Source organism: Equus quagga, chromosome 19, assembly GCF_021613505.1.
Source record: "Equus quagga isolate Etosha38 chromosome 19, UCLA_HA_Equagga_1.0, whole genome shotgun sequence".
Classification (NCBI taxonomy): Eukaryota; Metazoa; Chordata; class Mammalia; order Perissodactyla; family Equidae; genus Equus; species Equus quagga.
The window spans coordinates 37,579,987-37,853,771 of NC_060285.1; the positions used below are offsets into that span (position 1 = coordinate 37,579,987).

Below are 273,785 nucleotides of genomic sequence, written 5' to 3' on the forward strand. Positions count from 1 at the left end.
ATTCAAATGGGCAGGGCAGATGATCTTCATGTTATAAAATCCTGATGTCCTTTGTGGAGGAGGTTATAGACACATCAACTCTACAGTCTTGACCTCAGCTAACTTCCTATAAATCCATACTCCTGTCCAATCAGGATAATGATTAATATTTTTAAAGCAAGTTAATACTAAACTGATTTGTGTGTGTGTGTGAGGAAGCCCAGAGCTAACACCTGTTGCCAGTGTTCCTCTTTTTGCTCGAGGAAGATTGTCACTAACATCTGTGCCAATCTTTCTCTATTTTATGTGGGATGCCACCTCAGTATGGCTTGATGAGTGGTGCCAAGTCTGCACCCGGGATCCAAACCTGCGAACCCCAGTGCGCTGAGGCGGAGCGTGCAAATTTAACCACCATGCCACCAGGCTGGCCCCCTAAACTGATTTTAATTTGATAAGTTGTTTGATAATCTTTTTAATCCTTATTCTTAATTGTTCAATAAAAATAATCAATATCAACCCATATACACTTTTAAATACAATTATTCTCTTTGCTTAAAAGTTGCAAAATGAGTTTTAATAAAAATTATTAAAGACTTGTCATACTGCTACATTCTAAACTGTGGATTGGCCTGAAGGAGCTGTCCGGATAGAGACACAAGCCTCTGTGAGTCCCATGTGACCATCTACCTTCAAAATATGCTGCCTCTTTTCCTTATTATTAACAACACAGCATATGATTTTACCGTTCAAATCCTCTAGTCTCTTTTGTCCTAGTTTTTCGTTTGTTTCTGTGTTTTGTTATTTGAGTATGAACAAAAATAGCTAAGCAACTTGCCCAGAACCAGAGGAGACTTGTTTCTGGCGCTGATCACATTCAGATTCTACTGAAATAATTTGAGAAGTGCTCATGTGCTCCTACAGCCTTTGACTTCAGTTAAGAGGGTATCTTTAGCCTCATCTCATAGAAACTTACTCCAGTGATGTCGCTTCCATTAATTGTCTGCAGTTACACTATGTTGAAAGAGCAGAAGTGAGAAATCATGATTTAAATTCTTGGTCTACTGTCTCATTTTTGAGCTCTTAACTCATACAATATTGGAGTTGTATATTCCTACAGTGTAGTGTAGTGTTCTGTAGAACTGAAGGATGTTTATGTTTATACCACAACCTCTCCAAGATTCAAGAAGTCAGACAGGCCACAAGTGTGAAATTCTGCTTCTTTTCCACATTTATAAATGTTTGCAGGTCTAGGGCAATGTAAACTCCATCAAACATCTCTTAAACTGTAAAATGATTACTAAATATAATCAAAATTTAGATATTGATAATAAGGATTCTAAAAGAACAATGGATATATATAATTTCATAAATGATTTTAGTTTTTCCAGATTGGCTGTGAATGTTACTTAATTAAATTAGCAGTCTATGATGAAGAATACCTTATAATGTTACTCACTTGTAACAGTGATAAGTTGAACTGAGTATTGATCTATTATTCTATATGCCAAATGAAGTCACCTGAGCTGGTAGGGTCAACCACACATACTTGGCTATAACTTCAGAGAATAGACAGTCCTTCCCTAGATGAGAAACTTAGTAATATAAAAAGATAAGATCTATATGGAATGATTAATATTTTCCTTAGAATTAGATACAAAGAATAATATTAGTTAAATGCTAAATTACATACAGCTGCTTACCAATTTAAAGAAAATAATTGTATCTGTGCAGGTGCTTTGTGCATGCACAGAGAGGAGAAAGATTATATCATTACGATACAATGGAATCAGAGACCAGAATTGCATTTGTAAAACACCAACCAGAGTTACACTATGGTTTTAGTAGCATCTAAAGAGCACATGTATTTATTAAAAAGATGGTATCCAGGCTGCACAAGTTTTTCAACAAATTACAAGTTAATTTTATATTAGCTGAAATCTAACAAATGACAAATTTAGAGTTTCTTACACAAAATATAGCTATAGTATACCATATAGCCAGGCTCTACCAAATAGTGATTTTTCCATAACATATGTCTCTTGTAAACATAAAATTCATGCAATAGTTATTCACGTGTGTGAGTCAAATGCACTTTTTTTTAACTAAACATTTTTTTTAACTAAGTATATCATCTCATACCATAAAAGCAGTTGGCATAAAGTGCAACAAAGTATATCTAACATTCTTTTCAGAAAAACTTTGGGATTTTACTTTTGGGTTTTCAAAGATGTTTACTCTTATAGATGACAAATCTTAGATTTGAAATCATAGGAAAATTTTTATAAAAAACATTTCTGTATGAAATCTCCTGCATGCTCTTTGTGGAATCAATAGAATTCTCAAAATAAAGCATAATATTCCAGGTTATGGAATGCTGTGGATATTATGGAATATTATGGAATACTTTACAGACTGAATGTAAATAATCAATGTCACATGTTTCTAAGCACACAGTGTTAAGCATAGACTAGTTTACTTGTTTTCATTACATCGAATTATAACTCTGTACTGGCAGAGTGATGACAAGAATTTCAGGCGTGGGTCGACCTGGAGAAGGCAGTTTCCTCCCCGTGAAGTACATGGAATCAGCATGATGCCTGGGTCCTCAGAAACATTACCGGCTGGATTTAGGTTAACCACAACATCTGGGCAGTCAAGGAAAATGGCAACGGATGGTACAGTGGTTTTGCATTTCTGCTTATAAAGTAAAAAGCTTGTTTAGCAAATGCTAATGTCCTTCTCTGACCTTGCATTCCTTTCTGAAATGGATTCTTTTCTTGTGTTTTGCTCTGCTTGAAGTTTACTTTGCTTTCATCAGACCAGACTCTTTTGTACACTGCTACTGCATGAACTCATGGCACTCTATTCACATTTAAAAATAATTTATAATATCCTCAAAAGGACAATTTTGGCTAATGTCCACATCTAGGAAGAACAATAAGCATTTGCATGACTTGTGTTTCTTTACTCTTCCATTCCCGAAGTACATAATTTATTTAGTTAGAGGTTGGATTTGGACTAAAGGTCCTTAGTAAATGGAAATTAACTCCACTGTCACCATACATGTTTGAATATTGCAAGTTTTGTATTTCATCTTAGAAACTCAAATTCGTCAGATATTTTTACCTCTGACCAAGGCAGAAGGCCTTAAATAAACAAGCACAACCATGAGAAGAGAATTAAACAAACACAAAACCAATAGTAATTTCCCAATCAGTATTTCCTTCTGTGGACATTAGACTCGTGTTATACTTCACAAAGGAAAACAGCCCTTCTGGAGGGGAGACAACTTTGACATAGTAGTCACAAAGTTATTTCTGTTTGTTAGGCATTAAAAAAATAGTCCCACTCTTTTATTAAGACGATCACCTAGAATCATTATTTCTTTTCAAGGTTATAGCTATCATGACTCTTAAAATTAGTTCCAGTATAAACCATGATCTTTGATCTATGTTTCTCCTAACTTGTTAATATTATGGAACATGTTAGCAAAATTCATGAGGAATTTAACACGATGAAGATTAGTGTAGAAGCTCTTCAATACTTGGAGGGGAAAGAAATGCACCACAGCGAATTCTCTAAGAGCAACCTTTGCTTTCAAAAACAGAAGCACCCTGGGGAGCTGCTCTCATTACAGATTACATCTAAGGAGGAATACACAACTGGAAATCTCAGCTGAATCACAATGGAATAAATTTTCATTAGTAACTTGGTCTAGAGAAAAGGAATATGAGTGGCTTATATCCGAGAGAAAGAAGGTTCAATATCTTCAGGATCCCTTTTTGCAGGGAAAAGAAATCTTTCTCATCTGAAACTTTGTACTCAATCATCTCAGTCCCTCTAAAGCCCTTTTCTCCATTTGCAGTTGCTTCATCAAGACTGCAGAGGTTAGACAACTCCACTGTTCGCACATACTCATGTTGACAAGCCACTCAAAGGAGGCAGCACTGACTTGCTGTGAGTAGTTTTCCTTGGCTGACAAAAAAGAAATCATCAAAAAAAGGGAAGCTACATAGCCTAGTAAATATACACGATACTCCAGTATGGCCTAGCAGTACAGAAGTGAGATAAACCCTTCGAATTGCTAGAGGGTGGAGAAGGAGTTCTCATCCTGTAAGAGGATCTAAGATGTCCTATCACTGTTGGTCTGCTCTGGTTTAAGGTCTGTCTGTTGGAGGCCTGTCATTATCTTATTACCTACCAATGGGATGCTACCATACTGTCTTCTACCTTTTAGTAGCATTTTATATTGACACACATGGCATTTTATTGATGAGAGTTTGGCACTTACAGAATGACCCACTTTTAAGTGAGTATTTTATATAGGAGAAGCTGAAATAGGCAGAAAGTGATTCTAGTAGGTACACAAATAGTGGCAGAGACAGGAAAAGGATTTGGAGGTGATTTCATATTAAAAACCAAAGTAAAGCTAGTGTTTTTAACTTTTGGTATGTTTTCATCAATGTGATTTATATTTGAAAACAAATATGAATTTTAAGTATCTGGGGCTTATAGCGTGTGAACAAAGTGAAATTACTTTATAAGAATGTCAGACAGGACTAACAAGAAACCTTGATATATAATCATAAGATATAAGGCATTTGTATTTAGAGAAATTCTAGTTGATGGAATCTATTTCCAAATCCATATAAAAATGGAGTTTTCTTGAAAAAGTCTTAGAAAACTGTGGTTTCCTAGATTATAAATGTCAAGTGCTCATAAATCTTTTTCTCACCTAAAACCATGCTTTACCAAGATATTCTACCATTTACAATAAATGTTTTGGAAAAAAACTTTCTACAGCAATATTTAGAACCAAATGTATGCACAGGCATGGGGAGAGGAAGTAGTTATAGGCAGAGGAACAGCTCATCTTGTGCTGTTTATTCATTGCCTTGAACTAAAAGCTCCACGCAATTTATAGTCGGTCTTTGGGGCCTATTATGGGAGCTAGTATGCTGCCTTATTTGGGTCACTATTTGAAGCTGCTGCTGATAAAACAAAAAGCTTTCAGATAAGAGATTTAATTTCAGAATGTAAAGCTCTAACATTAAAAATTTAATTATGGTATACAATTTGTCATCTAATTAGGCATGATCTAAAGTATATAATAATTTGGCTAAATAAGAGGCTTTCCAAAATACCATTTGTAATAGCTTCTACACATAACATGATAATTTCCCCAGGAACTGAATACTTCACTAATTTGCAAATGACTATTTAATATGTTGAGTAGTGCTTGCTTCTTAGCTCTTAACTGATGGATAGAATTGCTCTTTAACTATTTGCAATCTATATTTTGTGCATGGCTTTCTAGTTCATATTTCGTAGTTTTACCATTAAATGGGAAAAGTTATTTATTTACAATAAATAATCCAAGACAGCCAATTTTTATTTTGATGCAACATTAACACTTTGGTTACTAAAATAATTCAGAACATATTATTTATTATTTTTGTGTCAGGAATAGTCATTGTGAGCTTTTCCTAAATATATTATGACTGGAAGAATATGATGCCACATCACTGACCCAGATTCTTTAAAATGTTATTTTTCATCATTATGTTTTTGTCACAATTTAAAAAGGTATCTTTTTAAGAGCTCTAAAATGTATGAACTAGAATATAAATCTATTCCATGGAATAGGTCAACTCAACCCAATTTCTTAATGAGCAACTGTAAATTTTTCAAAAGGACAGCTGACATTTTCTATGAGTACCTTTGTTTATACTATGGCCATACTTTCCACAAAGTTGAGCAAATCTTATTATTAATTAAATTTGCCTGCACAAAATTAGAGAAGAGCAAATGTTAATCACATCCAGCTATTGGTTAGATCCTAGATGACCCTATTCATTATCTCTTAGGACAGAAGTAGGAAAGCTGCATGGAAGTGCACCAAGAGTAGCAAAGGAGGATTTTCCAGGCTGGGACCTTTCAGTAACTAACTGTCCATTAAATATTTTAGATGTCGTCTTTTCAGTCTACTCTACCTAAAGTGCACTACCATCTAAGAAGACAAGCAGTGAAAACCTTTGTGAAGACTGAATTCTAAGGAAATAACCACAAGTCCTGCTTTATTAAGCTGAAAATGTGATTTTGGGGGGAGTCAGATATTAAGTTTGATTAGTTTACTACAATTGTAAGAAACTGCTTAAGTCATTTGAATAATAAGCATCATCCACATCATAAATTCTGTACAAGAGATGCTTTTATGAAATGGAGCCACTTGTTTTTTCATGTTTTATTGTAATATAATAGGCATTTATGTATTACTGTGTATGTATTTCTTTTTAAATGTGTAAGTCTTATGTAAATGGATATAAATATGATTTTTTAAAAAATAAAATATATGGTTCATGAAGTCTTGAGTGCAAACATTTGACAATTCCAAGTACTGTTTGTATTTTACCATTCCACCATTTTTACAGTTTTTGAATTGTAACAGTCAAATCGATATGTTTCCTGGAAGCATATTCATGCTTCCACGTTTCTCCTTCAAGTCTGTCAATACTTAAAGCTGAAAACCTGCCTCTGATCATGTAAAAAGGAAAGATTTAACCTGGAACTGGAGCCAAAAATAGACCTTTAAAGGCAATCAGGGATGTCCTATATCTTTAGAAATAGCACTGTGATGGCTTGATTTCCTTTTCAGTACAAAACAAAGCCAAACTGTTTACAAGAATCAAAAACAATTATTTAAAAAAATTTATAAAAAAAGATGCATTATCTTCTCTTGTTACTTGTGGACCAAGAAAAAAAAAACAAAAACCCACTTCTTTCCTAAGAACCACATGTTCATTCAAGTATCTTGAACCGCCAGCGAGCACTGTTCAGTGAATGTCAACCACTGCAGTCTGAGGCTCATTTCCACTGAAAAAAACACAACCCCAGAAACCCTTCCGTTCTGTCAATGTAACAGGGCATTAGCGGGACTCACGCCTAATGTTATAAGCTTCTAGCCGAGATGGCCTTGTTGTGACTTCCCTGAAGTCAGTCTTATCAGAGGAAATAAATGAAAGACAGAATGATTAACATATATAGTGTATAAAAGTATAGAAAAGTAATCTCTTCCCTGTGGCTTTATTTGGTGGTGTTTATTGTTGTTTATTCTTTGTTTATATGGGAGATTTCAAAGTAAAACCTATTTAATAATACCATTAATCTAACTGCTGATTTTCTGCTGCTTGATCTTATTAAGCGCAAGACCTGTCATTAGTAATTTCTTTTTTGTATTTAATTTGCTATGTTTGCACGTACATTACATTTGTTTTGATGTCTATTTTTGTTAACAGATTCAGTCAAAAGGTAATGGTAACAGCTACCCTTTCCATTGTCAATAAAAAAAAAATACTTCCAGTTCTCTGTTTAAGCTTTGTTTTCTAGTCACATAAAGTTTAACAATTTATTTAAACTATAATGAAGATCGTTCTTTAAGTGACTGTCAATCTAATATCTACCTTCAAAAGTGAGTCTGCCACAAGAGGGAGTACTAAACTTTCTTATGAGAGTGATTTTAAATTTTCTAAAACTGTGGTCTGAGCAGAAATAATGGGAAAGAACTTTCTAAGCTCATCTGAATCTGGGGATCTTGACTTACAGAAATGAAATATAATATAGAAACTATGATTGTGATAATATAAACTAGATTTATATCAACTCTTATACACAACTTAATCACATAATCAGTTCCTTCCCTGTAGAGATCAGTAAGAAATATTAATAATTCATAATAGACTTTAATATAGAGAGAGAAACAAGATCCAGCTACTTGCTTCAAAAAAAGCACAAAATATTCTTCAATGTGTAAGATAATTGCTGCCAAATTCTAAAATCCATTTAATGGATTAAGCTCAGAATCTCAATGTTCATCCTTTTGACCATGTATCTACATTATGAATTTTTACATTTTTAATGATCAGAGCCTTTTCAAATATACTTTTATATAAATAAAACTGCCTTTTAAATGTAAAGCAGGTCTCATCTGCATATATTTGATATATTCTCATGAGCAAAATATCTCAAGTAATTGGAAAACTCTTTTCTATAGATTTTAAAAGACAATCTTTATATTTTAATTTTCCCAGTGTTTTACAGTAAAAAATTCTATGAAAATACCAAAAGAAGATGATGTAGAATTTATTTCAGTAAATTTAAGTATGACTGTATTTTCTGGTAGCATTATATTGTTATTTTTAAAGATATATTTAACCCAGAATATTTTAGGTACTATCTAGTGAAAGTGCTTTATGGTAAGTATTAAAATAGAAAATTCTTTTTTTTTCTGTTTCCTCTCAAGTTTTAAGCAATCTAATGACTCGAGTGTATCTTTCTTGCCCCACTTTTAGTCACATGAAAGTAACAGTACTTCCTCTGACTCTGCAAGGGAGATACCAAAAAAAGCCACGTCCCCCATCTCATGCACTGTTTTACAGTCCCACTCAACCAGAAAATAACTCAAGCCTGCTTGCTGAAGTGTCCTTTCAGATTTGATTCCCAGGAAGAATGTGCAAGAGGACCAAAGATGTAACCTTTATACAATTCCTGCATCTGCCTGAGTTTGTACCTTGCAAATGAACAATGATATACATTTAGCTAAAGAATTTGCCATTTCAAATTAACTGAATCTTATATGAAAAAATAAGGTAATACATTTTAATGCTAAGACATTAAAAATGGATTATTTGTTAAGATTACAGTTGTGATAATGGATGAAATGTATGCAATAGAAGAAGAGACAATTCAAGGAACCCAAGAGCTTCAAATTATAAATTGAATGTCTATCTAATTGGTTTAATTCAGGCTACTAAAATAATTGAAGAGAATAAGTAGATGAATATATTTTTTCAAGTCTAACAACCAAGAAACCAATTAAAGCAAATAGGAATTTATTTTGAGAAGCCATTTATTTTATAGCGTACAATCTAAAAAAAGCTAAAAGTTTCAAAATGTTTTTATACAGATTGGAAGCAATTTTTATGAAACAATCAAGTAAATAAACTCTTATCTATTATCTCTCACATATGTTTCATATATCCAAACTATTCTGTTAGAAGAGCTACTCTTAATAATAATGTTCCTGATGGACTAAAAGCTTGAGAAATAATTTGGAACCATCAAAGACTCACTGGACATGGTGTATTTTTGTGTTTAAATGTATTCTTTGATAACTGATGTCATGTAGAACTCTAAGTAAACCAAATATTTAATTATCTTTATCTACTTACTCTGATTAATCAGTATATTACCATAAGCTTATTAACAAAGACTCAATTTCAATTTTTTTTAAATGCTCAATAGTTTTATAGAAGCTTAAATGGAAAGATGTGTTTGGACATCACAATATACTTTTTAGTGAGTCATTATTTTAAAATTAGAGATTTCACATAAAAATCTGGATCTTTTGTTTCTTCTAAAACTCAGAGGTTCTTGCAGCAGGGGTCCTGTCTCCCCCTGAATCATTTCTGCTGGGCCTGAGTAGGGGCTACCCCATTAGATGGAGCAAGAACTCTGCAGTCGTCACCATTCCCTACTGTCCCTCAGATATTCAGGCTAAGTGGCTCAAATCCACTCCAGAAGTTCATTGACATTATATCACTCGCCTGGTCTGTGAAGGCCTCCCAGCATAATGTAAAAAATTTTACATTTCTTCTTTAGGAGATTTCCTTCCTAGTCTTCCCCATTTCTACATCATATTCTTGTGTCCATAGGAAGCTGGAATCATCGAGTACACAGTCTGAGACATGAGGAGGGGCTCCCAAAGCCCTCGTCTCCCTGATGAAGAGACTGGATTAAATGACCACCAGGCTCTCTGCCAGGCAACAAACGACCTAAAGGCAGAGCTGTGGCCTGATGTCCAGCCTTCTCTCAGGACTAGACAGGCCTTCCCACCTAGAAAAGCATCTGTCGAGATGATTACCTAAAACTTCCCATTTTATCCACTTGATTTAAAATACACTTGCATGTGGCATCTCAAGAATATTTGAAAATATTCAGAATTCCTATAAGAAAAATTGTAATTCTTTTCTGACTTCAACTTGAGTTTTAGGCTTTGGGTCAAAGCTGTAGATCCCTAATTTCAGGAAGTGGCTCCATATTAGTGTTACTTTGAATTAAAATGGTTTTCTGGGGGTAGAATTTTTAAAAATCATTCATAGATATGTTTTTCTTAAAGTGCTGGACAACCTATAAGGAGTCATCATACAGGGTAATAATTCAAAACGCTTGACTCCAATTAGAAAAATTGACTCAAAAGAAGAAAAATAAGTCATGATGCCTTCTTCAGTACTTCTTCTATGTGCCCAAAAAGGCTGGGGTCTTCGATTGTAGGAGTTACCTGGAGAGGAAATTACAGTCAGATGAATGCTCTTCCTTGAACCCCTCCCATTCTCTCTATAATTAAACAATTACATGCAGTGTTGTATTCCCATTATTTTATCATACTCGTGGAAATGTTCAAAAATAGGGAACTTTGAACCCAATATTTTAAAATGTAACTGTTGTCTTCCAGGGTAATAAACTTTGATGAGCAAAACTATTGGTCCTAGATGGTACTTTCTCTTTGGGGCCTCTATAGAAAGATTTCCTTTTTTTTTTTTTGCATTTGCTCATACAACTGCTCTTTTCTGTTGCATCGCCTTTTATTACATCTTGATGATTAAAAATATGTATCTATGCATGCATAATGTGAACAGAAATTAAAAGAATACATATGCTTGAATTAGCCCAAAGTTTCCTAAAATAGTCTTCACTCAAAACAGGAGAAATAATTAACAAAAACCAATTAGAACTTTTTAAATATCTATAGTCAGCCTCAATTTTTTGCTTTCTCATTCACTAATAGCCATTAATGACCGCTATGAAGGGAAACATATCTTTAATTTAGTAAGATTGAGTTTCCACAAGTTTGTTTGAATTTAACTCACATTTACCAATAGTAAAATATTTTCACATACTCGTTCTTATAATCAAAGCATATGGTCTTAATTAATCTGTGTTTCTCTCCAAAACCCTCATTCCTACAGAGAGACTGGCTATGCAATTTCCTCTTTAACATTTAAAAAAAAAAGTACTATCATGTTTTTTAGGGATACAATTCATGCTTGAGAACCATTTTTAAGAGCTTTGTTGATGCCTAAGAAATGGGGAAAAATATTTCAGAGTCCAGCATTAAACATCCTTGATAATTTACCTTATATGGCTTGCCATTGACAAGGGCAGACAGAGTCGAGCGGGGAATTTTCCCAGATCTGGTTTTGGGTAACTGTTTGACGAACACAGCTTTTCGAAAAGCAGCCACGGGGCCAATGCTCTGTCTAACTTGTTTCACAATTTCTTCCAAAACTTGTTCTTCTGTTGTATTTATACCTAGGGAGAAGGTTCAGATGGTAAGCTCTGAATTAATCTTAGTTAATCATTCATGGCCCAAACAGTTAGGGAGGGCAAAGATCTCTCACCTTGTCTCAAGACACAGAGGGCTAAAGGGACATGACCTTTCAAAGGATCTTCCTTGCCAACGACAGCGCAGTCAGCCACAGTGCCATGGGAAAGGATGGACTGTAATGAGGGCAAGCATTCATTTAGAATATATATGATATATTATACATATAATTTTAATTGGGAAAAATGTACATGTCGGAGAATTCAAAAACCCATATAGCTGCCTGTGTGAAAATTACCGCTAAATCACAATTCGCATCATCACTACTAGGGTGAATGGTTAGGATCCCCGTGGTAGTCACTCACTAAAGGCTGACAGTAATTAAGACAAATTGCTTTGCTTACCTGGAATGTAAGGAAATCGTTTCTTCATCTCAACTGTTTATTAATGAAGTTGGGAAAAGAGCCGGTAAATACCACACGTGAACAAATTGCAATGGGCCCCCACAAACAGGAGGCCTCACGGTGACCCGGCTTTAGTGCTGGCTACCATAAGCACTTTGTAGAGGAAGCCAAGGCAGCCCCAGGACCAAAGCGTGATTTCATTTCTGCCTCTCTTGCTGAGCAATGAAGAGCATTTCTTTTCTTGAGTGACCCCTATCCAGAGAAGATTTTCCAAGACTTGGAAGAAGAGGCTGGACATCAGATAATCACCACAGTCCAGCAACCTTTCTCATATCGTTCACACTAAGTCTAAATGCCCTAAAGAGCGAAGAAGCTGTTTATCTGGAATCACAAGACCCCAGAGATAAGGAACCACAGGAGATCCAGAAGCTTAGGGACGAAAAAATCATTTCTGCTGTGACAAGACTTTTTAAAAGGCATGTTCCAAAAGTCCTTTTCTGAGAGATTAATGCATATTTCACTGACTCCAAACCTCTAAAGACTAGAGAAAACGGTGAGCAAACTTTTAACCAACAGCTCGTGTGGTAGTCTTGATTCGTTCTTCTATTCACTCATTCAACAAATATTTACTACATAGCTCCTATGTTCCAAACACTGCTTTAGCCTCAGTGGTGAGCAAAAATAGTCTGAGTACTGTCTCATGGTGCTTACTGTCTAGTAGGGGAAAGCAATATTAATAAATAATCATGCATATTTAATTATTAGGAATGCCTAAATATGAAAGTGGGAAGTAACAGTTTTTTATAGGAGAGATATAGCAAAGGCAACCAACTTGGCAAAAGGATATGCGTCTCAAGGAAGCCCTCCCTTAGGAAATGACAAGGAGGTCAGGCCTAAAGGATGAGTTAACATTGGTTAGACAAGGAGGAGGGGTGAGGCAAAAGCCTTGTGGAAGACTGAGCATGCACCATTCGAACCTGAAAGAGACCAATGTGGCTGGAAAGCAGAGAGTGAGAGTGAGAATGGTGAAAGGGGAAATGAAGCTGCAGAGGTAGACTAAGGACTTCCAGTGATCATTTTAGTAGCCTTGGGAAGGTAGTAAAGCACTTTCAGGAGGAAAGAAGGAGAGGCAAGATCAGAATGCATACTTTAATAAACTTTATTTTTTAGAGTAGTTTTAGACTCACAGCAAAGTGGAATGGAAAGTACAGAGCTCCCATATACACACAGTCTCCCCACTGTCCAACCCTCACCACAGTGTTATATATGTTACAACTGATGAACCAACATTGACACATCATTATCACCCTAGTCTATAGTTTACATTAGAGTTCACGCTTAGTGTTGTACGTGCTATGGGTTTTATGATACGTAGCCATGATTATGGTGTTTTAGAGAATAGTTTCACTGCCCTAAAAATTTCCTGTGCTTTGCCTATTCATCCCTCACTTTCCACTCATCCCTGGCAACCATTAGTCTTTCTACTGTCTCCAGAGTCCTTTTCCAGAATGTCCTATAGTTGGAATCATACAGTACGTAGCCTTTTCATATTGGCTTCTTTCATTTTAGAGTGCATTTTGAAAGACACAAACTTGCCTAGGTTTCATTGTGAAGAATAAACAGAGGATTGTTGGGGGGGTGTCACAGTTTATGCAGGGAAACCACCTGAGAGGCACCTGTAGTAGACTAAAGTCATAGTAGTGCGTGTCAGGATTCTAGAGTTTCCTTAGAGGAAAAATGGATAAAATTTGATGATAAGTTGGATATGCAGCAAGAAGAAGGCAGAGGGGTTAGGATGATTCTGTGGCTTTCGGACTGAGCAGCTGGTTAGATAGTGGTGCCATTTTCTAAGCCAAAAAAGGCTAGTGAGGGCCAGGCTTGGGAGGAAAGAATCTGGATTAAGTCTTGAAGATAGTCCATTGCAGTGCCTTCCAGACATCCGAGTGGAGGCAGCTGGATCTGAGGAGAGTCTTAATTTAGAGAAGTGTATTTGAATGTCATTAATATATAGATGGTAATGAAAGTTATGGACATGGATGAGATTATTTAGCAAGAAGGTAGTGAGAAGAAAAGGTGAAAGCCTTAAGGAACTCCAACATCTAATGCCATATGAAAAATGAAAAGCTAACAAACTAAAAAGGCACAGGGAGAAAGAGAGGAGAAGAACCAAGAAAATCTGGGACGTGCCACCTTCAAGTCCAAAACTTTCCATGAAGGATTTCTTTTGTTCTTTGAATGAAGCCAAGTGGAAACTGAGCTTTCCCTTCTCTGTACTCCTAGAAGACCCAAGGAACCACCAGAATGTTTGGTACAAAACCAGTGTATGACCTCACACTGCTCCTAATTAAACATCTAAGTCAACATTTCTCCTATATCCAATTGTTAGTGTCTGCTTTGAAGTATTCAGTTCTAAGGGTTGACATCCGCATGGTTTTTGACGCCTACAGTGCTGAGGATAGTACACATTAAATAAATGATTTTTGCACTATGTGTTTTATTAGCTTCATTGCTGAGGTAAAGATGTCCATGCCCTTTTTCCACTAGTTGGACCTGACTAAGAAGCTTCTGCAAAACACGTACTATATAGACCATGAAACACCATCTTCCCCCACCGCTTCAGTTTGAACTCTCAAAATGCTTCCAACTGCTTTCCCATTGTTAAGGTCTTATTTACTTTTTAGGTCCATATGTTGAGAGCAGAGACAAATTTTATTGCCAGAGATTTGTTTTGGTAATTGGTATAGTCAGTCACCAGTCCATGGAGGAGCATATTTTGTCTATAACAGATAGAATATAGACTTGGTAGGCTCAATCCTTTAATTTTGACTTAGTATTCCCTTAATGAGTGGGTAAAAATACTTTTTCCTGGCTACCCAGAGTTTTAATCGTCAAAAAAGCATTTATTAAAGTGTTCACTGGTGCCATAAACCTCTATACCTGAGTTTTTTAAATGCTAAGGTATCTGCTTAAATCACTGTAAAAAAAAATCAATCATCCAGATATTTTGTCACCTAACCAGTATGACTGTAATTTTAACTAAACTGAATGTCAAAACTTATAGTTTGCCATTCGTTCACCTTGTCGTTTTAATTTCACCATGTTTCCATCCTCAGTCTTAGTGCTTTTAGAAGCAGATGGGAAAATGTTGACTGGTTTCCTGTAAGGGCAGGGAGAATTTTAAAATCAGAAGATGCCTATAATATCAAAGGTTCTCATGTTTGCCAAGTGTGGGCAAATTCTTACGAATCTGTGAGAAACATAATCATTTTCCAGAAGTCTGTGACATCTATAAATCAGGTTCATTATTATAGTGGGTAAAATATTATATTCATCTATCAGTGTTAAAAAGATGCCATAAAGGAAGGGAGGCAGGCAGCTTTCTACGTTGGCCCCACAAACAATATCTGCATGCCAAATAATGAGTTCAACAACTGAATCATTGCAAAGGAAAGCATCAGAATGTGTCTTGGCAACATTTGAGGGACAGAAGCCAACCGAATGTCCTGTGGGGCAAAAAAAACCAAAAGCCACATTCACATATTCCCTCCATATAAAATCCACAAAGTATCTGAGCTTAAGTGGCATTTAAGTACCCAAAAGAGTGATACAACTTAAAAGGTAATTGTCACCAAAAGTGAGAATAAACGTTATAATAATAGGCCTGGTAATTGCCTATCATTCATTTTTGGGGGGTACTCCCATTTTTATGTAAACTTTAATGGATCTAAAATGTTTCAGTGCTTTAGTGGACTAAATTACACAGGCTTCTCAATTATGATTTTAAGCATTGTAATTTTGGAAAAATTAGTTTAAATCAAGCACCCTCATAAGATGCAAGGAGCCACTCTGTGTGGGAAAGTGTCTTGCAGTGGGAAGAACATGAATTTTTTTTCACTTCCTCTGACATTGGAGTCATCTAGGAAACCAGCAGAAAGAGTCCATATCTTCATCAATATTCATATCTGTACTCAGGAAAATACTCAACAATTTTACAACTATTTAAATCCAGTAGTCATTTAACACTGGATAGAATCAAAATTGCCTGGCATCTTGTTGAATATGCACTTTATGGAAATATATTCAATCTCCAAGAAATCAATCTTAAAGTAGCAGACAAAATAGCCAACTTGGAAAATAAAGAGTGACACTAGGGTCAGAACAACCTTCAAAAGGGCAAATTATATGTGCGCATTGCCCTAGGCTTTAAATGCAATATTTTAACATCAGATTTACAAGTTCCCAAGGATACTAGCAGGATTAACAAACTGAAACCTAAGCTACAAATGAAAAAATAAAATCAGAGAGCCCAATTTTTTCCCTTGAGATGTCTCTGCATGAAAAGCTCTGCCTACAGCAGTGAAAGAGAACTGAGCAAGAAGGAACACATTGGCTCCTAGTAATTTGGGCTCAAATAATTAAACCAGCAGATCTCAGGCACAATTTTCTTAAGAATACCTTGAATACCAAAATGTCCCAGGTGTCTAGCTAGATGCCAGACTTTCAAAGAGTAATCAACTGTAGATATGATTGGTACTTAATAGTTACAGAAGGCCCCCACTTGTGTTGGCATCTGCAAGAACAAGGTCCTCTTAAATTTACTAAAAGCTACTCTAGGACTCGATTTTCTTATGACGAGAGCGGAAAAGAATAGAGTTTCCTGAAATGTTTTTCATGCAGTAATTTTAATAGAATTTCTTTTTTAGTGTTATGTAAGGTAAACACTTGTCAAATTTTACTTTGAGAAAGTGGAAAGGCACAGATATTTTCACTATATATAAAAACAGAAACCAGTCTCTTTTGAATTTCTACAAATGAGACTTCCCATGGATTAACATCCTTGAGTCCTATTTCAAAGAGTCGAACCTGAACCCAGCCTTCACTATAGAGAATACTGGAGAAGCATTTAAATGTTAAGGAAGGTTTGGGCACTTTAATAAAAGCTGGTTGTGTCATCAATATAAACATTTCACTTATGTATTCATTAGCAATTTGTGAGGGAGTTTTGCGAGGATATGGGAAAAAGCTAGTAAAGAGCATTAGTTCACAACTCTCCAATAGATTCCAATATAAAGAAGACAAGCCTGATATGAAGTGGGATATTAGCTTCATTATTAGACATAAATATACAATAAAGAGTTAATCTTTTATTTCATATAAAAGCAGACCTTCAGGGCCGGCCTAATGTGCTGGTTAAGTGTGTGCCTTCCACTTCAGTGGCCAGGGGTTTGCCAGTTCAGATGACGGGTGCATACCTATACACTGCTCATCAAGCCATGCTGTGGTGGCATCTCACATACAAAATAGAGGAAGATTGGCACAGACGTTAGCTCAGTGACAATCTTCAAGCAAAAAGAGGAAGATTGGCAACAGATATTAGCTCAGGGCCAATCTTCCTCACCAAAAAAAAAGAAAAGAAGCAAAGAAAGAAAAAAAAACGGATACCCTGTCTTCCAGAAGGCTTGACGGCTGAGAGGTGCCCTGTTACGTGCTGTAAATACTGCGAGACCAGTGATAAAATTCCTGTTAGATGCCACTGATTCTGGCACATTATTTTCAATTTTGCCATTTTAGCTACCTATCTACTGCCAGCCTCACTCTGCTGTTACATATAGTGAAAAGGATGTCAGTAGCAATGTATTAAAGCACAATATGTAGTTAAATAAGTTGATACTTTTCTCTCCACTCTAAAAATAAAAGAGAAAACTAAGAATTTTGACTGATAATAAGAGCTGTGCATATGTAATCTCCATATTTTGATTAGCTGAGGCTGCCAGGAATGCAGATGAATATTGGAGGTAATTACCTACAAGCAAGAAATTAAAAGTTCACACAACCCGAACCACCTTTTGCCAACATACCAAAATACATGAAGCGTAAATTTCAATTTCAGGTTATCACAAAATTCAGAGTTGGTTAAAAACAAGATAATATTATAATGGCACACAAAGGTCATATATTCCAGAATACTATATAAAATTCTTTCCTTTTACTCAAATAATATCGCATTGATTTGTCACTAAAAAAAGCCAACATGACAAGAAGTGATAAGCTATTAAGTTTGGACTGAAGATAAGTACAACCTTTAGAGACAGTGACGATCTTCCAATCAGAGGAAGGGCCATGACACTTGGCACACTCTGATCCCACTACATTATCACTCTTACTACTTTAAACATTTTCTTTCATTTAAACTGCAGATTGCTCCACTCTGCTTAAAGACTATTCTGGGTTTGATTCTGGAAAAGGTGGAATAAATGCATTCCACCTCATCACTTGCACTAATTGCAGTGAAAAACTCTGGGCTAAAATACAAATCAGAAGACTCCATCACAGCTATCAGAACTTGAGAGACAACCTGATTGTGAGTCCCCTGGTTTTTGTTTGTTTGTTTGGAGGTTTTTGGGGTTTTGTTGCTGTTATAGTTCGTTTGATTGTTTCTTTTGCCTCCTATATATTCTGATCTGGGTGCTAAAGAAGCCCCAAATTGGAACTTCCAATGAATGTAGACAGAAGAAACCCAAAGAAATGCCACCTGGGTCTACTCAGAGGTCCAGGGAAAGGAGCAGAGAGCTGGGAAACAGAATCATTTTGATTTTATCCTCCGTACTCCAGATGAACACCAACAAAGTGGTTGCCCCTCTTCGTCCCTGCAGAGCTGTTGGCGATCCTGTTGTCTCTCCACATCCTACACCAAATGAGTGCCAGCAAAAGAGCTGTGTCCCTTCCCTTCTCCACCGTCACTGGGCAGCAGATCCTGTGGGATGTAGCCCAAGGGACTTCCCCACTCTACATCAAGAATGCCTAGAAAGATTCAGGGCCACTTACCCTCCCCACCAGCAACCATCCAGTCCCTTGAGCATAGATCTCTCTTGACTTGCCCTGCCCTGTACCAGCTGAGCGCTAGCAAAGAGACAGAGTCCCTTCCTCTCCCTGGGGACATTGTGAAAGTAGACCTTGCAGGACTGAAAGCTGGTAAGAGTGTGGGGAGGCTAAAGCCCTGACTTTCTACCCAGAAGTGTTAGTAATGGGGAGCCATGGGAATCAAACAGTGAAGAGGAGATTGTGGAGAGGAACGAGCTGCAGAAAGGGATACTTGAGTCTGGGTGTGAAGTCCTGAGCCTACCCCAAAGTTGTGCATGCATGAATCCAACCAGAGTCAGCACAGTGAAGATTCTGAACGTTTAACTCGAATTTCAGACTGGGCTCTGGAAGAGATACAAGTGAAATGGACCAGAAGAGCACTGCAAAGGCCTTGAAAACTTGACAGTGGAACCACAGTCCACAGAAAGCGGCAAAGACATCTTAACTGGTGGATCACTTGCTAAAATAAACGATCATAAGAACACAAATCCAGATATTTAAACAGGATGCAGAATCTCATAAAGTAATATTCAAAATATCCAGGATAAAAATCTAAAATTGCTGGACATAAATTAAAGATAATTTTAAAGCAGAGAAAAGAGTGTAAGAGTGAAGTAAAAATACAACTGGTGCTACTTTATAAGGCCCGGACTACATTCTGAGATTATGCTTCTATGTTGAATATGCTTATTTGGTGTAATGAAGTAAGAACTGAGTGGAGTAAATCCTTCTTGTTCAAAAAAAAAAGTCACTGGACATAAACAGAATCTTAAGAAAAAACACAATCAATAGATGCCAAACTGAAGATGATCCAAATATTAGAATTATCAGACAAATATTTCAATGCAGCTATTATAACTTTCGGGGAATAAAACTCTCTTGGATATCTCATTGCTCCTGTAAAAAGCTCTAGCCTTCTGAGAATCTTCAAATACCATGAGAATTTGATCTGCAGCTATTTGTCTAGTTAATTGCTCTGATCTGACTGAATAACAGAAGTTTTCTAATTTCTCTGGGAGGGCCAAATGATGACAGACTAGATTAGACACCTAGGTTAAACTCTCAAGGTGCCGGTGAGGTTATAAGAGCTGAGACGTGCAGAGCCATCTGGCTCCTGAAGAGATTTTATTTATGCATCAAAGAGTTAGAGTTTGGATTCAGGCCGTTATATTTCCAAGGGGACCCTTTCTTTCTCTCTCATCTATGGAGTGTCTGGCTACTTATGTAGGAAAATTTCCCATGGGCTCTCATTGGGCAACCCAAAGGTAAGACATGTGGTAAGAGGCCAGTGACACATGATTAAAAGAAATCTATCTTTGACCCAAAAGACTTCATTTTCACATTCAGGATGAAATTAACGAAGATGAATATTAAAAATGCAACAATAACCGTCACTCAAAAAATATGGGTGAGCACTCTTAGAATGAATGGGAACACAGAAGTTCTCAGCAATGAAATAGAAGCTACAAAAAAAGAACCAAATGACTTAAAAGAAGGGAGAAAAGGGCTATGGGGGAATCAAAAAGAGAAAAGCCAAAAAGAAAAGTAATTATCAACTGGTAGATATCAATAAAATATATCAATAATTAATTTAAATGTAACTGATCTAAAAACATCAGTTCAAAGAGATTGTCAGATTGGATGAAAAAACAAGACCCAACTATATGCTGTATACAAGAGGTCCACTGGAAGCATAATAATCCAGATAGACTAAAGATGACAGGAAGGAGCTAGCCCTGATGGTCCAATCGTTATAGTTTGCTGTTCTCACTGTTTTGGTGGCCCAGGTTCACTTCCTGGTTGCAGAACTATACCACTCGACTGTCAGTAGCCATGCTGTGGCAGCAGCTCACATAGGAGAACTAGAACTACTTACAACTAGAATATACAACCATGCCCTGGGACTTTGGAGAGAAAAAAAAAAAACAGGAAGATTAGCAATAAATGTTAGCTCCAGGCAAATCCTTCCCTGCAAAAAAAAAAAAAAAAAGAAGAAGAAGAAGAAAGCAAAAGGATGGAAGAAGACAAATGATTCAAACATTATTCAAAAAAGATGGAATGGCTATATGATTACCACACAAAGCCAACTTCAGAACAGGGGAAATTACCACAAATTTTTTTAACTTTTCTTCTTTTTTTATTGAGGTCATGATAGTTTATAACATTTCAGTTGCACATTATTATTTGTCAGTCACCATATAAAGGCACCCCTTCACCCCTTGTACCCACCCCCAATCCCCCTCCCCCTGGTAACCACTAATCTGTTCTCTTTGTCCCTGTGTTTGTTTATCTTCCACGTACGAGTGAAATCAGATGGTGTTTGCCTTTCTGTCTGGCTTATTTCGCTTAGCATAATACCCTCAACTTCCATCCATGTTGTTGCACATGGGACAATCTTGTCTTTTTTATGGCTGAGTGGTATTTCACTGTATATATACTACATCTTCTTTATCCAATCATCAGTTGATGGGCACTTGGGTTGCTTCCACGTCTTGGCTATTGTGAATAATGCTGCAATGGACATAGGGGTGCATAAGTCTCTTTGGATTGTTGATCTCAAGTTCTTTGGATAAACACCCAGTAGTGGGATAGGTGGAACATGTGGTATTCCTATTTTTAATTTTTTGAGAAATCTCCCTACTATTTTCCATAGTGGTTGCAGCAGTTTGCATTCTACCATCAGTGCATGAGTCCCCTTTTCTCCACGTCCTCGCCAACATTTGTTATTTTTGGTCTTGGTGATTACAGGCATTCTAATGGGTGTAAGGTGATATCTCAGTCTAGTTTTGATTTTCATTTCCCTAATGATTAGTGATGTTGAACATCTTTTCACGTGTCTGTTGGTCATCTGTATATCTCATTTGGAAATGTGTGTTCATATCCTCTGCCCATTTTGTGATCAGGTTGTTTGTTTTTTTTGTTTTCTGTTGTGTGAGTTCTTTATATATCACAGAGATTAACCCCTGGTCGGATATATGATTTGTAAATATTTTCTCCTAGTTGGTGGGTTGTCTTTTCGTTTTCATCTTGGTTTCCTTCGCCTTGCAGAAGCTCCTTAGTCTGATGAACTCCCACTTGTTTATTTTTTCCTTTGTTTCCCTTGTCTGAGTAAACATGGTGTTCAAAAAGATCCTTCTAAGACTGCTGTCAAAGAGTACTGCCTATATTTTCTTCCAGGAGTTTTATGATTTCAGGTCTTACCATCAAGTCTTTGATCCATTGTAGGTGAATTTTTGTGTATGGTGAAAGATAATGGTCTACTTTCATTCTTTTCCATGTGGCTGTCCAGTTTTTGCAGCACCATTTATTGAAGAGACTTTCCTTTCTCCATTGTATGTTCTTAGCTCCTTTGTTGAAGACTAGCTGTCTGTAGATGTGTGGGGGTTTTTTTCTGGGCTTTCGATTCTGTTCCACTGACCTGTATTGCCTATTTTTGTACCAGTACCATGCTATTTTGATTACAATAGCTTTATAGTATATTTTGAAGTCAGGGATTGTGATGCCTCCAGCTTTATTCTTTTTTCTCAGGACTGCTTTAGCTATTCGGGGTCTTTTGTTGCCCCATAGGAATTTTGGGATTATTTGTTCTATTTCTGTGAAGAATGTCATTGGGATTCTGATTGGGATTACATTGAATCCGTAGATTGCTTTAGGTAGTGTGGACATTTCAACTATGTTTATTCTTCTAATCCACGTGCATGGAATAGCTGTCCATTTCTTTATGTCATCATCCATTTCTTTCAATAATGTCTTATAGCTTTCATTTTATAGGTCTTTCACCTCCTTGGTTAAATTTATTCCTAGATATCTTATTCTTTTTGTTGCAATTGTAAATGGGATTGCATTCTTGAGGGCTCTTTCTGCTAGTTCATTACTAAATTATAGAAATGCAACTAAATTTTGTAACTTGACTTTGTACCCTGCAACTTTGCTGTAGTTGATTATTTCTAATAGTTTTCTGATGGATTCTTTAGGGTTTTCTATATATAAAGTCATGTCATCGGCAAACAGTGAGAGTTTCATTTCTTCATTGCCTATTTGGGTTCCTTTTATTTCTTTTTCCTGCCTAATTACTCTGGCTAAAACCTCCAGCACTATTTAGAATAAGAGTGGTGAGAGTGGGCACCCTTATTTTGTTCCTATTCTCAGAGGGATGGCTTTCAGGTTTTCCCCATTGAGTATGATGTTGGCTGTGGGTTTGTCATATATGTCCCTAATTATGTTGAGATACTTTCCTTCTATGGCAATTTTCTTGAGAGTTTGTATCATAAATAGATATTGGATCTTGTCAAATGCTTTCTCTGTATCTATTGAGATGATCATGTGATCTTTATTCCTCATTTTGTTAATGTGGTGTACCACTGATTGATTTGTGGATGTTGAACCAACCCTGTGTCCCTGGTATAAATTCCATTAGATCATGATCTATAATCTTTTTAATGAATTGCTGTATTCAGCTTGCCAATATTATGTTGAGGATTTTTGCATCTATGTTCATCAGCGATATTGGCCTGTAATTTCCCTTCTTTGCATTGTCCTTGTCTGGCTTTGGTATAAGGGTGATGTTGCCCTCCTAGAATGTGTTAGGAAGTGTTCCATCTTCCTCAATTTTTTGGAATACTTTGAGAAGGATAGGTATTAAATCTTCTTTGAATGTTTGGTAGAATTCTCCAGAGCAGTCATCTGGTCCTGGCCTTTTATTTTTTGGGAAGATTTTGATTACTGTTTCAATGTCTTTAGTTGTGATTATTCTATTCAGATTCTCTATTTCTTCTTGATTCAGTTTTGGGAGGTTGTATGAGTCTAAGAATTTATCCATTTCTCCTAGATTGTCTAATTTGTTGGCATATAGTTTTTCATAGTATTCTCTTATAATCCATCATATTTCTGTGCAATCCATTGTAATTTCTCCTCTTTCATTTCTAATTTCATTTATTGGACCTTTTCTCTTTCTTTCTTAGTGAGTCTCGCTAAGGGTTTGCCAATTTTGTTTATCTTCTCAAAGAACCAGCTCTTTGCTTCAGCAATCCTTTCTTTATTGTTGTTTCTTTATTGTCATTCTTTCAATTTCATTTATTTCTGCTCTAATTGTTATTATTTCCCTCCTTCTGCTGACTTTTGGCTTTGTTCTTCTTTTTCTAATTCTGTTAGGTGTAGTTTAAGATTGCTGATTTGAGTTTTCTCTCTTTTGTTAAGGTGGGCCTGTATTGTTATGGATTTCCCTCTTAGGACCACTTTTGCTGCATCCCACATGAGTTGATATGGTGCATTTTCATTTTCATTTTCATTTGTCTCCAGGTATTTTTTTATTTCTCCTTTAACTTCTCCAATGATCCATTGGTTGTTCAGTAGCATGTGGTTTAGTCTCCACATCATTGTCACGTTCCTACTTTTTTCTTGTAGTTGATTTCTAGTTTCACAGCATTACGGTTAGACAATATGCTTGATATGATTTCAGTCATCTTAAATTTGTTGAAGCTTGCTTTGTTTCCCAACATAAGTCTATCATTGAGAAGGTTCCACACACACTTGAGAAGAATGTGCATTCTGCTTTTTTTGAAGGGATTGTTCTACATATATTGATTAAGTCCATCTGGACTAGTTTTTTTTCATTTAAATTCACTATTTCCTTGTTGAATTTTTGCCTGGATGATATATCCATTGATGTAAGTGGGGTTTTAAGATGCCCTACTATCATTGTGTTGCTATCAATAGCTTCTTTGGGGTTTGTTAATAGTTGCTTTATGTGTTTTGGTGCTTCTGTGTTGGGTTCGTATATATTTATGTGTTATGTCTTCTCTTGGAGTGTCCCTTTTATTGCCATATACTGCCCTTCTCTGCCTCTCATTACCTGTTTTATCTTGAAGTCTACTTTGTCTGACATAAGTATAGCAACACCTGCTTTCTTTTGTTTGCCATTAGCTTGGAGTATTGCCTTCCACCCCTGCACTCTGAGCCTGTGTTTGTCTTTTGAGCTGAGATGTGTTTCCTGGGGGCAGCATATTGTTGGGTCTTGTTTTTTAATCCATCCCACCATTCTGTGACTTTTGATTGGAAAATTCAATCCATTTACAGTTAAGAGTGATTATTGATATATGAGGGCTTGATGATGACATTTTATTGCTCGTTTTCCAGGTCTTCTATATTTCCTTTGCTTATCTTCCCATGTATTTTGGACTACCAATTCAGTTTGGTAGTTTTCTATGATGGTTTTCTTAGTTTTCTCCTTACTTATCATTTGTATCTCTGTTCTGATTATTTATTTAGTGATGACCATGAGGTTAGTATAAAAAATCTTGTAGATGAGATAGTCTATTTTCAGATAGCCTCTTATTTCCCTAGACTCAGACAATTCCATCCCTCTCTGCTTCCCCTTCTAAGTTATTATTGTCACAATTTATTCCATCTTGTGTTGTGAGTTTGTGGTTAAAACGATGAGATTAATTTATTTTTGGTGTTTTCCTTCCCTTTATCTTTAATGTCATAATTAGGTGTTCACTAACCTGTTCTGATAGAGAGCTGCAATTTTCTGATTTTGTCTACCTATTTCTCTCTTTTTCAAGTCTTTGTAGCCTCTTTCTTCTTTTTCTGGTATGCAGGCCTTCTTGAGGAATTCTTGGGGGAGGGGAGTCTTGTGGTGATAAACTCCCTTACCTTTTGTTTATTTGGGAAAATTTTTATTTCTCTATCATATCTGAAGGATATTTTCGCTGGATAGAGTATTCTTGGCTGAAAGTTTTTGTCCTGCAGAATTTTGAAGACATCATTCCACTCTCTCCTAGCCTGTAAGGTATCTGCTGAGAAATCCACTGAAAGCCTGATAGGAGTCCCTTTTTAGTTTATTTTCCTCTGCCTTGCTGCCCTTAATATCTTTTCTTTGTCATTGACTTTTGCCAGCTTTAATATATGCCTTGGAGAAGGTCTTTTTATATTGATATAGTTCGGAGGTCTGTTGTCTTCTTTCACTTATATTTCCAGTTCCTTCCCCAGGTTTGGGAAGTTCTCAGCTATTATTTCTTTGAACAAGCTTTCTGCTCCATTCTCCTTCTCTTCTCCCTCTGGAATACCTATAATACTTATGTTGCATTTCCTAATTGAGTAGGCTATTTCTTGGAGAATTTCTTCATTTCTTTTTAGCCTTAGTTCTCTATCCTTCTCCATCTGAAGCATTTCTATATTTCTGTCCTCTAGACTACTGATTCTCTCCTCCATAATATAAGCTCTGTTTTTCAGGGAGTACAGATTTTTCTTTAGCTCATCCATTGTGTTTTTCATCTCTAACATTTCTGATTGGTTTTTCTTTATAGTTGTAATCTCTTTTGTGAAGAAGTTCCTGATTTCATTGAACTGTCTATCTGTACTTTCTTGCAACTCATTGAGTATTTTATGATAGCTATTTTGAATTCTCTGCCATTTAGATTACTAATTTCTATGCCTTCAGGATTGATTTCTGGGTGCTTGTCATTTTCCTTCTGTTCTGGAGATTTAATATATTTTTTCATACTGTTTGACAGTGTGTATTTGTGCCTCCACAGAGGGACAGTACCTGGTCACAGCTTCCACCTGCTGCCACTGGGTGGGGGTCAGGAGCTGGGAATGCTGAGCCTGTGGAGATCCACAGCCTGCTCATTCACAACTGCTACTTTTCTATCTGTATGCACGCCCTGGCCAACCAGCTCAGCAGGAGCACCAGGTGGGGGGAGGGGCACTTTCTTTCACCTCTGAGGTCCTGGGGAGATTCTTGCTCTCCCTCTGCTATCCACTTTTGTTGGGTTCTGGCTTGATAAAGACAACCCAGCAATAGTTTAGTCACCTCTGTGTGGGACTTTCCCACAGGCTGTGTGGGAACTTAGAGGGCAAAGGAGTTCTCACAGAGGGCTACACCTTCTCCTTTTCCTCTCAGAAGAAATGTCCCATGCCCTGGGTTGCTGCTGTTGGGGAGGGAGAGGAGATCCCCTTACCTCCTTCCACTTCCTCCAGGGGGTCCAGTACCTCCACCTTCAGAAATATGGCTATGTGGGTCTGTCAGACATCTTTTGCATTGTTTGAATGTCTTCTGTTGGTGTATAAATGTCCTTTTCATTGTATCTTAGGGGTATAGTCTAAGGGGCCAGCTCACTCTGCCATGAAGCTGATGTCAGGCAAAATTACCATGAAATTTTTAAAAGTCAACATATAAAAGCAATAATACGCTGCTTCTAAGTGAGCTTTATCTTAGCAATACAGGACTGAACAGTTGAAAAATAATTAATGTCTTTTACCATATTAAAAGGCTTAAAAAGAAAGTCACATACTTGTACCAATATAGGCAGAAAAAGTATTTGACAAAATTCAACATTAATTCAAAATAATAAAAACAAAAACCACAACTGGGGCCAGCCCAATGGAATAGTGGTTAAGTTTGTGTCCTCTGCTTTGGTGGCCCAGGCTTCCCAGGTTTGGATCCCAGGCATGGACCTAGCACTGTTTGTCAAGCCCCACTGTGACAGCATCCCAGATAAAACAGAGGAAGATTGGTACATATGTTAGCTCACAGAGAATCTTGCTCAAGCAAAAAGATAAAGATTGGGGACAGGTATTAGCTCAGGGCCAATCTTCTTCAGAAAAAACAAAAAAAAATACCTCACCAAATTAGGAATAGAAGGAAACATCCTCATTTTAAAAAGGCCATCTACAGAAACACCTACCGGTGACATCATTCTTAATGGTAAGATATTGAATGCTTTTACTCCAAGATACAGAACAAGACAAGGGTATCTGCTCTTATGACTCTTATTCAATGCCATACTGGAAGTTCTAGCCAGTTTAAGAAGGCAAGGAAAAGAAATAAAAGATATTTAGATTGGAAAGAAAGCAATAAAACTACCTCTATTCACAGACAACATGATTGTCTACATAGGAAATATCAAGGAATCTACAGAAAAATACATAGTTCATCAAAGACAATACTATTTCTATACACTAGCAATAAAAATCTGAAAACCAAAATTAAAAAAAAATTCTATTTACAATAGCTTAAGAAAAATTAAATACTTAGGAGGCTGGCCCAGTGGTGTAACGGTTAAGTTCACATGCTCTGCTTTGGTGGCCTGGGGTTTACTAGTTCAGATCCTGGACGGGGACCTCCACACTGCTTATTAAGCCATGGTGTGGCAGACATCCACATATAAAGTAAAGAAAGATGGGCACAGATACTAGCTCAGGGCCAATCTTACTCAGCAAAAAGAGGAGGAGAAGTGGCAGATGTTAGCTCAGGGCTAATCTTCCTCAAAAAAATAAAGAAATTAAATACTTAGCTATAAATCTAACAGGTTTCTTCAGAATCTGTATCTAAAAAGCACAAAGAGTTGCTGAAACATCAAAAAAGACCTATGTAAATGGAGAGACATACAAAGTTCATGGATTGGAAGATTTAGTATAATTCAGATATCCATTTTTTCCAAACGAATCTAAAGATTTAACACACTTCCAATCAAAATCCATGCAGGATTTATCACAACTATAGAGAAGCTCATTCTAAAATATATATGGAAAAGTAAAAGACCTAGAACATCCAGAACAATTTTGATAAATAATAACATATGTGGACACTATGCAGCTTTAAGACATTGTAATAAACTAAAGTGTCAAGACAGAATAGTACTGGTGAAAAGATAAACACATAGATCAATGAAACAGAAGAGATACTCTAGAAATAGACCCACTCAATTATTGTCAGCTTACTTTTCACAAAGGTGCAAAGCGAATTCAACAGAAAAAGGCAGTCTTCACAACAATTGATTCTTGGAATAATTGGCATCCATATTAAAAAAATAATAATCCTCACCCTATATCTTGTACCATATACAAAAAAATATTCAAAATGTAAACTTGAGCTGATACAAAATTTAAAACAAAAAACTAAATGTAAAACATAAAAGTATAAAATTCTCAGGTGAAAATAAAGGAGAAACTATTTATGACTTTGCGTTAGGAAAGAGTTCTTAGATACAACACCAAACTCATGATCTGTAAAAGAAAAAAAATGGTGAATTAGACTTCATCACTATGAAAAAGACTTCTACTCTGTGAAGGACACTTTTAAGAGAATAAAAAGATCAGCCACAGACTGGAAGAAAATATTGGCAAATTGCATGTCAGACAAAGGATGTGTATGCAAAATATCTAAAGAATCCTCAAAACTGAACAATAAGAAAACAACCCAATTTTTAAAAAATGGGCAGAAGGTTTTAACAGATATTTTACCAAAGAAGGTATATGGATGGCAAATAAGCATTTGAAATGATGCCCAACATCATTAGTCATCACACAAAAAGCGAATCAAAAGCACAATGAGATCCTATTACACATCTATTAGTACAGTTTAAAGAATAATGACAGTTCCAAGTGTTGATGAGGATGGGAGGAAACAGGAAGCCTCAAACACTGCTGATGGGAACGTAAAAGGGCATGGCCACTCTAAAAAACAGTTTGACAGTTTCTTACAAACCTAAGCATATACACTTATCATATAACTCAGCAAATGCACTGTAGGTATTTATGCTTGAGAAATGAAAACTAATTTTTGCACAAAAACCTGTACTTGAATATATATAACAGCATTATTTATAATTGCCCAAAGCTAGAAACAATCTAAATATCCTTTGAGGAGCGAATGGATTCATAAACTGGTTAGTATTTCCACACAATGTCATATATAAAAGAACAAATTATTGATACACACAATAACTTACATGGATCTTGAATGTATTTTTCTAAATGAAATAACACAGTCTCAGAGGGTCACTTACTGTATTATTCCATTTAAATGACATTCTGGAGAAGGCAAAAACATAGAAATGGAGAAAAATCAGTGGCTATCAGGGGTTAGGGATGGGGAGAGTCAGAATAGAGAGGTGATGTCATGAGGGAATTCTTTGGCAGTGTTGATATTTTCTGTATCCATCTGTGGTGATGATTATAAGAACATATACAAGTATTAAAAACTCATAGTATTGTACAACAAAAAATGGATTTTTCTCTTGGTAAATGTAAAAAACTAAACACATTCTTAAAAACTCTTCTGAGGACTTTGTGTAACTCACATTGGAATAAAATTCTCAGGATTTAAGAGTACAATAAAATGTTTAAATCTCACACCACTTAAAGACTATATGCAAACCTGGGTTACCAAACAGGAGAAAATCAAGAAGCTAGAGGCAATCATGTAACGAGTAACAAAAAGAAATATATATAGGCTCTCCCACAAATAACGAATATATGTAAGTACTTAAAATTCCTCAAAACCACCCAGATATGGTTGGGGGGAGTGTGGAGAATATGAAGACTTACGCGAGAGGAAGTAAAGTGAGAGAGATATTAGAGTAATCTAGCCTCTGCTTCAAAGGAAGGGTATGGTAATTTTCCAGGTAGAAAGACTTCACCTCAATATTCACTTCTGTTCAGCTCTTTCCCTACTACCTGGAAGAGAAGACCAATAGTTCTCAATACCTCTTCAATGGCACCTGCAGAAATCCTGTGACCTGCAACATTTATCACATCGTCAACTCGAGACATAACATATACATAGCCTTCTTCATCCATGTAACCAGCATCCATGGTGTCATAATATCCCTGAAAATAAGAATAAATAATGTCCAATTAGCATGTATTGCTAGATAGTACAATCATTTTTAAGTTTGGTTTAAATGGGATAGAAATGTATTTACGCATTTAACTTTCATAACTAGACTATGGAATTAAATTACTTTTAGTTTTGATAACTTACTAGAATCTCTTTGCTTCTCTAACAGCCAGGAATAAATTAAAGAGTTCTTATATATGTTCAAGTTGAGTGTTTGAACTTAAGAGTTGTAAAGTTTATGAACCCAATTTTTTTTTTAATGGAGACGTAATAGCTTAGTATTTCCCATATACTTTGGTATTGCAAAGTAATTCTTTGACAGATTTCTTCTTTAATTGCATTAATTTTTAAAAGCTTTAAAGCTCCCTAAACATAATTATAAAATAGAGCATTAGTTTATTAACATGAATTTGGATTGTACTCGAGCTTCAGTGAAATATAATTGTACTATGAAATTTAATTTTTAATCAACTCAAAGTAGCAGCACATATTCACTGGTCCAGAAGGCACAATAGAATGAAAAATCAGGAAGAAGAAGAAGTGGAAAGAAAGAAATATTACTTCCCCTAATAATTCTGAGTTATCTTGATACATATGTTTATGAGCATAGGCTTCAGGACAAATCCAGGTGAGTCACTATTTGTGTTTCTTAATCTTTCTGAGACTCAGTATGCCCATCTGTTAAATAGGGTAATGAACTATACCTTATAAGGCTTCAATGAGCGTAAATGGGATGGTGTATATGAATAGGGCAGACCCTGGCACACCATGAGCCCGCAATAATTGGCAGGTCTTTTTGCAATTACTATTGCAGTTCTTATTAGACGGACAGCCTAGAGTCCAGTTAAAGTGCACAGACTCTGGAGCCAGACTATATGGGTTCAAATGTCAGCTCCATCACTTCCAAGCTATGGGCAAATTACTCAACCCTTCTGTGCTGTGATTAAGCACATAGATTAGAAATTTGAGGTCAGGGTAACAAGGCAGGATATAGAGTCGTTCCATATAGTTCAACCATAAACTGGGCTTTGAAGGAGATTTCAATGCAGGTGATCACATCAAAACTACATGCACATACTATTTGCCACTGTCAGGTGGTAATTAATCCTATCAGTACTCTGATGATTGAAGTGTGGTCCATCAGGCAGACAGAATGGGCTGACTGGAGTCAATACACTGACACATCTTCCTGCCAGCGGCCCTCAGGACATGTTTAATCCTGGCTACTGAGGTCATTTAACTCTGAGATCTTTTTCTAAAGGAAGCTATTCTAATTCTGGTCATTTATCTAGTTGATTAGGTTACCTGTCCTTTACTCACAAACAAAAAAGATAAAACGCTAAATACTTAGAATCACTTTTTTAAAATAAAATTCTGATCACTCATTCTTTTTTTACCTAGTGCTTAATGAGGACCAGATATCTCCCTCAGGGAAAGAAACAGAAGTTTCTTTCTGACCTGTATCATCACTAATGTGTTGTTACAAACACAAAACACATGACCGTGGCACAGAGTAACAGGTCAATGACAAAACGGAACAGAGGGAGGCATATGTTCTGTTATCCCGGGCACTGGGGGTTGTGCTTTGAGAACACTGTCCTATCATGTATCTATGGGATGTATAAATGGGATTTTAAAATACAAAGCTCAGGGAACATTCAGGAGAAAACGTCAAAAATAAGTAAAGAAATGGAAAAATACAACTTCTGAGACAGCCAAACGAGTTTTGCTCACGTAACCAGAAGTAGAAGAGATTAAAGGGTCCTAGTGGCAGTGTACAGTTCTGATCAGGTGCTCTCAGTCTGCAGAGGAATCCAATGGAGGAAATAATATCGAAAGCACAAAAATGTTTTAAGTTAACAAAAAATTCCTGATATCAAGGGAACATGGAATTCCAGTAAAATCTGCTAAGAGAATCTGAGAAATTTCTAGGTCCAGAAACTGATAAAAATACATATAAAAATGACTTATTTAGACAATTGTGGTTTAGACATTCTTATCCCTGAGATCTGGAAACTGGTCCAGATAACCCTAAAAAGTTGCTTTGTATCTGTGATTCTAGGAGCAATTTGCTCAACTTAGGCAAGAAAAATAGAGAAGTACTTAAGAAGGTAACAAAAGTATAACAAAGTTCTTACAGGAAATTTTTCAAAGTATAAATGCTTGAATGCTTCCTGATTCTTCCAGAGTCCTGAAAAAGCCCCAGGTGGTAATGGCAACCTTATATAAAAACAGAGCAGTTAGAATTATGATGAAAGTGGTAATAAAGACATATTAATTAGAATTAATAATATTCTAGTGCAATGGATAATTACACTTCAAATCCCACATTGAAATGTAATCCCTAAATCTGCTGGACAGATCATGTCTAACTGAGGCTGAAGTAGTTGACCATGACATTGCACAGTCATTGAGAGATGACTGTAGCTTCTGGAAAGGGCACAAAAGGCACACACATTTGGCATTCAAATAGTTACTAGTAGCAGTCATTGTCTCAATAAGAAACATAACATCTGCAAAAAGGAACCAAAATGCATTACTTTTTGAGAATTACTTATTGAGAACTATCATTCCACCATGGGCAAACAAATTCATTTTTTTTTAAGTACCAAGTTACCAACTGCCACCCTCGCCTGTCTCTGTGTAATGGAATGCTCCAGTTAAACATCCCATGAGCAATCTTGTCTTCGCAATCAGTGCGCCTCCCACTCTGGGAGTTCCCTCTCGCTGCTTCCTCTTCTATTCTTCCTTTTCATGACCATCCCGACGGATGTGACGTCTCACTCGTAGGAACACATGGAGATACTTCAGAACATCGAATATGAGAGAGTCTATATCTCTTCTTTCCAAGAAATTTCCTCTTATATTTCTTTCTTTCCTCCATAGTATGAAACAGGTGTTATACAGATGGCAAGAGCTTAATCTTTATCTATCTCTACCTATCACCTATCTGTCTATCTATCTATCTATCTAATCTATCTCTATATAGATAAATGAATACATTCTCATATCAGTTCCCTGTAGGAAGTGCCACCTAAAGAAAAGAACCACTCAAATTGTTTTCTGGACACAGAAAGCTTTTAGATGCTTTATAGTTTGGAAACTTAGATACTGTAAAACTTAAGGATTTTCAAAAACGCACTCTCCCGTACTCATACAATAAGAATACTAAGTGAAGCAGTGACTTCACAGTGCTGATGCTGAGAAAACTGAAAATGAAGTACACCTGGCTACTACTGCCCACATGAGACAACATCACACACCCTCCACCCCAATATTAGTCTTCAAGGCGCTCAATTATACGCTAACATTCCGTCAGGCAGAAAATACTGGTCCAGGTGGGATCAGCAGCCCAGTTGTGATCGCCCTTTTCCACCATGTCCTGCCTCGTGGGGAGTCCTCTCTCACTAGGTCTTCTTTTTGTAATATTTTTAAATGGAGGAAAAATGCTACCTTAGCATTTCTGCACCTCATATAATTACATAAAATGCATGTGAAAGCATTTTGTAATCTGTAAAAAAACCCACAGAGATGCTTCTATGTTGTCGCTGTCACTATTCTCTTCATCACTGAACCTGGATGAAGGCAGCAGGCTGAAGCAGATAATCCCTTCGGGTCCTTTTAACTGATGTTTCTATGTTAACCTTCCAAATCACCATGCATATAATTTCACTTTATCAGTTTAATTGTTAATATTTTAAAAACTAGTGTAAAAATCTTTATTAATCACTGAAAGAAAATATGAATGTGGCAACCAGTAAAAATCATTCAATTTAGCAGCATTTTCAGGATGTAGAGGATAAAGAGGTGAAGAGAACACTAAGAAGAGATGACCAATCAAAAAAGTCAATATGGGCTAGAATAGATAACACATATCAGTGAAGCTGACTATATGTAAAATAAACAACAATAAACATGCATTCTGCTTGCATATTAAATAAGAAATAATTTTAAGTTGTTCCCAAGAAATATATCATGATATATAGTCCTTTCTATCTTTCATGGTGACAATTTTTAACACATACATGGGTATAAGAAAACATCTCCCTAAAACAAGAAAAATAAAATAATGTGATAATAAACAGCAGCTGACACTCAGGCTGCACTGGGGTCTGAGGCAAATTAGAATGCACATGTCAGGTCTAAGGGGAGCCGCTGTTTCTTAGTCCTACCTGATCGCTGATATACGGAAATGCTGATCCAAACCCTTAAACACACAACATTGTCTGTACTAAGGACTATGCATACAGGAGGACATAATGTCAAACAAGCATCTCTTTCATTTTATCCACCCGAAAACCAAGATTTTGTTCCACCAGCATCCACACACTGCCTCCTCACAGTAAACAGAGATTCTTAAGTGTTTGCAATAATAATCCAACTGAGTTAGTGCTTAGGGTATTGAATGTGAACTGAGTTTTCTGGTGGCCTAGCATAGACCTAATTCAGTGTGTGTACACGGGACCAAGAGTTTAGCATTTTCCAGTAAAAGTGCTACTGGAGAGAAAAGGAACATCTTATGCTTCCCAGAAGTTGGCTAAGTTTGCAATCTATATTCTTAAAGAAGATGCCCTGATGATCTGTGTTTTCTCTTAGTAACAGATAGATTACATTCTTATAATTAATTAAAGTCTAGAGGACTAAAAGTATAGGTAGCCATCCTCCAAAAAAAAAAAAAAAAAACTTTATGGACACAGGCTTTCTCAGCTGTTGCACAAAACTTTAAATATCTGCATAAATTTTCTGAAGAACAGGGACAGTATGCATTTTTATACTATCTCTCATTCGTCTGGGAAAGGTCTGCATCAGTTTGTAAATACCTATAGATCTAGAGAATTAAAAATAACAAGGCTATGATCTGGGAAGAGAGCATGGAATAGGAAGGAGATTCCAAGGACAAGCGCCAGTGTTAAAGAGGGATCAAAGAAAGAAGACCCTCGAACAAAAACAAAAAGAAAACCAGAGAAGTATGAGAACATGGAGTGAGCGTCTGAGGAGCCACCAGAGCAGGGTTTCAATAATGACTGAGTGTTCAACCAGGTCAAATGAAGTGCGAATTTTGTTTGAAGGTGGATTCAACAGAGCTCACAGAACTTAGTAATTTAAATATTTTGAGTATCCTCAGGAGCGCCATTATTGTAGAGTGGAGCAGGCAATAAGGAGTAAAAAGAAGTAAGTCGGTGGAGGCGGTGAGGGTAGACTATACTTTTTAAAAGTTTATGGATGACTGAAAGAAGAGATTTAAGTTAGCAGTTTAATGCAGAGAGGCAGGCTGATTTAGGAGGGGGACAATCTGAGTGGAAGTAGCCAGTGGAGAGAGAATGAAGACAAGAAAGTTAGAGAAGGAAACACTAGAGGAATTACTCGATTGTTCTATTTATTTATTCATTCATTTACACATGCATTACCTCATGCACTTATTTTCTTCATTCAATCAATATTTATTGGGTGCTCGGTATTCTTCAGTCACTGTGTTGGACTCTCATGAGACAAAGATATAAACTATGATCTCAGATGCATGGAGATGCCGGCATGTTGTGTACGACAAGAAATGTAGTACTTTTTAGGATAAGGATAGGGAGAAAGAGTGTTGTGAATTACGTCCATCTCAATAAGTTAATGAAATAACATCAAAATGTAAACATTTAAGATGTCTGTCAAGCTATTTTATAGCAGGTGGTCAAACCCTGTACTGCCAGGAGCTCTTGGAAGGGAAGTTTTTATCCCCAGTTAAGTATGGACTTGCTGGAAATGTCACATGTGTCTGTCCCAAGTCATTTTTGAGATGCCCCCAGAAAACTACTTCGTTAACCCCAAGTCTAAGTGAAGAGCAGGCTGGAACGAAAGATACAAAGTTGCAATCAGTAATTAGTAGGATAAAATAAGGGAACACTCTCTGCTCTTCACTAACAAAGTCTGGTGTCTTTAAAAGTTCAGATCTTCTTATTTGAATATTGAAAAGGGACTCTAAAGAAGGAACCTTGGAAGATGCCATGTAACAGTCCTAAAGAAAAGCAGAAAAGAAGAGAAGTTCCAGAATTGGAAGTATTTGTGATAGTAAACATATCAATGATGTAAAACATGTGAGAAGAGAAGCAATAAACTCCAGACAAAAGTCAGATGTATATGAGCTGGAGCGGAAAATTTTTTGCAGTATTCCAAATTAACACTTTTCTTATCGCTATCTTAATGATTATTCTATATTAAATGCAAGTTTTCCTTCTGCAACAGGGGATGCATTGGGGCTGTTTTTCTGAAGTTATAAAAAAAATACTTTTTTTCTGAAGTTACAATAACATGAAAATGCACTGGAATGGCAGAAGGATGGGAAATTTATGAAAACACTAAGAAATATGCTGGTTAATGTCTCAGTATTCATTCTTCAAATCCAAGGTCAACTGTTACCACCCTGTGATACCCTCCCCTAATCTTCCAAGCAGAGTGACAAGGGGAGTTTTGTTACAAACCATCCAATTGTGAATCCTCTCAGAGAATGTCCTTTCCAAAGAGACCATTCTTAAGGGGGGAGAGGAATAACTGAGGCAGCAGTGACAGCTGTGTGTGTGTGTGTGTGTGTGTGTGTGTGTGATGAGAGGGAAGCATCAGAGTGCTGAGAAGTCCTTCAATAGCTAAGGAAAGAAGGGAATGTCCATCACCACAGAAGGTGACACATTCCTGACCAATCTGAAATGTAAAACTCCTAGATGCCTCCAATCTCAGACAAAGCATGGTCTATACTCACTGCTCCATTAGGAATCCCCAAAGTAACAGAAATAAATTGCAGACAGAATTCCTGTTCCCTAAAGAATTCTGAGATGAGATCCCAACTTTGCACTCCCAGCATTTCTGACTGAATCTTTAGGCTTTACTGGAGATTTTTATATGAAGCTACCTTTTATTTCCCCAGAAGAGATTGATTAGGACGTAATTTCTTTCTCTCTGGGCAGACAAAAGACTGAGTAATAAATGTGAGTTCTAGCTGTGAAGTACGAATGATATTTAGGTTCCTGTGCCTAAAATGAGGATAGTATCCGTCCCACGGCCTACCTTACAGTGTTGTCGTGAGGCTAAGAAAAGATCATACTAAAATCTGTAAATGAGATTTAGAAAGGAATGGAATTATAATTTGTGACGTCCTTGGTTTCACTCAAAGGGTACTGTTGAAAGCTGGCCTGCCGCTCTCCCAAGACGGCAGCACAGTGACTGGCTCACTCCTGCAGGGCTGTAAAGATGTGAGCAAACATCGTGAGGGGCCAAGAGGTCAACATCTGGAGGCTGAGAAATCAGCAGGCACCAGAGGAAAAGCTCCTCAGACAAGGCCACACAGCTCCCTTGCACCCCATCACTGCCTGCAGGGCACAGGCCAGCGGAATACAGCAGGAGGTGGACAAGCCACACTTTCAACAGCGACAATTGGATTTGGTCAGAGAAAAATGTATGCCCAGGAGAGAGGAAGAGCCAGAGACCTATGACTTTAATAACAGGGAGCCCTGTGGTATCCAGGAAAGCAATTGCCGTTGAGATTTTCTTTCGTCCCTGGTCTGTGTTGCCTGGAAATTATCGACTTGTAGTTTTATTTCTGCACTTTGGAGCTCTGTATGCAATTGCAGGAACACCTTCTAACATTCATGAACATTTTGTATTTATAGCAATTCAGATATCATAACTTTCCCATTAAATTAACTGCCTCGAGTAAGTTTCAAAATCAAAGGAATTTTCTAACACTCATGCAGACATGTCGTTTTCTCTTCTACTAGAAAGGTAAATCTTACGAATGCAAGGAATCTATGAAAAGTGCAGGATTCATGCTTATTACATCTGAGGGTCTACAGTAGTTTAGAAATCACTAAGATGTCTACTGTCTAGTTAAGGGAACCCCAAGAGATCAAAGCAGTGATTCTAGAAAGGCTTAACAGAGGAGTTCGAACAACTGAAGTGGATTGAGTTTTTTCATAATTGCCACATCTCACTGTTTCTGGTTTGGAGATGAGTCAGCTTAATATGATAAAAAGAATCATTACATTTAGTATCTTGCAAAGTGTGGAAATCCAATTATAGCTTCAGATTTTAAAGAAACTGCCAGAGAAAGATAGTTTCCAAAGTTATTTACACTACTCACAACAGATTTTATAGTGAAACAAGAAGCTATAGCTGTACTTACAAAAAGCAAACAAATCTGGGATTAAAACAATGAGTCATTATTTTTTTTATTGACTGACTTTAATATAGTTTGAGCCCTACACATTTCAAATATTTCCTGTAGATTTTTCCCTCCATTCTCTTTAATCACTACAAGTATAGTTAGTGAACATAAATAGCATTAGGGAATACTGTACTTTCAAAGAATGTTCAGCTTAATTATTATACAAAATAATAAAAAAAAGCATGGGCATGAATAATTGAGAAAAATGGACTTCCTATTTGGTGGGCAGTCACTTCTAGCGGTTGCTTTTGATGCTAGCTCAGTTCTAAGGCCCTCATGGGCCCTAGTCATTCCTAATACTGGTGGCCTCACCCCATATTCATGCAAAGATAACAAAATATAGCAATATAGCATATAAACTAGAAGTTTTTCTGAAAAAGAAAAGGTTATCATTTTGCTTTGGAAATGATTTGGCAAGAAGCCACACATTTAGTTCCCATTGTTTATTTCTCAGCAATCACTATACATATTCAGTAATCATTCAAAGTGAGAACATGTGACCTAAAAATTGTTTGCAAATGAAATGAAAAATTTATGAAGACTAAATTGACAATGAAGTCATTATGATGTTAAATTTTATAGATATTTAACTAAATATGTATTCATTTTGATTATAAATTTCTCAAATTTTGGGATCAATACTTTTCTGGAAATATAGAATCTCAGATATTTTGTAGACTCTGGACACCATGTGCAATCCCTAATCAAACAGCATTTACAGGGACTGGCCCAGTGGCACGGTGGTTAAGTAGATGTGCTCTACTTTGGCAGCCCGTCATTCACTGGTTCAGATCCCAGGCAGGGACCTATGGTCTGCTTATCAAGCCATACTGTGGTAGGAGTCCCACATATAAAGTAGAGGAAGATGGGAACAGCTGTTAGCTCAGGGCTAATCTTCCTCAAAAAAAAAAAAAATTAAAGTTTTTTAAAAACACCTTTTACAGGCCACCAAGTGTTCTGGGGGCCCATTTAGCTGGTATCTGGAAGGCATCCTGCTTTCAGACCACAAACCTTCTTTAGAATGTGGTCCACATGGAAAGAATGATCATCTCTCAAGTTACACACTATTTTTGTAAAACCACAATAATTTTTATTAAGTCAAGAAGGTGTGCTTCTTCCTTTCCCTTAATTAATTACACGCATATTTATTATGTACTCTTAAAAAGCATCCATTGGCCATTTTCCAATCTGGATGAATGATGCATCCCCTCAAGGCACACAGAACAGCCACGGGCTGACGCAAACAAGTCTTACTGATAGATGTGAAATATGAAAACATCCCACGCATACTGCGGGCGGCCACTGGAGCGCATGAATAATTTTCAGGTCGATGAGTTAGAGCGGAATGGCTGCTGGAGATGCAGGTTTCAATAGGAAACCCTTGCTCTCACAGATAGAACAGAATTCCTAGAATAAGGTTTCGAGACCTGTTCTATTAAAAAAAGGGAGATCATGCTGGTAATTATTTTTCCTGATTATTTCTATCTTACCTTTCAAATACAATTTTTTTCTATATGTCTGTGTGTATATATATATATACACATATATACATATATATACATACATATACATGCATACACACACACACACACACAATATTTTCAAATACCTAGTTTCGCTATTAAGGGAGGAATCAAAGTCCATCGAATGCCATAATATAGTGTATCTTCAAATAATTTATAATGAAATTGATTCCCAGATCTGTACAATAAAATCCCCTATTTAGGAATATGGGGGAAGAAAGTCATTCTGAGCTGGTGACAATCTAAACCACAGAATGCATTAAGGCAATAGTTGTATGATTTTCAAGTACTTGGGGTAACAATAATTGCTACCAAGAGAAAATTATAGTTTATGTGGGCTATTGCCATGTTTTATTATTTCTAAACAGATACGAGGCAAAGCCAGCAATAATCAGAGTGACAGGACTCAGGAAGGTTTTTAAACTGTACTGGGATAAAACGCCTCCTCTGGGATCTCGCAAGAGTTGCTTTATGAAAGAGACGGCTCACTTATAGTTAGGAGGTTATATAAAAATGTATGCTGCAGGAGTGCTTTGAAAAGCTTCAAAAACCATGCGCTTCCCTAAGCAAGCTAAACACCCATCCACAGTCTTGTCCGGATTATTGATTTCTTTAGCAGGTCCTCCCCTACCCCCACCATTTTCCCCCTAACTGGGCAAATTTTAACCAGCTCTATGTTAATATGGATTGTGATCAGAAAAATATGAATACAAATGATATACTCAATATTAAAAGTTTCCATCTTGCCAGCAAGATGTCTTAAAATTTGAACAAAAAAATTGATATAGTGCTTACATGTTTACTCATAACATAAGAATCTGTGAAGAATTGTATCACAGTATTTATCTCCTCTATTAGCTTTTTGTAAGTTAAAGTATCCCTAACTGAAAAAAAATCTATTCTTTTTTTTTTTTTTGAGGAGGAGGATTAGCCCTGAGCTAACTGCTGCCAATCCTCCTCTTTTTGCTGAGGAAGACTGGCCCTGAGCTAACATCTGTGCCCATCTTCCTCTACTTTATATGTGAGACATCTGCCACCACATGGCTTGCCAAGTGGTGCCATGTCTGCACCGGGGATCCGAACTGGTGAACTCTGGGCCCCTGAAGTGGAACATGCACACTTAACTGCTGCGTCACTGGGCCAGCCCCCTATCTTTTTTTAAATTACTGTTTTTCATTTAATTTTCACGGAATTTAAAATGTTTTACTAACCTGAGACAAACTTATACCAATCTGAGAATGCCAAGTAATGAGTTCTTTTAAATAAATAGGAAAACAAAATTTGACACATAATGTTCTTTATTTACAGCAACTCATTCTGATGAATTCTACTACTTACACTGTATCAGTAAGGATGCTAATATCATGCTAATCAGAGGAGCTAAGGCAACCTGGATTGTTAAAATGTCATACACTGTGTGTCTCCCAAATTAATCAACTTCCATTTCGGCTTCCACCAGAATAGCAATTATAAATTATTGATTTAATCAAAGCAAACTTAAATATTTTTACTTCAAATTTTAGCACTTTGGCTTATCAAATGATCAATGATGAAAAATGTTAGCAGGGAACTGTGGTACTTGTTGAGGTAGAGATTTTACATTATGCTACTATTTGACCTCTAAAAATCTACTCAATAAGAGAGTAATTATCAGAAAAGGGAAAGATAACGTAAAAAAGATGTTCAACACAGCATTATTTATAATGACAAATATTCAAAAAAGACTAAGAGGCTCAGACTGGGGATAAAGATGTTTAAGAGGTGGAGTAAAAGTTAAAAGTGTTCATGAAACAGAGATAGGGAAAAACAGGAACACACAAGACGAAGCTGAACTGCTTCATCAACCTAAAACGCCCATCAAAAAGCGTGAAGTCAGATATTACAAAACTGACAGTGTATTGCTGAAGGGCAGCTGTACAGAAACTTTACTTACTTCTTCATATTTTTGGTACTTAAGTTACTTTTATCATTTATGCATTACTGACATAATCAGAAAAAGTTACCAAAAAGATGCAAGATTACTCTTTTTCAAAACTGTATCAAAATTTGTTGTGCTGTTTGGGGCTTCCGTGTTAAATTGTAGGAGCTGGCACCGTGTATTCTCAAACAACCCACCCACTCACTTGGCAGCCTTCTCACTAGTAAAAGCACAGCAGCCACCTCATTTTTTCTTAATATTGTATACCAAGTCTTGCTCTTTCAAATAGCAGTATTGAAAATTTTGCTTACTTTACCACAATATTTCCTAAACTCCGAGCCTTCAGTTTTTGCATGTTGTCATCCAAAACCATAACTGCAAGTAAAATATAAATAAATAAATGAATATTTGAAGAAACGCATAACCTTAAACCTTAAATGTTTCAATATTTTTTATATCCAATCCCCAAAACTCTAGCTTAAAAAGGCATCTTTTTTTTTAAGATTGGCACCTGAGCTAACATCTGTTGCCAATCTTTGTTTTGTTTTGTTTCTTCTTCTTCTTCTCCCCAAAGCTCCCCATTACATAGTTGTATATTCTAGCTGTAGGTCCCTCTGGTTGAGCTATGTGGGACGCCTACTCAGGGTAGCTTGATGAGCGATGCTGGGTCCATGCCTGGGATCTGAACCGGCGAAATCCTGGGCCACCGAAATGGAGTGCGAGGACTCAACCACTTAGCCATGGGGCTGGCCCCAGCATCTTTTAATTCCAGTGAGACCATGAACATAAAGAAATAAGCTATAATGTCTCACAAAAAATACAGATAGTACATGCTTTTGATTCCTAACAAGATCATGAATTTTTCTTCAGAATTTCTCTTAAAGACATCTTATTTCAAACATGCTGATAATTTCATAATCTACGTTTATATACCTTTAAACATATCCTTCTATTCTATCAAAAACATTAAGAATATGTTCCACTTTCCAAAAAGTAAAGGAAATGAGCAATTTCAAAATACACCAAAAATATTTCAAGCAATAAAAACAAAGTATTTAAAAGCCTGGAAATCCCCTTTTTCTGATTTAAGGCTTAATATCCCCCTATGAGCCTTAAAGGTTAATTTAACCTTCCCAAATATTATCCCAATGCTTTCTGTGTTGTACTGTTGAAATCCTGAAAGATTTCAGGAGCTCAAAGCTTGTATGCACATTCAGTAACCCTTAGTGCAAACTGGAAATGAGGGTATATCATCACGTTTTAAGCTTTAATAGAACCTTTATGTGGATTCATTGATCCACATTATTCTACTGAAAGAAGCTGTAAGAAAAGAAGAACATTGTCCCCAGGAAAAATTTATCACTCCCTTCTTTGTTTTCCCAGAGCACTTTTTTTTTTTTGAGGAAGGTTAGCCCTGAGCTAACATCTGCCGCCAATCCTCCTCTTTTTGCTGAGGGAGACTGGCCCTGAGCTAACAATCCATGCCGATGTTCCTCTACTTTGTTTTATATGTGGGATGCCTGCCACAGCATGGCTTGACAAGTGGTGCATGGGTCTACACTCGGGATCTGAACCAGTGGGCCCCAGGCCACCAAAGCAGAAGGTGGGAACTTAACCGCTGCACCACTGGGCTGGCCCCTGATCCCAGAGCGCTTTGTTTTAAAATTCTATTCTGACAGTTATTAGCGGTGTAGACATCTGTCTCTCACTAGACTGTGAGTTCATTAAGGGTGGAGGCCATGCCTAATTCATCTTTGTTTCCCCAAATCCCAGGACAGTGGGCAACTTACTGTGTGCCCCTGAGCACGCTCTATTACCCCTTCAATCTCTCTGTCTAAAAAGCGGCAGTAATTCCTTTCTCATACTGTTGGTACAAGAATTACTTATAAAAAATAGAAGTGACAAGATTGCATAAGGTACCCAATGAATGTGAAATGGTTACATTACATTGAAGGTTTTTCACACAAAAATGGTTTTCTTTCTTTTCCCAAAAGGATAGTGCTTTTTTATTATAATATTGAATGTGACATTATGTTTTTGAAGCTCTGCCTAACCACAAAACATATAAATATCATGAGTAATAAAGCCAGTATTTCTTTAGCTATAAATACTTTAGCCCTCGTGTTTAACCTGGCTGTCTGTAAGCCAGCGGCTTTCAGACAATGAGAAACTTCTATACTGAAATTCCATGAGGCATTAAAGCTCGATTTTTTCTTACAACTGGATACAAAAACAGTACTTACTGAATGGGAAATGTGTTTAACATCTCCCACAGTCATCAGCCCCTAAAAATGGCTCAACACAAAAGCAATTTTTCTGATAAAAGGAGCAATAACTGAAGTGTTCACAGGGAGGAGTGCGCTGAAGCTGGGTGCGCCTTTCCAGGCCCAAAGAAGTCTCTGACTTCGCAGAATGTCTATTTCTGCCCTTAAAAAAAAGAACCTTAAATGTCTTTTTATAAATATATCTGCGTGGCTAAACCAAGTGATCCATGTTTCCTTAATTAGTTATTGTCCTAGAAGGAAAACACAATATTTTTATGGTATAGAAGCAAAACACTAATCCCTAAATTTTGTAATTTATGTGCAAATAGGAATTATATGTAAGAATCATATTCTGTCCCCAAAGCTGGGTTTTCCTGATATATCTATTAAGCCAAATTGTGTGAAAACATAACTGAAGTCTGTGCCTCATTTTCCTTATCTATAAAATGAAGGTGCAAGTCTAAATCAAATCAGTGCATCTGGCTTCTCTGAAATATTAGTAACACTGTTAGCTAAGATGTAGTTCAGTCTTTCTATCGGCAAGTGCTTCTGTTAATGCTTCATTGTGTTACATCACAACACAGCAACCCTATGAAGCATATAAAATTATTATTCCCATTTAGAAACAAAGAAACCAAATGATCGAAAAGTTAAGTGACTTGTATAAGTTATACAACTAGGGAGTGAAGCCCAAGGGAAATTATTAAACTATTATAATCACTACCAACAATTTAAAAACAAATATTGAAAAGATATTGTATCTCATTGTCCCCTACCATCAGCATGAATGAAATGATGTTTTTTTAGAATCCTCACTGTATATTTATTTTTAGCCAACAAAGTTCAAAAGCCTATCATCATTCTTAAATTAAAAGGCAGCATATATAATAAAAAAATTGCAGCTTCTGTAACAAAAACAAGCAAACAAAATAAAACACACTGGTTTGCATTGTCTTCAGGAGCTGATCATTTGTGCTACCTTACGAAACTTATTTAGTCTTTCTGGGCACCAGTTAACTCATCTCTAAAATGACAACATCTCCGAATTAAGTATGCTTCAGCACAGAATGAAACAATGTATGAAAATAGTCAACACCCAGCGGGTATTCCATACATACTAATTTCACATGCATACCCTTAACCTGCTTTATAAATAACATTATTTTCTTGGTTATGACAGTCATTTAGAACATGTCCTTGGAAGTCTGCGATATAATTTCACATGCATATTCTTAACCTGCTTCATAAATAATATGATTTTCTTGGTTATGACAGTCCTTTAGATCAAGTCCTGGGAGCCTACAATCTTACTTTTGATCAAATAGGCTAATAAAAAAAACTAAATTCATTTTTAATACAAGGTACTTATTCAGTCAAATACTCATTAAACACCTAGTATGTTTCATGCAATATGATTCACACCAGACACAAAAACTACCAAATTTATTAACACGACATACTTTAAACAAGCGGGGTCATTTCTCACCATTGTATCCCGGAACACTTTTTCCTGCTTGCCCTGGAGGAGGTGTTTTGGAATTACCTAATCCAATGCACGAGGCTGTAATTGGAGATCCAGTCTCTGGAGAAAGAAATATTATTTATCATTCAGTGCTTCATGCTGAGAACACAATGTTCCTCCAGGGAGTGCACTGCCTCCCCTCAGTCTGTCACAGAATTTAATCGGAATAGATGAATAATGTGAATGTACTATTTAAAAATGGAAAAAATTGAGTAATTTATACCATAAGGACAATTTTAAAACTTCAGGATATAAATTTAGAATAATTCATATTGTAGTCCTTCTTTTAAAGAAAAGAAAGGCCTCTCCAGTGTTCTCAGTTGTGGATCAGCAGGTATAAAGAATGGAGAATTATGTGTCTGTGAGAGTTTTACAACACATGATAAAAACTTAAGGATCTCTAGAAAAGATGCTTTCTCTTAACTCACCTGAAGTTATGTTATCATTTAAATAACAGCTATGTTCTAAAGATTTCAGTTATTTATAGCTTAGTCTCTGGAATAAGCAACCCAAAAATTTTTTAAAATATATGAACAACATCATATTCCAATTTTTTAAGAACTATACTTGCCTAGAGACCTTGTATCAAAAGTCGAACTTACCAATACCTTATCAAACTGCTCTCAATCTGTTGATCCTGGACCTCTGGCAGGACCAAAAGATAGAAAGAAAGGTATTTATGCTATGCAGATTGTTTCATCAAGACCACAGACTTACCAAAATTAGACTGCATTGATTAACAAAAATATTAAACTCGTTTTCTCTGTCTCAAGTTGTAACAGTCAGAATAATAGCAGCTATATCATGATAACCATAAGTTCTGAAAGTGATTTTTTTTTTTTGAGGAAGACTAGCCCTGAGCTAACATCTGCTGCCAGTCCTCCTCTTTTTGCTGAGGAAGACTGGCCCTGAGCTAACATCCGTGCCCATCTTCCTCTATTGTATATGTGGGACACCTGCCACAGCATGGCTTGACAAGTGGTGCATAGGTCTGCACCGCACCTGGGATCCGAACCAGTGAACCCCAGGCCACCAAAGCGGAACGTGCAAACTTAACGGCTGCACCACTGGGCCGGCCCCTGAAAGTGATTATTTTTTATGGAGGAATGTATTTGTTATTATTGGTGAATACAAATTACAAGTTAACAGAATCTTTTAAATATGAGATTTGTATCTAAAGTGAGGCAGGATAAAAGGGTATTGATAGTGAAAAGTTTCAGAACTACTGGCTTCATAATATACACACATGCATACATACGTACACCCAAGGGATTAATTGCCAACCCAATCAGATCCAAAGTAACTCAAAATATTAGAAACATCTATCTTCCTAAGGACTCAGAATGTACTCCTTCCACTATGGTCTCTACCATAATTTATGATATATTTATATCACTTTAGAATGATGATGAGAATTCACTACTGTTCTTTACTTTCCAGAGTAGTTCAGTTTATTATTCACATTTTATGGATAGTGCTCAGCTGGCGTCAGTAACAGAAGACAGACTCTTGAACGTTGAAACACAGTTCCTACGTCACAGTCCAGTGCTTAAGGTGCTAAGCCATATGGTCACTGCTGAGGAGAAGCAGCAAGTAACCAGAGCAGACATTTCTGATGTCTAACACAGAGTTTTCAAATGTTTTCAGGTCATGACAAAAAAATGGGATAGTATTTTATGAGATGGCATTCCGTCAGCGATGCAACACCCCTGTCCATTCTCCCTGCAGTATAATCACAGAATGGGAGGAAATCCACACGTATGGAAGGATTAACAGCATTTTTCTGTTTGCCTGTTTAAAATGTCTCAGGACTCACCTCAGTTATCCTTCAAAACTGACAGGAGAGACAAGAGCAATGGTGACGACAGAAAGAAACCCTGCAGACTGAGTGCTTAAAGGAAGGCACACACACAGAAGAAGGTGACAGCAGGAACAGAAACTACCAGAAGCTAACAGGAAAGGAGATACCCCTTCAAGATGCTTCTGTTCCCCCTCCCTCCCTGGTGGGAAGCAGCTGCTAAAGTAAATTGGTTATTTTAAAAGTATATCTTATCAAGTTGATTAATAGCAGCATTCCAGGTATCTAGAGTTCAAACTCTACGTTTCTTAAGATCAAAGATTTCAGCAACGTGTCAACAGATAGCTTTAGAACCTATGAACTTACCTACCAATGGCTCTAGCACCTGCCACTAAAAGAAAAACAAACAAAACCCACCAGAACAAAACTCTAACTTCAGCCAGCTTCATCTCATCTCAGTGTGGCTTCTTATGAGGGCACTCTGTTCTATCTATACCACCGGGAGAGAGGGGGTGCAGGAAGAGAAAGTAAGAACAAACCTTGTCTTAAATAAAGACATAAGAAAGGGGTAGCAAAGCACCATCGATATTTACTACCTAAGTCAGCTGACATTAAACACACTTCCTGATATTCTTAAGTATCTTTGAATAGCGATGACATATTTATAATCTTTTAACCTTCAGCTGTTTTGTTATAGTTTATGATTGTAAGACAACCATGAAAAGCATATTCTTCTATATGATTATTTTGACTGAATTTGAAGGGCAGTGAAAAGGATTATCCATTCAGTTACTTAGAGGAAATAATATAAGTTTATTCTCTGAACATTAGTAATTTGAGTATCTCATGGACCTTATTTTGACATTCACGTAGGGGATTAGAAAAAGAACTGCTGGTAGTGACATGCAAAGGATACAATTTGACAAAATGACAGTTCCTAGGACTCTTAGGCATAATAAGGAGCCACAGTTAGGACCAAAGTAGAATGCGAAAGACCATAATGGTTGTTCTAGAAACTTTGGTTTTCTCTCTTTATACCTCTGAACATCCTGAGACCCAAGGGCTGATCCACTTGCACCATAAGCACACACACGTGTGCTTACACACTCACACACACACAGGCTGTATACAAACCACCCTGGCTCCAAGCTAGTCCGTGTGCACGGTAGGCTTCTGGTTAGAGAAAGGCCCCAGACATGTTCAGTCCTTAACCAAACTCCTAAGACCTCCCAAGGCCCCATTTCAAAGATGTTCTCAAAACATCTGCTTCACACTGCCCAGGCTATAATTAACTGGCTAGCAGCTATCTAGGGAGACAGGAAACACAGCTGTCACTTTATGACTGGGAAATAGCTACATTAAACAAACCAGAACATTTTCTTTGAAGAAGAGAATTGAATGCTTCATTTGGGGAAACCTTTCCAAAGACACCTAATCTTAGAAACAGAGGATGCTCAGCAATTCATCAGCATAATTTCTTTAGATAAGAGACAACCAGGAAGAAGATGGCAGGGAATGGAAGGTTGTGAAGAACAACTTACACTGCTACATCTCTACTCATACCGCATTAGAAGCTGATATAGACACTTCACTTTTTTTTAGTATTTTTACTGCCTCACTCCACCTTATTGCATTAGTGAGTTGTTACCTAAATGAATTTTCCTTAAAACTTCTAACTCTAAAGGAAGAAAAGGAAAAAGAACTAATACACATAATTTTTTCAAATATGAATTATACTGTGTACCATGCTAAGTGCTTTTCATTTATATTACTGCATTTAATCCAACTACAAGCCGGTAGGAAGAAAATGGAATATTTTTTTACAGCAAAAATCACTGAGGCCTGACCTAGAAAATTTAAACCCTTTGCCCTAGATCACATAGTTCTTTCAGGGAAGGAGATGAAAGGAATAGTCAAGTGTACAGCTTGTGAGGTCTTCATAAAGAATACAGAGGATTAGAAGGGAACAGAAATCACCCAGACTGAATCAGAGGAACAAAAATCCTTCTGACAGGGAGTGAGCCCAGGCTCTCATATTTGCAAATGGAAGTAACGGGGTACATATCACTTCTTAGCAAGTATTTATTGAGCAGCTATTATGTACCAGGTGCTGTTGAACTGGGGATAGAGCAATAAACAACGGTGACCGAAATCCCTACCATCAGGGAGTTCACAATCTAGTTGGAGAGACAAACAATAAAAAACATGCAAAAGTAAAACATATGGCGTGGTAAAGAGGGATAAGCAGTAAGAAAATAAAGAAAGCACAGACAGGGTATGAGATGTAATGCCGGAGGATTGCATTTTAGACTGGTTGGCCAGGAAAGACCTCCCTAAGAAGGTGACATTTGAGTAAAGACCTGAAAGAAGTGAGGGCACATGTCACGTACATATCTAGGGACAAAGAATCCAGGAAGAAGGAGCCACAAATGCAAAGGTCCTGAGGTAGGCTTATTCCTAGAGTGTCTGAGGAACAGTGAGGTAGCTGGTGTGACCGAAGCCGAATGAGTGAGGAAAGCATTCACAGGAAATAAGCTCAGGCAAGTAGTGAGGAGACAGATCGCGCAAAACTACTTCAAAGCCCTCCTAAGACCTTACGCTTTAGGCTGAATGACGTGGCAAGCTAATGATGGCTTCTGAACATAGAAGTCGATGAATCACAGCAATGCAAATAAAACTTACTTAAATTTTTGCACATCATTTAGGTTCTATGACCAGGTTTATGTTATTTGGGGTTTCAAGACAGATGTACGTGAGGAAACGCATGAACAGACAGAAGCTGTATTAGAACAGTTAGTTAATGGTACAGATTCCTGTGGCTTCCTAAACAGCAGGAAACAATTCACATGAGAATTCACCAGACTGACAGTGTGGAAATTAATAAAGAGAAACCTCACTAAATTGGATTCAGGAGGCCAAAAGGGGGAGCTCTCACACTCTACATTGATAGCTGAGCCCAACAGGAAGTAGAAAGACTTCCTCTTCTTGACGGCAGGAAGCTGAGCCAATGGGAGACTGCCACAACTCAGCCAATGAAAAGCCACTACACCTGGAACTCTTTGTTTACAACAGCCCTCCCAACGTCCTCTTCCCCTTTGCAGAACAGTTTCTCCTCCCTTGCTGCTTGCTGCTCAAGGACCTGCACGTGGCTCGCCATAGTTGCAGACTCCGAATTGCAATTCTTTGCTGATCTCGAATAAACCCATTTCTGTTGGAGAACTAAGTGGCTGTCTCTTTGTGTAAGGTCAGCATTTTGGTGCCTGGATGGGGATCCAGAGAAAATCCCTGAAGACTGCAAGGCTGGCGAGGAAATAGGTGCAATGCCCACACAGAGTCCACTGAGCTCGCTGCTTTTCTCATGGATCCTGGAGGGTCAGTCTTTCTCCCGGTTCCGAGCTTCGGCCCTGTTTGCATCTGAGGCTCTCTACGCTTTATTCGAGATCTATTTTAAGGCTCTGTCCCTTTCTGGTTAGGGCATTGTTCGTCTGGGATTACTTGAGTGCACTTCAGCCAGACTCTTTGAATCAGGCTGTTCCTTTGAACTGCACGAGCCTTCCAGTCTGAGTCCCTTAGGGAGTGGACTGTCCCTACTTGGAGCCGTGTTCGTCTTAGGTCCAACTTTTCAGACTGTTCATTGGAACTGTGCCAGTCCAGCCTTTAGCCTGACTCCCTTGGGAGTGGACTGTCCCTTAGAATTGCATTGATCAACCTTTGGTCTGACTCCCTTGGGAAGTGGACTTGTCACCCAGAGAAATCCCTAAAACATTTTCCACGCCTAATGCTTTGTTTTAAGTTGTTCTTGCTTATAGCAACCAAGGCAGAACATTGCCAGATGGCCACACCGCAGAACCAGTCCAAACCACAAAGGTCCAAGATGGCAACAGGGTGCCAGGCTTAAAAGGAAACGTGTGCAAAATGTACCGTAAGCAGGAAGGGAAGATCTGCGCATGCCCCAAATGCCCCTGCCCCCTTCACATCCCATAAGAACACTGCTCACCGTCCCTTCGAGGAGAAGATGTTTAGAGGATGAGCTCTGCCTCCTCCATTCACTGATCAATGAATTAAGTTTCTGCTTTGCTATTCTGAACCCAGTCTTGTTCTAATGGTACGAGCGGCTCCAGGCAAAGGACCACTTGTGGGTCACCGGTCCCTTAGGGCTCAGTAACAGACTGTTCTTTAGAACTGCATTGTTCTCTGGAACTGCGTTGACTCAACCTTCAGTCCACCTAAGTGAAACTGAACGGTTCCATCAGCACTGGCTGGTATTAAGAACCCAGGCAGTTTGAGCTGTTCAAACTCTTTTGAGCTTCAAGTTGCTTGAGCTATTTAGGCTGTTTAAGAATAATCCCTTTGCTCTAGAGAAAAATGTCTAAGAAATGGGATCCTAGTTATCTAAATATTTGAAGGGTGACTCCCCTCCCAGGGACCCCTGCTGATTTTATGTTTAAAAAACATGGTCAATCCTCGTGCACATTTCTAACTAAATGGACCTATTTAACCAAAAGTAGTTTAGGATATCAATGACCACTATGGGGGAAGTTTCAAACTCCCTACACTTACTTTTCTTAAGATCGATTTGGGCAACCATAGTTCTTTAATTTCCAAAATTGAATGGGACACCCATTACAATTGGTATTTTGAGGCTTCCAATGTTATCGAGAGTCTAAAATCGCCTCTTTGCAAAATAAAATTTAAAATCAACGAAAGATAAAATGGCTTCCTAAGCTTCCTGTTTCTTGCCTCCAGAGTCTTTTTGTTCCTCTTTCCCACCTTCTCTGTTTCAGGCCCGGCCTCTGGCACCATCTTCCTCCTTCCCTTCTACACCCTCCACGCCTCCTCTATAGCCTCAGTTTCCCCACACTAACACTCATGCTGAACTTCCCCTTTTCTCTGATCCTCTCTCCACTACCTCTTCCGCTGAACCTATCAGAACCTGCCCCTTTAAAATGAACAATTCTGAGGATCCAAAGGCTAAACCCTTAATTTCTTACATTCCCTGGACTAAAGCTGAACTGCAAGGCATAGTCAAAGATTTGCTGAGGATTTTAATATAGTCGTTCAAACTTATCAAGCTGGTTTCTCTTACTTATATCAGCTAATTCATATGCTCGTCAGGGAAGGCCACGCCCAGCATTGGATGAAAATCACTAATTGGGAAAGTCCTGAAAGTCTCTAGAATTACAACTAGGAGACCAACCCACTGACCCGTTGTATGATCTGGCTCAGGCGACCACTAAACAACTTCATCAGGCAATTCCTAGGACTTTCCCAAAGCCAGACTGGAACAAAATTCAGGCTGTGCATGAAAACCTGATGAACCTGTTCATGACTATTACAATTGACTTCACATTGTTTTTAAAGAAACGTCTGGTCTTCTTTCAGATGTTGAGTCCACCAGGTAGCTTTTAAGTCTGTGTTTATTAATAGGCTGAAGCTGGACCTTCCCTCCCAGGATGGAATGAGAAACTATGTCCACTCTAGATTTAGTTAGTGTGGCAAACCAGCTCTCTCTCAAACTCTAGATGAGTCACCTAAAAGAAAGACCACCAAAATTCTTAATTTTCAACTCTAGCAAGTGAAGGACTCTAAAAGGAACCAAAATTCTCCTAGTGTCTCTATTGCATAGAGCCAGGACAATGGAGGAGAGATTGTGACATACTTAAGCGCTTCAAGCGCCTTCAGCCCTTTAACCAGTCTTTCCAATGTCCTCCAAATTCCCAATGATGGGGCTTTGAGGATCTACAGGGGCTGCTCCAAATCCCCCCTCTTAATCAGCTTGGAGAAGCATTTCTCCAGATTGGGATGAATCTCTTTCTGTGCTAATTGACACTGGAGCCACACTCTCGATGCTCATCCCCACTACTGCAAAGCAGCCCCTGCCTTGGAGAACTAAAGCAGTTCAAATAGTGGGGATTTCTAATAAACCTCAACCAGTTCCTATCTCTGAACCTACTCTCCTTGGTTTAGGCCCTTTGAGAGACACTCACCCTTTTCTCCTTAGTTCCTCCACCCCTGTTCATTTATTAGGCTGAGACTTTTTGGAGAAGTATCATGCCAGAATTTCTTTCTCTTGAAAGGGGGAAATTGTTCTGGAATTTGACAGTAGCCATCAAAACAGTCAACCAGGTGCATTAAATGGCCCTTTGACATCTTTTATTTGCTAGTCTCTGACAGTACTAGGGCTGATCCTGGAAACACTCATCATTTGTCCCCATTTAATCAGCTACCACCCTCCTTATGGGTAAAATCTCCAATTGATATTGGTAAAATTCACAACGCACCTCCCATCAAGATTCAAGTAGATCCCTCAAAACCTCTACCAAGAATTAGTTAACATCATATAAGTAAAGAAGCCCTTCAGGGTGTAAAGCCCATAATAGAAGAGTACGAGACTCAAGGCCTCATTATCCCTTGTGATAGTCTCTGTAATACTCCTATTTTACCTGTGAGGAAACCCAAGGGCTGAGAGTGGAGGTTTGTCCAGGATCTCTGAGCAGTATTGGTTATCCCTCAACACCCTGTTGTTCCTAACCCTTGTACACTGCTAACATCCATTCCCACTGGAAGGAATCCTCTATGGTAATTGACTTATGTAGTGCATTCTTTAGCATTCCAGTGGATGAAGCTAGCCAATACCTTTCTGCCTTCATTTGGGAAGGAGAACAACTCACCTGGACAGTACTGCCTCAGGGTTTTACTGAGAGCCCTTCTTATTTTTCACAAGTCCTGAAGAGTGATCTGGACGATAGAAAGTTCCATAGCAGTTCTACTTTGTTGCAGTAAGTGGATGATTTGCTTCCTTGCTCTCCTACCCGAGTCTCCTCCCAGGAAGACAGCAACCACTTGTTAAAGCTTTTAGCCTTAAAGGGACATAAGCTCACCAAGGAGAAACTGCAGCTTGCCCAAACCCAGGTTCCATATTTGGAACATCTGATATCAGAACAAGGGCTACACTAGATCCAGACAGACTTCACGGTGTCCTAAGGTTCCCCAAACCCAAAACTAAGGGCCAGCTATGCGGTTTTTCTCAGGCTAAGTGGTTAGTGGTGAAACTTGATTTCAGATTTCTCTCTTATGGCCAAATCTCTGTATGTTTTGCTAAAGAACAACAATCCCAACCCAATTTTATGGGAAGAACCTAACGACATAGCCTTTAAAGCCTTAAAGGAGGATTTGATGAACCCATCTGCCCTTGGACATCCCAATTACCAGATTTCCTTTTTTCTTTTTGTATGTGAAAATGAAAGGAATGCCCCTGGAGTACTTTGTTACCGACCAAGTCCCTGCAGACTGCTTGACACACAGGTCACCTCCGGACTCCTCGTGATGATGTGCAGGAAACTCCTTTCAGGAACGCTGACTTCTCATGGTTAACTGATGGTTCTGATTTAAAAAGCGACAATGGCAAATACTGTGTGGCATATGCTATTACAACTCCTTTCCATATCGTCAAGGTAGTACCTTTATCTATACTACTTCAGCCCAAGAGGCTGAATTACACACTTTTACATAGGCTTGTACTTTAGATAAGGGCAAAACTGCCAATATTTTTACTGGTAGTAGATATACTTTCAGAGTAGCTTATGATTTTGTAATGTTGTGGAAGGAATGTGGTTTCCTTACTTCCAGCCGAAATAAAATTAAAAATAGGCCCTATGTTCAAGAATTATTGGATGCTATACTTTTACTTGCTGCTTTAGCTATTATTAAGATCCCAGGACATTTAAAACTTGACTCTCTGGAAGCTAAAGGAGGTCACTTTGGTGATATTTCCACAAGGAATGTAGCCCTTAAAGGAACCAAAATAGCCAAACCTCTATCATGGTCCAAAGGAATATTTCCCCAAATGATAACTTAGAAAAACTGGCTAGAGACACTCAACAATTGGCCTCAGAAAAATAAACACAAGATTGGAAATTCAACAATAGTTTGATAAGAAGACAATTTGTTTTGCACCAAATAACAAGCCAGTCCTACCAGAGACTCTGAAATTCCCATTCCTAACCACTGTACATGCATTAGACCATTAAAAGAATTGATGCAATTTTCAAAAAGAATTGTGCATATAATTATATGCAAACACTCTCCTCGCCTGCAGTTGAATCGAGTTCTTCCTGTGTGCTTAAGAATCATTTGTACCAGCAGGATCAAACACAGTCAAGTCCTTCACATTTTGTGCTCAGAAAATGTTTGCTGACTGGTAAATACATACTTCTTACATGATGTTAGGCTCCACTTCCCATTATTAAGATCAGGGGTCTTAAAAAATAAATAGCAAATCACAGAATGCAATCCCAAAATGAACCAGAGAGCAGGAGAAATAGAGGACTCAGGGAAGAGAAAACACTGTATGTTACCATAATAATTCTGTTACAATCTTTTCTTATTCCAAGAATGATATTCAAAGGTCAGTCCTTCAGTAAATATTTATTGAATATATTCTACTCACTGAAAGGCATTTCTTTTAGGGGGAAGGGAGTGTTAAGGGTAGAAATCCATGCCAAACAGAAATAGCAGCATGTTCAAAGGTTGATAAGTTAGAATATCAAGGGACTGACTGTAAGTTATTCAGCAGAGCAAAGCTTAGTGGTGGTAGGTGGACTAAGAGAGATAAGAGACAGTGAGAGAGATGAGCAGAGGCAGATGGTGAAATGCCTCCGGCGCCATGTTAAGGAATTTGGATATTATTCCGGGGACAATGGGAGACTCAGGGGGTTTCAGCAGAGGCAATTTGCTCAGAATTGCATTTTGGAAAAATGTCTTCAGTTGCAAACTGAAGCACTAAACTGAGGATCCCAACCCACAGCAAGAAATCAGTTGGATGTCGATGGCCTGACGCAGGTGAGTGGTAGTGGAAAATGCAACCAAATTTGAGTTATACTCAGAATCGAAAAGTCTTGGTGCTTGTTTGGATATGGGGAAAGAGCAAGAGGGAGAAGTCCAGGACAATCCCCAGGGTTTGGGCTCACAAATGAAAGATAACACAGAACGAAGAATAGACGTGAGTGAGGATTAAGAGGAAGAACACGGGGGCAGGTTCACATGTCCAGCTCTGTAAATAAGGGTTCCTGCTGCACCTGGAAAGGTGCCATTCTGCCCTCACTCTGGAAACACTACATTTAAGCAATATGGATTTAGAAGTTGGTGGCCCATGCAGAGAGCTGAAGTCCTTGAAATAAATCAATTCGGCATCCCAGTAACGCTGAGTCATATTTATCACAGCATCACGATGGGCATAGAAGCAATTTGTAAAGAAAGCATTCTCTCCACCTCTGAATCTATACAGTGAGCTATAAATAAGCTTGAATGGTGGTAGCAGAAAGAAAGCAGAAACAGTGAGATGTATACTGGTGAAAGAAAATCGATTTAATCTTTGTGTCCAAGAGATGGTATTATTACAGTTTAAAATACTTAATTCAAAGCTGCCTAAGTTTTGCACTGGAAGCAGATTACTAATTCGAGCTGTGAGACACTGGTCTTCTACTCTCTTATGCTCATAGCCTCTCACTGTGGAGAAACTCATAAATAACCTGTAGTTGAATTAGATAAGAAATGCTGAATTAATCAAGGTATAAGAAAGACAAATGAAGAGAGGACTCAGGACAACACAGAACAATGAGAGTTCTGGTTCTAATCTTCACTGGCTAGTTGACTCTTGGAAAGTACATTCTCTGTGATGACTTTTTCTCATGTATAAATTGAGCTCTTATGTTCCAAGTTTTCTGGAGTCTGGATTATCTACAGGCCAGGATGCTAAGACGGCCTTTAAATTCATGTACGGTTATTCATGGAAAGGAAAGGAAAAGAGAACTATTTATTGTTATTATAGGCCAGGAACTGCTGCATTGTTTGTACATATTTCACTTCATTTCAAGCTTTCTACAAGCCCATGAGAAAAAGCATGAGCAGAAGATGAAGGACTTGCCCGTGGTTACAGAGGAAGTGGTTGAACCAGGATTTAAAGGCCTATTAGGATTCAGCATCACTTTTCACTACCCACATTGCTTTCCCAAGGAGAACAGTCACCTGTTGTTTTCCAAATAAGAACTGATAGCAAAAGAGGAATTGGAAACTATTCTGTGGAGCCTATGGGCCCACAGTGCAGGGGTTTACAAGCAACGGGGGGAAAATCAAATTTCCAGACAGTAAGGTTTGTCATGGGAGGGTTTAGGAACTCCTTCTTGTAAAGATCTACAAAAACATGACATATTTTCACCTTTCTAGAACAGATTAAATGTGATTCTTGCCAAGGACAGGAGAATTAGAATAGATGGTATTTTCAAAGACCAAACCAACTTCATAGTATTAATTGATTTCCTAGTGTTTAGTCTCTTGTCAGAACATGATCACTAATATACTAAAGGACAAATACAGATTCCAAAAAGCAATTATATATATTTCCAAACTGCTTCATGTATAGTAATCATATTTGAAAAAAACCCAACTTGATGTTCTTTATACATTATAATGCTATAAAGATGAAAATGTCTGATTCAATGACTGCTATTTGACTTGGGGAATTCACTTTCAGATGGATTAGCCATGTGTAAACAGTTATCTACTTTCCAAAAAAAAAATGCCTCATCAAGCCTGCCTTACATTTGACAAAAGATTATTCCTTCCACAAACCAAATTCACATAGCTTACCTCTAAGCTCCTGCTTCTCAAATTATCTGTAAAAATTACCTACTTTAAACTAATGAAGACTGCTCTAAATGAGAAAAAAATGTTGTTGCCAGGCAACAAAGATGACATCAGGACTTTCTTCTCTCTCGCCAGATGGATACTGTCAGCATCACTAGCTGAATGCTGCTGAGATGACACTGTGTCTATATAACTGTTTTTTCCCCAATCTCAACTTGTCATGCTAAACTACATAAAATTTCTTTTCCATGAATGAACAAAAAGAGATGAATTTATTTTTGACCATTACATTGAGAAAAACAAAAATGAAGCTGACAGTTACTGATTTATTTATACCATTATATACTCTGCATTCTACCATTTGAAAGTAGCATCGGGTATATCCTGGGCAACCCAGTTCATGGGGCAAAGGCATTGCCAGTGCAGTCCAACCCAGCCCTCTGAGTTCCGCAGTGTGCATTTCAGAAGTCTAGTTCAATCCATTGTCTTTGAAACTACAGCATGTACTTTAATGAAACCCTACCACCACAGCCCAAATTCAAGGACTCCAAAATTACTAAATAGAACTCAGAATCACAGAATAACAAAGAGTTAAAAAGTAAAACCTAGGAAGACAGGATTTGGTTGTACATAGAAATATTTTCCTCCAAAATCTGCAGGCAAAGGAACATTTGCTCATGGCTCTTGCCACCCAAACCACAGAGAACAGCTTTTAAATAATTAAATATAGAGTTCTCAAAGTAAAGTCACCAGAAGATGCTTCCCTCACTGTCACGTCAGCCATATACAGCCTCTTATGCTTCAGCCCTAGAAAGGCATTTTGCAGTAAAATATACAGGATTTTGCATGGGGCACAAGCTAAGTATGTTTAAGTTAGAAGAAAGTCACACATCTAGCACCTAGTTGTAAAATGTTAAAAAAAAAAAAAAGGCAGAAATAGTAAGAGTTATAAAGCTTCCAATTGTGGAATAAAATGAAATCAAAAAGTCCCCTGAGAATAAGAGCGACTCTGTGAGGTTAACCAGGACTTAAAAAACAAAATGGGGTCAACTCAGATGCATGAAAGTGGAATGCCTGAGAAGGCTAGCACAACAAAAGAAGACGGCGATCTAGAAAAAAAAGGTGGCTGAAACACTGATGCTTGACCTCCGAAATCTTCAAATCCTGGCTAAGCGTTTCCCAATTAGTCTACTTAGGAGGAATGAGAAGGTCCTGTGTTTGAGCCTGTACCGTTTCCCGTGGAGACCTCTGCTTAGGGCAATTGTTATTAAACTGTAATTAATTATTTCATTTTGTGGTTTTGATTCTTTTGAATAAAATGTATTGCTGTTTGTAAAAAGTCCCGGGCTAATGGATCTTTTCCAGACAAACCTAAGAACAAGGACTGAATTGGGTTAGCCTAACAAATTTTTGTGGTTAAAACTGTTTTCCCAGTTGTCTGTTCTCAAGAAGTACATCCTACCAGCCTGTGCAAAAATAAAGATTATCATGTCAAGTAGCCTTGACACATTTTAATAATATGGTATTAGGATGTGTGTACTTTTAGGATCAATGATTTTGACTTAAGAACTGTCATGACTGGAGCCTTTGGGTCCACTTTAATAAAATCCAGACTTATCAGATTCCTCCTCAAAGGAGGATGATTTAGGCTATATATAGAATACAATTGCTTCAGCACTGTCCACTGCAATTAAAAGTGCAGCAGTTCAATCAAACAGAGAGAAACACTGTGATTATTCCAAGATATCAGAACTCAGCAAAGATGGCTCAAGGCAGATAAAGTAAGATCAATAACTTCAATCATCACCAATGTCTCTACTCATTAGGTGACAACTGTTTTCTCGTTGAAATCCCTACTTAGGGTTTCTAAAATTCTATAATGAATTTTACTCTTCCATTAAAGTGATGGAAACAAAACCAATAAACAAACAAACAACAAAACATGTAGTGCTGCTCAAGTTGGTGGTCAGCACGTCGTTTCAATTACTTCAACGCTACCTGGCCATAAGGACACTTGAAATGCTTTCAAAGTGAGCCCCATGTCTTCTGACGGGAACCGCACAGACACATTCTGCCAGTAGGTGGAAAGAATCATGAATTCTTTTGATTAAACCCTTGACCAAATTGTCTCCTATAAAAGCCATGGTGGAACTTGAGCATTCTAACTTTGCAGTCATTGTCTTTAGCTGACTGATAGCAAGCGAAAGAATAAAATGTTTCTACGTAGGATTAAATAACGTTAAAAAGGGGGATGCCAAGCTCTTTTGTCACAATCATTTCTAAACCAGTACCACATCTTACAGTAAATAGGAAAGAAGGAAGGAGAGAGAGAGAGAGAGGAGGGAAGGGATGAAGGAATGAAGGAAATCTCACGAAGGAATAAGGTCTATACTATGTTTTGGATTTAAGTAATTAGTCTCTGAAATTTAAGGAATCTTTTTTTTTTTTGTACTTGGCCATTCACTTATAAGGAAAACAATTCCTTTATAGTCATCTCAAATCAGAAAAAAAAAATTCTTTCAAAGGACACCATGCACTGCACTGACAGTTCTTTCTAAAATTGTGCTTTCTGTCTGATTTCTGGAAAACCTGCTGTTAGTACTAAAAATAACCGTAAAGTGTTTTAACTGGCAATTGTATTCCTGAGGATAATGAAGTTCTGGCTGTTTATTTCTTTGCACTCAAATGATCATATCTTAATGGGACAATTATCTATTCTCTTAATTTTCCCTTTTTAAACTATGATTGTAGTACCTCTATTTCTCTGTCTCTATGTAAAAAAGAAAATTAAAAATTCATTCAACAATCCAGATGTCTTCAATCATCTTATGGATAAGTTATGGTGAAGATAAAACATCTGGATGAATGACAATTCATCTTTTATCCAGATTTATGAATCAAATAGATGCAACCCTCCCACCTAAACTTAGCAAGACCAATTTCCTTCAGGAGAGCATTAAATGTTTACATTATTACAATCTGAAAAAGAGCTTAATGGTTCAGCGGTGCTGAACAGTAGCAATTTTTTATTAAAATGCTCCTATGAGGAGTTGATCTGTTCTTGAGTTTTCCACAGATTAGTTCTCAATTTAGCATCTTAGGTATTATTTAAATCAGACATCAAAGAGCGTTGATATTAATGGGCCAAAAGACGATGTTGGTCACTAGAAATCTGTTGTTGCAGATATAAATTTCATTTATGTAACAAAAACAACAGGGGGATAAAATGGACTGACTGTAGAATGCCTTCTTAGAACCCAAGTCACAGGAACTACTCAATTTTTATTCATACATTTTAGTTGCTTAGCATATCTCCTACTAATTTCAAATTACACAGCAACAGTTTCTAAACAGCTCATTTGTACACATATATTAATGTAATCAGAGAGCAAATTCATAAATTATACATTGTATGGAAGGCACATAAAAGTGTGTGCTTGTATAGAAAAAAATCAATTTCTAAGTCAATAACAAGAAAGAGAGACTTTGTAGAAAACATGAAATTTTAATAAAGAAAAGTATTCCTTTGGCCAAAGCTTAACATTCCCTCAAATGTTACCAGAATTTTACTGGCATATCTCTTGAGGAAGTGCATCACCACCTCTTTGATATGTAAAACATTAGGAAACTCACGAATGTGCTAGAAATATCGAATTTTTTTTCCTAGAAGTTAACAATAATCACAAAATACTTGCCTTTTTCCCCTGGTGATTTAACATTAATTTACTATCACCTTAAGATAAATTTGACATCACCTTAAGAAAGATGAATGGCTGCAAATGTAAAATTTCAGTATCACTTTCCAATTACTTACCACAATATATAACTTTGAAAATAATGAATTGATTTCTTCTATGCAAATGAATAAAGACTCCAACTAGATTTTGTTAGTAGCTGACATCTGCATCACCTAGGATGAATTTCTTTTATAGAGTACAAAACCATCTAACTAGCTGGCTCCCGCCCTACTTATCTGTATGTATGTATTTGTGTACTTTAATTGGAGACAATATCAAACAATGTGAAACTGAATGGGGGTGGTGGGAAGAATCAGTCATTATTAGTAGAAATCCACTATGTTTTCCACAGTAATGAGCAGCCATTCAAACCTGATTAAAGTGACAGCACATTGACACAATGTGGCTATTAATTCACTCTGAACAATACATTAAAGAAAAATTGCAAATTCACGTGAAACTCAGTCCCCACCAGGGACCTCCCATGCTTGTTTGTCAGGCTCCAGTGAGCTCTGTTGTAAGCCCAGATGCACTAACCACATTCATCTGCACAGGTACAAAGATATCAATGAGAAAAACTAAGAGTGATAATTTTATGTATTAATTCGTGGGCTTTCTTCAACAAGCTTTGGTATATTCACCTTTAACAGGGAAAAACACAGCATTTGTATAAAGTCACTGTGTTAGAAACAACTCCTCCATTTTGACAAGGAAAGGAAAAGCATTTCAAAGGTGATGAGATATTTTCCTCTTCCTACCCAGAAAAATAACTGTTCGAACTTTCCTGGTGAAAAGGGTACATCGATGCTGTAAATACTCTTCCTTACAGAGGCAATAATTTCTTATTTGTTTTATGTATTTCACACATAGCACTGCTCTTTCTCCAAATTCAGTCTTATCCATTTTTTTCCTGAATAGTTACAAATCTAAATTTAGATAAGAAATTTCTCCCTTAGCAAATCAAACTGGAGAGAATAAAGATTATCTTTCTGATTTTCATCTTATGTAAGGAATGTGTAGTCTCTTCTAATCATTCATTTCATATTTCACATTACAAAGGAAATAGAAAACTTTTCCCAAACAGCAATATCTGAAAAGATAATACAAAAAGTCTAATTTATCGTCATTGAAGAGTTCTAAAATATCAGAAAAACAAACTTCAATGTTAGTCACTCGCTTGATCTTCCAGATTCCAATCATTTTTCAAATCAGACCTAATTTTTTCAAAAAAACTTTATTAATTTTTTAATCCAAATTTGCTACTCTGTCCCACTTACTCAGAAGATAGGAATTGCGAGAACAAAAGGATTAATGTAAATGATCGAACTAAGCAGAACTTAACTGAAATGTGTACATACGAAGGCGCTCATAGCTCATAGCTACTTTCAGTGGGTCAAATGGAAAACCCAACAAAACCCCTACATTCAACGAGTAGGAAAACAGACTCCAGATAATCGACTCACGCTCATATATGTACACAATCATCCCTGAAAAGAAGCAGCAGAATTATTTTCTATTTGTATGAAAGTTTACATTCTAGCCACTTAATATGACAATTTATTTCCCAAGGATCACTTAGTGGGAAGAAAAGAGAGAATAAACAAAATAAGTAAATAAAGAAATCACATATATAATGATAAGTGTTGTGGAGAAAAATACATTTCTCTATCTTGAATGCTAGATGAAGAGATTCAATTTGATGAACAGAAGAAGGGAGCCAAAGAACCACAGGAAATTCTATGAGAGAAACAGTGCTTTTAAAAAAAAGTACTCTGAGAGAAGCACGCAGGGTATACAGGAAAGTGGAAAGAACAGAGATGAGTGACGAGGACAATTTAAATCCGGGAAGGTGAGAGTGCGGCTGCCACAGCTCAAAGGCAATGGAGTATTAAAGGTGGGATGAATTCAACAGAAACTTCAAAGAAAAACCCGAGATTTAGCGACTTACTGGATATAGGAAACAAAGAAGGGGAGAAGTGGCGGGTCTTCGATGCTTTATTCCTGGGACCAAGAGAACAGCGGCATCGAGGTCATTTACAAAGATGTTATTAGCCATAGTGCAATCAAAGAATTGCTTATTTCTACTGAACACAGAACCATCTGAATGCTGAGCTTGTGCCTGATGGTCATAGTTCAGAATTTCCTCCAATCCTTGTAGTGGTTTTGAGCATTTCTGCAATACTTATGTGCATGTTTGGAAAATGCTCACCAGTTTGCCACCAATGGTCTAAGACGGGTACTCTGAAGATCTGCTTAGACCATTCCAGGGTCTCCACATCACATCGTTCTCCAGCCACAAACAATGTTTTGAACCTGAAAATAAGAGGGAGAGTAAATTCAAATTATTCCTTGAAAATCAGTCTCAGTAATTTCATTTATATTCTTTTACACACTATAGAATCTAACCACATTAATTCTTTCAGGAGAAAATAGTCATATTAGCAGTATATCATATTGTAAAATAGTGAGAGGCATTATTTGCTTTGACCCAAATGTAACCAAATGCACATCACGACATTCACAAGTAGAATTCATAGCTACAGCTTCTCAGTTCTGAGAAGAGCAATTCAGCTGATCTTTGTAATATATCTGTCATATTCATCTAATGATCAAAGATAAAAACCTTTTCCTTCTTGACATTACCTCTGCTAATTTTAGCTCAAAGTTTGATTGCTATATTCTGCTTAAGGCTATACACAAAAATACACTCACAAGTACCAGCTAGGGCAAGAAATCTGATCACAGATATGATGCACTTGTTCTTTCTCTTGAGATCCTTTGGTAAAGATGACTCTGATTTCAAGCACGTATTTCCCCTATTCCAAGGACATATATAGGAAAGACAGGTGATTAAAAAGTAAATATCATTGTGGCCTTCCAGATTTAAAAGGTTCTTATCAAAAGGAATCCAAGATTACCAGAGATGAAGAATTTTTGTCAGGGAGCACCACGCCAGAAAATAGAACGAAAGAAATAGAAAAATAGAACTGGGTTGACACTATTGGTGGCTCATTGAGAGAATGACAATTGCAATTGTCAATTGTATGCAATTGATTAAAACTGATTTAAATTGCAAATGAATTGCAATGCCCCCATGACATGTCTGTCAAAAATAGGAACGTGTGTTATGAAGAATTAATCCATTATCATCAAAGTAAAAAAGTATCAAAGAAAAAAATCCTGCCAACCCATCCTGAACAACGTAACATAGTCATAGAAGAATTTTTACCATTCTCTTAACTTATCATATCATCTCATGAAGATTCACAGGGATTCAAATATTCCCACCTCCATGTTTCAACAACATTCAGTTTCTGTCTTGGCTATAAAAATATTTCTCATTTTCTAATTACTTGTTTCTTGACTATTTCCCACAGTGGACTGTGAACTCCTAGGAGCATTAATCCTGATGACCTCAATACCAATCAAAATACCTGGGATTTTTAGGTACTTATGCTTTTCTAGAAGCTGAGAAAGAATGAAGTACAGAGGTGGGAAGTTGAGAAAATTTATGTGAGCTTGACTCATTCTTCTAAGTAAAAAAGGAGGCATGTTGTTCCGTAAGAGTGTGGAAGTTGACAAACGAACAGTGACTTGAAGAGAGAAAAGTTCTGGTTATTTTAGGAAATTTTAAGCATGTAAAATTGCTTAAAAACTAAAGACCAGCCTTTTGGCTTTCATGGACTCAATTACTAATCCAGGAGGCTAAGTAGAGACAGTACAGTATGAGTGAAGTACACAAAAAAGAAGGGGTGACAAATCAATGCTGAAAGGGCTGTCTTGGGCCAGAAAAATGGGGAAGCAAGATAGGAAGAACCACGACAGAAGAAAAATACCAGGAAAAATAGTGGGATCAGAGACTGGAAGTCACAGAAGAAATAAAAAATTCAGTGAAAGTACAGGCACCATAGAATCAGAAAAAAAGCAGGCAATCTCAAACTTCAAGATCTTGAAAATGTGTCTGTTCTGAGGGATGACAGTGCTTGTGGGAGCTGAGAGAATCTAACATTAAAAAACACTGAGGAAAATAAGAGTGTGTTGACAGAAGGATTCTTGTCAAGATATTAAAAATCACTCAAGGATGATAGCAGTCGAGAGCAGAGAGGAAGTCCATGACTTGTTGACTAAAGTCGCTGAAGAGAGCCTTGAAGAGGAGGAGAAGGTGTTACAAATAGATGGTGTGAAGTTCAACAGAAGATGGGAAATCAAACTGACAGAATGATCAAATTTTCATAGGATCAACTTTAACATCCCCCTTAACTTTTATAAAGAATCATAACCCCGAAGGTGCAGTTTAGCCACAATAGTGGAAAAATAATGAGTTTAACTATTCTATGGAAAATTCTGGTTGCAAATAAACTGTTGAAACATGTGTTAATTAATTTTTAAGCATAAACGAATCACTGATAAATGATGTGTATACTTGAAGTGCTACCACTTGAAATTATTCGTGATATTTTTCATCTATAGATGAGGCTGTCTATACATGAAGATATCAAAAGAGGTTGTAGTAAATTTGTGTAAAACATTCAATGTAATGTTACTGTTCAACATGTTTTCTAAGGAAAAAAGGGTCACCATCTGCCAATATAAATATATTGCGGGAATAAAATTACCTTATTGTGATATCTTATTTTTTGGGTGATGTAATTAGATCCATGACAATTACCTAGATCAGTATTGTCCAAATGAAATATCAAGTGAGCTACAAATCCAAGAAATATATGTAGTTTAAAATTTTCTAGTAGCTACGTTCAGAAAAGAAGAGGTTAAATTAATTTAAAAGATATATGTTATTAAACAAAATAAAGAAAAATATCATTTCAACATGTAATAAACATACATATTACTAGTGAGTGATTTTACAGTCTTTTTTCATACCTAGTCTCAATTTGGACTAATCACATTTCAAGTGCTCAATAGCCACAAGTGGCTAGTGTATCAAGTGGCAGAGTGCAGAGGCAGAAGATGACCTTCCAAAGAAGCAGCAGAATTCTTAGACTAGCCAGGATGACAAAAAATTTTAATTTAATACTGTAAACACAATTCCTCCAAACCATTATGTCGGTGATTTCTTTTGACTTGAAACTCTGTGCATGTACATGTATGAGTGTCCAAGTGCCATTAAACGCTGCAAAGAATCTATTACTTAATGCACCTCATAAGAAGACTGTCATCACAACAGCTTTGCAAAATTTGGGGTTTGGTTTAATAATTTGGCATAATTATAGGACTTCAATAAATGACGCAATGCACCGTCAGAACTAATGTTTGAGTAGCTGCCTAGTGACATATTTTCTAACTACATATGCAAAGTGATCTAGGAGCTGTCTTTTAACAAGACAAGTACCAAAAGTAAAATTTAATGTCCTGGTAAAGACAGAGAAGCATAACTTCAAATTTCAGATTAGAAAAGAATCTATTATTAGTCTTTATTAAGAAACCATTTGAATAATGTGGATCAATCACTTTGGTGAGTACCCTCTCAAAGTACATAAGTATGCTAAGGCAATATTTAAATCTTTAAGAAAAATGAAGGAAGACAGATAAAAAAGATGAGAATGGGAGAGCATAAGGAGGGTTTAACAAGACGCAGAGCCTAGAAAAGAGTCAGAAAATTACTACACATATATTTGCAATTCAGGTAATCAAACTTGCTTGAAATTAAAATTTGGATTATCAGTTATGACCTCATCTGACAGAACTGTTAGCAGAATAAAACAAATATTAACACACTAAGTTATTAAAAGTAGGTTAAACTATAACAAAGATTAGTGTAAAGTTGTTTAAAATGAGGTTGATATACTTATGATTTTAGATGCCATGTTAAAAACATGAGAAAATTAAAAATATAGACACCATATTGTTGACAATCGTTTGACTGAAAAATATGAACATATTTTAATTATATCTTATTCAAACAGTTAGATTCCTGATATTCTAGAAAGCCTCAGTGATTATGAATATTATGCATTTACAGAATAAATGAGGAACAAGTGGTGCCATTTGGAGAGGCAGGTCTGGGGCCTGTCAGGAAGGGGCTTCTGGAGCATTCTAAGGAATCTGGATTTCATCATGAAGTGAGTGAGAAGCTAATTAAAGCCAATTAAAGATTTTAAACAGGAGACTGGCATAGTGAGATTTTTGCTTTAGGAAGATGCCATTGGCGGTAGTGTGGAGGATGGAAGGAAGGTCAGGGGCCCTGGCTTTGGGAGGCTGGTGCCATCACTGGAGAAGAGGTGAGGACAAGCCCAGACCAGCCCCGGGAAAGGAGACAGAGGTGGAGATGGGGCATTATTCAGGAGGTCTGAGCAACGGGACTTATTACCACATGACTGTTCACGTTTCCTTGAAAATCCTTTAGAAATTCATTGTGTGTCACTGGAGGAAGAAAAACCAACACATATACAAACCAAAACCCAAACTCTCAAATGCCTGATTCTAAACAAAAGCAAAATTTAAGAAAGAATGATGAAAAGGAAAACACTAATATCCATGACAAATTCTAGAAACAGGAAAGACAAAATGAAAACGTTCCTCATTCTATTGTTTTAGTGGCTGCTTCAAATTGTACAAACAGACACTTTTGCTGACTGACAATTGATATATGCTTTAGGATGCAGACTGAGTTAAAAATATCATAATTGCTGCTGTATAATACTGTAGGAAACCTGAAGACCAGAAAGAATACATACACACACACACACATATATGTATGTATTAGGATTATTATATTTTTGCCCTGTATGACAACAGGGGGTTGCGAACATGGTTTTCTTACTGACCGACAAAGGAGCTGGTCTTTGTATTTCAGTGAAGGTGTAATCATTTTCTAGAGCGTATTCAACCTTTTCTACCTCCTTTCTCCAACAATAGTACATGTACAATAGAATTTATGTCTCAAACTTTTCTTTAACAGCAGAAATAAATTTCCAGTAGTTTGCTGTTTGATAAAAAAGAATATTATGCATTTAGGTCATTTGTATTGAAATATATAAAATGATAGTTTCGGCTGATTTCAACAGTATAGACTAAGAATAACCAGAAGGGAGTTTTAGAGCTATCAGAGGCCACATTTCCAACATCTATCAAGCCACAGCCTACTTCAAAGAGCTGTGGATGGTCCAGATAGTCATGTGTTTAGTTTACATATGAAACTAAAGATCCAGAATTTCAAAAATATTTATTAATGAATATGATGTAAAATACTGTCAATTACAAAAATGTTAGCACACTACAAAATAATTTTTTGTTAATCAAGGGAAACTGATACCTTGATATTAGCATTTTTGCAAGTTTCAATTAATTTTTAAGCTAAGTAAACTAAGAATTAATCTAATTAATTGATTATAATAATAAACCATCATTAGCACTGAGTTCCTATCTGATGGTAAATTTCAACATTACATATCTTAAAATTTAGTATTTATTATTATGATTTTGCATTACAATTCTATTGCTTTTCTTTTTAGATTTTAATTACATTACTATCATTATGATAGCACTCTTCATGCTGACACTATTAATAAAAATAGAAAGGTATCATATTCCATAAAGAATGGTAAAGTGAGAGCCAGCCCTGATGGATTGGGGATTAAAGTTCGGCGCTCTCATCACTTCGTCAGCCTGTGTTTGGTTCTCAGATGCAGAACCACACCACTCATCTGTCAGTAGCCCTGTTGTGGTGGCGGCTCACATTGAAGAACTAGAAGGACCTACAACTAGAATATACAACCACGCACTGGGGCTTTGGGAAGGGAAATTTAAAAAAGAGGAAGATTGGCAACAGATATTAGCTCAGGGTGAATCTTCTCAGCAAAATAAAATTAAAAAAGAATGGTAAAAGTGAGGTCTGGCTTCTCTGCAAGTCTGAAAATCCCTTCTATTTCCATTAAAGTCATTTTACTATTTATTAAAAGCAGAGGGAAAATTTTGAGATCACTGGTGATTTAGAAAAATGTCAAAGTAGTATAGATGATTCCTCTTCCTAAATATACTTGAAAATATCAATTTTGTCTTGAAATTCCTGAAACTTCTCAAGAGGTATTATTTTTATCAATTACAGACTCCAAATCATATAATATTAATGAAAATACATATATTATAAATAAAAATGATAGGAATAAGACATGACTAATGAAGCAATTTAAAATCTTTTAATAAATATTTAATCAAATATTAGTTAAATCCTAATTCCTCACAGTAAACAAAACCATGCTACATTATTTGATATTTTTATAACCTAATGATTACTGGGCGAAAAAATCCGAGTATAAATCTTATAATTAAAGATAAATTATAAGATAATCTAAAGATAAGCACATGCCTAAAGGCATAAGCTGTCTTCTTATTTTTTAAAGGACATTTAATAGCTTACAAAAAAAGAAGAGAAGCATTTTTCAACATTTAAATTTCTCATTAATGACCTGGTCATTGTTTTATTAATAATGCAGTGAGATAAATGCTTCATATTGAAAAATTCAAAAATATATTTTTTTGTAAAAAATACATTTTGTAAAAGTTAAAATTAGCCATTCATAGAGATTAGGACTCTATGGAAGGTAAATTTACCCATATCAATTATGTATGACCTCTATCTGCACTGTACAATGTGGTAGCTACTAGCCACCTGTGGCTATTTAAAATTTAAATTAGTTAAAACGGAAAAAAATTCAAAATATCAATTTCTCAGTAGTATTAACGCTTTGTCAAGAGTTCAGTAGTGACCTGTGGCTAGGTCCTACCATATCATAGAGCTCAGTTTTATTGGATAGTGCTGCCCTAGATTATTACAGACTAATTAAACATATAGGTGATATTCTGATGATGGTTAACACATGGAAAGATAAATCTACTTCCAAATATGTGATACTAAAAAGATGAAACAAAATGATAATATACAATATCCAGAGTAGAAAAAAAAGAGGGGGGGTGGGTTAATGAGAATGAGAATTATACACTTTTCCCCAATTCTATATAAAACTGAGAACAATTAAAGACACAAATGAAATTGAAAATTAAGCAAAAATAAAACATAAAACTGGTAATGTTGTCAAATTAATTTTAGTCCAAAACATACAGGAAGCTGCATAAGAAATGGATAAAAACCCAAAGATAAATTCTGGTGAAGAATTTTCAGGTAATAAAGTGGCGGTAGAAGAAAATTAAAATGAGTGTTTCTTTCAAGGTCCATAAGCTATCAAACAAGCAAAAATCATTCTTCACTTGTGCCAACAGAAGTTAAATAAAAATAGATTATTTTGGTGATGCCTCATCGACTTCTAGTTCACATGACAGAGCATCATTATTTTTTGCTATCAATGTCCCTGTGGTTGTCTCGATCTTTCCTTCATTCTATTTTCTTCTACTGCCCCCACCAGAAAATTCAAATTACCTTTTGAAAGTACTCTCCTTCATTTTGTTACTGTTATTTGTCAGATGAATTCTGGCTTCTGTTTAAACACAACATCCCATTATAATTATAGTAATTACATCAACTCTACAATATATTTCACCAGTTTTTGCTGCTGCTTGTTCTTTGTATCCCACCCCACTCTCCTTTGTGCATTTTTCCTTTCATGAAAGTCTGGATTTTAAGTTGTCTTAGCTTTGTCCATATGAACCTTTTTTCTGTTTTGCCAGCAGTCTTCAATAACAAATTTTTGGTTTGACAATTCTCCCTCAGCACCTGGAAGATCTTTCGCTAAGGTCACCAACATCTATTGGTATCAGCTTGATTTTCCTCTTTGGTGCTCTGCTGATGCTCTCTGGTAGTTTATTAGATTTTATCTATAGCCTCAATTTATGTTCTGCAATTTCCAAATGATGTGTCCAATGAGAATTTACTTATATTTAACCTGCTTAGTACTTAGATGGCATTTTATGGATCCATCGGTGATCCATTTCTTTCTTCATTTCTGTAACATTTTCAATTATTGGCCTTCAACTATCACTTTAGCAATTCTTCCATTCTCTTCTTCTGACATTCTTATTAGATGCATTTGTAGTTTCTTATTCTTCCCTGCAAGTCTCTTAACTCTTCTTTCAGATTTTTTACTTCTTTTCTCCCTGTACTGCATTCTGGGTAATTTCTCCAATACTATTTGTAGTTTTTAATAGAATCTTTGATTGTGCCCATCTATTTATTTAGTTTACACCATCTATTGCATTTTTTAATTTCTTCATGCCTATTACATGTTTAGTAATTTTACATAAAAGTTATTACTCTATGACTTTGATCAGCCTTACCACACTTATTTTCAAATTTTATTTGATTGTATTACAACATCAATCTCATCTAGAATGAATCCATGTTCTAACTGTTGCTTTGATTAGCATTAGAGTTCTTCATGTGTTTTGAAATTTTTTGAGGCTCTTTTTGAAAAAGAAGTTATTATTTTTATTTTTATCTCTTCCTCTCTCTCATCTTCTCTGTTCAATAGGTTTGTGGGTGACCTAACTATCTCCCAGAGGTTCAATGCCACAATGTTGGTCCAGAACTATCAGTCCACAGTGATGCTCAGGATATCATAGGTCCTATTCCAGGATGACAGGTGGGCAGTTTGGTTCCGTCTCCAGTTGCTGGGCTGTTCTCTGTCTCACTCAGACCCCTAAACCAAAGCTTCCCATGAGTCACAGTCCCCAAAACAACCGGCATCCATTACTAAAAGCTTCCTTTCCTGAGTGGGAAGTAACACGCAGCCCATCTTCAAGTGCTGAGCCGACTCTGACTCCACGATCAAAGCAGAGAAATACTGAGTCCCTATTACTCTGCCAGTGCCTGCTTGTACAGCTAGCAAGCCTCTCGCTTCAGCCCCCCTTACCACTTTGCAAATCTATTATACTTCCAGCCATCAGCTCATCTCTGATGCTCTACTTTTTCTCTTTTGTAGTCTCTCTCATTGCTATGTAATTCGACAAGAAAGCTGCATCAAAGTATGAGAAACTGTGATATCGTGAATGGGAATCTCAGCACTGAATTTTTTCTAACTTGATTAATATTGAACTAGAAGATCATGAGAAAATAAACCACTATAATGTGATTAAAAAAGAGTAGTAAATTAAAAAGCAGATCATAATTATAGTTAAGACTTAGTCTGTGTTAAGAACTGTTCCAACTGCTTTGCATGGATTACATAGCTTTCATTTTCATTACATTCTTGTACTGTTATTATTCTTATAGCATATTCTTATAACACAGAGGCTATATAACTTTGCTGAGGTCATACAGCCAGTAAATGGTAGATTTGAACACAGTGAGTCTAACTCACGAGTCAGCATCTTAACTACCATACTGTACTCTAGTCCCAGCTCTGCCCCGGAGTAGCTCTGTAATTCTGAGGACGTTATTTCACCTCTCTGTGACAAAGTGTTCTCGACTGTGAAATGAGGTGATTACACCAGATGATTTCTAATCTATTTTTCCAAACTCCAGTTGTCCAGGATAAGATGGATTTATAGTTCTGGTTAGTTCCCTATTTCAGAGTGCCCTCTTAAATTTGTTTTGGGAGCTGAAATTTTTGGCAAATCTCCAAATTTATTTTAAAACAGTCTTTAATGAGATATATATCAGATTTTAAAAAGAAAACTTCAACACTCAAAATGTTCTATAAGAAAAGAAAAGAGAAGCAATCTCTACAAATAAATCATGAGCCTGCGATGATAATATCAAGTGAAGGTCGGTTCAGGAAGTAAGTGTGAAATGTCTTGAACGTAAATATAAAATTAAAGATATAGTTTATGAGAAGACTTAAGTTCTTGTCTTATTCTGTCTCTAACACAAACTAACTTACTTGGACTTCAGTGTCCTTGTTTTTAAAATGAGATAGTTGGATTTTTGAGGTCCATTCTGTTTCTAACATTCTCTATTCAACAAGTGAGAATCTATTAAGGTACCTCAGTGATGGTATTATTTGAATAGACTAAAAATATATGAAAAGTGGGGCAAGCCCAGTGACACAGTAGTTAAGTTCATGGGCTCTGCTTCAGCGGCCCAGGGTTCATGGATTCAGATCCCAGGCACAGACCTACACACCTACAGACCTACATCAAGCCATGCTGTGGTGGCGTCCCACATGCAAAATAGAGGAGGATTGGTGCAGATGTTAGCTCAAGGACAATCTTCCTCAAGCAAAAAGAGGAAGATTGGCAACAGATGTTAGCTCAGGGCCAATCTTCCTCACCAAAAATTATAAATAAATAAAATTTAAAAAATACATGAAAAGCAAAAGCTGCTTTTATCCCATGAATGACAAAAATCCCTGGATCAAGTTAGTTTCCTAATTTACTGAACATAGGAAGACTATGTCTGTGGTATTTAGTTAAGAGCGTGAGCCCATCAGATTGCAGGAGTTAGTTTCTTTCTACAGAGTTACTGAAACTTTCTGGTCCTAATGTTACTCTTTTGTACAATGAGGATAGTCCCAATTCCTGCTTATTTTGATGACTAAATGAGACAACAAACTCAAACTGCTTAAGCCTGGCCCATAGTAGGTGATCAATGTGTGTGCATTTATTAATAGTAGTGATTAGAATAAATGAGGGTATTTGTAGAGCCTTCATTCTTCAATAGCTCTCAAAACCATATGTGCACATCGTCATGAATAACTTAGGTGTCTAAAGACAGAGGGGCGTGATCAAGAGGAACGTACAGCAACCTCTCTCACACAAAAATCTCATACTCCATATCTATATGTATTAGTTTGAAAAGAGTGATGATTTAATAGGCATTCAGTATTGTTTGATGCTTTATACATCAGGCATATTAGAAACGGTCCCTGCCTTCACAGTAAGGATAATATCTAAATCCCATGTACAAATGGGCAAAGACGATGGAGCGAATGAGAGACATTAGCTAGCTGGTCACACAACTTCATGCCTTGTGATCAGAATGCATTTGTCAGTAAAGAGACTGCAAGGAACTGCATCACTGTTCCCTCAAGACTCCCTGGAATTGGCTTAGGACATGGAGACTCTAAACAGCCTAAGATGTTGACCAAAACCTATTTTTCTATTCCTCTGGCTGACATGGAAGAAATGAAACTGAAATATGGTAAATGAAGGAACAAACAGAGGGTGAATAGAAAAATATTATAATGGAAGATTCACTATATGAACACCCTTTTATTTTAATGAGTGTATTCTTTAGAGAATAGGTAAAATTTTATATAAATTCAGATATTTGTTCATAAAATATAGAAATAAAAGAAAAAGAAGCAAATAAACAAAACCACTGACCCTGCCCACACTAAAAGCTTCCTGCTTACATTTGCACTTAGTGGACGGTATCTATTTCAACTCCTCCTTTGGGCCATACCAACATAAAATTCATAACATCTGCCATTTAACTTAAAAAAATTCAAACGGACTTAATTCAAACCCATTTTTTTGACTCAAAAAAACCATAAAATCTTTCCCTTAGTTTATGATAGCAGTGACCTGTTTCAAAGAGGTTCAGTAAGAATTGATGCTGGAAACTGCCTTGAAGACACAAATTGCTGTAATTAGCTTTGAATATACATATCATTAAACTAAAACGAATGTCAGTAAACCAGCACAAACATATCTACTCTATTCAAAGCACATTATTACAAAACAACAGAAAAATAATTTCCTTCACCCTTTCTACAAAAGTAATTTGGACTTTAACTTTCACATTTATCTGTATACATGAAATCAAATAATATTCTCACTCTATTTAAGCCATTGTTCTGTTTTCAAAAGACAGTTAGACGCTTTTACATATATACTTGAATAAATACATTTTAAGTCATAGCATTTTACTTTAAGGAAAATATAAGCAAGGTAGTTTAAAAGAGATAAATATTTGGTAAGATTTGAACTGAAATAAACATGATACGGTATTAAAAATATGTACAGTATAGTTAAAATTCTGACTATTTCAAGGTATGTTTACAACAGTCATTCTTAATAACATTCAGAATTTTTTGGCTCTTTTTATAGAGGTATCGCAGAGCCACAAAACAATATAATGCTCATTTATTCATTCTGATTGCAGTTTTTAACGTAATTTGCCCTGTGCATCTCGAGTTCACCTTGTCAGAGAGTACTGCTTCCCCAAGGCTGCCCCAGGGTCCTGTTGACGGATTGCTCTAATTGCGGTTGGCGCTGTAAACAAGGCAGCTACTCCATGCTCCGCGAGCACACGGAAATAAGCGCCAGCATCTGGTGTTCCCACAGGCTTCCCCTACAATGAGATTCATTTAAAATGTCACTGGGTAAAATGTCTCATATTTCATTGACAGTTCAAGACTTACGCATTTAACATAGCAATATTAATAAAATGGCGTCGTCAACATATCTTAGTTTTAAAATATTCCCATGTTCTATCATAAATAAAACAAATGCCTAGGCATCAGACAGGCCGTCTACCTCATTACGGCATACTAGAAGCTTTTCAAATTGCCATTTTCCTTTCTCAAGTTTTGAAAGATAAAGGACAGGAAATATATATCACATTCAAATGAATAACATCCAACAGTCTTCTGTTTGCCAAGAAAGTAAATACATGGCTTTGTGTGGTAGACTAAACGAGAAATATGGTTGCTATGAATTTCTAACTTTAAATATCTTTTTTTCATGATCACTTTTAGAAGTAACAATAATAATTCTCAAAATATTTGAGAAGAGAGAAAAATCTGGAGTCACAGTGATTTCTGAGCAATGATCTTTTCAACTAAATGTCTCATTCCAAGAAAAGCAACTTCAAGGAATTAAAAAAGGATCCAATAAGATATCCCAAAGTTTTCCACAGCCTCAAAATGACATTCTACATGTTTAATGGAAAAATCATGCATAAAGTCTAAGAATTTGACAGACTCTATCATGCAAAAGGACACAAAGCATTTTCTGATGTTTCCACAAAGTGGAAAATGAGCACGACATTTAAATAAATCAGTAATTCTGCAAAAACCTGAAGTGACCCATGAAATCTATCTTGGCTCGTCTACATCCTCTCACTCCTCCTCACTGCTACTTCTTCCTGTGTTTCTAAGCAGCGTGCCTGGAATGTTAATATATGTTATGTGAAAATACATATATATATACATTTCACAGTCAAATCCTTTTGGAAGGGATTGGAATAAACAAAGGAAAACAGGTTTCTTATTCTGGACCATTGAGGACTTACAAGTGTTAAAGCACATCAGGAATTTCTCAGAGATGGGTAACTATATGCAACATTTCCCAAACTTCTCTGTTCGAATCTCCCATCTGACCAACCCATGGATCTTATATTCTGGGCAACAATGAACTAAGGTATAAAGAAGAAAGAACTTGCTCGTAGCAAACTTAGAGATCTCCCCAGAGAAAAACAAATAAGTGGATAAGGATATGAGGTAGACCATAACTGTCCAATAATTTAGATTCATGATCCACTTCTAGTTGGATCTTTGATAGGGTACTATTTAGTTTTTACTTTTATTTTTTAATGGTTGCCCCTAATATTCTTCAATATAATTATATTTCCTTTTTTTGAAAAAAAAAAACCTGTTTCTTATATTCTATTGCTTCTTCTCTTGCTTTTTTAATACCAAAGAATTTGTTACAACTAGAAACTCATTTTTATTATCAAAACTACCCCAAAACACTTGATTTCAATTTATTTCATTGCCACTTATACACAGGTCAACACACTGACACAGTATAAAAAGACAGATACAATCTGGCAACTCACGTACGTTATTTGACTCACAAGGTTTGAAGCCTTGAGCACGTTAGTCTAAAATGAATCAGCAACTTTATTATTTCTAACTAAGTGAGGTGAACACTTAGCTTTTACCTCGTCGATCTGTCTTAGGCACTGATCAGTCCCTGGTCTACTAGATTGTGACTTGGGAAACTTGATCCCCCGCATGTAAAAATGATTTATTAACTGACCTTATGCAATTAATGTGCCCTGTCTAAGCTGCCGTCTTCTTGCCTGCTAAATAAGAATAAACCAATTTTCCGATATTTCCTCAGTAAGCTAAAAGCACTAAGATAATATTTTGAAGTAGTTTGACCTCCACTGAAGAAAGCTATTTTATAATCAATTGGAATTAAATTCCACTACAATGCCAGTGTCATGGGACAATGGTAATATACTCATTGAAGGGTGATATTAGTGCCATAATGAAAATGCTATACCATAATGACTACCTATGTAGAGGGCATAATTTGATGTATTCTACAGTGTCTTCAATTAATTACGTCTAACAATAACAGTAATGATAATTTAAGCGTTAGAAATATCAGTTGAGAACTGTACTATAATTTTTACAAATAATATATTATAATAACATAATATTATATAATTGTATATATAATATTATTTTGTATAATATACTATTATATAATTATGTTTATATGTTGTAAAATTTATATATGATATAAATATATAAAATAAATATAATACAAAAATAATAATATATATAATATATAATACAAACATATAATGTAAATATAAATATATAATATAAAATTATAATATAATTATATAATATATTTTTATTAATAATATATAATCACAAAATATTATGATTATAAACCATTGCAATTCTGACCCTACACCAAACAAATTTCCATCAATGTTATATTTCCTGAGCAAACAAGTCACGATAACATAGCATTACTCTTAGGACACGTAAGGAGTGACGCATAAAACCCTCACAATGTTCCCATGTGAGTTAGGTGAACTCAGATAGGTTCAGTTGTTTTGCATTTTATTGTCCGTTCCCACAAGATCATTTGATGCTATGAATGCTACGTTTCACTATTTTAGAATTACTTTAGCATTTATATATTTTACTTTTTTACTTTCTTAAGAACTCCTACTTGATCTCAAATCTTAAACATAAGTTATGATATATCAAAGAAATTATTGCCCCCCAAAGTAGCCTGCTGATTAACACAAACATTAGGTTCTGGATGATGTAAACACTTCAAATAATATAACACAGCACAGAACAAGATCTTTCCTCCGAAACCATTGTTCACATACAAACAAGTCATAAGAAATTAGGCACTGCTAATATATTCATTCATTTAATAAATATTTATTGGGCATCTACTAGGGGCTAGATACTGTTCTAAATTCTGGGAATAATTTTTTGAACAAGCCAGGTAAGGTCTTGCTCTAATGGAACCTATATTCTAGTAATTATGGGGGGGTGTGTGTAACAATATTATTATAAATTACATAGCAGATGCTGCAAACTATTTGTGCCTAATAAAGGGAAGGAATACAGTAATAAATATAGGACCCATATGTTCTCAGCACGTAACACCACTAGTAGCTTCAGAAAACTGAAGCAAAACCTCTAAACCAAAGCATTATGAACTTTAAATGAACGTGACACAATGGCTTATTGATTTCATTGAACACTTGTCTCTCCTGCCCTCCTGCATACACACGGGCTCACGGGCACACACAGACACACATGCCCACATGGGCAAGGTATCCTTTTACAATGCTTTTTTTTTTTTTTTTTAAAGATTTTATTTTTTTCCTTTTTCTCCCCAAAGCCCCGCAGTACATAGTTGTATATTCTTTGTTGTGAGTCCTTCTAGTCGTGGCATGTGGGACGCTGCCTCAGCGTGGTTTGATGAGCAGTGCCATGTCCGCGCCCAGGATTTGAACCAACGAAACACTGGGCTGCCTGCAGCGGAGCGCGCGAACTTAACCACTCGGCCACAGGGCCAGCCCCCTTTTACAATGCTTTTTAAAAGTAATCAGTAACACGCTTAATATGCTGAGCTGCCTGGAAAAAATGACACTGATTCAAGAATTTGCATATTCAGTAAGGAGCAATAGCCCAAACACTATTCAATTTAAAAATAAGAAGATTCTAAGATTGCAGGGATTTTTAACAACATACACATAGTAATGCAGCTAAAAGGTAGCAATAACAAAAATTCCTCAAAACTCAAATTGATGTTATTACCATTTGCTTTTATTCCCTCTCCCCAAACTAAAGGCTGCAGTGTTGGTTGCTGCCCAGGAAACAAAGGCAGAAAGCAATGGAGAGACAGAGGTTACAAGCTTTTGGCTGTTATAAATATGCACTTTTAACACCAGAGATTTATAAAATATCAACTGCAAATATTTATAATGTGGTTAGCAATGGTACAAAACACAGAAAACAAGACAGTTACCAAATATCTTAAAATTAACTTGCACTTACAATTGCTTACACGTGAATTAACAATTGTAACATAAGACTGACTGCTTCCAAGGGAGAGACATTGGACAGTTCGAAACAGCAAACAGTGAGATTTATACCTTTTGCTTGTTTTTTGTGTTTTTTTGCTGAGGAAGATTAGCCCTAAGTTAACATCTGTGCCAATCTTCCTCCACTTGATATGTGAGTTGCCACCACAGCATGGCTGATGAGTGGTGTAGGTCTGCGCCTGGGATCTGAACCTGTGAATGCTGGCTGCCAAAGCAGAGCATGCTGAACTTAACCACTATGCCACAGGGCCAGCTCCCAGATTTACACTTTTTCTTGTGAGTTTTGAAATATGAACCAAATGAGTTCATAGACTCTTTAAAAAATGGGCTTTTTCTTCCCCAAAGTCCTTCTCTCAATAAATCACATTATCTTGTCCCAATTTCAAAAAGATTGCTGCTTTAAAGCTAGATGGGATAATTATCCTATGCCTTAGGACTCTCAGACCTAGGACTTTGTGTTAGTATAGCAGATTCCCTTTTAAGGAGTGAAAGCACATAAATACAATCTGATGACTAAGAATTTATATCAGACCGACTTCCTTGTTATTTGCTAAAGATCTCCCATCATTCTATTGTCCTCATCTGTGAAGATATGCTGCCATCTTGCCTTCCTTCATCTTATCCATACCAGCATCTAACCCAGCGACTGTCAACCCTAAATGTACATTAGAACTTCTTGGGATGTTTTTGAAAGGTACCAGCATCTGGTTCCTCACTCCCAGAGATTCTGATCTAATTGGCCTTGGGTTGGGCGTGGGCATTGTTAGGTTTTATGTGTCACCTAGGTGATTCTAATCCACAGCCAGGGTTGAGAATCAATGCATAGTCCTTACACACAAGGCACTACCTGAGGCGAGCCTATTTTCCAATTTACCCACCTGCCTCTTGTCCTAGTGGATGAGCCTACAATTTATCACTAGCTTTGACTAGTTTTCTCTATCTGTTACAAATAAATGAGGCGAGTATTAATAAAAGAATATACTGATAACTGAAATCTGATTATAAGTGGCCATACTCTGAGAAAATAATTGGGGAGAAGTGCCTCATTGTTCCAAATTCTTTATACCTTGGCCTACAAAGCAGACTTTGGACTGGACATATACATCATGATTTGTAGGACTGAGCACCCTGAGCAGAAGTGCCCTTTCTCCAAAGATGGAAGGATTAGCCCCAGCTCTGCAGCTGTTTCTGCGTTGCCCAGAGACCTCTGAAAATGATCATTCCCATCTGGGGTTTTAGTTAGGTTGTATCACTGCTTGAGAGGATTATATCTTAATATTTTAGATGAACGGTTCCTGACCTGAACTTCAGGGGAGTTCATGAATATTCTGAAATTAAAAAAGAAATGTGTACATGTTAATTTTCCTAAGAGAAGTCACAGCTTTTATCAGACTCTGGAAGGGAGTCCATCACCAAAAGGTTTCTGGGTATATGGAAGCCTCCCAAAGCACAGAAACCTCTTCCAAGGTTTTCTGTTCAACTCTCAGAAACAGCGTGGACAAAGCTAGAATGCAGACAGACAGAGGGACACCGTAACATCTGCTCATCTTCCTCATCACAGGATGAGGTCTCCTTCGTACCATCCTTTTAACCCACTGCTTTCAAATGGCTACAAATTGTGTCAAAAAACAAAAACTTAGTGGACAATATGAGATCCCCAACCAACCAATCTTCTTTTCCCTCCTATTACTTTGATTATATGAAACTGCCATTTTTGTAAGTCAAAATTAGTCGAATTTCAGCTTCTTCACATGGTTCAAATTAATACTTTCTATCAGCTTGCTGTTTTGACATTCCCTCTTCACTGTCTCCTGAGGTGGTACCACGAGTCAGAATTCCTCAGGTTTGAGTCTTTCCTTTCCTTCACGGAAGGGCATTCTCTGGCTTCCAGGCTAAGAAGTAATATTTCTCCATGGCTCAATCTCTAAGATTCTTTCATAGATATGCGTACACATTAAAGATGTGTGTGTTTATCTATAACTCTGTCCAGACCTATCCCTTTTGTACAACCTTTCAACTATAAGTTGAACAAAGTGTGAGGAACCACTGTACGACAGGGTGACTATAGCTGACAAGACCGCATTGTATAAGTGAAATTTGCTAAGAGAGTAGAACTTCAATGTTCTCACACACAAAAAAACAGATAAATATGTGAGGTGATGGATGTGTCAATGAACTAGAAGGAGGAATCTTTTCACAGTGTATACATACATCAAATCACCACGATGTACATTTAAATATCCTATGATTTTATTTGTCAATTACACTTCAATTAAGTTAATTTTTTTAATGGAGCTCTATTCCTTTGGGTTCGGTTCTTCCCCTGCCTTCTCCCAGCAATGAGAGTTGACCCTACTGGACCTTGTGATGAGGCCATCCTCAATGAATAAGCCATTGCTTCCACCTAGGTCATAAGAGTCCATCTGTCCCACTAAAAAGATGCTTACTTCTGAAAGTATTTGTGCCAAGGAAACGAAGCAGAGCACTGGAACTGGTAATTCTGCAGACCCAGTGCTGAGCTAATTAGGGACTCTGACATATTTACCATCCTCGGTAGTTACAGAGAGCATTTATCACTAGGATGGTTGGTGGCTCATGACTTCTGGCAGGACTGCTTTCACCTCTGAATTCCTCCATGCTGATGTGCAATCATTCTGCTACCCTACACTAGAGGGACAAATTAAGGTTTTTCTAATTCATAGTGAGTAGTAAGACTTTGTTGTAAGCAGAAAAATTAAATGGCTTCTTGCTTTATCATACTATCAGATTTCTGCCCAGGAAGTAAAGTGTTGCTATTCCATATGGATCCTCCAATTCAGGCTGAGGTTCTACAAAGCCTGGCTCCTCCAGACCATCTAATACTCTACCTAAAACAAACTGAAAACACACTCATATTTCCCCACATTAAAAAAGCAAAACAAACACAACAAAACTTCCTACGAAATTGCTCTCAAATGGTGACTAACGACACTAATCACCAAAGCTCTCTTCAACTGTTGTCCTACTAGATATGTCTCTGTAGCTCTTGGCATTGCTGATCTTCCAGCTTCTGAAAAATCTCCCTTCCACTGGTCTTCAGAACACTTTGCTTTTCCGACCCTCCTACTGCCTTTCCAGATTTCTCATTCTCAGTGTACACTAGTCTTGGCAGGTTTTCTCTATCTATTATAAATAATTGAGCCAAGTATTAATAAAAGAATATACTGATAACTGAAATCTGATTATAGGGGGTCATATGCTGAGAAAATAATTGGGGAGAAGTGCCTCATGGCTGCAAATTCTTTGTGCCTTGACCTATAAACCAGACTCTACACTGGGCATACACATACATCATGATATGTAGGACTGAGTACAAGTGCCCTTTCTCCAAAGAGGGAAGGATTAGCCCCAGCTCTGCAGCTCTTTCTGCATTGCCCAGAGACCTATGAAAGTGATCATTCCCATCTGGGGTTTTAGTTTGAGATTTAGTTTGAGAAAGGGTTTCCCTTTCTCAGTCGTCACTTCTCTGAGTGTCTTGATCACTTGAGGGACTTAAATTACTAACTCTTTACAACTTTAATTCTGAATGTCTGTTCTGAGCTTCAAACTTGACTTCCCAATATCATAAAATGTCTGAGTAGCACCTTTAAACTCAACATTACCAAAACCACAAGTACTGTTTCCTCTCCACAACAATTGTTGCTTCTACTGTAGGACTTCAGTTGATAACTGCCATTATATCAGTTGTTAGACGAGAACATCAGAGCTCCTGTAACTTCCTTCTTACCTTATCTCACAATACCCACGTGACACCCTAACATCCTGCTTTCTCCCGCACCTTCGGATCACTGATGCTCTGGTGCTGGCCGTGCAGCCTGCATTAGGCAACAGCCTCCCAACGTTCTTCTCTAAATGACAACTAGTGAGCACTGCCTCGGAGCCAGTGAACCTTGTTTCAAATCCCAGCTCGAGCACTCTTGGACCCCTGGTAAATTTATTTAATGTCTCTGATTTTTGGTTTCTACTGCTGTAAATAAGGACTCAAAATATTTACCCCATGAGTTTGCAGATAGAGTTAATTAAGAATTAATTTGCAGTATATAAAGTGCTTAGAAGGGTTCCTATCACCCACCACTCAATCAATAGTAGCTATTATTATTATTTGTACTGTCTCATCTACAAAGCTTCCCCTGTTCACTCCAGTCTTAAACTTCCCTTAAGGGACTAGGGGACAAATTTTTGGGCCAGGGCAGAATCTCTATTCTGCCATTTACAAGCTATGTGACCTAAGACAACTTATTTCACTTCTGTGATCCTCATTTAGTTCCATCAACAGAAACTTGCATCTGGAACAAATCTGCAACAAATGCAAAAAATGTAGAGTATTTATCACAGGCAATGGCTCAATGTAGTTTCCAAAAAACTTTTCATATCTTCCACACAGTGTAAGAAATTTCTTACTTTGGAGGTGTCTTGAGTTGTTTGCTTTCTGTCCTTTACATTAATCTTAATTCTTTGACTATATTGTCAGAGCCTTCAGTGCAGGGGTGTATCTGATACCTATTCTGTTTCCCTATGAATCCCTAGCAAGATGCTGACTTCACAATAGACACCAGCAAACACTGGTGATGGAGCTATGACAAGAGCTGCACATGCTCCAGCATAAAACACGGGCACACACAGAGAAAAATAAACTCACAATTAAACATCTTTGAACAACTAGTCATGTGAGAAATCTAAAGGATGCTGGCATTAGCTTTACAATCTTTTCTAATTGAGAAGATCAAATTATATGGCCTGAATCAGAGTAACAACGAAGTCATCATTTTTCTCATTCTGTACACACATAAAAGCACATTGCTGTTATACTAGATAAAAGAAAGAAAGAAAGAAAGAATTTTCCATTACATGTGAGAGAAAAAAAAAAGACTATGATATTCTCCAAATGAATGCATCAGCTAGCAACACTGTGGTTACTACTCTTAAAAGGAAGTAATACATGCCCGTGCTTGAAAGAAGCAAATCTGTCCTTGAAAAAGGAATGATGAAGTTAGAGAAAACAGGTTAACAGAGGCGAAAATGCAAAATTCTTGAAAGCGAAGACAATTCTAGACAAGCAAGTAACAACTGCATTGTTAAAACGAAGCCCGAGAGGGGCTAAGGATTCAGAAGGTCCGTGAGTGGAAAATACCTCATAGGATGTCTTCATGGAGATTATAGCTCCAGCGCAGTGCAGAGGAAGATGACATGAGCACTGAAGATACACCGGCGATGATTTAACAAGTGTTCAATACAAAAATAATTTGTAAGTAGTCCAAGGTAGTATCCTCAACATTCTCATACTGGAAAATGGCTTAAAGTTTGTACATACAGCGATGTATACATCCATGTATATAAAGTGACAATAATTTCTCATCCTTTACACAGAATAGTAAAAATGTATACATACTGTCATATTTTACTATATATACATACATATATATTGTGATATTTCTTTGAAGCTTTGAAACTAATTCCACATACATTATCTTACTTGATTCCAATACAAATAAAGGAGAGCGGAGAGCTCATTTTCACACTAATTACTCTATAAGGAAAGAAAAGAAAGGGGTATCTAACCTCTTCCTTCCTCCTATGAATTCAGGAAAAGAGGATTCAATAAGAGATTATCAAGCTGAAAATTCTGAAGTTTTCAAAGATATTTATTTATGTACACAGTTTAAAAACTGGTAATGATAAAGCCCATCAAAAAATAGACGTGAAAGGTTATAAATGTTTGGATAACGGTGAACCATGAAATGTACTGTATGATTTGCACATGAAAGGCTTCAGGGCCACTCTTATTTCACTCACAAGTTCTACTCTGAAAGGACAGATCCTTTAGGGGAGCGACCACGGGTTATTTTCCACATCTGCTGCTCATTCCTCAAAGTTGGTAGGAGCAGGATCAACACATCCTTGTATGCTGATCCGTTTGCCTGGTGCTTAGAAGAGAATTAATGAGCTCCAAAGGGAGCTGCCTCTAGTGCTCTGATGGCTGTGTCAGAGTTATGAGGACAAACAGACTTTGAAAGAGGAAGTGTGGAGTACCTGAAAATTCAAGCATTACAATGGCTGGGCTGCATGAGAATGAATGGTGGGTGTTTACATTGCAGAAGTTTATTCTGAGAAGGAATAAATTCATATTTTTGAATAATAAGAGTAGCTTATAATATCCAGCATTTATTCTACTATTATATTGTGGCAACTATTCTAAGGGCTTTTCATGTATTAACCAATTTAATGACATATGAGAAAGGTACTGTTAATACTGATATTTATTATGAGAAAACTGAGGCTGAGAGCCTTTAGGTAACATGTCTGAAACCAAACAATTAATATGGAGAACTTTCAGGAACCACACCATGGAAGTCTTCACTGCTATGCTTCCTCTTGAACACTGAAATTCTTCACTAATTTAGAATGAAACCATTCTTCATTTGAAATGCATTTGAATACACAGCATCACTCACTATGAAAAGAAACTGCAATGACTTTCAGAGTTAAAAAATTAAAACACAAGCATTGAGCAGATTTAGGCCACTCGCCTCAGGCTCAGACTCACTGCCGCCATGGCCAGTCAGTCACAGAGCATCCAGTATCTGCTGTAGGTTGAGAAGCAAGCCGCTGAGAAGGGGTCGGACCCCCAAGCGAAAGACCCAGGGCCTGAAGCAGGCCAAAGAAGCAGCTCACGCTGAAACTGAACAGTACGAGGGGAGGGGTTCAGAGCCAAGGAAGCTGCGGCTCTGGGACCCCCTGGCAGTTGCAGACCTAAGTGGAGAAAGAGACCCGGGGAAGATGACCATCCTCCAGACCTGCTTCTGGCAGAACAGGGAGGAAGTTCTGGATAACCTCTTGACCTTTGTCTGTGACATCAAGCCAGAAATTCATAAAAACTACTGCTTCAATGGATAGGGGAATAAAAAGACACACCTGTTTCGTGGATGGGCATTTCAGATGCCTTCATGAGATATGAAGCTTTAGCAAGGCTTGAGTCACATTCTTGTGAAAAGGCATTAAATTATTTCTGTATATTATTGAGTAGTTCCCTTCACTTTTTGGAGAACAATCTAGCTTCTTCATATAAATTTAGAGCTTATCCAAAGATTTCATCTTTTCACCTCATTTCTTAGAAATTTAATGGAGATGCTTTGTCTGTTTTCCTAGGTCTTTTAGTTCAAGCAACATATATGTCAAATACTGACTTTTTCTTTCCTAGATGTAGTAAAAACAATTTTTTGTTGAAGAAATAAAGGAATTAAATATTTTCTTCCCTAAAGCTTTCTTGAAGGTCATGGGCTTTATCTATGAAAAAAGTAGTAAATAGACATTTGTAACATGTGAAGCAGCACCCAGCCTTAAAATAGTCATTTCTGGCTAAGGGTTAGAACAACGAACGCTAGCATAATTGTTTGGGCTGCTTTTAGTGTCTCTAAATCAAAATTGCTAGATGATAGAATTCAAGAACTTGTGACATATTATTACTTGGTGTACCGATAATCATTTAAAAGCAAAGACTCTTTGTTGTACAGAGGAAAAAAATTAAAACATTTTACCAAATAATCTATTTATTCTAGAAAAAGAAAAACAGCTGACATGGAGAAGAGTCACGGAAGCACAGAACTGGGAGAACATGCATCAGTCCTCCAGTTTTAATGATGAACAAATGGATTCCTGAAGAGGTTGAATTAATTTGCCCAAGGTCATGTAGGTAGATAAAGTCAAAGCAAAATAAATAACACAGATATTCATATTTCCAGTCCAGTGACCATGCTCCCACATCACAGGTCAGAATTTTAAATCCTCTACTTCCTCTAACTAATTTATTGCCTGAGAAGGCAGAATGTAGTACATAGCTTCAAAGTTAATTGTTGAATTATTAACAGACAGCCATCTGCCCTGGTTAAACTAGCAAGCATACCAAAGCATTTATTGAAATGGCTGGCTGTTATGAAGTATACAATTTGTGATCTGCAAACAAATGTAAAATGAGAACAAGCTTTCATTCCCTGAGGGCTTTCAAAGAGACTGTCATTACATAAAAATGACAATTGCCATATAAAGATCAAGTACACCAACCAGTTTGCGATTTAATGCCAAGCTAGACTTAAGGTGACCAGTAACTAATATTCCATTCCTCGGTCATAACTTAGCCAAGGAACAGTAAGCTGATTTCTTTTTTTTTTTTAAATTTAAAGTAAAATCCATTTTGCTTTGTGTTATTTTTATATACAAGCAGTTTTACGTAATTTTTCTCCAGCTTTCTTAAGGTATCACTGAGAAATAAAAATTGTGTGTATTCAAGGTATACAACTTGAAGTTTTGATCGATGTATACATTGTGAAATAATAATCACAATTAAGCTAATTAATGTACTCATCACCTCACATAGTTACCATTTTCTTTTCTTTTTGTTTTTTGTGGTGAGAACACTTATGACCTATCCTCTTAGCAAATTTCAAGTATATAATACATTATTGTTAACTATAGTCACATTGCTGTACATTAGATCTCCAGAACTTATTCATCTTGAATAACTGAAATTTTATACCCCTTGACCAAAATCTTTCCACCCAACAGCAGAAAAAGACACATTCTTCTCAAGCTCATACAAAACATTCTCCAGGATAATCACATGTTAGGTCATACAACAGTCTTAACAAATTTAAGAAATTACAAATCATTCCAAGCATCTTTTCTGTCCAAAACGGAATGAAATTAGAAATCAATAATAGTGAGAAAACAGGAAAATTCACAAATATATGGGAACGAAACAACATACTCTTGAACAACCATTGGGTTAATCAAGAAATCAAAAGAAAATTTAAAAAGTATTTTGAGACAAACAAATGAAGACACAACATATCAAAACTTAAGGGATGCAACAAAAGCAATACTAAGAGGTAAATTTATAGTGATAAATGCTGACATTAAAAAAAGAGAAAGAGAGCCAGCCCCAGAGGCCTAGTGGTTAAGTTCAATGTGCTCTGCCTTGACAGCCCAAGTGAGTTCCGGAGCATGCACCTACACCACTCCATTAGCAGCCATGCTGTGCTGGTGGCCCATGTACCAAAAAATAGGGGAAGATTGGCACAGATGCTGGCTCAGGGCGAATCTTCCTCAGCAAAAAAAGAAAGACCTCAAATAAACTAACTTTACACCTCAAGGAACTAAGAAAAGAAGAACAACTAAGCCCAAAGTTTTCAGAAGGAAGGAAATTTAAAGACTAGAGTAGAAATAAATCAAATAGAGAGTAGAAAAAACGAAAAAAATAAAAATAAGAGTTGGTTTTTTGAGAAGAAAAAATAGACAAACCCTCAGCTTGACTAGGAAAAAAAGAGGGAAGACTCAAATAAAATCAGCAATGAAAGAGGAGACAATGTAACAGATTTCTCAGAAATAAAAAGGATCGTAAGAGTCTATTATGGGGAGATCTTTGTCAAGTAAGCTGATTTCTTGCTTAGCCACACCACTGCCATTGTGGAAGCCTGGGTTCCACTGTATTATGTAAGTGAAATGCACGGACAAGACACACATTTGTACATCAGTATCCAGCAAAGATAAGGAGAAAGGCAGGGGACAGGAAGATTTGTCTGCCCTTGAGAAGAAGTGTTGGGTTTTGATTCTGCAGATGACAGGCTTGTTAAAAACGGTGGCAAACACAAAATAGAAGAGAGAGATCAGAAAACATATCTGAATATAACCACCATTTCCTGTTTGTTTCTTTCCTCCTCTTTGACAAAACTGCCATACAAATATGTCCTGGTCCACATGTTACTGGGGTTAAGTCTGCTGGAATTAGCGCTCCATCAATAAAGTAAATTTCTGAAAAGGTACTGCTCGTTTTCTTTCTCTCAAAAATAATGACTGAATTTTTCAGACTCGGTTTGCATATTCTGACTGGTCAGTTCAGCTTGGATTCCAGAATTGCATACTTTATGCCCCGTTCAAGGAATAAAAGTAAATCTTTGCTTATTAAAAAAATATAACCTATTACTTAAGTTGTTCATGAAGTTGTCTGGTAAAGAGAAAATTAGAATTACTTTTTCCTCCCTCGGTGAAAAAATCTTTATTTTTCCAAATCAAGTTATTTTTTTTCCTGATATCTTCATTCAGGCATTTATTAAACAAAAATATTTACTGAGAACTGAGTATGTGTCAAGAACAAGGCTAGGAGCTGAGAATTGATGGTAAGCAAATGCGAAGATGATTCCTTCCCTCTCAGAATTTAGAGCAGAGAGGGGCAAATACACAAATCAAAGAAGCCTAGAAACTGCCGTGAAACCGCAACGCGACACGAGTCGCGAAGGAAGCATGCAAGGCGCTCAACAGAGACCCCAAAAGGAAGATCTGAGCTAGTCGGGGAGGTCGAGGAGGCTTCCCCAGGAAGCGAAACTTGAGCTGAGATCTAAAGGATAAGAGGTATATATTTCAGGCAACAAATGGGCAAATTCCTGTAGCAAGAATGAGCATAAGAATAACTTCAGGAAAATAGGAGCGTGCTGTGCCTTAGAAGGGAAGAGAGTGAGTAAGATGGAGCGAATGACCAACACTTCTCAACAACAGATGTTGAGAAGCCAAGTATGATGAGAACTGAAAATGTCCACTGGCATTTGGAAAGACAGAGGTCACTAGGGAAATTAAGAAAAGCTGTTATTATGGGATGATGGTGACAGAGGCCAACTGGAGAGGACTGCAGACTAAGTTCCAGGTTAGAAAACAGAGATACTGGGTGCAGGTGAGCCTTCAAAGATGAAGACAGTGTTGTAACTGCAAGGGGATATGAATTAAGGACTTTGTGAGGTTTTGTGGTGGTTGTTTGTTTTAATGAGATAGACTAAACTGTGTTAAAAATTTGGAAATTATCAGGAAGTTAAAGCCAAAGCAGACAACCAGGATTTCCCATACGGCTTCACCCTGTAGATGGAGAGCTGTACATCCTCCACGGCAGGAAAGAAAATCTTATTTAAATGTCCATTGTGTGCTTTCATGTTGAAACATAGATTGTATCCAGTGATAACTCTCATGTATCTGGAAGTTAAACTGAATATCCAACTTAGTTATAACCATTTTTTACTTTCTTTTCAGTTGGTATAGTTATACATTTGTATTAAATTTCAGAATATAAAATTGTTTTATCTTTGTAGAGAAAAAAGGATTCATTCATTATTCACTTATAAAATGTGAACCATTCACATTCAATCAAGGAGATACGTTTTACGATCTGGGCACATAATGAACTGCAAATCCCCACGTACTTCAGAACATCAAGTTTTGTTGAATCAAAATTCATCATTAAGGAAAAATATCATCACTGACACCAATTCACTATCTACCTTATATTATAGTTTTGAAATGCTATAATTCATTAAGAAAGAAAATAAAACTCTGGTCATACTGAGCTGTATATGTTTTTATTTCTCTTTAGAAAAGGAAATCCTATGAAAAGTACATGAATGATCTCCTAAATTATTCTGTTCACTATATAAAGAATGCATTTTTTACTATTTAATGGGAGATTTCAGCTTCCTAATAAAAAACACTAGTAATATTGAAACAAAGTAATACTAAATATTAATTTGATAATCCACCTAAAATTGGGGCAGAAAAGTGGGACAATTATTTTGTCAAGGTTAATAAATATTTTTTCACTTGCTGGCCTAGTGACGTCATAACTTTTTTTTTAGTTTAGTTTTTTAGTTTAGTTTCGTTTAGTTATAATTAATCAAGGAAGCAAGTTTTTTCCCTGCATTTTGCATGCTCAAGTTGTCAATTAATCCTCTTAGAAATGGCTATTTTACACAACAAATTTTCCCTACCTTCTGGAAGGCTGTGCCAGGCACTGGGGGGTACAGAAGTGACAACGATCCCCTGCCTTCAAAGAGTTTACAGTACACAGCACTGTATCTGCACGATCAGAGGAATCTAGATGGTACAATGGAAGCATGAAGAACACTTTATCAGCCTGAGGAAAGCAAAGAACATACCAGAGAGGAGGTGACATTTAAGTTGATCCCTTAACAAAAAGGACCACTCTGCCACATGATCCGAACAAAAGTGGAATTTTAGTAGAGGGAACAACTTAATCCCTGGCAGTTCTGTTCATGTAAGTGCCAGTATGACAGGACTATTGGATGGGAAGCCGAGTAGACTTCCCAGGAATCAAAGACAAGACTTTAAATGCAGGCGAGGCACAGATGACTGTGGATCACTTGTATCATGCAAATGAGTTCGAGTTATGATTATGTTCTTTAAGAGACAGGAGTTCTTTGAAGGCTTTTATTTTTTTATTTTTCAATTAAACTTTTTATATCAGATCATTGTAGATTCACATGCAATTATAAGAAATAATACAGAGATTATGCCATGTACCCCTCACCCAGTTTTCCCCAGTGGTAATATCTTGCAAAACTATAGTTTAGTATCACAATCAGGATATAGTCAAGACACAGAGAACAGTTCCATCTCCACAGGGATCCCTCATGATGCCCTTTGACAGCCACAGGTGTTCATTACTAGTATATAGAAATGCAGTTATTTGTGTGTTTATCTTGTATCCTGAGACCTGACTGAACTCACTGATTAATGATGGGTTCCTTTAATATGCTCTATAATTTTTTACATAGATAATCATGCCATCTGCAAATAAAGACAATTTTATTTCTTCATTTCTGATTATGTTTTTGTTTTTGTTTCCATAAATTGCCTTATGGAACTTGCTAGAACTTCCAGAACTATGTTGAATAGAGTGGTGAAACTGGACATACTCTCCATGTTTCCAGACATGGGGGAAGGATTAAGTCTTTCATCATTGAGTATTGGCCATTGGCCATTCCTTTAGGCAGAGTCTACTGGCAACAAATTCTCTTACGGTTTTCTTCATCTTGAGAATGTCTTTATTTCTCCTCTATTCCTGAAGTATATTTTGGATGGATATAGGAATCTGGATTGACAGTTCCTTTCTTTCCACACTTGAAAAATGTTGTATCACTTCCCTCTGGACTTATTGGTTTCCAAGGAAAAATCCTCTGTCATTTGAATGTTTTTTTCCTGTAGATAAGGTATTCTTTCTCACTACTTTCAAGATTATTATTTTTTTTGTCCTTAGTTTTCAGAAGTTTAAATAAGATATTTTGTGTGTGTGTGGATTTCTTTAGATTAATCCTGTTTGGGGGTTTGCTCAGTTTCTTGAATATGGCCAAATTTGAGAAGGTCAAAACTTTTCCATTATTTTTTTGAGTACTTTTTCAGCCCCACTCTCTCTCTCCTCTCCTTTCATGACTCTGATGTCACAAATGCTAGACCTTTTGCTATAATTCTACATATCCCTGGGGCTCTCTTAACTTTTCAGTCTATTTTCTTTCTGTTATTTAGACCAGGTAATTTCTATTGTTCCTTCTTCCAAGTCATTGATTCGTTCCTCTGTCCCCTCCATTCTGGTATTGAGCCTATCCACTGAATTTTTATTTTGTTTATTGTAATTTTCAGTTCTAAAATTTTGCTTTTTATAGCTTCTATATCGTTGCTGACACTTTCTATTTCTTTACTGTGACTTTCCATTTTGTTGTTTCAAGAATGTTCATAATCACTCTTGAAGCATTTTTATCATGACTGCTTTAAAATCTTGGTCAGATAATTCTAACATCTCTGTCATCTCAGTGTTAGAGGTAGGGGTAGAAATCCAAGTTCCTCATTTGCCCCCATTGATACCCAGTTTGGAGGATTCCCTTGGTGTGTTCCAGTTCCAACAGTAGGCTTCCACCAATACCTCCCTGGCTAGGTGAGGCAAAAGTACACCATTACTGCTCCCAACATGGCCTCCACTGACACCACAGGAAGAGACAAGTGGCCTTGTTATTGATGGTGAAAGTCCTGACTCTCTGCTAGGCCTCCACTGACCACAGCCCAGTGGGAAGTGGAAGGGGTAACTCATTACTGATGTGTGGAGGTATAACTTCAGGCTCCTGATATGGTCTCCACTGTCACTGCAGGTTGAGGAGTCCTCATAACCACCTGGCAGGAATGAATGCCTAGCTCCCTAGCTGCTCTTCTCTGACACCACCCCCGCGGGAAGAGGGAGGGTTCTGGCTTCTCCTTACAGTCTGACAAATGTGGCAGTCTAAGCTGCCCACTCAACCTTTGCTGTTACGGGTGGGGGTGAGAAAATGGATTTCTCTGTGGTATTTGTCTGGAGTAGAGCAATCTAAAAGTTTTACGTCTTGCTGAGGTTGCCTCTCTCTACTCCTTTGGCTTGAAAGATCAGGCTCTTTTTTTTGTCTGTAGTTGTTGGCATTTTTAACCTGCCAGCTTCCTCAGCAACAAGTCTAGGATATATGAGGGAAAAATAAAACCCAGGGTCCCATCACCATGTTGTCCCTTGGCTCCCAAGGGCCCTAAAGCCAGATTTCCTTCTTCTCTCCACTCTTCAGTCTTCTTACATTTGTTTTAGAGATAATGCCTAAGATTTTAGTTCCACTTAGAGGGAGGAATGGGATAAAGTATGTCATCTCCATCTTCTCGGAAGCATAACGCAAGCCTTTGAAGGATTTTAAGCACAAGCTCTATGTTGGCCTTTGCATTTTAGACAGGTAACTGCAAATGAGGAAAGCTCAGAAATTAGACATAGGGTACAGATGGTCAAGAAGGGAGTGACAGTAAAGGCAGGAGCATTTGTTAGAAAGTACTTTATACTGATTACCTGATGATAATCTGAAATATGCAACTGGAATGCAGAGGCAAAAATCAGATCAGATGCGCAAACATAGAATAGGCACCAATCAACATGACATACTTCTGCACACCAGCTGAATATAAGCCTTGAACATACGGCAGGAGGCATGGAAAAGAGAGGACACTTTAGACAGATACTAAAATGTAGACTCACTAGAATGTAATGAGCAACAGAGCGTGATATACTAGACGCACGCCTAGATTCTTAGTTTGGATGACTGAGTGGATACAGGTAACATCAAGAAAACTGCAGAGTACATGGAAAGGAATGTGTTCTGCAGGCAAGAGAGAAAATAGTGAGTTCGATTCATGTCATCTTGAGCCTAAGGTGTGTATGGACCACTGAAGATGTCTAACAATGAGTCTGGTACTCAGCAGGAGTGTCAGATCTAGAAGGAGGAAGCAGGAGCCTTGGTTTAATCAGTAATACTCAAATCCTACTGCATGGAGATTACCCAGGAAACATAAGCAGAATGAGAAAAGAGGGCTAAGAACAAGACCCAACTAAACCCCAATGTTTAGGACCAAAGTAACAGAAACCCAGAGAGGAAAAGGAGGCCAAGCTGTCAAAGAGGTCGAAAGAGAACAGAGGAGTAGAGTTCAGTTTAACTTCATAAGCATTTATTGAGTGCTTAGTGTATGTTATGCACAGTGCTGGGAGACTGGCTTCTGAGAATCTTACATTCTACTGCATATAAACAGATCATTTCTGTGCAGTGTGGTCAGCCCAGTGAGGGACATGTGCTCAGGGGGCAATGGAACCACGGAAAGCGGTACTGAACACAGCCGAAGACTGTGTGAGGAAACTTTCACGAGATGACAACATCTAAGCAGAGTCTTGAAGGATAGTAGGAATTAACCAGGTAAGGAAAGACAGCGGGAAAGTCACGTGAGCCAAAAGAAATGGCCTGAACAATAGCAAAGGGGCATGGAGCTCAAGAAAGGAGAGCGAATCACCTGCAGGAAACAGTCAGCAGGGTTGATGCCTCTGAGAGAGAAAATAAAATCAAACTGAAGAAGGCCCTTTGACTTTGCCACTTATGAAATCACTGTTGACCTCTGCTACAGTAGCGTCTATGAAGTGATGCAGACACAAATTGGACTGCACTGGGATGAAGAGTAACTGGAAGAATATGAGGTTCAGACAGCGTGAGTAGGGTATTTTTTCAAGGAGTTTAGTGGAGAAGAAAACAAAGGTGGGCTAGCTAGAAGTGGGCAAAGACCTAAAAGGCTTTGTTTTGTGACCAGAGAGAACTGAAGATGTTACAAGTTGTAGGAAAGAAACCAGAGCGCAGAGAAAAGGTTTATAAATGTAGCTTACTTAGTTCACTTTTTCACACAACAAATATTCATAGAGTTCTACACCGTTCTTGAGCACATCACCCCAAGAGAAAGACAAACAACCAAGCCTCTTCCATGGTGTTAAAACTATGTTTTAAATAAACTTGAGAAATAATAAAAGGCCAAAGGTAAATGCACAAAAATTGTATGTACTTCCAAAGTTCTAAGAGCTGCTTAATACTTATAAATATTTATAAATATAATGGCACCTTCAGCTCTGTCACATTTATGTCAGCAATATCACAATTCATTATAAGCATTCAGTGTTGAAGTTTATTTTGATTACTTCAAGGGGGATGATTATTTTAATAAAAACATTTATTCTAAGAACTTTGATATAGAACAGATTTGTCAAGATTTTTTTATGTTTTAATTATTACAAATGCCACAATGCATATTAAGTCTGCAAAGCATAAAAGCATAGTAAAAGAAAGATGTGGAGTAGTGCGTGATGGTTTAATACCTGTGTCAAAGTCCGCCTTAATATCGCTGAGCATTCAGACAGACAACTAGCCGGCTAAAAGTCATGGAACACTAACGTCTTTAAATGGTGACTGGGACTAGCAGGATTGCGTGAAGATAGAAAATAGTCTCTAAAGTTTTCAGAATCATTGGGTTGCAGAATTTTAAGATTGTAAAGAAACTTGACATCATCTAATACTATTTACACATCCCACAAGCAAAATTCCCTTCTTCACATTCCTTGCCTGATGTTGAGAGAGTTTAAGTGAAAGAGAGCTTTTCATTTCAGAAGTTGCCTATTCTCCTACTGGACAGCTGAACTTGTCTCTGATTATTCCCAAAATGTGTGTCTCTGGAACTCTACGCTACCATATTTCTTCCTTCATATGTGGCAACTCTTTAAATATCAAAAGATACTTAATGTATATGCACATTAATATAATATTTTTCAAACTAATCATTCATAATTCTTTCATTCTTTTCTTGTATGACACTGTTTTCATCCTCATTCCTTTCTTCCAGATGCTTTCTAATAAGTTAATGATTTTTTCCTCCTCCCCATTAAACTGAACACAAATTTCCAAATGTGAAAGAATAAAGTAAAATTATACCAGTGCACATGGTGAATATGTTTGTTAAAGCAATCCTACCAACCCTTATGTTTGAACCATGGATAATTATATTACACAAGAACTTAACCACATAAACTGCAACCAACTCGTTCTCCCTGCTTCATTTCTGCAACTATTTTTAATACAAAACTGTAAAGATTTCTCTATTTTCCCATCTTGTGCATTTTGTCCCAAAAGTCCAAGATCGTTTTGAACACTGATTTAGTAAACTATCATTTTTCTGTCCCTCTAAAATTTTGATCTCCTACAAATCTGATAGTTAGGTATTCTAAGTATTTATACAAGGCATGGATAAAATTAAACAGAATAAGCATATGAGCAGAATTTTCTAGTATACACTCAAAAACATTATTCCTGGGTGACACTGATCCATGCAAAATAATATTAAAGCAGTTATTTATTCAGCCATGAATCTGGTCAGTCTATGATTCTCTCCCGTCTACATATAGCTATTATCAGAAACCACCAAGGGGCCGGCCCGTGGCCAAGTGATTAAGTTCCCAGCTCTGCTTTAGCAGCCCAGGGTTTCACAGGTTCAGATCCTGGGCGCCAACATGGCACCGCTCAACAAGCCATGCTGAGGCGGCACCCCACATGCCAAAACTAAAAATATACAATGGGGAGAAAAAGGAAAAATAAAATCTTTAAAAAAAAATAAATAAACCACCAAAATCAGGACACCGTATATTTGTAAATCCATCAATCCTATAAGAACTCAAAAAGGTGAATCTGTCGTTTATTTTATGATAACTATTTTTTTCCTAAGATTCTTAAATCAATATCAATTTGATAAGATTTTCTAGAAATCTGTCAGGGATAAACATCAGGCTTGTTAGTGTGCATTTTTCAGAACATAATTTTTATGGCTTTGTTCAACACAATTAAATAGCTGGCTATTATTTTCTACATATTCCTTTCTCTTTTGAAATCATATTTTTAACTGGAAGAAAATATAAAAATCTAAATTTTGCTCCATCCAAATTTTGCCATTCCTATTTAGAACTACTTCTCAAAAAGTTTCGGTACAATAAATTTTATATGTGGTATTAATTTTATTACCTCATATAAAACTGTTGGGTTCCCATGTAGAAGAGGTCCATAACAGATATAGGAATGTCCAACAACCCAGCCCAAGTCAGAAGCCGCCCACCACACCTAAAAAATAAGAAGATAATAAAATGCATATATCTTAATCATCCCTCTGATTATAAAATGCATATATCTTAATCAGAGGGATGTCACACATGTGAATTTAAAACCATGATTACCTCTCCAGGTTTAAGTCCATATATGGAAGACATGGTCCAGTTTAGCATCACAGCATACCCCCCCGTGGGCCTAACCACACCCTGAAAAAGAGAAACAATGAAGCTGAAGTCAAGAAAAAATACGTTAAAAGATTCTTGTCTACATACTATCGACCTAAAAAAGTTCCTATTTAAAGTATTTTATACTCTATAAGCTACACATTACTCTGCCTTTCATATAATTGTACCTGCATCATTATTTCTTTGGCTTCTCCAATCATAAACACGGAATAATTTGTTCACATCTGTCCATTTGTAGAATCCATTCTCACAGACCATTCCTGACCTTCTAAAGAAAACTTATGATTTCACAGAATCACATATAATAAAAATCTTTTCCAGTGGCAACATCATCAACATTTTCAAACATATTTCCGGAACAGAAATGGAAACTCTCAATTTAAGTGCACAGAAAGGTCAAAGGTAGCTGTGTGCTTAAAATACAGACTAACATAAGGATGTCTATTCCTTAATATTATTAAATAATAACAGGATGCTTAGAGGAAACAGTCATATTCTAACTAGAGCCTCATTACAATGCTATCCTAGGAACCATACTACCACAGTATTAGAGCTGAGTAATTCTTCAATGATGAGTTCCGGAAGTCTGAGGAATCAATACTGATGAGATGGATCTAAGGCTGACAGATTTGCCTTCTCTTACATTTTAGGCAAATGTAGGGATCATTACATCATAGTACTACAGCTTTCGTGAATCAGTTTCTAGAAGCGATCCTCCACACTGAACATATTCAACTTTTTGTTGGCGTTAGTGCCATGTTTACGCTAACTCCCAGCGACCCTATGTGCAATAGAGCAGAACCCTTTTTGCACCGTCCTCTCCCTTCCAGCACTATATCAAACAATGCTCTGCTGCTATTCATAGTGTTTTCGTGGCCTTTTCCAGCAGTGGGTGGCCAGGTTTTTCTTCCTAGTCCTTCTTATTCTGGAAGCTCCACTGAAACCTGTCCACCATGGATGACCCTATTGGTATTTGAAATCATGGTGGCATAGCTTTCAGCATCACAGCAACATGCAGCTGCCACAGTATGACAACCAACAGAGGGGTGGTATGGTTCCCTGACTGGGGCAGAACCCGGACTGTAGCCACAAGAGCACTGAATCTACCACTAGACCACCATTCAACTTTAATACAACATTAATATTTTAAAACTGGGTACGAGAGTCACCATAAATAAGAACTGATGGTAAATTTAATTTTGTTTAGTGCTTTCCTATAAACATTAATCATCATTGGCTCAAAAAGACTTAACAATGTGAATATTTAGAGCGAGAAGGTAAACGCTTGCTAAGAAATATGTTATATTTCACTCACATGTATTTTGAAGCATCTTTAAGTAGAGTAATTATAAGTGCTCTGTGCAGAAAATAATTATTTTACATAAACGGGCAAACATGGTCCTAATTAAAAGTATGCTATTAGGTGTACCTTTTTGGCATTAACTCTGCAACTGTAACACACAGACATGAATCAGGAAAATAAAAAAGAAATCGACTTTCTGTTAGTTCCTAAAATTGCTGCTCTCCTCAGGTACCACTAATAAAACATAGATATCAAGCTGTGGAACACACATCATCTGCCAGCAGCGACACCTGGTCTCTTGGTAAATATCACATGCAGCTTTGTTGGCATTTGACAGCTATTTTCTTAGTTGTATGACATGGTTAGCATGCAGCTGGATCTTTTGATCACCTTGGGAGTATTAGAAATCATAAGCCCCCTGCCAGTAAGTTTCACACATGCATTTTCCCATGTAAACTGAGCAGCTCTTTCCGCAGTATATCCTGTACCATCTTCCGTGCACTTTGCTAATTAGTTTGTTCTATTGAAAAGGCCTTTACCTATGGTTCAACATCCTGAGGAATTTAATATTAGTCATCTTGCAAACACTCTTTTCTAAAACTTTTTATTCATTTTGTATAGGAGAAAAAATGAAGTTTTTTTCATACACAATATGCTATTCATAAATTATTGTAACCGGGAAAATTTTTAAATTATATGGCACAGAGGGTAAGATGAACCAACTGGAAGTAATAAAAGGAATAAAAAGCTAGAGAATATAAATGAGTATTAATTAATTTGTAAAACTTAGAAGATAATTTAAAAGATTTCTCAAATTTCTATTTACTTCTCAAGTGGACACTTCTTTAAAGGATATTTACCAATGTTGTTTTGTCTGTAAAATGGTGGGTACTTAAATCCATTTGACCCCAAAAAGGTGAGTATAAAAATAAGACTATGCATGAAAATAATTTTAATTATAGAAGCTAAAATTTAATATTTTATTAATCAAAGTATTTCCTTAGTTCTAGCAATTATTCATTTTCTTTTTACCGTGGTAATACCACCTAAAAGGCAGAAATGTCAAAATAATTAGAGGTTACTATCAAAGAGTCTCATTAAAAACAATTAAAATGGAACTAAAGGAGAGAGAAAAGCCACAATGTCTGTTTTTCATTGATCTTTGCTATGTACTTATTTTTACTTTTTTAAAGGATGAGTATAAAAAGTTTCATCAAGCATCATTTTACCATTCATTAATCTAGATTCTAGATCTGAAATTTCATCTTGCCTCCAAAATATTCAGATGACAGTTTCGAATTTTCCGAGTATTTGCTATGGTATGGCAATGAGAACTGCATAATCTCATTCTCCATGTAGATCTTTTATAAGAAGTTTGAAAGTTAAAAAATTGAAAGATTAGATTTAAAAAGAGAGTTCATTATAACATTAATGTGTGACTAAAATTAATGTGATAAAGCATTTCTTTGTTTCTTGCTTGTAGTCATAATTTCCAGGTAGTGACAAAATGGCAAAGATAAACCTTGTTCAGCCTCTGAAAACACATAAATCATGCTCAAGAAAACAAATGATTATATTCTAAGTATGCAAAATTAACCAGAAACTAAAAATGGCATTTTAAAGTACATTTGAAATCTTGAATATCTGGTAAAAACACTTATTCAGTATCAATGCTTACCCCTAAAACACAAGCATGCTGCATTTTAGTCTTTTGAATCTGTTATTACTTTCTTTATGCACTTATCAGTAAGGACATTGAATGATCTAATATATTCTCAAGAAAGCCCTGTAACCTGCTCATCTACTGCTCTGGTGTTGGTAGGATCAGCCATAATCCTTGAAGTCTTCTGGAGAACTTGAAAGATATTCAGGCAGGAATAACACTCCGTGCCCCAAATAAAGACAGGAAAGTGAATTCTAACTCAGAAATGGGAAAGGAGACGACGTAAAGGTGCTCTTTAGAAAAAGCAACAACACTTTTAACGTATATGGGTATTTCAAACTTCAATCCATACAAGTAAAATTAAAGGCTGATTATTAATCACCGAGAGATGGGACCACAGTTATCCCAGATGGTTCTTTATGATTTCCAGCTCAATGAGCTGCCTTTGAAGAAAAAGAAAGCCACAAAATGTCATAAATAGTGTCAGTAAACAGAAAACATGTCATGACCAAGTGTGTACAGTTTTGCTTGCTGCAACTTAAGAAAAGTACAGTTGGAATCACATGGGCTGCAGGGGAAGAGGAAGGAAGGCAGATGTGTGGTAAGATTAAGAGCTTGGGATTCTTCATTCTAAAAATGAATACTCAGGTGAATCAAGTTTGAAGAATATGACAAAAACCTCGTACTTTCTACATTGAGGCCCTCTATCATCCTAATCTGTAATATAGGCTTAGACAAGACAAATATACATATTTGCATACATAAAATATATATTTATTCACACATACATATGTGCATGTGTCTATATGCATGTGTATATATATGTATATGCTTATGTATGTATGTATATAAATTTATACATATCTTATACACACACACACACATATTTCAATTCAGCCTGACAAGTTGAGAAAAAAACACAAGAAGAAGAAAGAGGAAATAAATATTTTACCTGAGGAAAAGAAATCCATCACTGAACGGTAATTGTAGTCAGTGAGTTGAAAAATAAAAGGCATGGTTCTGATTACTTAAGAAAATCCAACATATCAACAATATTCTTGTTCTGATAGTGGCTTTACAGACGATAAGCCTCTTTCTAGAATGAGCCTCCACCACCTTTCTGACCCTGCTTTGCTCCTACTTCGTCACACAAGTACTTAAAGACAGTGTAAAAGTGCCATCCCTTCTGGAAGCTGTCCAGGCCCACAGTTTGCGTCACACATCTCCCCATCCCCTTCGACAGCCCCTGGCCTGCAGCCTCCCTGGAGCACTGACCACCGACCTGGCCCGCATCTCCTCCAGCACTCTGAGCGCCCTGAGGAGAACGCCTCAGTCTCTTCAGCACAGTGCCTGGCACAGAATAGGCATTTAACACATTTGTTGACAGTAAATGAGTGAACAGTTGGGTGAATAAGCACACATATGAAAAATATAATTCTTTTTTAAAATACTCTTCTTTGTTCAGGAGAAACCCTTGAAATTTGCAGAACTTGGTGAATCATGTTAATAGAAATGGAATGGTTCCATTTGGGATATTTCATCAAACATAAAATCTCTTGCTACAGGCTTTTGGATGACTCTGAAGCTGCCTCTGTGGAGGATATTTTAGCAGCAGTATAATTTTTTATTGATCTTAACAACCGTGAGATAAGGGGCAAAGGTGTAGCAAGTCAGCATTTTTATCTGCAAGAATTGTGCCACAGATAAAAAAAAGTTCACTGCTTTTCTATTTGACTTTCTCTTATTTTTTTTCTAGGCTAGGGGATAACATGCAGGAATAAAAGTGCCATAAGTTGTGTAAATGCACATCAGGACAAAGGCCTTATCTGCCGCCTTCCTTTCAATCCTTTGCTTTTGGTTTCTTTTACCCTATTCCTTTGGCATTTGACTTTTTTTATTTTTGTTTTTGGTTATCACTATCCCTCCATGATATCAAGCTAGAAGAAGATAAATATGACCATCACTGAATCTTCCACTCCCAAAAGGACACCCAATCCAGATGAGGGATCCTTCTATTGTGTAGTGCTTTGAAGTATCTTGAATACAGGCACCCAACCAAACAGGACAGAAGCCCACAACAAGACAGCAATGTGTGCAGAGCAGCTCAGCTGTGGCTGCCGGAGTATTTGCAGCAGCTAGCAGATTAACCTGTCACACAGCAACCTGACAAATCCAAGGATGGCAGACGCAGAGATGCAAATATGCCCTAAATATATCTGCAAATTCTAACCAAAGAACGAACTGCTTTATCTCTGTCTTATAAGTACCCTATGAGACAAGAGCATTTTCAAGAGAATATTCTTATAGCCTCACATTATTTTTCCTCATGAAGATCAAACACCAAGAAAACAAACTATAATGATGACATAAAATTTATATTTAAATGCTTCATAAGTGCATGTGTGCTCATCTTTCCTATACTTCTATTCTGAGAATCCCAGTATTAAAATTTCAGATCCCATTAATCTTGATTATACCTACCAAAAATGAAGTGAGAATCTTATGAATAAAGAGGAGTCTGGGAGCTAACTGGAGAAGAGATCATTTAACAAATATTCTGTGGATTTAGCATGGCCCAATTTTAAGGTTAGTGACAGTGGCTTCAAAGATGTATAAAATATATTCTAAGGCCCTTAGAGAAAATGCAATTTATGAAGATAAGAGAATAAAAACTGATATGTATAAGGTAGAATAAATAAGTGGCATAAAGGGTTGTTGGCAATGTATAATTTAAATGCAACTGAAATTCTAAAGTCCACAAGAGGTATGAGGGAAGTATTTCTGAGGGACCTTGAGAGATGACTATGTTCTTTTGCCATTCTGCATGTCCTACTTTGCGAAACCTGCTCACTCTCATGATTTAAAGGCCAGACGTCTACAGCGGATGACCAACAAGTATCTATCTCCAAACTCAGATGTACTTCTTAAACCCAGATCTTCACCTTCAAGTACTGACTAAGCAGCTCCATGTTCATCTCCCAAAGACACATCATACTCAATACATTCAAAATCTTTCAGTTTCCCCAGCCCTAAACCATCCTCTTGTTTCAATAAATATTCAAAGCCATCCTTCTGCGTTCTCAGGTTCTAAGTCTTGTACTTCTCTGCTTGACTCCTAACCTTGAAACAAATCTGATCCCCCCCATTAAGTGTGCTGTCCTAAGTCAAGTCCTAAACTAACTGAACAGCCTGAAAACTGACCTCCTTACTTCCATTGTGTGTACTTGTCTATCTTCCCAACATAATGTTACAAGGGTTACCTTCCTTCATATTCTTCTCTCCTGCTGAAGAATTCATGCTCTCCATCCCCTACATACAGAATATAACCTAAACTTCTCAGCTAAACTTTAAGAGTTTGGCCCCTGCCTATATATCTGGCGATTTCTCTTCTTCACTTGCACCACATGCACTAGCCATCCTGGAACCTTCCTTAACACACTCCTGCCTTTGCTTATTCTGATCGTCTCTGCCTGGAATGCCCTCCTTCCGGAGATGTCATGCTATGAAGAAGTTCTATTCATCCTTCAAATGTCACCTTATCAAGAGCTTTCCTTGACGTTCCCTGATAGAATAGCACTCCCACTCTTCCCATCACTCTGTCCCCTTTACTTTTCTTCATAACACTTATAACATATTACATAGCTCTTTGTTCGTTGAATGTCTGTGCCCTGGCTATAGAATATAAACTTCTAAAAAGAGAGCAAGAAACACATTTGGATGACCAGTAATATTTGTTGAATTAGTTGAATTTAATCCTTCAGATGCCATTCGATCTCATCTTTTCCTCAGGAGAAAGAGAAATAGCCTTGCCCTTTCAGAGCAAGGATCACTATCCAGCTTTTATTACCTGTGTTCATATATATCTCAACCCCACTAGACTGAAGGGATTGTGGTTTACTCATATTTTTATCTCTTGTAACACAGAATGAACACTCAATACAGCTATATTGAATTGAGCTGAATCCAATGTCAACAGAGATCTGCAAACAATCAAAGCCTTCCCCAATCTACTGAACTAGAGTATCTTCAGGATGGTACATTAGGAGGAAAATGAGAATGACTGAAACCGCAAATGATCTTCACTTTGGGCATCTAGGAATCCGGAAGAGACCTTCTTGACCCAGAGGAAACCTGGAATGGCTAGGACCCTTCCTTACTTGGAACCACCACTTTTCAAATTTAATGCTCTGCATATTACTTTTATTTTATTTCTCCTACACTGGCTGAGCCAGTTTTGAGTTGCTGACAAGCTCTTCTTTTGTGCCTCCCATACAGATCCCTATCCAGGCCACAGTGAATTTCAGAGGGATTTAAAATCTTGAGGTGGTGCAAATGTTTCTATAACATTCCTTCAGGCTTTGAAGGAGCTAAACTGATTTTTTTTATTTTGGGTTTTTTTTTTTTTACTATTATTATTTGGTTAGGTTATACTAAGTTTTCAGGGTCATGGGTTTCCTCTCATGTTGATACTTTTAGATTAAAGGATAACTTGCTGAGTCCCCTTTTATTTTACAGTCAAACGTTCAGTTGGACTCCTCGTGGCTGCTGCATAATGCAGAACTGCAAAAACTGGAGGCTGAGGATTGAGTCCAGCAGATCATCTGGACTGCTTAAACAAGTCCTAGAGTCTTCAATATGAAGGAGTATTTATTTTTCAGATGACCAGAGTTAAAAAGAAATCATTAGGCTTTGATTCTACAATGACATAAATATCTTTGTGTACACGATTTACCTATTTATGCACTCAATAAAAGCTTATTGAAAACCAACTACATACAAAGCACAATGGTAGAGTACAAAAGGTAATAAAACATGGTCCCTGACCTCAGAGAAAATACATTCCCCTACCAAATGTATTCTTTTCACAAGCAAGGGAGTTTTATATGGAAGGTCTTAGTTTTCCTTTTTTTTTTTTTTTTTTAAAGATTTTATTTTTTCCTTTTTCTCCCCAAAGCCCCCCGGTACATAGTTGTGTATTCTTCGTTGTAGGTTCTTCTAGTTGTGGCATGTGGGACACTGCCTCAGCGTGGTCTGATGAGCAGTGCCATGTCCGTGCCCAGGATTCGAACTAACGAAACACTGGGCTGCCTGCAGCGGAGCGCGCGAACTTAACCACTCAGCCACGGGGCCAGCCCCTCAGTTTTCCTTTTTAAAATCTAATCTAATAGAACCACTATTTTAAGATTATTAACAGATTATGTTTTCAGCACTCTGATGCTACAGAGATCTAATATTAACAAAGAGTCCACTGTCCTCCAGGATGCAAGAGATTGTGAAAGTTCCTTCCCCCACTGACATTCTTTGATTCAATGACTACTGAACCTCCTAATAAAGATGAATAGGAAGGTGATATTGCCTTTATGAAGTTGTACGAGGAAACAGTATTATTTGGAGGTACCAGGCCAAGGTGACAATTGTTTTTCATCTGACACCTTCATAGATGTTAATGTTTTTAGCTCTGGCTTGTGAAAACACCTTTCATAGTAAGCAGATATAAAAATCCTTGAGTGTCTTCAGTGCTACAAACCAAATAGTTCAATACTCCAGATAAATTGCCTGTTGTTCAAACTGTCTAAGCCAGTTCTCAAACCTGCATTTATAACAAAGAATTGAATTCCCCTATATCAAAAATCAATTCCATACTATATGTAAGTTATACCTCAATTTAAAAAATAAACATAGTTCATTAAAATATATTTTTATAAAATTTTATTATATTCAATCAATCATATTCAATCAAACATCTATTAATTTAATTTTAACAGCTTACTAAAGCAATTCTATATTGCTGATATATGTGAAGACTTTGGAAGAAATTGGGGCAAAGCATTTTACCTTAAATATAATTAATATTTTTCTATTTTTAAACATAAGATGTCTTTAAGATATAAAGTATCTCAGTCCAAACCTCAAGCTACAGTCAGCAAACATTTTTAGTCAGTCATCAAATATTCTCAGTGCAAAAGAAATCTACCGCTATGGATAGTTATCCCTACGAGAGAGAATACCTTCGGCAGCCCTGTTGTTCCAGATGTGTAAAGAATATACAGCGGATGTTCTGAGAGAACAGGAACACAATCATGTGACTGTGCTTTCGCCATCTCTTCATCCCAATCAAGGTCACGACCTGGGGCCAAGGGAACTGTCTCCTGCACAGCAAAAATATAGGGACAGGCATTGAACAGAGGAGATTAAGTCAGGAGAAGAGTGACGAGTGGCTAAATCTATATTAGTCTGAGCGTCTGACTGAAAATCTAGGCTGATATAGCACTAAATATCAGATTTATGACTAAATATCTCAGAATCTTGAGTTAAGATAAATGTTCACAAAAAGTCCAACAGTTTGATGCTGGCTTCAACTGAACTGACAAAAGAACGTTTTACTCAAATCTTGGGATATCCTTAAGAAACTCGATGTGATGCAGTCAAGTGTTCATCAACTGTCAGAGCTTAACTAACACAGGTTTGTGTTCTCATAAATGTATGCACACTATTAACTTTATAAACTAATTTCTACTTTTTGTAACCTATTGTTTTTACATTGGAATGTCTTCACAACGAGATGTCAACCAACGCGTTAAAATTTCTCTTTAAACAAGGGCCATTTAGGAGTAATACTGTGGCCATCTTTCCAAATAAGAGAATATTACATTATTTTTAGGGGTGGGAAAGCAATCTTCTTTTGCTTTTTCAAGAAAAAAATCAGTTTTGAAAATTAATGAGAGTATGTGACATCTAAAACGCTATCCAAGTTTGCCTCCATCTAGGTCATTGATTAATATGGTTGAAATGTGTGGGGGTTTCCTTGTTCCTAGAACCAAGCTCTGTGTTGTAAATCTTATGATAACAGAATCATGAGTTAGACAGAGTCACCGTAAAAGAAGTTAGGTGGACCTCTTTGATAATGGTGCCAATGAAATAAGCCAGATATATGAAGAGTACGGAATCAGCTTATGAAAAAACTACTCTAATGAGGAGTTACAGCTATTCAAGTAGAGTTAAGACCTGGTACATGGCTAGTCATTTTCTCAAATGTTAACTCAAATAGCACATCAGAAAGTTGATAGCTGGTGAAGTTGTTAGTGTGGGCACAAGGCAAGGCTGCACATTCCTCAGGGAAAGTTAGCAGATCCACCACGTAGAGAGTGTATGTAACCATTTATTTCATCAAGGGGATCCCGGAGCTAAGCCCAGAATCCAGAGATTTAGAAAAGCCAGGCCATTTCCATTTTCCAAGTTCCTTAATATATTAATCAGAGCTGTAAAACATGGTCATCCATTTAAATGGGTACATTTACAAATAAACATTCCAATTTAACATCACAAATACGATGCCTATATGAATAAACACACTGACTGATAACAACTCGAAGTGACCTTCATGAAGGTGAAGTTTTAGGGCCAGCTGGCTTCTCCAGCCTCACCCTGATATGTCTTGGATGTGCCATTTAGATAAATAATAATAGTTAACTACGACCAAATTCTATATTTCCATTTGTTTTTATGCATCAGATAAATGCGACTAATTTCAAATTATTAAGCCTCTGACATCACAATTACAGACGTTAAAAAATTATCACCCTGCATAATGAAAAATGTCAACTGAGTGATCACAAAAACAATTACAGATGAAATGAAATGAGGACTTGAATGAATGGGTGTTCTTCAGGCTAAGAAGTTAAAAGGATGTGTAAAGAAGATACGACGAAAGGAAGAGGGAGAAAAAAATCAACATGAGCTTTTACACACATACATTTACTTCTATAGACATGTCTTTCCTAGTTGTTATCATTCTTTTTTTTTTTGAGGAAGATTAGCCCTGAGCTAACATCTGCTGCCAATCCTCCTCTTTTTGCTGAGGAAGACTGGCCCTGAGCTAACATCTACACCCATCTTCCTCTACTTTACACGTGGGACACCAGCCACAGTATAGCTTGCCAAGCGGTGCCATGTCCACCAGGGATCCGAACCAGCGAACCTGGGCCACGCAAGCAGAACTGCGAACTTAACTGCTACACCACCGGGCCAGCCCTTCCTAGCTGTTACCATTCTTAAAAGGCAATACCGGGAGAGCAGCAGCGGTGACTGAGGTCATTCCTTTGACTCTGTCATTGCTTGCCTAAGGCTTAGGAGTGGTGGCCAGATTTTTACTTCCTCTGACAAAATGCAATCCTGGCTAGTGAGAAGTACCACCAAGCCTCATAATTTGTGTCTCTCTAAACTCAAGGCAAAGCCAGTCCACTGGGCTTAATCACTGCCTAAACAGCAGGTCTAATATGAAGGACAAGAGCCATCCAAAGCCTTCATCTAAAAAAAAGATAAGTCAAAGCAGAGAGAAGTGTCTCAAGAAAAAGGGAGAGGGAGAGAAAGTGAGCCAGTTATGGGAGGGAGACGAGGGGCAGTGGATCTCTACCTATTAAGACAAGAGAGATTTGCATTAGAAAAATCTGATTAGGAAGCATTGATACCCATATCTAGCGTGTTAATAAAGTAAAAGAAATATCACATATCTTGTTAATTCAAAGTCACGAAGACGGAGTTCAAATCCTAGCTCCACCACTTATTCGATGTGACTTTGGGCTACGACCTCTCCATGACTCAGTTTCTTCATCTGTTAAAAGGGCCAGTTAATAGCATCTACTTCACTGGTTTGTGAGAACTGAATAAGAGGAAGTATTTGAAAGTACTCAGCATTGGGCCTAGCATAAGTTCTTTGTAAATTCTACACAAATCCATCTATGTGTGAAGAGTACACACATTCGCACATAAACACGTGTGTGTGCGTTCCTGCTCTTGCTCCAATCTTCTCTTACCCAAAACCTTCTTTATTGCTGACTTTGCATTCCCTGATGTAACAGCAACAAGTCTTTTTTTAAAATATGCTTGAGGTCATCTAAAAGAAACTTAAAATTTTTCTTCAGGACAGTAAGAATATTAAAATCATTGAGTGCGAAGCACAGATCACTAAAACTTTGCACAGGAATTTAATGTGGTAAGGGGAATTGCTGGCTGGTAATCAAAATGACAAAGTTTTAATGCTCTCTGTTTTTATATCTTGTCATTTAAGCATTTTCTGCAGATAACCTCTCAAGTGTGCCACAAAATTATACATGAGTCTTTGCACTCTTGTAATTTTTCTTCTGCAAAAAAATTTTAATCTGCTAGAAACCCAAGTGGATCTCATCATAAATAGCTGGACACTTGCTTGGATGTAGAAATAAGGTGATCATTAGGTCAAGCATACTAGGAAAAGCATTATAAAATACTTTCATTGATGCATTATACGGCTTTTTATTCCTCCATGGATCACAGAATAATTTATTTGTTTAGAATATTCATATTTTGTTTTCTTGTACATATTTTTTATTTCTGGACTGAATACCTTTTCTAAAGTTTTTAGAAGACATTTTACATATAAATTAATCACACTTCACCACAAGGCAGGATAGCTGGAGGTTTAAGCATGCAAAGCACATGCATTCAGATCATGACCTTGACCCTTACTAGCCGGGCAAGTTACTCACCTCTCTGTTTATTAGATTCCTCTTCTTTAAAATAGGAATAATGCTATCTCCTAGCTCAGAGAGTTATCAGGAAGATTTTAAAAATTATCCGTTAGCAGAATGTCTTAAAAATCATATGGTAAGCAGTATAAGCGTTTGATAGTATTAATACTTTGTTATAACTTAAATTAATGTATGACACTACAATAGAATCCACAGAATCCATAGACAATACATAGAATCCAATTCATTAAATGGGTATTTCTGTGTTTCAATTTTTTTGTTTTAAGTTAGTTTATCATAAAGACAGAAACTATCTTTCGTATCATTTTTTTGCCAAAAATACACACTCAGGAAGTATATTTAATGGTTTATAAATCAAGTTTTCCTTTCAAATGGTCCAAACTAGAATCATCCTTAGCACATCACCATAAGCAAGAACCAAACTCAGTATTCAGATTACCATATTTGGACGATTGTAAATGAGAATTTTATCTGGTTTGTGTTGTCCTATTCTCAGCGCTTCTTCTATAAGTGGTATGTATTCTACCCTCCTTCCAGGTTCAATGCCAAAGGATGCTGTAACAACCAACTTGGGCTACAAGGAAAAAGAAATAATTGAGAAAGTTTAACAATCTTAATTAAGGTAATCACTATATTTCAGGCGCAGACTGGCAGTTTAATTTTTCTAAAAAAATGTTTGAATGATTCTGTTCTCTATTGACCTGAAAATCAATAAACTCTTTCTAAATGTTGTAACTTAACCACTTCCACATAAATTTCACTTACCTGTTCAAAACTGAACACTGAGTGATGCTTTTGTCTAATAAGTATGAGCTGTTAAAAAGACTTTCCAAAGACTTCATTCAGGTAGGTGGATTTGCCATGAAAGGCAGAGGTGCTCCCTTCCAGAGGCGCCCGTCACAGCTGCTTGTTGCTAAAATTGTAGCGTTTCTTAGGTGGGGAGGGCCAGCCCAGCCACGGCCATGAGGGAGCATTTCTAAGTCTTTTAATGGAGGCATGTCTGCTTAAACGCCTAAAGAGACCACAGAAGGAAGGGACCCAAATCTCCCAAAATTCTTTTATGATTCTTTTCTCATTCTAAATACATACTCATGTTCACCAAATATTATATTTGTAATTTTGTCATATTTTCCTTAAAACAGCCCCTAAGTGATTTAAGTTTCGTCATTAAGGCACACTTAGCACTCTTCTTTACCTGCCAAATTGCTAGTCATTCTTCAAGATAAATGCAGATGTCGCCTAAGTGTCCCCTGGGGTTACTCTCCCTTCCTCAGAACATCCTGGCCAGGCCTCAGATGTCTCACAGTAGTCAAAATACTCTTCCATCCGCACCACAGCTCTCCAAGGGCAAATCCGGATCCCATTTATCTCTGTCTCTCCTAAGCCTGGCACAATGCTTGCCATACCATAAGCTCTCAATAAGTATTTGTGGAACTGAATCAAAATTCTCATTAATTTGCAGGAATAAACATGTTTTCATTCTTTAGGCACACTGTTTCTTCACCAAGAAATCCAAAGAAAAGGAAACAGATAACTAATTATTCAGGAGACAGGTAATCAATCCAAGACAGTGCAACTGCTCCTGAATTCTGATTTCTGGTTACAGTACATTCCGTCCAGGGGAGGTTTCTATTGTGCCAATATATGCATATATAGTACTTTCTGCTTTTCAAATATTATTTAATATTCATGGCGCTAAGGCTCCGTGCAGTTACAAAGCTTGCCCCAGGTTACAAGTGGCAGAATCAGAACATGGACCAGTTCTGTCTGATTACAGAACCTTTCTCTTTCCACTATATCAAGCTGTCTTTTAAAAGGAAAGAAAAGAAAAATTAGTCTTATTTTCCTTTATTACATTTTTAAAGGTCAGACATTTGAATACAGTTCACATTTTAATATCTGTAATACAAAAATAGATAATATTCCTCAAGCTTAGAATTCTGAATATATGAAAGTAAGTTACATATCAAATTAAAAACATATGTAGGATATATCCAAACTTTAATAATTTAATAACGTCAAAATTGGATTCTTCCTCTAGAGAAACAATTCCTTTCAATTTTCTATTAATAGACTTCTATTGGAGGTTTATTTTGGTCTAGACTGACTTGTTAGAATACATTCTTCCCATCTTCATCTGTTAAAATAAAACTTTTTCTTCAGCCTATTTCTTTGAAAATCATGACATTAAAATCATCCCTGATTCCAACTATTAATTCTATCCAAATATCCCAGATATGTATCTCTGTCTTCAACCTCTCGCCTTTAATTTGACCTGCCCAATGGCCTTGCCCATAAGAACACGCACTGATTGCCTAAACTCCTTAACAAGATGATGTGTGTTATGTGTCTGATTATATGTGTCTGTGATTATATATGTGTGTGTGTGTGTGTCTGTGTGTGTGTGTGTTAGGAATGAAAACTCCTCCAGTGGCACAGCATAAGTTTTATAAATCTTTATTGTGTTATATATCTCAATTTTCCCACATCGCCACATAATACACCTCACGCCTTTATTCAAATAGTGTTTACAATTTCTGTAGCTAAAAGCCTGGAGTCTACAGCTTTGTGAGAAAAGTTTCCAACTGCCCACTGATTTTCAGGTCAATGACTGATATTTTCCTCCAAAAGCACTAAGTCAACATGTTTTAAAAAGAGAAAAAGAACAAAAAAGAATCCAGCCAGTTAGCCCATAAACCAAAATTCCTAGTTCTAATAACTGATCTGTTACCAGAGGAGGTCAGATATGCCAAACTATCCTTTATGCCTAGCACTCAGGGAACCCTCAATACACACTAGTTCCCTTCCTTGTGAAGAATGTCTCATCTAGGGCTTGTAAAGCTCTAAAGGTCAACCATTTCTTACTCCTGGAGCGACCTTCCTTCCTTAGTCTTCCCACTGCTGTTCCTCTCCTGCACATTGTCCATTGCTACACAAACAGACCACCTACCAAAGGTTCTTATTCCAGCCTCCAGCCTCTCTCCCACTCACATCGTATTGCAAGACTTGCCTCCTCTTAACATTGCATGAAACATGACACTTTGCTCAACGACTTTGACTGGTCAACGTCTACAGGATCCAGTTCAGACAAAAGCTGCCTCTGCAAGCTCACCTTCTCTCCCTCTTCAGTCACACTGGGCCATTCACTGTCCTCCCACTGAATTTTGCCCTTTCCTGCCTCTAATGCTAGACTCATCTTCTTTTTCTCTTCTTTTGGATTCCACAACATCACTGTCTTCAGCTAGCTGAATCTTAGTCAAGACCTAACTCAAATCTCAGCTCTTTCAGAAAGCCTTCGTCAGCCACTCCAACGAAAAGAGATCACTCCTTCCTCTAAATCAGGGGTCTGCAAACTACGGTTGAGAGCCCAACTCTGCCCACAGCATGTTTCTGTCAAGTTTTACTGGCACACTGCCAAGCCCTTCGTTTACGTAATGTCTAAGGCCACTTTCCTGCTACAACAGCACAGCTGAGCAGTTGCAACAGAAACCATGAGACCTGCAATGCCTAAAATATTTACTGTCTGGTAACTCACAGAAAAACGTTTGCTGATCTCTGACCTAAATTCATAGAAAAATAATAGCATCTTTTTTTAATGAGTACTACCTGCCAGGCACTGTGTTAAGTGTTTTAAATTCAATATCTCAGTGATATTTCACAACAGCCTTATCAAGTTTATTTTAGTACGCCATCTAATTATGTAACTCCACCCCTCCTGGACAACCCTTCTTCACCACTGTTCTACACCACCATTCCAGGAAGTATGTGTCCCATCCATTTGACACGTATCATTTATTGCCCAGTTCCAAGGTTAATGTCAGGCACATAGTAGAAGCTTAATATATGTTGAATGAATAAGTTAGTTACTTTTCTTGTATGTCTTATACATTCAAATATATAGCAAGCTAACTTGAAAGGTATGCACCCTATCTTCTATTTTATATTCCTCACAGCATCCAGCAAGATGTCTTTCATATAGAACTGACTCAATAATAAATCTTTGGTGAATCAATATATGCCAAAGAAAAAGTAAACTTTAAGTATTCCATTTGAAAGGAGGTTCTCATAAGCATAGCTTGCTCTTGGACAATTCATTCACAGATAAATACGGCTGTACTACTTGATTTCTCCAAATAAAGCACTTACCTTTGCATGATCAATGCGACTACTTAGTTCTTTGGATGCAAATCCCCCAAATATGAGACTGTGGATGGCTCCTATCCTTGCACAGGCCAGCATGGTATACATCGCCTGTGGGATCATGGGCATGTAGATAACCACAGTGTCACCTTTCTTGATACCATGTTTGACCAGAACACCAGCCAGTTTAGAGACCTATAACAAAATCATTAGATCAGCAAAGTGTTTTCTGTGTTATTTCACTAAACTTCTAAGTTAGGCAGTAACACAAGAAGAGGATCACCCTCTTGGTAGTGGATTCAAAAAGCCTGAGTAAAGCATATTTGACGATGATGATAAGAGTTTAGATAGTGACAATAATAACAGACATCTGTATTATAATAATTGACTACAAACCAGCTTATTATTATTTTGCCATATGAACTTCATGGCTTACAACTGCTTAACTGTTGATTCAACAACATATTTACTGAGAAACTGTTACGTGCCAGACATTGTGCTCAGAGTTGAGGAGACAACAACGCAAAACAAGAACACGAATATGTTCCCGTGGAGCTTTTATTTTAAAGAGTGTATCTGTCAAGTGAACAGAAAGATAAAATAATTCGAATTTAAATGCACTGGCTTAACTGGTGAATGAAACAAATACGTGTTAAGAAAGAAAACATCATTATACATTTATAAGGTAAATAAGACAGATTCTGTTATTATTATTATTCCTGCTTAAAAGATAAGGTAATTAAGGCTCAGAGATAACAAATAGCTAACTTGAGGTCAGAGAGCTAGTAAATGGTGTAGCCAGCACACCATCACACGTCTTTTGACCTCATATTCTTTGTCCTCTCTACTGCCTCAAGCCAATTATTTTTTCTTTATAGTTTTTTATGCTACTTATATAGTATAATTATAATAGATAATAGTATAATAGATAATTATACTAATTTTCTATACAAAATGACTGCCCTCTATATTGAGACCAAACATACAAACTTCTTTTTACTTTTAACATGTGTTTTGGGGACCAAACATCCAAAGAGGAAATATCTCTTTCCTCTTAACATGAGTTTTTGCAGTTTTTAGTAATAAAGGCAAAATAGATCATAAGCCCATACATGATATAATTTACTACAAGACACTCTTCCATGGGCAATTATAGCAGGCTGAGGGAAGAATGCCCCCATCTAAGTGAGAAAGAAGTTCAACATTCTTCCATCTAAAAAATATGCATTGAGTACCTGTACATGCCAGACACTGTTTTCTGATAATATCAGGAAACACAACAAGACAAAGATCTCCATCCTCAGAGTCCTGATGTTTTAGCAGAGGAAAGACTTACAATAAACATAAGTAAATTATGTGCTACATTAAAAGGTAATCAGTGCTATTGGGGGGGGGGGGGGCACAGAGCAAGGTAGGGGGGCCTGGGGACTGGGAGTGCAGGGGATGTGATTCTCAAAGGGACAATCAAGGTAGACCTCACTAAGGAAGTGACATTTTAGCAAAAGCACACAGAAGGCTGAGAATAAGCAGCTTCTGTGAGTATACTGTTTCAGGGAGAGAGTACACCAGTACAAAGGTGTGAGGGGGCTCACGTGTGATGTGATCAAGGAACAACAAGGAGACCAGGGGAGCTGCAATAGAAAGAACACCTGAGAAAGTGGTCGTAGATCAGGTCAGAGAGAGAAAGAAGGGGCCCGGAGGGATCCCACGGGCAGCTGGAAGGACTACAGCTTGCCTTTGAAAGTGACTGTTCAAAATAAGGAACAGAGGGGGCTGGGAGAAGAAATTAGGCCACACGGCTATTTGTGGTTCCTTTCATTTCACTCTGGCTCTCTTACTTTCGAACAAGTTCAAAGGATTCTGAATCCTGATCATTCTTCCTTTTTCTCCTTATTCACTTCCTCTGTGCAGTTGGGGAAAGATGTGGTCAAGTTTAAGGGCTCTGGTGAAAGACAGAAAGTAACAAACAACTATCTCAGCATTTTATTCTCCCCTATATAACAGACTATAATTTAGTGCTATTTTTTAAGAACTCAAAGCTGCCCAGCAAAAAGTTATAAGAAAGATACATTGAAGTGATACAAATCATGAACTAAATTCCATATGGAGCTCAAGAATCAAGAAAAACACTGGAAAGTTGTATTCAAACCCTCCACGGGCAGTCCCTGCAGAAAGTGGTCATGCCCTCTGATTACTGGGCGTCCCATTGAAGGTACAGCACTGGGAGAAACCAACAAGAAGGGTTTCTCTTATTTACAGCTACAACCTTAGCATCTTGAAGAGTGTCTGCTGTTGAATAAAATTAATCTTCAACCAAGACACAATCTAGCAACGATTCAGTAACTTTATATTCCAGTCTCACTTCACAATGTTGCTGGAAGATGCCCAAAACTTTCCTGTCCTCTGAAAGAAATGACATCAATAAATTCAAGACCTCTTTCAAAAGAAAGATCTCAAAATGGACAAATGCGGTCCCAGATGTATTTAAGTTTGGGCCATATCACATCTTAAAAAATTGAGCCACCATACTAAAATTAGTAACTTTTATATACAAATCAGATTTCCAGTTTCTCTAGAAAAATTGGAAGATATAGCAACACTGGGCCTTTGTTCTTGAATGACAACCATTGAACCTGATGGTCAACGGCTGGCTTTGCCATAGAACACACAATTCCCTGGGGATATTTATCAGAGCTTACATTTTTCGTTCCATTCTGAGTTTAAAATATATTCTTTTATATTCTGTTTATGTTATTTGCTTACACAGTAGCTCTGTAATGACAGAAGTGTGATATACACCAATAATTGATTTTTGTCCCACCCACTTGTCCCATTTCTGTTATGTGCTCGGCTCCTGTAGGCATCTGAGTTGTTAACGAGTGAAGACAACCTTCAGTCACATTAGGTTGCACTAGGTCGTTATAACCACTAGATGGCGTGCACATGGCCTTGTTAACCTTGCTTCCTGCAGCTACTCCTCAGTGTTTTGGTAACTGCCCTAACCACACCAGGAAAAGCTGCACACGATCAATAGAGAAAATTTCTTTTTCAGTACTTCCCAGGGTTAAATGTCATTCCAGTAAAATTTTCCTTTGTAATTTTTAAGTTAAAAAAGTAATAATATATATATTTATAGATATATGAAAATATGTTTCTGGTGAGACTTCTAATAAACAGACTTATGAGAAACAAAATATTAGTTCATAGCAGCAAAAAAAAAAATGGACATTGACTTAAGATGAAAATATCTGAGAACGTTTCATTAGAAAGTATTCCTTTTCAATATTAAATCTAGAGTTGGTTAATATGGGAGCCCCAGAACAGAATACTTAATAGTCTTGTCTCAGATGCAGATAAATCATTTTGAAGATAAATGTAGGCAACAGTGAGCAATAAGAGGAAAAATTTAGAAACCTCAATCATCTAAGATCTCATATTCACTCAAATAAAGTAATTTAAACCTTGAAACTTCAACATAAGGGGCAATTTGATTATTGCTATTTCAGGGTTCACCTTGTTTTTCTTGACTTTCAGATGGAAAATTACCAAAGAGAAGGAAAATAAATATTAGTTTAATTCAATGTTATAGTCTTTTCCTACCACAGATGTCTGAGTGTAGATTTATAATTTCTATTTTTATCCAAAGAGAAAATATTTAACATATGTCTCATATAATCTATAGTTCTCAACTGAATAACAAATCATACCATTCACCCAATCCATATTCATCTCTGTACCTTCTTAAAATTGTATTGTAATCTACCAACAATTTAACAGTTTTATATCAGGCACACACCAGCAAAACTGGTTTTCACTCTGATGTCAAGGGCTATACACAAGCCACTACAATCATGGTCAGGCCGTGCTTCCTGCTCACGTGGGGATGTGATCTGTGAAGGAAGCCTGAAGAAACACAACACATGTCTACATCCATTTAGATACCACATGGTTTCCTTCGTCCCATTAGAGAGTATATGAATTAGCCATTATTTGGCACTAATTTAAAGCCATTTTAATATGTAAGTATCCTGCCGTTGATTCAATTTATATAGACTCTCTCTGCATCCTATATTAAGTCTGCAGATGCAAAACTGAGAAAGACATGGTCCTAACAGCAAAGAAACCAGGAGTCAGAAAAAATAACATACATAAATGTTATATGTTATACATACACACATACATATAAAATATACACATATTTATATGTATGCATAATATATGTTGTCATATTACCGTAAATTATAAAATAAGAAAATGCAACAACAGATATTTATGTAATGTAAAATGATAGACGTATATTTGGTTTATTCACAACACACATATATTTATACTTTGTTTAGTTACAAGTAAAAATATTAAATTTTACAATCATAAAATGAAAAGATACTAGCATAAATAATGAAAAAGAATTTAATAAAACTTCCATGTATTCATTCTGGAAAATTTCATTTAAAAACAGTCTGTGAGTATAACTTCATGACCAACCGCCCATGACACAAACATAAACATTAGCCAAAATTGACCAAAGACTATGTTCTATAGAGTAAATTAGTACTTGCTTCACAAATAGCAAGTGTGTCCATCTAAAGAAAACCATGTTTGCATGACAAAGATAGTGTTGGCATCCAAATTACAGTAAAAAGATAACAATCACAGGAAACCTCAGAGCCACGTCAAAGAAAATTATATGAAAAAGAAGAAAACAGAAAACATATTTTCAAGTTGCAATGATGATGTTACACTGAAAACCCTGGTCTAATCAATCACAGAAAATATAAGTAATTTAAAAACAAATTATAATATCTGAGAAAACAGTTTACTAAAATTCGAAATAAACGATCTATTCTTGAGAACATATGAAATTTCCCTTAGGAAGAGATGATTACCTAAAATACAATCCACATATTCAGTGAATCATGTGTTCCTGTAGGCACACACATCATACACACACATTCTTGGATTTTTTTACTTGTGCACACAAAGAGCTATCAAAAAGATAAAAATTTATCTCTAATGAATAGTTTTGTTTTATTTTTTGAGGAAGATTGGCCCTGAGCTAACATCTGTGTCCATCTTCCTCTACTTTATATGTGGGACGCCTGCCACAGTATGGCTTGATAAACAGTGCATAGGTCTGCACGTGGGATCCGAACTGGCAAACCCTGGGCCACGGAAGCAGAGCGCACGAACTTAACCACGACACCACTGGGCTGGCCCCCTATTTATTTATTTTAGAGTCAAGTCCTCTGTGTTGCTTTTTTTTTTAAGATTGGCCCTGAGCTAACATCTGTTGCTAATCTTCTTTTTTTACTTCTTCTTCTTCTCCCCAAAGCTCCCCAGTACCTAGTTGTATATTCTAGTTGTAGGTCCTTCTGGCTCTGCTATGTGGGATGCTGCCTCAGCGTGGCTTGATGAATGGTGCTAGGTCCACACCCAAGATCCAAATCAGCAAAACCCCAGGCCACTGAAGCAGAGGGTGCGAACTTAACCACTCGGCCACCTGGCTGGCCCCAAATAGTTTATTCTTTTGGCCATGCCCTTACTATGCATCTAGCAAATACCTACGAAAAGAACCAGTGAAACTAAAACTGCTTAAGATCTAAAGTGGTACTAAAACTATCTGTTTTGAAAGTGAATCTTTCAGGAATGTAAATATTTTCATATACTGTAACTTTTTAAGACAGTGACAATTTATTAGATACGGCATTGAGATAATTTTCACTTAAATACCACACTATGCTTTGTTGCTGTTATTAGTGTCCTCAAGTTGATTTTGACTCCTAGGGACCCTGTGCACAACAGAGCAGGACCCTGCCTGGTCTTTTTGTGCCATCGTCTCACATTTCGGTGCGATATCAGACAACGCTGTGCTATTGTTCATAGGGTTTTCATGGCCAATTCTTTCAGAAGTATTGCCAGGTCCTTCTTCCTACTCTGTCTTAGTCCGGAAGCTCCACTGAAACCTGTCCACCATGGGTGACTCTGCAAGTATTTGAAATGCCAGTGGCATAGCTTTCAGCATCACAGCAACACACAGTAGCCACAGTACGATACCCCACAGAACGGTGGTGAGGTTCCCTGACTGGGAAACCAACGTGGGCCACAGCAGTGAGAGTATTGAATCTTAACCACTAGACCACCAGGGCTGGCTTATGATACTAGACTAAGTCAATTTAATTATGAGATAGGCCTTTAACAGCAGCACAGTAGAGGTGATGTTATTAAAAGAAGAAAAATCTTTCCTCAAAAGATAAAAGCGGAGGCTGGCCTGGTGGTGCAGCAGTTAAGTTCACATGCTCTGCTTCAGCGCCCCGGGGTTCATGGGTTCAGATCCCAGGCATGGGCCCACACACCACTCCTCAAGCCGTGCTGTGGCAGCATCCCACACATAAAATAGAGGAAGACTGGCACAAATGTTAAGTCAGGGACAATCTTTCTCAAGCAAAAAAGAAAGGCTGGCAATAGATGTTAGCTCAGGGCCAATCTTCCTCACTAAAAAATAAAAGATAAAAGTGTACCACTTATGTTCAAGACTAAAATTTATTATTGCTATCTAAAACACAGAGGAATATATATTTTGTATTTAAAAATGGAATTATATTAAGTTGTAGAAGAAAAGCTATAAAATGTTATGTTCAAAACAGTTATTTGACAGTGGACTACTAACACATTTCTTCTCAAAAAATTTTCTCCAAATTACTTTTACTCCAAAAGTAAACAACGTTACTCAGAATAATCATTTTTCTCGTTTCCATTTTCTTCACAAGTGGGTTTCAATCAATATTTGGTCATTTTAAGACTGTGTACTTGCAAGCAAAGTGAAATGGAGAATCCTGTAATCCATTTAGTTCAGGCTTAAAATAACCACAATTTCAATAATCTGTGTGCTTTGAAGACTAATGTGGTTTTCAGACCATTTTTCACAGAAAATTAGTTCAATCCTTTAATTTTCTATGCATATGTGCTCATAGGCTCGATAAGGAATGTGCCATTCCATTTATTTAAGATTCACATGTTGTGATTTACAAATAGATCATCAGAGTTTATCACATCTTTAAAAGGACAGATTATTAATTTTAAAATAGTACTTCTATTTAACAGTCGGGTCACTGTTGACAGAGAAAACAATCCTACATCAAGGAGAAGTCCAAGGTCCAAAAGAATGGAAAATAGAATTGATGCCTACCATTAACACAAGACATGACTACCATGCGTGTAATAAAAGGGAAATAAAGTACATAGAAAAGAATAACTAATGCTTGCCTCCACTTTTTACCATTTGAACGTTTTTCCTCTCTAGGCATTAACGGTTAACGAATAATGACTTCCTCCTGCTTTCACTCATTCGATAGTCTCTGCCGAAGTTACCAATCCTCATGGCATTTGCTATTTGGATGAGGCACTTGCCTGAGAAAGTAAAGGCATTCAGAATGGACAGAGCAAGAATTCAGGGTGAATGTGGCTGTTAGATGGGCTGGAAAGGTGAAAAGAAATTCATCACATATCACTTGGAACCTTATTGAGCCCTGTTAAGTTGAACTTATCCTAAAAACAATGAGTAATAATTCAAAAGTGTTGTCTTCTTTAGAAATAGGCACTTCCCAAATTCTTACAATGCAATGATTACTGCATGAACTAGGATTATAACGATGGGAATAAAAACAAATGAAAGATTGAGAAACAGTGTAGACTGCACAGGGATTGATGATTGATGGATGCAAGGAAGTAGTGGGAGGAAGGAAAGGTCAAGAACAGGTCCAGATTGTTGGTTTTAGCAACTGGTTGGAAAGTGATGCCATTCACAGAGATGGAAAACACAGGAGGAAAAGTTGGTGTCAACATGTTTAAACCTGAGATGCAAGTGGGACAATCAAGTGGAGATATTTACTCAGCAGCCCTATATATGATCTGAATGTGAGGAGAAAGATGTGGACTGGTGATGCAGAATTGGTAATAATCAGTGGTGTCACTGCGAGTAAACATCATCTATATGGTAAGAGAAGCCATTGAAGCAGATGTAATCACCCACAGAGGGTGTGTAAAGTGAAAAGAGAAGCTGGCCAAGAAGAGCTAGACAGTGAAGTGATGGACAGAGAAAGCAGCACCCAATAACGAGAGTCAGAATGAGAGGAGAGTCAAAATGGCCGACAACGTAGAAGAAAATGAAGGCAGGATGGTACGGTGGAAGTGAGTAAAGAGAGAGTGGTCAAGAATGTTAGATGTGATGAAGAGATGAAGTAAAATATTGAATGTCCATTGGAATTAACAATAAGAGCATATTAATTACCTTAGCTCAGGCAATTTCAGAGGCAGTAGCATATTTTTGAGGATTTGGGAAAAGTGCATGGTAAGGAAGTAGGAGAAGGGAAATGTAGACAATTATTTAAAAGTTAACCTGTGAAAGAAAATAGGAAACTAGCCAATAGCAGCAGAAAGATTTAAGTATGGTTTTAAGAGAAAGAGCCAGCAGTGATACAGGTATGAGAGAGGACAACAGAGGGAAAACCCTGAAAAGAGTTGAGGAATGACTTCAGGGCGACAAAGAAGGATTGGCCTCCACTGCAAAGTGAGGGAAAGAGAAAACAATGGGTGTGGATACAGGCGAGTCTGTAGGTCAGCACCGGACAGTTTCCATCAGGGTTCCTTGGTTTGAATCGATGTTCCCTGTTAAGCTTGAGGCACGGAGGTGGGAAGGTCGAACGGTTACAATAACTTTTGAGAGAGAAGACAAAACTTATTAAAGAAATGCTAAAGAAGAAAATAAATAAAATGCAGCATTGAAGTCTCAATAGATGCTGGAGACCATGAATCTACAGTAAACCCATTTTTGTAGCTATGTGATTTTCCTCCAACAGGATTCAACACATTAGATACAGGAAGGAAGACAGTAAATAATTGGATTGATCCGTGTCTAGAGCTCTGCCACAGAGGTCAGATGGAACAACACTGTGAAGACAGGTAAGGATATTAGCAAGAGAGTTGTGGTGTTAACCTAAAGAATCTAACCAGGCTAGCAGAGAGGTGAAAACAGAAGAGACCCTCAGGTAGTGACCACACAGTCAAAACCATTTGAAACCATGGTATTTAAATGGATATTGTGTCTAAAAATGCAAACTGTCTGAAAATGTGGTTTTCTTACATTGCATAAGAATACCAGAGGTTTAAAATAGATGCTCTGAAAGTGAGGAGCCCCAATTTAAACACGTTCTTTCCCCCTTCCCCACCTTCCATCTACCAAAAAAGCCAAACCCCAGGGCTCCCTCATGCATCTGTTTCCAGCTGATTTTCAGTGTCCTTTGTCCTTGTGAAATTACATCTACGATGTCCCCCTTTCCCTCCACTGTTCACCCCATCGTTCGCTTATCCCACCTTGGGTAGTCTCTTTCTCACAGACCACCTCCACTTGCCTCCTCCACAGCAATGTGTCAGCCGCTACAACCCTTTAACATAGTCAGAAAGACCTCTCAAAACTTCCTCATTGGCCTCTATCTATCTCTATACTTTCCTCTAATTGAACTGCTTTTCTCTAGCATCAATATTTCCAATAATTTTAAATTTGTACTCATTTTATTTCCCTCCCTTAATTATGAATATGGCAAGAATATTGACTTTATTATTTTTCACTGCTAATGTGCTGTATTTCAGCTGTATTATGCGTTAGGCACTTTGGTGGCTAGGTTGGAACCAAAGCAGCACTCAGAAAAGTACCATTCATAGAAATATATGGAGAAACACAGCACAAATTCCAATTACAGAGTTCTCAAATGAATTTTTAAAACACAGCTTAATTCAAAGTTGATTACTTTCTGTATGTTTCCTAGAGTGTTTCTAAAGAAAATATTCCAAGTCCTGAAGCAAGTTTTATTACATTTTTAAAAATATAACCCACCCGGACTAAAATGAAACAGAAAATTCAACTATTAGAGAAGTCATTTTTCACAATTTTGCATTCACATATCTTTCTTTATATAGATATTATAAAAATTCTAGCATAATGTGGTTAACATACAAATTTTTCCAAATTTATGTTTAAAATGGTACAGAATCTATTACTCACTATTAATAAAGAACATACAATTCAATACAAACTATATGTCATCTAGATATGGCTATATTCCTCCAATGAACATAAAAGGCTGAGATAGTAATTATTGCCCTACATGTTTGTTTATACAGTGATAAACAAGCAAAATGTGAAACAGAGTTATCAGCTTAAAGCAATTACTCTGCGGCTGCTATAAACACTACATTAAATGGCTAATAGAAAATATTATTTTTTAAGTAACATTAACTCATGCTGTCAATTAAAGTCAGATTCCTTTCTCTCGATCTAATAAATTGTGTAATATATGTTTCTCAAACTGGGGTCTGTGAACAGAGTCTCAGAGTCCATGAGTTCTCTGAAAATTTTTAAACTTTGGGTTTTAATTTTGATGACAATTTAAAAAAATTAATAGAGTATATTCTGGATTATTTGAGCACTCGTGCAATTTCACTATATTTATTTGTATTTGTTTTTATAATCTGATTTATATTAAGTAAAGGCCAGATGATGACATGGTGCGTTGTATAAGAAAAGGCTTTATGGAAGTTCGGGTACTACTATGTGACAAGAGAACTGAGGCATCACAGGGAACATGCTCCCCAACTCAAAGGACCCAGAGCCACAGCACTCAAAACCATAGGCACTTGGCAATCAGTCACTCAGTTCCAGTAAACATCACTCACTATGTGAAATTAAGTGTCAATTTGAGCTTGACTGAGTTTGCAGACTTGCTTTCATCCTGTTTATAAATCAGATATGGCTTTATATATGTATTAAGCTGTAAAGAGAAGATATTAAGTAACCTAGCTTTAATTGTACGTAAAAATAAAAATAATTTAAGTCAATTCAAAAAGTATGTAAGAATGTTCTTTTACAAAGTGTTTGTATGTTTCACAATTTTGAGAGAAAAAAATGGTTTCTTTGATTTTTTTTTTTCTCATAAAGAAAGGCAAATATAAAAGGCACAAGAGAGGTCAACAGAAACCTTGCATCATTTAGATCAATTCTGTAGTGATTATTTAATCAAAGCTTTAATTAAACAAACACCTTGGCATTTTTACAGACAGTACCTAAAACATGACAACTTCTCTGGGTACACCACCCACACTTCCCAGCATCAGGCTATGTTCTTGTTACCTTTTACAGTTTTCTTGGTCAATACATCCTAAAAGTCAATCGCCGTATAGGAAAGGCTCATAGAGAACTTGCTAAATACCCCAGGAATGGTGCAATGACATGAGAGCATTGCAATAGTTGGATCTGCTCCAATAGCATTAACATCACTCAACAAAAGGAGCCATATATAGTTTTACGAAGTGAAAAATTCACAAATGTAATGCATACACTAATAACTAATAAAGAAAGCAAACACAGATCACATATGCCAAGAATTTACTATAAATATACATAAATATATCAAATTTCCCATAAAATCTATATATAATAAAGTTAACATAATTCAGCTTTGTAATGAAAACAATATTAAATCAAGTATGGCATGAGTAATCGAACAATCAATTTTGCCAAGATCTCTAATCTTGACAATAATTCTATTAAAAGCAACTTTCTGTTGATTTATTCAAATTTATTTTACTTAGCTATTACAAATACGAGCATGAAACTGCCAAATGAATTTAAATAATGTTAATAGCATCGTTTCCAGATCTACATATTTATTGACTTCGAAAAGTCTTACATGAAAAATATTTTGTTTCATACACTCAAAATATGATTCTATCCTCTTTATTTGCATCACTGAAGTCACTCAATGTCTTCAATTTATGTTACTTAGCTTTATCCTCTACTTCCTATGAAAATTGCATCAGGTCAAATGATTTCATAGTTTCGTACATTAATTACTGAAGGTCAGAAATTGAAAGTTGTTGATGTGTTCAGCTGTCCTAAAATTGCTGACTTACATAACAGGTGCAGGTGCTAGTCAACAGAAGAAAGAAAAATTGTTACCAATTCATCACAGTTCCACCTGTAGGAAATTTTCTTTCTTTTTCTAGCCTGTTCTTCCCTGAAGTTAGCCTCGGCCTGTCTCCCTCCTGTACTCTTTGACTGTCTATTTTGTTTCCCATTTCATTCATCTTGTAGACCTAGAATTTAGGCGGGCGAAGGCATTCAGTTTTGTCTTCTGGGTGCACACCTCCATCATGAAGGATGGCCGATGCAACTCTTGAATGTATCTGCTGCAGACCTTTGGAGACAGCTGTAGGGAGACCAACTATGTGCAGGGTGCATATTTCTGTCTTTCTTTTATGACCCAGCTAATGCATCACTTCCACAGCAAAGCCTTCTCTGACCTGCTAGGGCCAGGTTGGTCCCTTCTTCCTCTGTGCTACAAATGCACAAAGCTTTATTGTTATTTTATCACACAATTGATTTCGTGTTTTTCTCACCAAGCAAACTATGAACTCCCTGAATGCATGAATCATGTCTTATTCATCTTTCTGACACAACTGCCTAATACAGTAAATGATACACAATAAGCGTTCAATTTACATGTGAGGAGGACATCATTGAAGTTGTCCTCCTTCTCCATCTTTAGTATGCCACCGATAAGGCTATTTTCAGCTATTATTCACTTCCCTGAACTCATTATTTATTGACATTAACAGGTTACAATTATTTACGTATAAGATCTGGTATTCATTCTGTTTATGAAATGAAACAGTATTGTAGAAACTCCTAATTGCCCATCAAAATCCATCCAGCCACACTACACTTTCCAGCTTTCCTTGCAGCTGATCACCAAATGGAATGTGATGGAATGTTCGAGGAGGTCATATATGACATTTCTGGGTATGGGCCTTAAAACATAGCATGTCTGATCTTCCACATCCTCTTCCACCATCCCAAGAGTTGGGCACATGTGCCTCTGCCTCAGCTTCAACGATGCAGATGAGGCCAATAAACCAGAGGATGAAAGCGCGATAAGATTTAATCTAGGTCTTGCCAAAGTGAACCTCATCATCTTCTGATGAGAAATGCATTTCTTAAAATTTAAGCCACTGTATTATTGGATATCTTTGTTTTAGCAGCTTTGTCCTCAACCTAAAATTGAAAAGATTTTTTGAAAAATATTATGTCAAGTATCAGATAAATTTTTAACGATGAAAATCATCCAAATAGTTTTTTCATGCAATATAACTCAACGAAAGAAAACTAAAACATTTATGACACATAGTCTTCTTAGGATTCTACTTGAAAATTATACAGAAATCCTCCCTTTGGGTGCTACATAAAAACATCTCAAAAGATGTGGAGCAAGCAGGACATTTACAGGTGGCTGCTTTGTAATACAATCAGACTTCTTTCAAATCCAGTAGGTGTAGCCAGAGATCCAAAATGAGACACATATATGGAACAGTTTCCAGAATCCTATGGCACAAACCATATCTGATCTTTTAACTGCCCAAATGCAAGGAATGCTGCTATGTTGAGGGGATTTCAGCTAAGTGGTGCCTATTCATTTCTCTCCTGGACCACGTGTCATCTCCAGATTTCCAATCTTGCCCACTATTCTCTCTTCTTCAGAGAAGCCAAAGTGATTCCTTTAACAATATGGAGCTTCCCACCATACTTTGAATAAACTATAATCTCTGCCGTGGTCTGCAAGATCCCACATAACCTGACTGCTGGACAGTCCCCCAACCTCACATTCTACCACCGTCCTTTCACCACCCGCCTCTTGGCTCTCCCCAGTGGTTTAGGTCTATTCTCAGTTAGGGCGTCTCCCTCATAGGATTTTCATTCAAATGTTCACATGGCACATGGTGCTCTCCAAGTCTTTAGTTGGGTCTATGTCACTGGTCATCTTCTCAGTGGCCAGTAGTTTTCCCTGACAAACCTATCTAAAATGGCAGCTCAGGTCACTCTCTGCCTCATATTTTTCTTCACTTACATTGTATTATCTTTTTATTCATAACATATCTCCCCGGTTAGAATGCAATTTTCCTGCAGGCAAACACTGTATCATTCCCTCCTGTGACCCATGGTGTCCAATGCAGCGCCAAGTAGATATTAGGTGTCCTAAGTATGTTTTGAATGAATAAATAAATACATTTGGCCCCATCATTCCAGTCCAAGAAAATAAATACAAAGCAGATAGTCTACAATTTTGTTGAGTTAACCTTCAAAAAGGTCAGCATTTAACCAATTCAAGATAAGAAAATCATCTAATAAGAACCTAACAATGAATGATAAAAATAAATTCATTAAGCAGAATAAAAACCATAGACCAGATCTCCAGGTTTTCAAACTGGCCAAGTAAGGTAAATATTCTAGGCAGAGCTTCAGACAAGGCAGGATGCAAACCATCACAGCCAGGCAACACATTTAAACAAAAAAGATTCGATTCTCATCCTATTAAAAAATAAAGATTCCTCAATGTGAAAAAAATCACAATGTGGAGGAGACAAGTGATATTTTTGGAAATAATTATTTCTCTTAGACAAGAATTTTCTTTACTTTTTAATGAACAAGTTCTTGAATGTTCATGAACTCATTCAGTATATACTCTGGGCCTATGTTACAGGGCCTGTGTTAGGCACTGTGTATGTTATAAAAGTAAATAAATAAAATATTAGCCCTATCTTCAAGGAGACTTTACTCCGGTCAGGAGGTAGACCAACAAGCAGGTACATTAATAATGTAGTAACTACTCAGTAATAGAAAAACCAAAAATGTACCAGTGATAGAGAAAGGCATGAGTAAAGTGTTCTGGACTTCAAAGCATGGTGGAATAACCTTTGGCATGGAGGGAAGAACAAAGCGAGTTTACACTTCAAACAGTAATCCTGATTTCAAAAACAATATAATCTCTCTAAAAATCTGACTGAGAAAATTCAAAGGGGTTGCTTGTACTGTTGCTACTTTGGGTTGATCTAATAATTATCTTTAGACATTTTTAGTTTTGAAAACATGGCTCTAAACATGGCAAAAAGGAAGCTAGGAAATACATGTTGCTTTCTCATTTAATTTATTGCTATATTATTTATTAAATTGATCTAATACTTATTTTCTTTATATGGAATACTCTCAGAATCTAACTTTAATTTTATTAAGTTTAAATGTTATTTAAAACAAAGTTCCAATTAGAATTTTGATAAAAATGTGAATCAGTAGTTGGAATCTACTCATCTTTAATTTCAAATAAAATACAAGTATTTCTGCTAAAATACACTATATAACTTTGCATTATACAAAATAGCTCACAAAAATAATGAAGCTGATGGGAAAATGAGCTTGAGCCAGACCACTTAAAATCAATGTAACCAGATCTTTCAACATTAATAAAAGTACCAATACGGCATCATCTTCAGTAGATCATTTATAGCCTATACACTGGGGCTTATGCTTCCTGCTGTAAGATAGTCTACTGGAGGGCAGTTGCTTCCAAATTTCCTTCCAAAGGATGACTAGTCGAGACTACAGAGTATAGACTTTATCACTAATTATTTTTAAAATATACGAGAATGTCTTCTCAGCTTTTGATTCTTAAAACCACTTAATTTATCAACACTTGCACTAAAGGATCTTCATCACTTTTTTCTTAAGGTTTTGAGATATTGACAAAGTATTCTCTAATTGTCAGAAAGTCTTCCTGCAAGCTTGCTAACACGGTAACAATCCAATAGAAAATGAATGGGCAAAAGATTTGAATGGACACTTCAGAAAAGTAGAACAAATGGCCGATAAGCACAGGGAAAGAAGCTCAACTTCACTAATCATCAGGGAAAAGCAAATTAAAACCACAGTGCAATATCATGACACATTCACCAGAGAGGCCAAAATTAAAAAGACCTGAGATTCTCAATACCAAGTGTTGACAACCAGCATTGTCATATACAACAAGTTGGAAACTAAATTGGTACAACCACTCTGGAAAATTGTTTGGTACAAGTACATACCCCATGAACCAGTCATCTCACTCCTAAGCACATCCCCAACACAAATGCATACATATTGTCACCAAAATTTATGCACAAAAATATTTATAGTAGCATTATTTATAACAGCCCAAAACTAGTCATAAGCCAAATGACTAAACCATAACCTCTTGCAATGAAATGAAAGAAACTCATAAATAAAAAGTTGAGTGAAAAAAGCCAGACACAAAAGAGTACATTCTATTATTCAATTTATACTAAGTTTCAAAAGCAGGTAAACCTCATCATGGATGGTGTTTAGATGTCTGGATACAATCAGTAAGGGCTGGGGGAGAAATGACCAAAGGGAAGCATCATAAGGACTTCTAAGGGACTGGGAATGTTCTGTCTCCGGTTGCATGACAGATCTGGTGATATGGGTGTGCTCTATTTGTGAAAATCTAATAAGCTTTACACTTATGATGCACCAATCTGAAAGTATATTACATTTCAATGAAAGTTTTAAAAAATTTCAAGCTAGAAGAAAACATACTCGAGCCACAGTAAATTCAATCTCATACCATCATCATTCACCTATTTACCAAACATGGAAAAGGTAATTTACCTTACAGAGATACACTTTTTAGCAGAGCTGACTGCAGCATAAACGAAGTTTTTATTGCTTATTTAGGAAGTTTAAGGAAGGAAAACTGATCATAGGCACTGTCGTGTCCTTTCCCCTCAACAAAGCGACCACCAGCAAGGTTGAATTTTGGCATCGTTAGGTTTTTCTGTTTTAGGTTTTTGCTTAAGGAAATACAGATGACATGACAAAGGAATATCATATTATCTTACCCTGACATATTTCTGAGAAGATGAAATTCACATGTTGAAGAGAGGATCCTAAAGGGCAGAGGTTAGAAGGAGGACTTGTCACGGGACATGGCCCTTGATTTCAGAGTAATTTTCTCCTCTAAATTATTCAGCCTTCATAATGACAACCACTGCCATAATTATATTTCAAAAATTACCTTTGATAGAGATAATAGACACTTCCAGTTTGAATTAAATCAGGAAAATTTAGCACACACTGGGTTTCATCAGTTTTCCCTGCAAACACATATTCATGAAAATTTCTCACATGCCCTTTAGTGGTCACATTCTTATTTAGCAAACAAATACATAAAAGTTCACAATTATTTGAACATAAAAAAAGCCACACACAGAAGTAAATTCAAAGTAAAATCAGAGATGGAGAAAATAAATTCAATGTAGGAGTTTCTAAAATTGATCAACACTATATATAATATATACATATACATACAAACATAAACTCTCACGTACATCCCTTTTATTTCACTGAGGTTTGATATAACTACTAACTTGAAAAGAGCTAAGAAGAAAGGGACACAATAAATCCACATCTGTCTCCTGGAATGCAGATGTTCTGAGCTGTAAGTGTGGGAAATTCAAGGAGGAAAGTCTCCTTGAACTACCAAGCCAAATATAAATAGGCTAAAATTCTTCACAGATAGTAAGAAATTAGAATTTACTTGGAAAGAAGATAAAGTTCTATTACTGATACGAGGTAAAGATAAGTTCCTACAATGAAGAAGCGAGAGTCACTTAGAAATTTCAAATAGTATTTCATTCCTCATCATTCAACAGGTGTTTACTATGTACCAATCACTGTTCTGTGAACAAAACAAAAATTCCTGCCCTCACGGAACTTCCAATCAAGAAGAGGCGACAACACTACAGAAGACAGATTAAAATATAGAGAGAGAGAGACACAATGGTCCTAAGCAATAAATGGCTGAATTAAAAGAAAGAAACGAGGAGTTGAAAGTGGTGTGGATGGGAACATTGGTACTTAATATGGCCAGGGAAGATCTCCCTGAGAAAACAGCATCCACCTTCCATGAACCAGAAGATATCTGAAAGAAAAACTTCCAAGCAGAGGGTAGGCAAGTACAAAGCTCTCAGGTGGGCAGTGGGCCAAGTCAGGAGGGTGGCCCGCAGGAGGCAAGGCTGGGTGTGCAGAGCAGTGCAGTGGGCCGTGGACTAGGCCACAGGAGCCAGATCACACAGAACCACAGGTCACAGGGAGGACCAGCTCTTGTTCTTTTCTTTCCACTGCCCTCAGGATAAAGTACAATCCTAGTGTGGCAAGCAGAGTGCTCTGAGTCTGGCTCCGGAAGCCCTAGCTCCCTAACCACTTGTGCTGTGCTTTATGTGAGCCCACGCAGAGGCACTAGTGCTCTCTTCCCTCCGTATTCTCGCACATACCATTCCCTCCGTCTGCAGGACCCTGCTCCCCACTGCTTTGCCCTTCCCACTTTTGGTCATTTGGGCTAGTTTTAGGCACTGACTCTTCCGGAGAGCCTTCCTATGCCCTATGGCCGAGTTGGGTGCCTTCCCATGTGTTCCCACAGAATACAAACTACCCTCTATTGTAACCTTTACTGTGTTTACATGGTTTCATTAGCTCCTTAAAAATAGAGAATGGGTCCATTCACCTTGTAGCTCTTGTTCCTAACAGGGTTTGGCATACACAGTAAATAATTGTTGATTGAGTGATGAATCTTAAACCAAGCTCAAATCTCTCTAGAAAAATCTTACTAAAGAGTTATTTAAGCTATCAGATCCACATAATAGATAACCGTTTTGCAAAAGCCCTACTTCTGAATCATTCTATAAAATCTTCAGATCCTTCATGTCACTGAAACGATTTAACCCAAAATTTGTTGGTTCACTAATTGAATAAGAAATGCTAACTAACTTAATCAAGTTCTACCTAGCCGGAAACTCCCAGCAGAAACAAGACCGGGGAGATTAAAACAAGAACAAAGGCCTTTCTTTTTGTTTGTCCTCAATGGCATTATCCATTCAATCTTTCTTTCTCTGTCTTCTCTACCTAATAAAAGAAAGGCCACCGGGAACCAGGAGCAGGTAATCTACGTGGAGCACAATGCCTCACTCTTCCCTAACAGTACTTCCTTTAGTACTTGAGAGAAGAGAAGCCTGGGGAATCAGACGCTGTCAGTAGGTGAGAGAAACAGCCATTTTAAGTACTTTGATGTCAAGCTAAACTGAAACCAATGAACCAGTACAAACCTCAAAAGGCTCTAAGAGTCTAGGCTCAAGATGAGTTCACAGAAAAGCTTCTGAGCAAAATGGGTGCATATTTATCATATACAATATAATTAACTAAAAACAAAACAACAGAAAATGAGCATAGCAGCAATCCTTATTTAACTCTTCTTATTTTAGATCCCTCTAAAGCTTTTTCTTTGACTCTGATGTTTGCTTATGTATCAAATTCAGTTTGTTGATATAGACAATATTTTTACAATATATAAATAAGCTTCCTAATCTGGCCTTTATGTTAGTAAAATAAGACTGTGGCGATTTGCCCAAAACATATGAACAAGCATTTAATCATAGACTAAAACTCATCTAAAAGCTGAAAATGCAAACCTAAAATAAAACACAGAATAGAACAGGTTATTAGGAAATTTATGTTCTTATAATAAAACATGGCCTCAGATGAATGACAAGGTCATTTGGTGACAGAGTGTCTTCCCTCCTCAGCCCTGATGTGAGTTCTGTCTCTGTACAATTCATTCTTAAAATACCCAGTTCCCACTGTCAGACCAATACCCAACAGTATATTTGCGACATTCTTTGGTTTTTTCTGTCTTGGTCTGCCCAGCATTTGACCTCCTTTCTTATTAGACTGAAATTTCCCTAGCAGGAGTCCTACAGGGAGCCAGGGTCCCAATTCCTTCCTTAAAATCAAAAGAGGACAAGATATTTCCTCCCTACTGCCTGGTACGTTAAGCATTTAACCTAAATTTGGTCAACTAGATGCTCCTACTCCGTCAGTCTAGAAGGAGAATGATGCAAGTCAGCAGGTCCAGTTATCAGACAGTGTGCTGGTTCTCCTTGACTTCATCAATGCCCCTTCTCTCTTGGGGTGCACCATTTCTCTGAGCCTGGTTCTTCAGTCCTCTCTTTTCATAAATTCCTCTTGCATTTAAATCAGCAGAAGCTGGGATTTGTTGCTACAACCAGACTGACACCCAGTCTTGGCACAACTAGCTTAAGCCTTGTCCCTTGATTGTTTGCAGGAATTTAGGATTGGCATGTTCACTGATTTATCTCAGCTGCCTTTCTTGAAATCTTTTGGAAAGCTAAACAGGAATATTGCTGATGCAAACAGATATAATTTCAGAGAGTCAGGGAGAGTTGACCAAAGTTTCTAAAAATCTAAAGGAAACCCTAAATAGGTTAAAAAAAACAAAACAAAAAAAAAGAGAATGGGATTCAAACAGCTTTAATTTAAAAGCAAATATTTCCAAACCCTAGTGTGAGAGACTCTGCTCGCCCAGTAGTTCTCAACTAGCAGCAATTTTGCCAAACAGGGGACATTTGGCAATGTGTGGAGAAATTTTCGGTCACCACAACTAGGGGAGGGGCGCTACTGGCATCTAACGGGTAGAGGCCAGGAATGCTGCTAAATATTCTACAAAGGACATAACAGCAGCCCACAACACAGAATTCTCTGGCTTGAAACGTCAACAGTGTCAAGGTTGAGAAACCCTGCCCCTCACTACTGTCACCCTTTAAATCTTATATAAATAAATGCTCCACGGAGCTAGGATAACTCTCCCACAGCCCACAATACCCAAATACTTTTATAATTACTTCTGAACCCTCATTTATACTGTAATGTTAAAAGAAGAAAATCTCCTGACTCATCTGTCAACATCATCATTCACCTAAGAACCTCACAGTCAGGAAAGAACTAAAAAAGAGCAAATAAGGGAAAGGAACAAGCATGTGCAAAGAGCTGTGAAGGGCCAGGAGTGTCTGAGGGCTTGACAGGACATCCCGGGTAAAAAGGAGGTGTGTCCATGGCCAAGAAGGTCAGGAAATGAAGCTTGGAGGGATGCTGTGATCAGACTCCAAAAGGTCTTATTCATCACAGGAGCCCAGATTTTACTCTCTGAATAATTCTAATTTTTAAAGAAAAGATTAAGTAGTTGTTTCTTAGGAAAAGACTGTTGTCACTTTAGGTGACAATCAAATATGAACAGAGCCTGGTAATAGGGAAGTTAGGAGACCACAGTCATGCACCTCATAATGATGTCTCAGTCAAGGATGGACAGTACTTGCGACGGTGGTCCCATAAGACCAGTACCATATAGCCTAGGGGTGTAGCAGACCATGCCATCTAGGTTTGTGTAAGTACACCCTATGATGTTTGCACAATGACAAAATTGCCTAACAATGCAATTCTCAGGACGTTCCCCCATCATTAAATGACATGGTGACATGTGACCTCGTTAAATGGCTGTACTTTGATAATACAAGAGGTGAAAAGTGGCTAGGCTAAGGTGATGGCAATGAGGACAGAAAGCAAAGGCCAGAAGAGGATTTAAACATATTCTTGGAGATTTGCTAACCTCTGCCTGTAAAAGGAGTATCTTCCAGTACTGTAAAATATAAATTTAAGGGATAAAAACCCCTTAAATAAGTTAACACACTTCTTTTTTTTTTAAAGATTTTATTTTTCCTTTTTCTCCCAAAGCCCCGTGGTACAAAGTTGTGTATTTTTTAGTTCTGGGTCCTTCTAGTTGTGGCATGTGGGACACCACCTCAGCATGGCTGGATGAGCGGTGCCACGTTTGCACCCAGGATTTGAACCGGTGAAACCCTGGGCCGCCAAAGCAGACCGAGAAAACTTAACCACTCAGCCACAGGGCCGCCCTGAGTTAACACGCTTCTATTTACAATGCACACCAAAAGAAAAACACAGTAACACGTCAATGAGTTAAGTGAATTAAATGAGCATACAATGAGAATGTATGCTATTTAAGCAATTTCTGTATGATTTTCAAATAGCACATGTGGAAAGTTTCTGCTATTACCTGCTCCAGGGCTTCTGTATAGGTAATCATTGCCTTAGTATTTGTAACAGGACTGTCATAGATGATAGCAATCTTATCTCCTTTACCATTTTCAATGTGACGATCAATGGCATTGTAACAAATGTTAAGCATTCCTTCCACAAACCTGAAAAAAAATTGGAAAGTAAAAGTGAATGTCTTTTCAAAATATATTGTTGCTTAACTAGCTTCCTATATCTCTAGTTTGGCAGAACTACCCTTAAAACAGTGTTTCCCCATGTGTGTTATGCCAGGTAATAATGGTCGTAAACTAGATATTTAAGATGGTACAGAGCGACATTTTTATTTTAATAGATGTGTATTTATTTTTATGTACATTAGAAAAAAATACACCTTGCACTTCAAGGCGACAACTTTGTGGATTTTATTGCTTAGGATGAAACTAGAGGATAAAGCATCAAAATAATCTACTTTATATGGATGAAATGAATTGTATGTAAGTGCAGCACAGACGCACTAGGCTGAGAGGGCAAACGGCAGATATAGAGCTGAAGTTTGGGTACCTGCTGTGAAAAGACCAACTTACTGGAAAATCAATTATTCCTTGAAAGAGCCACACATATATATTTGTTTCAATTAAATGTGACGCTTCCAATTTATAAAGAATAAACTCTTTTCTGTATATACGAGGTGCTTCATAATTTGAATAAAGAACGGACACACACATACAATTTTAATTTTAAAAAAGCCTTTGTAATTCAGAACTCTTCATCTCCTAATTGATCAATGCTTTCCTTTGCAAATAAAGATATAATGCAGATAGCTGGAGATAATTTTTAAGGAAATAAAGCTGGTTTTTCTGAAAGAAAAAGCTTCACTTTTGCCACTTTTTTTTTTTAGGATGAGGGGACTGGAATCAAATATACAGTACAGTAATGGTCCATTCATCCCAACATCAGACTAGCAAAAATTATAACAATGCAAAATTACAGGAAATAATATAACAGGAAATAATAACAGGAAAATAACGAAATAAAATAACAGGAAAAAATATTGACGCCACAAGAAAAAGTCCTTTTAAATAGCTGAGTATCACCTTCAAGTCTTCACTCAAAGAGCTGTGTGTGAAACGAAACGGGAAACGAAGAACAGCTATAGATACAGAGGCAGCATTCAGAAATAGCAGGTACAGAAGGCAGCAAGAGGAGCGATCCTTTAATCAGCATCAAACGAGCCTACACACTTCAATAACACTGAATACGACTACAGCACAGCACAAGGAGTCATTAATCTAATGATTCTGAATTGCCAAGTATGATAGGTTTGATGTTTGTTCAAAAACATCGTTTCTTCCCCAACCTCGACTTCCATCAACCATATTTTGTCTTTTCCCCTCGCCCCCAACTCCATGAGGGCAGAATACGCCCCTAGATTTGGGGCTCAGCCACATGATTTGGCTAATCAGCTGACGTGACGCAAGCAGAGGCTTGAAAGCACTTGCACGATAGGGCTTGCTCGTCTGCACCTCTACCTTCTCCAGGAGACGAGCCTCCAGGCATTCCTCCTCCTCAGCCTGGTACCCAGAACAAATATTCGCAGGGACGAGCGGAACTCCAAAGAAGTAGGGAGCCCAACCCAGCCAGATATATGTCTTGGAGCAATTTTCCAGTCATGCCTATCCTAGATCAGCTAATCCCATTACGACCTCCAGATACATGGAAATAATGCTAAATATCTCATAATTCAGAGAGTATTACAGTCAATTGATTTGCAGCATCATTGGGACCATAATTAACTAATACTCCAAGAAAAAGGTAAAGTTTGTTCAACATTTTGTGGCAGAAATAAAGATGTTTTAAAGAATTTCTAGATGTCTTATGGAATTTTCCCACAAAATATTTATTTGTATTTTTTGCTTCTGCTTTTGCCTCTGAAAAGCCGACTCATGGAAGATCAACTTGCTGGAACACTTCTTGATGATGTCATTATTCTCTCTCCCTTTATCTACAACTTCTACTCTACCACTCTTTGTGTTCAATATTTAATTATGCTCTCAACACTTCACCAAATTGGGAGCCCTCTCAATTCCGAAAACTCATGGAGAATTCACTTTATCATTTACCTTATTGTTCTCCTACCTCTTTGCCTGCTCCTTCTTAATGTCTGTTGGAGGAAGTCATGGAGAGGACATAAGCACCGGCTGACTCATGAGCTGGACCCAGGCAATCAGAAACTCCCCTGTCCTTGGAATGTACATCCCATCTACTATTCCCATACTAGCTGCCTTTTCAAGGACGCAGCCTTCAGAGAGTAAGGCGTCACTGAGACCAACTGGACTGAATACGTGCCTCAACACAGTTAAGGCCTCTATATAAACCTTTAAGATTCTAGTGGGTGGTTGCGGAGACCTACTCCTCTTGTGGCTGCTGAAGACAAGGCTCACACGTAATTTCCCTTTCTTATTAAATCTCCCACCTATCAATCTGGACTGATCTGCCTCTTTCTTCGGTTTCTCCTGGCCTTCTGTGTACCCAGGGCCAGTTTGTGAACCAACATCTTCCAAGAAATTTTCTTCCTTTGCCGAATCTTTAATCGACAGTGGTCCCTAAAACTCTATATCCATCCCTTTGCGCACTCTACATACGTTCCCTGGGTGATCACTACACTCCCATGCTTTCAAGCTCCATCTTTAGCTCCAGGCTTGATCTCCTTTCTGAGCTCCTTACCCTTACAGCCAATAGTCTGCAGGACATCTCTACTTGGAAAGAACAGTATGTCCAAAACTATTATCATTTTCAGCCCACATCTAACCCACAGCCCCATCCCAACTGCAAACTTGCCTTCCTCCTGTTTTCCATATTTCAAGGAACTACCTTGTACCCAGCGCAAGGTTTAGAAACCCAAAAGTTAGATTTTATCCCTCCTCTACAATCAGTTATATGTCACATCTGTCTCTGTAATTGCTTGGTTCTCTCATTGATAACCTGGGTTACAATTACTGCATCTTAATTAATGTCCCTGCCCTAGCCTTACCCCAACCTCTCAAGTCATCTTCCTATGCTACTAGAATGTCTTTCCTCAGTGTAAGTATTATTGTGTCAAATGGTGCTCAGAATCATGTAATACTTTTCCATAAAGTTCAGTATAGAAACTATCTATCTTTAGACGACATGCAAAACTCATTCACCTACACAGGTTCATTTGCCCTCATCAAACTTCCCACCTTCAGTTATATTGAGTTAGAAAATTTGCAATTCCTTGAATCCAGTCAGCAGCTGTTTCCGTGGCTGTCCTTCACCTTTATCACCACCTTCTCCCGAGCAGTTCCAAAGCCTTGTGCACATGTCTCTATCATAGTACTCATCCCATTGCATTAACAACTGGTCTACTTACTTCCATTTCCTTTATTATACTGTCATCTAAGAGCAGTTTGCTGTTAGTGCCATAGACTCAATTCTGACTCCTAGTGCCCCTGTGTACAGTGGAGGGGAACCCTGCCCAGCCTTTATGCGTCATCCTCTCCCCTTCCAGCTGTGTATCAGACAAGGCTCTGCTGCTATTCACAGGGTTTTCGTGGTTAATTTTCCCGGAAGTGAGTGCCCAGGTCCTTCTTCCTAGTGTGTCTTAGTCTGGAAGGTCTGCTGAAACCTGTCCACCCCATGGGGGACCCTGCTGATATCTGAAGTACCAATGGTGTAGCTTTCAGCATCACAGCAACATACAGTCGCCACAGTATGACAACAGACAAAGAGATGACATGGTTCTTTGATAGGGAAATGAGCACTGGCAGAGAGCAATGCATCGTAACCACCAGACCACCAGGACTGACTACCTAAGAACAGAGACTATGTCATATCCTTCTTGTAGTCCTAAGATCTACTATAGCCATTCTCATATATTAGGCACTCACTAAATATTTGGTAAATGAATGAATGAAAATATTAGTACATTTTCAAGAAACGTTGAATTTAGAATCCAGGTAGAGTTGCCAGGGTAGTTTTTAATACCTTATTATTATTTTTTTTTTTTTTGAGGAAGATTAGCCCTGAGCTAACTACTGCCAATCTTCCTCTTTTTGCTGGGGAAGACTGGCCCTGAGCTAACATCCATGCCCATCTTCCTCTACTTTATATGTGGGACGCCTACCACAGCATGGCTTTTTGCCAAGTGGTGCCATGTCCACACCCAGGATCCGAACTGGTGAACCCCAGGCAGATGAAGCAGAGTGTGCGAACTTAACCACTATGCCACTGGGTCAGCCCCTCTACTTCTTCATTGAGACTTTTTAAAAACTTTGCTTCAAGAATGTTCACAGTTGCTAGTTGAAGCATTTTTATGATGGCTGCTTTAAAGTCCTTGTCAGCCCACTAAGCTTCCTGGCTGAGAGAGGGAGGGTACTCATTATTGCTCCCCACGTGACCTCCACTGACAGTGAGAGGTGTAAGAGCCACCTTACCTCCTTACCTTAGCCAGAATTAATGTTCTAACTCCCCATATAACGTTTTCAGACAGCACCAGGAGAGGCGGCGATGTTTGGGGCACCTTGTTACAGCCTAGTAAGAGGAGTAGTCTAGGCTCTCCATCAGGTTTTTACTGGTGAGGATGGGATTGGAACCACAGTTTTTTCTGTGATGTTTGGCTAGATTAGGGTGGTTACTGTCTAAAAATCTTCTGTCTTGCTAGGCTGCCCTTCTTCTGTTTTTTTGTCCAGAGAGAGAAGGTTTTTGTTGGGGCTTTTTTTTCCCTGCACCCAGTAATGTTTCTGGGTTGCCAGCTTCTCCAGCACTCCATTGTAGGATATAGAAGGTGGAGAGAAAATCCCAGGAACTCATGACCATGCCATTCTTCATGTCCCAAAGCTCCTAGCTGGTTTGGTTTCTTCTACCTACCTTTTGGAGCCTTCTTCTTAAGCTGTACTTAACAGGATGAATAGGAGAAGTGCATTTTCTCCCTCTTGTCCTGAAACCAGAAGTCTCTAAATAATATCTATTGATCTCTTACTCTAGGCCAATATTGCACATGCATTTACTCATTTAATCAAAATACAACCTTACCGTAGGAGGTAGGTGCTATTATAAACCCCCTTTTACATACAAGGAGACTCATCTGACAGTACTCTGCTCAAGGCAGCCTGATTACAGAACCAAACCTTTAAACACCATGCAACACTACCTCTACAGACAATACTCGAAGAATTTTAGATTTTTTTTGATTGTTTGCAAATTTGAGAGAGTTTAACATTTAAATTACTAACACCTTAAGATTTTCTTTTTTAAGGGTACCCTTAAAGAACTTTAAAGAATTTTAAGAGTATTCTTTGAGGTAGGCAGGAAAAAAATTCAGAGAGAAGGGCCTGCAAATAATGTTAAGAGAGAAATGTTGCAGGAAATAAATTGGCATGGTTCCAGAAGGATTTACAGGTAATGAATATACCAATATAAACTGGCTCAATTTAAAGATTGGTTTACTGTAGAAGACCAGACCAAGTGACCCGCAAGGGGCCTCCCAGCTCAAAGATTTGATTACTGTACTATGACAAGATTCTTATTCCATTTTAAATCAAATCATTTCAGTAAAGTTCAATTGAATGTCTTCTGTGTGCTATATCTTCACTGGCCCTTTTAAATTGATGGGCAGGTTTTAAATGTTTGTCTCCCCAGATGATTAAAATAACTAATGCTCACTGTAGAAAACCGAGAAAATACAATTTCAAGTATCTTTTTTTCTATATGTAAATATTTTTCTTCTATGTTTAAGATTGCACTATGAATTTTTTCCAAGGGCCTGAAAAACTCTCAAAAAACATGTTTAATGATGGCATAATATTCCCTTCAATGGCTATTCAGTAATAAAGTTAATCCTGCATTGTTGTAAATTGCCTTTCACAATATTGTCATTATTTTAAATGATTCTGGGATGACGTTGTTTGTAGAGAAATATTAGTCACATTGTTTTTTATTACATTTGCAGGCTAGATTCCTACAGTCAAGCAGACACACACACACACTAAAATCAAATAATCAAATTGCTTTCTGGAAATATTGAATCAATTTATATTACCTTCAGCATTACCTGAAAGCTCATTTCATCACACTCTTCTAAACAGAGATTATTCTCAATCCTCTTCAATTTGAGAAGTGAAAAATAGTTTTAATTTTGGTTTCTTTGATCACTAGTATTAAGTACAATGTCCTACCAATTTTTAAAAGCTCTTTATATAGGACATTGAACTTTAGTCTGACATTGTTACAAGTTATTTTCTCAGTTTATTCACTAATTTTAATTCCTGGTGCTTCTTGAAATAGAAATATTTTCAATTTGTATATAGTCAAATAAACTTTCCCTTTCCTTTGCAAATTTTTCTAAGTATGCTATATGTATAATAATCTTACGTAAGATAGTTCATCCTACTCTCTTCTGGTTTCACTTTCTATATTGATCTCTTAAATGTGGCAATAATTTACTCATATATGTATTTAATATATGTAAAATGTATGTAATATCTGTTATATATTATATATGGCACATATGCATTGTATGATATGTGTGTATATGTATATATATATATATTATGATGAGGTAGTAAAATTATATTTGTTTAACAACAGTCCATTTTCCAAGCAGCATTTTTGACTAATCCTTACTGTGCTTATTCATTTGTGATGCTTCAATCTTCCCATATATATTAGTATTATATACTAATTATATATGTACTAATTAATTATATAATATATATATCTATCTCAGAGTCTTTGTCAGGGCCATATGGTTTCTAGATATAACCACTGGAGTGTTCTGTCAGTAGAGGTAGTGACTAGTTCTCTCTTTAAACTCAGTCAGCTTTTACTGATGTTGAAGAAAGAACAGAAAAATTTCATACTCTTTTTTCCTACCCATGCCGGCCCCGAATTCCTTCTGCAGAAAACTGCATGCAATTTGAATTTACCCCATAGTTTACCTGAATAACAGAACACAACATAAAACTAAAATGAAACTGATAGCAATAGTGGAAGCATTAGAAATGGTACTACCACCTGATCAGAACCGTGGCACATATAAAACAGACAGGAGCAGAAAGACTGCTAAATCCAGAAGCCAAGAGAAACATGGTAGATCCAAGTGTACTGATAATGAGGATTATTTTGGGTTGGTTACTTTTAAAAACTGCAGACAGGAAAGAAACTCTGAAAAGTAGAATTTGCTTACCCTTTGTTAAGAGACCTTTCCATTTGTAAAGGAAATCTCCATCTGTAAAGGTGTCTCCCTCTCTATACCAGGAGGAAGGGGGGATGACCTTATCTCTAAAAACTCTTAATGGGGAAGCATAGGACATCCTGACTTAATCCGATCTGATTCTTATCTAAAGTTATAGGACCACCCAATAACCAGACCCCACCTGCACTGATACCATTTTAAGGACTATTTTTTTACATAATCTTTCCTTTGTCTTATAAAGAGAGAACTCATGTACCTATGCCTAAATTTAGCCCTACCCTCAACCCATGTTTGCAGTTCTTTACTGCCCATGGGTCCTGTCCCCATGCTATTCCATACTATTCTCTGAATAAAAGAGCACTACTGCCAGACCTGAGAGTCCAAGAAATCTTTCTTTCGACTCCTTGAGTCACCGAGCCTGCATCATTGACACAGAAAAATTTCCATGACATGTTATATACTGTTAGGTGAAAATAAAAGAAAGAAAATAAAGGTGGAGAAAAACATAAACAATCATACCATAGAATGCATTCATGAGAAACCTATAAACCCTAAGCAGATAACACAAAGACACAACAAAAAAACTCTCTCAATAAAACTTTGACATAACTCCAAGATCAGTGGCAGGTAGGAATAAAGAAGGGGCCATTGGTGTTTAGATGGATAATTAAGACATAAGTGCCACACACACACACACACACACACACACACACCACACACACTTTTAGCAGCCTAGAGTCTAAGTTTCTGAAATAGGGAGAGTTTCTGCATGGATGATCCCCTAGGAGATTTAAGACCTGTAGAACGGGAACAAGGCTCTCTATAACTTCCAGGAGGCCTAGAAACCCTACATACCACTGCCACCTGGAAATCCCCTCTTCTCTCTCAAGCAATCATAGGAAGAAGGGCTGTAGTAATCAAAATGTGGATTCATTGGCAAGCAAACAAGGATCCTCACTTGGATTCTGAAATGTACTCCATTCAGCTACCTGCATTTTGACACTCATATGAGTGTGTGTGTATATGCATGTGTATGCATATATTCTATTTCACATATATGTGAAATAGACAACAACATACGGGGCCAGGCCAGTGGCACAGTGCTTAAGTTGGCACATTCTGCTTTGGCGGCTGGGGTTTGCAGGGTTCAGATCCCAGGTGTGGACCTATGCACTGCTTGTCAAGCCATGCTGTGGCAGGCGTTCCACATAAAATAGAGGAAGTTGGGCATGGATGTTAGCTCAGGGCCAATCTTCCTCAGCAATAAGAGGAGGATTGGTGGCAGACGTTAGCTCAGTGCTAATGTTCCTCAAACAAAACAAAACATAAAGCTGGGGTTTATGTTGTGGGGAGGGCATATTTTCAACATAAATAACAAGAGGAAAGATATATTCTCAACTTCAATAATATTTAAAGTGTACCTAAAAATCAATAAGAAAAAACCAAAAATCCAATAGGCAAAGAAATGCAGTATGCTAGCAATAGAAGGAAAAAAATGATAATGGCCAATAAGCAAAAGCACATGATGCTCAGCTTTACTAACAATTAGGAAAATGAACATTAAAATAATAATGAGATGCCATTTTCCCCCAATGGGTTGATATAAAGATATTATACAGTGTTGGGGACAGTAAAGAGAATGCAGCATTCTCATATAATGTTGGTGAGCAAATAAATTAGCTCAGCAATATAGGAGGAGATATATGTGTGTGTGTGTATACGTATGTATTATAATCTCCAAAATGTACTTTTAGATTGGCCAAAGCAAATTGTCTGTGTATTTATCTCTGGGTTGTACAAAAGCACAAAAAGGAGTCTAGAAAAATGGACAAGAAAATGTCAATTAGTGGTAAACTCAGGTAAGAGAAAAACTGAGGGGCAGAATGGAGAAGGGATAGTCTATATTTTTATAAAATAAATACTTCTGTTTTTTTTATTCTTAAGAACATTTATATGTTAAATGGATGATTTAAATATATTTAAATAAAAATATAAATTTTAACAGTCAAAGTTGCTTGGCTCTTGGTCAACTCCATAATCAGTATAACTACTGTGAATGAAAAAATTTTAATTAAATAAAAACATCTTTCTTTCAATTTTCTTCCAATAAAAAGAATTTCTTATACTTACGACACATGTAAACTCAGTTTTAAGAAACTAAAATTTAGGCAATACGATTTTTGCCTCTTCTTTTTATTTATTTGCCTCACCAGAATCAACCTCAAGCAGCTGAGCAGTCATAATAAATGGTACAGAGAACCTTCCAGTCCCATGGAGAGATCTGCTAGAATCTGTGGTCAACATTCCTGTGATTGTGGTTGCCCTCGTTCCAGGCATTATAAGACTGCACTTTCAAACCTACTTGAAATGAGGCGTGGCCTCGAGGCTTGATGTAGCCCAGGACATGGCCACAGAAATAAGGCAAGAAGTCTTCAAGATCTAATGCATTTGTCGTATTTCCTTGTCTCTGCCACAAGGACGAGTGACACTGCAAACGCTAACTGCACTATCAGCCTATATCCTTGAGTGAGGACAGATGACATGGAGCAAATCCCCCGGGTAACCTAAGATGAACTTGGATGAGGGAGCTATACCTGAGCTATTTTAAACCAGGGAGACTTGAGGGCTATTTATTCCTACAGCATAACTTAGTCTATCCTGATTGATACAAAAGTCTGAAGATCCACGAATGTTAGCAAGCCCAAACAAATTTTAAAATTGTCATATTTCATAATTTAAGAGGCAGAGGGATACATTCCAGGGCAAATGAAATGCGAGAAATCTCAGCTAGTGTAATTATACAGTCACTAGAGTAAAGTTAGATGTCCTTGAAAAGGAGTCAAGAGGCGCCATCATCAGTGTCTGAGCTCATGGAGGTGGAGCTAAGGGTCTTCAGAAGGGGGTCCATAAAGAAGAAAGTCCTTGAAATTCCTTCTAGACTTCTTCTCATACATAATTATGTATTTTCCCTTACCTTTTCCTTATTAACCTCTGCTAGTTTACATCTAGCGTACAAACTTGGACTCAGCTCTTTGAAGGGAATCTTGCTTGAATGCGATTTCTTCTCTTCTTCACCTTAGCCCACCCTGACTCTTTTGTCTTTCACAATACCTGACTTGTGCCCATCCTGTATTTCACTTTGGCCTTGTTTATCAAACGAGTTAGACTGGAGAGTTTACTTGACCCACGCACAGGGCTGTCAACAAACGTGAGTGGATATCTGAAGGATCTTTAAGAGGTTGGGAGCCTGACAAAGTCCATGGTCTGGATCTCCGGGTGCCAGAAGAAGCTAGTGGACAATGTTCACATGTTTCTTCTGTTCTCATCACTGCCAACCTTCCCTTTGTTCAGAGCTAAAATTCTGTTATTTTGGCATGTATTTATTAAATCAGTTTTCAAACATTATAAAAGGAAATAAAACTCTGACACTCAAAAAAAAAATCACATCTTTCAGAGGGGGAAATTGATAGTATTTACTCTGAATTTGATTACCCAACTACAGAAAGTTGAATTGGTAAAGTCTAAAATGTTCGTCTCAATTCCACCATTCCCTCCTATTCTAAGAATAACACTTAATGTATTTTCAACAGTGTGGTCTAGGAAATGGTTTCACAACTAGCATATTTCAGTTTGTATGCAATGAGTGTTGAAAGCTTCCTCAGCACAACCATATTAGTAGTCACAATGTTGCAACCCTCTCTGTAATCTCAGCTACTGATTTCTGTACTCTGTATATATTCATTATTAAACAAATGGAAAGTCCAACTTGTAATTTACCTCTTAATACAAGCTTCCTTCTTCAGATCATATTACAATTTCCTTCCCTGATGACCTCTCATTTGGGTCTTCACTACATCACAGTTTCAGGAAAAAACAAAAACAAACCTCAAGCTCTTTTTCAAAAGTTAAATAAAACCAAGGCTACCATATTGAAAACAATTGAAAGATGAAGGACACACTTGGTTATCTACATACTAAAACACTAAATCTATACACTAAAATGGCATTGAATATATAACCTTTATAAGAAATAATTCATTATTTTATAAGCAGACTTCGGCAGATTACAACCCTCAATATTAACTATCAATAATGATTTTCTCTTCAAAATCTTTTCTATTCAACAAATTTAACAATAGTTTGTTGTTGATTAGACCTGAGACCGTGAAAGAAGGGAAAAAAACGTAACTGGGAAGATGTTCTCCACTTTAAAAGGAAGACTGATTTGTAAAAACTATAAGAAAAAGCAAAGTGTAGCAAATTTCTTGAGGTATAAACAAAGTATGATGAAAGCACAGAGCAAAAATGAGATGAATTCCAGATAAGGCAATGTGGTAAGGAGTTAGTGGGTGCTGAAAGGAGTATAGTATATAGTGTAAAGACCTGGGCTTTTAGGTCAAAAGTGCATTGTTCAATCTCAGACATGTCATTTACTAACTGTACGATTGCAGGCCAATTGATATGTCTAAGCCTTTCTTCTCTCATCTATAAAACCAAGAAAGGAAAATAAAAACCAACAACATAGCATTCTGTACCAAGACAACACTATGAGCATTTAACAGAAATTAATTCATTTAGTTCTCATGACAACTCTGTGTGTATACTAATGCCATCCTCACTTTATAGATGAGGAAACTGAGGTACAGAGAGGTCAAGTGGCTTACCGAGGTCCACACTGGTGCACGACCAGCTGCAACTGGATGTCAGGCAGTCAGGCTCCGAGTCACAACCCCTATTCTGCATTGATGAGCTAATGTGAGAGACCTTTACCCTTCCCCAGACACATTTCATTGACTCCTTTCAATAATCCTATCAGGTGATTACTATAATTTACAGATTTACAAATAAGGAAACTGGCTTAGATCAGTTATAAAAGCAAAGTTGTGTGACAATGGGTACAATGGGCTGGAGCAGGATACCAGGAGGGGGTGACTGTTTAGAGGGTTTTTAAAATAACAAAGTGCTGTGGTGATAACAACAGAAAGGCGGGAGAGATTTGAGAAATATGAAAGACTGAAAAAGGAGAGTTTTAGAGAAAAATAGGAAGAGAATGAAAAGAGTGTACATCAAAGAAACCAGGGCTTCAGAGGGGTCAGCAAACTATAGCCACATGCCAAACTTGGCCCACCACCTCTTTGCAGAAATAAAGTTTTATTGAAACACAGTCACACTCAATTGTTGATATATACTCTGTGGCTGCTTTTGCTCAACAACAGCAGAATTGAGTGGCTGCAATCAAACCTATCTGGCCTGCAAATCCAAAAATATTTACCATTTGGCCCCTTAAAGAAAAACTTTGCCAATCCTTGCTCTAGAGAAGCCTTGTCCACTAGAAACTTCTGTGAGGATGGAAATGTTCTATATCTCCACATCTCAATAGGGTAGCCACTAGGCACAGGTGGCTGGCTAAATTTAAATTTTAATTAATAAAAAGTAAATAAAATTTAAAATTTAGTTCCTTGATCACTCTAGCCACTTTTCAAATGCTCTACAGCCACATTTGGCTGATGTGACTATGGAGAGTGCAGTGGTAGCAAATTTCAAGGAGGCAGAGGTGGTCCCCAGGGTCAAACACTAAAGAGAGATCAAATAAAGAAGGGACTTCAAATCTATCCACTGAATTAAGCCAGAAATAGATATTGATGATCTTTGGGAAAGCAATTTGGGTAGATGAGGACTGAGGCCACCTTGCAGTGGATTCAGGAAAACAAGAGCAAGGAGGACTCAGGGTACAGACAACATGGCCAAGAAGTTAGGATATAAAGAGAAGAGGGATGTTCTGGCTTCTCTTTAGCTCATGCAAATCTTCCAACTGGCTTTTATTAACAGAGAGGGAAGAACCAGCCCCGGTGGCCTAGTGGTAGAGTTCGGCACACATCGCTTCAGTGGCCTGACTTCAGTTCCCAGGTGCAGACTTATATCACTCGTCTGTCAGTGGCCATGCTGTGGTGGCGGCTCACATACAAAAAGAGGAAGATTGGCAGTGGATGTTAGTTCAGGGCAAATCATCCTCAGCAAAAGAAAAAAAAAAGAGAAGGATGAAAAGTGAAGGTAGCTGAAGGGACAGAGATTGAAAATCAATGGAACTATTGTTTTTTTTTTAAGGACAATGGCAAGTGAGACAAGTACAAAAATAGCGCAAAGTTCAGGCTCTTTTTTAGAAGTGCAAGTGAATTGGTGCTGCTGAACTGAGAGATGTGTGTTTGGGGTGGGAGCATAACATGAGCTAAGGGAAGAAGGATCAGTGCAAGGCCTGTCTTAAAAGTCTTGGATGCCTTGTTAAGGAAGGCGAGGCCAGTAAAAGGTTTTGAGCATGGGGATGCCCTACTCAAAAATGGATTTCAGGCCAGACTTCAGAGGTAAAGGAGGAAAGGGAATCAGTTAGGTCTACTGACTAGCCTAAGAAGTCATGATAAGTAATGAAAACATGCGTGCGAAGGAGTATCGTAGAAACGAAACAAAGGAAGTAGAACTAGGAGGAAGGGCCATATCAAAAAACCCATGGGGGCCGGCCCCGTGGCTGAGTGGTTAAGTTTGTGCGCTCTGCCGCAGGTGGCCCAGTGTTTCGTCGGTTCAAATCCTGGGTGCGGACATGGCACCGCTCATCAAGCCACGCTGAGGTGGTGGCCCACATGTCACAACTAGAAGGACCCACAACTAAGAATATACAACTATGGACCCGGGAGCTTTGGGGAGAAAAGAAAAAACCCTATGGATTTTATCATCTGTGGGTGTCAAGTTGATGTTCTCTGCAAGGTACACCTGGAACAAGAAAGAAAAAGAAACAGTTCTGAAGTAGGAGAGGGAACTAACTAATGTTTTGTTAAATCACCAGTAATGTGCCAGCTTTTGAGTTTGGTAATTTATATACATCAAATCATTGAATCTCCACACTATCTCTTCAGGAAGACAATGTTATTCCCATTTTACAGATGAGAAATGAGGCTCAGAGAGGTCAAATAACTTCCTAGAATTTTAAAACGAAGAGTGCAGACTGGAACCCAATGCTTTCTGACTCCAAAGAAAATGTGATGAATTTCTAATTTTACGTGTGTGTGTGATCTGAGTAATTCTTGCGCCCTCACTAGATATTATTTCCTATGGGCAGCTCATTAATGGCACACAGCAAATGCTCAATAATTATTTTTAAACAAACCTCTGCAAGTGTGGATGAATGTGAGTTGCAGAAGTACACTTCTGACACATTGACACAAATAAGGAAAAGAGTCTCATGAGGTAAACACTCACCGAAAACAATGACTAGCTCAAAAGACTACTATTGCACACAAACAGATTTTTAAGAGGGTGTCATATTGCCTTCTTCGCACAGTGACATCCCATCTAAATTACAGATACTTGGCCTTGAGCAATATCAACTGACTGTTCCAGGAAACCCTCCAAACTGGAGAATTGCTTACTTGGGGCAGCATAATAACCTCAAGTTAATTTAACCACTAGGGATGTTGTTTTTGTAAAAGTACTCGGGAAGCACATCTTTCTATAGGACAATTATTTTAACAGAAAAACCTAACACAAAAAAGAGAGAAATTCTTTACTGATCCTTTACACTGGAGTACGCACACTCAGATCCTGGTCCCATCCCACCAGCTCGACCCACAGATTGCCCCCTCTTGACATGAAAGGAAAGCCCAGACGTCCTCACCCATGCCAGATCATCTCCGATTAAAACTGAGTGAACTGCCAATGGTGAAAATGCAGCCAACAGGAAAAAGAATAGAAAGGCTTTCAAGAAATCAATACCTGTTATCTGAACTGGATCCACTGTCGATGAAGAGAAAAGGCAGGAATGAATGATGTTAAAGAGCCTCGCTGGTGAGTCATGCCTGACAGTTAAATTCAAAGCAGAAGGTAAGGACACCATTCTATCTTGCTTGTTTTATTTTTATTCTAGAGGAAATGCAGGTAGAACAGAGAATTGAAGCAAAAGGAAATAGGATTTGGTTTAATATTTAAAAAGGAAAAGATTAAATTATAATTAATTAAATTAATAGTAAAGGTCAAATGTGAAAGATCAAAATACACGTACATTTCAAGGGATAAATTTATTACAATCTAAATATAATCCTAAATAAGTATCAATTTTAAAGTACCTTTTAAAGGAAAGAAAACAGTATGGGTCAGCCCTTTTCAAGACGGCACTTAGGACATCCTTAGGAACAATGGTCCTCCATCGACAAACTCGAGAACCAGTCATGATGAGCTCAGAAGGAACCAAACTCCAAACCAGAGCAGGTTCCTAGAAAACCAGACCTACAGACCAGGATGCCCACCGGGCCCCAGGCAGATAACCCAGAAACCTCAGACCTATCCGGAGAACCGGGGGCAGGCAGAATAGGAGGGGCGCCTCCCGTGCCAGCCAGCATTTGTTGGGGGGAAGAGAAGATGCCTCTCAGCATTTAATCCTGATGAAGACAGTGATGAAGGGATGGAGGAAAAACAAAAAGGAAAGGAAGAGAGGAAGGAAGGGGAAGAAAGAGCTGCCCTGGTACCATGCTGGGGAGGAGGAAGCCAATTTGTTGGCATGGTGTTCTCTACTCTGGTTAAGAAGAAATAGGAAGAAGAGAGGGGAGAAATAGGTATTGACACTCATGAGCTATAAACCTGAAAACCTTAGGACTATTTATTTTTTCTATTTTCATATTACACCTTCATCTTAGCTACCCCTTTCTTTCTCTTTAAGGCTATAACTCATGCAGAATGACACACTGCAACGTTCTGATCAAACTCTCGTCTACAGCTAAGGCTCCCAGAAGGGAGATACCACATTCATTAACTCATTCCGCACAATGCTTAGCTCATGTCCACAGAGAGACGTTTAATACAAGCTCTTATTAAAGAGGAAGAATACTATCAATCATTTTAGGACGTCTAAGAAGAAACGTTTCTTTCTATTGAGCCTTATAAATTATTCTGAGATTATTTCTATAAAGACTACGTAATTGGGGGAGATACACAAGAAACATCCATTTGTTTGTTTTACTGCTTAAAACAAAAAGATCTGAAGCAAATGTGACAAAACATTAAGATTTTACAAAGCCCAGTGCTCAGTGTCCACTAAATTATAACCTTTATTTATTCTCTAATATTTCATTAGGAAAAAGGCTGTGGGATCTTATTCACAATATTTATTAATCCTTCTAAAGAAAAATTCTGACAATATACATCAGAAAGCGTATAATTTATCTTTGACTCAGAAATCTTCTAAGAATTCATCAGCATAAAGTAAGGAAAGAAAAAAAGAAACAGAGAGAGACAGACAGATGGACAGACAGACAGAGACAGAGACAGAAATCTTTGGAATGTCATGTCCAAAGACGCAAATCTATCTGCCTCTTCATAAAAACCCAGAAAGAGAAACCACCTAAATATCTACATGAAGGGATTGTGAAATAAATAACTTTACGTCCACCCAATAATGTAAAAATATTCTGCATACATTAAAAATCATGGAATAGAAGAATAGAAGAATAGAAAAATCACAACTTGGTATAAGTGGGAAAATGAGCTATCAAATAGCATGGACAGTATATTCCATTTTTCTGCAAGAACAAAAATAGAGACCTAGAGAGTCAGACGGACAGACAGACATAGAGTACAGATTTTTTAAAGGCATGACACATACACATGCAAAGCATATGAGTGCATGCCAGAACTAGCGAATCCAAGTAAGGTTTGTGGTCCAGTCAACTTTATTGTGCCACTGTCAACTTTGGTTCGGGTAACGTACTATAGTTCTGTAAGATGTTACCATTGGGAGAAGCTAAGTGATGGGTATGAACAACTTCTCTGTAATATTTTTGCAACTTCTTGCGAGTCTATAATTATTCCGAAGTAAAAATTTAAAAAGAAAAAAAAGAAAAGACTCAAGGGAAATATACCAAACATACCAAGATATATACTGAGAATGTATTTAGATATCGAACTACAGTTGATTTTCCACCTATTTTGGCTTTCCTAAGTTTATCTCATTAAAATCTAAAGTAATACTGCTTCTTTGTGGAATAAAAAGCATAAAACTAAATTTCCATCAGAATCCTTTTTGAATAAAAAATGTCAGTGTGAAGTAATTCAAACCTAGATCTCAGAACTATGCCTTGTGATTTTTAAAACCTCTGCTTTTTTAATTGCACCACATACATCTCATCCAACTTCCCACTTCACCTCTCGCCAATACAACCTTACACACAGACGCAAACATAACACAGACATATTCGCAAAGGTAAATCTAACTTAACTAGATACCACTGAGCATAACTTAAAGTGTTAAGCAAAGTAGACAAAAGTTTTATTATGCCCTTTTTCCCAAGCCTTATTCTCAAAATAATCTGAGAACAATGTCACAATCACATCTTTGCTCTATCCTTGCCAAGTCCCCCTCTATCTACATATCACATTAATAGATAAAACATTTTCCATTAACATTTCAATAATCTGGAACTTGAATACAGTGCAGCCTCTCAATTATCCAAGACATCATTATCTAGCTGGTGCTAACCAAGCCCATTATTTCCTTTTATTTTCTTTTTTGTTACTTGTCTTTTTCTCACCTTCCTGTGTGTTAGCACCTCTAGCAGAAAATGAGAGGCTGCACAAAGGGATAAAATTAAAATTGTTGATTCCTTTATCTATTAAAGGATTAATTAATTAGAAAATGGCCACTGTTCACCAAAATGTGAGGCTCTATACTCCAGCTACTAACACCTCAGCAGTCAAAGGCAATTCTGAGTACAGTTGATTGTAAAATAATATGAATTGTATTACCCATATTTTCAGAAAATAATAACTAGATAATCCATATCACTCGTGATTACTCTTCTTTTATTAAACAGGAAAATAAAAGTTATCTTATTACAAGCAAAACTAATTTTTCCTTCAATGTATGAAATTGTTCTTCAAAGTTATACTCTATCTGGACTCTCATCGAAGACCTGGAATAATGCCTGACCTGTAGAAGGCATTCAATAAATATTTGTTGTATGAACAAGAGAAAGAAGGAAAGAAGGAATGAAGGAAGAAATGAGTTAATGAATGAATAAATTCTAGAGCCCAAAATCTCCAGTTTTGTAAATATAACAGGCCAAGAAACATATATGTGTGTATATACATGTATAAATGCAACTGGCTTGTTTATAAATCTGTAACACTGGTATTACGAAGATAAAATAGGATTGCTTGGAGAAGAAATATGACACAGTGAGAAGCTGATACACTGTAAGGTCTGGATACGTTCTAAAGTCTAAGAGATCTAGTTTTTCATCCCAGATCTGCCACGTGCATGCCAAGTAAGCATGAGCAAGTTACTTAACCTTCCTTAAATTCTTTAAAAACAAATGCTCTTGAGAAGTTAAAGAACAATAGTAAGGAGTATCATTGTTGTTATTATTGCCATAATAATATATTTTGTATCCTGTATCACTTTAACACATACTCACAAACACACACACATATGCACACACACACTCATACAAATAGACACATATAGAGTAAAATCATCTTTTAGGATTTAAGAGATTTTGATTTAAGAGTATTATTATTTCCATCAAATATAGTCTTTGAAATAACTAAATATTTAATAAGAAAAAGAAAATCTTCCTAATTAAAGGGCTTTTTTTTACTATGAATTTAAAAATTAATCTTTCTATAAATTAATTAAACTAAGATAAGAGAATTTCATCAAATGAGATCAACTAAGCCTGTAATTACAAATCACACTTGAAACGGCTCTTGAAATATCCAGGTGAAATAATGGGATATTTATAGTAGACATGTGTGAGAAATCTTGAGCAGTCAGGACCCAATATTTTAAAACAATAATAAAATCAGTTTTATATTTTTCAAAAATTCAAGATTTTAACAGATCAAAAACAGCTTTTACTCCAAATAACATAAATATTAAGATTTTTATCATCATTTGTGGTAATACCATCAATGTGTCCTAAGGGAAATAGTTTTTTTTATGAGTTCTGATTGCTATCACTATTTTTCCTTTTATAATTGTGGTATAATTGACATATAACATTATATTGGTTTCAGGTGTACAACATAATGATTCAATATTTGTATTCATTGCAAAATGATCACCACAGTAAGTCTGGTTAAAAAATTTTTTTCTTTTTCTTGTGATGAGGACTTTTAAGATTTACTCCTCTCAGCAACTTTCAAATATGCGGAACAGTATTATTAACTGTAGTCACCGTGCTGTACATTACATCCCCATGACTTATTGATTTTATAGCTGGAAGTTTGTACCTTTTGACCCCCTTGACCCATTTCACCCACCCTGCACTTCCTCCCCTCTGGCAACCACCAATCTATTATCTGTACCTACGAGCTGGGTTTTTTGTTTTGTTGTGTTTTTTAGATTCCATGTACAAGTGAGATCTTATGGCATTTGTCTTTCTTTTATCACTTTTAACCAATGGTTTTTATTTGATTAATAAAATTTAGTTTCTTTGGTTAACACATTTACTATAAAACGACTAAAATATGACAATTTGGTAACATGATATGGATCCAACTCTTATATCTGAAATTCTTGGAATCCAACTTGCGCCAGAAAGACAAGTTTTCCAGTCCATCCTCATGGGTACCCTGTACTACAACTTAAAGACAAAGGAGCTAAAGAGAAGCGAAGGGGGCCAACTGCCTCACCATGAAACTGAGACCCATGAAGACAAGAGAATTTCAAACCCTTTGATGCCTTGATAGAAAGAAGATTCATGGGTCATTTTGGGTTCTAATGGAATGAATGATTCAGATAATATATACCTGCAGTTTATACAGGAACCCAGATTTACGAGATGGATTAAGAAAGTTAATCTGCATGTGGCAAAGTTTTAAAACCAGTTCATTGATATACACAAGGTTAGGTGCATTCCACTGTGAAGACAACACAGGCAGCTGAGACCTGATCCCTGCTCTCTGTTACCTAGTCCTGATTTGCTAAATTACGGTAAGAGAAAAGCATCAGCGCAGTGTGAGCTTATGTGGTGGGTGTAGAGTGACAAAACGGAGATGAGGATTGAGCATTCTTTGCCGCACTAGCTTAAAGGGAAATAAGATTCAAGGTGATAGGCTTTTTAGGAAAGAACCATTTGTCAAGAAGACATGTGCAAATTGACTCTGGGAAAACAGAGAAGATTTACATTCCTCTAAATTGAGAGGAGAGTAGAAGACGCATAGAAACAGATGACAAATGAGGAGAAAGGAAGTTGCATTTCTGATTGAAATTTTTAGAATTCTAACATTGTTCACACTCTTTTGTACCTTCTAGGTCCTGACATCTAAACAGTCACATAACCACCAGACACAAGTTAAAGTGTAGTTATACCCTGTGAACGACCTTTTGGGACCCCTCTCCCTGGTCTAACAAGTGAATCTAGCAAGCAAGCTGCACAGGCTGAAAGTCAGTACAGAAATGCACGCTGTGTTGTGAAGCGGCCGTGTAGGCCATTTTAAGCCTGTGTTAGCACGACCTTGCAAGCCCAAGCCTCATGAAGACGCCAGCTGGACAGATCAACAATGGGAAAAGACAAAGGGTTCCTCCCTCTCACATTTCCAAGCCTCATTTCTTAAAGATTGAGGGAAAAGTAATGACCTTTGTCCTTGCCTCCCTCCACACGTAGATAACACCAACATAAAAAGCCTTATTTGATGTATAACCAAAAACTTCTTATTTATGTTATCTTTGAGGTATATGACTATTAGATGTGTAAGCCCTTTTTTTGTTAAAAAAAAGAAAAGAAAAGTACATAGGGGCCAGCCCAGTGGCTCAGTGGTTAAGTTCACACGTTTCACTTCAGTGGCCCAGGGTTTACCGGTTCGGATCCCGGGTGTGGACATGGCACCGCTTGGCACACCATGCTGTGGTAGGTGTCCCACATATAAAGTAGAGGAAGATGGGCAATGGATGTTAGCTCAGGGCAAGTCTTCCTCAGCAAAAAGAGGAGGGTGGCAGCAGATGTTAGCTCAGAGCTAATCTTCCTCAAAAAAAAAAAAAAAGTACATAAACGGCCCTCAGATCTGAAGACCTTGGAGCGGTTCCTCACAATTCTCTGTTGGACCATTCCTGAGGACTCAAGTTCCTCACTTTGATTATCAAATAAACTGCTTCATTTAACCTTTACCTAGACTCTTTACTTCAGTTGACAAACTCGTTACAGAAATTGGATTCTACAGCATAACTCAACTGGGTTAAAAAATTAAGTCCGCCACTATATGACGAGTCACTTAATCTTTCTGTCCTTTAGTTTACACAGTTATAAAAACGCATTATAACTATACCTAGCTCATAAGGTGTGGGGAGGATTCAAAGAACGAATTCATAGTCTTTGCATAGGGCCTGACCCAGAGCAAGCGCTCAAGAACTAGAAACGGCCGTTCCATTGCCATGGTTATTATTATTATTATTGGTTATCATTATCGAGAGACAATGCATGAGCTTTAAAGAAAGGAATAGCTGAGTCATGAGCCAAAAAATAATCACAAGTGAGTTTCCTTCTCAATCTATTGCAAACTTTCCAAATATCCCAAGTCTTGTGCCTCACGCCCTAAGCACTCAAAGGAAGCATTCAACATTTTTAGATCATTTGTTCCCTAAAGTTTGGCAACCTCTATGTAATAACACAGGTAAGTGACACAGACCACAACTCACTGTCCTGGTGATGAGGATTTTTAGGCCGCTTAATTTTAAAATGGCTTATGATGAGGATTTTTAGGCTGGTTAGTTTTAAAACTACAGATGAGATTCAGGCTCCAAGGAGTGGAATTTGTTTGCCCCTTTGTTGGGAAACATTTACATTTCTAAGGGAAACCTCTATCTGTAAAGATGCCTCCCTCTCTGTGCCAGGAAGAAGGGGGGATGGTCTTATCTCTAGAAGCTCTTAATCAATGCCAGAGGCAAGAACTTAAGTTGGTTGCTGTCTGGCAATCTCATGTAACTGGTTTAGGGTGGTGGCGTCTAACCTTTCTAACCTTTACTTGATCTGATTTGATTCTTGTCTAAAAGTCATGGGATCACCCAATGACCAGACCCCACCTGCACTGATACCATTTTAACTTTTTTTCATGTTCTTTCCTTTGTCTTGTAAAGAGATGAATCATATACCTATGCCTTAAATTTAGCTCTAACCCTCAACTGGGGGCAGCAGAAGCTCTGACTGCCCATGGGTCCTGTCCCCATGCTATTCCACACTATTCTCTAAATAAAAGAGCACTACTGCCAGATCTTGAGAGTCTAAGAAATCTTTCTTTCGACTCCTCGGCTCACCGACCCCGCATCACTGGTACTGGATTTCAAAGAATGGGATATTCATAATAGAACGAAGAGAGCTGTACACAGTGTGATTCCTAAGAAACTCATCTCTGCATTTAACATATGCTGTTTATCAACATCTGTCCACCTGCACGAGGATCAAGACGAAAAACAACAAAAGAAAAGCAGGAAAAAATACTATACATAAATGCACAACAAAGTAAATAAGATCACCAACTTCCCTAATTACAAACATACAAGTTCTAGTATTTTCTTTTACCGAGAGGTTGGAGAAAAGAAAAATTTTCAAACATTCATAATTAGATGAATTAATTAGGCTATTTATCACCATGTTCTCATAAAAATAATATTAAAGCATGCTGCAAGCAATGAATAATGTGGTCATTATAGATTTTCCTTAAGCCAAAAAATCAACAGAGCATTTTTTAAGAAAGGAGATTAATGTTGCTTTCTACTGTCCAGGAAACATTTCTAAAGCAGGTAACGATTAACATAAACCCTTCCTTCCCATACCTTTGGGACTGTTGCACACGTTAAACAATTTTTATATAAAATACAATTTATTTTTTCAAAGAGCATCAATCTATTATTTCATATCTAATATGGATATTTTCCAAATGTTTCTGAGATATAGATCCAACTTTCTAAATTACTTTTAGTGCTTTCAGTGGAGAAAGGATAAAAAAGAAAGAAAAACTAAAATTAACTGAGACTATTATTATAAAAACAATATACCATTGATGAGGATCGAGGCTGCCCCAGGGAAAGAAGCCTAAGGCATCCTGCCCTACATACCGATCTATATCATCCTCCGGAAGCATAGGATGTCCTGACCCGATCCGACCTGATTTGTTTCCAAAGTTATAGGACCACCCGATAACCAGACCCCACCTGCACTGATACCACTTTTAATGACTTTTTTTACATGATCTTTCCTTTGTCTTGTAAAGAAGTAACTCACATACCTATGCTTTATAAATTTAGTCCTACCCTCAACCCATTGCAGTTCTTCACTGCCCATGGGTCCTGTCCCTATGCTATTCTCTGAATAAAAGAGCATTACTACCAGACCTTGAGAGTCCAAGAAATCTTTCTTTCCACTCCTCAGCTCGCTGAGCCCACATCGTTTCTTCTGGTGGCCCATACAGGGATCTTGCTTCGCAGACTTGTGAGTTTATGTTCCGGTAAGTGCACTTTTCTTCCTCGTGCCTTCCTCTTTTTCAAGGATGGATCTAAATTCACTTCTCCATTGGGAAGCTTCTCAGACAACTGTATGAATCCAAGTTGGCCACCCATAGCTACTCTATGGGGCAAATCATGGCATTCAGCCTGAAGAGAATCAGTACCTTAAGCCTGAGGGTGATGTAGAATGAATTAATCCATTCCTTCCTAATCCTGTGCCTAATATATAAATTTTACATAGGCACAGGTTGACTACTTAAGTCATTAGGATGGTCGCCAATCTCCAAGACTCCCATGGCAGGTTTCTTTTCCTAAGGCCGGATGGGTATCCCTCTCTATGGCTCCTGACCACATTCCGAACCACGGGAAACTCCAAATCAGGAACTCCGGTTCAAGGAAAGTACCAAACTCTAAACTTTGGCTGAGTATGGGAACTCCTTCTTGGGACAACGGCTCCAGGATGTAATTTGTAGAATGTCCCCCAGACAGCAGAAAATTCTTCACTGTTTTTCTCTATTCTTTTACCTCTGAGACCATTCACCAGGCACCTATTACTGCCAGGCATAATAGGGAAGATATACAAGGGATGCGATGCAGAGGGACGCCCCCATCACCCATTGCTATACGAACCCCACAGGAGGAACAATGGGTAGGATGTTGCCCTAGGTTCAGGGGGATTTCAAAGTAATGCACCCTATTCTTTCATCTCTCTTAGAATTACAGTGGCCATTTGGGGCTCCTTTTGAGCTTTGCAACTGAGAAACAAAGAAATCTTTAAAGAGTCAAAGGCTCCACCCCTTGGAGCCCCGCCTCTGGCTTCCAGGCCTGATCACCCCAGCAACCCCAAGTGGGGTGCCCTCTCTTGATAGTTGACTCATTGAGTATTTTAGGGACCTACTGAGTTGGTTATGAGGATAGGCGACCTGTGATTTACTCTGTGAACTGTCCTGCTGGGGTGGTGTGCCCCAGCACGGGAACTGTTGTGCAATCCTTGATAAGCGTCACGAAGAAGCCATGAGGGCAAGGCCAGATCTCCTCTTTTCCTTTCTCTGTCTGATTCATTCATCACATCCTCTGTTGTCAACAAGTCAAGGTTAAGTTCAGGCTGGACCTGAGCAGAACCTGGACCTTCTGTAAAATCAAAAACTTGAAATCCTCTTGCCAGGGACTTAACTCTCAACCCTGGCACTGGGAGCCCCAGCCCCCAGCCTCCAGGCCTTTGACTCCTGCTTCCCTGACTCACCTTGTGCTGGCTCAGGGACTAAGTGCCTGGGCTGAGTGGGACTTATAACTATGTTGACACCTGCAATCGGGCTCTGCACCCTTTCTCCAGCTGCTGTCAGTCAGACCCTGGCTTTACAGCCATGGGGAATGCCTCAAGCATCCCTGGAAACTCACCCATCGGGTGAATTTAATTAATTGGAAACGCTTTCAATTGGATGGATTATGCCCCAGAAACTCCATCTTGGAGAAAACTTGAGGGGTTTCTCTGTGCCTTTGTGATGTAGTTAATTCCTAGGACTGAAAAAAGAAAAAGGGAAAATTTCGGTCAAAAGACGGCCATAGGAGAGTCCTGGCCAAAAATCTAGCATCTTGAGTGTCTTCTCCACAAATATTAGTAAAAAGGCTCAAAACAAAATTTGGATTCATAACCGGTGAGCTTTGTATGACTGTACCTGATTTTCTCAGTAATCTTAAAACAATAGCTGTGGAGCCTCTGTGTATGTGTGTCTATATGTATGTTACATATGAGTGATATTTTACCTCCAAATGGTATGGCCAAAATTAAGAGCTCTGTTTAAGTGGCTTAAAGTAAGCACTTACATAAGTTCTAAATGTAATAGAAATTAACCCAATGTCTTTCAAGTTAGCATGAGATCAATTAATCGTTGGTAAACAAAAGCTTGTTTAAGATTATTGTCTTGATTGAAATAGGCATGTCGTCATAATTGTCAGTATTTGGAATATGATGCAGACGTGCAGCCTGGGTTTACTAGTCAAATAAATTCATGTTGTCTGTTACAAAGTCATCAGCAAATAATAGCTTTAAGTGATAGCTAATTTTGTCTAATGTCTCATGGAGTTTTCATGGGTAATCTGACTATAATTGTTAGAAACAAATGATTTAAATAGATTAAAATGGGTAAGGGTTTTTGGGTACAATAATTATGTGTGATGGTCTGTATACTTGGAAAAAAACAGCTTCCAAATTCTTTTTGACCACTTAAAACTTTAGAGTTTTGTCAAGTTAAGTTAAGTGATAAAAATCTGTTAAGTATCTGGGTCATTTTTGGATAGCATGGAACACTGAAACATCATTGCTGAACATGTCTAAGTCATTTAATTTTGGCTTCTTATTGCAGAGGCTAAAGGATGTTTGGGTCTACTAGTAAACATGCCTGTGTTTTACTACTATGAAGTAAGATGTTTCTGGAAATTATCAAAAGTGTTTAGAATGCTAATGTAAAAGACAGTTCATAATTGCTTGTGTTTTTAGTCTTCACTAAGGGTAAGAGATGAAAATTCTAATTAATATAAATTAGTAATTAAAGCTACTAAAATTAAAATTAATAAGGAAAACATCTTTGTATACAAGGAAATTAAAATGTATGTTCTCAGTAAAGAAGGTATAAAGAACGGAAATATTTGTTTATTTGGTTAAGGAAGATAAATTTGTCCTAAAGTACTACAAGGGAAGAAAGAAAGCATGGGACAAATTCTGAAGGTAAAACGAAGGTTGCAAAAGGTTTCTGAAGGAGAAATTCTGAAAGAAGTTTTATGCCTGGTCAAGTTGGCTGAGATTAAAGTAAATCAAATTAAGCAAATGAGTTTTAATGTTAAAAATAAGCTGGTGCAAAAATTAAAATTTGGTTTTCTCTCAAAAGGTAATTTTCTTGAACTTTTGGTCTGCTCCTGATAAAGAGGATATAAAAGGTTTTTCTTTGAGTAAAGTCTACCTAAAAGACAGAAAATCTATGTTTTGTTAAAATAATTTTTTATGTTCAGAGGGGCTGAGGTCTCTCTACTAAGATTTGACTGTTATAATTGCTCTTGACAGTTTCTGGTTGTCACTTTGAATAGATAACCTGAGCATCGTTTTGCAGTGAGCATTGTTTCCTATTTGAACAAATGTTTTAAAACCTTTTGAAATTTTTGACAAGCTTCTCCTTCAAAACGAAATATTCAAATCCTGAATAAAGGCTTTCTTTCAACCTAGTAGAAGGAAGAAAATTTCCATGAGGATTTTCAGAGGGCCCCTGAGACTTTTCAAAGAAATTTTCTCTCTCTTCCTATTAGGAGGAAAATACCAAACTAATTAGGATTATTTTGTCTGTTAAATTACATGGGAAGCATTGTCAAATAAATGATGATAAACTTTCTCAGGTGGTATTATGTGGGTGGATGCTATTGATATGTTTTGAAATTATACAACATTCCTAAAATTCTGATCTGTCCTGATTGTCAGCCATAATTCTAGCTATTATCTTGATGTCACAAAAGTAACCAAGTTTCTTTGTCAACTGCCCTTTTGAGTCTTTCGTCATTTGCAGATAGTTGCTCTTTTACCCTGATGCTTTTTGCTTTTGCAAATATGTTTCTTCTTCAGAGAAATTCACGGAAAGAATTCTGACACAGGATTCTAGAGTACAGGTTTCTGATAAACTTTCAGATGATAAAACTGAATGGGGTAAGAAATTACAGAACTTTAACAGAGAAACTGATGACCTCATAAATCTGCTAACAGAAGATTAAGATCAAGAATAGATTATACAGAAGTGTGTGAACTGATGAGGATGATTATAATTTTTTATGACTTTTGTTTGAAATATTGTTGATTTTTGGATGTTTTGCTTTGTTTTCTCAGATTTAGGGAAATCCTTTTCTCTTTTCTTTTATGCTAACTATGACATATAGCAATTTGGTAAAATTATACCTTTGTGAGCAAAACTGAAACATTTATCTTTTTCTCCTTACCTGGTCCCTCCAGAATTTGGAAACTTAGTGAGCAGGTGAGTATGGTTATTTACTACAGCAATATAGTAATTTGTATAAGTCCAATAAGAATCTGTTCTCCTTCTAACAGGACACATTTGGAAACATTGGTTATATTACCAAGGCTTTGACTGGAATGTCATATTTGAGAGAAATACATAGGCTCAGATGACAAGACAGCTTCTGAGGAGTAAAGGTTGACTTTCTGGAATAAAGCCACTTGGAAATATTGGCCTGGTACATCATTTCCTAGCAACCTTATGGGTAAGCAAGGAAGGTCACTTACCTGGCAGGTGCAAGGAACCTCAAAATATTTGGGGGTACCTCGAAAAGAGAGGAATCCACCCAAATCTGTAGGTATTGCAGGCAAAATCTGATGGCAAGTCCTTGGCTTGGGTTTTCTGGCCTTGAGAAGCCTTTAAAGTTCAATCTGCAATTCCTCATAAAAAAATTCCAGCAAAGCCGATTTAAAAGAGCCTATATGATCAATTGCTATTCTTGCTGAACTTATGTAAATAATTGGATGATGTTTTATTGAAACTACACTTATTCTGAAAAGCAGTTCATCTTAACTTGGCTATCTTTTGTAAAAACGAGGGTGATTTTAGAGAGAAAAATTATGTTTCAGTAGAAGCTATGGTACACATTCATGGATATTAGATTCTAGCTCTTCTCTTCTACAAGATTCATCTATTACTAATCATAATGTCTCCTTGTGGTTATCCGTCTCTGATACCTGGGAGCTCCCTTGCCACAGTCAGACCTTTTCCTTGAATTCTACTGCACAAATGCTAACTAAATTTGCCTTGTCATAGGTTCATCATAAACAACAAGTTGCAAAGGTAAAGTCCTCAATCTATCAATACACACAGGATGGACTATATCAAATTTGGGATGAATATATTTGGCTTACTCCTACTAGTGGTCAACTCAGTCAAAAGGCCACTCTATGTCAGGAACAAACCAATCGCACGTAATAAGTGGCCTAATAGCACCCAACCTATGTGACAAATTCCCCCTTATATGTGTTCTCATATCATAGTCTTAAAAAATACTGATTCGTTTGGGACTGACTGGGATAGACAGCCCAGCATATGCTGGCTAGCCCCTAAAGGCATTTGGTGGTTATGTGGCTCCAACTTATGGCCCTGGCTGCTGCCTGCATGGATCAGATGATGCACCCTAGGCTTCATCTGGATGCAAGGTAGAATTAAATTTACTGTTTCTCCTCCTGCTAACCTACCCAATCTATAACAATGCTGGACCCATTCTGTCTTCCACTGATCACCTTGCCCCAATTTTCCTTCCCCAATTAGGAATCGAAATTGTCATCTGGCACATGGGAGACCTAAACAAATTTACCATGAAAGCATTAAATGATACACTACATAGCCTTTCACTGCTCAATGTAGAAGTATCTCCAATGTGTAAGCCGGTCCTCCAAAACTGAATGGCGCTGGGTGTCTTGATGGTAGCAGAGGGGCTCACTTGTGCCATTATAAAAACTAAATGTTGTGTCTATATTCCTGACTGCCATCAAAATATGTCTGGCCTCCTATCTGATATGAGTCACCCTACCCTATCCCTAAATGATTGGTTGGACTCCTGGTCAGGTCCAGGTCTCTGGACTACTTATTCATTGGGTTAATCACATTGCTTGTATTTCTTATTATAATTTGTAGTCTATATCGTTATTTGTCTTCCATATGTTAACAAAGTTTCACCTCCTGGACCACTTCTTGTCAAATTATTCTTTCGTCTCCAGAGGATCTGTATACCTTGTCTGCTTTGGACTCTGCAGGCCCAACCTTCCGGTCCACTGAACTTCCTGTCTGCACCCCGATGGTCCCATTTAGGGACAGCTCTACAACCTTGTACAGCTGGAAGTAGTTGCAGAAGATTGACTGTCGTCCATATTCCCAAAAGATTTCAGGGCCAGGTCAGGAGGAATTTTATAATGAGGATCAAGGCTGCCCCAGGGCGAGAAGTCCAAGGCATCCTGCCCTACATACCGATCTATATCATCCTCCGGGAAGCATAGGACGTCCTGACCTGATTTGACCTGATTCGTATCCAAAGCTATACGACCACCCGATAAACAGACCCCACCTGAACTGATACCATTTTAATGATTTTTTTTACATGATCTTTCCTTTGTCTTGTAAAGAAATAACTCACATACCTATACCTTATAAATTTAGCCCTACCCCCAACTCATTACAGCTCTTCACTGCCTATGGGTCCTGTCCCCATGCTTGCTGCTCTTCCATGCCCATGGGTCCTGTGGCCATACTTGCTGCTCTTCCATGCCCATGGGTCCTGTGCCCATACTTGCAGCTCTTCACTGCCCATGGGTCCTGTCTCCATGCTATTCTCTGAATAAAGAAACACTACTACCCAACGTTGAGATTCCAAGAAATCTTTCTTTCAACTCCTCAACTCGCTGAGCCCACATCACCATCATATTTAGATGGAGTACAGATGCTAAATTCAGACTCAAATCCTAGATCTGCTACTTAGTAGTTTTATAAGTTTAAGCAAGTTTCTTAAACTCTCTGTATCTCCATTTCCTCACCCATTAAATGGAAATAAATATTGACCTGACCTCACAGGGTTGTTATAAATATTAAATGAATTAAAGCACTTAGTATGGTACCTGGCTCACAGCATGGAAACAACAAAGCTTAGCTATTTTACTATATACTGGACACTACGTATGTACATTAGCCTACTTAATCATTCCAATAATCCTATAAAGCTATTATTCTTTCCCTCTCAATCAATAAGGATAGGCTAGATTACAACACCTATCACAAACTCTCAGTATCTTGCAAAAATAAATGTTTACTTCTCAGTCATGCAACTTCACTGTGGGTTCAAGGGGACCTCCCCACAGCATTGTCATCTATGCATTTTTGCTCAACAATCCGGACTACTTCTGTCCTACCTGTGCTTCCACAATGGCTGTGACAGACCAGAGAGGCCTAAGGACTGAAGCACTAACAATTAAATGCTTCTCCCTGAGGTGACACACCTTACTTCTCTTCTTGAATGAGCCAAGGCTAATCTCACAGCCACGCCTGGGTGGGGAAATCCAATTCTCCTGTGTGCTCTGGAGTAGAGGAGAACAGATACCTCTGAACAATAACAGCCATCAGAGTCCGCATTTTGTAATTTCTCCATTTTATAATTATTTGGGGCAAGATACTGTTCAAAGAGTGGAACCAAAATTTTAACCCAGAAATCAGTTTCTTTTCTCCACTATTAATGATCCTCAACTTTCTTTTCTCCTACCCGCCAAAATAGGGTATCTGACAACTTCCCACTGGTAACACTAGCAAACTTCATTCAGGCCAGATTAAGAGAGGAGAGCTGGGAGGAAGCAGCGTCCGGGCATCCGTGGTTTAGAAAAGCACTTCACTCTCAATGGAGAATCAATGAACTCTATGAAAATAATAAAAAGTGTGGAGAGAAAGCAAAGTGAGATTAGTGGGAAAGTAGACTTTTCTAAGTTCCAATGCGTCAGCTCACAGTAACTCAGCAAACAGTCAACAATACTGATTTTACGTCCCTTCAGCTACCAATTTTTTTTTACCATTCTATCATGCTAAATTTTTTTTTACAAATATCTGTATTGGTCATAGCTATAGTAGATACTGAGCATTCTTTCATTTTTCTTAATCTTCCCAAATTTCTTTTACTTAACTGATGTATCCACTTAAGAGAGACATCGTGAAGGGTTATACTTGGGAAATGCTGTTACTCTAACACCGAAACATAAGAAGGTCTTCCTATTATCCAGAGTTAGCTCATAAGTCAGAGACCTACAGACTTTACTTGCTTTTCTCCCACTCAGAGCAATTCATATTTTAAACCAGTAAAATTCACTATTTACCTAAAAGTCATACATTAAAATCTACCCTCCTCTAACTTAGTATTTGAAAGAGCTTCTTTTTTTTGGATATTCTAAGACTTTGAAGTGGATACTTTCAAATTTGAAATTCCTAAACTTCAATTTTCCCAGATATTATAAGAAAAGTACCTCTCCTTCTATGCACTGTCCCTTACCTCATTTGGTCATGACATCAGCAAAAGCAAATATAATCATTATCTTTCATAATAAGTTTTCTATCCACATAGTTTAGATAAAGGATTTGCATTCCACATTCAGATGTGCTTCCTAAATGTAAAGAGGTTATTACACTCAGATATATTATCACGAAGATTGATTATCCTCCCACACACTTCTCCTGCAAATGTCACAGTGCAAAGCAATGATCTCCCTCACGGAGTTGCTGCTTGTTTCTTATGACAGTGGAAATTCTTTTTTTTTTAAGAAAAAAAAAGAAGATGAAGAAGCAGCAAATAACTTCAATCATTAAATTTTTTTCCTCAACTCATAATATATGGCATGAAGAAAAGAAAAGTGAGCCAGCTTCCAGGAAGTGCTAAGAGTTTAGATTTTCCCCACACCTGGTAGTTGATCAGTCACAGCTGACTGAATTTCCATTGTTCATTGATTGCGCCATTTGCCAAGCAATCCACCCTTGCTTATGTAATTGCAGCATTCCTGCAGTTCACTCTGTTCTGTCCTGAAGGTTCAGCCGCATGACAGCCTGAGAAAATTAGATACAGCACAGCACCAGGCTGCTGACCTTCAGCATATAAAATAAGGCCCATCTCTAGAAATTGGTCTTTCTTGATGAGGTGATTTTGAAGGACTGTATTTCTGTCAGGACATTTTTCATGCCGATCCTGTACCTTCTTAAAATATTTTTTGTATTTATAAAAAATGATAATTTAAATTTTAAACATACCTGTACTGTGCACAATATTATGAATAAATTCATTTCATTTACAGTTTGTCAAAAGGGGGCAAATTTTTCATCTTTAGATAAAACCCTCACCTTCAAACCACAATTAAATATAATTTTAATAAAATCTGATAAATCTGAAGGAAATTTCAGAAAATCTTAGCACATTTTTTTTAAGGCTGAATTTCGCAAACAGTTTAATACAGCAGACCAATTGTTTGCCAAAGAACAAAAATTCAGTAAGGGAATTAAATTACTTTCTGTTTGCATAAAATCCACATGATATTTTCCTCGGTTGTTTTCCCTGGAAACAATGCCAGCCCACAGAAAAGTTGCAAGTACGAGATAAAGAACTTTTTTTCCCCCTGAACGACCTACAGACTCGATGCCTGATATCCCCAGGATAATTTACAAATTAACAAATGTTAATTCTTTCAACCCTTTTCAACTGTCTCCTTCCCTCCTCTGTCAAACTCACAATCAAGTGTTTAGATACCCAGCTAAATGGAATCTCTGTGCTATACAAGGAGAGTATACACATCTGCTAAGCAGCTCTTTATTCCACTTTTTAGACTCTTCCATCCTGTTTCTTTCATAAACTTCTAGTGTCTAAAGAAAAAAAGATAAGAAACCACACAAAGTTAAACTTGCAAAAACATGGGGGCCTGTCGATGAGGAACAGCTTTCAAAATAAGCAAAATTCCTTGCATTCCTATTTAACAGATTTCTTCACTTCTGCCTCCAAATGTGAGTGTCTCCTAAAGGGGGAGGAGAGGAAAGCTAAGACAGTGAGGAAACTTCACATAACCCAGGTACCTCCAAAGGCTATCAGCCTGTCTCCCCTTCCTGTCACCATCACATACCTCTAGGGGATGTTTTTGCCTACCATCAGTTCTCTCTGTATGGCACTATTCTGGCTGTGGCCTTCATCTCTCCATTGACGACATGTTATTATAAGTCACCGAGGATTTCTGAGCCAAAACTGCTATCTTTCAATCCTCAGTAGCCTCAAATATCTCCAGAGCCCTTCACCACTACTGACTTTCCCGATTTTTATCTCTTCTCTTCCTCATACTCCAACACTAAAATATCCTGCCTTTCCTTCTCTTACTTCTTTGAACAAGTCTCATCCATTCTCACAAGTTTTTACTTTAACTTGTCTCCAAAGTTCAGTTCTTGGTATTTTACTCTTCCTCTTTCTTTCTCTCTCTCTCTCCCCACTCAATATTCATCAGGCTTCAACTTGCCCCTTTTTGCAACATATAGTCAAATCTACAATTCTACGTTAAGCCCTCTCCCAGTTTTCAAACTACCATCTTTAATTTCACAATCAGTTCCTCCACTTGGATACCTGATTCAAATTCTTGCAGTCACCATAAATTCTTTCCTTCCCTGAACTCCACTGCCAGGCAGTCACTACGTCTAACTTAACCTGGGACGGCAGCTACGCAGTTCCAGCCAACTGTTGTCATGCAAGAATGCTGACTGATATTCTGCTTTTCTTCAAGAGAAGCCCAAAAAATGAAATGTTAAAAGGAAATTTATATTTTAAATGAAATTCCAATGTTTAAATACAACAACTACTTAAGAAAACAAACAAACAAACCCCAGCACCTGGGTCAAACAAAACCTATCTGCCAGCTTACAGTCAGATTGTGACCTGTAGCCTAAGGAATGAACGCAAATGCCTTAGCTTGCTATTCCAGCCTTCTAAAACCATCCTGAAATGATCTTCTGAAGTCCAGTATCACTAACTCAAAATAAACACTGTGAGCCAACTCATCTACTATACCAAGCACACTTGGTTCTTTCTTACCTCTATGCCTGTCACGTGTGATCCCCACACAAAAATGTTTTCTCCTAAGTCCTACTTTAAGATCCATTCAAATGCTACCGTTTCTCTGAAAACTTCCTGGACTATATTAGCCTATAGGACTATCGCTTCCATATTCCAAAGACACTAATACCTAGTACTGTGTGTCAGGAACAGTCCTAGACATTTGACAAGCTCCTGTCCCCTCTCCCCCCATGTAATCCTAAGAAATTGATACTATCATTATTCTCCCTTTGTAAATGAGGATATTAAGGCTTGCCCAAGGTAAGTGCTAAAGCTGAAGTTGAACTCAAACTTATCTTGTTCCAGTGCAGAAAGACGAGTGGAAAATGCATTTTTGATCATCCATTATGTGACATGTGTTATGTGTCAGGAAAAAATTTTAAAATCCTTAATATGACTCACAAGACCATGCACGATATGGCTCTCTTCTGCCATTTCTTGATCGTTGCCCTGTCATTCCTTAAGCCTCAGCCTCATTAGCCGTCTTTCAGTTTCTAGAATTTACTAAGCTACTTCATATCTCATGGCCTTTGCATATGCTATTTTCTTTGCCTGGAATGCTCCTCCCCACTTCTCAGACGTAATCCCTACTCATTGTAATCTCAGTTTACACATCATTTTCTGAAGACTCCTTCCATGATCCTCCTAGAGAAGACTATGTTAAATCCCCCATTAACCACTGTATTTCTTAGCATCTGCTGTAACTCTAAATAAATGGTTTTGTAATGATTTATTTAATGAATGCATGTCTCCCCTCCTACCACGTGATAAGTTCCTTCACTATCTCTTTCACCATTTTCTCTGTACTATACACACAGTCAGTGAATGGTTGATGCCGCTAACTTTTATGAGCCATTTTAAGACTTGGAGGGATTAAACAACTTTTATCTCATAACTAGAAGTAACTGAGATCTTGCACGTTGAAAAACCTACACTATTTCCCTTACAGAAGTGTTAACCAAGCTGAAATCATTTTCTATAATCTGCATTTGGTTGGAGTCTTCCTTTTCAGCTAACAGTCACTGTTAATACATATTAAATTCTAAATCAAATAGTAGGACTCTCAAATCAAATAGATAGACTCTCAATGATAGCCTTATCATGAATGTTGTTTACATGAAAATAAACTAAAACGGAATTGCAATGCTTCCACAGAAAGGGATAAACTGATGACCCAGATGGAAGTCAATGGCAATGTGTGACACAAAAGTGAATTGCCTAATCCTTCAGAGAGTGGTGGCTAGATTTCAGTTTCAGGATAGGCAGCAGGATGTCTAATTCAACAGGAAAAAAATAACCCAAACATTTCTTCTGTTGTTCCAGGAGTAGAGAAATTACTCCAATTTCCAATTGCTTCACCTCTGATTGCAGTTCTCCACTGAGGTCTGTAACAGAGACTTCATTACCCTTTCAAAAGCCAGGTGTCAACAATGTGAATTAAGCACTAAACTGTGAGGAAAGGCGGTTGCCTAAAGAACCCACATGCGACTGGGATTTGTTTTTCAAAGATCTCAGAGATTACAGTGCCAGAAATGTACTTTACAGGGCCATTCCTATAATGGAAAGTCCTTTCAGTAGATCACCCTTAAAGGTTTCTAGTCCATGTTCATACCTCTGCATATGGAATCTACTGTTGGGTAGTTTATGCCATTGTGAAAGCGAATACGCATTACTATTTATATGTTGGGCTTTCTGATAGACCTGTAATTTTGGAGGGGAGTTTTCTTTCATGAAAAACAAACAGACGAGCTTATAATGAAGCAGGAGAATCCCTCTTGCCTCTGGGAAGCCAAAGGGCATCAGAGATCTTGACTGCATGTATGTCAGCTCCATGTAGGAGGGAAGATTAGCTGTGGCGACGCCTCCTCATTTTCCTTAAGGACTTGGCTGTCAACAATTCCCTTCCACAGATCCCAGCTTCAAAGAAAATAAGCAAAGCTCCCTCACCTCAAATTGTGCCTGTACCCACTGACGACTTCCCAAAGGCATACACAAGCAAAACTCAGCAAACCCACGTATCCTGTTATTTGACTATCATGTTTTAAACTCCTATTATCAGCTCTGTCCTAGACCTAGAGATGTAAACACACACACACAAAAAGATACTGACCCTGCCCTTGAATTTAGCTTTGTAGAAAATTGTTAACCAATGAGGAGTATCCGCAAATAATGTATCCAACACAATAATGGATTAAACCAAAAACGAATTATTGAACAAAGTTTAAGATTAGATGTATGGTCTCCCAGCTCTACTTCCTTCCCAGCTCTGCTCTGCTGACCAAACTTCTTAGTAAGATTGGATCACCCTGCTGAAATAAATACAGACCCAAAGACTTATCTCTTATTCTCTTTGATCTTTTGGGCTGATAAAACAAGCATGGCCACGCAATTCCAAGAGTTCAAAGATGAAGAATTCAGATACGGTATTACCAAATGTCAATAATCTCCAATGTAATAAATTTTTTAAAATACAAGGACATTTTGGCAAAAATTCTCATATAAAATAACATTTTATGCACACAATTTTAGAAAATGTAGGCAAGCAACTAGAGATTAGAACAAAGAACAAGTTAGAAAATATCCAGGTCTTACATGTCTATTTGATGGACCCTTTGACTCCAACTCTCTGCACTCCGCTGGGCCCTTGCAGATCCCAACTAACCCTCTAAAAATCCGTCCTTTTCCTTCCATTGCCACTGCCACTGCCAATGTCTGGCCCTCACTGGTTTTTACCTGGAATATCCCAGTGACTTCTGAATTGAGTTCTCTGCATACAATTTTACGGGAGAAAGGTCACATAAATAATTTCAGCACGATACTTCGTGAAAGATACATGTACACAGAATTTTGAGAATACACTTTTAGTAGAGGCAGTAACCTCTGTGTTTTGATCTGAGGAACACTACGAGGGCTTCCTGCTCCTAAAACAATTGTTGCGTAAGAGTGCAAAGATAGCTATTCTGCCTTTAACTTTTATAGGGTCTATTTGATTCAGGACATGGTCTTAATCCTTTACTCAGTTAATCCTCATACTGTTTCCACAATTATAAATGAGAAAACTGAATCACAGAGAGATTAAGTAACTTGCCTGAGAACAGACAGCCAATAATTGTGACAGCCAGAATCAAATCCAGTATTTTGGCTCCAGAGACCATGCTCTTAATCATCATGACTCCCAAACAACAAGGGCCACATCGTACTCACTGGTGTATACCTACTTCTTGGGTCCCTGCCAGGAGCATACACGAGGGTCAGTCAAACACTATTGAAAAAATTGAATCAGAAGGAGAAAGGTGCTTACATTCTAAAGGGAAAACCATGTAAACAATTCCAAACAATCAGGAGAGGACAGGCCCTGGTGGGGACACGGAACAGGCTCAGGTCAACTTGCCCTTCTCCATTCCAGGTTCCCTGCTCTCAACCAGGAGACATTTGTCACATACAAACTTGACCATGTCATTCTCCCATCTCACTGCTGGGAACCTGGAAATGGGAATGGGAAATCCCACTGCAGTGTTTCTCAAGTTTTACAGGAAATCTCTCTCCCTAATGTCTGGCAGATGAGAGCAACCACACTCTTAAGGGCTAGGCACACAGCCCAAAGAGCAGCCACAACTCTGAGTTCCCAGACTGAGTGCCTCACTCTTAATATTTTGCCAAGTTTGGCCTTTATTCTACAATGTATCCCTGTTTGTTGTAATATAAAAATGATGTTTATAACTACTTATAATTGCAGCTCTAGGAGAAAAAACGTCATTCCTACCATGATTCCTAGCACCTCCTGTCCTACATGTGCACTCTTTCTGGGTACCCCATGGTGCAGCTTCATATCCACAACAGGGCTATGGATATAACCCAATCTACTTGGCATGGCACCCAACCCAGCCCCGGTCTCGGCAGCCCCCTCCCCCACTTCTCCAGCCAACACAATTTTTCACAACCACACTAACAAATTTCAACCTGTTTTCCACCTCCCGGTCTTTAATAATTAGGTCCTTCTTGACTTTGAGAAGACACCCATCCTTCCAAACTCTACTTAGGTAACATGTTACTGAAGTCTGTCCTCAACCCTCTTCCTCTCCACAGGGTGTGGATACTAAGTAATGCACCTCCCTAGTTTATTACACCTACACCGCTTGCATTTGTTTACATCGCTGTCTCCCATACTAGACCGTGAGTGCCCTGGCGAAAGGCCTTTGTTTTCAGTGCGCTTAACATCCCCTGTGCCAAGCGGAGCCTGCCTGACTGGTAAATCTCTGGTCTGTAGGAAACTGGGCTCACAAGAGGTAACCGAATCCCTCAAGAGAAGGCAAGAGAGCTGGCTATGGAATTGAAATTAAACACAAATTGAAAGAGTGAACACATCCCCAGCCTCGATCTCCTTTCCTTACAGAACGCCAAGCTCCCGGTGCCGGGGACGTCGAGCCCTGGTGCCGAAAAGTTAAGAAGGACCTGGGCTGGCGAATGAGTCACTCACCAGCTGGTGAAAGGCGGGTGTCTGTTCTCCAGCGTTTTGGTCCAGGGTTTGTACCAGCTGATCTGCTCGGCGGCTTTACCCCAGAACCTCTCGGGGTCGGTCACCGAGGCCGCGAAGTGGCTCCTGTAGTCGCCACCGCCGGAGGACAGCGCCCGGCAGCCCCGGCCCCCGAGCGCGCCCCGCGGGCCGGGGGCCATGAAAGCCCTGCGGGCCGGCGCGGGTCCCCGGGCAGGAGAGGAGCCGGGCAGGGGCCCCCCGAGGCCCCCGGCGCCGGTGACTTTGCGACACTGCAGCCACGACGGCTTCATCGCCGCCGCTGGCCCCCCCGCCGCTGCACTGCCCGCGGGCCCGGGTTCACTTCTTGGGCGACAGCTGGGGCGCTCGCGACTTTCTGCCGCCCGAGGGGAGCAGGCGGGAGGCGTGGGCAAATTCCGAGGTGAACCAGCAGCCCAAGAGTTTGGAAGTCACACTAGAGTCGCCGGGAAAAACCGACCTGGAGCGGCGGGGAAGCAACAGGCTGGAGTTGGGGCCGGGGGCGGATGGGGGTCACAGTGTTCCCGTGGGGTGGCCGCGCCGCTGCCAGAAACCCAACCCTCTGCGCACTGCCCACCGCGAGGCTTTCCTGGGAAAGGCGCCCTCAAACTGCAGAACGTCCTCCCTCCTCCGATGCACAAGCACCCCCAGAATGGGGCCGAGGACCCAACTCGCTCCCCGTTTTCAAACAAGCAAGTGGCGCGCAGCTGGCCCGGGTTCCTCTTTAGAGAGCGAGCTGGAGGAGGCGGCATCGCCTCCGGTCCACGGCGGACACCAGCAACCCTGGGTTTTGGGGCAGGGCCCCTGAAGTGTTCGTTTTGTTTATTTGGTTTTTTAGCTCAGCTCAATGGTTATTAGAAACACAAGCGGCTCCAGGGCAAGGATGGCTCCAGGATTTCCTGACAGCTGAGAGGGTAGGAGGCGTGGAAGGAGGTTGCGCCAGCCAAATTGAGAAGTGCTTCGTGGGGGTGATTGACAGGGCACTGGGGAAGGTATCCCAACTGGGATGGGAGTCACCTGCTGGCTGAACTCTCCGCAGGATCCAGAGGCAGAAAGCTGAACTGACGTGGGGTATTTCCTCCCTTCCAATGTGCCTCTTTGGAGTTTCTGTGGCCCTTTTTCTGATGAGCCAAAAACAAAATAAAACAAAACAAAAAAGCAAAAAGGAAGAGCTAAGTAAAGATGAAATGAAGGAAAAGAGAAAAAGACGAAGCTGAGGAAAAGTAAAAGAGAAAGATGGTATAAATTTCTATCTGGGTTTAACATTCTTCAACCTCCTTCACTATTTCACACCAGAGCAGAGCTCAGAAACTCAGAGTGAACCTCTGCCTTATTATTGTGCTAAAATCATTCGGTTTTGGTGTGACCATACTTGCAGTTTTGAATGTAAATACGTGTGTTCCCAAGTCCAAGGTGAGAAGTAGTGGAACGCCCTTGACCCTAGGAAGGATAGTAAACAGATTATTCTGCAGGAAAAGAATAATGTGGAGATAAGGTTAAAGACACAGATAAATCTACTGCAAAACAGAAAATTTCTTTAAATAACCACCTCAGCTATTCCCTTTCAACTGAGAAACAAGACGCTAGACTTTTTCCTGAACCTGCAGCCTACTTTATCAAAAACCTCAAATCAAATGATTTTCAGTCTCAAAAGACACTTGTCACCCCTTGAATCCACAGAAGGTTAAAAGCCATTTAACCTCCTGGCCCCTCCTTTCCTCTGCCCGGTTGCTTAGTGCTCCTCCCTGGTACAGGAGATCATCTGACCCCAAATGATCCCCTACTGTATTGCAATGATGTCCTCTTCAGTCATTGCTTCAACAAGTGTTAGCACCTACACTGCGAGGTGTGGTTTGTTGGAGGAGACCTGAAGGAAGGAAGCAGAGTTATTGGCACCTACCGTGTGAACACCTTGTTGTGCTCACACTGTCAGATATGTTAGCTCCTGTGACTCTCAAAGGAGTACTAAGAAGTGGGAGCTATAATCCTCACGTTTAAAAAGGGAGCTCAGAGATAGGCGAACTTGCTCCAGGCCCTGCAGCTACCAAGCAAAACAGTCAAGATTTAACCCTTGTTGATGCTCAGAGCTTGGCAGCCGGTGCACCTTGAAGTACCTGTCTGCTGTGATAGGGATCACTGCCTCTTCAAGGAGGTGGGTTTGCTCAGGGACAGTCCGCCCCAGGGCTGTCACTTCCCCCAGTGCTCTATACAAATGCTATCATTTTCTCTCTGTGCCATGACTTGAATAAGGTGGGGGGTCTGACTCTGAGGTTCATGATTTTCACACCAGACTGATTATCTTCCTGTTTAAAAAAAAGAAATATTTTAGACTTCCAATAAAATTTGACAAATTGAATCCTCACATCCATTCCTCTCCTTCTCGAAACCCTACCAAAAGAGAATCAAAGAGGGGTGGCGGCGATGGTGGTGGTAAAAACCTACAAGGACAAAGAGAACGGGAGAGGGGAAGAAACCAGATGAGAGAATGGAAGGAAGATGGATTCATGGTTTATAATTTAAGGGGGGGGGGGGGGCGGGGGGACTGAATTTAACTGCTTTTTGAGGAGAAAATGGGTATCCTCATCAGCAACCTGGAATGTCTCAGGATTTGGAGGCCCTGGGTTCCTCTGAAGGTTCAGAATGAAGGTTACAGGCTTAAAAACAAAAAGATTAATTAAAAGATTGTGTGAGGTGAAGTTAGACCCCCACGTGGCCAGGTGAAACCATTTTCTCTGGACCCGACAGTCCGTTGTCTTGTTTTAAATAATTGTACAAAATCGACTGTTAAGCTAAGTTCCGTGTGAGGCCAAGGGAGGAGCACGAGTGAAGACACGGTCCAGCAAAAGCAAGGAGTACAGTGTCCCACTAGGGCAGAAATGGGCGGTAGGACTAGAAACTTTTGCTGGAGCCAGATAGGGAGGGGCCAAATCGTGTCAAAGGCAGGCCAGGGCCTGAGGGTAGACCATTGGCCTTCAAATTAAGACAGTAAAAGCCTGTTGACTGGTCACTAAGCATATAAAAAGCTTAATATCATTAACTACCAAGTCTCAGGTTGAATCCTAGTACTGCCACTTATTAGGTGGGAAAACTTGGAAAAGTTTTTCACTTTCCTGCACTGCAAATTTTCGGTATCTGTGTTCTGAGACTGACAGTCCTTACCTCGCAGGCCTGCTGCAGATTGCTTAGCTTCAGGGCAGTAGCAAACGGAGCTACTATAGGACAGCAGCCAAGCCTGTGAACAGTCATTCCAAAAATCAACCCCCAAGCCCTCTAGCGTCATTAACGTACTTAAATTTGACAATCAGAAAACTTTTACAGAAATTATTTTAATTCAAGTGTGCATGTACACTCTATACTGCTTCAAAATATAAAATTATATTTTTAACTGCTTTGGGAACAGGGTGATCACAACCCTTTCGGTGTTTAAGCCCTCTAAAACTCCAGCTTTTTAATACATTATATTTATTTCATTGTATGTCAATAAATGGTATGTATTAATGATGAGGATTTTAGGCTGGTTACTTTTAAAACTGCAGATGAGAAGTAGGCTCTGAGGACTGGAATTTGCTTGCTCTTGGAGAGATATTTGCATTTGTGAAGGAAGGGGGGATGACCTTGTAGGGACCTGAAATTGGCCACCCCAGGATATGTCTCTTTGGCATCGGGATTGTTTGGGGCTGATTGCTTTTGATAAACTGGGACAGGGAAGGAGGCTCTGGGGAATGGAACTTGCCCTTGTTGGGACACATTTACATTTGTAAGGTAAATCTCTATCTGTAAAAGGTGCCTCCCTCTCTGTACCAGGAAGAAGAAAAGAGATGACCTTGTCCCTAGAAACCCTTAATGGGGAAGGCAAGAACTTGGGTTGGTTGCTGTCTGGCAATTTCATGTAACTGATTTAGGGTGGTGGCTTCTGACCTTTACTTAATCCGATTTGATTCTTGTCTAAAAGTCATGGGATCACCCAATGACCAGACCCCACCTGCACTGATACCATTTTAACTTTTTTCATGTTCTTTCCTTTGTCTTGTAAAGAGATGACTCACATACCCATGCCTTATAAAATTAGCCCTAACCCTCAACTCGGGGCAGCAGCAGCAGCAGCTCTGACTGCCCGTGGGTCCTGTCCCCACGCACAAGTTCTGCCTGCCCATGGGTCCTGTCCCCATGGCAGCAGTAGCGGGGACAGCAGAATCGGCAGCAGTAGCGGCTCCTCCTGCCTGTGGGCCCTGTCCCCATGCAGCAGCCTGACTACCCATGGGTCCTGTCCCCATGCCGGCAGCAGCTGAAGCTCTGACTGCCCATGGGTCGTGTCCCCTTGCTATTCTATTCTCTAAATAAAAGAGCACTACTGCCAGATCTTAAGAGTCTAAGAAATCTTTCTTTTGACTCCTCGGCACACCGACCCAGCATCATTAATATACTATTCAAGATGACATTTTAAACACCTTAGGCAAAGATTAATTGATCAGATTAACTGAGAGAAGCTTCTAGTAAATGAAGAAAGCACAATGATGAAGAGGAGTGCAGAGAAAGAGTACAGAGAATGAGAAAGAGAGAAAGACTGCTCAAGAAAGAATGAGGGGTTGGGAGGAACCTGGAGTCAGAATATTTAATGACCTAAGGAAAAGATGCTGAAATATAGGAAGAGAGATGAGTGGAATTAGAATTAAAAGAGAAAAAAGATACAGGAATTCTACAACTTAATTTTCTCGACTTTACACTTTTTTTTTTTAAAGATTTTATTTTTTACTTTTTGTCCCCAAAGCCCCCCGGTACATAGTTGTGTATTCTTCGTTGTGGGTTCCTCTAGTTGTGGCATGTGGGACGCTGAGCAGCGTGGTCTGACGAGCAGTTCCATGTCCGCGCCCAGGATTCGAACCGACGAAACACTGGGCCGCCTGCAGAGGAGGGCGCGAACTTAACCACTCGGCCACAGGGCCAGCCCCATCGACTTTACACTTTTTGCCTAGGATTGGTCATCCCTAGTACAGGCTAACCTTTTTTTACCAGAGAGAGTAAAAGTGATTAGAGAGAACACGATTTTAAAATAATTGTAGATTACCCTGGTCATGTATTCTGCTGGCCACACAATTCATATTTTCACACAAATTTGTTGAGTAAGATGTCTAACTTTGGGTAACTATTAGAGATACTAAATTTTTGCTAATGACACAAACAAAAATGTTCCTATACATCTAATTTCTGTGACATTATGAAAACTTGGCAAGTACGCAAGCGATAGTCTACACAAAGGACTTTATCTCTGCAGAGGTGCGTGCTGAGCTGAAATTTGAGCCTGCAGAAACAGAGCAGATTTATTCTGATTTAGCAAAGGGTTTCTGGAAGATATGCTGATTTTCATGGCTTAGAAAATATTTTTAGGGGCTGGCCTGGTGACATAGTTGTTAAGTTTGCACGCTCTGTTTCGCCAGCCGATGGTTCAAAGTTCGGATCCCAGGCACAGACCTAGCATCACTCGTCAAGCCACGCTTTGGCAGCATCACACATAAAATAGAGGAAGATTGGCATAGATGTTAGCTCAAGGTCAATCTTCCTCGCACACAAAAAAATATATTTATATATTTTTAAAACTTCTGAGGTGATATAGCGCAAACCTCCTATTTTGAACATTTTTGCCTTTTGCCCACATAGTAATCGCAATAAAAGTAAGGTGAAAAGGATGAAAGAGTTGTTTTAAAACAAATAACTTTCTGATAGATGGGAAGACACTCTACAACTCCAGTTCATTCTAGCAACCAAATAAGACATGAGGATTCATCCAACAGGCTTATTTTTATTTCTGAAAAAAAAAACCCTTAAAAATTATTTCTATTTAATAAAGGTATTCAGTTGCTGCTATTTGGAAAAAACTAGTTGGGAACAGCCTAGGCAAATATTTTCAATCATTTATTTCAAGTTCTTGTTTTGTTTCAGATTTTCTCTGCATAGCAATTTACCATTGAGGAAAAAATACCTTATCAATGCAGTTGTGGTGGAAGATCAAATAAAAATCATTAATATTTTAATCGCATCCCCCAAATCCTTGAGAGATCATTTTAATTCTTCTGCCCAGATAACTCCTAAGAAATTATCCTGTTTCTGTTTCATATTCCTAAACTAAAACCACTCTGTAATACTCAAATATTTATAATAATACTTTGATTATATAAGAAATGATCTTACTCTCAGGGAATAAATGATGAAATAGAAAAGAGATATCTTCGGTACTAATCTTTTCATAAAATGTAGTTGATTAGTTAACATTACTTTAGGTTGCCATTTTTTATGTGTTTGTGGTGGGAGAATACAAAATTAAACTAGGAAATGAAACTTAAAGCCAGTTTGCCAAAACAAGAGCTGCTCTTACGTAACCAGGAAGTGGGCAATAATTTTGGGGTTTCCAAGACAACACAAGGATTTCAACAGAAGTACTGTTTTAAAATTGAAGAAAATATAGGGACAAAGAAAAGACTTTAGGCAGATCGTGAAACCAGATGTCTCATTTATTTATTGGAAGCACTGTAGATAAGAAAACTAAAATGGATGGAATACATGTTGGGTATTTGAACATGTTTTTCCAACCGTTATTCTGAATGATGAGACACTTAGAAGATTTTTGTGATACCTTTATATTTTACCTGGGGTGGCTTCCTACCTGTTTTCGGAGTTGAACAACTAAATATTTACAGCTTGCTTAGAATATTTGTTTTAAAAGAGATTTTTGTAAATTTTATCAAGAGCTCCAGAGTGTATTCACAATTTCCAGTGAAGATGTTTTGTGTATAAAAAGGATTTTAATTGACATCTCTTTGCTATTTGCTTGTACTTGCATTTTTGTTCAATTCAGATACTTCTATACCTTAGTGTGAATATAAAGTTTTTTATATCTATATACTAATAACTCTATGTGAATATAGAGTTTATTTCTCTATAACATTATTTGTGCTTATTCCCATTGAAACTTGTATCAGGCTAGTATAAACCAACTTATCACATTTGAAAGAGCAAGAAAACCGTTATTGGCTATTTAATTTTATTTTTTTGTCATTTTTTGTATTGTTGTTTTATAACTACAAACTTAAGTCATCTTCCTGGGCTCTGCCAGACTATTCTAACTACTGGAGTCTCCCCCTTGCATCTCTACTTAAGAGTTGTGACAACACCAGGAGGCAGTACAAAGGTTTGGGTTTTTTGCCAGATGATTACATCTGCAAAACTAACCATAATTACATGTGTATATGTGTGTAACATGACTAATTTCCTCTTCTTTAACGTCTCCAAAGTCCATTTCTTCATCACTTCTCCAGTGAGTTAATATAATAGCCTGCTAACCCAACTCCCTCTCTTCAGGTCACCTACCTCTAAGATATCACTCAATTAATCAGCAAGTATTCACTGAATGCTTTTCACCATGCTCAAAAGGATTCCAGGAACACAAAGAATTATTTATAAATGACTAAGAATTTGCCTCTGTTCTCAGGTAACTCCCAGTCTGTTTAGGAGGAAGTCAACAAGTACCATATAGGTTTTTACTCATTTTAGAGGTAGTTGAAAAAGCAATAGTAGAGGACCGAAGAAGAGAAGAGAATGGAAAACTCTGTGTTCAAGGCAAAACTAATCATTCTAAATCATAAATCAACTGTACCACTCTCTTGCCCAAAATCTGTTAATGGCCCCCCAGCCTATAGTGAAAAGTCCAAGCACTCAGCATAGACCTGTGGTTTTACTTGGCGTCTATACTGCTCCGCTAGTGGGCAATTGGAAGTGAGTAGTGTATTCTTATCTCCTGCTGGCTGAGAAATTATCCTCTTACTTAGCAGCTTAGAACAACAAATGTTTGCTATCTCATCTGAGCTTCTAAGGATCAGGAATTGGATGGCTTAGCTGGGTGGTTCTGGCTCTAATGAAGTGGCAGTCATGTTGTTGGTCAGAACTACCATCATCTGAATGGACAGGAGAATCTGGCCTATGCTCACTTACATGGCTGTTGGAAGGAGGCTTCAGTTAATGGGGGTGTTCAGAAAGGTGGCTTTCCTCAGAGCAAGATAAGTGATTGTGTGTGTGTGTGTGTGTGTGTGTGAAAGGAGAGAGAGAGACCAAGACGGTCTTCACAAACTTTTATGATCCAATCTCGGAAGGGCAATTTATCACTTCTGCTTTATGCTATTGGTCACACAGACAAACTCTGGTACAATGTGGGAGGAGACTATAAAAGGGTGTGAAGAGCAAGAGTTTGGATGATTGGGGGCCATCCTGGAAGCTGGCTACCAAGAGCAAGGATACTTTGGCCTGTCATATTGACTGGTGATTGCTATCAGCATGGGCAAAGACCAAGGATATTAAAGTCTTGTACAAGAAAGAATTGTCACCCCTCATCAAATTGCCAACAGCGTGGCCAGCCAGCTCTTCTACACTTTGTGTACACCACCTCTGCCCACATGCACACACCTGGCTCTATCTGCACCCGGCTTCTTGCACTTCCCCATAAATCCTCTTCCCTCTGATCGCCACAATTCCTCCTCCTGGCAGCAGTGCCTTCCTCACCTTGGTAACCTTTCACACTCCCTCTTTAGGATTTAGTACACATATCTTCGTCTCCTGGATGCATTTCCTGATCACATTAAGCAGATGAACACTTGCTTTTCTGTGCCCTATTCATGTCTTTGTTACAGCACTTATTACACTGCTGTAATTACCTTTACCAACCCTTCTCCCCCCGGAGACCATGAGCACCTGCAGGAATGTGTTTTATAATCTTAGTTTAATCTCAGTGTCCCCGTACCTTACACAGTCCCTGCACATAGCAAACACTTCTTAATACAAGTTAGCTGAATGAATGACCAAATTAGTGGTATGCGGTCTGTGCTTGTGTGCCTGTGTGTACAAGGATGGTGCCACTTAAGAGAGAACTGCAGAACGTAAAAGCTTGAGAACAGCTCATCTGCTCTGTTTCAACCCAGACTCTGCTTTGTTCCATTTGTTTCCTACTGAAGTGTAAATTCGCCTTCACATCTTATATTTTTTTAAATAAACGTTTTATAGCTTTGCCAAAGGATAACCAAAAGTTATATTTTCATAGATCATGTCTGTAAATTTTAGGGAGCATTGCCTGATTAATACATTCCTCTTTCAGAAAATGTTCGTGTTAAAGAGTTTAAGAGGCTATATAAGTCAAGAAAGAATAATCCTGCTTTAGTGCATTTAATGATGTTTAGCTGTTGAACTCAAAGAGTTAATATGAATTCTAAAAATGCTATGTTACAGCCAATAGAATTTATTGAACTGAATCTGCAATAATAGGATAAAAGGTTACTATCCTGTTTGGTGTTTTTATAAGTACCAAATGGGCTAAGTTACGGGCAACAACAATCTGAAGCCATGAAAACTGAAGCTTACTATTCTAATATCCAAATGCATTAACCTAAGGAGGAGCTTATTAACTGAAGCACCCATGCTATTTAGGAATAATTTAGTAGCCTTGTAGGGCTTGGAGTTTTGCTTCTGGTGTTAGATTCCAGATTTGTCTATTTTCCTGAATTTCTATGCATGAAAGATCCAGCCTGCCAGTCATGAACGTACCCTAACTGGCTTCCATCAAAACTTCCAGATGTTGAGTGGCTTCCTGGACCTTCTCCTGCTGCACAACTTTCTGATCCTCTGCTTGGAGATATGACTCATTCAGTGGATACTCATCCATTCAGGTAGCCTTTTTAGCAAAGAGCTATTGAATGTCAACTACATGTCAGGCATATATGGAGACAGAGGTCAAGAAGACAGACACTTTTTGCTAGAACTTATAATGTTTACATTCTAGTGGGCAGATATAAAAAATAATAACTAGTACATTATAACACAATACATAAATATTATTTTAGATAAGGATGTAGGCTATGATGGAAATAAAACATCTAAAGGATGAATGAGTGAGTGACTTCCCTTATGAGGTGATATTTAACCCAAGACCTGAATTATAGGAAGGAATTGCCCTGTGAATATCTAGGAGAAGAAAACTTTAGGTAGAGGGACAGAGAGACCAACAAGTTCAAGGCTTCTGTGGTTGGAGCAAGTTCAGCATATATGGGAGTTAGGAAATTAACAAGACAAGTCAGGGCACCTTCACAGGTTGAGAGATGCGGTATGAGAGATAGGAAGAGTCGATCATGAAGGACCTTATAAACTGTGGAACAGAGTTTAGATTTTACTTGAAATGCAGTTGAGAGCCATTGGATGGGTCTCAAAAACAGAAGTGAGGGCCAACTCCGCTGGCCTGGTGGTTAAGTTTTCCCTGTTCTGCTTTGGCAGCCCAGGTTCAGTTCCTGGGGGCAGACCTATGCCACTCATCAGTGGCCATGCTGTGAAGGTAGCTGACATACAAAATTAGAGGAATATTGGGAACAGATGTTAGCTCAGGGCCAGTCTTCCTCAGCAAAAAGAGGAGGATTGGCAGCAGTTAGCTCAGGGCTAATCTTCCTCAAAAAAAAAAAAAAAAAGATATTCCTAAGCCCTTTACTCAAAAAACATCCTCTCTGATATTATCAAGATGTAGTTTTTTCCATGTAAGTTCTTTGTAACGGGAAAACATTAAAAACAAACAAAAGAGCCACCTGTATAAACAAGTATAGAAGAGGCAGAAGCTCGGTTAAGTGAATGCCTCCTTTGTACTTCGTCTTCCCCGGATTAGATGCTTTAGAAACTGGGCTAAGCTTTACCTCTGTCTTTGAGCAACTGTTTTGAATGACACTTAGATCACAATCAATATTTGAATTCAAAATTTAGCTTAAAAAACCCACAAAATTTTCTTAAACATGAACACTTGCTCTTTTCAAGATGAGATAAGCAATAAGAGAAAAGTGACTAAGGTTTGCCCCATAGACTTCTTTCTTATCTCCCATATGTGCAGCGCCCATTGACTTTGACAGTGCTGCATGTGGTAGCACTCTATGAGACTCTACAGAAGGAAAGCGAATTTGAGCCTCAACACTCTAAATGCATTTGTGGTAATTAAAAAGACTGAACTGCTATAACTAAGTTGTAATTAAAATATATAACAAAATCTTAAATTTCTTTGAAAGCCAAAATAATAACATAGAGCAAAGCAAATTCTTTTACAGTAAAAATGAAAGTAAATCTATCCTAGGGATTTAATTATGTCGTTTATAACTGAATGGTAACCAAATTTTATTTGTGATTGTTGTAATAACCCCAAAATTGACTTGTTTCTCCACAAATATTGTTAGAAAATAACATTTAAATGGCTTATTATAATATACATATAAATTAATTCAAAATAAAGAATCATGTGAATGTTTAACTGGAAGAGCTGCAGTTTTGCTTTCGGCATTTGAGCAAGATTTTGTCTCAGATCTAGATCTAAGAGATTTGGGTTTTGTAAGCACCACTCTTCCTCCACTTCTTAAAAATACACTTAATCAGCTCAGGTTAGAAAGATAACAATCAGTAACCTTGCAAAGGAAAGGACACAACCCACTTCAAGTTTCTCTTTGGAAATGGAACATAGGTTAAAAAAATAACGACCATGCCATGCAATCAAATCTGATTTATTAAGAACAAAAGAGCGTAACTATTTTAACTCTAATTTAAACTTACTTGTGACCTCCCCTCTTATTAACAAAAAGAACAAAGTCCCCTTTTAACCATACTGTAGGGGCAAATAAACAAAATGTTGAGATGCACACTTTGAAAATACATCTGGTCAAAACATGTGGAAACACTGGTAGTGAACATGTGTATCTAATATTTATCCAAGAGAAGAGAGAGACAGAGAAAGGAAACTTAAGAACATTTAAAAATTGCATGGGTTGGGGCTGGCCCCGTGGCCGAGTGGTTAAGTTCGCGCGCTCCGCTGCAGGCGGCCCAGTGTTTCGTTGGTTCGAATCCTGGGCGCGGACATGGCACTGCTCATCAAACCACGCTGAGGCAGCGTCCCACATGCCACAACTAGAAGGACCCACAACGAAGAATATACAACTGTGTACTGGAGGGGCTTTGGGGAGAAAAAGGAAAAAAATAAAATCTTAAAAAAAAAAAAAAAAAATTGCATGGGTTTTTCCACACACTATAATAACCTTCCATGTGGGCCACACAAGTTGCAAATCCCAGGTCATCAAAAACAAAGGAGTAAATATAATACAGAGAACCAGGGAGAAAGTATTATAATAGAGAGGTTAGGAGCTGAGGCTGTTGAGTCAGACAGTCCTTGATTTCAGTCCTTGCTCTGTATATTATTAGCTGTGTGATTTGTGGTAAGTCTCTTATTCCAAGCTCAGTTTCCTTGTGTATAAAATGGGAGCAATACTGGGGAGCTTAAGTGAGATAATGCGTATAAACTACTTGGTGCAGTGCTTACTCCATAGTTGGTATTTAAAAGATGGTTATGTCCATTCATTCATTCAATATATATTTATTAGGCACCAGGTATATGCCAGGCACTCTGCTGGCTAATAGGAATATAACAGGAGAAAGCTTCTTGTTGTCACGGAACTTATAGTTTAGTAGGAAGGAGAGCAAATTAAACAACAGATTATAAGAAAGTACTGTAGTAGGATGGGAACACATGGTCGCTCTTGAAGACGGTGGGGGAAGGAGGTAAGGCAGAGAAGGCTGCTTGAAGGAGATGACTTTTAAGCTTAGATGCAGGAATAGACAGGGCGGGATTGAGAAAGAAACAAGGTAGAAGAGTGTTCCAGACAGAGGAAACAGCATAGGAAAATGGCTTTAATTGTTTTCAGAGATTCAGACAGGCATATGCTTTTCTCATCTTCATCTCTAGCCTTGTTTATATGCTGCACTCTCTGTGTGGAACACTCTTCTGCCTCTTTCTACTCTCCCTGCGCCATCCTGCCTCACTCATACACAACGCTACCTAATGGTCAAGTAAAGACGTGGTCAGGACTGATAAAGTCTTTTTGTGCCTTTTAAGCCACATAATGTGACACAGAATTTATCTTCAGGGCCACAGGAAATCCTTGAAGGTCTTTAAGTGCACGTGTGCGTCTGCGTTTGTGTGTGTGTGAGAGAGACAATGTTGTTTCCTGGGGGCTAATATTCCCCTTTGCATTTTACTTGGACAGCATCAATTTACCTTGAGGAAAGGAGAAATGGGTCTTCCTGGGCTGCTGAGAAAAAGAGAATCACAGATGGAATGGTCCAGAAGCTGCAAGTAATAGCATTAATTTCAGTTGCAGAAAGCCCCATGGTCAGTGTGAAAACAGTATCTGCTGTGATATTAGACTGTTTGATACATTCCACAAGACGGGAAACTGAACCTTGCAGAATATAATTGTACAAATGTGCAGAATGTGCAGTCCAAAAGATACAGTAATGGCAGTAGTGACAATACAAGCTTGACTATACACTGAGAAAACTCACAGAAGTCTTTATGCCAAATTATGACCCAAGAAATGGACCATGTGGGTCAGAGACTGAAGAGAAATTGGAAAAATAATTTGATTTGCTTATTGCACTCCAAATAAACTCCAGATTCCTCGACCTAATTTGCAAGGCACTCTATGATCTATCCTCTCTTTACCTCCCCTCCCTCATCTCTTGCCATATCCCCAAGCTGGCTCTGGACTTTCAGTTTCTTTATGCCTGGTTCTCACGCTCCTCTGCTTATATACGTTGTCTCCTTTTGCTAGACCATTCTTTTCTTACTTGCTTTGATAATTCCTCCTCAGCCTTCAGATTTCTCCTTCCACATTGCCTCTTCTAGGAGGCGTTTTCTGAGTACAGTAGGAGTGTCTGCTTATTTTCTTCCTCTGTCATAGCACTTATCACACTTTACTCTCTGCCCCAATAAACTATAATTTGTGAGGAGAAGAGTCTGGCCCACCTTCGTATCCATGATCTCTGGAATAGTACTGTTACGTAGTAAGTGTTTAAGAAATGTTTGTTGGAAACTGTATCTGATTTTCCAGTTGACTTAATGAGTGAGTGAGCGATGAGTAAGATAAAAAAAAAACCCACAAAAAACCAAAGATCAGAACAACAAACAACCTGAAGAGCACATAAAATAAAGAAGGCAGGGCAGGACGCTGTGCTGATGCTTTACCCAGAGTGTTTATGAAGAGTTTATTGCTCAGTATTATTATCTTATTTGAGTCTCACAAAACCCTGCTAAATTGATAGAATCATCCCTACTTTACAGGCAAAGAATTTAACCTTCAGAAAAATTAATGTCTTGCTGAAGACTAAACTGATAGTATGCAGACAAGCTTAGGTTAGAACCAAATCAGAGATTGTAAGATTTTGAGATAGAGAGTAAAGTGCAAATACAAAAATATTTTTAAAGGGTTGTAGGAGAACATAGATTACTGGATAGAGTCACTTGTATTGATATGTAAAGTGAAACAAATATTGTCACCTTAGACATTAGTATCGACTTTGCTGATGTTCAGCAGTTGTATTGGCATGATATAATAATTCCATTTTTTTTTAGTGATTGAAAATATGTGGGTGAAAGTATTGTGGCCTAACTGTATTTGAAGCTTGGATAAAGTATACACTTTCCTGCCTGAGATATGTGGTCATGATTTATTTCACTGTGGGAAAGCTGAGAGTTGAAAATTCAGCTCCAGATATTCTGGATCTGCTGATACACAAATATCAGCATTGTGACCAGCAGCATTCGCTTAATTTCTCTCGGAGCAAAAATATTATTAGGTGGAAATAAAATAATTAAAACCTCAAATGTCTTTAATGCAGCATCAAATAAAATAAATTAGAGGTGACACCTCCCCCTACCCCCAACCTTTAGAATTTTGAGAAGATAAGAAACTTAAAGTTCTTAATATGAGTGTTTTGAAAAAACAAAGCAGTGGACCAGGCTTTAACATCTAGTAAATGACAGAATAGAGGCTGAATAATATTTACAAGACACTAAGTCACTAATTTGAAGACCCTAAGACATTAGCAAGGTTTAGGTGATGTTTCTTGTAAAATCTTGCCATCATAAGATTTCAATCTTATCACCCATAAATATAGTAATTTTTTTGCAAGATCTCCTATGACATTTTAGTTTTATGATTGTTATTTTCTTTTTCTTCTTCTTCTCCCCAAAGCCCTCCAGTACATAGTTGTATATCCTAATTGTATGTCCTTTTGGCTGTGCCATGTGGGACACCACCTCAGCGTGGCTTGACAAGTGGTGCCATGTCCACGCCCAGGATCCAAACTGGCAAAACCCTGGGCCGCCAAAGTGCAGGGCACGAACTTAACCACTTGGGCATGGGGCTGGCCCCCAGTGATTATTATTTTTATTATTAACTTTGAGATATTGATGCTTGTTTACTTGGGTGGAAAATTGTACTTAATTTTTGAGGATTTCTTTTTGAGAAATTGGATTTAAAAGCATTCAAATTTAACCTGTTGGTGATTACTTAATTGATCTTGCCATAATTAATTCAATTTCTTTATAATAGAATTAAGTCAATATATATATATAAGATTGCTGAGAGTCTCATGGTGTTAGGAATCAATGAAGTGATGTCAATTATGACTAGATAAAAATAGTGTGTGGAAGTAAGAAAAACATTTGTAAAAATAGTGTCATCACTATATCAGCAAGAGTCTGTGAATTTAAATCAAACATCCTGAATTTCTATAGGGGACTGGCAGAGCCCAGCCAGTTCTTGACCAGTATCTATGTTCTATTCTTTTTTGGCGCAGTGCTAGACTACATTTCCACCTCCTTATGAGGTGGGGCCAAGAGTTTAAGGTTTGACCTATCAATGGGGTCCTGAATGATGTGTGCTCTCCCAGCCTGGCCCCTAAACCCTTGAAAAAGATACTTCAGATCCTTTTTCCTACCTCTCTGCTAACCGGCTGCAGAAAATCCTGTAGAAGATGCTAGATCTTAGAAGATGATGGAGCTGCGTGACAGGAACCTATGTCCCTGATAAACCATAAAGAACAGAGTCTACAACTTCCTGGATTAAATGTGATGTGAGTGAGAACTAAATTTCTATTGTGTTAAGTTACTGAGATTTAGGGAGATTTGTTACAGTAGATAGTCTAATCTGAATAATACAGAGGATATGAGGAAAACCCCAAACTTGTCTCGTGTTTTCCTCTGTTAAATACCACCCAACACACTCAACCTTGCTATATATTAAATTATCATTAATTGTGTACCAATTGGTTTAAATAAAGGTGGCTTTCAGCTGGATATTGCTAGGAAATCTATTTATCAATTGTTTCCAGCATTTTTACAATAAGAAATGTAAGTCTAAATTGGAAGCATACAGTGCTCACCATAGAGCCAAAATCTTCTCCCTTTTCCACATGGAACACTAAAATGCTTTTGTTAATGCTTAGTAATATTTTCTTCTCCCACATGCTCCGTATTTTCTGCTAAGATATTTCTATTGGACAATTTCCTATTAATAGAAAAAGAACAATTTGAGATTGCAGGGAGGCTGATTTAGTGAAAATCCATATTGGTAGTTAAAACCCATTTTACCAAATCATATCATGAAATACTCATTCCAATTAGAGTTAGTCCTCATCTCATTTCATCTTATAAAATGAATATATTTTCTGATATTTAAAAAATCAAAATTATGTGCTAGCTACCAGACTGATTAGTTTTGAGCAATATAAAGTTTCTCATTCTTTAAATGCACAGAAAAAGTTCAATTGTGATGGCTAACAAAAGTAGTATGATTATTTCTGAAGTATTGTACATTGTATTTATTTAATTATATCCAGAACCCAAACATCAGAATAACAAGGCGTCTCTGTTATTCTGAAACAGTATTTTTGGCTTACTGATTTTATGGGTGAATGAAATGTTTGTCTTAATTAATTCAGCATAAGAGGAAGTGAGCATTTTACATTGCATTACATTTCTCATTTTACAAATGAAAAAACTGGGATTCAGGGAGAGAAGGTAACACAGCTAATAAGTGGGGAGCTGCAATTTGACCCAGATGAGATCGGCTCTGATGGTCTGAACTCTTAATGACAGTCCGTTAAGCAGAATTTCTCAGACCTGAGAACTTGCAGACTGTTGAGAATGTATCTGTGGGTGCCTAAGGGTCTATGGACCCAATACTGTACTACAATTAACTACTAAACAGTCTTATTATGTTATATCTTGGTCTAATAAACCATGAGCGCAAATTTACATAGAAATTACAAGGCAGTTGCATGATGATAGAGGAAACTATCAGATGATCTAAAACATGTGTATGTACATGCATATCTATCTGTCCATCCAGTATTCATCTGGACCTGGTTGGGTACAAATAGAGAGTTTTAGTTTTCTCTTAGCACGGCTTTTATAGTCCTCTTTGGAGCAGTCTTTAAACCTGGCTATGCAAACTGCTATAACACCAAGACTTTAAAAGGAATGAGGAGCAAGGATAGTTTCCATATACTCAATTTCCTATGTGTTCTTTCCTAAGACTGATCGAGCTAGGAGTGAATCTGACGAAGAGACTAAAAGGCAGGTGCACCTTTCATCTCCTGCTCCCTCTTGCTTCCATCCTGCTTCACAGAAGAAAGTCACGCCCCTCAAAAATCTCTCCAGACGTCAAACAAAGTGACTTCAAAATATTGATTTAAGAAAATGAATCACTGTCAATGGATAACCAAGGAAATACAAACCACCTTAGGACTTGTGTCTTTTCCTGTCTTACAGATATTTCTGTTAAAGGTGAAAAACTGGCATTTAAAATGGATTGGTATTGATAATTGTTGTCTGAAGAGTCCACCACTTCCATCTTCCCACTATTGTCAAAGAATGAATCAATTTTGAAGAAGTTCCACAAGAGCAAAGCAAATAACATATAGGTAAGAAATATTAAATATCGAAAACTGCTTTTTTATGTGTTTAAATATGAGTAGTTCTTTTCAGCTGTTCTCAACACTCATCCTTGGGAGCTGGCATTAGCTGAAAAGAAAAGCTTTGAAGAGTTGAAGCAGTACAGGTTAATGAGGGAGATCTTTTTAATGTAATTGGAATATTTTTTGAGACCACCAAACTTTTCAAGATACACTGGGTAAAACCCATGTGTCAAATTTTTATGATTTCTTTCAGATTTGGTATGTATTATTCAACAAAGTAGTTAAAATTTATTTTATCAAGTCATATGAAATATTTATTCTAATTATTTAATCCTCTCCTTATTTCATCTTATAAAATGACTGTATTTTCTACTTTTTACTCACAAAAAATAGAAGTCTGTGCTAGCTCCCAGACTGGTTAGTTTTTGGCAATAGAGAAGCTTCTCTTTGTTTAGATACAAGAAAAGTTTGATCATGATGGCTGGTAAAATTAATAGAGATCTTTCTGATTTTATACATTATTTTAATTTAATTATTCCCTATGACTGAGCATCAGAGTTTGATACACGTATGTACACATATTTAATAGGGAGATATTTCTGGGTAAATAAATGATTTATGATCTGAGCTACCTATTACATCGCATTATTAAAAAAGTGGTTGAGTTTGCACGCTCCACTTTGGCGCCCCAGGGTTTCGCTGGTTTGGATCCTGGTCATGGATCTGACACCCGTCATCAAACCATGCTGAGGCAGCGTCCCACGCAGCAGAACTTAGAAGGACCTACAACTAGAATGTACGACTACGTACTGGGGGGGCTTTGGGGAGAAGAAAACACAAAAGATTGGCAACAGATGTTAGCTCAGGGCCAATCTTTAAAAAACAAAAAGTGATGAGAGATAGCACAATTGATTTAGAATTTTGTTTTATAAATTATAAAATTGTATGAATTAATCTTGTCTTGATTAAGAGGACTCTCTATCTTACATGTTCTGTACTATATTTCTCAGTGGTTTTTGTAATAATTTTCAAAATGAGTATTAACAGGCTATTTGAATAGAAAAATAAAGTTAGACTTTCTGTGTCAGAAAGTATTTTTGATAATGGCTTTTTGGTTTGACAATGAGAACTGGCTTTACCAGTTAAATTGCATGGTAATTAAATTTAGCTAAATCTGCAGTTCCAGAGTTTTTCTAAAGCCAACTTAAAGCACCTGAGAAGATAAAAACATATTATTAAAAATATTATATTGACAAATATGTGTTGAAATTGAGAATATTTTTATTTTCCAAGCCCTTCTGAGTACATTGAGGGGCGGGTTTTTTTCTCTTTTTTTGAGGAAGATTGGCCCTGAGCTAACTACTGGCGATCCTCCTCTTTTCTCTGAGGAAGACTGGCCCTGAGCTAATATCCGTGCCCATCTTCCTCTACTTTATACTGGGACGCCTGCCACAGCATGGCTTTTTGCCAAGTGGTGCCATGTCCGCAACCAGGATCCCAACGGCGAACCCCGGGCTCCAAAGTGGAATGTGCACATTTAACCGCTGCGCCACGGGGCCAGCCCCGAGGGGCAGTTTTAATTTCGTAGATAGGAGAACCTGAGCAAGATGATCTGAATTCAAATCCTGCTTCACCACATTGTAGCCAAGAGTATTAGGCCAGTGACTTAACCTCTTCGTGCTTCAGTTTCCATCTTTAAAATGGCATACCAGCAGGGTCTATACATAAAGTTGTGATGAGTATTGAAGGTTAATAGATAGGTTAAACTGTATGAAATTTCCGTGTTCAAGCATTTTTGACCTCTAAAGACAGCAATTTCATATGATTCAACCTAATAGAGAAAGTTCTTAGAACAGAGCCTGGCATGTGGTGAAGACTCTACTGTGTAAGTCTTAGCTATTACTCAGTTAAACTAGATGCCAATAGTGTGGGTTCCAGATCACAGTTGCTTGATATGTCTTGGTAAAGCCATTTCAGAATACTTCCCAGAAACAGAGAAAGTGAATGACTCTGACAACTAGGTAACAAATCCTTCTGCAAGTCAGTGGTTTTCAAATTCTTTGCTTTTGACAAAATTGAAGGAGGACATAATTGGAACTATGAGTAAACAGATTACTAAGAATAACTTTTTATGATAGCTTACTATGTTATTTTTTCTTATAACATAGAATTCAAGTAATAGAGTGATATTCATAATAAAAATTACTGTCATTCCTATCAACGTATTTATGAAAGTATATTTTTGGTTTATATAACTATAAAAATGAAAAATAGAAATAGAATTGATCCCAAACTTGTTGCATTCTAACATTAAGCAATATTCATTTGTGCATATATTAACTGATATTTTAAAATAAGTTAATCTCGTTAAGATAGTCAATTATAATAAATTATTTTATATTTGTAATAAAATTTTACTTTTAGTTATTTTGGATAACATTTATAGAACATGCTGTTTTGGTAAATTGCATATCATATTGAAATAACTCAGTCCAGAAAAAATACATATTAAATCTATAATTATAGGAAATGTTTAATCAATCAAATTCAATTTATATCTGTAATATAATCCTTTTATCTCTGAACAGATAGGCATAAATCCAATTATATGCTGTATAAGAAAACATTCAACTGGGGAATAAGAGTAGTGTTGACGTCTAATTTCTGGGGGTGGTGCTTCTTGAGGCCTTCTCTCTTGGATTTGATAAGCACTATTTCTCCACCCTTAAGGCAAAGAAGTAAAACCTATAGTTTTTTCCCTGGGTCAATAATTGACCACTTGGATACATTTTGGCTCTCCCTAGTCCTGGGGATCTGCTTAAATGGACTTGGGGTCGGGACAGAGACTGGGGCAATGACTGGGACTGGCTGAGCAATTTGTTCCCCTTTTGTCAGCCTCCAGGGAGATCACGGCCTCTTAAATATTTTCGGCATGCTTTAGAATGTTAGGGAATTGGTATCCCTTTATTCTCAGTCTATGGTTTTCAAAGTTTTAAACTTAAGATTATTAATAAGGAAATTGCTACTCAGGACACACACAGGGAATGAAGCATAGATTTAAAAAATTGTACAGTGAAGTTGCTGTAAAAACCGCAAAATACATCCTCAGATCCATGGGATTGCAGACCCCAACTTGAGGTTCTATAAGCAGTATGCTTTCCAGCTTTTAGACAGGCAGCATCCAAATCCAAGCCAGCCTGTGAACTGGAGAGGACATCAATACCACAGAAGAAGTCTATACTACTCTTCAGAAAACAAATTTCACTCACATCCATTTAAAAAATCAAAATAGATATGCCCATTTCTAAATTAGCTGTAATTTTATTTAGAAATTGCAGGAAAAATCATGAAATATAATTACGATTATTATGATCAGCATTGTAGGTTAAAATTAAGAACAACTTTTAGTACTTTAGTATCAGCCAATTCCTTAAAACTTTAGTACAGAATAAATGTACCAAAACTAGAAGAGAAGAAAAAGCATATAAAGAAAATATAATAATTGTCCCAATGAAATTATGTTTTTATAGGGAATTTGACAATCTGGATGAAAAGACTATTGTCCCAGATCCACGTATTTTCTAAAAATAAGTACCTAACAACACTGATGCTTTTTTTGGCTTGTTTTTAGTCACCACTCTCTAATTTATCACTGACCTAATCAAGTTAACATCACTGGGAACTGGAAATAGCCTCCAGGTGCATGAAAACAAGTAAGTTTTAGAGACACAGCTCAGTCTCCTATAATGCAGGTATAACAGAGACAAAGTAGCAATACACTCAGCCCAGAAAATATTAGTAAGAATGAAAATCACAGAGAACAGTTTGGGAATATATAAAGAACCTGGAGCATTCCCAGGGGAATGTTCCCTAAGCTCGTGCACATACCACATTATCCTCTCAGGGTACTATTATTTAAGATTGATTCTGGCCTCAGATGTGGAAAGACACTAGAGTCTACAGTTTATGTGTGACTTTTCCTCTATATTTAAAGCAATGACTAAGCATAAAAACCATTCAAGGCAATACATGTATTTGTTAGCATAATAATATTGCCCAAGAGCACAATATATTATTTTCTACAGATATTTTCTCACGAGAGTAACATCTGATTTATTCAGTGGTCAATCTTTTGGCAACTTCAACATCTGTAAAAAAAATCACAGAACCTGATAGTAAATGGAAAGAGTTCTGACCCATTGAAATACCTGGTATTCTAAAGTTTGTAAGTCTTGTCTTTCGGCTAGACTCTTGATTCAACATTAGATACAATGAATACAGTATAATCCATTTCCAACAATTGGGTGTCTGACTTCTCTGTCCACATCAAATTAGAAAGAGAAGTACTGAAAGCTTTCTTTGAAAATTTATGCATTCATTCCACAAGTATTTTTTTAAAACTTCCCATGTGCTAAGCACTACTCTGAGGAACTAAATTGCTATATAATAACTAAATAGCATAAAGGGAGGAGATAGAAAAACAACCAGACTAAAACCAAGCATAGAATCAATGGTCATGAAAATGACTCTAAATTTTTAAAAGAAGAGCTAATTTATGCTTGATATTTTCTGTTCATGAAATAAGTAGGTAAGTGTGTTTATTTTGGTAGGATTTTTATTTTATTTCCATCTTAGTAGGACTGTAATTTGAAATACATATTATTTAAAATGTTATCTTTGATACTTAACAGAAACAATTTATTATCTGAAATTCCCTTATTGAAGGGGTGTATTTCTTTCTTTCTTTTTTTTTTTTTTGAGCAAGATTAGCCTTGAGCTAACTACAGCCAATCCTCGTCTTTTTGCTGAGGAAGACTGGCCCTGAGCTAACATCCATGCCCATCTTCCTCTACTTTATACGTGGGATGCCTACCGCAGCATGGCTTCTGCCAAGCGGTGCCATGTCCACAGCTGGGATCTGAACTGGCGAACCCCGGGCAGCCAAGAAGCAGAACGTACGAACTTAATCACTGCGCCACCGGGCATTTCACAACAGCAGTGGGTACATGGCAACAATAACAGGTAGTGCCTCACTGTTTCTATTTATTCTAAAAATAAATTTTTAGAATTTATTTTCATAAAATTGTCATCTCTAAAGGCCAGTACAGTAATTTAATAAGCTCAAGATTAATTATGTCTCAGAATATAGACACTGTGTAATAAGGTACAGCTAAATTCCCTGGAGAAACCACAGTGGTTATTTTCAATTGGCTATTTCTATTAGACACAGAAATAGTACTGAGAAGCTTTGAAAATTTAATAGTCTCTGTCCTCCCTGGAGGACTAAATCAGTAGATTGAAATGAAATGTTATGCTGGCTTTCAAAATAGAATATTATGAATTATGTACACAAACTAATATCAGTGGTCACTCAGAAAAACAATCAAATATTGCATGTGTTAAACCAGCCACGTAGAATGGTGCGGGTTCATGAGTTCAAGGGCTTTATAGAATACTGCTGTGGGCCAGTAAACATCTAAATCAAAATTGAAACTACAACCCTCTGGTCTATAGCTTAAGGTATTTTCCAGTCTGAGTTACATATGCGTTATCACATTTTGTGATCATACAAAATGCACAAGTTTCAAAAATAAACACAAATGGTCACCTTCAATCACGTTATTAACAACCCAGTGAAATTCAATTTGGCTAAAACCCAAAATTGACAGTCTCCTGTCTGATCTCTTGATGTTCTTTCTTCTCTGTACAATTTATCTATTGTTTTAACCTAACAACATACATCAATGCTAATCATTACCAAAAACAGCTATATATGACATCCATATATTTTGAAATGTGAAGCTGACAATTATTTCTGAGAAAATGTTTCATATTTTACTTGCCATTTACTGATTTCCAGGCTTTTCCCAGAAATGGAATTTTTCAATTAATAATCTCACATTATTATTGTTACATTTCTATAAAAGCATTCTGTTAATTGTTCTTAGCACTCTATTATATGTAATTAGAGTCATAAGTGCAAATGAAAAATCAAAATAAAAATTCAACTGGATGTTTGCTTCATCTATTTGTAAAGTAATTTAATAAAATGAAAGCTTGTCATCTGTTCTATGTATTCAAAATCCACGTGTTTGTAACCTGGCCCTTTGTAGCCTTTTGATAGTTATTATGATTTCCAGAGGAAATACATTAAGATAATTTTTGATGGTACTTCTCAAAAAGTTTGGACTGTCAACAACTTTATAGATTTGTGATTCTTAATATCTATCAGTTTTTGTTTCCATTGCTTAACTTGTGTATTAGAAACCTATGGAGGAGTTTTTTTTTAATTTTTATTTATTTTTTTAATTTAATTTTTATTGAGTTAATGATAGGTTACAATCTTGTGAAATTTCAGTTGTACATTATTGTTTGTCAGTCATGTTGTAGGTGCACCCCTTCACCCTTTGTGCCCAGCCCTGACCCCACCTTTCCCCTGGTAGCCATTAATCTGTTCTCTTTGTCTACATTTTTAAATTCCTCATATGAGTGGAGTCATACAGAGATCGTCCTTCTCTATCTGGCTTATTTCACTTAACATAATTCCCTCGAGGTCCATCCATGTTGTTGCAAATGGAATGATTTTGTTCTTTTTTACGGCTGAGTAGTATTCCATTGTATATATACACCACATCTTCTTTATCCAGTCACCAGTTGATGGGCACTTAGGCTGCTTCCACGTCTTGGCTATTGTGAATAATGCTGCAATGAACATTGGGGTGCATGGGACTTTTGGAATTGCTGACTTCAAGCTCTTTGGATAGATACCCACTAGTGGAATGGCTGGATCGTATGGTAGCTCTATTTTTAATTTTTTGAGGAATCTCCATACTGTTTTCCATAGTGGCCGCACCAGTTTGCATTCTATGGAGGAGTTTTAAATAATGAAAATAGCTTATAGCTTATTTTCTTGAATACTGAAAAGAAATTAAAGAAAAATCTGTTTCCCTGAGCACAATCACTGAAATCTCAAAAGAATGAGTCTTTAGACGTACTACAATTGGGAAAAGTAGAGCTTTTTAAATAGTAATATTGTATAAAATCACTAGATGGCATCTCCTAGTCCATGTAGATTTCTGTTCTCTTGATAGACAAGAAATTTGAAGGAACAAAAAAATTACACTGTAACAAAAAGGCGGTGCTTCCAGGTACTAACTGCTTATTTTTATATTGTACTTTTCTCACACAAGTTAGTCTCTTGCTTCCACTTTTACTGATATAAAAAACAAATATTTATTGCCTATGTAAACTTGTAAGTTTCCTGGACAGGATAGGCCTAGAAGGAACCACTAAAATTCTCTTCTTGAAACCTCTCTCCCAGGACGTGAAGTCCAGGGCGTACGCCAAGTGTCTGACTGAAGCTCGTAATAGGATAACAGAACTTCTGAATCAAAACTGAACTTTGCTACAAGAGGACAGCCCGAAAGGCAAAATTAAACGTGAAATGTCTATACTGAGCTTCCTGATCGTTCTTGTTTTCCTCTGAGAACCTCAAGCCGTGGTTCACAGCTAGTTCTCTTGTGGAATGCGCTCTGAAATAGCAAACTGATTTTAATTTCTCTCTTACCTTGAGGCTTTGTTTACTTTCCTAACTGGAGAAGCAGCAGGATATAAAGAATGAATTTTGGAAGAGTCTACCATCTAGAATTGCCCTCTTCTGGAGAAAAATATCATTATGTTGTAAAAGTAACTGGTTAAACATAGAGAAACGTTTCTGTTCATCTGCTTGTTTGAGATGACCCAGAGTTGTTCCTGTTCTGATGTGTTTGGTGAATCTCTCAAAAGGAATTATGGATAAAAATAGTATAAACAGTTATTTTACTTCAGCATATCTATTTTGTTGATTTCAAGATTTGTATTCAAATGAAAATACTTTGGGAAATGTTAACCTGGTAGAAGGTAACATTAATCATTTGTTTTAAAGAATCAATTATAAAAATTTTAACATTGTCGTTAATGATGTAATTTTTTTTCAAGTGTGATATTACTGAATGAGCAGATTTGGAATATTTTTCTATTCCAATTTCTATTGGATTACACTGTCTTCCATTTTAGGTGTGATGCATATCATCATGTATTTTCTCAAAGAGAAGTGTCTGTACATTTGAAAATACTTAAGTGACCAAATTTTTCACATTCTATATGAGATGTGTTGATGCAAACTGAGACATGGCACAATTGGTCAAATAGACATTTAAAAAATTTCCTGCTGAATCATACCAAATTTTCAGGTATGAAGACATTAATAGGACTATCTAAATAAATTTACCTCCCTTGTTTTAAGGAAATTCCAGCTCAGAAAGGTAAAGTGATATGTTCAAGTTTGAGTATTAGGGTAAAAAAAAGCAAAGGTTAAGAGAAAAATAATAATAAACAAACAGAATCCCTGTGGCATAAATAAGAGACAAGTTTGTTTCTCTCTCCTATTCAGGGAGCTCAAATGTTTCTATCCCAGGCTCGTGTCTTATTGCCGTGCTGTAAAGGGCTTCCATTCCAAAGGCCACCTCATGGCCCCTGATGGCCGCTGGAGTTTCAGCATTTAGGTGCTCATTCTAAGGAGCAAGAAGCAGAGAGAGATGAAAAGGACTCTCTTTAAGAGCATTTTCTGGAAGTTGCACACGTACCCTCCTTATATCCATTAGCTAGAATTTAGACATATGGTCAAACCTAAAGGCAAGGAAGGCACACGCCCAAGTAAAAACTGAGAAGAAAGTGAGAATAGTGATTGGGAGATAATTAGCAGCCTCTGCCACTCAGGAAGCTACTTAAGGCAGAACTGGAGAGTTATTTAGCTCTTTAGAATTCCTGTCCGTTCTTTCTTTACCACGTTTCCATTTATTATGTGACTATGCGAGGTTCTTATTATGAAATTCTTCAAGTCATACTTCAAGTCTCCCCTGCTTCGCAAAGCTTTTCCTAGCCGCCACACCTCAGAAGGATGGTTTCTCTGACTTTTGATGTAGTCAGTCTGTACACAAGGTCTGGTTGTGTTGTACTGCAGCCACTTCTTTTTGTAGGCAGCCTTTCTCCAACTGCGTTGCAGGTTTCAGGAAGTCAAGGAGCGTGAGTTTACTACGGGTTTGTGACCTGTCTTAAGTTTTGATTTGCTGGATCCAGTGTCCTTTGAGTCCTCATTCTGGTTTACTGGGTGTAACCTTCTTGACCACTGTTGTTTACAAAAACTCATCCCACCCCAACTCTTTTTATGAGCGCCAACTAATGTGATAGTGTTAGAACACTGTGTAGCCACAATCCATAGAAGAAGGAATCTTGAACTTTGACTCCCCTCAGTGTTCACTTGGTGGATATTTTAATACTGTCAAACTTTGCAGACTGTTGGCCTACAGACTAGATCTAGTTTGTGGAGATATTTTGTTTGGTCCATCTAAGGTCATCAAAAGAGTGATCTACTTGCCAATATTTAAAAATCAGGAGATGTCACATAAAAAAAACCCCTGAATTTCTAGATTCTCTTGATAAATGCAATGATCTGGCAACATTGGGTCAACATTCCCACATGCTATTAATAGACTTGAGCTGAGTAGCTGCCATCCCTTGTAGAAGAGGCAATGCCATGTGTTCCCTAAATTGCATGCCTTTTTTTCCTGAGCGCACAACTAAAATACATTTAGGTATAAATAAAAAATTAAGTATGGCTGTTTGATTGAGTTCAACCCATCAAGCACAGTTAAAAGTGAGGTATGTAGTTTTGAGGAAAGGCTGCTGAAAAAAATTGTCCGCATGGTACTCAAGGCTCACTTTCTTCTCCTGTAGGTCAGACTGATGCAGAGGACACAGTTGGAAGACTTCAAGACCATAAGAGATGATGGGGGCATTGCCCGGATCCCTGAACTATTGCATGGAGTGAGTTCCCACGCTGATCTTCACTGTAACATAAACAATAAATAAACCTTTATTGTGTTAAACTATTGGGATTTGGGGATTGTCTATCGCTAATCTGACTAGCAGACCTACTGCAGACAGTGGTAGGCAATCTAGTTCACCACCACTTCCAATAAGCCCAATTTATCTTCCTAATTCCCGTAGGAGTTGACTTTTTGACTCAAATTACGCATCTAGAGTAGTCATAAAGTAAATCCTTAGGACCAAATTTAAAAGGAATTTGACAAACTGAAGCATTTGAAAACTAGTTTCCCAAGGCCTACATTACTTGTCGTAAAAAGAATAGTTGAAGGAATTATAAATGCACAGCTTGGAAATGGGCGATTTAGAACATATTTTAAACAATCTCCAAATATTTGAAATAGTTTATGCAGTGTGGAATTGAGTCTGCTCTGCCTAGCTCTGGAGGGCATAATTGGGACCAACTGGAGAAAAATGGAAACTGAAAGACCATCCTTCCAAGGTGTTGTAGAGACTATTCTTATAACGGCTTAATAGCATGAACTAGAAGACCCTTGAATTCCAGAAAAATTCCTAGATTTTATTAAGTTGGTGCTATAAAAATTACTCATGTTATATATGAGCGTATATACATATTAATGGCTCTGCTTTCCTTAAAATATTATAACTTTTTCTTTGTTTTGGTTTAGTTTTTATTGTTACAGTGAGCTTACAATGCTTTGTTGTTACGAAGTCAGCTTCAGCTATGTTACAGATTGATTTGCTTATTATGAATGTGAAATGAAATTGCCTTGGTAAGGTAATTAGTTATCAATAGGTCCTAATAATGTTAGCATCTTTACTTTTATTGTTCCTAATATTTATGATAAATAATGAGCTTTTACATTTCTTTCTAGGAACCCTCACAAATAGGTCCAATCACTATTCAATTTATAGTCATTTTTAAATTTCATATGATTTTTTTACAGAATTCCAGTTTGTGTTAATATCATTAAAATATACTTAAACTACTTGCCTAAAATAATTCCTTTACCTGAAACATCAAATATTTTCCATATTTCTGTCTTTCTCTGAACTTTTCCAATCTATATGATCTAATTTTAAATTAAAGTGTGAAAGATACAGTTGAAGCCACCTGGCTTCCCCTTCTCCAATTTTATTCCCTTTTTCTCTTTCTAGAAATAACCATTAGCCTAAATTTGGAATTCATCATTCTCAGGCATGTTTTTAAATTATTATTACATGCAAGTGTCAACAAGTTATATTTTATTGATTTACCTGCTATAAAAAACATATATATGCACCAAACAGAATGCAATTTTCTTTTTCTTATTCAACATTATGTTTTATTTTCAAAAAAGTAAATGCATTTCTGTTCAATATTTTACTTATTTTTCCCTTTAAACATTTAAACAATTAATTAATTTGTGGAATAGCTAGCCCATTCACATGGTTCGAAAGTCAATGAGCGTAAAACGCTATAGAGTTAAAAGTTTCCCTCCCACCTCTGTACTTTAGCCACTCAGCTTCCACCCACCTCAGTCCCCCAAAATAGGTACCCATGGTTACTAGTTTCTTGTATATCCTTCCAGTAGTGTTTTAAATGCATAAGTAAACGTTAGCATGCTATGTGCTATTCTGTACATTGCTTTTTTTACTTCATAATATATTGATTATCTTTTCATATCAGTGCATAAAGAACATCCTTATCCTGTCTTAGTGCAGCATTGTTTCATTTTATGAATGAACCTTCACATGTTTAATTACTATTTTATTAACTTACATTTAGATTGTCTCTATTTTTTAGCAATTACAAACAATGCAGCAATATATGACACACATAATTTTACACGTCACACTACTTATCTATTACAGCATAACAAATTAGCAGCTTAAATTGACAAATATTTATTATCTCACACTTTCTGTGGGCCAAGAATCCCAGCACAGTTTAGTTAGCTTCTTCTGCCTCAGTAAGTCACACAGGCTGTAATCAGCGATTGGCCAGGTCTGTGTCTTCATCTGAAAGCTTGACTGGGGGGAGATCTGCTTTCAAACTCACTCACATGGCTGTTGTCAAGACTCAGTTGCTTAGAGACTTTTAGACTGAGGGCCTCAGTTCCTCAAGGACTGTTGGCTGGAAGCTGTACTTCCTTCCTGGCCAGATGGGCCTCTCCATGTTTTGAGAGGGCAGTTCACAACATGATAGCTTGCTTCTTCCAGAGCAAGGGCTCTATGAGAGAGATGATACCATATAAATAGAGAGCTACAGAGAATAAGAAATAAAATAACAGAAGCACATGAATCTGTGGGTTTGTGTGTGGGGAGGGAGAGGTCTCCAGGGGAGGAGGAAAGAGGAGGAAGTAGAAGTATGCAATGGGGCCGCAAATGGACTGGAGAAGAGAGCACTCCAACAGCCAAGAGACGCTCACTGTAAAGCACTGTGAGACAACACCACCAGAACTGGCAGTGGGGGCAGTTTTGGTATGTTCCAAATGTAGAAAAAGGGCTTGCTTTAAGGAAGGCTAAACAAATAGGGACAATCTAGCCCTAAAAAGGCTTGAAATTGACCTGCCAAGGTCAACTTCCAGGGCATGGCCCTAGGGAGTAACTGTTAGAGTAGAATCCAAATTTAGCATGGCATAGGCAACAGAGAGGAAGGAAAGCCCGTGTCCAGGTAAAGGTGGGGAAGAGAGCAGAGCCAGGAATATCAGGAAGCAAGCTACTACCAGAAGCAAAAGGACAGGGAGCTCTGAAAGCAGAGAACATGTCTGAATCAAGGCTCCCTTTAAAAATTCAGGAAAACTAATTTCACACAAAAATGAGCAAGAGAAAAATATTAAAGTGAAATCCCAAATTAAAAAGAGAACAAAGAACAAAAGAGCATCTACACAACAGGAGGACCTCAGAAAAGACATGCTCTAGCTAGATGAAAAATAGATAGACAAAGAAATAGTATAACCATACCTCCTATTTCAAAATGAGCCAGGGTCCGGCCCGGTGGCGCAGCGGTTAAGTTCGCACGTTCCGCTTCTCGGCGGCCCGGGGTTCGCTGGTTCGGATCGCGGGGGCGGACATGGCACTGCTTGGCAGCCATGCTGTGGTAGGCATCCCACGTATAAACTAGAGGAAGATGGGCACGGATGTTAGCTCAGCGCCGGGCTTCCTCAACAAAAAGAGGAGGACTGGCAGTAGTTAGCTGAGGGCTAATCTTGCTCCAAAAAAAAAAAAAAAAACAAACAGAAAAAATGAGCTAACGTTATCGAGAAAATTATATAAGAAATAAATACTTAAAAATACCACATAAAATCAGACTTACAAAAGCTCATAAATGAGACGGCAGAACACAAAAAATAGACAGATTTTAGTTTTTAATTGCTCTTATTGATATTTTGTACCTGTAACTTGGAACACACGAGCTAGTTCTCTGAGGTATATGCCTAGATGTGGAATTGCGTCATCAAAGTGTGTGCACATCTCCAAATTCATTAAATATTGCCAAATTGCTATCTGAACAGTTGTGCTAGCTTACACTCACACCAATATTTTAGGAGAATCAACAATTCTACATTTATTTAACCACCTTTTTATCGTCGGACTATTTCGATTTTGCCAATCTATTGGGTGTGAAATGGTATCAAAGTGTTTTTTAAATTTTGACCTCTGTGATTACTAATGAAGTTTAGCATTTTTAATATGATTTTTATCATATTTTCTCTGAATTCTGAATTACCTGCTCACATCTTTTATTTTCTTCTGAGTTTTTTTTTTCTTATTGATTCATGATAATTGCTTTATTCTGAGAAACGGTACTCTGTTATATTCATCTTAAGCATGTTTTTTTAAGTTTAAGATATGTCTTTTTAGTTTTCAGTATCTCTTTTTGAGGTAAAACTCGTTATTTTAATGTAATATATATTTCAACAAGTTTTTATATACGGCTTGTGGTGTTATCTTTGTGCATTTTTTTTCTCTACCGTCCCAGTAAGAAAAATAAATGTCCTATACATTCTTGAACATTTTATAAAGTTTTGCTTTTACATTTGAGCCTGTAATTCATATGGAATTGATTTTAGGGATGATGTAAGGCATGGTTCTGATAATTTACTTTTGCAATATAAGTAACCATGTTGAAACCAGTTGTTTACAAATGCAAACAGTGCTGCAACTGACATCCTATGCACATGAGCACTTGTTTCTCTATGGTAGCACCTAAAATTGGAGGTACTGGGGGAACAGTATGTTCATTTTCATACTCACTAGCTACTGACAAATTATTCTCTTAAAGGAATGTTCAAATTGACACTATCACCATAATGTATGATTCTACGAGTGTCACCAAACATTAATTAGCACCAATCTGATGAGTGTTAATTGTTCTATCAGTAGCCATTTTATAGTCATTGTTTTCTTTCAGTTTGTTTACTTGAGATATATTACACAACTACTTGTTCAAAGTGGACGGTCTATTTTCTGAGTTTGCATGATTTGGAAATCCCACTTACTTTCAGAGTGATAAGTAAATATCCCCAAAGAATGTACCAACTAATGATTCCTCCCCCCAATTGTTACTTTGTGTGTAAGACACTTATCTTAAATGTGATCAAGACAAAGGAGTTTACAATTATTTATTTGAATTTTCTCATCTCTGTGCTTTAAATATTCATAATACTATCTTCTGTTTGTATGAGCAGTTGACAATTTTAATTTTAAAGAATTCTAACATGAATTTCGACAAGCATTTAAAACTCAGATTAGAATTTCTCAAAAGTAAACATAATAAAAGTAGTAAAATGTTCTTTTTGTGCCAGTGAGTCACTTTCAGTTTTTTAGTTACCTATTAACGTTTCATCAAAAATGTTTGCATATTTATTTCAACTTTCTGTTTACCCCTTTGATTATTCATGCCTGAGTGGAGTGTCAGCTGCAGAAATAGGAGGTTTAATGAGTTTCATGGGGATACCTCATTCCAAGAACAAAAACTGGAAATGCAACAGAACACGCGTGCCTGCATGTTAATACGGCCCCTCGTTAGACCGGCTCTCAGGAGCCCAGGATGACAGATAGTTCTGCACGATATGCATCTCCTGTAGAGGGGCTGTTACTTCCAATTTGGTTTTCTTTGTATGAGTTAACCTCTTACAGACACTGTGCTCATGCTAAACATATAAGTGACAAATACCCAAAGGGGGAGCTCAGCCTCCCTCTACGCTGGATCCCGCGTTACTCGGCATCTGCTCAGGGTTTATTGCACACTATTGCTTTGTTCTGCTGCTCTTTTTCCTTCTTTTCTTTTTAAAGAACTATTGTTGTTTGTAATAGAAATGGATGCCATGAAAATAAACATTTAACTTATTAACATTCTACACAGACATCCTTTTTCTCTGAAAGAGAGCCTTAATTTACTTTGGTGAAGGTAATGCATTATAAAGCACCTTTTTTACATATTTAATATATGCCATGTAGTGCTAGTCTATTGGGACAGCAAGCAAAGTTAATTTAGAAGAGTGAAATATAAAGTTGATCTATGAAGCGCATGAAAAATAGAGAACCAAGGCAATTATTCATGCTTTTCAGATTAAAAATTCCAGTATATATATATATATATATATATATATATGTACAAAGATTTTGGATCTGTATAATTTAGGTACATTATTTTGTGTATAGTTTCTGTGTGTGTGTATGGGTATGGAGCAAAACAATGGGATTAAAATCTTGACAGTCTAATGTTTATAAAAAATTTGGTCTTACATTTTACAGTAAAAATTAAACAAAAGACTTCCACAGGACCCTACATTTGTTAAGCCAGGTGATGTTTTGGAAGCAGTATTTTCCAACGGTAGTTAGCAGGATTTCATTCATGAGTCTGAAACATAGGGGGAAATATTGTTTGATATAGTTTTAAACCTCGCTTTGAACTATATTCAGCACTTTCAGATGAATAGTCTCTAATTTTCCCAATTTCCTCAGATTTCAAAGAGAATAAATTTCAGTCATTAAAGCGGAAAGTGCTGATTCCTCACACGTGAAAGAATGCTCTGATGTGGTGCTCAGGTGACAATGAGGAAGGAGATAGGCAAGAGGGACAAATGTGAATGAATATTAATGACTAATTTACGTAAGACATGCACATATATTACTTATATTATTATTGTGGTTGATGCTCTCTCTTGTAATCTACTCATTCATTTTATTAAAAAAAAGTCTTCTTTTTTGGCAAATGACCTGAGAGAAGCTAGCAATTTGCTCACTTTGCATGGTTACTAAGTGTCAGAGTCGGGATTTGAACACTGTAGTCTGTAGGACCGTATTCAATATCTTATCCAACAAACCATGAAACAAGGAGAAGTAAACAGGGAATTTCGACTCAGAGTGATAGGATGTCAAATATGTCCAATAAACCATAAGTTTGCTTTCAGTGCTCTTCTATGTTTTAAAGAAGGAATGACTATGTTGCAAACACCATTTACCTACGGAACTCAATTTCTTGGAGAATTTAAAATATTAGATACTACTACTAACAGTCTCTATAGTGATATAGAATTTACAAAAATATTTCATACGATTTAGATATCATTTATTGAAAGCTTATTTCATGCCAGTCATGGTTCTATTATCACATTTCATCTGTTCAACAGGCCAGTGAGGGAAGTATTAATAACCAATTTTTATAGAGCATGCTGAGGTTTAAAGACTGATAAATATTATCACAGAGACCACCAGGGATTTATTAGAATTTAATCAAAGGTCTCAAAACTGCTAATCCCCTAAATTTATACTTTTGCCACTACTCCAAGTGGACTGTTCAATACATCAAAGATGGTGGAAACTCAAGAGCCCAGCAATGCTTCCAAGTTAGAGAAATGGAACAACTGTGTGACTGTTCATACTCTCAAAATTCTTCCTTTATACAGAGTAATGCAAGTATTTGGATTCCAAAACATATAAATAATTATCTCAATCCTTTCTTTCACTTTGCCCAAAGAAATTAAATGAAAAAAAAAATAAACCTCATCATCAAAAATTTTTTAATTAGATAAAGAAATAATAAACACTTCTTTAAATGTTCTTAAATGTGATGATAGTAATTGCTGCACTGTTTCCAAGCATCATTTAGGAAGGCCATCTGTCTGAATGATTGAACACCGTGGCTCTGGAGTGCTGACTTTCAGAATCCAAATCCTAGGCCTAGAGCTTATTTCCTTAGGCAATGACATAGCCTTTCTGACTCTAATCTTCCCCATATGTGGAATGGGGCTAATAATACACCTATAAGTCATTTAGGATTCTTGGTTATAAGTTTCACAAAACTACTCAAAACAAACTTAAATAGCCAAATGCATTAGCTCATGTAAATTAAGAGTTCAAGGGTTTTGAGATGCTTCGATCATAGCTCTGGCTCTGGAAAAACCATTTGTCTAAGTTTTTGTGCCAGTGTTGCCTTACTTCAGGTTATCCAAATGGCTGCAATAGTTGTCTGAGTCTTGCATTTCACACTGTTTCCTCCAGAGTAAGAGAGCTCTGTTCTTCTCAAAACCGTTAAATACAGGCCCTTCAAGTTTCTTCTGGATTTAATTATTTAGAGACCCATGACTATCCTTTAAAATTGTTTCTATAGCAAGAAGAACAGGAAGAAATACTCTTACTGGTTTAGGTCAACGTGTTGATATGCGATCTTAAACAGACCACATAGTGACTTTACAGTAAGAAAAGAGGCAGGAGTGGTGGCCAGGGATGCCAAAATCAATGTCTCCTGCAGTCTGCCTTACAGGGTGGCTGTAGAATGAATGATATAATCTATGGCGTGCACCCAGCAAAGCTTCTGACACACAGTAAAAGATACATAAATGCTAGACCATATTCTTCTTCTAATGCTTTTACTTTATTTTCATTTCTTTTGATAATTTTATTAGCAGACAATCTAAAACATAGAAGGCAAGATTATATAAAGTATCTTAGAAATAATTTTTTCAGGATACAATTCTACATAACTGAATTAGACTGTTGTTGTTTTATGTGCTGAATTTTGGTTGTCCAGACAGCCAAATCATATATCTTGATTTAAACAGTTCTTTGCTCTCATCTTCCTTCATTTTTTTCCATGAAAAGTATTTATAAATTAAATTAATCATTCAGCAATGGTTGATTTGGCAACAAAAACTACAGTTGGGTAATTTCATTAACGAGTCTGTTGATTCTCAATCTGTACGTGTTCATGATACACTTTCCAATGCACCAATTTGGGCTGAATACTTAAAGGGATTAAAAGAAAATGGGGGATTTTTCAAAAGCACATTCAGAAAATTGAAGGGAAGAAAACTCATTTCGCAGTTATTTCAACTCTCCTCTTCAGAACTGAGCCACTGTGTAGTTTCATTTTCCGCTCTGACCACACTCTCGTGAACTTGCAAGACAAAGTTTTCCCAGGTTGTGATAAACATGGAATTTCTCTTTTCTTCACCATCCCTTTCCCCTCACCTCTTTTTTCTATTGTAAGAGATTCACCAAAGCTATCTTTCCATAATGATGATAACACCTAAAGTTCATTGAGTGCCCATTATTTCCCAGACTTTTAAGTTTTTTATATGCATTAATTCTTTCAATCCTCAAAATGGTGACTTTTTGTGAAGGATTGTTTTGGTCCTTTCTAAAGTAGCACACATTATTGTGAACCCTTGAGTATGTCTATCTTTTATAGCAATCTATGCTGCAAGGAGTTATTTTTATAGTTTGAATAAACCACTATAAGAAAGAATGCCTATACTGTCATCCCCTAACACACACACACATGCACACACACACATCCCTGCTATGTGACAAATCTAGAGCTCTTTTACCAGCATGAGTTTCCATGCACAGGAGCCCGACAGTTTCTGAGTTCACAGCTTCCGATTCACGGACACACAAAGACTGCCTGTCTCTGAATCACAGTTTCAAGTTCCTGGAAAAGAGAGTCTGATTGGTCCAGCTAGAGTTAAATGTCCATCAATGATTCATTTGGCTGTATCCAGGAGGAAGAATCTTATAGTTAAGAAGCAGAAGTAGAAGGAGGAGGAGAATGAAGAGAAGGAGAAGGGAGAGAGAGGAGGAGGATAAAATATATCATAGACTGATCGGGTTTGCTGTTAGGAATAAGGTCCCTAACAAAAGCAAGTGACATTACGTCAGCACTTAGTGGGATTGGTGGGAAATGGGACATAAAGAGATCAGCAGGGGCCGGACAAGGGAAAAGGGAAGATACTTTACATAGACGGTTCCTTGGCTGTACGTCTAAGGGTTTGAGCAAGTGCTTTACTGATGAGCATGGGAAATTTACGAGTTATTTATAGTTGCTTAATTGTGTTTAACTGCATAGCATATTTGCTTTGAGTGTAGTGTGAATTGAGTCATTCTCATTCAATTCCTCATAATTTGTCAACGAAACCTTCCTAATATTATTATAAAATTATATCAGAAAAGAGACTTTCATCAGAAATTATAGCTAAGATTCTTAGAGACGGTAAAGCGCGGAAGTAGCAAGCCTTACAGAACATAGCGCTAAGAAGACGCTGCTGTCTGGCAGTATTCTGCCGTCACACTCATTCTTTTAAAAAATGTTCTTTCTACAAGCTAAGAAGTGAAAGAATATAAAGACCAAACCAAACAACAAATGACTAAGGCCTCATACCTGGAAGTGCAATAACCAGGTCCTCGGACACGATGTCTGTGGAAGACGCTTCCCATCCCTTCACAGAGAGCAGCGTGCACAGAGCCGTTTTCTGGTCGGAAGCTGTCCATGAGCTTCCTTCCCTCTCGGCATGGCTGACCTTTCTCGCCACTGTACTGAAGGATACCATGGTTTTCTTTGTTAATATGAAGAGCCACACATTTCTTTCAAGAAACTAATTAATATTTGTAAGGCCCATTCTGAATATTAACATGCGGAAAGAATTTTTTTGTTGTTAGCGCTGTCGAGTGGAGCCCGACTCCCAGCGCCTCTGTGTGCTGCAGAGGGAATCCTGCCCGGTCTTTTGCGCCATCCTCTCCCCTTCTGGCGCTGTATCAGACAAGGCTCCACCCCTATTCATAGGGTTTTCATGGCCAAGATTTTCAGAAGTGGTGGCCAGGTCCTTCTTCCTGAAATGAAAGACTAGGACCCCATATCATCAATTCAAATTTAATCTCAAATCAAGGATCTGAATTGTACCTCATATCCAGGTTCTTTTAAAGGAGAAAGTTGTAAAAAGACAACATTTGGTATTATCAGTCTTTTAATTTTAACAGTTCCAGTTTCTGTGCAATCATACCTCATCACAGTTTCCATTTGCATTTCCCTGATGACTAACGATGCTGAACATGTCTTCATATTTTTTGGCCACTGAATCTCCTCTCTTTTTTTCCTTCCCCTATTTATAAAATTGAAATCTGTGTTTTTCTTATTGATTGATTTTCTTAATCTTAACCTTATTGATCAATTAGCTATTGAATAGGATATAGACAAGTTCTCTCAAGGATCTAGGTGAGACAAGTATCTTGTTCCAGTCAGTGGCTTATATTTTCACTATCATAATAGTGTTCTTTGTGGAACAGAGATTCTTAACTTCATAAAAACCAATTTATCAATCTTTTCTTTTATGGTTTGCTTTTGTGAATTGTTTCAGGGATCTTTGCATATCTCAAGCACATGCAGACCTTCTCTGGTATTTTATTCTGGAAGCTTTATTATTTTACCTTTTATATTTATGTCTATGATCCATCTCAAATTAATTTTTATGGGTCAAGGTTAATGTTATTACTTATTATTATCCAACTGGCCCAGAACCATGTATTAAAAAGACTATATTTGTACAACAAACTTCAGTGTTGTTCTTATCACAAAACTGGTGAACACATATGTGTGAATCCATCTCTGAACTCTCCATTGTGTTTCATTGATCTATATGTCTATCTTTGTGCCAATACCACACAGTCACAATTACTGTAGCTTTATAATAAATCTTGATATCTAGTAATATAAGTAATCCAGCTTCATCTTTCTTTAAGATTTCCTTGACTCATATAAATCCTTTGCATTTCCTTATACATTTTAGAATTAGCTTGTTCATTTTCATTTTAATAAAAGCTGCTGGGATTTTATTTAATCTATAGATTAATCTGGGTGAGATTTAAAATCATTAGTGTTTTAGTTTACTATAGCTGCATAACAAATTACCACAAATTTAGAGAATTAAAATAACACCCATCCATTACCTCATTTTCCATAGTCAGAACTCTGCGGCTTGTTTTATCTGAGTTCTCTGCCCAAGGCCAGGGCTCACAAGGCTGCAGCCAACCTTTGTCAGGGTCTGGGGTCTGGGGTCTGACCTGAGGCTCAGGGGCCTCTCCAAATATTTGCTCCTTTTTCTTTTTTTTGGCTTCATGGATCACTTTATCTGACCAATGGTTGTGACAATTAAGGTAGCATCACAGTTTGACTAAGTCCTGCTCCAGATGTAAAATAAATGGATGGGTAGGGGAAGGGATGTGGGGCGGGAGAGGAGACATGAAGAGACAGCTAAATAATCCAAGAAAGGAGGAAAAAAGATGGAAAGGAAATTACAACAAGATGGAATGTGTAAGCCCTGGAGAAGGCAGCCTGGCAAGTGTGCCCTAAATTAAACACTTCTAGCAGGTAACACCTGGTTGAGATTTTTCAAATCTGCCTTTGTTAAGTCAAGCCTGGAAGGTGAAGCAGTTAAATAACCATCATAGGACAGACAAACCAGAGACCTCTAAGATTGCTGGGACAAGAAGACAGGAAAAGCCTGTCAGTTGAGGGATGGAGATGTGGGGAGGAAGGGAGAACCAGATTCCTGCTGGCCCCCCCGTTACCCCCGGCCTCGTTCTTGGAAGTGAGCAAGGCAGTGGGCATTGTATTACAATGTGGTTCTGGTCAAACGTTTTATCAACGTTGGCTTTTCCCCTTGGGTTAGTCCTGGCCCAAGGTCAGGTCCCCTAAAGCAGCTGGCTCCTCAACCTCGCAGTTCATGGGGGTGAGAAACTGGCCCAGGTCTGTGTCAGTAGTCTGAGTCAGCTCAATGACAAATTTCACCCGAGTCTCCTAGGCTGGGACTGAGATCTTTTCCTTGAGTCCTTGGATGCTCCTGAAGCTCTGAGGCTGTGCGTTGAATCGGTGGATGCCAGTGGTAAGCTCCAAATGTATAAGTGTCAGCTCTCTGTTTGCCAATACAAGTACCTGGGGGACAATGTTGACTACTGACAAGACGAACTGCATGATCTGGTGGAGCAGCCGGTAGCCCAAGGCCTGCTTGTCAGAGGGCCTGGAGGGGCACTGGGGGGGGGGGGGGGCAGGGGGGGGGGGGGGGGTGGTCAAAAGCACTCAACAGGTGAAACTGGGTACAGTTCTCAACCACAGTGTTCTTGAAGAGCTCTAGGATCTCCTGGACTGTCTGTGCAGGGTGAATCTGGAAAGTGATGGTGGCCTGGATCATTGGGAGATGACATTCATCTTGACCTCTGCATTGAATACAGTGAGTGCCATGGTGATCTTTACCAGCTCATTGGTTACATGATTCCTCTCCATTAACCTGAGGCCTGGGTCTCCGCCTGTTTTAGATCTGCCTCAGAAACCCTCAGAAGTGAGGAATCGATATTTGTTCTTTGACTATGTAGAACTCATGGCCGTTTGCCTCTTCAAGACTAGGAAGAGAGAGACTCTGACTTCTTCCCACTTTGCTGTCTAAACCTTCTTTAAAGGGCTCATATGGTCAGTCAGGCCCACCTAGGATAATCGGCCTTCTTCTCAACTCTAACTAATTAGGGACTTTAATTATTTCTGCAAAATCCCTTAAGCGTTGCCACATTCTATGAGTTAGAAGACAGTTAAAGGTCCTGCCCACGGTCCAGAGGGGAGATAATGCAAGGGTGTGAATCATTAGGGCTCATTTTAAAATTCTGCATTGCACAAAGTCGTGAGTCTTCCAAGCCAGGAACGTGATATTCGCTCTATTTATGCCACTTTAAACTTCTCTCAGCTTTATTTTATAGTTCGCATTGTGGAAGTTTAGCACATCTATTGCAAGACTTATTCTTAGGAATTAGATTTTTTGTGCTGTTATAAATTATATTTTAGTGTTATTTTCTAATTCCTGTTTTCAGCATATGCAAATAAAATTTACTTTTGTATGTTAACTGAATCTAGCAACCTTGCTAAACACACACAGTAATTTCTACTGGTTTATCTGTAAATACTACCAGATTTTATGTATACATAATCATGTTATCTGTTTCCTTTTTTCTCCAATCTTTATACTTTTTTCATGCTTTTTGCACTGGACAGAGCCTATAGTACAAAGTTTAATAGAAGAGGTAATAATGGTATTGTTGTCTTGTTCCCAGCCTAAGGATAAAATGTTAATATTTTGCCATTAAGTGTGATGTTAACTATGGGTTTTTTGTAAATATCCTTTACCCAACTCAGGAAGCTTCCTTCCACTGAGTTTGTGAAAGTTTTTGTTTTTTATCCTTAATGAATGTTAAACATCGTCAAATAACTTTTCTCCACCTATTGATATGATATTATTTTTATTCTTTATTCTCTTAATGTAGTTAATTATATTGATAACTTTTCTAATATTAAACCAACCCTGCTTTCCTGAAATAAATCCCTCTTTATTGTGCTAATATATCATGTATTTTATATGTTACTTTATTTGACTTGTTAATTTTTATTTAAGGGTTTTGCTTACATGTCATGAAAGATACTGGCCTGTAAGTTTTTTTCTTATATTTTCCTTGCCAGGTTTTAGTATCAGATTTATTCTGGCCTCGTAAAATGCATTGGGAAGCATTTCGTCTTTTTATATGCCAAGGAAGTTTTTTGCTTTTGTTTCTTGATTAATATTTTTTTCTTATATGTTTAAAAGAACTCACCAGTAAAGGCTGGAGTTTTATTTTTTTATGAAGACTTTAAGTAACAGATTCAATTTCTTCAACAGATATAGAACTGCTCAGACAACTTTTTATGATGTCGCTTTTGGTAAACTGTCTTTCTTAAGGAGTGCTTTTCGTCATTTATCCTGTCTTCCTTCTGTGTTAGTTGTATAGTATCCTGAGTCCAGGCTTCCGGAATTCCCATTCCTACTCAACTACCAATGACAGAGTAAGTTAATTATTGACATAAATTCTTTTGAAGAAGTTAGGTAAATTTACTAACTATAAATGATTGATATATTTGACAAGTGTCCATACATTTCTCATAACCAGCAATCCAGTAAAAAGTTTTCTGTTTGTATTTTGTATCTTTTAAATAAATTTTTTCCAAAAGTTTTTTTCTATACGTTTTCCTAGTGAAGTCTCAGTAACTGAAGTAGGAAAGCTAGTAAAAAGGTTGAAAGGATTGAAAACTCTTTTTCACATGTTACTCTATCCACTGCAATATAGCCACTAATTGGTCATGTAAACATCCCCTCCATAAGTCATCAATGTAGCATAAGGTGGGTATGCTTCATAACAAAAATTAAAATGAGTTTTTCCGTGTCTTCATAATGTCAAAATACCCTGATATAATGTAAAAAATCCAATCTTAATTTTGTTAATTTGCACCTGAAATATATGATTTTTGACTATTGTGTCCTTTATATGGATATATATTTTTAAGTAATTATATAGTATAATATTGAGATTTCATCACTTATGTATTCACTCCTTTGGGTCCTCAGTATTAAAATCCATGTATTTCTCACTGGATAGGATCATACCTTAAACTGCTGAGCGCTTGCCCTATTGAGAAGAATTGGGTGCAAACCCGTCTCAGTATTAGTGGGGAAAAAGAACAACTGCCAAGGTTAGAAAAGATCAGACGATAATGGAAGGAGGAGCCCAGCATGAAGAATAAATGTTTGGGATGCAGGAAGATGTCTTCCTATAGATTCTTCACAGATTTGCCTCTGGTTGATTCTGTAAAAATATGTTTATTTTGCAAGTGGGATCAACTGTGGAACAGATAATTTGATCAAAGTTAAAGACTGTATTTTCTTGAGGCCGGCCCAGTGGCGCAGCAGTTAAGTGTGCACGTTCTGCTTCAGCGGCCCGGGGTTCACTGGTTTGGATCCTGTGTGTGGACATGGCACCGCATGGCAAGCCATGCTGTGGTAGGCGTCCCACATATAAAGTGGAGGAAGATGGGCACGGATGTTAGCTCAGGGCCAGTCTTCCTCAGCAAAAAGAGGAGGATCGGCAGCAGATGCTAACTCAGGACTAATCTTCCTCAAAAAAAAATGAGACTATTTTCAATCCTTCCACTGGGTTAATGCTGATTGAATGGGTTTTCAGTTAAATATCTCTTCTATGTGTATAAAAAAAATGTTTTTCTAAACACAAAAGATGTGTACAGACTGAGATTAAACTACAGGGAAAAAAGGACAAAACATATAGCTTATTTTCTGGCAGACCATTTGCATTTTCCATTAAGGTGTTATCCTAGTTTCAGAATTCTTTGTGGATCTAATATTAGTATCCTGGAAGTTTGGAGATGATAAAGGCTATCTAATTTAGATCTCTCATTTCCCAGGTGATGAGCAGAGATCTCCTAAATCTCAGTTCAGAGGCAATTCCACAGCATGAAAATGCTATTGCCTCTTTATATATTCATTTGTATTTATAATTGTTTAAGGAATGCAACTGATATTTGTAACAGAATAATGACCAGGTTAGTTAGCATATTGAAGTAATTTTTTAATAAGTCCTTTAGACAAAACACATTGCTTTAGTAGTAATATGAGATTTTGTTCAAAAACTGAGTAGTTATTTTGCTTATTTTCATCTTGTGTGAAGATACTGAAATAACATTATCAGTACTGAAGGCATACAAATTAATATCAAATCTAGTCAACATTCTCCCTCGGCTAAGTGCAGTTATCATAAATAACACACACATCATTTGAAATTTCCTCTTTAAAAAAGCATAAACCCAAGCTTGCAAGCGAGAAATATCAACAACAGTCTATCTTTAATTAGAGTCAAATTACTTCACTTTAAAGCATGAAACTTTACTGAAAATCCTTCTTTTAAATTCACACGGTGTTTTTAATTTTATGCAGAGCTTTAAGTAGTGAGTGTCTGGCAACCTTCTCTTCATTAAATGACTTATTTTGAACAAAGAACTGACTCCTTGAAACGCACGTCATTGTGTTTCACTAAATGAATGTCTAAGTAGATTAAGAAAAAAATGAAAATTTTTGTAACTTGGAGAATATTTAAGTGCTACACAATAGATAACTGAAAACTAGCTTAGTCATTTGGAATTTTAGAAGCTATATCAAGTAAAAACTACCCAGGGGAAATATCATACAGTACATAGACTTAGATGTTTAAAATTATTAGATCTATAAAGTTATTAGATCTGTAAAATTTAACTAATTGTAAGAATGTTTACTTCATTAGACATACCCTATCTTGAGTGATTTTTCTCTTCCCTTTCCAGCTTCAGAAAGTGGGATACCATGAGAAAAAAAGTAAATGAAAAGAAATAACTATTAAAAAAATACCTGAGCAGTGTTCTTTCAGGTTAGCTGTATTTCGGTCATCATTTCCTATGCTCATCGAAAATTGTGGGACCACATTTTGAGAATCACTGCTTTGAATCACTTGACCCTGTGCTAGCTTTTCTTCAAATCTCTTCCAATTGCCTCCTTTTCTGTAGTTTTATTTGGTCAGCCTGGTTGAAAGATTTCCCCTCTTCTGAAGGACATATTATTCTGATACATGGAATGTATATTTTATTATCTGCTATTATTTTGAACCACAGAACATTGTCATTTGAATAATAAAACCATTAAAATGTTGGAAATTCCATATAATTCAAAGTAACATATGCCAAGCAGTTTGGACATGCTTTCAAATGTGTGGTTCATTTGACTCCCTCAGTGTAATCATTGCATGCTACATTTTCTTGTATGTTATTAACATATATCATTTTCCCATCTAGCTTGTAAACTGCTGAGGAAAAGGGCTGTCACATATTTTGTTTTTAATAAAGAAGAACACACAAATATTTTGCTGAAGGAATGAATGAGCCAATGAAGAAGCAGTAGGGAAGGAGCAAATACATTATTGGATTAGCAAATTATTGTGTTAAGAAATCCACTTGTAACATTTTTAGCCGGAACTTCTTATACGAAACATAGCTAGAAAAGAGAGAAGCAATATAAAATTTCTTCAATATATGATACATATTTTTCAATCCAGAAGCAGAAATATTCATTCATTCATTTAATCCTTCATTCAATAGTATGTGGTCTGTGCCTACTACGTGTTGGACATCATACTATAGGTCTAAGAGACAAAAATAATAATATCGTATTTGTTGAGTTCTTATATGCCAGGCACCATTCTAAATGTTTTATACATTTTAACTTATTTACTGCTCACAAGAAACCTATGAAATATTATCTACAATTCACAAATGGTGAAAATGAGACACAGAGAAATTAAGTAACTTGTTTAAGGACACACAGCTCACAAATGGTAGAGGTGGGCTTCAAACAATGCCCAGTAGTCCAAAGTTCATTCCCTTAACCACTGTCCAGTACTGCTTCTCAAGATAAAATCTGGATACAATACCCACTACACTCTGAGGCTAGAAGTCATCTGTATTGTCTTCATCAGTACATCCTGAGCACCCAGGCCAATGCCTGGTACGTTTTATGTACAGAGTAGTTGTTGTTGAATAAATGAATAAATGTTTAAGAAGAATTCCTGTAGAAAAGTGATATGGTAAAATAAAATCTGTAATAGAGACGTGAAAAAAAAGTATTGTGGAAGGTCTCAGGATGCAGGACCTAGCCTTGTCTGATAGAATTAGAAGAAGTTTTGTGAGTAGCATGTGAGCAGTGTTTAGAAGATATTAACCATAAGAGTGTTCTTGGTGTAGAAAACAGCATTTGCAGAAGCTCTGAGTCTCTAACTGAGTTGGATCCTACTGCTGCGTGTTAGTAGAATATAGCAGAGATGAGAAAACTGGACATTTCCTCTGGGATGGGACTCTAAAGGGTGATGAATCTCAATTTCAAGAGATTGCATTCAGTCCTATGCGCAACGTGAAGACAGCAGGCTTGTCTTCGTTCTTCTTTTCTCTCTTTCTGTTTGAATCTACTTTGTAAAACTGTTTCAACTCATTTGTGGGTTTTTTGTTGTTGTTATAGTTGCTCTCAACTGTATCTCAGCTAGATTTAGTGAAATATCAGTCTTTAAAACAGTACATTTCATATTTTAAAACAATGTAGCAAAGCATTAAACCAGGTCTACTCAAGGTCAAAGAGAATGACCAGTAATTTAACTGTCTGTTAGAACAAAAATAAACACTTTTGGAGGAAGATACCAGAATGCACAGTTTCTACCACTTTCTCCCCACAATGCCTAATGTGGAATAAAAAGTCCTAAACTTCAAAGAAGCAGGAAAATGTAATTCACTGTTAAGAAATTTTTTTAAAAGTACTCAACAGAAAACCCCTGAGATGGCCAAGATATTGGAAACAGCAGACAAGGTCTTCAAAGGAGCTATTATAAATATGTCGAATGGGCTTAACAGCAGATTGGAGACAACAGAAGAAAGTGTCAGTGAACTTGAATGTAGATCCATTGAAATTATCCCATCTGAAGATAGAGGAAAACTGTAAAAAAAAAAAAAAAAAAAGAACAGACTCTTAGTGAACTGTGGTAAATACTAAGTGGTCTGACATACGTGTAAATGGAATTCTAGAAGAGAAGAGACAGAGAATAGGGCAGAAAATATTTGGAGAAATTTTTCACAAATTTGGTGAATAACAGGAAGTTCAGATAACCCCTCACAGGATAAATACAAAGACAGTCCACAAAGGGACACACAATCAAAGCACAAATGAATATTAAAGACAAAGAGAGTGTCTTAAGTAGCAAGAGGGGGAAAACGATATATTACCTTTAGGGGAATGATACTTACGAATTAAGTAGACTGGTTTCTCCTTAGAAAAACATGAAGAAAATGGAATGACATCTTTAAGGTGCTAAAAGAAATCAGAATTTTATGTGCAGCAAGAATATCCCTTAGAAGGACAAAATAAAGACGTTTTGCAGATAAGCCGAAACTGAGATAATTCCTCCCAGAGATCTGCACTACTAGAAATGCTGAAGACTTGAGATTATAAAATGCAGTTGAACAAACTGTTCTTGCCCCTTTATATATTCCTCCCATTGCATGTCATAGTACCTTACAGAAGGTATGTTCTCAATAAATAATATTTTCAAAATCCATGTTTGTAATTAAATAACAAATAAAAAGTTGTTTTGGACCTATTACCTGAACGATCAATACTTCCTTCTCCAACTTTACTTTTGCAATTTTTGCTTCCCTAGTCCAGTTCTGTTTTTCCTGTTGCTTGAAGATTTTGACTTACTTGTACTCTCCAGATATTTTACTAAAATTAGTTCACAATTTAGAGAGGGAATGAGACTTATATCCAAACAGAAATTCTGAATAACTCACGTTTTCTGTGAAAGATTTACAGTTTCATTTTATTACTGCCTGAAGCACCCAAGCAACTGCCTTTTGTTTAGAGACATTACACATTAATTATTATGATATAACATATTTAAATATCCCTACCTTTATTTTCTATACACAATGCAATTTAAAAAGTATTAGTGTGCATTGTGCTGGTATATGCTTTAAGCTATGGCCTGCAAGAAAGAATTATGGGAAATAGTCTGCAGCAGTGTGTTTTTTGCCGGGACAAAAATTTATTATAGCCCTAAACCTATTCTGTATTTTAATTATCTTAATTCCCAAAACTAGAATACAGACTCCTCATAAATAGAATAGAATTCGGTTTTTCTTGCAACCCTTTCGTACAATGCTTTCTACCTAGTAGCTGCTCCACTACTGGTCAATGAAAGAAAGATTAATGAATTTTATAAATAAAAGAATCACTATTTGGGTGTACAGTTTTCTGACTTCTAGTTGTTCTAAAGTTGGTATTATGGAAATTGGTTTGCCACAAAATCTAATTATTTATGTGGTGTTGACTTCACAGCTGAACACCACAAGATCACCTATACTTCCTCTGTGTTCTTTCTCTCGTCTCCCTTTCGCTTCCTCCATTCCATGGAAACCCCATCTATCAAGGTCACAATGATGTCCATCTTACTGAAGGCAGTGACTTTCTATCTTTATCATATTCCAGCTCTCAGTACCAGCAACACCCAACCCGATATTGACGTTTTTTTCTCTAAGTTTCTCTGATGCCACATTTGCCTCATTTTCCTCCTAGTTCATCAGCTATACCTTTTTTGGTTATTTGTTGAAATGGTTGTACTTTTTTTCCATAACACATTGATGATATGATATCAACATATTTCCTAATATTAATGTATCCTTCAATTTCTGTGAATAACTGTGTGGTTGTAGAGGGTTATTAATTTATTGTGATTTTTTAAGCAATTCCAAAAGTTGTTTTTTCATTCTACATATTCATAAGCAGGTTTGCATAAAATGAGAGAGATCTTTAATATGTTTTATCTCAGAAATATTTTAACTTTGAAAATGATAGAAGAAAACTTTCCACTTTTCTATCTTGTGGTAGTTTCTATAGCATTAGTTGCATCTGTAATAAAACCATTAAGAGAACAATTCTTTTTTTTCATCCTAAACATTTTTAATGAGGTCACGTTGGTTTATAACATAAATCTCAGGTGCACGTCATTGTACTTCAATTTCTGTATAGACTGCATCATGTTCACCACCAAAATCTAGCTCCCATCTGTCATGGTACACATGTGCCCTTTACCCCTTTTGCCCTTCCCCCTCCCCCATTCCCCTCTGGTAACCATTAATCTGTTCTCCTTATCTATGTGTGTGTTTGTTTATCTTTCACATATGAGTGAAATGATGCAGTATTTGTCTTTCTCTGTCTGACATATTTCCCTTAGCATAATACCCTTAAGGTCCATCCATGTTGTCACAAATGACAAGATTTCATCTTTTTTAGGGCTGAGTAGTATTCCATTGTATATATATATATACAACATCTTCTTTATCCATTCATCCGTTGATGGGCACTTAGGTTGCTTCCAAGTCTTGGCTACTGTGAGTAATGCTGTGATGAACGTAGGAGTGAAAATATCTTTTTGAATTAGTGTTTCCGTGTTCTTCAGAAAAATACTCAGAAGTGGAATAGCTGGATCATATGGTAGTTCTATTTTTAATTTTTTGAGGAATCGCCATACTGTTGGGAAGAATTCTTTAATGAATTTAATAAATTCTTTAATAAATTTAACAATATATTTTCATTTTATTCATGGTAATTAGTGTATTTAGAATTTACTTGTTTACTTCTTGAGTCAATATTGGTAATTTTTCAACAACTTACCTATTTCAATAATATTTTCAAATTTATTAGTAGGCCTATGGAAAGTAGTCTCTTAAAACTAATTAATATTTCTTATTTTATATCCTATTTTACGTCTAAAATTATTTTTTCCTTTATTACGTTTGTCAGAGAGTTTATATTCTATTTTCCCATACCTCCTCCCCTATCCCCACCCTCCACACACATGCAGAAAACAATTTTAAAAAGCCCCAAAAGTCGCAGTTTTTGGACTTACTTATGAATTAATGTTTCTCTCCTAATGGTTTATAAATTACCAGTTTTTTGCTTTGATCCCATTTACTTCCATTCTCTTACTGTGTGTAAACTATTTTTGTCCCTTCTCTAGTCTTTGACTATTCATTCCTTATTCTTCTTTGTTTTTAAGAAAATGCCCTCTTTGAAGCACGTGGCTGTACCTCTGAGCATATGTTTGGCTGTGTCGCACAAGTTCTCATTTTCATTTTATTTATATCTAAATACAGACTTTATTTTCTACTGAACCGTTACTTTGGGAATTTTTTTAATTAAGGTTTTAAATTCTTACTCCGTGTAGGGCTCTCCCCTTCTGAGATGGTTTCCTATCAATGTCCGATACTCGCCAGTCAGAACTCCCCATCTGTGCCTGACTGCCTCTGCCCAGCAGCTGGTCCTGCAGATTCCATAGGTCTCATACGCTTTTGTCATATGTACATGCAGTTTCTAGAATTTCCGCGTTTCCTGGTTTTACAGAACATATAGTGTGTGAATTCCCCCTTCCTCCCCTCCATTCTCCCTGATACTTTGCATGGTTTCTAGGAGAGCATTGGGAAGATAAGTAACTAAGTCATTGCTACTTTTTTTTGGAGACTGAATTTGTAAAATATTTATAGTGACAATAAATCTGCTGTGGCAGAAAGGATCTTTTCTCTCTACTAAAGATTCTGCTCATTGAATATATGAATATACTTTTTATAGCATCTCATCACTAATAAAGTTAACGTTAAATTAAACTTTTTCATCAACTAATCTAACTTTAAGTTAATTAATGTTCAGGCATCCTGTGTCTATTCAAAGAATGTGTGATTAACATTTTCAAAGCTAAATTTAGTTTATGCCTAGGGAATTGTACCAACGGTGGTAGCTGGATTACAAGGTATTTTGTAGGATAATGATAAAAATAAAATGAATCCAAAGAAAAACACATTGAGCTATCTTTTGAATATCTTCAATATTTAGAAAACTAAATAAATCACTAGAATAGTCTATTTTTTTATCATAGACCTTAATTATTCATAGGACCTAGTGAACTACTCTGTGACTTCTTTTATGAGTTTGATACATTAATTTGTATGTATGATAGGATCAAATCAAAATTTGTGTCTTGGACACATTTAGCTTTTAAATATAAAATGAAAGCCTGTCCAAATTTTTAAAAAAATGAGGAAAGGAATTAATATCTATTAATGTAAGTTTTAAATTATCTCAATAAAAAGAAGCATTATCAAGTCCCTGATTTTCATGTTTTTGGTATTAGGCTCTAAATAATGATCAATACACAAGATTCACTCTTATCCAAGCTACGTGTCAGCCTTCTACCTGTCAGCTTATTATTCATTGCAGGTGCCTAGTCTCTTCTCCAGCTAAGAAAATTGTCTCTAAAAATTCTAGTGGTAGATTTATATTAATGAGGACTAACCTGTCTCATAACATTACATTGCACGTATATTTCAAACTATCATATAACGTTACCTTTAAAAGTTGCTACCTTCTGCTTGGTTAACTTCCAACACTATATTTTGGTTACGGTTTTGAACACAGCATATTGTACATTCTTTTACACTCTTATTTCACAGTTTTAATTCAAACTTTCCATTGTTATTTGATTGATAGTTTACAGGCACTGTATGGAAGCTGCTTCTAAGAGTAAACTGGAATACTTCTGTCAAAAGCACTACAACAGCATTGCGGTTATTATATCAATTTCTATGAGACCCACACGAATGCATTTTATGTAGTTCACCTCTAGCCACACAACCCCATATCCTTATTAATAACTTAATTATGATGTCCACAAAGTTTGATCTTTCTTTTCTTTCAGGTCTTAACTCAAATGTTATCTTCTTGGCAAGGCTTTCTCTAACCATCCTATTTAATAATATACCTTCAATATCCCTTACCCCCTAACTTGATTTATTTTGCTCCATAGAATTTGTCATCTCTGATATTTTACATTTTTCTTATTTGTTCATTTATGGTCTGCCTCCCTGCTCTGGAATTTAAGCTTCGTGATGCTGGGGATGTTACGTGCCCTTGTTCATGCTCTAGTCACTGCTACTGGAATAGTTCCTGGAATATAGTAAATTCTCAATAAATATTTGGTGAATAAACAAAAAACAAAACCCAGAATGATATAGACACTATAGAAGAAGATATACAGAAAGTATCAGGGGTGTTACAGGGAGCAATGAGGAATGTTTTTGAGTAGAATGTTTTTGATTGTATTGTGCAATATAGCATTTAATATTCTTGGTAAGATTTGCTTTAAAAAGTCAGTTTATATGAATTTCTGTACTCCCTCATAATATGTATACAGTTGTATAGAGCCATAAGATTTGGCAGAACCTTGAGATAGAAAATAGAAGTGAAGTTTTCAGTACTCTGGGTTCGTGTTTACAATGAAGGTATTAAATTGGGAGCTGAGCATGTGCTATGAGAGGTGGGAATATGGTAGAAGCTAGAAAGCTGAATCAGATATGCTAGCGATAGGTTGCTTTTCCATTTCCCCTTAGACGCTGTGACTCATTCAGCCATCCTCATTGTGACTTCTCACTGCCGAGGACGTTCTGCTTGAAAAATGTGAGGCAGGTCCATCTCTGTTGATTTTTTCCTAACTCCTGGCATGCACGGTACTCTGGGAAATAAAGCCCCTCGATAAAGTTGGTTCCTCTACTATTTAAGCTGCTCCTCAGTGTCTAATGGAGCAAAGTGTTCTAGAAGTGACTAGGTAGGGGCGTCAGTACCAAAGCACCTGGAACCACAGCTCATTTCGGCGCTAGTGCCTGATGCGGGATGAAGACAGCAGCAATATGCAGGTGGAGATAAGTCACTTAGCTGGCTGATTACACCAAATTGCTTCCAATATAATCAGCTGGGACACATTTACAGAATTGGTATTTCAAATCATTATAAGGAAGTTGAATTAATTACCTAGTTATATGGCTTAATATTATGTGTTCAATAGGTGCTCATAGTAGGCACTTAATAAAAATGCTAATTATGGAGGGAAAAAATAGAACAAATAAAATCACAGCTGATTTTTTTTGTAATGTTGGACTTATCTTTATATTATGCCTGTGGAATATTGTCCTAATCATAAACTCTGTTAGTTATCAACACATGTTTTTGATTAGCCCAAAATCTGTACTGCAGCATCAACTGGAAAATTAAGAAAAAGACCGCAAATCTACAGTATTCAGCACCTGAATTTCCTTGTGTCATTCTCCATTTAGAATCAATCAAAATTAGATTACAGCTCATTTTTAAATTTCCCTATTTCCGTTGCTATGTGTCTGCCAACCTCTGGATCACAATTCAGCTGTTCTGTGTCCTGCATACATTCCTCTTGATTAAGAAGTATTATTGGTTGGCTGTGATGAGGTTTCACACAGTCCCTTGATCCCACAGAGTTCACTGTCTTGCCGTTTTCACATTTCATTACATAGAGAAAATGAAACGTGGGAAAGATTGGCGCATAGTATATATCATTTTTCTAACCTTTGAAACTGATGACGTGACAAATGGAAAGAAAAACGCATTTTAAGTCCTAGTATAGTGACATTGAAATTAATGTAAATGGTGAGTTCTGTGACTGTCTTCCTCTTCTATTAAAAACAAATGATGAATACTACTCCCTTGATACCGTAACAAAGATTTTTCATGCTTATTTTAAAGCTGTTCTCACAACCAAATGATTCCTTTTCTTATGGACTTTAAGACTCTGACAACATCAAAATTAAAAGTAGAAAGAGTTGATGGAGGCTTTGCTTTATCACTTCAAAATAATTCAGTCAGAGAAACATCTAAAATTTCACTCTTGGCATAAAAAAATCCCCTCCAAACTATTAACACTGGTTATCTTGGGAAGGACTATGACATTTTTTTATTTGACTTATTAAAACCATAAATACTATTTTTTGAAATTTAAAATATTTATCAACATAAATTTTATCGCAAAATATAATAAACTCTCACTTTGAAGAAGTTAGGGAGCCCTTAGTTTTTATTGAGCACACCTATGACAGTCCATAAATTTATTTGCCATAAATAAGAAAATGCACTGATTCCACTGTATTTATTTCTTGGATGTTTTCATGTGGACAATTGACTTCTTCATCCTACTGCTGATTATTCTGCCGTCTATTATCCTACCACTCATTTTATTTGGGAAGAATTCCCTTGATTCAAGCGAAGAGAGAGTTCTGTCTACTCCTACAGAAGCTCTAGGATCCAGATATCACCATTCTTTGATCCCCTAGCACACCAGCTCGTGATGTTGGACCACAGAAAGTCTTCAGCTCCGACCTCAAATCTGCGAAGATGCAGGTACAGTTGAAGAGTTTAGCGTGCCACTATGAATCTTGCAGAGGCAGCAAGAGTGGTATCCTTGGCATGAATTTGACTCTATTGCCTTATTCCTAACCTTTTAGTGTCTGCTTATCTGAGACTGATTCTTCAGCTTTCCTATACATTCTCGAACTAATCATTACTCATTCAGGAAGATCATTTCTTCTTAAGTTCTCCAGAGTGGTGATGTTGCTTATGATAAAATCTCTGGTAAAGAAATTGGTATTTGGGAATAGACTGTACACGGCAGATGCTTAGAGAAATGAGGATTTTTGGATTAGTTATGGCCTAAAGAGTGCTGAAGGGGAAAGAAAATCTGTTACTATCGACAGGCGGAAATCTGGCGATGAAGGTATGTAAGGCGTGAAGAATGCAAGACTGTAGGGTGGGGTGGGTACTTATAGTCATACTGGAAAGAATAATGAAAGAGGAAGAGAATAAAACTTGTGCTGTCCATTATGATAGCCACTAGCTCCATATGGCCAAGCAAAGCCTGGATATTAAAGACTTAGTGCTTAAAAAAACAAGAATGTAAAATATCTCATTATTAATTTTTATACTGTCTACCTGTTGAAATGATAATATTTTGGGTATATTGGATTAAATAAAACTTAAAAATTAATTTCATCTGTTTATTTTTACTTTTTAAAATGTGGCTTCTAGAAAATTTTAAATTACATAAGGTTCATTTCTGGCTCACAAATTATGGCATTTGTTGAGAAAGAGTGAAGACACAATAGGGACGATTATATGGGTGAAATTCTGGAGGACTTAAAATACGCTCAATTCCCCAGTCCCACTCAACTTCTCTTGCCATACGAAGAAACCCCTTCCCATTTGCTTTAAACACTGGAACTGCCTTGCATGAGAGTGTTACATAGACACTTAAGCCAATTTCTTTCATATCCAACGATCCGTCCTCAAGGTCTCTAGGCTTCCCATTAGAACCATCTATCAACATGGTTCCTACAGCTCAAAGAATTTCAAAACTTTGATATTTATGTCTGTAAATGTGTGGGAATATGTATGAAAATACATCTAAGAGTGCTCAAGAAAAGAGGGAATAATATAATTTGAAATTGGGATGAAGACATCGATATGAGCACACTTCCCAGAGATTCCTATTCAGGGTACTAGCTCAGTCAGCTGAATGGGTCTAACTATTCGCTTCCCTCAAGTGTCTTGTGACTAGTTACCTACATAACTTGCCCAGACCTTCAGGGAATGGTACACGGAGCCCAGTTAATCCCCAGTGTCCCATATTGCCACTGCAGTCTGCCAGTAAGGAGAGTTTATTGCAGTCAGAAAGTCAGTGGAATTCTGACCAAGGGCTACCTCTTGGTGGACCCAATTGAAACCTAATTCATAGTGATTTCATTTTACAATTGCTGAAATTATTCTGTAAGTTTCATTTCTACTGAAATTAACCAGAGTCCATTTCTATTGCTTAGAACAGAGGGCACTCACTGGCTGATATAGATTTATGGAACTTAGTAATGTCTTCCATTTATTGGAAAGGGTACTGATGTCGATAAGAATACACCTATTGGACCAGCCCGGCGGCACAGCGGTTAAGTGTGCACGTTCCACTCTGGCGGCCTGGGGTTCACCGCTTCAGATCCTGGGTGTGGACATGGCACTGCTTGGCACCCCATACTGGGGTAGGCATCCCGCATATAAAGTAGAGGAGGGTGGGCACGGATGTTAGCTCAGGGCCAGTCTTCCTCAGCAAAAAGAAGAGGATTGGTGGCAGATGTCAGCTCAGGGCTAATCTTCCTCAAAAAAAAAAAATTAAAAAAAAGAATACACCTACCTTTAATTTCAGTTTTGAGACTAAATAACTGTGTGACTTTGAGCACCTACCATCTTCACTTGTAAAATTAGGATATTTGACTATCATTTGCGTTGCTCCCACACCTAAAATTCTTTTTTTTTTTTTAAGATTGGCACCTGAGCTAACAGCTGTTGCTAATCTTTTTTTTTTTTTTTTCTTTTTTTTCCCCACCCCCCCCCCCCCCCACACACACACACACACCATACATAGTTGTATATTTTAGCTGTGGGTCCTTCCAGTTGTGGCATGTGGGACGCTGCCTCAACGTGGCCTGACAAGTGGTGCCATGTCCGCGCCCAGGATCCAAACCAGCAAAACCCTGAATCGCTGAAGCGGAGCATGCTAACTTAACCACTCCGCCACAGGGCCGGCCCCTAAAATTCTTGATTCTTTACATAGTAACTGAATCTACATGTTGTAAGTGTCTCCAAACTAAGTTTATATTTAACCAAATGGTTTGACAGCTCCCACCCCAAATATTCGTGTAACAGAATTAGAATTATTGACAAAGTCTGCTCTAAATCTGAGGTTTTTTATTTTCCTGCTCTGTGGTATAGCCACCAAAGTTCTAAAACATAAAACTACATTCACCAATTTATCTCCTAAAAAAGTGCTCCTCCATATTATTTTAATCATGTGGCTATAGCCTTTGATTGTTAATTGACAACAATTACAACTAAGCCAACTTCTTTAGTCTACAATATAATGTAATCTCCAGGCCAAAGAGGAAGGCAAATATAAAAAGAATAATTTTACAAATATATTACAGTCGTGGTAAGTGCCATGAAGTTTAATAGGGTGCTATGAGAACATATAACGAGGCACCTGGCAGATGACTGCCTCTGAGAGAAGCAATATAATTTTCAGAGGTATTCTAAAGGTGGAATCTGGATCACATTAAGACTGGCAGCTGTTGGATACAAGGCTGTTCTCCAGCTGATGTGTTTAACACAGATCAAACTGAAGCACAGGGTGACGTGTGGTGTGTCAGCCTGCTGACATCAGTATGCTTTATTAATCCTCTTTTCCTCTTGGAGTTCTGGAGCCTGAAACCTCAAAGGGCTTGGATCCAGGTTTCCTCCTCTCACCAGCCCAAAATAGGTGTTCATGTCACTTGAGAAAGATAGTCATGAAAAGGCAAATAAATGCCTTCTGGTTGCTTCAAATGTCAAAGTATCTGCAAAACTCTGCCTTACATGTATGCAGGCTTTCCTTCTCCTGGTTGGTTCCATTTTCTTTTAAACTAAGAGAATAAAAGATTCCACCTGCAGGAAATAAATCCAGATTTCTCCTTGAGAAGCAGAGCCCCATAAAAATCCACTATCCACAAAGCAGAAAGTAGATTTTCTTTCAGGCTAATGTCCTCATTTTCTTTGCCACTTTAGTTTAATTTAGGTCCTGGGCATGAGTTTATTTTCACAGAGGTATTTATAGAGAGAAGAAAACGAGAGAGAGAAGTTTAAATTTGAATTTCTCCAATGCCTTCAAGATGTCAAGTCTCTCTCTAAGGAACACGAATGCATTTCCTTCATAGTGACAGCTTCCTAAACATGACAGAAAGCTGGTGGCTAAGTGCCAGGCTTTGGAGCGAGTAGGCTAGGTTATTATTTATACTGTCACCCACATGGGGAAATCACTTAATTCCCTAGGCCTCAACTTTCCAGTCTGTAAAATGTGGGCAATAATAAGATTCTGGGGAGGATTGGATGAAATACATTTTTGAAGTGTTTGGTACAGTGCCTGGCCAAGATCTGCTCAATAATGTTAGCTATTAACATAGTCATCATGAGTATTTTTCACAAACAGCCAGAACCAGAATAGCAGTGAAGTTGGGGGCCACTGAAAGATAGACAGGGAAAGGAGCATATTCATGTCACACAGGCGGCCTCTGAAAACACTGTAGTTTATATAAAACCTATGCCCATCTACATCATTTATTTTAACCACTTTTATTGACTACGTATTTTGAATTAACCTTTATTTATTACATTACAAAGCTTATGAGTAAGGTCTCTGGAGTCAGAATGCCTGGATCCAAGCGCAGTCTGCCATTTTCAAGCTATTCATGCCAGGCAAGTTACCTCTTTGAGCCTCCGTTTTTACATCTTTAAAAGAGGGGTCATAATCATGCCTGCCTCATGGAGTCGTTGTGGGGATTAAACGAGATAAGATATGAGCCTAGCTCAAGGTAAGCCTTCACGAGTGTTAGCTCAATATATTTACGTTATAGAGTATCATAGATTTTTGATGTCCTTCCTCTAAATCAACAGTGTTCTCTCATTTCTTCTCCTGTAAAGCCTCTTTAAGGCTTTTTCCCAGTGTGGTAAGAGGTGATCAATTTTTCATTAAAAAAGTTTAGGTCAAAACAAGCAAGGTTGCCAAATCTCAAATTTTCAGGATTGCTTTAGCAATTTCATGGTATCAGTCAGGGTTCAATAAAAAAAGTAAAGAAACTGCTGCGGTATTTCAAGCAGGAAGAAATTTAATGCAGTGAACTAGTGACAAAAATACACAGGGAGGTCTGGAGGAGCAGTGATTGTGGACGACACTGGCTGTTCCTCAGCTTTATCACCAGCCGTGAGAGGATGAGGAAGCCCAGGAATCACAGGAAGCTTCCACTTACGATCTCAGCTCACCACTGCCCCAGCCGAACAATTTCCAGAGGATGTGAAGGGGTTGTAAAGCATCACATTTGTTGAAGCCCATGAGGTCTCCTTACTGAATGAAGAATGATGGTTTCTGCTTCTTTCAAACTTTGTGGCCTCTGCTTGATGGCCTCTAAATCAGAAACCTGCTGGCAAGGGATTCTGGGAAATATATTTCCTAGACTTCCAGTCACTGTGATATGAAGACAGCCATAAAAAGGAATAAAGGTGCATGCTGGTTACTCTCAAAAAATTATATGCGGGTCGGCCCCGTGGCCAAGTGGTTAAGCTCACCAGCTCTGCTTCGGCCACCCAGGGCTTTGCCGATTTGGATCCTGGGCTCATCAGGCAATGGTGAGGCGCACTCCACTTTGGCAGCCCAGGGTTCACCAGTTCGGATCCTGGGCACGGACATGGCACTGCTCATCAGGCCACGCTGAGGCAGCGTCCCACATGCCACAACTAGAAGGACCCACAACTAGAATATACAGCTATGTGCTGGGGGGCTTTGGGGAGAAGAAGAAGAAGAAAGAATAAGAAAGATTGGCAACAGATGTTAGCTCAGGTGCCAATGTTATATGCAACACAGTCACTCCTTTGACCATTCAGCATCCACATAGACCCTTCTACCTGTATTTACATTTAAAAACAACAATAAAAATAACAATATTCTTAAATCTAACATATAGCAATTATTTCTTATTTAAATACAAGTGTGCTCTCCCTATTAAGCAAAGATCCCAAATTCCATCAGTTACTTTATCCAAACCAGGGTGTTGTTCCTTATCTTTCTAGTTTGGTCACAACCCTTTTTTTGATAAACTTTAACCTAAACAATAAATTAAAAGGTATCCACCACCAAATATTTTATATAAAATAGTAGGAGAAAGGAATATAGGTTAATACACACAAATATATGCACAGCAAATCAAACAAGAAAGTATGCCTGGGCACTATAGGGATTTCTGCACCTGGATTGGAGCCAATAATTAATATTAATAACTTCCTTTTTCTACTAACTCTTCTATGTCACCTTTGTTCTCAGTTGGCACTGTAGCTGCCTGTAGTTCTTTACCTGGTGGCCTGCCCTACTCTTAGTGGTCCCACTGGCATTTGGTTGCTGTAGTCCTCTGTTAATGTCTCCAACATAGATGGAAGCACTAAGAGCTTCCCAGAGAATCCGTCCTACTTCTGTGACCCTACTGTGTAGCAGTGACCTTATTTTTCCTTAATAACCAAGACCATTTACTCCCAATTGTTCAGTAAATCCTTTCTTTGCCTGTTGGCTCACTGGCAATCTCAACTTCCAGTTTCACAGAAACTTCATTTTGTCCAATGGTAGAAGCATTCCTCCCTGAAGAACAAGGAAGCCAAAGTTGGTAGGACAGGAATTGGGACAGTCGTAATGAGACAAGCCGCCTCACTTATTCCCTTAGTTCCAGACCCATGTGTTTTCATTATACTTCTAGGTGGTCAGAGAACTGGTAAGACTAGTGAATCCCATGGGTATTAGTTTATTCCCTCACTTTATAGCACAGTAAATGAGTTCCTCGGTCAGAAACAATGTTTGGGATCCCATGATGGGAAGTTCAAAACCAAAGAAAACTTTTGCTGCTGGCAAAAGTTTATGTGACTGGGAAGCAAAATTCATATCCACAGTGACTGTTCCACAGAGCTTAAATTGCCACTCTTAGTAAGATATAGAAATTCAATGTATCGATATGCCACCAAGTGACTGGGTGGTCCTAGGGAGTGGTGCCAGACTGGACACTCAGCTTTTGCCTGAGCCCTTGACAGACTGGGTAGTCAGCAGTAGTGTCCACTGGCCAGATTAGCCTTGGACAGCGTACACCCATATGATTCAACTTTTGTGTAACTTCCATCTGAACTGTCTTGAATTCATTGAGTAAACACTGGAGCGGCTGTTGAAAGAGAGTATTAACACCTAAGGGCCGGTCATCTTGACTACTTGATTATTTTGAGTCTCCTCTGCAGTGTGTGCCCTTTGTGAGGCAGTGTATATAGGGGATACAAATATCCTCACACTAAGTAATGACCTAGGAGGTCCTCTTCTGCTGATTTTTCATTTACCCCCGTCTCTGAATTCCTTGTCGCTAATGCTCCTGTCATGTTCTCCCACGTTCATCACTACTCGGTAAATCCATTGAGATTATCTATTAATTGGTATACATCCATATATCTGGTCATCTCCATTACCAGTAAAGTGAAACACGAAATGTACTGCTCAAGATTCTGCCCACCAGGAAGGTTTCTCTTTTCTTCTGTCTTCCAGGACCCCAATTGAGTGTCGTTATACTATCGTTGTGTAGTTCTGACTGGTCGCAAATCTCTTTTTATGTGTAAACCAGCCTTGAAATTTTTCTTTCTCATACAATTGGTTATAAGAAACTCCCCATGGGGTCAACAGGTATAGGCTGAGGGAGGGGTGGCAATGTTGTTGCCTGCAGAATCTAAAGGGGCCTTTTTCTCAATGGCGGGAGGGTGCAAGGTGTAGCAACTTATCTTTCACTTTGGAGGGAATATGTTAACACGACATAGGCCGCTGGCACTTTAAGAACACTGAGATAGCAGGCCCCGGGGACTTTGGGGAGACTACTTACCAACCTCTGACACATTGGTTGTCATACCAAGGCACTTAGGATATTCGTTAATTCTCAACAACCAGATCCAAAGAGGATGTCATCAGTGTAGTAAATCCCAAACCCTATGGGCTGGAGAGATGATTAAGATTCCTGTGGAGAATCCCTGTGGAGAGGTAAAAATTAAAATAACACTGGTAGGTGAAAGAAAACTGCTTCTAGCAATCTTTTTTAACGGGTCTAACTTCAGACTGGCCATAGGTTTTTCATTTGCGTAAATTAGTGCTTTAAAAAAACTTAAAGTTGGGTGAGAAGAAAAACATCGTCATGTCTAACAAGCAGATTTATAAAACAAAGCAAATGACTAAAAGTGATATCTAAGAGTATGAGTGTTATGTAAAAAGAACAAGAATCATGTAAAATGGCAAGAGGTGGCCAGATGGGATCATAGGATACAAGAAGTAAGAACTTAAAAATGAATTTCAGGGAGAGAATGAAAATGAGGCATGAGTACAGATAATGCAAAGAAAAAAAGTAGTGATTGTATAGAATGCTAGGGTGATCCATTCACAAATTATTCTATCTACTGTAATGAATATTCTTTTTAAATTAACATCTATGAAAGGGAAAATATTGCCAGTAATGAAGGCATTTATGACTGGCATATGAGAAAAATAACATTTTGCTAGAGGGCCAACGCCAGGAAAATCATAGATTTTATTTGAAATTTAAATGTACCCAATGTTTATCTTTATGTAGATATCTAAAACCCAAATATGCTGATTCATTATTTTTGTTTTCTAAGTTGCTATTGTTGTGAAGAAAAATTAAGTATTTCTCTTGAATAATTCAATGTTATTCTCTCCTGGTAAAATTAGTTACCTTTATGCTACTGTTGCAGATTAGAATGATATAACTGGTTCTAGAAATAATTTTCTTTGCTTCAACTGAAACAATATATACAAAAACATATTTTCCCCAAATTTCTTGTAATTTAACAATATTTAATAATTCTTTTAGCATTTTAAATTTCACATTTTATTACCTTTATTTTATGGTGATGTACATATAACAGACTTTTAAAGATCAGAGTATATGTCCAGATTCTTTAATTTCACTGAGTCCAAAGTATTAGCATTACACATTCTTAATATCACAGTACTGGCAGGAAACTGAGAAAGAAGCATCATTAGAAGCATGTATTGGGCACCCACCACGTACTAGGACTGACACCATGTTCACCATAATACAAAACAAACGCTCATTGCCATCTAGTAATTTATAATCTAATTTATAAACCACTCCAAATCCCTCTTTTTATACACCTGTGAATTAAAAAAAATCTCATTTCATTGTTTTATAGTTCTTTTGGTATTTTATAACTTAGTATACTTCTAAGTATTTGTCAACATAAAGGGCTCAAAGGATAGCACTCTATTTTCAGGTTTTTGCTTTTGTTTGTTTTTTTTCAGATTTCAGCTCTATTGCTTATCAAATAACAGTTTTTTTGAGATATAATTCACATACCATAAAATTAAACCATTTCAAGTGTACAATTCAGTACTGTTTAGCATATTCACCACTATCTAATTTTAGAAGATTTAATCACCCCAAAAGAAACGCCACAGCAATCATTACGCATTCCTCCTTTAACTCAGTCCTTATAAATAATCATCTGCTTTCTGTATTTATGGATTTGCCTGTTCTCTATATTTCATATAAATGGAATCATACAATATGTGACCTTTTTCATCTGGTTTCATTCACTTACAATGATATTTTCAAGATTCATCCATGTTGTAGCATGTAATACCTAATCTATTTATGGATGAATAGGACTCTATGGATAGATCATATTTGTTTATCCATTCATCAGTTGATTGAATTTAGTTTATTTTCACAGTTTGGCTATTATGAATAATGCTGCCATAAACATTTTGTATGGACATATGTTTTCGATTGTCTTGGGTATATATCTAGGAGTGGAGTTGCTGTGTCACATGGTAACTCTATGTTCAACTTTTTGAGAAAATGTCAAACTGTTTTCCAAAGTGGTTGCACAATTTTACAACCCCATAAGCAATGTATCAGGGTTCCTATTTCTCCATGTCCTAACCAACACTTCGTATTATCTATTTTGTTTAACCATCCTAATGGGTGTGAGGTGATATTTCATTGTGGTTTTGATTTATATTTCCTCGATGACTAATGATATTGAGCCTCTTTTCATGTATATATCTTTTAATTTGTTTATCTTCTTTGAAGACAATGTTTATTTAAATCTTGTGCCCATTTTTAAATTAGGTCATTTACTTTTTTATTGTTGAGTTGTAAGAGTTCTTTGTATATTCTGGAAAAAAGTTCCTTATCAGATATAAGATTTACAAATATTTTCTTCCATACTTTGAGCGGTCGTTTTACTTTATTGGTGCCACCTTTTGAAATCAAAAGTTTTTGATTTGATGAAGGTGAATTTATCTAATTTTGCTTTTGTTGCTTGTGCTTTTGACGTCATATTTAAGAGATCATTATTGCCTAATCCAAAATCATGGAGATTTACTCTTTTGTGTCCTTTTGGGAGTTTTATAGGTTAGTTATTACATTTAGGTCTATGATGTATTTTGATTTAATGTTTGTATATGGTGTGAGGTAGGGGTTCAATTTCATTCTTTTGCATTGGAAATCCTGTTTTCCCAGCACTATTTGTTGAAAAGACTAACCTAGTTTTGATGACTGGAACTAGGATTTCTATTTGCTTGTTACTCATATATATTTCACATATAAATATATATTTAAATAACAGTTTAAATAAATATACTGAAAATACACGTGTGAGTATAAATAAATTCCATTCTTCTTTGACAAAATAGGAAAGAAACAGGCTAAAACTTTTAGAAACGTCTCTGTCTTAGTTAGCATGTCCTTACCTGGATTAGTATAAAAGTTATTTCCCATTATTAACTCTGATTGCTGGTAATTTAGCACCATTCCTGAATCACAGTATTCTGTTTCTCTTGCTGACAGGATTACGGCCTAGATTTACCAATGAAAAGCACTCATGTGAGAAACGGAAAGCCTTGCTCCTAGATCAACATTGAGATATATGTGAGCTTCAGCAGATGTGAAGCCTTGCAAGAGCCTCTGAAAATTCCCCTGAAAATTATCTTCCTTGGGGCTACAGGCAGCTAAAAACATTTATAGAGGATCCTTACATTTCTTGAAATTGTCTGAGTCTCAGAAAGCTGGCAGTGAACCTGAGCATTATGGTGGCTTTTCCAGAACTTTGCTCTTCCAACAAACTCAATGGTTTTCCATTTCTAATACATTGTATTAGATCTCTTCCTTCTTGGATTACTTGAGTAGTTTTTGTTTTTTCTTGTTCAAACTTAACTGATATATTTATGTTGGAGGATATGCTACACACATATTTTGAAGTACTGTGGAATCACAATTGTATCCATACATTTGAGATTTTTTTTTTTAAACATTAGCTATTATAAAAGGCTTTCTCATGTTGCCATCTCCTTTGCCTTGGTATTGCTGTAGCTTCATCTGGGATATCTACAAAAGAGAGACACTTTCTGACTCGTGCTCCTTGCTGAGGTCACTGTCTTAGTGCCTGTAGTATAATAGGCTCCACTTTCTATCTCTTGAAAAACCATGGCCCACAAAATTGTCTTCCTGCTTTCACCAGATGTCTCCTCATGGACAATATGTGAGACCTTTTCTGATTTCACATGGGTGGGCTGAGTCTTTGTGGGAGTGCATGGAGAGAAGAAAGTCATAGTTTCTATTTTTCACCTTAGAAAAAGAGTTGCCAGAGTGTTATTTTCTGATTATTTTGTTTTCAGCCAGTTGCCCACTTCCTCCTTTTATAACATATTCTAGCACTACAACAGAGGCATGTGGATAAATAGATGGATAAAGATGCTGATATCTATAAATACACATGTAAAGACTACTACTTTCTGAGAACCAACTATGTGCCAAAGACTCTATGATGTATTTTCTTTTTTTTTTAAAGATTGCAACCTGACCTAACAACTGTTGCCAATCTTCTTCTTTTTCTTTTCTGCTTTTTCTCCCCACCCCCCCCACCCCCAGTGCATAGTTGTATATTTTTTAGTTGTTGGTCCTTCTTGTTGTGGCATGTGGGACACAGCCTCAGCGTGTCCAGGATCTGAACCAGTGAAACCCTGGGCCACTGAAGTGGAGCACATGAACTTAACCACTCGGCCATGGGGGCCGGCCAACTATGATACATTTTCCATAATAGTAAGAGGTAATATTTTTTTGTGCATACTATGTTCAAGGCACTATGCTAAGGAGCTTATAGTCATTATCTTATTAAATTATTAAATAATTCTATGACATAGTTACTGTTAGCATTTCCATTTTACTGTGAAAAAAAAAACAGACTCAAAAAGGGTTAAATCATATTCCCACAGTCACAAAGTTACTGGGTAGTAGAGCTAAGTGTCAAACCCAGGTGTCTGTGGCCCTGAAGCCCATATTTTTTTATACCAGTCCATTCTGTGACCTATATTTGTGATTATATTAAAGTTTATAGCTTCCTTCTGTGTTATTCCAATTCATCCTCTATTACAACAGGGTGTTTTTTTTCCATAAGCAAATAATACAGTCACTGCTTGCTCATAATTCTTCAATTGTTCCCTATCACACACATTATGCAATCACACTTTTTACTGTGGCTCAAAAGGCACTTTGTAAGGGCCAGCCCTCTGGCTTAGTGGTTAAGTTCAGCATGCTCTGCTTTGGCAGCCCAGGTTTGGTTCCCAGGCACGGAACTACACTACTCGTCGGCAGCCATGCTGTGGTGGCAACACAAACAAAATAGAGGAAGACTGGCACAGATGTTAGCTCAAGGTGAATCTTTCTCAAACAAAAGAAAAAGAAAAAGGCACTTTGTGATTTGACCCCTTGAACCCGTTGAGTCTTAATTCTCTCTACTTCCTCCAAACTTGATCTTTTTCTAATGTGGTTTTCCCTCTGCCTGGGATGCTTATATGACTTGGCAAACTCCTAATCATTCAAGTCTTACCCGCAATCATCACCAGCAGTGAGGTTCTATTGATTTGATTTCTTCAGGAAGACATAGACAGAACCTCACCTCTCCTCTCATTGCCTCCTGCAAATCTATGTTAGCCAAGTGTGCCTCTGTCATAGGCGTGCTGTGAAAATTAAATACTGTCCTTGTAAAAGACTCAACAGAATACCTAGCTCAAGGGAAATGCTCAACAAAATGTTATTTACTTTTTCATATTTATTACTAAGCATCATCCAAACATATAGAATTGGCACATTTTATTTATTTTTATCATAGCTTTCCAGTTTTGATTGTCTAACCTTTTATATTGTAAATTCTTTTATACAGGTTTTGTGCTTATGACTGGAGAAAATCCTGGGAATACTCTAGGCAAGGCTTTTTGGCTAATATTTGTCTGCTGCTGAGACTGTCTAGCTGGTCACCAAATCAAATTTGAAAAAGTGTTCAGGCCCCAAAATGACAATAATTTGTTATAATGATATACATGTTGGTTTGTATTTAAATAAGTGTGATTGACTTGGAAGAATGGCAGTGAGCCAGCCGAGCACCTCTGGTGATGAGAGAGAAGAATCATAGTTTCAACCACTCAGCTACTTAAAAGGTGGTGGTGCTAGACCTCCTTTTGGGGGACAACTTGATGGAGCCACACAAACTCTTTGCCTGCCGTGATGTGCTGATGAAAATGTCATTTTGGTGAGGAAGATTGGCCCTGAGCTAACATCTGTTGCCAATCTTCCTCTTTTTTCTTGTGGAAGATCTTTGCTGAGCTAACATCTGCACTAACCTTCCTCTATCTTGTATGTGGGACACTGCCACAGCATGGCTTGATGAGCGGTGTGTAGGTCCATGTCTGGGATCTGAACTCACGAACCCTGGGGCCACCAAAACAGAGTGCACATGAACTTAACCACTATGCCACAGGGCCAGCCCAAGATATTTCTTCACTGACAGGAAGAAGACCATACAATGGGGACTCACAGACTATTAAGATATACTTCTAATTCTGGGGCTGGCCCCGTGGATGAGTGGTTAAGTTCGTGCCCTCTGCTTTGGTGGTCCAGGGTTTTGCCGGTACGAATCCTGGTTGTGGACATGGCACCGCTCATCAGGCCACGCTGAGGTGGCGTCCCATGTACCACAACTAGAAGGACCAACAACTAAAATATATACAACTGTGTGCTCGGGGTCTTCGGGGAGAAAAAAGGAAAAATAAAATCTTAAAAAAAAAAGATATACTTCTAATTCCTGTTCCTTCTGTTAGGGGAGCTCATGCAATGCGCCCTCAGTGACAGCCAACAAGAAAGTGGTCTCATTCTTAAACTGAAAGTGAGTACATGTGAATATGTAGTGTCCTCATCCTAAAATGTGAAAGAACCTGAGACAGACGTGAAGTCAGGTCTATGACCTGAGTAACATCCGCGGGCATTACTAATACACTATCCTTTTATCTTTATAACCACAAATTCTTAGCAATCTTCTTGTCCCACACCAGACATTGGAAGGGTCAAAGGTGACACTGCTTCCTTTTACTGGCTACTCCATATCCATTTTTCATTTTCCTGCTGCCTATACCTCTGCATTGTTTTCTGCTGAAAAGTTTTTTTCTCCACACCTTTTTGCATTGTGCGACCCTGCTACAGCCAGATTCTCCTGTAACCCTTCTTTTATACTCAGAGTTGTGATGACAGACATAACTGAAGCTTTCCTGGAGGGACAAGAAGAAGATATATCCTTTTAAAGTTAGGCACGCCCATTTCACTTGCGCAGGTCCATTAAATGTGAGCAGCAGCGATGAGTGTCTCTTTGTCTCTTTGGGATAGAAGCACTTCAGTGTGGAGAGCAAATCTTCATGCTCTCCCTCCCTGCCAAGACAAACATGGAAGCATCCTGTTGAAATAGAGACTTTACTTGTAAGCTAGGAGAACACCTTTCAGTTTGGATCCTTGTGGTGTGACAATACGCACAGCTCTCAGGCTAACCGTGTTCACGTATAACATAAGTGAGCAGTAAACACTATTTTAAGTGACTAGGATTTTAGCATTGTTTACTTCTGCACACAACTTTGCATATTCTGAATAACACAAATAGACATTTCTTTTTAAACATGGGCCAGAAGCAGACATCAGTCCTCTCAGTCCAATAAAAGATTACATTATATCTACTTGACCACAGAGAAAGGAACTTCCTAGACATATATTTCTTTCTCATAAGGTTGATCACTTGAGCTATACAATCATTGGCTACAATGAGTTTCCGTCTGACCTCACAGCATTATCGGTCAGTCTCTCAGTAACTTGGCAGAAATTCTTCATCAACATTTAAACTTGTGAATGAAAAGAGAGAGCTTCCAGGCTGAAGCTGGAAAGAGCTCACCAGGCTGCCCCAGGTGAAGCAATAACCTAGAAAAATCTCTGGCTTACAATGGATAGCTACTACAAGTAGAATAGCCAGAATTTCTGTCTATTTTAACTTTTATCCTGATAAAAGATGGATCCTAATGACTCAAATAATTCTTTCCTAGTCTAGAACCCTTCTTACAAATAAGTTCTACCTCATCAAAATAATTGCTATTAATCGAATTTTGTTTGGTTCATTGTATTCCTAAGTTGAGTCAGTTCCAGCCTAACTCCTAAAATCTGATACAGTCCAGAGTTCCTTCGGTTTTTGTTTCATAGTACTAAAGATTAGCTGGAATTCCTCAGGGATTTTAGGAAACGTAGGAGGCTAGATTGTTCTGGTCTCCCCTTTTCTTGTTTCAGGGGAGTCAGCGGTGTGAAAGGAGCAGGACTGTTTCATTATTTCCCAGAGATGTGTCTGTAGTTCTAAACCAAATTAAACACAACAGCCTGACAATAATAATTACTTTCCTGAAGAAGAAACTGTTACAAATCTTAGCACTCTTCATTTATTTATTCATTGAACAAATACTTACTTTATGATGATAGTGGTTCAGGCAGTTCCTACGTGCCTAGGGCCCTGCCCTCATGCAGATACGAGTTAATAAGCAGAAACCAAATGAACTAGAAAATATCAGACAGAGAGATGGCTACACTTAAAATTAAATAGGGTGATGTGCTATGCAGTGTACATGGAAGTAGGTCACTTTAGGTTGGGCGGTGAGGGGAGACACCTTACCCTTATGGATGTGATTTGGTTCTCTAGTGTGCTCTTCTGGGTAAGCTCACACTGCACTGGGTGCTGTGCAAAACAAAAACAAAAGTAGCAGAAGACAGAAAATTTCCCTCAAAGATATGAGTGAATTTGGGAAGCAAGATGACCAAGTTGACTCCAGAGAACCTGGTCAATTCTCTCTGTTTTGCTGCTTACACCATCCCGCCTTCCAGTATTCAGACCTGCTCCAAATGCAGTCAAAACAGTTTGCATCAGAACAAGATGAGTTTATGAATGTGGTGAATCACACTGCCATCTGACTCTCTGCATTTGGCTCTGAGCGATGCTCCAGGCGTGGAGACGTGTAAAGCCAATTCACTTCATATTTGAAAATACCGTCAGTGTTATATTCACTAAACACCCTCATTTTTATCATAGTGCTTTTATTGACAGATACGAAAAGGAGAATTATTCGTATCAAAACCAAATTTTAAAAAGTCAATGAGAAGAATTCAAGTGCCTTGTAGCACCAAAGATATTTCGTTCTGTGTTGACAGCAAATGAAACAGTCATTTAGAAAAATGAACAGTGCATGGTTTAAGTGGTCAATAAGACAATGCTCAGTGGATTTGAGTCTTTCATTGGCATCGAGGAGGGCAATTATTGAGCCTCAGTGCACAGAAAACTAAAAATTCTCCTCTGAGCTTTCCACAGATGCTAATGCAGAGGATGACACTCCATAAGCTAGACAATGGCTTAGCTGGCACCTACAATCTGAAGGAGCAAAGGAAAAAGTAACCAAGTTTTATTTAGTGCTTTTGATGACTACTCAGACAATGTGCTAGATATTTGACATGAATTTCCTCACTCCAGGCGCCCTTCCGTTTTTCATTGGAATACTTCATCAGGGCATCAATCTCTGCCCCTATATACCCTCTCCAGTTACGCTTCAGTCATTCTGCAGCATTTAGTGGGAAATAGACATGGATGCTCCACGGCCGCAGCCACAGTCTGTCAGTACAGGAGAGCAGTGCGCATAGCCCCACAAGAGAAGTAAATACAAGCTCATACAAGGCTAAACATTCATATTTACAAAATCTCCTTCTGGAAACTATATGCAGGAGATGGAGAATCCTACGTTGTAACCATATTTGAATTATATCTACATAAGCTCTTTCATTAAAAAAAAGAATAGAAAAGAAAGAACAAAGAAAGAAAGTAAATAAAGTATTCTATCATCTTGCCTCTGATTTTTTTTTTTAAAGCTTTTATACTGTAAGATTAGAAAAGAAAAGATTAGTAAAGAAAGTATTAGAAAAGAAAACGTCAATACTGGGAAGAGATGAAGGGAAGAGCCAAATCCTGGAGCACAGATTGAGAGCCTCTGTGGTGTACCCTCTCCGGCTAGGACATAAATTAAACCATTCCCCAGGGCTGCCTCACAGGGCAGACTGTCTATTAGGCCAGGGTTTACAGACTGTCTTATTTATTGTCTTGGGTTTTGCTGTTTCTTTTTGTAACTAAAGCATATTGGACTTTCGCCCCCATATTTTCATTTGAACCAAGGTTATACAAGTGATCTGAATTGCATATTAGCCATTTTACATCCTCATGAAATCTCTCAATATGACACATTTGAAAGTGAATGATTATGCGAGGTATGTTTGGAATAGTAAAGCCGTACCGGGAAATGTGAATTGCATTTTTGACATTTATCCATAAATTAATTACTCAAGTATTCATGCATAAGTAGAAACTGTTGAATTTTCTTCGTATGCTAGTTATTGATCAAAATTGTATTAATACTTAGATGCATCATTCAGGCATTATTTTCTTATGTGGAGTATATCTCCAGAAATAAAATATGGGCCTCTAGGGTAATTGAAAAAACAGCACATTTTACAATAATCAGATAAAGTCTAAGGTGATAAATATTGCCTTTCAAACACCAGGGAAATCATAATTTCTAAAAATAAATTGTAAACTAAGCATGATTTTATTTTGCAGGACTTTCAAGCTATAATCAGTTTATGCGTGTTTCTAGTCATTTAACCAATAGGTTAACAATAGTTCCCTCTCTTCTCTATCTCCAAGGAAGCGATAATAATAATGCCCCTGTATCTCATAGGGGCTTATGAGGATAAATGGGATAATATATGTTATATGCGAGCATGCTTTGGGCAACTTGAACGAGTGCATTTATATATATATATATATATAAAAATATAAAACTTTTGGGGCTGGCCCCGTGGCCGAGTGGTTAAGTTCGCGCTCTCCACTGCAGGCGGCCCAGTGTTTCGTCGGTTCGAATCCTGGGCGCGGACATGGCACTGCTCGTCAGACCACGCTGAGGCAGCGTCCCACATGCCACAACTAGAGGAACCCACAACGAAGAATACACAACTATGTACCGGGGGGCTTTGGGGAGAAAAAGGAAAAAATAAAATCTTTAAAAAAAAAAATATATAAAACTTTTAAAATTAAAATGTAGCTAACATTAATTGTTGTTGAGGAACTATAGAATGAACATTTAATAAGATTTTTATACTTAATTCAAATAACATTTCATAAATATGTTCACTATATTTTCATTAAAGGAATCAGTGATTTACCACATCTTCTGATTCAGATGATTCAGAATAAATGCTATTGATTTTTTTTCCTCTTGACTTCATTATTTTCGATCACCTTAGTAAGTCCTCACTGGCCGGCACTCACTGGAATATTTTCTGGTCTGTTGAGCCTAAACTCAGAAACACATCTATACCTTTCGACCGATGTTACAACTATAAACAGTTAAGTCAGTGGCTATCTAGAGTTAACAAATTATATTCTTCACATTAATTTCTATAAGTCATTGCGTTGTTATCGTCAATCTTAATTGCACTTTATCAATCCATCATTTTACCCATAAATAGAGAAGAGTAATGAGGCAAGTTATCAAAAACAACAGATAATCAATCCATTGATCCTTCCCACAGAATAAGCAGTTGTGTGCAATGGGGACAGTCATGGAGATTGTAGAAATGTGGCCGTAACAGGGTTGAATTTATTCTTTCTATGGCTTCAGTATATTATTGGAAGGGAGTCCCAGCTGGGCTCTCCAACCCCCAGTTAAATTGCGGCTATTCAAGGTTTCAAGGTCCTCAACAGTCAGAAAACTAATGTAGACTAATATAGGGAATTGAATTTAATTCTCATTACTCTGGAGAAATAGCACTGGGAATGGATGCTATCCCTGATTGTCTAAGGAGCCTTCTTCTGTGCTCCCAAGACAACTTGCCTACAGAAATATTTTCACTTGAACAAATAAATAAGACAGACAATGGCATGTAGCCTTTAGTAGACCAGAAAGCATGAATTGTGCACTTATACTCCCAACAACTAGAATACAGGCTGGAATGGAACAGAGGTAGTGTAAAATTTGCTTACATGAATGAATGAATGACTTGAAAAAATACTCACTAACTATTTTAGATCTCAATTTGGAAAAATGTTACTCTTGTATTCTGAGGTCAGATAAAATTAGAAAAAGAAGCTTGGAAAGGAACTTGGGAGAAAATGCTGGAATTTGAATAGGCCTTCAAAGCATAGATTTCCCTGTTGGGGAACCCTTATTAGGCTATTCAGTTACACATAAACAAAGCTACTGCTCTGCCTCCTGCTCTCCATTCTTGAGGGAAACTGGGGCAATTATTTAGACCTAATTAATCACAGCTGTATTTCTGAATGCTTGTTCTTTCCATTGTCTGAAATGTCCCTGATTCTCTCTCGCTCTCTCTCTTTTTTTAAATATGGTTACAGTTCAACGCCCTGCAATGGCAAAGTATTTGCTTTCATAAAGACTGCGTATTCTTCTGCGGGAAGTTACTCGCAAAACAAAAAAGCTGAGTCTCAGACACTCAAGATCATGAGTATCTGACCTTTAACCAGGAATTAAATTGTGGGCCCAGCACTTTAGAGAGATCCACAACTCACAAACACTGGTCAGGGCCCGGGAAAGCCTCCTTCACATCTCTTGCCCTGTATCTTTGAGGCAGAGGCAACTGCTGCTAGTAGGTGTGGAGGTTTATGTGTCGTGCTGCTGCTGAAGTTTGAGACTGACCTCACTTCTAAAGACAGGGATGAGGAGTGGCAAAGGAAAGAGAAAAGACAGATTAACTGACTTGTCAAATTCCTTCTCTTAGGTGTGCAACTGTCTTGCCAAACAAAGCACGATTTCCCTGTTGTACAGGGTGTCCATTTTCTTGTTTCCTGCTCTAATTCACCATTTCAGAAGCACTTTCAAATTGTGCAATATTTGTGACAGTCACTGATGGAGGCTGAAAAACATTTTACAATATAAAACAATTCATATTTCTCTTAAACTTGAGTTTAGGTTGGTCTATACCTACACTGTCCAATATGGTAGCCACTAGCCAATGTGGCCACCGAACACTTGAAATGAGGTTATTCCAAAGCTCTATAGGTGTAAAGTAAATACAGGATTTCAAAGACTTAGTACGAAACAAAATAATGTAATATGTCTTCATAATGTTTTATATTGACTATATATTGATTATATGTTGCAATGACTGTTTTTGGAGATGGGTAAAATTAAATACATTATTAAAATTAATTTCACTTTTTATTTTTAATTTCTTAATTGTGGCAAGTAGGAAATTTGTAATGATATACTTGGCTCATGTTACATTTTTATTGGACAGTGCCGGGCTAGACCTAAGATGCGTGAAGTATAATAGCAAACATTCATGGAGGCTCCTAGAAGGTCCTCAAACACTAGAAAGCAGAATACTAGTATTTGCTACAACTAGTAATGTAAAATGATTTTTAGTAATGTTTAATTGAAATTTCAAAAAATGGTTAAAATTTTCTATTTTATTTAAATTAGCTAAAAGACTGTCAAAGGTGAGCTCGTGAAAGAGTGGTAAATGCATTGCTAAAGAAGAAATGTGTGCATTAAAGAATCAGAGCCAAAGACCTGGAATCATCCTTTGTGCTATGGATGGGTCCACTTTGTTTAAATTGCTGCAAAAAAAAGTGATTTCAACTACGCCAATAGCAGAAACATGCTGTGAAATATTTGGTGGTGTAAATACCAGATCCCACCTGATAAGCACTCTCAGACTCACTGTGGAAATGTCTACTGCATGCTGTTAAACCAGGCACACCTGAGGAGTAAGGGAAACAACAAGATTCTAAAGGATGAACACATACCCTAAACTCAGAGTGCTGAAAAAAGGGATGCTTAAAGGTCTCATTCTGTCTGGGGAAAGATTTGTGGAATTTCCGTATTTCATATGATATCCATCTGTTATACCAAAACATTTATCTTGTTAAATGAAGTTAATTAGTCCATGCATTGCCCCAGCAAGATAAAATTATTAAGATTGTGTCTTGAGCACAGAATTCTTCTATCTGCTTTGACCAATTCTATCAGAGGTCTGAGAATCTCATGGGGTGTGTATAAGTATGGAATTATATCTTTGAAATATAGTGCTGTCATGAGAATTTGAGGTTTCAATGTTTATCAATATTTTTAGAATCTGTCTATAATTTTATACAGGTGATGCTCAAAATTGTTGTGTATGTGCTGCAAAAAATTAATTGTAGAAAATGTTTATCATGTATTAAAAAATTTCCCTGGGCTTAATGTAAATAATTGGATAGGGTATTAAAATATTAAACAATCTTTTAAATACTAACAACCAAAGAAGAGTGAAGTTAGATCTTTGACAGAAAATAAAATCAATTTTGAATTTGTGCCATCTACAGTTGTTTGCTATGAATTTTTGCTTCCCATTGATAATGTTAGCAAACACTTAAAAAAGTAAACAAATCTAAGGTTGAATACTTTAGTCTTAAACTGGTTAAAATACACTATTTCAAACTTTAGAGAAAATGATTTTTCTAAATTGAAAAAAACTACATGTAACATACGCAACAAAATTTAATGTCTAATAAAATATGCAAAAATTAAGGAAATGAAAATATTTGCGTAACCATGAAGGACAAGATTCACATACAAATAATGCTGAAACTAATTTCTATAGATACTGTTTTCTGGCTATCATAAATTCAATGTATGGTCTTGAAGGAATAGAGAGTTGAGCAAATTGAGTGAGGCATATATTACTACTTCAAATGTTTTTAATAATATCCTAGCATTGAAAGAATCCAAGAAACATATATGTTGTATTATGGAATGCTGAAAATATTGATATAAACAATACAAAATTATATAATTAAATATTTTTGTAATAGTTTCTGTGAAGTGCTAACTTTTCAAACATTACTCTCATTACAACATTTGAGCACATAAATTTATAGAATAATTCCAAGCATTGTATTTTAAATTTATAAGCACTTCCAGACAAATTCTTCCAAATTGAAGTTATTAAAGCAAATGAATCCTATTTAAGCACTACGATGTTTCAGCAAAGGTCTAACTTGGCATTACTGTCAACAGAATACAAATCGAAAATGTTGATTAAAGTAACATAACAAGTAATTTTGCTGACATGAAGTTTAGGAAAATAAATTACATGAAATAAATATATAATAATTTATAATTTATATATGTTTTGCTTTATCACACATCCAAATACTTTCCTCTTTTCAATAGAATAGCCAAGCATGTGTGTGTACAATATTTAAGCTTGTTAATTTTTCTATTTTGCTGACTTCAGTAACAAAAATTACCAAAGCTTAATGCATATTTTTCAATGTATTCATTATGAAGGATCACTCATCAAGGTAGAGAAAAGAATATATTTCCTATAATAGGCTGTACTCCCAATTTATAACTTTTAAATATTTGATCTCATTGTATTTTGACCTGTGTTTGTAATTTTTCCAGGTCCCACAAATATTAGGTATAAACCTGGTGGTGGAACTCATTCTGAAGGCAGTGAATGCTTCTATTTTTATTAATCTTCTGAAGAAGCCAAACAGAGTGTCAAAGTTCAATTTTCCAAAAGGTGAAAATATAACTCATAAAAACATAAGGTGAGCTCAAGTCAAAAGCAGTAACGAGAGATTAAGCGAGAGGTTAAACTGGTTCAATTGAGTATAGGAAAGACCAAAGTATGTACAGTCACAGAAAGAAAAAATGCTGAAACGACATTGCTAAATTAAATACAAAACTGTTTAATCTCCTCTAGGACCATAAACCATAACCTTTGGGACTCTTTTCCATCAGACAGAAATCATTTGTGTCTCAACTAGGCAAAAATCATTTGCAATTTAACAATCTTCTAAAGGTTAACATCTGACTGCACAGAGGCTGGAACTTTACCAATAGTAAATAATAAATCAAACAAAACTGAATCATCTTAGAGAATTAGGTAGGTCTTGAGGAGATCTGTTAGTGCTCTAGTGCGCCATGGAGAGAACCGGTAGTCACCCTTTTGCATCCCAAGTTTTGGATATTTTATCTTAGCAAGGGAAAGGAAATAAAATATGGGAAATTGAGGCTTAAATTGGGGAGACAGAGGGACTCCTTCTCTAACAGAGCTTGGGGAGTGGGCCAGGACTCTGAGGAATATCGACTCAAAACCATGCCATCTATAAGAGTCACCTGGCCCCGGTCCTATACAGGCAGCTCAGAAACCAGTCCAGGAGCTGCCCCGGGACTGGGACACTTCAAGGATTGGCCTGGACTGGCACACTCCAAAAACAGCCTTATTTTCTTGTAATTGTAATTTATTCTGTGTTTCAATAACTTTTCTTTATCTGCAGGCTTCAGTAAAATTCTGCCAAGTGATAGCCTCCTCTTTAGCTGTGTTGTGGGAACTTAAAGAGAGGGTCTGGTCCACGTTTGAATGAAGCATTCATGTTAGGAATGGAAAGAAAGGAGCGGGGCAGTGTTTTTCCTCCAGCTGGGCCACTTTGGCGGTAGAGTAGCAGCTCAAGGGAAGGTGACCAGGCAAGAGAACCCATATGAAATTACTTATCATTGAAATTATTGGTTATACTATAGAGGAGGAGCTATACAGATCGAACTTGGCCAACACCAGTGGCAAGGGAAGATCAGGTCATGTGAAATACCTGGGCAGGTGTATGTCAGAAATACTTGGAAAGGGGTCCTAGAAAAGACTAGCTTTTTCCTTTGGACAATGAATGAGGGTCCAGAGCAGCTGTGCTTGTTGAATGGCAGTACAAAGATTGCAGATGTGAATTCTCAAGTCACATTGCCTGGGTTCAGATCCTAATTCTACTTCTTAATAGCTATATAAATTTGATATGACCTAGTTTCTTTATTCATCAGTTTTCTCATTGGCGAAACAGGTATAAAGCATACCTACCAGAGAGGGTTATGAGAACTGAATGAATATTTATCTATCTTAAAATATTTAAAATAGTGCCTATCATATTGTATGCATTTTGGTAATTTTTCTCTTGGCATAAGCTCTATTCTTGCCTTTTACACTTACTTTTGAATTATAGGAGTGGTAGCCTACAAACTATATTTCCCTTGTTAGTTGAGTTCAGAATTTTGGAAAGCAAGAGGAAGAGAGAGACCATGTTTCCTCACTTTTAGAGCTGCCTTCAGCGAAAGCAGTAGCAGCAGCGTCGTTTAGGCTCTTCAGTGGGAGCGTGGCTCCCAGGTTCCCACTCAGCTGCAATAACATGAGAAACACAGCGTGGATCAAAGTAGGAGCAAGGCAGGGCTTCCGCCCAGGAGTGGTACCAGCTCTCGATCAATGGTTCCACTGTACCATTTGGTTCACTCAGCCTTTCCAACAACTTTGTAACTAACTCTCTGCATTAAATCCCTTTGTACTTGAAATATCTAGAGTGGTTTTTATTTTCCTGATAGACACAGTTATTATTATTTTATTATATTATTTCTACTAATATATATTATAATATTAATATTATTATTAATATCATCTGAAACATTGTCTAGGAGCCAAAAAGTCTAACAATGTAACCTTCTTACCCAAGTTTTCCAATCCGTTACTCAAGTCCTTTTCCCCACAGACTTCGTCCTTGACCCAGAAGCATATATAACGAATGATCAATAGTTATATGAACTGGTGTCTCATTTAAATCCCCACTACAGGTTTATATCTATTACCAATCAATGGCCTAATGGGTAAAGAGATTTATTTCATTTGACATTAGTCTAAGAAAGATCGCTGGTATTTGGGAGAACATATTTTGAACAATTAAAAAAATGTATAATCAATAATAGAAGAGTTCTTATGTCCTTTATAAGGCAAACACGTCTAGAAATATTGTGATTTACCTTTAATAAGTGATCTTTCTCTAGCTCTCTATTGATTACTCCTGACTTATAATATAACGGTTTGAAGGAGGAAATATATATACCACACCAATAACCTTGTTTTACTCCTGAAGCAAAAGCAGTTTATTTCCAATAGCTGGACTGCCTTGTAAGAGAAACTTTGATCAATAAATTTAGCATCCAGAATTATACATTTGTAGAATGGTTTATAAATGTGAGGGCTTAAAACTGGGGAAGAATTTGAAAAATGGTCTGGAAAAGACAGAACTTGTATAGAGAGAAAGTGTCTGGCTCAGCAATGAACTTAAACGTTCTAAGAGATCAGTCTGACTCGCATTAGAGTCTCTTTATTTTTCTTTGATTCTCATTCTTCCTTTTTTTTTTAAGGGTTTAGTTGTATCTTAAAATAATCATATCTGTCTTTGGAGAATCTCTGGAGAAGTCTGTTGTTGAATTTTTTATCTTTGTATGCTGGTTTTTGCTGGCAAATAAGTCTCCTCATGACATAGTTACACAGATACCGCTGGCCATGAACAATGTTAGCTGGAAAATGTCTTTACTTTGAATGATTCTTTCCAATAGCCTATTTCAGCAAATAGCTTCCTTGGCTAGATTGATCTCTCTATTAATAACCTAGAGTTTATAACTATACAACATGTGACTAAAAGTAAATAAGATCGATGTCCAGGTACAACACATAGAACCAGGATTGTTGTCACAGTTATACCACTTGTGACATCTGAGTAGTCTATACATGAGACAGTCTACTACTTTCTGGAAAAAGAAAATACAAAAACTACTGGAATATAATTTGAAGAATCATCGATGAGAAGACAGTAGACAAAATAAAAATAACACTGGCTTTGTCATCAGACCACTTGAGCTCAATCCATGACTCTTTCTCTAAGGATGAATTCCTATCTTAATCCATTTCTCTCTCTCCCCTCTCAATCTTTCCTCTCCCTCTCTCTCTCTCTCTCTCTCACACACACACACACATACACACCATATAAGCCACACAAGCAGCTTATATCAGAGGCCAGTCAACTGAGACCTGTGGGCCAAATTCAGCCTATCACCTATTTTTGTAAATAAAGTTTTATCGGAAAACAGCCACACCCATTTGTTCACATATTGTCTCTGGCTGTTTTTTCATATCAAAGGCAGTTTAGTATTTGTGACAGAGATCATATGGTTGCAAAACTGAAAATCTTTACTCTGGCCCTTTACAGAAAATATTCACTGATCTCCAGCTTAGATAACAGTAGAAGCTCAGGAAATTTTAGTCCCTTCCCTTTAGTTGGAAAAAAATATGACAGAACTAGTGCCCAGATCTTGCTTCCTAACACTATTCTCCAATAAAAGGAACCAGGGCTCCTTGGAAAAATCACTGATTTTAGGGCTGAGACAAGAAATATGCACAATGAGCCTGGAGCATCTTGGAGTGCCAGAAAGGAAAGAAATGTTAAAAATGAAAAAGTGAACAAACAACAATAGCTATATGTCAACGGGACACAGGAGACAAACAATGGTGCTTCCAATTTGAACAATTTGAATAAATTAATAAATAAGTAAACAAATAAAACATTGTATTGGATTATAACTCAAAGTCTAAAATAAATCTCCATGAGTCCATACTGATATAAACAATTGATTGAATAAATAAATAACAAGGGGAGAATAGAAAATCTCCAGTATGAAGAATTTCAAATAATTTATGTTGATACTCTACCTTCAAGGAGATGGAACATAAGCATCCACTCCTTAAGTTGATCTTCACATAGTAACTTCCTTCAAGGGTACAGTAAGGAAAAAGGGAAAAAGAGCAACTTTACAGCAAAGAAACCTCGCAAACACTACCTCAGCCAGCTGATCAAGGTCAACATCAACAGTCATAAGTCAGGTTGATAGTACATACCCTTGATAGTATCTGATGAGAATGCTACCTCGTCTCTGTGGTTTTCCTCCACAAAATCAATAACCCAGTTCTAATCATGAGGAAAACATCAAACAAATCCAAACCGAGGGACATTCTACAAAATATCTGACCAGTACTGCTCAAAACTGTCAAGGTTATCAAAAACAAGGAAAATCTGACAAATTGTCACAGCCAAAGAAGACATAACTATTACATGTAATGTGGTTTCCTGGATGGAATTCTGGAACAGAGAAAGGACATTAGGTAAAAACCAAGGAAATCTAAATAAACCATGGACTTTAGTTAATGATAAAATATCAATCATGTTGCCACACTAATTGTAATAAATGTATTATACTATTAGAAGATGTTAATAATAAGGGAAACTAGGTTTGGGGCATACATGAATGCTCTGTTTGATTTTTGTAATTTTTCTGTAAATCTAAAACTATACTAAAATGAAAAGTTTATTTAAAAATTTGGCAGAAAATACTTGAAAAGTTATTGTATTTGGATGGCCATATCTTACACACTTAGATGTACACATTATTTCACCATATGAATCTAACAGCAGAATAAAATGAACAAAAGAGTTCTACGTACATGTATTCTCCTATAATAATATATTGTACTCAAATGTTTTACTTGAAACTTTTTGCATCTTTTGCATTTATAACTAATGAGTTCCAATTCTAAAAATGCTAGAGAAATAAGAAACTCTATTTCAAATACAAAAGACAAAAATAGCAGGAAATAGTCATACTCTGAAATATAATAAAGTCATTCAGAAGTTCTATATAACAGCAGCACAAAAAAGAGAGAAGGATACAGTTAAAGGGTAAAGTCTACTGGGAATGTATTTAATTCAAGTATTGTATTTTGGAAACTACCCAAAAGCAGTAAGAGATTTAGCACAATGTCTGAGAAATTAGAGTGAGCAATACAACAGAAGGGCAGTTCGTTTGTATATTTGGAGAGAAAAATCAGCATAATAAGAAAGAAAACAAGTTTTTCCTGCATTTACAGGAAAAAAAATACTCTAAACCATAAACATATTTCCAAAAGAAATGACTATCACCGGTTAGAAAATGTGCAGCTTATAATGTGCAGCTACTAATGCAAGGGCAAGTCTATGCCAAGAATAAATCTAAAATTGACACGCATTCATTCCAGACATCGCTAAAGTTCGAATGCTTTAAAAACTTAAGAAATCCAAAGCTGTCATCTGAGGCATTTTAAATCTGTGACAACATGCTTCGTTACACAATGATGGTTCTAAGCCAAATTAAGCCGTGCTGGCAATCTTCCTGAAAGAGAAACTGATATTTCATAAGGCAGTGTCAGGTCATGTTGGAATAAGTTGTCCTTGATACCCTGAGGCCTCTGATGCTAGAAGTCAAGCGAAAGACCCTGATTCAATCCTCAGGAAATAGCTTTTTCAATCTATTCAACTATAAGGAAGCAATGCAATCATTTGGAAGACTGACGATATTCCTTTCAAAAGACATATTATTGTGAATGTAGTTAACCACGAATCAATGATTTCAATGGCTTCCCTTGATATAATTAAAAAAGCCACTTAGAATCATCCCATTTTTGCCTAGAATATAATTTTTTAAAACACAGATAGTCCTCAAACAACTTAGGATAATAAAGCAATTTAACTTATCTATTCCATGAGGCTAGATTAGAGAACATTTATTGAATATAAAAATATTTAACAGCTTATAGGTATTCTATGTTAATATTTAAATATAGAAAATCAATACAATGTGCTGCTTTTAGGAACTTAATTGTCAAAATCTGATTATACTGAGTAACTACAAATTGAGTATATCAATTCTACATGTTTGCTTAGGCCTGACGTCTATTGTTTGAATATTTTTTTAAAAAACAACTAATATTTCTTTCAATGAAGAGTAAAACAGTAAAGGCGAGACAGACAGACAGATTTCTTTAACTGCTTGACAGTTATCTTGTTTATCCTTTTGGCTAAAGAGCAAGGAATTAATTTTGTTTTTTTCATTACAGCTTTAGCATAGATCATTTATCGAGATTCATTTACTTAACAAATGTTTATTGATCACAAAATTTGCATCTGGCATTATGAAGAAATTCTGGGGATACAACCGTAAGCAAAATCAGAAAGGGTCTCTGTCCTCATGGAGCTTATAGTCGAAAAGATGAGACAGATTTAATTAAATTATCACATAAATAAATGTGAAACTGCTGTTTAATAATTGGTAGGACGGGCAAATGCATGGTGCTATGTGATTTAGTCAGAGAGCTGGAAAAAGCTTCTCTGAGAGTCACACTTGAGACCAGACATAAAGAGTAAGTAAAAGTTCACCAGACAAGGAGAAGAAGGAAAATTCCCAGGTACAGAAGGAAGAATGTATTGCTATTACTTTCTAGTGGAAGATAGTTTGGGCCATGAGTGAGCTTAGAAGATCACAGTAAGAAAGTTTGCCTTTATCCAAGAGAGTAAGAAAGCATTTAAGAGTTTTAACCCAAAGCAACATAACTATTTTTGCATTTAAACAATGTCTTATAGTCTATTATGTGGATAAACGATGAGATGGGGCTGGCCTGGCTACAGGTAGATTAGTTAAAGTGTTACTGTAGTATCCAGGAGTCAGTTTTTGAGAACTTGAGCCATGATGATTTTCCTGGAGATGCTAAAACGTGGATAGATTTGAGAGCCATTTAGGAAAAATATGCACTGGACATGGTGATGGGTTAAATATGGGGTAGGAGAAAAATGATAGAAAGAGGAACAAGTGTGGAGATTAGCCTCTAGATTTCTGGCTAGTACAGCCTAATGGGTACTGGGGCTATTCAATGAGACAGACTAAAAAGGAGATTATTAAAATGTGGGGGAAGATGATGTGGAATAGAATGAGTCCATTTGGGGATGTTGACTTTAAGATACCACTGAGACACACAGGAAGGAATGACCCAAGAAGCACTTCCAGAATGGCAGAGTTAGGATCTCTGAAAATTGGCTCCCCATAAAAACGATGAGAACACTGGCAATAATTGTCAAAATCAACTTTTTTTTAAAACGTGGGAATTAACCAAAGGCTTGCAACAATTATAGAAGCTCTTATGCAAGAGAAATGGCTGAATCTCAGTAAGAACAACAAGCTCTGTAGTATTTTAACTTGCCTTATTCCCATCAACCTCCTCCCAGCTCCATAGTAGCATTGAAAACACACACGCCCACACTATGCAGCTGTAACAGCCAGCAGCCTAGCAGCCAATGGAGGGGCAGAGAGGGTCTGGAGTTTCCTAAAGCCCCATCTCCAGAGAAATGTTTTTATTTGATCTTTGTATCAGTTCCTAGGTAAAGCTCCATTCTTAGGGCTTGCCTTTATTTGACCTGACTCAGAACTCCCTCTGTGTGAGTCTTATCTCTAGGGTATTTTGGGGAAACAGTTAGTCGTAATTGTTTAACATGGCAGCTTCCTGAGGCAGTGATGCCAGTTGTAGGTAAGAAGAGGCTAAACAAAAATCTTAAAAAAAGGAAATGGGGGAATGTGATGTCTATTGGGAGATTTGAAGAGGTACAACATATTCCTGAAAATCTAGAAGAGCATGTTCACATTCAGGGCTGTGCATATGCTCAGGAATAACCTGAGAAGGCCCTACTTTCTCCCCTTTGGTGACTTTAATGCTCTGCCCACGATGGAAGTACAGACTAAGGCGGAGTGCACTGGAACATGGAGGGCATATCCTAACATATAAGCAGAGCCCCTCAGCAAAGACTGGGAGACTTATTGGTTCAGGGTGTTTAGGGAAATCTCTGTCTAATCATTAATTGATCACTAAGTTAACTGACTAGAGTCTTCATTGGCTCCACAAAACAAAGAATATAAACTGAATTATTTCTAGAAAGTCATTCAACAAACAAGTTTGCTGGTAAGGTTCTAAACTGGTGTAGCCACTTTGGAAAATAGTTTGGCCATTGCTAAAATTGTTAAACATAAATTTACCATAAGATGCAGCAATTCCACTTCTAGGTGTGTCCCCAAGAGAAATGAAAACCTATGCCCATGCAAAAACTCATGTATGAATGCTCATAGTAGAATTATTTATAATAGTAAAAAACTAGAAACAACTCAAACATCTATCAACTGAAGAATGGATAGAAAATATGGTCTATCTATTCAAGGGAGTATTGTTCGTCCACAACAACGAATGGAGTACTGATATATGCTACAACGTAAATGAACCTTGACATGTCACGGTAAGTGAAGAAAACTAGACATGAAAAATCACATATTGTATGATTCCATTTATATTCAATGTCCAAAATAGGTCATCCAGAGAGACAGATTAGTGATCACCAGGGGCTGGGGTAAGTGGCTGCTACAAGGTATAGTGTTCCCTTTTGGGGCGACAAGAGTATTCTAAAGTTACATAGCAGTGATTCCTGTACAACTTTGTGAATATATTTAATTGTATACTTTAAATGGGTCAATTTTTTGGCATATGAATTATATCTCAATAAAGTTGTTACAAAAAATAAAAAGAATGAAATTATAAATTTGAATGTTGTTTATAAGGATGACACCTTTGTATGGAAGTTAGAAATTTTCTGTCAATTCTTTTAATATGTTGATCCATGGAAAATTTCATAACTGTTCCAGTTTGTTCAGGCTGCTATAACAGAATCCCACAGACTGGGTGATTTATGAAAAACAGAAATATATTTCTCACAGCTCTGGAGTCTGGGAAGTCCAAGATCAAGGGACCGGCAGATTCTATGTCTGGTGAGGGCCAGCTTCCTGGTTCTCACTGTGTCCTGACATGGCAGAAGGGGCAAGGGAGTTCTCTAGGATTTCTTTTGTAAGGGCACTAATCCCATTCATGAGCGCTCCATCCTGATGACCTAATTACCTCTCAGGGGCCCACATCCAGGTAACATCATATTGGGAGATAGGATTTCAACATATGAATTTTGGGGGGACACATTGAGTCCATAGCAATAATGAAGTTACAGAGTACAATTTTTAAGAAGAATATAAGAAAAAATTAGGGGAGATATGGAGTCCAAGGATTCTATGAAAAAAATGGTTGCAGAAATCATCTTGGAGAAATTACATATATGTCCCTGGTTTACACGGGCTTAAAACAATCTTGTTAGAGAACACAAATATGCCAAAAGTTACTTTGAAACTAGGCAAGAAATACTATTAAGATAAAAAGAGCCAGCTAAGGAGATTAAAGCATATGGTCCTTTGCTGTTTCCCAAATTCCTAAATTTTTCAAAGGCATCTGGATAACAGAACAAAGCATAAAGACAGAGCAGAACCTAAAGGGAGCTATTCACAGTAATTGAAATAGCCAAAGGGAAAATGCAAATAGTTTTTAAGGCATTGGTTTCCTGCTTTGAGAATGCCTCAATGTTTTTCAAGAGAAGCTAAAGATGAGCATAGTTCATATGGATAAAGACAAGAGATTTAAATGAAAAAGAAACAACATTTCTCTCCATGTAAGTGGTACATTCAAACCACTATTCAATTCTTAGGGCCAATTATATACATCTGTAAAAAAACGCTAAAGAAAACATTTTGAGTGTGTTAGTTTTTTACAAGAAATACATTGTAGCATCAAATAAATCAATCTGCTCATTGAGTCTCATTGTCTTATATAATTCTTGTGTCTCTATCTGCTTTGTCCACATTAATGTCTTATTTAAAGTAATAGTCATATCAATTAGAATCCTCTTGGCCAGTTAACCTGCTGGCATTTAAACAACTGCCAACCTTGAATACTAATATAACAATTATCAACAAGGAACAGACTGGGATGGTGATAAATGAGTTTGCTTTTGAACAGTGAATGAAAAGCTGATATGGTCCACCATGGTCTTTAAATGTGGTTTTTCGAGAGGTGGGAGTTGGAGAGAGCAAAAGAAGGATGTGCTTTGAAATCTGGTTCCTGAGGGAGAGTGGTTCTATTCCTTAGCCTTTCTGTGTATTGATTTTTGTCTTTGTAAATAGAGAATAATAATGTCTTCTTCAGAGAGACTCAGGAAAGATTAAAATATTAGTAAATACCCTACGTACTTGGCACATAATAGGCCCCCAATCACTGTAGCTGTCATTATATCTGTTATTATGGAATCTTACTTTACATTATAACAATGAAAAGCATCAGAAAAAAGCAACATTGTTGTGACACTATACTATGTCCAGATATTTATAAGTCATTAACATAAGGTTTGGCCAACACAGTTTCATGTCTTAGGAACTTGGCTCCTGCTTGCATGAGGGAAGGTGATGAAAAGAAGCATAATCTCTTCTTAAATATGGCACAGAGGAACAGTGTCCATGACACAGGGTTTTCCTCATTTTCCAAATAAAATAAAAAGGAAAGATTCATCTCAAATGAGATCGTGTAACAACTGGTAGAATGAGAAAAATGAATGAAAACTGTCAAACTCTTTTGGATCTTCTTTCGCAGATGAAAAGTAGAACAGGGAAAAATGGTTATTTTTCAAATGACTACACTTGCCACTCAAATACGAATAGCACATATACCTGAATGCTCACAAGTATTTCATATTTATGTAGGATGTATTCTGGTCTTGCTATCCTACAAAGGAAGGTTAGCTACAGAATGCATTGGTGGCATATATTACTGCCAATGTTCGTTAATATAATTTTCATTCTTCCCTGCCATCTCAGAGGTGTCATGAGATTAGTGTATCTTCTTCATCTGTTAGCATCCTCAGGGCAGTACACAATCTCCGCTATGCTACAATACCGAACAAATATTGGTGGAATGAATGAGATATTTAGACTAGGTGTGCTAGGAACATATCCACCACCATGTTTCAGTAGGAAAGGATACAGTTTGCCCTTATGCAAGCAGGGGCGGGGACTCCCCCATATCTGATGGCCCTAACAGATAAAAGCTCAGTGGAGGTGATGGTGACAAAGGGGTAGAAATTTAAGTAACTTGAGTTACAGAACGTGTGTGCGTGCGGACATGTGTGTGCATGCACATGTGCGTGCCTTAGGCAGGGATGTGCAGGGTAGATAACGGACCCAGTAGCTTTAAGGCGGAGCACCTAGAGAAAATATTCCTTTGAGGATTCTAGCTGGGGTTAGATATGCAATTGAAACTTGATCAGGTATAATGGTAGCGAAAGCTTTTTGGCCAGGTAGCCAAAAATTTTTTATGCTGGAGGAGTGAACTGTGCAATGGAGTTACACTATCAGTACATTTACCTTTTAAGCTAGGTTTAGAACCTAACCCTCATGTAATTCACATTTAATGCCTAAGAGCATGAGACTGATTCATAGAAAGATAGATGCAGGCAGTCAATGTCATCTCTGTATCTTTTCCAAGAATAGTGTGTGTGTCCATCTGCTGATGCAAGATTTAGATTAAAACCCAATAAGCATTACCTACTGTGTGCCAGGTGACATTTTATCTTTTTACCTCCTCCCAGGAAAAAATTTATTTATATTCATTAAATTTACAGAGGCTGATTTATTAAAACAGAATGGAGTAAATCCTTCAGGCAAACAGAGACATTTTATAATTCTCATCCATCATTTGTTCTCTATTAGGAATTTTATAGTTATCATAAAGTCAGGAGGAATAGCAAACACATTTACTGCATGCCAGGCACTGCTTAAAACAGTTTACACAGATTATCTCATTTGATTTTCACAACAACCTATTCCTTAGGTATAGTTATAATCCAGTTTTACAGATGTGAAAACAGAGCAAAAGATATTAAGTCATTCGGCCAAGGTCACACAGGTACTAAGCAATGGCTCTAGGATTCAAAGCCAGCAGGCTGATTACAAAGCAGGGACTCAAGTGTCAAGTCACACTGTCACGGAGCACCGGGTTACTCATTACTGAGGGTTTCTGCTTTGTTTTGTCTTAAGTTTAGCACAGTAGTCCTCAAATTTTAAGGCATTCATGAAGTACATCAACCCAAATCAAGTTTTAGGATTTCCAGGGCAATTTTTACTTACTGACTTTAGAACTTAGCCCTGGTAAGAAGCAATGTCACTGTAATTTGCAAAATCACAGCCAGCCTGTAGAGCAAGTACAATGGAAGCAGAAGCCGGCCCTCCCTAACACAGTGCTGGGATATGCCAATTATAGATAACTTATCTGTTCATTAGAGCTCAGACATTTTTAGGCAAAATTAGTCTGCCTGCTGTATTGCAGCTAGGACATGAAATTTAAGCATACAAAAAATACTTGGAAATATATTTTATTAGTATTGTTACCTTTGCAGATAAGCTTTAAGCACTCTTCATTCATTTATTCATTTGTCCCTTTCCTCTTTCCCTTTCTTCTTTCCATCCAAACATTATTCATTCACTACCATGTGTTAGGTGTGTGGACAAAACAAAAAATAAAACAAAACCCAAACATGGTCTTTTTATGTTTAGTTTTTGTCCTTTAAATGAGTTAGGATCTTCCACATTTCTCAGTGTTGGTTTAATTCTTAGAAACGTACCCAATATTGATCAATGGAATTAGGTCTTTTGCCTAAAACCACAGAAAAATTTAAGGTGCATAGGATTGTGTCTTGATATTTATATTTTAGAACCCTAATGGAGAAAATTCTGGTACAAGATGAGGATTATAAAAATCTCATTTGAATTTGGTAAATGCATTTGTCATTGTGATACTTTCTTTTACTGCTAGATAATAGACATAATGTGTTTAACTCTAAAAGTGTCCATCTGTTATGAAGCTGGGGAAGCAATTGCAGTTATCTATATTCCACTTTTATATTTCCACATTTAAAATTTTCTTTAAAAGAATTTCTGGATTTTAACTTCTAAATGTTCCAATGATACAAATAGAATTAGACAATAGTTGGATGTCCAAATGCTATTGTGTCCAAATGAAAACTTCTAAGTCATGAGTATCACCAGAATATTATTAAACGAATCTTGTAGAAAGTAGAGATTCCAGGCCAAGAAGATGAGGAAGCAATCTACATCTCATTCTGAAGGAAATGCATTTATATTGCTTCCATGCACTAGGGTAATGCCCATCTAAGAAGAGCTCCTCTGACAGAGACAAGGATGTTGCCGAGTTTTAGAAAGACATCTTAATATATTTTAATTAGCTCAAATTTTATAAAGCACTTGCATTTTGTATATCCTGGAAAATGAATGTATGACTCATGGATTCCAGACAGATAAAAGAAAAATCAAAATCACTGATGAGTCTATGAACAAATGTAATTATATAAGCCTTACTACCATAGAACGCACTCAGGTTTATAAAAATTTTGAGTGATTTTTCTTTTATTAAAATTGGCTTTTTCTGTTAAAAAAGTTAAATCGTGAGGTAAGCAAGGTAATGACAATTTTAAACATACATGTGATGAGAAAAGCTTACAAATTTAATTTTGAGTGTTTCTTTCATCCAATTATCCAATAAAATTTGTAACCTAATGGAAGGGCTCTCTTCGAAAGGTGAAGACACAAAAGAAAAGTTATTTCCTCCTCTTTAAAAAGGATTTCTGCATTTAATCAGCATGACCATTTACAGTCCACGAAAGGTTGTTTCAGACTTCTTTTTGCCCCCTTTAGTTCCCTCAGGATTTGTGTAAATGCTTTCCAAATTTAGTAATGGAATCTCTCAAAAATTAAAATTTGGGAAGGCAACATTAATACTGATAAAAAGGATGAAAATAAAACTAAAGATACAAGTGGAAAATTTGAAGAGTGAGAGGAAGAAAAGAATACATAAGTAGATGAGAAGCAAAATACAAGCATTCTTTACATAAATATTAACTTTCTGAACTAACAGAGTAGTGAAAAAACGTTGATAGTATCTGAAGCCTCAAATTTAAAGACAATTTCAGCTTGGAGTTGATGATGGTTAGGGGCGTCCCTGACACATTATTATACCACAATCCAGATCTAAATCGCATTGTAAAGATGAGGACACAGAGAATATAAACTAAATTATTGAAGCTGCATATTTGAAGTCAGAGTTTCTTTCCTTACATGGAAGAAACTTCTATAGTCATTGAGAAGGTGAGTCTCAGAGGACTAGAAAACTACTAAAAAAGAAAAATGACCTGTCAGATGATAATTAAAATTACCTGCAGGCTTAGCATCCGTGGTGTACCGCAATCCCTAGCATGCCGTGGAGACAGCTAGTAAAATACTTCTTTCCTCACAAGATCTATTTTTCAGTCAGTTTTCTTGGTAATATTTTCCATGAAACTATATTTCCAATTCTACATTGAAAATGAATAGATGAATGGCATTTTCTTTATTTTTAAAATGCCTTGAAAGTCAACTTTATGGAATACATCTCTTTAATAACCCAAGGAGTCAGGTGAGGGGAGAAAACAGTCATGGGATATAAATAATAACAAGTGAAGAGGATAGAACAAATTATAGAGATGAAGGAAAATTGAAGGGAAGAATTATAAATGCTGCAATTTTATCTCCAGTTTTTCTCCTGAATGATGTTGAATTCAACGATTAACCTGGCACTAACCTCCACCCGCACTTCCCATTGACTCAGTGGGAGCTCTTCATGGAGCTGCAATTATGAGCTGCACATAACACAAATTGTTAACTTGCTCATTTATCATCTTTCCTATTCCCTAAATATTTTATCTCATGCACAAATGTGTGAGTTCCATTGACATCAAATGAAGATACTTTATATCTTAAAAGCAATAACATTTATATATATCCCATATGAAAATAAAATTTAAATCTCTTGCCTATGCTTATATACACATATGAATCTTTGTCTTATATATCCACTAGTCTGAATAAAAATATCAATCATTATGTACTAACACATTATGATGCTTAAAATCTTTGGTGGGAATATCGTCCACAGAAAGACTTGAGGTGAGGGAGGAAGATCCCTCCCACCTGATAATAGAATTTCTACATGCTCAATCACACATTCAATTTTTTTCCCAGTCTTTTTCTCCCATTGTAAGATTGGTGTTAATAGTATTTATAACAGAACTGACATAAATGACTCAGTGTATGCACCACTATTTAAATCTCTATAGCCACTCTTTCTCCTCATCTAGCTCATTTTCTTCAAAACATTTCAACTGAATGAACATATCATCATTATTTCAAAACTCAGCCTGGAATGAAGAGGTTTCCTCAGTAATTCCCTAAAGCCTCCCCTAACAAACACCTTATCCTTGGTGTAATACCAGTATTTTGTTTATATCCTGTTCACATCAAAATCTCTCATCTTATGGAGAACAGATTGGTGGTTACCGGAGGGGAAGGGATCAGGGGGGATGGTGAAAGGGGTAAAGGGGCTTATATGTAAGGTGACTATGGAAACTAGACTTTTGGTGGTGAACAGGATGCAGTCTACACAGAAGCCCAAATATAATGATGTACACCTGAAATTTGCATAGTGTTATTAACCACTGTCTCCTCAACGAGAAAAACCTCTCATCTTTTTTCCCATTACTTCATTGTTGTTCTTTTTATAGTACTTGGAGATAAGATAAGCCACTACAATTAGCAGGAGTTCACAAAAGAGCAGAGTCATTTGGGGGTATATCTAGTGACATTTTGGGAAAGATACAGGGTATTAAGAAATCTTCAGTCCTCGATTTCAAACCTAGGTCACTGCATACGTTTCTTTTGTATACTAACAATTCTTCTACAGCCAAAGTCAAAAGCCCTCAAGAAAGTAATGTATTTTTCACGTCTACCATGATGAACATTGAAGAAAATGGCATTGAGTGCCATCCAACCAATAAACCAAGCCATAGTTGGTGTGAAGGCCTGTTTCTATGCCCTCAGATTGGATCTGTTCTCTTCAGATGTGACTAGAACATCATCAGTTGATATGGATAATTTTGACCTTCTGTTAATATATCTATTTAGAACTTGTAATCATTTTTCTATAATAAATTTTAATATACTATTTCAAGAAGAACCTTATATCACCTTCCTGCTCAGAAAGCTTAAAAAACCTTCTGACTAAATCCTAAACTCTTTAGAGTGATTCCCCAAATCTCCTATGGCACCTGCCATTCTCCTTCCCTACCCGCTTCTTTCTCGTCTTAATATTTTGTTACTTCCTTCATGTCTTCCATGTTCCAGTCAAGTGGACTCTTTCAAAGGTAAAACACATGCCATCGTTTCCTGACTCTGTACATTTACATATTCTGGTCAGTTCAACTGAAATGTCTTTCAATCCTACCTCCACCGAAAACATCCTCTTGATTTAAAGACTCAGCATCAATGCCATCTTTTTCATGAAGCCCTCCATGTTCCATCTAACACTTAGTTTGCAAGTCTTGTATATTGCGGCACTTACCATGCCCTACCCTGTTTTGCAGATAATTATAACAGCTATAAGTTCCTGTAGGGCAGGATTCACATTTCGTTTATCCTTTTCTTGTAAATCTCAATAGAATATGGTCGAGAAAATATCTTGTACAAAGTAAGGAATCAATAAATATAGTTGAACTAATTTACCATTGTAAAATGTATTTAAAATAAAGACTATCTTCTAAGAAGTATGGTTCTTCTACTTATTATTTTATTTACTAATGTTTACTGAATATCAGTTATATGCCAAGCAAGGAGTAGAGTGGAAAGCCAAACATTGTCCTCTGCTCATGAAATTTACAATCTAGTATTATAAAATAGTGTAATATGAAAGGCACAGGACTGATTATCACCTAGGTTGGGGTCTGAGCCCTGTTCCTCACTAGCTAGGAAAAACTGGACAGTTGATGTAATGTCTCAGGATCTCATTTTCCACTGTTGGTTAGATTTGATGTTCTTTACCATCCTTCATGGCTCAAAAATATTATATTTTGACTCTGGAGAAAAACATTTGAGTGGACTCAGCTTGTTCAATAATCTATATATCTATATCATTGCTTTCCTTTTTTTTTTTTTTAATTAAACTGCTTTCCTTCTGTGCAGACCAAATACAGAAAGAGCACATGTGGATATTTACTGAGTAATATCAAATAGTCACAAAGAAATAGAAATAAGCTTCAAACAAATATTTTAGTAGGGCTAGCATAATTTACTGAAAGGTTATAATAAAATATATAGGAATGGTATGCATTGTTTTAAATAAATGATGGCCGTACTGGAAAATCCTGGCCAGGAAGTTCCCAGAGTTGTGAGTATTCCCTCCATCCATGTTTACTCAGTCAGGCAGCCATGATGGAGAAGATGACTCCCCAAATCAGTTCAGTGCTCTAGGAAGGAACTGAGGACACTAAATGATGGCTAACCTATAGAGTGTCATGATTTACTTCAAGGACTATTAAAGAGAGTAATTCACAAAGCTACTCACAGAGTCCACAATTTGGCATTTAAGGGATTTGAGAGCAGAAGAACTTACATGACTGAAACATTATCAGTCAACTCAGGAGGAGAAAATCTGTCAAAGACCGGCTAAACCTGGACCTTGATCCACTTTCATCAACTCTATGCAATAGTTATTTCAAACACTCTCTACTCTTCTCAGCCCCACTTTGATTCCAGCACCTGGTCTTGCTTTCCATATCACCAAAATCATAGAGGCATCCTCCTCTTATCAAAGCCTACCTTGCCACCTATTCTCCGGATTCCCTCCTGCCTTCTTGGTAACCGTACAACATCTAGTGTTGCTTCTCCTTATCTTCAACCCTCCATCTCTGCTGCCTATTTCTCCCCAGTATTTAAACATGCTCGAGTCTCTCCTTAAACACACCATAAATGTTCCATCTTTGGAGGTCTTTTCTGAACCCCCAGATTGGTTTATTTTATATTGGTTTAGGTTATAGACTCTCATTGTACCAGGTACTTTCTTTAATAATATTTTTAACTACTCTAATTGGGCAATAATTCCACAACTACCAATAATTCCAGTAGGGTACTGGTGGTCTTGAATACTGGTTTATCTTCAGTGCTTAGCACTGTGCTTGGTGCATAGTAGCCACTGGACATGAAGCCATAGAATGAATGAATGAATGTATTCTCTCTGTCTCTCTGTGTCTCTGTCTCTCTCCTTCACATACACACACACACACGCAAGCTCTTCTGAAGCAAATGCCTTTCATAACTACTGGTAATAAAATTTCTTCCTAAGTTTTAAAAGAAGCACCAGTATGCTGATTTTTTGAGTATTTACGGAGTGGTGCAGGAAGGAGTGGCAGAGAGACAGAAGAAAGGGAAGAGCCCCTGGTAGCGGTCACTGTCTCCTATGAATTGTTGAATATACACAGTCACCCATTCTCCTGGGAGGCCTTCACCTGTCTTCTCCAGGAACCAGGAAAAGCAAGCACCTTAGATGCTGCCACTGCTTATTAACTGAACTGAAAACCATTATGCCTTACATTAAAGCTCAGCATCTATCTTTTTGTACTATCCCTTTATTACGGAATTATTTGTGATACTGTATGGCACAATTCATTTGCAGAGTTCAAAACTGACTGCAGTATAGAAAAGCAAGCATAAATATTTGTATGCACATGCATACATACACACACATTTAATGTAGAACTCGAATAGAAATTAAAATAAAAATACAGGCAGACTTTTGAGATAAGAACAATTTTCGTGACCTTATGTCAAATACAAATTTGAGACCGACTGTAGTTGCAATAAAGATGAGACCAGCAGAGAGCACTACAAGCATTAACTTTTTAACCGTTCTTCCAAACACTAGCTAGTAACAACACTTAGTGAAAAAATATTATTTGTCATTTTAAATTTTACTTAGACTTTTCCTCCAATTAATGCATCAATGTGTTATTTTTATTTGAAAAACAGGACAATTAAACATCTCCTTGTGTTTTCATTATGTTCCTATCTCATTTAATTTGGTGGAAATAAAATATTCATTAAAACAAATATCCCAAAGTGAATTTTTTGGGCTTTTAATTTTTAACTTGCTTTTAAACATATATACTGTTAGCTTTTTAGTTGAAAAACATGGTTATCATTGTTGACTTACTGGGTTACTGGATGGTGTATCATACCACATATTTTAAACAGAAAAATGGTCACCAGGTTATGGCAGCTTGTTTTTTTTGAAATCACTTTGGCATTTTAGGTTTTAGACACTCAATTAAACATGACGTTTCTATAGATAAGAGGTATCAATTGGCAAGTGATAGAATGCACACAATGAAGTGGGAATAGAATGGTCACAGTATTATAATCTAGAAGCATATCATTGCAAATGGCTGTTCAGCACCAGATTATACAAAAGAACAGGCTGTAACTGAGCGGAATTCATGCTCACAAAGATGATATAAACAGGAAAGGTTTTCATTCGCAGCACTGTGTGAGTTAGCAAAAACCTAGAAACAACCTGAAAGTCCCTCTATAAGAAACCATTTCGATGGAATTTTATGAAGTAGTTGAGAAGGATCACATAAATTATATGTATGGACATGAAAATATCTCTAGATAAAATAATCGAGGTGTAAAACATGGTGTATAATATAATTTTATGTAAGGTTTAAAGGGATATGTGCATGCGCGCACACACACACACATATATAATTTCTGGAAGAATACACCAAAAAAATTCCCGTTAACATTGGTTACTTGTGGTGAGTGAGTGGGCTTTTGTGATATCCTTTGAGAATGGTTTTCCATGTTCATTGCCTTACACTTAAAATTTCAAAACAAAAATCTTTGTTAAAAAGAGAATATGTAAACCATATAAAAGATTTAATAGAATCATTTACTTGCTTGTTCTAGATGCAAATGGCAAAGATTTGTTTATTCTCTCCATTTATTTGAGATTGCTTTGACTTGGGGTCTAGACAAAAATATTTGTTTGGCTTGGTTTGCCTCTACTGATCTATGCAAAATTCCAGGTGACAGGAACCTAAAGATATTCAGAGCTAAAGCAATCTTCATTTGTCTCTTTTTTTTCTCATTCTAGTTAAATCCTCAGAGGCCAAAGTAAAGTTTTAGTTGGATTTATTATGTGACTAAATGCTTTGAGCAAGAAGTCAAATAAATCTTTGAAAGAGGAAAGTTCTCAGAGACACTGTATTTCAGAAAACAGATCTACCTTGCATAACTGTGGACTTGAGGAATGGCGTAATAAGATTATAAGCATCAGAAATGTCCACCTATACCTGGCAAGGGATTAAGAGTTCATCCAGGAGCAGAAAGGCAGGGAAGGCAGAGAAGCTGAGAGTGAGGAGCATAGTTTATCAGAGCTAATTTGATCCCACTGATAAGTTTTAAGACAAAGATACTTTATGCTTCAGGTTGGGCCCAGAAACATCATATTTAAATGCAAACCAATTTAAATTGTGCAATTTTTACTTTAAATTAGAGCATCGGAGGATAAAAACGAGAGTTTAGAACTCTCTTCTGAATGTGCGGTCCATGCTAATGTTGCCTTTTGCTCCTAAACTTACTAATTACTGGCATGTATGTCCCTCAGCACACCTAGAGTAAATTCTGTTCTGAGCCTCAATTACTGTACTGTGTCATGATCTTGGAAGAATTCAAAGATGGCCTTTTCATCTGTTTCTCTCTAATATCCTTAATTAATTCCATAGTACCAGAACTAGAGAGAAACAAATAAGTTGAGCTGGATTTTAAAAAATAAAAGACAGGAATTGAGATGCTTTTCAAGAAAAAGCCATTTAAACCATATTTTAAATGAAGCTAAAGTCCCAAACAAACCAGTCTTGACCGTGGTTATTGTCCCTTTCAAGGATCAAAGTAACAAAACTCTCTCTTCACCATAGTAAAATTCTCTACCAATACACAAGTGAATTACCATAATGACCATGTCCCTCCTTTTTCTTTAGCTTCTCATGAAATCCTTTAGAAAATCGTGGTCCACTTGGTTAGCAATCTTTTGATTCAAAATTGTGAGGAGTAGTTTTCTGCTCAAAGGTATAACATTTTATTATCTACTTGCCAAGAAAATATCTCCAAGTTTCTTCTGAAAGTGAATGGCCACTGCCCACAAGAAGCCTTCACAGAATCCAGACTTACCTTTTTTCTGTATGTCTTTAATGTATACAAATTTATAATATCACTTATTTTCGTTAATACATCATTTAGTAATTACTTCTATGCCTTTTTCATTGATGCTTCTATTTTCTTTCCAAATATTTTGTAAACTCCTCAAAAATAACATGAATGTCTCCTACTTCTAACTGCATCCCACGTCCAGCATCCTAGTCAGTACTCCATCAAGAACAGTGTAGATTTGTTGTTAAAAAAATTTTTCTATCAAGTACAGTGGGACTTGTTTTCTGACTTTTCTAAAGCAGCCTCTTCCCCTGCTGCATATTTCATCACAACTTCCTATTTTATTTTCTACATGGACTTTGTGATGTGCTGGTAAATGTTTAACAAGTGGCTTTCCAGAGGAAAAAAGAAAACTTCAGTACTGTATACATATCGCATTTGCCCATACCCATGGTGTCCAGTCCCACCATAGCCAATCTAAAGATACAACGTGATGTCACTAAAAGTGATGTTGGGACAAGATGCACATAATTGGGTTTCAAATCACAGTGTGAACAGGCTGCAGCGTATCCCTGTTTGTGATCCTTACCACTAACTAAAATTTTCTGGTTATCATTTACTTGAATTTTATCTATCTTCCTTTATAAAAACTCAACTCTGTAAGGAAAGGCACTTCTTCCACATTTACCACTGAAGCTCTCCCAATTCAGTGCTTGGCGTATTACAGGTACATAATAAACATTTGTTGAATAAAAGCATAATTTTTGACTCAAAATTGAATATATTAAATTTTTTAAGATGCAATAGTAATAAAAATA

At 37.3% G+C, this 273,785-nt stretch overlaps 2 protein-coding genes and 1 pseudogene across 4 annotated transcripts in view; 2 read left to right on the forward strand and 1 right to left on the reverse strand.

Annotated features, from left to right (window-relative positions):
* Positions 1–4,550, forward strand: part of PPFIA2 (PTPRF interacting protein alpha 2) — a 444,237-nt gene extending 439,687 nt beyond the window's left edge. Inside the window, exons 29-30 of the mRNA XM_046646383.1 lie at positions 2,495–2,654; positions 3,845–4,550. Coding sequence (XP_046502339.1) covers positions 2,495–2,654; positions 3,845–3,903 — 219 coding nt within the window. The 3' untranslated portion in view covers positions 3,904–4,550. The remainder of the gene's footprint in view (positions 1–2,494; positions 2,655–3,844) is intronic.
* Positions 4,551–8,866: 4,316 nt separating this feature from the next.
* On the reverse strand, positions 8,867–176,566 carry ACSS3 (acyl-CoA synthetase short chain family member 3). Of its 3 annotated transcripts, XM_046646347.1 has the most exons (16): positions 175,879–176,563; positions 137,087–137,231; positions 115,236–115,424; positions 111,529–111,663; positions 107,571–107,711; positions 98,537–98,617; positions 98,328–98,423; positions 75,911–76,062; positions 64,066–64,169; positions 45,642–45,737; positions 42,203–42,266; positions 32,386–32,467; positions 30,115–30,237; positions 11,436–11,535; positions 11,171–11,346; positions 8,867–10,315 (listed from the first exon to the last, which is right to left on the reverse strand). In XM_046646347.1, exons 1-16 carry the CDS (start codon positions 176,184–176,186, stop codon positions 10,247–10,249), a joined length of 2,061 nt encoding a protein of 686 aa, XP_046502303.1. In that variant the 5' UTR covers positions 176,187–176,563; the 3' UTR covers positions 8,867–10,246. The 3 variants fall into 3 exon arrangements, 2 of the variants coding, with proteins under 2 accessions (XP_046502303.1, XP_046502304.1); XR_006886145.1 differs by lacking the exons at positions 8,867–10,315; positions 11,171–11,346; positions 11,436–11,535 and adding exons at positions 28,026–28,632; positions 29,358–29,439 and having other exon boundaries at positions 175,879–176,566; XM_046646348.1 differs by lacking the exons at positions 8,867–10,315; positions 11,171–11,346; positions 11,436–11,535 and adding an exon at positions 28,026–29,439 and having other exon boundaries at positions 175,879–176,566.
* Positions 86,676–87,018, forward strand: LOC124230366 (V-type proton ATPase subunit G 1-like; annotated as a pseudogene).
* Positions 176,567–273,785: the final 97,219 nt, after the last annotated feature.

Excerpts from the sequence above, each read along its gene's own strand:
- ACSS3 (XM_046646347.1), bottom strand. The coding sequence starts at position 176,186 with ATGAAGCCGTCGTGGCTGCAGTGTCGCAAAGTCACCGGCGCCGGGGGC. Across the intron at positions 64,170-75,910 it reads AAGCAGTACTCTCTGACAAG|GTTCAAAACATTGTTTGTGG; the intron begins GTGAACTCGAGA and ends TCTTATTTTCAG. Across the intron at positions 11,536-30,114 it reads CTGCAGGTGCCATTGAAGAG|TCCATCCTTTCCCATGGCAC; the intron begins GTATTGAGAACT and ends CCCTCATTACAG.